General features: G+C 44.3%; 1 protein-coding gene across 1 annotated transcript; it reads left to right on the forward strand.

Annotated features, from left to right (window-relative positions):
- Positions 1–5752: 5752 nt before the first annotated feature.
- Positions 5753–232911, forward strand: BMAL2 (basic helix-loop-helix ARNT like 2). Its single transcript, XM_085652803.1, has 17 exons — positions 5753–5904; positions 91154–91277; positions 100595–100633; positions 103868–103909; positions 105526–105683; positions 111161–111240; positions 115175–115267; positions 124399–124516; positions 125867–126010; positions 140611–140851; positions 149496–149602; positions 160867–161017; positions 165491–165549; positions 190147–190255; positions 207876–207939; positions 209021–209129; positions 223492–232911. The coding sequence occupies exons 1-17, from the start codon at positions 5862–5864 to the stop codon at positions 223626–223628; spliced, it is 1818 nt and encodes a 605-aa protein (XP_085508929.1). The 5' UTR covers positions 5753–5861; the 3' UTR covers positions 223629–232911.
- Positions 232912–288358: the final 55447 nt, after the last annotated feature.

Here is a 288358-nt window from a genome sequence, read left to right on the forward strand (position 1 = left end):
GCATCGTAAACCTTTGTCTTCTTTGACCATGTCACAGTCTTTTGTTGTTGATGGTACAAAGTGTAATTACCATCTATCAATGAGTAACTGGAATTTTCAGATAATCTGTGTTGACTTGTCTGGCCAATGGTGACTGTGCAACGGTTGACTATTCCTACCTGTAGGTCAGCCAGAAACAGGTCCTTGAAGCCACTCAGTGGTGTCATCATTTCAGGAGTCATCACTACAACGCAGGAATGTTACAACATCATACACAGGAGTCATCTTGGGTTCTTGTTGGATAAGTCCTTGTTGCTTGCTGCATCCTGTCACTGCCATCATACATATGCTTTTTGCACTTATATATTTTTATCTAAGTGATCATATCCTGGTTTAGGGGGTCATTCCGAAGATGCCTTGCAAGACTTTTTTCACAAAATAAATGGTTTGTTCTTTGTTTTGTGAAAGACCTATTGTGAGGTACACATATAACTTGCTGAGGTAATTTAGTGCCATTGAGCTGGATTATATCCACATTCTAATGTGGGCACCCTTACTTAAAAAATGCATCAACCTGTTCTGGTAAAATTATGAAATATTGGTTGGTATCTGCTGTTTTGACTGGTCATTTCTACTGTGGCGAACACAGAAACGCCTCTTCCATTTTTACAGCCAGTTGCTGATCCACTAGTGGAATGTGGGTAATTGTTTTTAGGGCATACGTTAAGGTGCTTGAAAAGAATGACTGCACCCTACAAAGAAAACTTTTCATTATTGAACCATTTTTATTAAGTGTGGGCATAAAGAGTTACATATTTCAGTTGTAAAAAAAAAACCAGCAACATTAGTGTCTTTCATCAAACCACTGATCTAAGGAATGGGAAGAAGATACACACTGTCTTGTGGAGGTTTACAGAAAAAGAAACTATTGGGGAATACATACTGGAATCGGGGACTCTATCAGCTACTTGTGAGTTTGAAAGCATATGATCTGACCAACCACTTACAGAGCAGATACAGGCCCAAGCATGCTGGTCCCGAGCACTGGAAATTACCGGCTCAAATTAGGCGCTGGTTTGGAGACTCAAATGGTGACCTCCATGTTACACCCATGTAAAGTGTGCATCTTGGGATCCATGGAGTGGTCTGGTCTGCCCATGTCTGGAATGGAGAAGGGCTCCAAGCCTTCCCAAGAGTTCACCTGTTACTGGCCTAGAGTCCTCCTGTCCAATTCGTGAAGTCTTCATGTCCACCTTCCACACAAGGTCTGCAGCCCTAGGGGTGCAGATCACTCCCCTTGCTAGAGGTGTCTTTTCCCTCCTGCTTAGCCTTCCTTCCTCTCACTGCTCACCCAGGAAATACCACCCAGGCAGTGTTCAGAGCCACACATCAGTGTGCCTGGCCGTCCGTTCTCTCAGCCTGGGCACAGGTATTCCACCTCCATTAGGCCGTTGTTAAAGAAATTCTACGTGCACAGCAATTGAAATCTTAAAGGGGATATTAACAAAATTAAAATGAACAGTCTGTGAACCACAGATTCATTCACCCAGAGAATTTGCTCGCAATGTGTGTTGGAGCAAGCTCTGCAGCAGTTTAGAGAAAGGACACACAGGTCTGAAATAAAAGCATTAATGCAAAGGAGCATACACGTGTCTGAAGACTCAGATCATGAGAAAGGAAGAACATTATCTTTAGAATGATACGAGTATGTAAGCATTTCCGCTGAGCAAACTAATCATCACTTTTTCGTCTCAGGAGCCGAGATGTCATGATGAGGCTTGAAACACAAGATATGGGCATTTCCTTCAGACATGTTAGCTTGAGCTGAAAAATGGCTGAAAGGAGATACAGTTATGGTAATCAATGTCATAACCCGCCTCGCTCCTTTTTACCAGCCCAGCATCATCGTCTTTGCTGTAGCACATTCTGATGACCAAGTTATAGCTAGAGCTACACCACTATAGGGGCAGCAATTACATGTTATGGTACGTTATTTATGTTTATATAATGCATTCTATGGAAAATATGGCCCACGGCCCAAATGCCATGTCTGTACTTAGTTAGATGTAAGCAAAATGTTCTATTTAATGTGTTGTGTTTGAAGTTTGTGTGTGCTCCATGCTATTGAAAAGTGCTCTTCGGGGCCACATTGCAGCCAGCTGTATAGTATATCTGCGCTATGTGGGGTGTATGCAAGGTCTGTCCAGAGCGTTCTGTTCAATGCTTGTGTGTGTTTTAAACTACTTACAATGCTCTTGGGAGCTGTGTGCCATCCAGCTCTATTGTATTTCTGAACTATGTGCTATATAAGCTCTACCCAGTGAGCACTATTACATGTCTGTGTGTGAGGTGCACTATTGAAAAGTGTTGTTGGGTGCTACAGTGCACCACAACGGTCAGCTGTATGCTCTATCTGAGGTGCACAGTCAACATACCTTTGTTAACTGGTTACTGAGGCTTAGTTTTTTTCTGGTTCCAGTACCCCTTGGGCCCCCACTCTGCCTATTCCTTGCATTTGAAATTTACATTTACTACTGTAGTATGAGAATGCATTTCATGAAAAGGAATATAAAGTAGGGTTGCCAAAAGAAAAATGCCAGCTATGTGTTTAAAGGGCCTGGAAAGACCTTGTCTTGGCACTAAATAGGGTCATAAATAAAAAAGTATGTATTCATTTGTAATGTGACTTTTCTGTCTGTGTTCCCTTTAATTATCAGTCATGGATCTCATCATTCAGGCAGCCCTAGAACACAATTAAAGTGCATTCTATTTATATTTGCTGTTCGAAGTATGCACAGATAAGTGTTGAAAATACGGCTTTAGGTGACTGCTTATTTTTGTCGGTGGTTAGGTGGTGGGCCGGGCCGCGGGGGGGGGGGGGCCTCATTGTGCTTTGCAGGGGGGGCCACCTCAAGTTTCGTTACGCCACTGGCAAGAAGCCTCTGACCCTGGAAACTGAGATAACATTTCTCTTGACAAAGTCGGAAGTAAGTGTATTATTGCTGGGGGTGAAATATTTATTGGACAAGTGGTTTCTCCCTGAAAAAACATCTGTGTATGGGGGAGGGGGGAATCCTCCATCTTTGCATTATGGGACGACCGATAACTTGTGCAAGGGAGGAGGGAGTTACCCTTGTAAATTACATGATATTTTTGTATTATTTATTTGCTTTTGGCCTATAATATTTCAGACTGAGTGGCACTTAAGAAAATCCTCCTGCTTATTTACATCAGCAGCCACCCTGCAGCTAGTGAACTATAAACATTAAACTCCACATAAGAATAAACATAAAGCTGGTGGGTGCGCCTGATGTTCTCCGCCCCCTCTAGAGATCAGGGCGACCCCTCGTCCTAATCTCGCTGTCCTACATAATGCAGTCATTGACCATTTTAAGAAGGGCTCGCTTTCCTGTTAAGCAGCTCCGTTGTTCTGCTCTTGTATCTTATCACAGTCTCCTGGCAGCCTTGCAAGTGCCTGGAACACATGCATGCTCGTAATGTAATTCATTTGTGTTTCGCGCATTTCTCGTTTTAATGGCATGACTAATTGATTCCCCTTTTCATCAAACAGCAAAGAACTCAATTATGGCGGGAAGAGCTCCTTGGCTGCTTTTTCATTTCTTTTCTGTTCGTGGGAGGCTCATCTGGATTTTACTCGCACAACTTAAAAAAAGCATTGGCATAGCCAATAGGTCTCGCCTTTGGGACCTTATAAGTGTTTAGCCATGCAATAGTTGATGTTGTTGCACCCTGGATATTGTGCTGGATAACTAAACACTTATAAGGTCCCAAAGGCGAGACCTATTGGCTATGCCAATGCTTGTTATTTACTGTATCCACCACTGGTTGTGTGTTTTTTTGTGAATTGAATATAATGGTTCTGGCCCGTGCTACCTTAGGTATTGGTTAGCTCAGTTACCGCTGAGCAACCGGTGCAGAAGGTGCGCTGGTTGTGGGCTCCATATTCCCAGGGCACGAGTCAGGGGTACACGAGGGTGGATGGCGTTCACCCACTTTTTTTACAGGGTGGACGCTGTCCACCCTGACAAGAAGTTGGGCCCCACTGAAAAAGATGCTGAATTCGTCCCGGTGTAATTTCCAAACACTGGGACACTTTCACCAGCGCGTGGGGCTCTCCTATTTCTGACTCCTGCTGGCAGCAGTCAGGAGCCTCACACCTAGAAGCAAATGCAACAGTGGGGAAACAAAGGTTCACACCTTGTTAGCACTTCGCACGTACTTAAGAGAGGCAGCTTTTCACTTTGTTCAGGCTCTGTTTAGGAGATATGCATGCACTGTAAGAACGTCAGATGTGTTGATCTTTTCCAGTATTTGCACAAAATAAATAGCATTTATATACGTGCATACTACCCCTGAGGAGGCGTTGCAGTAATTTAAATATCACTATTTTTCCTTTAAAGCACTATGGGTAGAGGAAGTTTACTGTGACAAAAGGCAACATTGTTTTATGTGTAAATTACAAAAGTGTGAATCTTCTGCCTAAGCCAGGAGAGTTTACCTGTATACTCGAAATGTGCTCATGATAGACCTGCTAAACATATATGTGAGGGCTTAAGATCTGATATCACTTCTTGTGATACCACTTCCTGTGATGTCACGCGCTGTGAAGTCACACCCCGCGATGTCACGCGCCGTGATGCCACTTGCATACTGATTGATTAGGTTAGTCCCCCACTTCTTTTTTTAGGACTAGTGCCCTGCATATTCCTCCCTACTGGATTTGACAAATAAACGTTGTTATGGAATTTACTTGATTAATCCAAGGTTAATTAATCCGAAGTTAATGCAACACCTGTGTATGCCTTGTAATCAGTCTTCCTTGTGGAATGTAAATGTTGCTTTTGTGCTCTAACAATTCATATGATAAGTGCTTCCCAGCAGTTTCACATGGTGAAACTACAGCTGATGCCTAACTTCATAGCTGCCAAGGTTTCAGATTGCTATGTGTGACATTTACATAATTTCAGAGTAATTTTGAGTGACATTTCAGCGACTACGAGTGACACTTTCGCGCAGACAAAATCATCAATGAAGATGAGGGAATCATATAAATATCAGAAATTACACTAATTTGAACAACGAGAAATTCTAGGAAGATTTTAAAACATATCTGCAAAGCACCAGAAACTGAATGAACTTGGACTATCTGAAGTTGTCGCACACAAAAGAGCCACATGGATAGTAAGCAGCTCCATAATTCTCAAACCTACATACATCCGATAGCCGTACTTCTTAAACAATGTCAGTGTCTCGCAAAAATGTGTCAGTGTCTCACATAAATGTGTATTTTAGGGCAGTGGCGCATTTGCTTGCCAGGGAATGTAGTTCAAGCATGCGGGGGCAACAAAAGCTAGCGACAACCTTTCGTGTAAACAATAAGCAGCATGAGCACATCATTAGGAGCATTACTGTTGCCACAGAAACCATAATGGTACGTCACTCGTCCTCCTTGTGGCTTTGCATCCACAATAAAGAGGCAGAAAAATACAGAAAAGCCTTCTGGAATGAGGCCATGTTAGAGTCAGGCAGCCAAACAGCTACAGTTGGAAAGTGTATCTATAATTGAAACCAAAGCCTGGCTTAGGCATGGCCGTCATTGACGACAGAGCCCGCCTGCAACGGTGGTTCGCCAAGTCTTTTCTAGTCCCATTGATAAGTTGCTTTTTATTCAGCGTGTAGGGCGGGCGAGTGGCCGTGACGTAGCTGTGCTCCTCCTGTGGGTGGAGCCCTCTCCGCTGTGCTGTGGGCTGGGATGCCCTGGTGCTTCTTACAACCACCTGTGTACATTGAGGTGCCAGTGTAAACCCGCCTGCTGTGTGCGGCGGAGCCGCGCAGCAGGAGAACGCACACTGGCTTGGTCCATGTCGCTGTCCGGCACCGAAGCGGCGGGAGCCGAATCTGCAGGTAGGACTAACCCCCCACCACCCCGACCTGTGGCATGCAGAGGATCTGGGGACCAGGAAGGCAGTGGGTTGAGCAGAAGCATGAAGGGAATGCTGGGGGCCAGGAAAAGAGTGGGCGATGGGCACCCCTGCTAGCAGATGGTGGACGGGGCACCTGGTAGAGACATGAAGTATGTAGGGACACTTGCGATAGTGGGGACACGTGGTCCGCAGGGAATGAAGGACATCGAAAGTAGAGGTTGTTCACACATGAATTAAACAGTATGGGTTGCAGTGACAGAGCAAGGGGTGCTCAACAATGAAGAGAAACTAGGTGTTGGGTGGGCACGGGTATCTACTGTAGGCAGAAAGTTAAATATCTGAGGTTACGAGGGACATGGTGGGCATCTCTTTGGCACGTGTGAGGTGATGGCAGGCAGGAGATGAAAGGCTACAGTGACAGATGAAGCGTTGTGGGCACCATCGGATGAGGAGTAATTACATCGGACAATGGTGGGGGCACCTGGAGACCGCTGCGGATAGTGGGTACTAATAGATGATTTGTATTACTTATTTCACAGCAGCAGCATTTCAAACAGAAATGTTTTAATGGAATCTGTGACTCAGTGACGACACACAGATCGACAGCGAATGGAATGGTTACAGTAGTGGCAAGAACATCATTCGTTGTATCTATTTGTGTGATTGAGCCCGGCGATTACAATACATTAACACAATCTGTGTCATGGAATTAGTTAGGCGACCCTAAAGTTTTAACATTCACGTCTATGACAAGCCGAGGGATAAGACAACGTTGGTTGGACATCTTAGGGACATTAGGAACATAGCCTAAGGTTTTCCGCCTAAAGAAACGGGCATATGCACACCTGCGCAGGAATACTTTTGGCGAGTGGTAGGTACTTCCTTTTGGACTGATGCGGACTTTCCATCGGTAATCATGGGAGCAGCCAGAGCCAGCAGCGCGCAGGGGTTTGAGGCACAGCCCAGTTACCCTTGCACCTGCATGTGTGTGAATGGTGGTAGGTGGGACCCCACCCCTCCCCCAATCAGTGTACCTGGTGTCCCTTGCGCAATAAATGACTACCAAAGCTGTCACTAGGCAGAGAAGAGCTGACCGAATGAATCTTCCGCCCTTTTGGCTGGATCATGCAGGCATAGGGGCAAAAAGCGTCCTGCGCTCACCCGCGCATGTGAGTGCGTCGATAATTATTGACATTCAGGGTGGGTTCTTTTCTTCCACAGTGTGCATTGTGCCTGTGCGGGTTTGAGATGCTCTTACAGTTGTACGTCAAAGCGTAGGGTCCAAGAGCCCGTTCACACTGGAAACGTCGGGCCACGACCAGTGGCGTAACGACACTTGAAGGGGGGCCCTGCAAAGTACACGGAGCCCCCCCCCCCCCCTCACTCAGAAGCTTTCAGTCTAGGATACTGTGCTGAAGGGGGCCTCTGGAGCTCGCCCCCACTGCGCGGGCTGCAGGAGCCTTTCTTGTGTCACTGGCTGCACATGGTGCTCCCTGGGACCTATGAGGTCAGTCCGCTCCCCACCTGCCGTCTGAGAGCCCGGTTAATGAACGACATGACATTTATTCCAGGACTGCCTTGAAATCTTAATGCCCTGCGCCGGACGTGTTTTGACAAAAGTTGATCTTGCCACATGCCTCCTCCAGAGGAGAACGCCCAGAAGGAAGATCGCCGTGTCCTCACATTACCTCGCAATGTATCTGCCCATCTCCAGAGTTAAATTCATCACCTCCCAAATTGTGGCACCTCTGCACACCGCGGAGTCGGCGGCGTTTTCAAGCAGTAGCGCTAGCGAAAACATTACAATAAAGCACTGTTACTTCAAATGTTTTTATCAGGTAACCTGCTGCTTTTCCCACGCGTTTTGTGTGCATCACAGGCATAGTCCATTACATGGGGAGGAGGAGACGGGATAACACACACACACTTTTTTGCAAACCTCAGTGTAATGGAACATCTTTAATATGGACATAATATCCAATGAGCATGTGTTGGGTTCCAGTCCAGTTTCATTATCACACACTACTACAGACTCGAAGCTGAATTCTAAATTCTTCCAATCTTGTAAAGATAACCAAAGGCAGAAAATCAATGTCTAAGATCACACAGCTTACTCCCAATCGGAGACCAGGGTTAAAAACCATTCCCCCTGGTTCCACAGTTTCCAAAATGCCCAGTAGATCACTGATGTGGGCTAGTTTTGATAGCAAGATGCAAAGAGGGCGGTCCAGGGGGTATGACACTGTTAGAAGCCAAGCCCAGATTTTAATGCAGCGTTTATTATCAGCATATTTTGTTAAAAGTAGTAAAGGTGTGGTTAGGTGTCAAACAAATAAAAACTTTCTAGACCCTTCCCTCTATTCCTCCAGTTTCCTTTATCAATCCAAATAACAGACTACCAAGTCCACCACTCAAATTAAATTCATATTTCCCTATACTAATTCGCCACTAATACTGTTTTGGGTTTCAGAGTATTTTGCTACCTGCCAAAAGGCGCTAACACCTCTTCAGGAGTAGCAAGCACTATAAAATACAAACACATTCATCATCCTTTTCAATTAAAATAAAAGGCTAAAATGTCCACTGCTCAAATTAATTTCATATTTCACTATACTAATTCACCACTAATCCTTTATGGGTTCCGGAGTAGCTTGCTACTCGCTGAAAAAGCGATTCAACGCCTCATCAGGGGTAGAAAGCGCTATATAAATGCAATTACAATACAATTATTATAGCTTACCGGCATCTGTGTCATTGTGTGGTTGGAGGACTGAATAACAAATGCAATCCTCGTGTTTCTTCCAAGAATCCTACAAAAATGTTAACAGAAAGCGGTACATTTGGTCTTTCTTCTACCATCAAAGAGGAGCATGCCTGGCATGCTTCTGATTAAAAAATAATAATAATGTGTGTGTGTATATATGTATATATGTATATATATATATGATAAAGTACCTTGTGCTGTACATCACAAGGATATTGCAAGTCACCAAGGAGTTCCAAGACCATATAGATCGAGGCAGAGTGAGGATGAAGGCATAGTTCCTTTAGAAGGTCATGGAACTCTCAGGTACGTTGCAATATCTTTAGAATGTGCAGCAGAGGGAAGGTATTTTATTCCTTACAATACATAGTCACACCATCCTCTTCCTGCAAACCACTTAAATCCTTGGTGTCTTGCTCTTTCTTATGAAAGGTAGTATGGTTACAGACATGAAGAATAAAAGTGGACTCTAATGCGAAACTAAACATATAAAAAAGAAGTTAGTAATTTGTTGTAACATGGTATTAGAACCAGTTTAATGTGTCATATTGAAAAAAAAGTGCTGAGGCTCAGAATATATAGAAACAACTGATTCTGTTTTTCCTGTAATGATCTTTTGTGTGCAAATAACAAATATGTTGCCATAAATATTTCTGTACTGTTGGTTTTAGAAAGACAGGCAAGCAGAGTGGAAAGCCAGTTTTCTTTGCCTTGTTTAAACTGCAGCTGCAATTATGTTCCTTCACCCACCTTTCACCATTGCTGCTGGCAGCAGGCATTGTGATGTCAGGACTCAACTGTAATAACTTATTCCATTTGACCGGTGGTGCATTTTATTAAAACCGGGACTAGAGATGTCACAAGTTGCCTGTAAAAAAATTAATTGGAGACCATGTTTTATACAGGGATCGTAGGCACCCATGTATTGTAAAAACACTTTATTTTTAAGATAGCACTTCTGCACTCTATAATACTCAATTTAAATATAATCGCTTCATTGAGCAGTTAAAGAGGAGGTGGTCCTGCCAGAAATAGAACTCAGTTGTGATCTACAGACCCCTGGAGATTCCAGCAACATTCTTTAACTTATTGAGCCGTCTGAGTCTCGTTGACCTCTTCAGTTATGTTACCCGGCAAGTTAAAATTCTGGTCCATTTTCTCAAGTTCTGGTGTGATCAGTGGTGCCAATTCAAGAACACTGTAGAGAATATTAGACAGTTGGAAACAAGGAGGACTCGAGTCCTAGCCCCTTTTTTTTTTAGGTCTGTATGATACCACAGTTATTTGCTCGACCTATGGTCACTGCTTCTTTAGAATATGCATAGGATGTAGGGCTTGCCTCCAACACACTGAGCATCTTTCTCATCTCATGACATTGCGTGTGCCATTTCACATGTTATTGCATTGCAATAAAAAAGGGACTATTGTACATCATCAAAGTACACTCGGTCATCACACATTAAATTATTTCATTCATAGATACATTGCATACAAATAACTAGATTAAAAATATGTTTTAGCCAGGACCTCAAATACAAGCCAGCACTCTTGTCTCCACGGTGCTTGCGCTTAGGGGATTTAGGTTTCCGTGAACGAAGGAGGTTTTTGGTGAACTGCTTGATTAAAGGTTTCACTGGTGCAAAGGAGTCGCCTACTGTATGCAAAGCTTGTTTCCTCACATGACTCACGCGACTCTTGTGTCTTAGCATTGCAATAGCACTGAATGCCAGGCAGTCGGAGTGTAAAGTGGGTCACATACCTCACCTGTGATGCATGACCTGGTTTGACCTTAGCACCCGAGTGACACACTTTTCTACAAGATCGTCAACACTGCTAAATTTAGTTCCTGCAATAGTCCCGGTTGTTTTCAGCTGATCGTAATTTCACTGAGATGCTGGCGTCCTAAACATCGCTCGCGCCAGTATCCACGCTTGAGGACGCAGCGTTATTCGTCACCTCCTCAGCAGTCGTCATTCTCAGGGCTCTGCAATGTCTTTAAAACGGTGGAAATGGAATAAACCGACCTGACCTCTTTTGACTCGTTTCACAACTTTGTTAAAAGGTGTGACAAAGAAAAGGTTTTGTGTGAACTATTGAGGTCTGCAGGGAGACACTTTTAGAAGTGATTTAAACATGTCTTATTTTTACCTAATACCATGGACCATAAATGTAATTTTTATCTAATTCTGAGATTTCTGCCTGTGAATTAATTTCTTTAGAAGTTAGTTATCGAGAAATGGCGTGGGTGTATACTTCCCATAAAACTTTTAGAATATTATCCAAGTACTCAATAAGCACATAGAGGGATATTTTCCTTATAATAAAACATTGTTGCACCAGCCTCTTTTGCAATAGTATTTTGTCAGGACTTCGGTCGCATTCACTATTTCTAGAGAAAGGCCAGGTCTACGGGGCGGACATATATCTAGATAAATCTTTGTAACAAGTATTGCATGTTGCTCATGGAACCATAGGGAACCAATTCTGCTGCAGGATCACTGAGTGCAAGAACCTTCTGTGGGGGCTTTGATTCATGGAGATAGAGACATTGAGCAGTCAAGGCTTGCTCTTCTGTGTGTGGTGCCAGGCAGACATTCAGATACTAGCACCACTTGAATCACAGTGCCCACTAAACACGATTACCAGCCAGAGTCATAACTTAGTCTATTATCTTCATCCATGTTAACATGCTGAATAGATCAATAAAATGAACTACTCTAGTTCGGCACTAGGATACGATGAAGACATAGACTTCTCCATGTATGAAGGAATGCTGCTCACCTAGAACCGTCTCTGCAATGCATTGATTAGTTTGTGCAGTGAATTGATTAGTTTGTGCAATGCATTGATTAGTTTGTGCAATGCATTGATTAGTTTGTGCAATTCAGTCAGAGAGTTTTGCATTGATCTTCGTTATAGGCTTAAGAGCATCTGCAGGTTACTTTTGGCACTCATCTGCAGTCTGTGCCTCACATGGCAAAATCTTTCGGGTAAAAGCGCAGGGTTGGTGTCCCTCCATAGTCAAACGGCAGCACTGGTCTACTACAAACACAGCATATCATTACCAACAGCTTTTCATTCCCTTCCTAGGGGGTAGTGGAGCATGCCACATGGAAAGAAAGAGGTGTTAAAGTTACCCTTGCCGTAATAGTGGATTGCATGGAGGCTACTTGACCACTTTCCTCTTGTTCCTGGTGGGTAGGGCTTTATGGGATCCTCTCTCTCTCTCTCACTCTCTCACACTCTCTCACACTCTCTCACACTCACTCACTCACTCACTCACTCACTCACTCACTCACTCACTCACTCACTCACTCACTCACTCACTCACTCACTCTCTCTCTCTCTCTCTCTCTCTCTCACACTCTCTTGCTTTCTCTCACTCTGTCTCCCAGGGAGATGGTGAGAGGGCAGAAAGAGTTCCTTTATGCTATAATTACCTTGAATTCAGGCTGGAGAGCAGCAGCATGGCCCTGGCTACTCCTCGCTCATAAAATTGTCTTCAAAGTAACACTTGAAGAAGAGGAACCTGTAGTTCTTTAGTTAATTTAAAGTACATTATGAGCATACAAGGCAGTCCTTTACCCCTTCCTTTTCAGAGCACAGCACCAGTAAGCCTTTTTTGCTCAGTCCTTGAAGTCTGGTCCTGACGTTTCAGGAGCACAGAGAAACTTCATGCCCATAGTCTTCTTGGTTAAATCTTCTATTTGTTGGTCCATATAGCTTCTGCTTAATGTCAAAGCTTGTGTATGAATACCTGGGTCTCAGGGTTAGTTTATGTTAACAAACAGTGGCAGTCAGGGTCAACACAGCCAGTTATTCAAAACTGGTACAACCTTTGCATTTTGATGGAGATCAACCAGGTTCAAAAAGAGTTATGCATCTTAATAACCAACATCCCATCCCAGAAACAGCCCCTATTGTGGCCACAAATTACATCCGCATGACTCTGAACGGTGGATACACAGTGACCCTCATCCCTCTGGACCTCTCCGCAGCATTTGATACAGTCTCACACCCCATCCCCAGCATACACATCATTAAAATCCAAGGACACACACTCCAATGTATCTGCTCCTTTCTGACTGGAAGGACCCAGTTAGTCAGCCTGGCACGATACACCTTGGATGCCCGTGACCTCTTCTGTGGAGTTCCTCAAGGGTCCTACCTGAGCCGATCCTCCTCAATGCATACATAATCCTTCTAGCCATCATGATCTGCTTTCATGACATCAGTGTCCTTTTCTACGCTGATGACATCCTCACCGACAAGACTGGATCTAGTTCAATGGCTCCATGAATGAAATCACCCACTGGATGAAGACCAACTGTCTGAACGCAGACAAGACAAAATCATGATCTTTGGGAAGAGCACTTCACTGTGGGACTCCACCTGGTGGCCAACAGAGCTAGGACCGACATCACCCCCACCATTCATGCCAAGAACCTTGGGACCTTCATCGATAGCCAACTCAACATGACCACCCAAGTCAAGGCCGTCACCGCCTCTTGCTTCCATACTTTGAAGATGCTGAGGGAGATTTTCATATAGCTCCAATCAGCACACAGAAGACGTCATGCATGACCTTGTGACTAGCAAGCTAGACTACAGGAACAACCTCTATGCTGGGTCAACAAAAAACTCTCCAGAAGGTTACAGACCATTGAGAACTCTACGGGAAGGATCACTAACCTTTCCACTCTCATCACACCATACATGAAGAAGCTCCACGTACCCAAACAAGCACATTTCAAATTCCTTGCCCACACTTTCAAGGCACTACATAACACTGGCCCAGCATACCTGCATCTCCTTTTTCAAACCTTCCAGACACCTCCGCTCGTCCAAACTTCTACTTGCACACATCTCATGCATACGGAAAACCAGATCTGACTGCCAAGGATTCTCCTATATCACTCCTAAACAGTGGAGCAACCTGCCAAAACAGATAGGAACCCCCTCCTCACTTCTTGAATCCTGCAAAAAGGTCAAGACCTTGCTTTTTGAGTGGTCACACCAAACCCTAGGTTTTGTTAGACTCACACCTGCTCAGCACCCGGATACTCTCTTGGTGATAGTGTGCTCCACAAATCTGCATAACATTATGTTTATGTTTAGTATTTGTATAGCGCTTGAATGCCGAGACGTCTTGGCGCTGTGAGTGTGGTGACAGGGAGGCACGATATAGCACGGCCTATGTAGCTGCAAAAAGCTGGGTTTTCAAGCTCTTCCTAAAAAGCTGAAGGTTGGATTGAAGCCTCATAGGTAGAGGCAGCTTATTCCAAAGTTTGGCCGCACAGTGTGTTATTGCTTGGCCTCCCCAACTTTCTCATCTTATCTTTGTCACTTTGATAAGACTTTGAGTAGCCGATCTAAGGGTGCGTGACGGAACATATGGTACAAAAAGTTTTTGAAGATCATCAGTAGCACCTCCATAAATTGCCTTGTGCACAAGTGTTAGAGATTTAAACTTTATACGCTGTTTAATGGGCAGCCAGTGAAGGGATCTAATTCCAGCTGATGTTGGCTGTCCTCTATGTAAGCCCAATAAAAGTCTGGCTGCAGCATTTTGTAAAGACTGTAGTTTTTGCAGTTGAAATTTGTCAATTCCCAGAAACAGAGCATTGGAATAATCCAACTTTGAAAGGAAAAGAGCCACCATCACTGTTTTTTGTAGCTCCTGAGGTATAAAAGGAAAGTTCTTCCTCAAAATTTTTAAAAGAAACAAACATGAGGAAGTGAGGCTATTAACCTGTGCACCAAAATTTTGCTTATTATCGAAAATAATGCCCAGGTTTCTAACCTTCTCCACTGGGGATGGACATTCTCTGGCCTCAGTCGGCCACCACGCTCGGTTCCACAGGGGCAGAAATGGCCCAAACTCCATCATCTCTGTCTTGTCTGTATTTATTTTCAGATAGTTCCGACCCATCCAAGACATAATCTCTGTGAGACAGGAATGAAATCTAAGTGCTGTGGTCTCTGGCTGGTTGGTGATGGAGATGACAAGTTGAGTCATCGGCGTACGAGACCAGAGCAAAGCCATGTCTCCTAACGAGATTAGCCACAGGGGTGACATATAAATTAAACAGGGTTGGAGATAGGGCGGACCCCTGTGGAACTCCGCAGGGAAGGTGAAAACTGTCTGATTTCATGCCATCCCAAAACAGCCTCTGCTCCCTATTCTCCAAGAATAACATTACATAATGATGTTAATGACTTTGATTCTCTGGTGATGGCAAACTTCCATAACGTCACTAGGGAATGTGCATTTCTCTCAGTTCCAGCCAGTTGAGAAAAATTACAAGAAAGTCCAGCTCTCTTCTGCCAGAGCTGACCATGGGGGATGGGGATGGGCAGTTAGCAGATCTCTTTTGTTCAGGCACTAGTAGTGGCAATGCCCTAGGCCACAGTTTGTCAAGGTGTTGCTTTTCAGGCCATAGGTTGATCCGGTGAGATGAGTGCAAAGTGTCCCTCCCTTTTCCCTGACTATCTTATTGATGCAGATAGTCAGGAAGAAACCTGGCTACTCTAGACTGCCCAGGGAGGGGGTGAAAAGTTTGCTGCACTACTCGCCGATCGCAGGCTGACCTCACCATAGTGGTGTTATTTAGGGAGTTGATCATAATGACCCCTCTTTTGTTCAATCGAATGCTTCATTAATCCCGACCTAACACACAGCCACCTGGATACCGTGGCCTGTGCCGTGAGGGGTGAGATGATGCAGCAGTGCAAGAACATTCAGGGGAGGCATGAGAGGCAGCTTTCTCAGGGACTATACGATCTAACATTGCACACCAGCTTCTTGGGGGATACACATACTCTGGTATATCACAGCCTCTCTCAAACTACACAGTGAGGGAGCATGGGCTCTTGAATCTTAATCGATGTATATAATTGTAATACAAATCCGCCACTGTTTTTATGGACCCTTTGATAGTTCATGTGAAGAGGAACTCAGGAGCTAACAGTGAAATACATTTTCATAAACAGTGAAACCATTAGGCTTCACAGGCAACAACAGGGAGAATTAAAATAAGTTTAAAAAGGATGTAATAACAAAATATTGATTGACGCAATGACATTAACCCATTAAGAATTCTAATTCAAGCAATTACAAATTTAAAAGGTCCAAGAGTCCATATTTCAAAATAAGAAAAAATAGAACGTTAGCGAGAATCACATAAAGAATACAACATATCCCGAAAGTGTGTTCTATGAAGGAAATCCCTAATCTAATTTAGCTGATATGGTTCGAGGGAAAAGGGCATTTAGTTTAGGTAAACAAGGTAAGGTGCCAACTTCAGAAAACCAAATAAAGGTCTCTAGGTCTCTCAACGAGAGAATAAGAATACGTATGCAAAAAACCTTTTTGAACTCAAACTGTGGAAATCAGCAGAGGTGAGAAGGGTCTTCTCAGTTTGACGTCAGCAAGCATCTCTCCTAACTAGTCTCCAGAACACACATTATTAATATTATTAAGCAAAACCATTCATTTCAACATTTCAGCTTTTTTCCACTTTTAGACACCAATCAGCAGATATACTCCCCACTTTCTCATGTCCAAACAATGAACCATGCATGGCTATGTCCTTGAATTGTTGCAGCAGACACTGTCGGCTACAGTCGGCTCTTCCCACGAGTCATTCTCCCACACTAGCATTTTTTTCTTTAATGAGAACCTCTCTTGCCATCATCTAATACATAACAAATAACTATTTACTAACAAAAGGCATCCAGAAAAACACATCATCGGCAATGGAAAAAACAAAAATGTGCAAACCATACGAATATAATATAATAGCCGTTCATGTGTAAATCGACATTCAAAATGGCAAGAGAAAAAGTGGTTAATGTTAACTATTTAACATGACTAAATCACATCACTAAATACATAGGAAGACTAAATACAAATGATATGATTAATATGCATACATTAATCAGCAATGTAAATCACAATATACTTATGAATGCATTAATTATGTAAATGAAAAGTTTTCGCTCTCCTAACAGCATGCTTCATATACGCAAATGCCATCTGGCTCTTCCTCTTCTACATCATAACCTTTGATATTAGCCAGCTGTCACCAACCATTAAGTGTTTTACGATGAGGTCTTTAAGTGGTCTGGGTCTCACCGGTGCTGTGAGGCAGCCGTTTTCTAAAGGGTGCCTTGAAACGGGCCTCTATTGGGCTCTGTCTTGTGCCCTGGTACAGGCGGTCCGTTTTTTTCCAGACTGCATGTACAGCAGGCACATCGATGTGCGCGTGCTCACACTGCTCACTTCTCACTAGAGGAGAAGTTACGGCATGACGTCATGCCAGAGCGTTGTAGGGGAAAGGGAAATCATTTAAAGAGAGTCCTTTTCTCTCTGGATTTCCCTTCTCTTTTTGAAACTCAGGAGCAGCAACATCATTGTGGTGTCACCATGGCTTTAAGTGGAAGCTTTTTCAATATTATATACAAGCCATAGTTGATGCTTATTTATCTTATGCAACTAACAACTATTGACAAAAGCCAATAGTCCTGACTTGTTGTAGGTATGATGTTACTTGTTGTATCAGGATGTAATGATAGAAACCGCAAAATACGGGCGGCACACTATGCTAAGCACAGATTTTTAGCTTACGTGTTTTTAAGGCACACCCTTAATTACATTGGCCACGCCTCTTTGAGAGACCCCCCCAGTTTTTTCATCCCACTTAAAGATCTGGGTATGACCAAGACATGGGGATGATAGCTACCCTTGTTGCTAGGAGGCCCGCTTTATGTAAAACCCATTGTGTGCAGGCTCAGGTAATCTGCTGATGAGCAGAACATGCTCAAAAAAGTAGAGCCCCTGCTACAGGAGCTCAGACATAAGTCTCCTGTGCAGAGAAACACACAAGGCCCATCAGAAATGTTAAAATAAGGAGCAGACGACACAGGCTACTCTGCTGTGTACTTTTGACCCTACGCAAGGGTTTTCCTTGGTCCACAGAAGTTGCAGTCATGGAGTTTCCTACACAGATTGGTGAAGGCTGAGCTGTCTAGTGTCCATATGCCGGGATTGTGCTTCAACACAAAGATCCATCTGTTCCCACGAATCAGGTAAATGTGACTCTCTTAGACAGCCTTGAATAAGAGGCATAAGTCATGAAACACGAGTTGGCTGTACCTTTTTTGAAGAAATATATACAACGAATGACTATATTTACGTTGAAGAAATAGAATATGGATATTGAATTGAGATGATATTTTCTTCTCTGCAAATTCATCAATTAATTTTCTTATGGTTGTATTTACATTGAAGTTATATACAAGGAATGTATATAATAGCGTTAGAGGATTGTATCATGAGTATTATATTGTGATGACATTCTTTTGTTTTATAATCTCATCATTTTTCTGAGTAATTTATTGTATATAAGAGCTTATTTATCTGACATAAATACATTGTTGCAGTATGCATTTAAAAGCAATTGCATTCTGCATGTATTATAGTAGATGGTTTTGGGGTGCCCTCTACATTATAATTTTTAGTCTATGATAATTATTTGTTTAGAAATTGTCACGTGACTTTTCAAAAACTAAGAAACTCTTTGGTTTCAAAGACTTCTTTTCAAAAGTAAACTACTCTCTTTTACTCATAAAGCATATGGTCCAGACTACTGCCGGCGTGAATCCAAGACCACCATCTTTTATAATTAGGCCCAATTCGAGAAGTTTCAGCAGAGTACAATATTTTCTGAGATGAATTGTCACTTTTATTAAATTAACCCCAACTCACCTCAAGTGCAGAAAATTTAGCGCTGCATTATATGCCAAAAAGCTTCTATCGTTTGTTCCTCAAGCTCCAAATTAAACACATTCTTTCGAGATTTGAAAAAAATATTTGTAATATAGTTATCAGCAGTTTTTTTAAATGGTAGAAGCATACAGTTTTTCCTTTTTAGGTCGAGCCTGTAGCAGCGCGCATGCGCTGCTCGGCGAGACTTCATGTAGGGGCTTCTGAAAGCTGACCACACGCTTGTGCTTTTGATCTCGTCGGCTGCAATTGGCTTTTGCGTGCATCTTTTTAAAAAGACAGCACGCAATTGGTGAAAGGCGGGCGCATGTCCCAGCTTTCTTTAGAAATGTAACCGCCTATTGGTGTCTGTTACGCGCAGCTGCGGCATCTGGTTTTAATTATAAACATGTGTTTATAATTAGCGCGCGTTCACTTTGCTGCTGTGCTCCCTAGCCCCTCTGTGGTGCGCGCGCACCACTGGTTTCGATTCCGTGCTTGTTGTCAATAAGCTCTCGTTTTTTCAAAACCATGGCGATTTCCGGACGTCCAGGCTTCTCAAATGCATTTTGCTTTCGGCGTTTGCTGTTCATTTCTTTACTTAATCAGAAAATGAGCGTAGTTGTGTCTTGTGTGTGTTTTTGGGCTACCTGCAGTTTAAGCCTGTGGAGGGCTTTAAAGCGGACTGATTAATGCAGCATGCACGTAAACACAAAAGCGCTATATAGCCGACTCCTTAATATCGACAGTGGAGACTTTCAAATTATTTATTTTCCGAGAGCTGAGAATTCACCTGAGATGGCCACAAACTTTTGTCATCATGCTGCCGGTGTCAAATAGGTGAATGTGAAACTTCTACTGTCACAGCTAACGAACTATCAGCTGCATGGCCAGGCCAAGGGGGATGTGTGTGCGCATCTAAACTGGCAATAAAACTCGTTCTATCAGCGCCGGCCAAACTATATTGGTAAATAATCACTGAATTGCCGCATAATCTTATTTAGTTATTGGGGCCAGTGTTAATTTTCTCTAAGATTCATGTCTGTCTACACCATTCAGTTTTTGGTGGGTGTGTGAGACCATTTCAAGCATGCGCAGCGAGCAGCATGCATTTCAAACTCCTTGTGTTAATAGTGTATTGCCTTTTCTGACACAATGTATCCTGACTTGGTGCCTTGCTGTATCGGAGTAATGTGATTTCCCTCCCACCCTCCCCCCCCCCCCGGAAGGCTAGTTTACATTTATTGCTTCAAAACATCCCTTTCTATGGTGAGGTGCATCAGGCCCTGAGAAGAGTCTCTCTTCCTGGACTCTGCTGCTGTCTCTGAAGGGGCTTGTTGTGCCTGCGCCTCTACTGAGTGATGGCTCTTAGCGTCGGCTTGTTGACATTCAGGTTAACTATTGGCCTGCTTGGTTGGGGTAGCATTTTAGAGGCCCCCTCCCCCTCCACGGCAGCGCTTCCTCAGTGTAATTCCTGCAGGATTCACCTACACTAGCCAAGGGTGGGCTTAAGTTGCAGAGAATGTCGGCGATGCGTGATTACGTTTTTCTTTCTTTAAGTATTATTATGGGTTTTCACAGCGTGCACCAGGCCTCATGAGCATCATATCACTGTACATACATTTGCAGTTATATATTTCTTACAGAAACAGTACAGTAATCTATATATATCTAGACACAGTGTTTCTTTACAGTAAAACGCATATAGGTGTCTTCAGACCACTTAATTCCACTACACAAATACAATACACACAGCACAATTCCACCCCACTTAGTTCCACAACTACAAATTCCAACCCACGTAATTCCACTCCGCACCACATACATCCACTCCAATCCAAACCTAAGCACCACATACATCCACTCGAGTCCAAACCTTAACACATTGGTAAACGACATTGTCATTTACAGCGCCAATAGCTCTAACTCTCTTTCATTTATTCCATCCTGTTTTAATTTTTCTCTTTGTACGTTGTTCCCTTCCCCCACTAAGTCGCCACACCACTTCCCTTCTTTCCTACAACTATCTTGCTTATGATTTCACTCCCTTGATGCTTCCTGCTTACACATATGCTTCCATACTTTATAGCGTGCGCCTACTTTCTTTCCAAAAACATTACACTGTAAATACAACATAAATAAAAAATTGTCATTTATATCACCAATAGTTCTAACTTTACAAATGCGCGACCTATTGTATTGCAAATGCTTGTTTGATAATGCAGTTGGAATCTTTTCCTCGTCACACCAACTGAACACACCACAGGTTTAACAGTTTGCATTGACAACCGTTTTTAAATATATAGTGTTGTGAATGGATAGCTCAGATGTAAAGTTTCGTTAATCAAGGTTTAACGTCACAATAAAATAAGTATTGGCAAAGCAAGTATGTCTTGCCTGTGAGAACTATTGGTTTGACCAATGGTTTTTAGTGATGTGGTTTAGCATGGCTACAGAGGGGAAAAAAACACGGTGCTATGAAGCAGCTGCTGTGGCCATCTCATTTTTAAAGGTGAGTGCATGCATGCTTGCAAATTTATCCAGGCAACTTTTTTCCTCAATTTTTTGTTTACGAATTCACTTATGTTTTTTTCTCAAAGCCGGGTGGAGGACACAGCATGGCAGGTGTGGTTGAGTCAGCAACACTGAGTCATGGGAGGAAAACCAACAAAGAGGGCAGGGAGCAGAAGCAACACGAAGGATGGGGTACGCACTGAGGGTGGGAGAAAGAGAATATAGTAGAGAAAGCAATATGGGGGGGAGAAAGAAAGGTGATAGAAAGCAACCTCGGGGGAGAGAAGCTCCCGAGTGAGAGCAACGTGAGCGCGATGCCATGGAGATAAGCACACAAGGGAAACAGCTGGAAAACACATGCACTCTTGTGGAGTACTAAATCGAAATGAAAAGTTGTCTCCTAAAAGTGATCACTGGATGGACACAAGCGGCTCTGGGGAACAAACAGACACAATATGGACAAAGGAAGCCATTGAATAGGAAGTTAAAGTAAACAAGTCCCAATAATGCTAAAGGATGGTAAGTAATGGGCGGTTTAAAGCCCCCTGTAAGATCTGGTAAGCTGACAGTAAGTGTTTTGCACCCAGACAGCTATGCTTTTTGGTAGGCTCAAACTAAAAAAGCACTTTTAACTCCTAACATACTGGCAAATATATCTTTTTTAGAGAACTGAAGATTCATGGATGCCTGCACTTGGTCACCATAACCCTCTTTTAATAAAACAGTGTTGTTATATTTGAAGTATTGTGATTGTTTCTAAAACCAAGATGGATTTGAAGTGCAAGTCATTAATTATGTTACTCAATCAGATTTCTGCCCATCGAAGTGGAAATCGAAAGTGCTTATTCCTGCTGCTTTTACATTTTTTTGTACTTCAATGTATGGTTTACTTGAATACAAAAGCAAGGTTGAATCTGTAGTTATAGATCATCAATGAGTTACAGGCCGCAAATCATATTTAGGTCTCCTCTACAGACAGCGTTTAGCCTGCCCATTGCTTTCCATTGGTTAGCTGTTATGTCACTCTCATTTGCTTGCTCCTTATTCATTGGCTTTCCTTCTCTTGGTGTGTTTGACCATGGCTTGCATCCTTTCACTACTCACATTTGAAGAACTACTTTTTTGTTTTTCCTTAAGCACTCTTGAGAGTGTGCTTGTGTCCTGATGTCTCTCACGTGCTGCTTGTACTTCACCTGTTTCTCTGTTGATTCCCTGCTTTGTGCAGTCAAACTGAAATGTTCTTTCCTACATCCATTGCTCCCTTGCCGCTGCCCAATCACTGTTCCTTCTCTCCATCTGCTCCTCTGTTGCTCTACCACCCTGGCGGATCATTACATTTATTAATTTTTTGGAGGGCTCGGCAACTGCCATTGGTTGCAGGGCTGCTCCATATTCCAACAAGCATTGGCAAAGTTCGCACGATGGAGCAAGTGTCTGTTACATGAAGAGGGTTGTCCAGGTCAAAGATGTTACCTTCTAACTTAGTCTCTGAAACTAAAGTCAAAATCTTCCAAGGGGGCAAGGCTACAGACTGTAACTTGTAAAGTCCTCTTAAAGTCAGTTACCCATTGGACGCTGTCCTGCTGAAGCTGTTGGTTTTGGTGGGAAAAGCAAGTAAAAAAGCTTTCCAAGTCCCAGATTTTTAGGCTCACTGAAACTACTCCTCTTGGTCACTTCTAGGGCTCCCAGGACCTAAGGGACAGCACTTAGGGGCCAGGACTCACTCCTGTCGAGGCCACCAACAGAATCTAGTCCAGGTCCAGTTGCTACTGTTCACATGGACACTTCAGGAAATAAGCCTCTTGCAGCTTGTTGGGTCCCTGTAGTCACACAGGAGTTTAGACACAGGAGTTTAGACAACTGACCATTGGAGTCCCTTCAAGTCTCCACAAAAAATTCTAGTCTTCTGTTTATCCACAGGTCAAGAGAGTATTTTGATGAGCAATGGATGAGATGCCACCTTTGCTGGATTCACTAGCCATGTCTGGGTGACTGCTGGCTCCTCCGTAATCAATGAGAAAAAAGTTCCTAGTGTCAAGCCATTCCACTTTTGCAGCACGTCCTGTTTGCTTTACTGCAAACTATCCCAGAGAACACTTGTTTTAGGCCAATCCAAGATGGCAGAATCTTTCAGCCCTAGGAGGCTGCTGGTGTGCCAGGGGTGTGTTTAGGGAAATCATCAGTCCTCTCCTCTTCAACTACATCGAACTGGTTCTGGAACCAGCCCTCTTTTACACTGGGCAGGTGCCACGCTAGCTGCAGGTGACCCAGAGAGCAACAAGACATCTCCTTCTCAAAACTATAAATGGGCATGCCTCACCCCTGGTTCCCTTCAAGTTAATGATGTTCCTGAACGCTCCCCAACTGCTTTTGCTAAGCTGATAGGCATCAGATGCCTGACACCCTAGACTACCTGCCAAAAAACCTAAGCCACTGTTTCTGCCCTGGAAGCAGTTTCCACACCTCATTAAAGAGAAGCACTAACAGGGCCCTGCTTCCCAACAGCCAATGTTGCTTAACCTATTGGGGGATTGGGCAGACAAGGTCTAACTTTTTAAAAGTCACCTTTCCTGTATATTTTTAAACAATCCGACTTTACCACTGAATTGATTTTTGATATACCTTAAAAATAGGGATTGAATTATGCTTATAGCTTGTCCCAAACCAAAGATAACAGGGTTATGAGTTTATTCTAAACTATGTCAATTAGAGGTTAGACAACTTTATCATGCTTTTGGGTACAGAGCACATACACTGTGGATGAGACCACCGTGCCTCAGTTTGAAAAGTTCAAAACTAGCAAAATCCATCCGCAAAAAATGTTGTTGACCACGCTGGTAAAGTGGCCCTTCCTCCCAATCTATAACAGATGCTTCTTTGAGTCAAAGGAACAAACTGACTTTTCTAGCTGGTGCAGACCCTACTGACACTGATAGAGGGCAAGAGGGTAATGGCTAGAATGGAGCCATGAGAGAAAGCTTTCATGGCTCTATCACAGCAGAAATGAAAACAGCCAAGACGTGAAAGCAGCCAAGTAAAGATACTGAAGTCTGATCAGTTCCCTTAATGAAGTTAGGTCATTAGTATAAAACTAAATTGAGGGATAAATGCTGGAGTTCTAGCCTAGTCCAGCCCTTGTGGTGCAGATTGTCAATGAGTTGTGCATGGTTTACGAAAATAAGTCTTTGAATCTTTTGGCAGGATTCTACACATTTTAAATTAGGAAAACTATTGCCCTTAAAGAAAGACAAACTGAGTCACCTGAGTCTGCACAGCAAACATCCTTTTAGCCTGATGATGTACCACAATTGTGCATACTTATTGAATATCTGAAATAATTGGCTCCTGGGTTATATCATTGATGTTGATTGAAGAGAGCCTGTTAATAAGCAAAAGCAAAGTATTTTTGTTTCCCATACGATCATAGGTGAATATAGTCTAATCATTTCTTTCAGTCCATACACACTGTTAAAAAATAAGCAGTCTGTATCAGACGATGTATACATTATACCTTTGTTTTACAGTGTGAAAGTGGCAACTTTAGGTACTTCATATTGCTTTAAGGCACTGATATCAATGCAAGATATTAAAAACAACATTGCAGAATGTGGCATGCAAACAATGGAAGTTGGACAGACACACGTCGTGCGTTAGGGTGCCAGCACAGGCGTGGGCTGAGAGCGCGCATCACAAAGTTTATGAATATGTTCTCCTAATTTAGTGGCAGAAGAAGCCCAACAGGTTTAGCTCGTCTGTCTCTGTTTAGAGTGGATGTAGCTGTGATACACACTAGAGTGACTGAGGCTGTCACAAGACTCACCAGGCTGTTAAACACTGGGAGTTCTGATTCACAAATGTTCATGGAACTTAAGTTCATCATGGACAGATTATGCTTAATCCTTCTTGTAATTCACCCTCCTTTACTATTTCACATATGTTTCAGTAGCATCACTTTTTCACAAGCCTTAATCATATTTACTGCAATTATTCACCTCCATTCACTTCAGCGGAGCATAGTACAGCATGACACAAGAATGGTTCAACTCAGTTGACCCAAATGACCAATCTCCACTGACCTCAGTAGCATCACCTTGTCACTAATCTTACAACCATGGTTCACATCCACTGACTTCAGTACAGTATCCTCCCACAATGACTGACCCCCACTGACCTTCGCGCATTACATCCCAATGGGCCTGCGTTTCACACCCAGCAAAGAGTCCTCTTCAGGTCTTCAATGCGGTCACACCATTGCATCACACTTTCAGCAAGGGTTTAGCTTCCCTTTGACAGCGCCATTTATGGCAAAATATACATTTGCTCATATGACTTTGCAAGGCAAAGTGCTGATCTTGGCAGTTGCTAGGGAAAACAAAGTGCTGGTGTCATCTATAGGCAAAAGGAAATCGTTCCGCTTGTGTTCCATGTAAGATAAAAAGGAATCCCTCTGAGGAATTTGCAGTCCTTGCTAGTGCTGGCAGGAATCATTCCACCTGAGTTTGCGCTCACCAACCCGGGCCAGTTTCTTGTGTTAAACTGGGCTTGCTCATTAATGCTTCTTACGGTGTACGGCCATTTAATGCTCATTAATGTTTGGGGACCGTGAATACATGTTACTGTATTGGGCCATCAACTAGGTTCCTGTGTGGAGCCATTAATATTTGGTACTATGTGGAGCTTTTATTCATTGTTAATGTGTGGGGGCATTAATGCCTGTTACTGTACAGGGCCATTATGCAGGGCATTAATGCTTGTTACTAATGGGCCTGCTATTGCTTATTACAAGGTGGGACCATACATGCAAGTTACACTCTGCAGCAGTTAAAGCTTGTTAATGTATGGGGCCATCAAAATTGGCTGCAGCTTGGGGCCATTAATGCTGATCACTCAGTAGGGGTAGTAAAGTTTGTTACTGAGTGGGGCTAACAAAAATGCTTATTGCCTTGAGGAGTCATTATTGCCCATTTACTATCAATCCCGTTGGTGCATGCACAAGCTGGGGCCACTGAGACTTCTAAAACCCAGGGCAACTGATGCATGTACTGCCTATGACCGTGCCCTCCAACGAAGATCCTGGAGCCTTGGATCCATGCCAGATTTTCAGACTATTCACTTAATATGGATTTGCACACAGTGAAACCCAATGAGACTCATTTACCTAATTGGACGTTAGGTGAAAGTCTGGCGCCCTTCTGGACCTACATTGGACTACCTCTTCCCTTGCGCCACTGGTGCATGTTATTGTCTGGTTCTCTGATTCATGGGCACTGACCCATTACTTTCCGGGAAAATGGATGGTTTTTAACCGGCAGGGTGGTTATGGATGTAAATGTTGTATTCATCAGCCCCTCTCTCCTTCAAAACCGTCTTTGAAAAGTGGACATACGTCACGTGTTCCCCGGTGTACACGGTTGCCGTCCCTCCGTTCTGAGCCTAGAGTGGATGTTGTTGCCAGTGTCTAGGTTTTGGAGAGTTAGGCAAGGTCAACCCCATTGCATTTATAAATGCTTGTTACAGAACAATTTCAAGAATACCACGGGTAACGTGGGCAGTTTTTATTTTTTAATGTAATGAGTTGGATATTGCTTAGATGCTGTTACTTGTGTGGTTAAGAGATGTAGACTTTTCTCATTCAATGAAAAACATTGTAGTGAGGGCAGATTGTCCTTAATTCAAGCTCGTGATTAAACTGGGACGAACTTGCTGACACGGCTCTTGGCTTCTCGGTCATTTAAACAAGTTGGGGCGGCGGAGGAGCGGGTTTACAGCAGATTCACGGAATGCACGCGGATGAGCGACACAGCATTTATTTGTAATGAATTGCATCATTGGTTGAGACTGGAAGAAAGAGAGAGACATGAAGGGAGAAGACTGACTAGGCCAAAGTTTTTCACGGATCTCGAGTTATTAGCGTGGGTATTTTCCAACAAGTTATCAGAAGTAATCGGTATTAGTGAGTAGTCTAGAAAAGAAAATGTTGACAACGCCGCATTCGCTCTCCGCAGCCCTTCAGCAGGAGCTCCCGCCCCTGAATCCGGCACCGGAGGAGGCTGTGGGTAAGCACATGTCTAGGGAGGAATGTGTACCCCACAGTTGCCTTTCTTCCCAGCAAAAGCTCACTTTAATGTAAAGAATTGATGGCATCGCCATTTTAAATCTGAATCTGAGCCTGTGACGGTTTTCTTACTGTTTGTGGCTCATCAGTTTACCTTGTCTCATGGTCCTTGCGAGTGACGTCGCGTAGAGTGTGGCTGTAGCACCCAGAGCGTCTGGTAGTGGTGCTGTTGAAAACAGCCACGTTAATTTTCTAAGTAGAGTCATTGTTTTTAGGTATTGGTTTTGACAGCGCATCTGTCAAACAGACCTATTGTTAACAATATACTTAGAGCGGACTCCCGGTCTGTCTCTTTCAACCATTTGCTTCCTCAGCCCGCTTCTTTCAGCCATAGGCTGCAGACTTTGACAATCGCTTCCTAGCTCAGCCCAGCAGAGTATTCGTGCCTCACCTTATGCTACTGAGTGTTTAGGTGCAATTTTTCTCCTCCATTCCACTGTCGACAGCTATGGCCGTTGCGCCACATCCTCCTCCCTCTGCCAATGTTAACACATTAAACCCAGACCTAATGGCTTTGCCAGTTCTTGTTGCCCTTGAGGACACCATATTGGTGTTGCCCCCGACTCCTTGTCCAGGCCAGGGAGGGGGGCCCAGCCTGTGTTCGCATGTGTTGTTTGCTAGTGAGGGAATTCTGTCTCTCCTAAGTCCAGCGGTTCTTGCATGCTTTGCATTTCTTCCCAGACTGCTACCTGGAGCGCTTTAAGAAAACAGGCCGGTGGCCGGTCTCCTCCAGCAGTGGCTGGGGCATGTGAGAGTTTGCAGCCCTCTTCGGGCAGGCTATGGATGCGGGGGATGCTTAATACCTTCTCCTGCCAGAAGAGCAGCCGGACAGCTCCTTCAAAAAGTTAAAGAAAAGGCTCGCGCACAACTTGGTTATGTAAAAGGACTCTCACATAACTTCCTTCCTCCCCCGCCCCCCATTTTGGTCTCCCATGGCATTATAATCTGTATTCTTTTCGAGATGATGGACTGAAGAAACGGACGCAGTTCAACCTACGATGGAAAGAAAAGGAGAAAACGCCGGTTATATTGGAAGTGTCCTAAATTCACTGTTTCCGATAATAATTTCATTCTTTTGCACACACAGAGGCGACACTACCCTACACTGAAACGGAAAGGAACTCGAAAGTATGAATGGAAGTCCCTGGAGATGAGTCAGGGCGCACAATGGCCGAGGATTGCTGCGGGGCGCGCCTTTATCGACGCAGCGGGGGCGCATGAATGGGCCGCCATTTCTGACTGGAACTGCCATTTAATCCTGCTCTGGTTCTCGGAGGGGCTGCCATTCATAAAACCGGCGTCGTTTTGTGCTCAGAACAGTATTTAGGTTAGTGGGTCTGTCATTTCCTGCTGTTATTGCTGCATGAATGGATCTGCTGAGTCGGAAGAGTTTCACCTTCAGTGGAACGCGTGTGCGCCTTGTGCGCCTCCGAAGCGCTCCACTGTTCCTGCGCGCGCGAGGCACACTTCAGCATCCGCTGTGCACAAAAGAATACACAAGTGGAAATTGCGTGTCCCGGGGTTTTCTTTTTCATAATTGTGTTGGATTAATGTGATTAAGGTAGCAATCTGTGTTTGGGTTACTTTGATAACTAAGGTGAACGCATGGGTTCTCAATAGATTCTGCAAAGGGAGGGTAGGGGATATGAAGAAACAGCTGTATTTATTTAGGTGTGTTATAAAGAGACGACTGTCATCTAACATTTACCTCAGAGCAGTAGATTTGTTGTCTGGGAGGGCCGTAAAGAAGCTTGCGGGGCCCATGAAGATGAATGGGTACTAGCCAAATAACAACAAAGTATTCAATCGATCTGATATTTTAAGTATTGGCATCTGTCTGCTTTTGACATTTTTAACAGAATAATCAGCACCCAAAGTGCTACGTCCTTCGCTTTGTCTGGTGTGCTTGCGGCTGTGGGGAAGGGGAGGAACGCTGTTTGTCCGAACGCTGCTTGTCCGAACGCTGCTTGTCCGAACTTTAAGATGCAGAACTGTAAGACTGCAGCATGCTCCCAGTCAAGTGCAATAACATAAATGTTTCTGCTGACATACATGGCCACTTTGCAGCTTTTCACGTTTAAAAAAAAAAAAAAATCTTTAGCAGCTTTTTACTTTGCAAAGCATTGCGATTTAAAAGTAGGATGCAATATGCCGAGAATCATAATTCAGTTTTTCAGGATATCAGTACTGGTCATTTGTGCAACATACCAGCTACTAAACTCCGGTGACTTCGCACCTCTCCCTAGGCCTGAATGTACCCTATATCATTCGTGTTATTCATTAAAAACAACGATAAGGGAGAGTCCACAGGGCTGCAACCCCCTGCAAAGCCTTACGGTAGAAAACGCTTGCTTTTCAGTTCTGAATATCCTTCGGTGGGCCAGGGTATTTCGTGGGTGGGCCAGGGTATTCCGTGGGTGGGCCTGGCCCACCCTCTAGAACCGGGCCTGCTTCATAGTACTAGCATGTACTGTACAGGAGATGAAGAACAAAAGAATATGCGTGCGATAGCTTGGGCTTCAGTGTCCATTCGGGTAGATTGGTTCTCACTTTCCATATTGTTTAATTGCTACAAGTTTTAGACAAAGGCTTTCTTAAAAAGTTTGCACTGTGCTCCAGTTCAATGACTTTTAGTTGGTGCTCTATACTCCAGTGCTCCAAATGGAATATAGAAGTGCCAGGACTCCTTTTTAGGTCTCGGCTAGCTAAGGCTGCGCTTGCGCAGTCTCGCTTGCGAGATTTAATGACTTGGAGAAGAGGGGCTTGAACCCGCCCCTCTTCTCTCCTCTTCTCCATTGGCTGGCCTCTTAAAAGCTGGCCAGCCATTGGAGAAGAGGTTCGTCTCGCAAAACAGGCCCCGTCCTTTTCGGATTCGGGGGCGTGTTTTATTGCTACTTTTCGCTGGGCGTGTTTTTCTCTCCTCCAGCCAATGGCAAGAGGAGAGAAAAAGAAAAACACGCCCCCGAATCCGAAACCGCCGCTGCGTTTCTCCGAGGCATTTCTGCTTCACCTCGGAGAAAGGCGGCGGCGCTGGGACTGATTTCTTCAAACAGGCATCCCCTCTCCTCGCTGCTTCCGTCCCTGGCCGGTCTCTGCCTCCTGCCCGCCCTCTCCGCCTCGGAGCCCGTCAGCCCGCAGAGGAGCCTGGTGTGGGGACATCGTCATGCCCGTCAGGTACTTCTTCATCCAGGCCGTGAGCCCCGAGGGACGGAACCTACCGAGCTCGCCCTCAGGTACCGATGCACGCGCATGCCCCTTTGTGACGCTGCTTGTCTTATAGCGCTGGTGGGACGCTGCTTGTTTATCGGCATTACGGCTTTTTTCTTTTTGGTGGGGACACATTGACTTGTTTTTGCCTCACAGTTCATAAGGTGGGTTCGTCTACAGTACACCCTGGTCTTGGGGTGGGGGGGGGGGCGTGGGTGACTCCCCACGACCTCGAATGGGGAGGCCCCGCTGTGCTTGAAACCCCTTCCTTGGCAAGGAGCCTGGTGACGTTACGATTCATTGTTACTGCTGCCTTCCCATTGGCCTTCGAGCGAGGCTCCTCTGCAGACCAGTGCTCTTCGCGCACGTTAATTAATGCACATCTCAGCAGGGACAAGTCACCCCTCTGATTCCCTCACAAGGAGGTGTCAGGTTAATCTTTAGTACGTTGCTTATTTTTATTATATCAAGCCCCCAGTATGCACGATGCATGGCTCATCGGTGATGCATGTTTATACATCTTCAGACACTAACTTGATGGGTGAATTTTTGCAAACCGATGCTCCGTTTTAATGCATCCAATCACCAAGGCAGTTCAGTGCGCACTTTAAGTATACCCAATCCAAGGTGAATGCATCCGTGCGTTTTCTTAGGGTGCCACATTGCAGAACAATTTATCTTAATCCATCCTTATATGCGATTGATTCCCTTCGTACACCATCTTGTCAAGATGTAAAATCGCGCTGTTCTAAGGACATGACCAGGAGAAAGAGGAAGTTGACGCGGCTCTGGCTTACTTTATGAGCCTCACACCGACCGCGTTTTAATATAGCTCAGGAGGAGGAGGGTAAGTCACCGGCATGATACAGGTATGTTGCATGCTGCAGTTCTCGGGGTATCATACCAATAAGGTGGCATATGCTACTAATGCACTTGCGACAGTCTTGTTGTTATTCTCCAGTCGCAGGGGTTTGGGGGGGTGGAATTGCGCTTCATAGACAGATGTATATCTCGTAACTGTCGGGGTATGATATGGGTAATGTAGGTCAGATAGACGGTTCACTGGCTGCAAATATGTAATCTCTGGTCGCGGGCTAATAGATATTATCATAGCTTAGCTTAAAGATGTTATCTCCCTTCTCGAGCGTTCCATGAAATCTGCAGGTTCCAGGTATGGGACCTTGAAAGGTTACTCAATGAACTCGTGCACTGGTTTCCGAAATCCTTGTGTAACCTCCTGTTCCAAACATCTCCTCTAACGTGTAGTTGATATGTTTGATTCCCTGCCGGTTGCAACTGGATATTTCCTTCTTCATAGGCTGCTAAAGTGAGCTTCCTTGGGTTGGGTAGAAAGTAACACCTGTCGTTAAGGTCCATAAACAATTACATTTGCACGGGGTGCTCTCAAATGGTCACTGTACGTGTAATCATGGACCGATCTATAGGCAGAGTTTAAGAGATTGAAATTATTTAATTTTTCTGGCCAAATTGCCACATGACAAAGTTTTTTTGTTGTTTTATTTGATCTGAGAGACTTCTACTGGAAAACTGTAAGTAGGTTAATTTAGACGATCCAGATTATAATTTTTCAAGTACAGCCAAATTGTTTTTGTTAAAAAAAGCAAGTGAGAGAGGGCAAAATAAATCTGAGTCACATCTGTTATTTTGTGTAATATGGGCTAGGGCAAGAGTTTGCAAGTGCTTTAAAATAAATAAGAAAGATTTGCTGTTTCGTCGGTATGTGGCTCGGGGATAGGGAAAAGAGGCAGAATGTGAGGCGGTGTGATTTTTGCGGCCTCCAAGCACTTTGGGTTATCTGCAAATGTCGCGCATCTTTCAAAGGCGGGAAGCCCGCCACTCTTTAATTTGCAGCGCTAAAATATAGTGCTTTATTTGGGAGTGGTGGTGCATAAAGGAGCCCTCCACTGCTCTGAGCTTAAACCATTTTTTCATTCTTGTTGAAAATGTTTGAATGGAACCCACCCGTGAGCTAGATTGCATGAATGTGCTTGCTGCATTGTTTGAGACGCTGCAGCAAATGTGTGTGGGGGTGGTATTCTCACATCTCAACAACAACCGTGGAGCAGACTCCGTTGCATTTTGTGATCTATTATTTCTAAAGTGCGCGTGGAAGCCTGTTCGAATGTGTCTGACTTCGTTTTGAAAGAGGTGGCCTTGGGATTTTTACATTTTATAGCCTGATCATATAATATAACTCTTTGATTTAGGCTTCAGAGCCCGATCCCGAGAACATTACTGGCACTTTATCTTGTATCAGTAGAATCTATTGTGATGCTGTAGAAATATCCTTTGAAGTATGTGTATGCGTGAGTATGTGTGAGTATGTGTGTGTATGTGGCTCTGTGTATGTGTGTGTGTGGATCTGTGTGTGTGGGGGAGGCACTATGTGTGTATGTGTGTGCCTCTGTGTGGGTGGCTTTTTTTGTAGGTGGCTCTATGCGTGGGTGGCTCTGTCTGTGCGTGGGTAACTGTGTGTGTAGGAGGCTCTATTTGTGTGTGGGTTGCTCTATGTGAATAGCTCTGTGTAGGTGGCTATGTGTGGGTGGCTATATGTGTGTGGGTGGCTTTCTGTGTGTGGGTGCAAATGCAATAGGTCTCGCATTTGAGAGAGATTAAGCTATTGACATTGTAAATAACAATGTCGTTTCTTTAACCCCTTCCATGCGGGGCGGATTCCCCCGCTGTGCTGAGCGCTGCTTGCGCGGGCGTGGTCATGACGGAACGGTTCCGTCATGAGCACAGCTCAACCGACGCTCATGACGGAACCGTTCCGTCATGAGCGCCGAAGGGGTTAAATGTGTTAAAAACAAAAACATAAACAAAAATAATGTCATGAGCAATGCCAATAGCTCTAACTTTAACAATGCCGAGACCATTGCATTGTAAATGCTTGTTGTTCTATCCTGATGATCTGTTTCGGAGTCTTGCGAAGCCTTGTGCTGGGACTTCATTAGAGTGGCAGCAGGCTGTGCTTAGCCTCAATAAACCAGTTTAGTAATGTTAAAGATGTAGCCGGAAGAAATACAAATATTTTTATATTAAACATTAATGTAAATTATTTGTACATATTCATTTTAATGTAGAACAAAATATAAAAAAGCTACAGCACTATACAACATTTATTTAGACAATACCTAAAGTAAAATGTTTGAATTTAATTATTTAAAATATAGTAAAAAGTGCAAAAAGTTATGTATAGAATTCATTTCAATTTAATCTTGAAATAAAATAGTTACATTTACTTTCGAATTAAAAAGGTTGTTAAAATATTTCATAATATAGCTTTATATACGTATACTGTGGCAGTCCCCTCTGGGTAGTTATAATTAGGTCAGCGTCTGAAAAAAAAAAAATGCCAGGTCCAAAATTAAAAACATTTCAGAAAATTCTGCTGCAATCCTGTGCGAATCCTGCAGGATTGCAGCTAAAACAATAAAAAAAAGAATATCTTATCTATCTGTCTGTCTGTCTGTCTGATCTATCTATCCTTCCAATGTAAAGAAAGTCTGCACTGCATGGTTAATAGAGAGTCTAGGGGTGGTGGCATTGCGATGATTTTTAAATCATGTTACTCATGTCTTTTTATGAAAGAAGTAATTGAGGGCGGCGAGTGTGCTCGTTTTAGTATCACCGTTAGTACCCATCTGACCCTATCTGGCCTACTAGTTTATCGTCCACCAGGGTCTGCCTCTAAGTTCAAAGTCGCCCTTTTTGAGGCAGTCTGCACGCTTAATATGGGCATTGCCAACTTTAGTATTCTAGGTGATTTCAATCTGCACTTTGATTTATCGCATGATAATGAGATCTGTAGCTTGCTTGCAGACCTGGCTGCGTACCAACTTAACCAACTGGTCCCCGGCTCCACCCATTTGGCTGGCCATTTGTTGGACCCTATTTTCTCGAATATTCTGTCTGCAACTGTGGAGACTCCTAAACCCATGGGTTGGACTGACCATTCACTGGTAGTAATGTCTTTTCCGGCCTCAGAGCCCCACAACAAAGCTACCCAACTTCCTGTCTTCAAATGCCCTTGGCGTAAACTGAGGTTGGAAGATTTTCACGCACTTCTCGGCATGAATCCTCTGGGAACTCTTAACGCTGAGACAGGTTATAGTTTGTTCTGTGATTGGATCACCCAAGGGCTTGACTCTCTTATTCCGGCTAAGTGGTCTAGAGGCCGTACCTCTGACGCCAGTCCCTGGAATAATGACTCATTGTCCACCATAAGGAAGGCCTGTAAGAGATCAGAGCGTGAGTGGAGAAAGGACTACGACCCCAGGAAAAAAGTATGCTATTTGGCCCAGATTAAACACTATCACAGAACCATCTGCAATGTTCGAGCGGCTTACTATGCCAATGAAATCAAGCTTAGCCCTAACTCAGCCAAATGTATTTTCAAGATCGTTAAAGACCTAAGGGCTAGAAAAAATTTGGAATACGCTATTTCATCTGAACAGCAGTGTGAGGACCTGGCCACTTTCTTTGTTGAGAAAGTTCGTACCATCTATCGGTCTTTCCCTCAAGTGACCTCTCCTTCTCATACTGCTCTTCCTGGACCCTTGCCACGAACTTCTTTAATAGCTATCCCCAGTATCTCACAGGATGAGTTCATTCGGTTGAGCCGGAAAGTTAATTCTGGCTCTCCGGCTGACCCTTTAAAGCCAGTTCAGTTTAGGGAGTCACTCTCTCTTTTTCTGACCCCGCTATGCCAGATAGTCAATTCTTCCTTTTCCACAGCTAGTGTTCCGATGCCGTGGAAACAGGCGTGGGTATCTCCCATTCTCAAAAAACCATCACTTAACCCGGCTAAACTTGAAAACTTCCGGCCTCTATCTCTCCTCCCTTGGGTGGCTAAGATAGCAGAGGCGCATGTTAATAACACACTAACGAATTTCCTGAGTACTAATAACATCTTGGATCCATCTCAGAATGGCTTCCGCTCAGGCCACAGTACGGAGACTGCTCTTCTGGCCATGACTGAACACCTGCGGACCATTCTCGATTCCGGTCAGATGGCGGCACTGATCTTGCTTTAATCTTAGTGCCGCCTTTGATACGGTTTCGCATGGCATTCTGCTTCAGAGGCTGGAGGAGGCGGGTGTGGCTGGCCTGGCTCTGGAATGGGTTAGATCTTTTCTGACCGAAAGATCTTTCCGAGTGTCAGCCCCTCTGTTTCTTTCTCAGGCTCATTCCATCGACCAGGGGGTCCCCCAGGGCTTGGCGCTCAGTCCCTCACTGTTTAATCTGTATGTCCAGCTTCTCTTAGCGGTCGCCAGGCAGTGGGACCTCACCATGGTCTCCTATGCGGATGATACGCAGCTGGTGGTGGCCCTGGCTGAAGGTTCCACATTGAATGCCTTTAGGTTTAGAGGCGGCCTGGCTGCCGTTGCAGAATGGATGATCACTAACTGCTTACAGTTGAACGCTAGAAAAACTGAGGTTTTGTTAGTAGGGAAGAACTCGAGCTTGTGGCGTGAGCGATGGTGGCCGAGCGTCCTGGGTAGTACTCCTATTCCCAAGGCAGTGGTTAAGAACCTAGGGGTATGGATGGATTCCTTCCTCAGTTTTCAAGACCATACAAAAAAAGTTGCCGGCACATGCTTTGGACTTCTACGGGGTCTTAAGCCCCTTCGGAAGTTTTTCGATCCACCAACGCACCAGCTGATTGTCCAGTCAGCTATTCTATCTCGATTGGACTATGCCAGTTCTCTCTTATTAGGGGCCAATCAAGCTAAAATTACACGGATGCAGCGTGTTCAAATCGCCGCAGCCAGAGCCTTGTTGGGGCTCCCGCGGTCTAGCCCCTCTGCTGGCGCCATTCGGAGACTTCATTGACTTCCTATGGCGGAGCGCATTCAATTTAAGACGTTGTGTCTTTCTTTTAAGATTCTAAAGCTGGCTACGCCTAGCCTGCTTGGTAACTTGCTTACTCCATATGTTCCCCCGCGTCAGCTGCACTCCTTGGGGCAGCACCTGGTTACTGTTCCCCATGTGAAACGTCTTCGCGCAGGGGGGCTGGTCCTTTCGCTGCCTGGCAGCCAAGTTATGGAACTCCTTGCCTGTTCAGATCCGTAGGATGGAATGTTTGCTGGACTTCAGGAAAGCGATTAAAACTTTCCTTTTTCCCTCACCTTAGTCTTCTTGGTCACTCTTTCTATTCTTGATGTTCTATGTCTTAGTGTTTAGGTCCGCTCTCTGATGCTGGCAGCGTCGGGACACCCCTTTGCTGGGGCAGCTGTGCGCTATAGAAATCCAAATAACATAACATAACACTTGAGCTTTAGAGTGAATACATTAATTTGTAAGGCAGCTTACAACACGGGTTGTATTGGAAATTGGAGCTCCCAAAGGGGAAATATTTTAAAACGATGGGCAAGCTCATTTGAGCACATGTTGAATGATCGTCCGGGTCAGTAGGGGCCACATGCGATGCATTGACTTGCATTTAGGGACTGCACAACTCCTGAGGAATGCCGGTTTGACAATGTGTGTGATTATTTTGTGCACAATGAGCAAATATTTTGCCAGTTCCAGGATAATATATAAAGAATTGTAAGCAGCCACATGCAGAACATTCAAACAGTGTGAAAAGATTTATATGGATAAGTCCATCTAAATTAGTGTGGCGCAGCTGCAGGGATTACTGTGGTGAGAGGCTGTATACGGGAGCATGAAAGTATTTTCACTGTATTTGTCTTATTGAACTCCTGTTCAGACCATAAACATTATTTTAATCACAGCGCATTTTTAGTGTGACAAAGGATGACTTTCTCTACATTGGGAGGAACATCTGGTTAATCTAAAGGCGCTGGAGGTAATGCCTGTCTTTGCACCTCCAGCGTTTTGGTGCATTTTGGCGAACACTGGCAATGCTTTAAGTGGGCCGGGTCTCACCGGGTCTGAGCACCGGCAGTTTATTTAAGGGGGCCTAGAAACGGGTCTCTATCGGGCTCTGTTTTGTGCCCTGGCACAGGTGGTCCGTTTTTTTTTTCCGAACTGCAGTGACAGCAGGCACACCATGTGCGTGTGGTGAGCGTTGTAGAGGAAGGGAAATCCTTTAAAGAAAGTCATTTTCTCTCTGGATTTCCCTTCTCTTTTTGAAAGTCAGGAGCAACAACATTGTCCTGGTATCACCAGGGCTTTAAGTGGACGTTTTTTCAATATTATATACAAGCCATTGTTGCTGCTTATTTATCTTATGCAACTAGCAACCATTGACAAAGCCAATAGTCCTGACTTGTAGGTATGATGTGACTTGTTGTATCATATAGCTGGACGCAATGACAGGAACAGCAAAATACACGTCGGGCGGCACACTGTGCTAAACAGATTTTTAGCTTATGTGTTTTTAAGCCACGCCCTTAATTACATTGACTACGCCCCTTTGAGAGACCCCCCCCCCAGTTTTTTCATCCCACTTAAAGCCCTGCACACAGGCAACCGCAACTGATGCGGGAAAAAAAAACAGAACCCATATTGCTGCTGCCTGGAGGGAGCGTGCAAAAAGCAGCCACTCCCTCTGGCGAGAGCACTGCTGGCTCCTGCATCATGAGGGGAGCTGTCTGGGGCCATGGGGGGCCTGGGGCTCTCTTCCTGGTCCCAAACGTCCAATGTGTTGTTGTTTGTGGGTGCCCCAGATAGACTCCGGGGCTCCCACTAATTTTGCACAATGTCCCCGGATGATGGGGTCCCTAAGACCTATTAGGGCTCGGAAAGGGGGCTGCATGCCCGCTTCCCTTAGATTTGGCCCCTCCCCTTTTTTATTTGCTTTGGCCCTGGGTGGTGATCTCCATAGTTAGGGCTGAGATCTCTGCACAGAAAAGATAGGACAGGTAGAGGCTGAGACCTCTGCATGTAGGGTATTGAATAGCATATTGAGGTACATGAGTAATACTACTGTACGAAGAGAACTACAAAATGCTGGACCGACCAGTTCCACCTGAGGCTTTTACTTCCCGCTTGGAGCCCTCTGGATTGATAGTACTCCAACTTTAACCTGCACTTCATGAGCCCTGTTTAAATCCTTTCACGACGAACCTTTCCGTGATTTTTACGAAGATGTGTTTATATCATTATCCCTCCATGGCCCGTTAAAGCCCTGCTTCATTCAGAACTGGCAACCTAATTCTCTCGCATCCGGAATTCCTTTGATAAGAGATTTGTCTCTGATTCTAAGAGCGTCCTTTTTCGCTTCAGAACGTCAAGCAAACGCATCAAATGATTCTAACTTGAGCTATCCTGCTCATCCCTGTGTGCGATCTCACAGGTCCCAGTGGTGGGACGCTGCTTGTTGCTTCTGGTTGGCGCTACATCGCTGTGGGGCTGTTCACATCTACGCTGTGAGGGCTGTTCGCATCTACGACTTGCGGAACCCGCTTCGCGGGTCCCGCTGCGGATCCCCCTCACCTCCTCTTGCCGCTGCTGGTCTCCTGCCTGCCTGGCTGCTTCGTGTGGGGCTTGTGAGGCTACAGGGCTGCGAGCGTGAACCGGGACTCATTTTCCCAGGAGTCCCGGAGGCTGAGTCACCTGGCCCCGCTCTCCCTGAACGTCCCGCCCACACCTTGCTAAATTTAAACTGCACCTGGACCCTCTCTTCGTGGGACGCTGCTTGTTGCTTCTGGTTGGCGCTACATCGCTGTGGGGCTGTTCACATCTACGCTGTGAGGGCTGTTCGCATCTACGACTTGCAGAACCCGCTTCGCGGGTCCCGCTGCGGATCCCCCTCACCTCCTCTTGCCGCTGCTGGTCTCCTGCCTGCCTGGCTGCTTCGTGTGGGGCTTGTGAGGCTACAGGGCTGCGAGCGTGAACCGGGACTCATTTTCCCAGGAGTCCCGGAGGCTGAGTCACCTGGCCCCGCTCTCCCTGAACGCCCCGCCCACACCTTGCTAAATTTAAACTGCACCTGGACCCTCTCTTCGTGGGACGCTGCTTGTTGCTTCTGGTTGGCGCTACATCGCTGTGGGGCTGTTCACATCTACGCTGTGAGGGCTGTTCGCATCTACGACTTGCGGAACCCGCTTCGCGGGTCCCGCTGCGGATCCCCCTCACCTCCTCTTGCCGCTGCTGGTCTCCTGCCTGCCTGGCTGCTTCGTGTGGGGCTTGTGAGGCTACAGGGCTGCGAGCGTGAACCGGGACTCATTTTCCTAGGAGTCCCGGAGGCTGAGTCACCTGGCCCCGCTCTCCCTGAACGCCCCGCCCACACCTTGTCACAACACACCTCATTGGTCCTTGGGATATAAATACCGGAGATTGACGCTGCGCGGGAGCGCGCGGGAGCGACCGGGGCAAAGACCGGGCAAAGAGCGGGCCGTTTAAGACCGGGCAAAGAGCGGGCCGTTTGAGGCCGTTCGAGTACGTGAGAGTCCGGTCCGGGCCCCCCCTCTTCGCCTGGATCTAAAGGTATTTGAACTGTGAGTAAAATGTGCACACGGGAAACCAGGAGTAAAACTTCCTCGCAAACTACATCGGGGGCCGTTAAAGGACCTATTGACACTTACTTCGCCAAAGCTGGTTCCCTTTTGTTTGAGGAAATAGAGGTTCTCGAGCGCAGAATCTCACAAGAAATAGACTGGGTAAGAAGGTCCTCATTGGGCCCCATGGCCCACGTTAGAACCCCAGAAAATAGATCTGGTCTTCCAAATAACCAAAGTATAGACCCGGCAATATGTCCTATCCCAGCCATTAATTCCACCAATCCCGAGTCTACTACTGAGGCCCCGAGTTACCTCGACGACATGAGCCTTATGGTCCTACCCAACACGCAAAACCCCCAGCTTACACCCATAGAGAACACTGAGATAGCTAAAGTTGCAGGAACTAACCTAGACAACAACAGGGGTACTAGGGAAGGGGCTGTTCCAAAAAAGAAGCAGGGCCTCCAAAATAAAGTAGATCATAGGACTAAAACTTCGAAATCTAAGCAAGCTAGAGGCAAAAGGGAGATGGGTGCTTCCTCCGAGCACACTGGGAATACATTAGGACCGCCGTCTCCCCTTAGAACGAGTAAGTCAACTTCTTTACCACAACCTACTAGCAATGCTCCAGCAGATATTATTTCAGATGATATTACTCTAGAAGATATAGGCACCTTAGTTAGGTCTCTGTTGAGCCCTCTTGAGGCAAGACTGATTAAGATGGAAGCCAGACTAGTTAGTATTGAAAAGGCTACCGTGCAACTCGTAGACTCAAGGAAAACGGCCAACAGTGGGACCAAATTAGTTAGAGAGGGACCAGGTTCAAAACTTACCAAAGACAACTTCCCCCCCACACCAACTACTAATAAACCCCCGCAAATTAATCCCAAACCCCTACAACCTGTACCAATCAACGCTCCGGCACCATTGGTTGTAAATTTGGCTCCCACTCCCATCCAACAATCGGTTACCACTATCTCAAAATCAACCCTCCCACTGAAAGACAATAATAACCAGCCTCCGGCCAAAGCTAAGAGTGACCCTCCTATTACTGGAGAGAAACCTGATATTACTTCTAAATCCAAATTCATAAACCTCCCCCCAGAAGTAGCACCTTACACTCTGGTTCTGGTGGGGGTCCCTGAATTAAATTCTATTACATCTGAATCCACCATTTCACTAATAAATAAAGTAATTAATTGGCTCTCCGTAAATAGACCGCTACCGAGAGGTACAACTAGCGATATAACCATGGCTAGGAGGGCAGCGTGGGTGGGCTATACTAAGAAATCCATCGGTGGCGACTGCATTCTGGTCACCTTCAGAGATCCGAATGTAGCCGCATATATCTGCACCCGTGCTGCTGATGGGGACTTTGCAAGCACCATCCAACCATTGCCCCTCTCATTCTTTTACCCCTCAAATTTTTACAATCTGGAGGATCATAGGTGGAGGTATCACCAGGAGCAGTTGGAGGGTTGGGAAAATAGCCGGAGGAAGAACAACAATTATCCGCCATACAGGGAAAGACCAACAGAGCAGTTCCCTACTTACGGGAGTGAGGCCGGTTGGGAAACTGTTGCAAGAAGGAGGGGGGGAGGCGGTGGACAGAGGAGGGGAATTCCAGGGCCACATAGAATTCACTACCCCGCCCACCTATCTACCCACAACCGCTTTAGTAGCCTTGAGATGGTAGACTGACATGCGGTTGATGAGGGGAGCGCAATTCAAATATCTCACATAAATGGGCTTAAATTTGACCCGGTTGCTGATATTCATCCTTCAGCATCTGGTACAGTTGATCCTGTACATGGACCAAGTGTCGCGCCCTCCTCTCCCATCCATGATAATAACCCCACGGGCACGTCCCTCGTTCCCACAAACCTTCGCCGGCCCCACGAGTGCACCACCACTACTTTGGCTCATATGGGCACGGCCTCCACCCAACCACCAGAAATAATAGTGATTTCATGGAATGTGGCTGGCCTTGCTAGCAAGATAGATTGCACAGAATGGGGTACATATATCAGTTCGAAGGACATAATTTTATTACAAGAAACTTGGGCGCGTGATGAAATAGTATTTCCGGGTTTTGCCTCCTTCTTCAAAGCAGCTAAATGGGGGGGTAGGGGCAGGCCATCTGGGGGACTAACTACATGGGTAGCCACGGATTTGGGTTGCCAAGCTACTTATCTAGAGACCGCTTCTGATGATTTACTGGCTGTCTCACTCGAGTGGCCAGACTCATCGAAGTTGATAGTAATTAATATCTATTCAAGGCCGGTTCCAATGCATAAAGAATCTGGCACAGTGGATGAGCTAGCCAAGCTCCTAGAAGGTATCCCAAGCGAACTGGCTTGCCTGGTAGGAGGCGATTTTAATGCTCAATATGAACCACTGCCGGGGCTACGTGATGGTCCCTCTCTGGAAGAAGACTCATATTGGCTCATACCTGAGACGGTGGCACCTTCCCCACGGGCTTGGACTCCACTAGCCCTACAGATAACCGCCCTCACCCTCAACCTTGGTCTAAGGGCATGCAACGGTCGCACTAAATCAGACACGCCAAGTAATTATACATTTAATAAACCCGGCAGCGAATCCAGATTGGATTACATAATGGTTAAACTGTCCATGTGGTCAGCAATAGTGGACTTCAAAGTTACCCCAAGACTAGACAGTGACCACAACTCCCTGGAACTGACCTATTGTCTACCTGGGAGAGACCCAAGAATCAATGGGTCGGTTAAAGATAAAACGGGCCTCCTACTTGAAAATAATCGTAGGAAGGTCAAGTGGGAGAAATTGGCCAGCAACCCAGATCGAATATCCCACCTATATGCAAGGATAATCCCATTACTGGAGGATGCCTTCCAGCTAGGATCTAGGGTTTTAGACGACGTTATGCGAGGAGAGCTTGCACAAATACATGCAGGCATCCTCACTACCCTAGAGCAGGATCTATTTTCATCTTCAAGGCAAAGGAATGGCCTTAAACCAAAGACATCTTGGTACAATGCTGCTTGCAGGGAAGCCAAGGCCAACTTGCTACTTGCCATAAAGGAACATCACAACAAAGATGAAATTCGCGCCAGGAGAAGATCCTACAAAATCCTCCTGGAGAATGCAAAGGCAGAATGGGACCATGATTACTGGGAAAATCTCACTAATGCTTTAACAACCAGAGATTCCCGTAAATTTTGGCGTGTAGTGGCGAATGGCACGGAGGATTTATCTTCCGCAATAGAGCCCAATATAGCCCCCACGGTATGGCAGACCCATTTTGAAGCCCTGTACGCAGAGGGTGGGGGCGAACAGAACAGAGATGGTCCCACAATTTCATTCTGCCCGATTGGGGTTGCTTTCACTGAAAAAGAAGTGAGGGAAGCCATTAAAGGGTTAGCTGCTGGAAAAGCCCCTGGTCTCGATGGGGTGCCCGGTGACCTGTTTAAGCAGGAACCTGGAATATGGGCACCCTATCTTACACTAATATTTAATGCTATCGCCGAGGGACTGGAGGTGCCCGATACTTGGAGGGGAGCAGAGGTGGTCCCAATCTTCAAAAAGGGATCCCCCTTGCTCCCCTCCAACTATCGTCCTATCAGTTTAATCGATATATCCCAAAAATTGTTCGGTAGACTGATTCTGAATAGATTGCAGGCCTGGATCGAAGAAATGGAAATCTTGTCCCCTTACCAGGCAGGATTCAGGGAGGGCGTGTCAACCATAGACCAAATCTTCAGGTTAAATCTCCTCTACTGGAGAACAGCCATAATCGAGGGCGGCAGTCTATACACCATCTTTGTAGACTTACGCGCCGCCTTTGATTTGGTGCCCAGAGCGAGGCTATGGAGAGTTATGGAAGATTTGGATGTACCTACTGACATCCTGACAATCCTGATGAGACTGCACCACAATAACTACGCTCGCATAAGGTGTGGCAAAGGTGGCAAACTAACCGAAAGGTTCCCCGTTCGCAGAGGCGTGAGACAGGGTTGTGTGCTTGCACCGACTCTGTTCTGCATCTTTGTGAACGGGGTAGTTGCCCACCTAAACAGGATTCACAACTCGGATGCTCCAAAATTAACCGGCAGCAGGGTGCCTGCAATTATGTTTGCAGATGACACCCTGCTGCTGTCTAAATCCCCTATGGGGATCCAGCGCATCTTGGATGGCTTTCTTGATTTTTGTAACGACCGGGGACTGGAAATCAACCCTCTAAAAACTAAGTTCATGATTCTGAACCCCAAGCCCCAGAATCGTGCCCCGCCCAGGCTCGGCACAACACAATTGGAACGTGTGCACAATATTGAATATTTGGGGATCACGTTAAATGAACATCTATCGTGGACGTCTCATCAGGCCAAAGCGACCATCAAACTGGCACAGTTGGCGGGTGGCACTTTGCGCTTGGCGAACAAATCTTTCTACCGTCCACTGACCCCAATTATTCATATATACAAAACCCAAGCGAGGGCGGGTGTTACATACGGGGGTGAAATCTGGGGTCACATTCATGTCCCAAAGTTACAGTCCACCGAAAATAAATTCCTGAGACAGGTAACTGCCCTCCCTCAAAGCACTCCATTACTCCCTCTTAGATTAGACCTGAGAGTAAGACCAATATCAGAGGAGCTAGGTCTTAAACCCCTAACCTTTTGGAGGCGTTTGTGGTGTAGCTCTGATCTCTCAATTTATAGAGAGGAACTTCAGGAATTCTTACAGCTGCGGAACGCCTCGAGGATTCCGTGGCTGATCTATGTCAAGGGCAGGTTTGAGGATCTGGGCTATTCAGACCTATGGACCGATCCTTCCAAATCCTGTGTAAAGATTTCAAAGAAGGCACTCGCAAGAGCATACTACAATTTGATGCTCACAAGAGCCATCAACGAGAGCCGTGAAGGATCCTTGACCCACTTATTCCTGAAAGCAAAAGACGCCTACTGCCTTGAAAGTACTCTGGATGCGATCTCCCCCCTGCTAACGAGGAAATTATTCTTTCAATGGAGATATGGATGCCTTCCTCTAGCTTTTTTCACAGCGTCTTGGTCTCCATGCTCCACCACAGCAACCTGCCCTGTTTGTGCTCATCCGAAAGAAGACGAAGTTCACGCCGTTTTTTTCTGCAAGGGCTACAAGAGGAGCAGGAAACGCTGGTTAGTCCCGTTACTTAGGAACTTGGGCTTCAGATCCTTCCAACCAGCCTATAGGGTCTTAAAGTCAGACCTTTCTCCCATTGTCGTTTTCGCAGTTGCGAAATTCTTAACTTCCATGTGGTTTACCCGCAGCAGCGTCCTGAAAAGCCTTGTATAAATGGACTTATTGTCAGATTTTAGTACAGTACATCACATTTTCTTTTTTCTCTTAATGTATTTTAATGTCTTAATTCATTGGATCACATCATGTTTAATACTTTTTTAATTGTCCATATTTTATCATGTATCTTTTATGATCTGTGATCGAAATAAAGATTTCTGAAACGAAACGAAACGAAAATGCAGTCTATGAATAGGCCTCTCTGTTTTGAAGATTCCCACACATCAGGGGTATATGCCACAAGCATTCTTCTAGTAACAGAGGTTAACGAAGGGTTCGCAAAAGTTTAATTGATGTAATCCAATTTCCATTGTCCGAATTTTTAAGTTGGTATAATTTTATTTTGTTCATAAGGCCGACCTATCCTTGAGAGGCAGTGGCACTCTGTACATAGTAAAGACCATAGTAGATAGTAAAGAAGCAGATGGCTTCTAATAAGTGGCTCTGGCCCTACAAGGGACCTAGAAGTGATGACGCACTTTGTGAGGAAGTCACTGTCAATGAGATGAGGTTGGAAGTGATTTCAATATTGTGAGTGAGGTGACTGCTGTGCCTCATTGTGTGTCATTGCCTGGATACTCGGCTGACCTCAAGCAACAACTTCTAGGACTCATTATGGCAGGAGAGACTATATTTGGGATCTGCTGTGAACAGGCTCACTGCAGATATCATTTGCACCCTTTCACCCTTATTGTTGCTTGGCTGCTGCCCTCTCCAGATCGGGGTTAATTTTTAGAGCCACGAACAGCCTGGCTCTGTTTGGTAGGCAACTCTTTGAGGTTGTGGCAAGGGTCTGGAGATATATTGACTAGCAGTTACTGTAAAGAAGTGTTCCTCCAAGGCCCTTTGTGTATAGCTGCCTGCCTTTCCACAAGAAACACCCCTGGAATGAATGTTTTTTTTCTTTCTATTACATATCATTTTTAAATTGCTTTTTTAATAAGAAGTCTCAAACAAACCCTGTGCTTCATGACACAATTATATACATGGTGTTTACATTTCAAAATACAGTTTAAAAAAAATAGTACAAAGACATGTGTAGCATGCTTCTTATTTATCAGGGGACCGGACCATCCGGGGCCTTTGGGTGATGCTTTTGCACACTGCATTATTCTACCAATCCTGTCTTAAGACAATGGAAGAATGTAGGACATCTTATTTTATGTAGATCTGTAGAGTGCATTATCACCCAGGAGGGTATCCTGGTGCTGAATAAGTATTTTTCATGTCATTGGCTGATGCACTTGACTTTTAATTGTCAAGTGAACATCTTGAACAGATAGAGTGAGATGATATTTGAACAAAGGACTAACAAGAAACTCCACTTTTCCTCCCCTTTATGATGTGTAACACAGCTCTGGGGTGCTTCAAACAGAATTATCTCCCAAGTATTTTCCAATGATAAATGAAGACATGTATAGTGCAGTTATTGGGCTTTTAAGACGCAGTAAGCAAACTATCCGTGTTATTGCAGCCTACAATTAATTTAAGACTATTTGTTGACCCTCTTTACCTGAAGCAGTCACAGATCCAACATCAAACTACCCAAAAACCTACTTGTTACTTTTTTGCAGGGTTGTTTAATTACCCTTGTAGATTGATTATATCACACATTTGTCTGATGCCGTACTCCTCTACAGTACCTCTTACGGGTTTCAGTTTCCAGTGCACTCTTCCCAAAGCCCATATATCTTGCAGCAGAACCACTTATCAGCATTTGCCAATGATCTCCTGGAAGCACCTACCTCCATTAAAGCCATGATGGTCATGGGGACTAGACTGCACACCGGAATCTATATTCCGTTCATTAGATTAATGGGCTACTTTGGTTTTATGACTTTCAGAATATGGATTGTAGTGGCACCCCATACATCCTGATTGCTCCCAGGCAGATGTTCCAGATTGTCCTCCTAGGGACCTAGCTCTGGATACTTCAAAGCATTATTGGGCATTCAGCTGCGGTTTGGGGCAAAGAGTGTCCAAATCAAATATTGCCTGGTATGCAGGTGGTGTCTGTATTGCTGATGGTCGCGCACGTCTGTGATCTCAGCGTTGCACATGTGTTTCACAATAGCAGTAGGGTCTCAGTAAGATTGCGATGTGAATGCCTCGAGTGTTCATGGTGCTGTAGCTCAAACCACCTGCAATCCTTGTGTTCTGCACCACTGCTCACTCCTCTTCATCTTCAGATCCTACAATCAATGCTAAAGAAAAGCCTTTTGGTAGGAAATGAGGATCAACTAATGGTTTCTTGTTAATAGCAAAAATATATGGAACCAGAGCAGTTGAGGGACGGACTGGCTCCTCTTAATATAAAAGAAACTATCAAGTACAAAATGCTGTATTACTGCCTCAGAAATATGTAATATGTAACAGCGTGGTGGGATTAAGTTTACAACTTTTCTGATTCTGTACCAATATAATTCCAGCATTCCATGATATTCCAGCATGTGAACTAGGTGTAACATCTTGCTTTCTCCTCGCCCTATTGATAGTATTAACAGTTTTTTTTTTGCAGGATGTTACTACAGCGGTGAGTGTGGGATTGTCTTTCTGCCCAATGAGGTTATGCATATGAAACTAATATTTCAGCAGATGCATGCCACTCTGCAATATCTGTAGAAAGGAACCAGGGATCTTATAAATGAACTGTTTATATAATTGAGCAGGGAGTATTTTAGTAAACTAGATGGCTCTTGAAGTCGTTATGTTTGATGTTAAACTGAATACTGCGGGGAGGGATTTCATTTACAGTCGAAGAGGATGTGCCTGCAATAGGAGTACGTTCAGTTGGAGTAGACACGCATGCTGTGATGGAAGGCATGGCAGCTGCTGATCAAATAATAATCAAATATTGCAATTCAAAAATGAACATTAGTAACAAATTAACTTTCGATACAAAATCAATTTTGTAAGGTATAGCAAGGTTGGTTCGAAAAGGAGTGGAACAGAAACAAATCCTGTCAAATTCTTAGAGACCTGTCGGTAATAATGCGCTTTAGAAATCCCAATTAACATTAACATTCTAATTAATGTCTGTGTAAATACCACATGGGAGAGCAGGAACATTAACTGGTCTGAAGTAGATGGCAGTAATCTGTTTTGGTTATTTGGAGTATGATTGTAATTTCTTTTGTTGCGAGACGAAATTCAGGGCAACATTTTTTTGAACTGTAATGACTATTCATTACAGTTCAAAATTTAAGATCTGCCGGAAACCAGCGGGTTGCTGGATACCAGGTTGGTTTCCGGCAGATCTTAAATTATGCAGATATTAATAGTCTTTCTAATTTAACAATCTCCGATTTGGACTTTGCACCTAGAGATAGATCCTTGGCATATATTGTGCATAGCAGAAATGCATGTGCTACGTCGACCCCTGGCACATAGCCTCTGGTTTTCTTCAGATTTAACTGTGAGAATTCCATTGAACCTGGATAATATAAAGAAATAAACGTCCCTAAAATAATATGCCTGGTAACGTCTTTAAAAGATGTTTTTGGCTGACTGGCAACATCTTGGAGCAAAGTAGTATTCTGCTTAGAGTTGAGATGGTAATCAATCACATTAGAGCTGTGGTTTACCTCGTTCTTTTTTGCAGAGAATCAACTCACAGAAGAGTCACTTGTCATCTCTTTGTCAGATTTGAAAATATCCTTCAATTGTATTCGTAGAGGTGAACTCTGAAAGTCCTGTTCTCCATCTTTGAAGAATCTCATCCAAGTGACTCTCTGAATTAATTGACAAGTGAGTCATCCTGGAATGAGTGGCGGGACAACTGAAAGGTTCCTGTTTCTTCTTGGGTCAAATGGGGTTGTGTCCATGCTCCTGTTTGAACTGGGATTTTTAACTGCTAAAACAACTAAGAGACTGTGAGTCTGCAGTAATTTCCAGGGCTGAAACATGCGCCGTAGCTTTCAACGACTGTTTTTCACAGTTTTCCAAACCCAATATAGTGATGCAACTTCAATTTAAACAAATCAGCTAAAGTCGGGGGATTGTTTTGGGTAGAGTGGAAGAAGCAGATGTAAAGCGGAGCATGAAATCATGGGAAACTTCTTCCTTTGAATCTCTCTGTATCATGTTGTCATCAGGGGAGAGGGGTATGTAGTGGGGCACATCAAAATAAGGCAAGAAAGTGAGTTATTTTCAAAGTTCAGCTCCATTTAGTTTAAAGAAACACTTTACAATGTTTGTGTAAATTTGTAAATCTTAAATAGGTTTAACAAATAAAGGTGGCAGATACCATACTGTATAAAGAAGATAATTGCAACAGGCTCTGGAAGTAGACCACTATTTAAAAAAATGCTGAAACGTGTTTTCCAAAAGGCAACTTAATGTTAATGGAGGCGAGCACTTGGGTTTAGATCATTGAACAAGATACTTGAGGCGTTAGATCAAGTATTGTTTTAGAGATTCTATTCCATTCTCAGGGTTGATGTTAAGGAATTCATAGTATTTAGGTGAAGCATCAAAATGCCCATGGGTAGAATCAGTAAATGAGAGACTTTGATCATTGGGAATAGGGGTATTCTCAGAAGAAAATAGCTGCAGTTGGAATGCAGCACAAAATATAAGATTAAGGGGATATTGTTTCGAGCGATGTGAGTGAGTGTACGGTACAGCCATAAGAAAGAGGTTTTTTTAGTTGTGTCAACCTTTGGACTTTGAACTTGGCATACATACCTTTGATACTGGGTGAAGTCACCTTTGGAGAACCTTCTTATCTGGGAGCTCTCATCGGGGTATGACCAGTTTAGAAGGAGGGCAGTGGACAAGAACTTTAAGCTGCTCAGTTTGTCGCTCTGATGAGATGTTGAGGGTGGGGATGCTATTTTTAGTTTCCAGAGTTTCAATCTCTGAAGGGTTTGGTTCCTTTCTCTGTTGGACAAAGGTATGAGCTTGACCAAACATCTGAGTTTCCCTTTCTAATGGACAATGAAAGTTATGGCCAGGTCCACGAATTAGCAATCTTTCTTCTTGTCGTATCGAAATCCTGAATAATAAGTAACTTTTGGTAGCATCCTGTGATGCATATTCTTCATTCTGTAAAAGGATAATTCCAGAGTCCTGTAGTCTTGACATTCTCTGTATGTCAATTGAGACTTTAACTCTGAATCCGCTGCTGCTTCACTTCGAGATCCCAATAAAAGCATATTTCTGACTGTCTTTGTGATGTCACAACACATGTACACACAGCTGAGTTAATGTTTATTTTTTGCATGTTTTAAAGTAGGAGCCTGATTTTTTGTCTGAGGTTCTGAGTGTGATAGCTTTACCTACACATGGGAGGAAACATATGGGAACCATGGGCTAGCAAAGAGAGTGTAAACTCCTCCTTGTCCCCCATTCTGCCTCCCCCTGTGCCAGAAATATTTTTTGGTGCCTGATGGCCCAGCAGCCCTCAACATTTCTTTTCTCACTTTTTCCCCCTGATAGTCTGGTGGGCTTCCGGCCCTCCTATTTGGGCATAATTAGATGTTTACCCCTATCTGCCAGTACTAGAGAGAGTCAGAATGATCATGGGGAAAGAGTGAAGGGTAGAATTGAGTGCAGAGGTTTTCCATCTTGGTACATCAGAGAATCACTCACCCCCGTGCACAACACCGTCTTTCTGCCACAGGAGAGTCAGAGTGGGGGTTAACCTCCTCTTCTGTTCCACATGGCAGAGCAAAGCCCAAAATAATCCCAGTTTCCTCTCTCTTGCTATGTTGATGCTGTAGGCCCCACAGGGGCAGAAAGGCTATTAAGACTTGGGGGCAGGTGGGAGGGTGGATGTTGGAGTCGTCCGATACTAGGATGGATTGTCCCCCATCACATTGTTTTTTAAAATCTATCCCTGGTGTATAGTGGGGTTTCTGCCCTCCCCTGCCCTGGAGGGCAGATTTAGAGTAAATCCCATGATCTGCCACCCCGGGGGTCAGAGAGACTATTGGTACCTTTAGGGCTGGAGGTGCAGTCCAATGCCATGGGCCTCATATTTTTTTTAACATACATCCCTGGTTCCTGGTGTGCTTTCTGCCCATGGGCATTACAGATTAAGGCCAAAATTCTTAGTCTGCCCCGACCCCAGTAGTAGAAAATATTTGGGGCTTTTAGGGGAGGTATACGGCCAGATGCATGGCCGAGTCACACCACCACTCCATTCTTTTTCATAAACCTACAAATCTCTGGTGTCTAGTGAGATTCTGCCTCCCTCCTGAACCCAGAGCCTCAGTTTGCCAAGGAAGCTGTTCCTCAGAAGTCTGAGCTGAAGATCTGAAAGGTGAACCCCTCTGGTGCTAGCACCAGAAGTATTTACTCTATGCATTGGGAGAATCAGATGTTCACATCGACTGCGTTGCTTAGGTTGTACCAAGGAGGTTCACGTCTTGTCCTCTGCTCTTGAGTGGTTACATTGCAAGTAGGTTCATGATTACCTCCAACCTAGCTTTAATCTTATTACACCAACAGACCTGTTCTAGAAGGTGGACTTGAACAGCATGATAGAGATCCAATTCCCAGCAGAAATGGCGTCCTTGAATCCTTAGTTCACATGATTTATTTGTCATTGATTAGACTCTGATAAGGGGTTTTAAGAGTTACTGACAAATGGAAGTCTGGCTGACCTTTCTCTAATATGTAACTCTTATTTCCTGCTTGTCATTGCTCTTCTGTATGACCTGATCTTTTCTGTCATTTAACTCCTCTTTATTTAGAGTGAATGCATTGTTCAGGGACATGTCTTTGTATTGCTCTGAATCCTGAGTTGAATGTTATTGGATAGTTGAGTGAAGTCTTCAATTGCATGCCCCTGTAGTAGAACTAAGACTGTATTGATAAAGTAAGTAAAGTTATTCCCACCACTAAGATGATCGCTTTTTGTATTGATATTTAAAAGGATTGAAATTTACAATTCTTTCCAATCCACTAGAGCTAATCTAGTGTTAGCTCATTCGTGTCTCCGCCCATGGTTTGTACTTTTTCATGCATTTATGATTTTGTGGGAGCCACACTTGATCAGTCCTGTTGCATTGGTAGTTAGGCATGCTGTTTATATTTCCAGCCATCTTGGTGATTCCATTTCTTTGGTGATCTGCCCGTGCCAAGCTTTATAGTACAATTAAGGCTTCTTAGTACAGTTTAATATCTGGGTCTGCTAGCAGAGCCATGAACTTGGACCAGTATCATAGTTCAAAACCTGAATCTCATGAAGGCTGGCTTAGGAAAATATTGACGTACCCAAAGTACATGAAGGATATTAATAATATTATATAATATTGATAATTAATGTTGTCTGTGCACTGAAGATGTAATCATTTCGCTATGTTGGCCAATCCATATTTAAAAGATTGGGCAGTTTCCATCTCTATTGTGAATTAAGTAAGTAAAGTAAACCACTACAGGTTTACAGTGAAGTCCTACAGACTTAGGGTTGCCATCTGGCTGCTGGTTTTATACTGGCATAAACAGGTATTTTAATATCCCTGTTGGTACAAAAATTAGGAAAATTACTTAAAGCCAGTATTCTTATCCCTTATCAGGACATACTTTGAACAGTAAATGTAAGAAGAAAACACTTTAAACAGCTGCATTAATGACCCCTGACTGATAATTAAAGTAAACAGAAAGGCTATGTTAAAAATGAATACATACAATTTCAAATAAGGTTCTACTAGAGAATCATGCCCGGGCTTGACACTCTAGTCAAAAAAAGTGTGGGAAGAATTATTTTTGGATGTCCAATTAAATAGTAAGTAAAAGACACACAATTGATGGACGGAATGCAGAACAAATCAAAACATTCACCCCCAGTCAAGAGATCTGGGTTAAATCCATCATTCTTTTGCTCACCATGCCACCCCAGTTTAGACCTGGCCATATGCAAATCAGTCTTGACCCTGTGCCTCCTGGGAACAGTCCTGCCCGAACTGCCAAGCCAGGTCCTCCCTGGCCAGGAAACAAGCATCCTAGGACAGGTTTTGGGGTTTCACCCCTCCTCAGCCAGGATAGCTTGATTCCAGTGGCACAGTGAGCCCAGGACCCACGTCTGGGCCTGGCGCACTTAGGTCGAGAAAGCAAAAGACACACACTTGATGGACGGTATGCAAAACAAATCAAAACATTCACCCCCTGTCAAGAGATCTGGGTTAAATCCATCATTCTTTTGCTCACCATGCCACCCCAGTTAAGACCTGGCCATATGCAAGTCAGTCTTGGCCTGGCACCCTCTCTGGTGGCAACTGCTACATTAGCACATGTGCATGGCACCGTGATCTAGCCCTGTGCGAGGCGCAGGTGTGAAGTAAAACTGTTCGCCCCCATGTCTGAGGTCCAGAACAGCACCATTAACTTGTGACATTTTGTGCAAGCAGGATGCGTGTTGTCTTTTGTGCTAAATGGCAGTTGTGTACTTCACATGTGCTGCGTTACCGTTGAGCACAGGCTGTGTTTTACCATGCCATAAATATATCTGCGTATGCTGGTTGGTACTGTGCACGCACTATTAGTATCCACTTAACTCCACCTAAGCTTCCCTTGCCGTTTTCCCCATCCATCATGGCTGTGCACCTCGCGCTCAAAGCATACTCATCCAGGTGAACAGGGAGTTCCGTCATCTCTGCCTCCTGCCCTCCACGCACCCTGCGTGCCTCATCTTCGTCATATTCTGCATGACTCTGCGCTTCAGGTCATGTCGCCTCTTTTGCAGGTCATGTGACTGGCGCGGGCCACAGCATTCACCTCAGCTGAGGTCAGCTCGTACGTCAGCTCTGAAAGTATTGCTAGTCTAGAGGGCCAGGGCCTCAAATAACCCTGCCTCCGCCTCTATGACTACTTCACCCGTCGAGATATTCAACTCTGCACGGCAGAACTTTCTCTTTCCGCAGCCCAGGGCTATGATGACACCTTGTTGACCTTGTACTCCTTTCCTGCTCTTCTGTATACTCGCTTCCTGCTCTTCATTCTGTGTGGTGCACGTAGCGCCTGCCTGCGGTTGACTGTATTTATGCGCTATTTCATAAACGTCTGGATACATAAAAGAGTTTTTGGGTGATATTCTCGCCCATTATTACACTGTTTAATTCAGCTCAGTTTGCGACGCAGGAGTCCATAATCGTATGCTAGTGACTGCCAATAATGCCATTATTATGAACATGAAGTTCGTGCACGTCACGAATACACTTGTTAAGCTACACTTTGTGACTGTATCTTGTACTGTGAAGGCAAAGGGCTTGGTTTTAGAGAAGACTATCTGTAAAGATCAGGATTTTAGAAAATCTAACCAGATGTAAATTCTCATTTGGACCTTTGCTGTATTACCTGTGCTTGCTATAGGAATATTTATATATTAATTTTATATGCTAATATCCACTCATCAGACCCGAATAACCTAATTAGTGCTGGTGTTACGTGTTTTTTACACCGCTGCCGTGTAACTGTGCATCATTATTTACACTGTGACCCCTGCAAAAAGTGAAACAAAATACAAGTACAAGACCAAGGTTTTCAGTCGTGCAAAGAACTGCAAATAGAAGAGTCTGAAGGAAGGCATAATTTGTTAAGTGTTCTGGTAATTCTTCTACTTAAAAGAAGTCTCTTCTTTCTGATCTATTGGTAATAAAAATGGAATTGAGATAAATTCTCAATTGTATGTTTGCTATTTTTATTGCGGTGTTGTGGAGTCTAAGATCTGGCGTGGCCTTGTGACTTATGCCACACTGCCTCCATTGTATCCACTCTTTCTAACATGGTATCTTTCCTGCCCTGTGTCACAATAAGAGAAATAATGTACCTGGGCTGCTTAATTTCCTCCAACATTCCTCTGCTTTTCCCGGGATTCCACATAGGTGTTCTTGCGGGTGTCAATTACCAGTAAGTGGTTGTTAGGTCTCGCCTGGCTATCGCGTAAGCGATCGCTCAGCGAGACTTATGTAGGAGCTTCAGAAAATGCTCCCAAAGGCTTCCCAGGCGGATCGGGTGGCGGTTACGCGCACAACAACGCGCATTACATTTGCCACCAGCTACTTCCTGCACGTGCGCCGCCTCACGCATCAGAGAGATTTAGTAAGGGGCACAAGACCTTAGGAATGCGGTTTATGACCAGTGCATGTGAGGCATTCAAGTGCGAAGCTGGCATCTGGCATCGGACTTGAAAGCAGCAGACTGCTTTCGCCAGCGCGCGCTCGGCCTCACTTCCTGCATCCCCTCTTACAACAATTAACTTTCGTTATAACTCACACCCCATATGCTCGTTCCCTCCCACCCTTCCTTTGATGTCCGCTTTTCTTGTTTACAAACCACGCCACACACTGCTGCACGCCACACACTGCTGCACGCCGCACACTGATGCACGCCGCACACTACCGCACACTGCTGCATTACACACTGCTGCATTACACACTGCTGCACGCCGCACACTGCTGCACGCCTCACACTGCTACACGAAACACTGCTGCACGCCACACACTGCTGCATGCCTCACACTGCTGCACGCCTCACACTGCTGCACGCCACACACTGCTGCACGCCTCGCACTGCTGCACGCCTCGCACTGCTGCACGCCTCGCACTGCTGCACGCCTCGCACTGCTGCACGCCTCACACTGCTGCACGCTGCACACTGCTACACGCCACACACTGCTGCACGCCACACACTGCTGCACGCCACACACTGCTGCATGCCGCTGCACGTCACGCACTGCTGCACGCCACACATTGCTGCACGCAGCACACTGCTGCACGCCGCACACTGTTGCACGCAGCACACTGCTGCACGCAGCATACTGCTGCACGCCACACACTGCTGCACGCCACATACTGCTGCACGCCACACACTGCTGCATGCCGCACAATGCTACAAGAAACACTGCTGCACGCCACACACTGCTGCACGCCACACACTGCTGAACGCCACACACTGCTGCACGGCACACGCTGCTGCACGCTGCACACTGCTGCATGCCACACACAGCGGCACACTGCTGCATTACTCACTGCTGCATGCTGCACGACACTGCTGCACGCCGCACACTGCTTCATGCCGCTGCACGCCACACAGTGCTGCATGCCTCACACTGCTACACGAAACACTGCTGCACGCCACACACTGCTGCACGCCGCACACTGCTGCACGCGACACACTGCTGCACGCCACACACTGCTGCACACCGCACACTGCTGCACGCCTCACACTGCTGCACGCCTCACACTGCTGCATGCCTCACACTGCTGCATGCCTCACACTGCTGCACGCCGCACACTGCTGCACGCCGCACACTGCTGCACGCCGCACACTGCTGCACTCCACACACTGCTTTTATGCGAGTTTATGCTACTGACATTGTAAATGACAATGCCTTTTATTTGTTTTAAAACCAAAACATAAATAAAAGGCATTGTAATTTTACAATGTCAATAGCTCAAACTCTTATAAATGCGAGACCTATTGCATTGCAAATGCTTGTTTTTCATTGAGGTTTCTCCTCTACCAGAGGTGCTTCTAGAACTAATTCGGAATCTTTGGAAAAACTAGCATAGCTTCACCCATTCATTGTTAGAGAAGGTTCTCCCTCTGTCTGTTCACATCTCTTCTGAAGGGGACTTTTTTTTAACTAGCTATGGTGCACACATCAGCATTTCATAAATGTAGGAGAGAGTGCGTTTATCTCCTTCGTTCAAGTGCAGTTAGAGACCTGCTTGCAAATGGTATTATGGATTTGTGTGACCCAGCGCCAGATATGAAAATAACAGTTTCTGGTAGGCGGTGTCGCTTTTTGAGCTGGTCGAATGAATAATCTCCTCATTCAAATCTGGAAGAGATCTTACTGGATTGGTGAGTGAAACCAAGACATCATCGGAATACATGGCCAGTTTGTGGGAAACACACACCCCATTGGAACTCCCACGAAACCTCTCTGCTGTTAAGACAATCTAGAGGGCAAAAGACAGGAGGGGAAAGGGGACATCCCTGCAGTGTGCCTCTCCATTTAGAGACTGGTTCTGGACACACCCCATTAATCCTAACCCTTGCTCTCGGTCTGTTTTACTTTATGAAGACTCACTCACAGATTTTGGGGCCAAACGTCATAAGGGCAGGGCTTTAAATGGGGGGGGGGGGGACTGGGGGTGCTCTAAAAGTGGCAGGGCAAACCTCTTAAAGGGGTGTTGCCTATCCAAGTAGGGGCGTGGTCTAAATCAAGATAACTAGCATTGTGTGCTTAAGAAAATCCCCTCCAATTATCTTACCTTCGGAAAACACTCTCTTTAAAGGATTTCCCTTCCTCCTACAACGCGGCTCACCTAGCATGACGTCTCCACCTCTCAGTAGTGAGCAAAATGAGCATGCGCACATCGATGTTTATGCTCTCACTGCAGTCCAATAAAAAAAAAAAGAGAAAACGGACTACCTTTCCGTGGCTGAAAATAGAGCGCGATAGAGACCCGTTTCGAGCCCCCCTGAAAATAACTGCCGTTGTTCAGACCCGGCCCACTTAAAGCCCTGGATCCGTCCATCCTAAGCACTGCGCCATCCAACCATCTTTCAATACATCCTTACATTCCTACCTACATACATACATACATACAGCTGTCCCTGCACCTATCCTAAGCATCTATCAGCCCACCCGCCTATCCTAAGTACTGGTCCATTCATCCTTCCATCCATCCTTCCATCCATCCATCCATTCATCCACCCATCCATTCATCCAGCCAGCAATCCATTTATTCATCCATCCATCCAGCCATACATACATACTGTCAGGTCCCCACACCGCTTACCGTTAGTTGTGTGGGGTAATTCCGCAGGGATGACGTGAACAACCCCCTCCAGTACCCTTAGCCCCCCAGATAGGGTGAATACTACCTAGGACCACAAGGGAACCGGGGGAGGCAGCCAGAGGAGATGTGGACAGCTGGGGAAGATGCCTTGGATCCACTGGGGGTCTGATGGTGGGCGTAACCTAAAACAGGAAGCACATGGGTATCAGACACACCTCACACATAAACTGTCAAGACAGACGTGACTAACAAAAGAAAGGAGATGTGTATAATCACCTGGGGTGTAGTATTTTAGAAAGGTTTTGGCATGCAGACAACGAAAGTAATGTTCCAAACAGCACTGAAAGAAGGCACTCCTGTGCTGAGAGAACATGCCATCCAGGACTTACTGGGAATACCCAAAACCCCTTTTTGATGTGACCCAGAACGCTTCTCAGCAAGGTCCTTCTGGCGTACCTATAGGGGAAGAGACGCGCCTCTGGGAATACCCGCGGGGCGTGAGGTGCAAGGGGAACTGTTTGATAGTTCGTGGTGTTGTAGGTGCTAGGCGGCTTCGTGCCTTTGCACGGGCCGTCTTAGGTGACTGGACGTGCTCCCGCCCCGGAACGACAAATGTCCTGTCAGGTCCAAGGAGAGTGCGAGCGGTGCAAATAAAGGGCTGAGGAGGGTCCGGGCAAGGTACAGAACCCTAAAGGAACCGGGTTTGCGCTCCTGTGCCGAGGTACCAAGGAAAGTGCCCGCCTCGCGCTAAGGCACGAGCGGTGCAGTCAAGTTACAGCGACCCCGTGTTACTACACGGGTCGCGAGAATGTCTTAATGCACTCCTGCGCCAAGGGGGGAAAGCAACTGGAAATGCGCTCCTGCGCCGAGGGGAAAGTAAAGGTGGAACGACTTGCCTTAGCAGGACGCCGGTTCTCAAGTCCCGAAGTATCCAAGTTAGGTTGGCGCCCTTGCGCGGTCTGGACGAGGGTCCGGTTGCAGATCGAGCCACGCTCCTGCGTAGGCTCGGGACGACAATACGAAGCCCAGAGTTCTGTGGCTTCGCAGGTGAAATAGACCTGCTCCCGGAAGTGCTTGCTCATTGATTCGAGGCGGGTCACGTCTAACAACTAGACCGCTGACCCTCCTCGATAGTTCCCCGGGTGCTCAGGCGCGCGCATGGGCACTTCATTCAGCGTTCCAGCTACAGCAGAGGGGGAAGGACATGACAGTACCCACCCCTAAAATAGACCCACCCTCCTTGCTAGACTGGGGTCGCAGGACGCGGCTTCTGGGAATGCTGGAGGTGGAAGGCGCGGACTAAGCAGGGTGCGTGACGGACATGGGACAAGGGTTCCCAGGATCGCTCTTCGGGGCCATACCCTTTCCAATCTACTAGGTAGAACAGCCTACCTCTGGTTCTGCGGGAATCAAGAATAGCTTGGACCTCGTATTCCTCGTGATTGTCTCTGAGAACTGGGGGTGGTGGTGTAGTGATTGGGCAGTCGGGGTGAGCGGGTCGCAGGAGGGAAACATGAAAGACCGGATGGATTCTCATTTGGGTAGGTAATGTTAGTTTGATGGCCACTCGGTTGATCACCTGTGCTATGGGAAAGGGACCTACATAACGGGGTAACAGCTTTTTGGGTCCATGGGTGTTGAGGTTTTTAATGGATACCCATACCCTGTCTCCCACCTTGTAATCGGGTTCGATTTGCCGGTGTTTGTCTGTGTTGTGTTTGTAGGTCTCTTTTGTTTTGGCTAATTCAAAGCTGGCTTGTTGCCATTTAGAACGGAGCAAGGAATGGTACGCCTGTACAGTGGGTACATCGCTGGTGCGGTTGTCTTCCAATGGCGTCGTCCTAGGGTGGTGGCCTTGAAGACAAAAGAACGGTGAGAGCCCGGTTGCTGTATGTTTGTTGTTGTTATATGCATATTCCACCAACCACAGCACATCGGACCATTCCTTGTCAATAGTGAGCAGCAAGCAACGGAGGTACTGTTCCATGGATTGGTTGGTCCTCTCCGCCTGCCCGTCGGTTTGAGGATGGTAGGCGGAGGATAGGCGTACGTCCAGGTCCAGAAGGCCGCAGATCTCGTTCCAGAATCGGGATATGAATTGGGGCCCTCGGTCTGTGATCAAAACAGAAGGAATGCCGTGTAGCCTGATCACGTTGTGTACAAAAATCACCGCTAATTCAGCAGCAGTTGGGAGTTTCTTGAGGGGCACGAAGTGCGCTATTTTGGTGAGGTGATCCACAATGGTGAGGATGGTGGTATCACCTGTCTTGGTTTCAGGAAGTTCCACGATGAAATCCATCGACATAGTGTGCCACGGGTAGGGGGGAACCGGTATCGGCTGTAACAATCCCACTGTAGGTTGGGTGGAGGTTTTTCCTTGTGCGCACACGGTACAGCGGGCGATGTGTGCCTGTATGTCTGAGGCTAGAGTTGGCCACCAGAAATGTCTTTGTATCAGATCCTTGGTTTTCTGGCATCCGGGATGTCCAGACAAAGGATGATCGTGGCATAGGAACAACGCCTGTTGTTGGTGACTTAATAATGGAAGGTAGTAGTTTTTTCCTTTGTACAGAAATCCGTCATGTTCTGTGACCCCCTGGATGTTACGTGTCCAGTCCTCTGGTTTTTTCTGTTCCAGGTCTCCGCGTAGCTGTAATAGAAAGGAGGAGGTCATCATTGCTCCTTGGAAGCGATGTTCTGGAATGATGGGTACTGGTTCCAAAGGGAGTTGGTTGTTTTCAGTTTCTTCTAGCCTAGACAAGGCATCGGCCTTGGTGTTCTCCCTTCCTGGCCGGTAGGTAATCTTGAAGTCATATTCGTTAAAGAAGAGAGTCCACCGTAACTGTCTGGCTGTTAGAGCTCTTGCTGAACGGAGGAACTGTAGGTTTCTATGATCAGTGAAGATGGTCACAGAGTGTTTGGCGTCTTTTAGGTAATGGCGCCATTCACTGAAGGCTGCCTTGATGGCCAACAGCTCTTTGTTTGAGATCGTATAGTTGCATTCTGCTGGCTGTAGTTTTCTGGAATAGTAAGCGACCGGGTGGAGTAGGCCGGTTTCGGGGTTCCTTTGTGACAATACACCTCCTAATGCGTTTTGTGAGGCGTCGGCCTCCACTATGAAGGGCTGATTGGGATCCGGATGCCTTAGTACTGGTGCGGAGGTGAAGCATGATTTCAAGACTTGAAATGCGTTTTCGGCTTCTTGGCTCCAGCAAAACCGCGTGCCTTTTCGTAATAAGCTAGTGATGGGGCTCACTATTTTGGAGAAACCAGCGATATAGCGGCGATAGTAGTTTTCAAAACCCAGGAACCTCTGGACTTGTTTTACGGAGTCTGGGGACGGCCATTGCAATATAGTGTTCACCTTCCTGGAATCCATCTCGATGCCGGTGGGGGATAGGATGTGTCCTAAAAATTCTACTGTGGTGGCATGAAAAACACTTTTTTCCAGCTTGACGTACAGGCCGTGTCGTTGTAGCTGCTGGAGAACAGCTCGTACGTGCGGTACATGGGCTGACATGGTACCTGAGTAGATCAATATGTCGTCTATATAGACGATACAAAAGCGGTCGATGAACTCCTGTAACACCTCATCAATAAAAAACTGGAAAGCAGCAGGGGCATTGCAGAGTCCGAAGGGCATCACACGATATTCAAAGAGACCGTACCGCGTTCGGAAGGCGGTCTTCCACTCGTCCCCCTCTCGGACTCTGACTAGATGGTAAGCCCCGCGCAAATCCAATTTCGTGTAGACCGCTGCATCCTTCACTTGGTCCAACAAGTCTGGGATCAGAGGCAGCGGGTACCGATTTTTTTATCGTTATGGCGTTTATCGCCCTGAAGTCGATGCACGTGCGCAAATCCCCTTCTTTCTTTGCCACGAAGAAAAGAGGGGAAGATACGGGAGACCGCGAATGATGGATGAAGCTGTTCTGTAGATATTCGTTGAGGTAGTTGCGGAGGTGTTCGTTCTCTTTTTCTGTGAGGGAATAAACACGGCTGCAGGGAAGAGTAGATCCTGGAATGATGTCGATCCTACAGTCGAAGGCTCGATGTGGGGGTAACGTGTTTGCGCCTTTCTTGTCAAACACTTGGACCAGATCCAGATATTCTACGGGGATGCCCCCTGGTACTATGATTCCAATTTCGTGGAGTGGTAGTGTGCAGGCCTGCACAGTCCGGCGGATCTGGCGTTCCGTGGAGGGGTAACAGGACGACCTACAATGGGTTGATGTTAATGTGAGCTCCTTGGTCACCCAATTTATGTGAGGATTATGTTGTGTCAACCAGGGGATACCCGGAATTAATTTGAGCTGTGGGGCGTCAATCACGTCGAAGGCGATGTTCTCAGTATGTGTGTTATCCAGTTTCATTTCTAGGTCTTCGGTTTGATAGCGGATTAGCCCGGAGGTGAGGTCCGTGCCATCCACCGCCTTAACTGTTTCTGGTTTTTGCTTCTCTCTACGGGACATACCCAGGCCGGCCATGAACCGGGTATCAATAAAATTACCTGTTGCTCCTGAGTCGATTAGCGCCGTGACGTGCCAGGATAGCCCTGAGGGGGAACGGAGGAGCACGGGTATACCCAGGTGTCGTGGAACAGTGTGGGTGATGGGGGCCTGTTGTTTCTCAGCAGACAACCCCAGTAGATAGACCCTGTTCACTACTGGGTTGCCCCGTTTCCCATCCCTTCTCCTCGGGCTATTGGAAGAGCAAAAGGTGTCTTTTCTTTAGGTTTGCGTGGTTTCACCGAACAGTCCCTGACGAAATGACCGCTCTTGCCGCAATACAGGCATTGGTTTTGGGTTCTCCTTTTCTCTTTTTCTTCTCTAGATAAGGGGCCACGGATGCCGCCTATCTGCATGGGTTCTGGGGTGTCTTGGTTTTTTGTAGTTTCCTTATAGATGGGGAACCTGCTCTCCCCCCTCTTGGTCCTTTCAGTCCGACGTTCTTGGAGTCGGTAATTCTGTTTGACAACCATGTCGATGAAGGGGCCTATCTCCTCCGGTGGTTCGCTTATTTGTGAGATAAGGTCTTTCAGCTCATCACGCAAGCCCCGGTAAAACACCGACACTTGTTTCGTTTCGGGCCATCGGGCTTCTATCACTAAGCGATTGAATGTGGTTATGTAATGTAGCAGGTCAGCGTTACCCTGCTTCAAACTGAGTAACTCATTATCTGCCGCTTGAACAAACGTATGCCGAGCAAACATACGTCGCATGGTTTCCTTGAACACAGGGAAGTTGTAGAGCAGAGGTTCATCATTTTCAACTAAGGGTATGGACCATTGAGCGACATCGCCTCCCAGATAGGAAAGGACAAAGGCTACCTTGGAGGCATCGTCCGGGAAGGCAGATGCCCGGGCCATGAAGTGAAGGTGACATTGATTAAGGAAGATACTGTACTTTGAGCTGTCGCCATAAAAGCGTTCTGGTGTGGCTAATTGTGAGAGATGTGGAGCTATGACCTGTATGGGAGAAGCTGTCGCAGGGCAAGAAGGCCCGGGGCTCCCATGGTTGAATAAAGGGGGCCTCACTACCCCTTCTTGCCTGGCCGTCGGGGTTGTCCCCCAGGGCCCGGTGCCCACTTGTCCCTGTAGGGTCGTTATATCTTGTCTTAAGCTGCGATTTTCTGCTTGTATGGCAGTCAGCATGGAGGCTATGTCCTGTAACGTAACCGTAGGGTTGTCCATGTCGCCCAGGCGGAATGTGCAACGTGGGCTTCGTATTCTGTCAGGTCCCCACACCGCTTACCGTTAGTTGTGTGGGGTAATTCCGCAGGGATGACGTGAACAACCCCCTCCAGTACCCTTAGCCCCCCAGATAGGGTGAATACTACCTAGGACCACAAGGGAACCGGGGGAGGCAGCCAGAGGAGATGTGGACAGCTGGGAAAGATGCCTTGGATCCACTGGGGGTCTGATGGTGGGCGTAACCTAAAACAGGAAGCACATGGGTATCAGACACACCTCACACATAAACTGTCAAGACAGACGTGACTAACAAAAGGAGATGTGTATAATCACCTGGGGTGTAGTATTTTAGAAAGGTTTTGGCATGCAGACAACGGAAGTAATGTTCCAAACAGCACTGAAAGAAGGCACTCCTGTGCTGAGAGAACACGCCATCCAGGACTTACTGGGAATACCTCAAACCCCTTTTTGATGTGACCCAGAACGCTTCTCAGCAAGGTCCTTCTGGCGTATGTATAGGGGAAGAGACGCGCCTCCGGGAATACCCGCGGGGCGTGAGGTGCAAGGGGAACTGTTTGATAGTTCGTGGTGTTGTAGGTGCTAGGCGGCTTCGTGCCTTTGCACGGGCCGTCTTAGGTGACTGGACGTGCTCCCGCCCCGGAACGACAAATGCCCTGTCAGGTCCAAGGAGAGTGCAAGCGGTGCAAATAAAGGGCTGAGGAGGGTCCGGGCAAGGTACGGAACCCTAAAGGAACCGGGTTTGCGCTCCTGCGCTGAGGTACCAAGGAAAGTGCCCGCCTCGCGCTAAGGCACGAGCGGTGCAGTCAAGTTACAGCGACCCCGTGTTACGACATGGGTCGCAAGAATGTCTTCATGCGCTCCTGCGCCAAGGGGGGGAAGCAACTGGAAATGCGCTCCTGCGCCGAGGGGAAAGTAAAGGTGGAACGACTTGCCTTAGCAGGACGCCGGTTCTCAAGTCCCGAAGTATCCAGGTTAGGTTGGCGCCCTTGCGCGGTCCGGACGAGGGTCCGGTTGCAGATCGAGCCACGCTCCTGCGTAGGCTCGGGACGACAATATGAAGCCCGGAGTTCTGTGGCTTCGCAGGTGAAATAGACCTGCTCCCGGAAGTGCTTGCTCATTGGTTCGAGGCTGGTCACGTCTAACAACTAGACTGCTGACCCTCCTCTATAGTTCCCCAGGTGCTCAGGCGCGCGCATGGGCACTTCATTCAGCGCGCCAGCCACAGCAGAGGGGGAAGGACGTGACACATACATGTGTCCCTGGACCTGTCCTAAGCATCTATCAGCCCACCCGCCTATCCTAAGTACTGGTCCATGCATCCATTCATCCTTCCATCCATACATTCATCCATCCATCCATCTAGCTATCCATTCATCCATCTGGCCATCTATCCACTCGCCCTTTATTCACCTATCCCTCCTTCTTTCCGTGCACCCTCCGCCCCAGATCCAAAACACCCTGTATTATACTCATCCACCCAGCCTCTTAATGGGCCGAAAAGGCTAGTGATGACCATTGACAAGCAGATGTTTCTGATAAAGAACAAGAAAGCTTTCAGTTGCTCTTTGTGGACCATAGTTCACCACCCTTCTCTGGTGGTGTTTTAAACAAAGGTTGATCCAGCGAAAGAAATGTAAACCAGCTTTTCAGTGTAAGATGTTAATTCAAAAACATAACCTTTTGTCCATTTCTATATAGGAAAACTGCTTTAAATTGGCCGTGACCTGACAGATACTGAATACCTGTAGTTCTTACATTTGAGAGAGTATACCAAACAGCTAATTTGGGGTGGTGAGAACCTGCACTTCTATATTTCCATGGGAAGCACAGTATAGGAATATAAAGGTAATTCCAACGCTACTATCTTCATATTAAAGAGGGTGTGTGAGAACTAAGTGAGCCAGGCAAAGCGTGTGTTTTCGTAGCACTAAAAGAAGACACTGTGAAAAGTCAGAGCAGGGTCGTGCTGAAGTTGGCTCCCTGTGGTCGTCTCCAGAGGCCCAACTAGAGCCAAATTTGGGGGGAGGCTAATTCTTCCAGCAATAGGCAGAGTGGGGATGCAGGGGCTCTAAAAAGGGGTGAAAAACAGAGCTTCATTTACAAGCAAATGGTCTTTTAAAGACCTGTAAAGTACTCGGTGCGGCTGTGTGTGTGCCCTGGGAGCTGTCTCAGCCGGGACAATAGGCGTTGCGTGCTTGGTCGTCTCTCTCCTAATCATCCCACGATGATGTTGCTGCTCCTGCGCTGCAAAAAGAGAAGGGAAATCCTGAGAGAAAATCGCTCTCTTTAAAGGATTTCCCTTCCCCTACAACGCGGCTCACCTGGCATGACGTCTCCACTTCTCAGTAGTGAGTGATGTGCATGCTCTCACTGCAGTCCAATTAAAACAAAAGAAAACGGACTACCTTTGCGAGACCCGAAAATAGAGCCCGATAGAGACCCGTTTTGAGGCCCCCTGAAAATAACTGCTGGTGCTGAGACCCGGCCGACTTAAAGCCCTGCATAAGGACATAGTGAATTCCCTCAAATACAACTAGTGCACCTTGTCATATGATTTACCAGTGTCTGTTGCTAGTAGCAGGGCATTTTTCTCTGTCCTTTTAACACTATCTGTAATATCAAGGATCCGTTTGGTATTGTTACTACAACCCGAGCTAAATCGGTATTGACCATGGTCGGTCAAGCCAGGTATTAGAGGAGTCATCCTATGGACCAGATTGCCAGGAGAAAATTTTAAGGAGTGCTGTTGGACTGTAGGAGGTGCAGAGTGTGCGACAATTCCCTGGTTTAGGGATTACCGTGATTGAAGCCACTAGTATGGAATCCAGCATTGCACATGAGTCAGCAAAATAATTTTATAAGTAGGTCAATAGTGGGGTGACAGTATGGCAGAATGTATTCTACAATAATGAGTTGAAGCAGCTGGGGCTGGTAATTTATTAGTTTGTTGTCTAGCAATGCCTGAGATCACATATTTGAGTTGTATGGGTTATACTTCTGTTTGTGATCATGACCTTTAGAAAGATATTCTAAGATGTGGTTGGGGAATCTATTCGAGGTCTTGTACGGAATATTATAGAAGCTTCTGAACTCTTGTATTGTTCCGGAATTCTCCTTTGGAGACATTTTGCTGACCTCTCACTTCAGTTTTCCTCGTTAGCTACTTTGACTCTCAGTTTACATGCAAGCTATTTATCTATTGAATTCCTTTGTCAATAGTAGGTAATACTCCGCCTAATCCAAATCTAGTATTTTAACTTCTGAAGCCTGTAAGTTTGTTGCACGTTTAAAATTGTGCTTGTCCTTTTATGTAATGCTTCTAGATCCCTCAGTTTTGCTTCAAGTTCTTCGCTTTTTCTTTCTTCTCACCTTCTAATCCTTGCTGATGTACCTCTCAAAGTGTCTCTGGTGATAACTTCTATTGCCTACCAAAAGGTGTTGATACAAATTTTGCCCTTATTATTTTTACTCAGAATTATTTAATTCTTATTGTGCTCAATTTGGAGAGTGATATTTTTTAGTTTCCACTGATCTATTGTTCCTATACATATTGAATTGTTGTGCAACCTTGATCCAATCTTGAGCTTGATCCAAGTGCGCCATAAGCCCTATGTTAGAGCTGGTGACCTATATGGTGCGTGCCTAGAAAGTGACCCAGTCAGTTATCCAATCTTATGTATTTGGCGATGTGGTTCTGAGTAGTATGTGAAGTCTTGTACTACGAGCCTTTTAGATATCCTTCAAGTCAAGTTGGAAATGGGACTGATCTGCCCAGTTGTCTGATCTAATGTGTCAATGTTATTGTCCGTCACTAAACTGAGGACTGTTCCTGCCAGTATTGATATGTTTCGTGTTTGAAATATGTTACTAAAGTTACTAACTTTTCTTGACCCTCATTAAGAGCACAGATGGCGGCTAAGGTAGCTGTAGAAGAACCCAATGGGAGTTTCGGAGAAAAGTAATTGTCCGCTATCTCCCAGAACTTTCCCCTGTAGGCTGGAACCAGTCTTTTTCCACCAGATGTGTTTCTTGTATGAGGCAAGTAATGCTTCTAAAATAATTTAACATTGACATAACCAACAATTGTTTGGCAGGGGTATTTTTGACCCAGGCATTAAGCTAATGATTTTTGGTGTGAGCTGGTTTTATCCCTATTTTCCTTGTCTCAGACCGCCCCATTCCCTATGGATGTCTCAACTTATTTTATTTTTATCAGGGCGCAGGAGTACTATCTGACAGTCCTGGATTTTTTTTATCAGTTCTTTTGCTGTGTTATAATGTCCTTTTTCCCTTGTAACATAACACAGCTTTAAGGACCTCTGTCCCCTACTCCAGCAAGGACCAATCTTAACATCATATCCAACTGCAACACGCTGATGACCCTAATTTCTAACCATCACACGAGGTGCATACCTAGGCACCTTCCCCTTCATCCCACCTCCCCTTCATCCCACCCTCAAGACCTTACTTAATAGCCATTCTAACCCTTTCCTTCTCTCCCGCCTGTGAGTAAAGAAATATAATCCTTAGTTTTACAGTCTCAAGTGTGATGGCTTTTTGTCTGTTCTGTCTTCTGCTTTTATGCTTCTTGATGATCATCTATATTTCATGAGCTTCAGTGCTAGCTTCAAGTTTGGAGTCCTTCCTGATGAGAGGTATTCTTCTTCATCTACCACTCCTAATGTCTTCCGAATGCCACTTAGTAGGGGTTAGTGTTGGTAAGAAACGGCTAAGAGTTGTTTTGCCTCCGTTGGTGACCAGAGATGATGTAGTTGGCCTCTCACTGGAATATATGAGGGTGATCCAGTTTGTAGCTGACATTTTTACCTCTCCCAAAGTTCATTATTAAACCGAAGTCACAGCATTTTTGGAGCATGACTACTGACAAGTCCTGGAACAGCGACAGCTTGTTTCTCTAAAGCTGTATAGTTCTGTTCGCTTTGGCTGCCTCCAGTATTTCCTTCTTTAGTTTAAAATTAGAGACTCGGGTCAATATGTCAAGCGGGCCTTCCTCCTCTGATTGGAGGTATTATAACTCTTGGGTTCTGTCTGAGAGAATTATCTCTTCTTAGACCTGACAGCCATAGATGGTCTTACCCCAGCTTTTTGCCTCCCTCCCTCTATTTTTCTGTACTAGTTTTTGCTGGCTTTAGGACTCATTGGTTCACATTGAATTGTCTTATTTAATTTACTTGTAAGTCCTAGTAAAGTGCACTACATGTGCCCAGGGCCTGTAAATTAAGTGCTACTAGTGGACCTGCAGCACTACTTGTGCCACCCACCTAAGTAACCCCAACCATGTCTCAGGCCTGCGACTGCAGGGCCTGTGTGTGCACTTTGCTGCCACTTCGACTTAGAATTCAAAACTACTTGCCAAGCCTTAAACTGTCCTTTTATTAAACATAAGTCACCCCTAAGGTAGGCCGTAGGTAACCCATAGGGCAGGGTGCTGTGTAACTGAAAGGTATGACATGTACTTTTATGTTTTACATGTCCTGGTAGTGGCACACAGCAAAATTATTTTGTCACTGCTGTGAGACCTACTCCTCTCAGGCTAACATTGGGAATGCCTTAAAATAACTTTAAGCTGTAATTCCTGATCAGAACGATGTAGCTGCATCATGTTTCATATGCTTGGAATGGTAATGATAAATCCTCTCTACTGCTTAAGTCTGATTTAACATTACTATTTTAGAAATGCCACTTTTAGAAAGTGGACATTTCTCTGATGGTACTGCTCTGTGTGCCGTGCAACCTGTCTCCAATACACGTTTGGGCTAAGTGAGTGTTACACTTTGTGCATTCCCTCCACACAGCCACAAACACAGGAAGGCAAGGTATGGCTGATTACCCATCTACATACATCTGCATTCTGATGTCCCTTCCTGATTACCTCCCACAGATAGCCTGGCAGACAGGACTGGGTTGAAAGCAGTGGCGTAACGAAAGTTTAAGGGCCCCCCTGCAATGTACACAGAGGGGCCCTGCTCCGGATTTTATCCGGAGCACTCAGGCTAGTGTACTGTGTTGAGGGGGCCCCCTGCAGCTCGGCGGCCCCCCGCACTGCGGGCGATGCAGGGGCCTGTGTTACGCCCCTGGTTGAAAGGGATACTGGTGCAGTTCAAAGCCATTCTTTGAAGTCTCCCCCACTTCAAAGGCATATCAGACACTTCTGGACTATGCCTGAACCTCTGTCAGAAGAACTACTGTGCTGCTTAAAGGACTCAATTCACAAAAATATAGAAACAAGTATACATCAATTACAAATATTATGAAATATTTTATTCAATTCACAAAGTACAAAATGTTTTAAATTTTTATGTCAAGGTTAATGTTTTTCAAAATCTAGTTTTATTTCTCAAAGGCAAGGCAATATGCTAGTGTGTGGCATATCGCTTTGCCTTTTTTTGCTCCAATATATACTCTTTTTGTCAGGGCATAGCAGTGCTCCAATTGAGACTACCAATTATCCATACTATATTCTGTTTGCTGTACTGGTGCTGCTCCCACGAAATCAAGCTAATGAAATCAACTTAATTTTTAACCTCCTGTTTCAAATTCCTTCACATTTACAGAGTTTTCAAATTCAGCATTTTGCTTTTTTGTGTATGTATATATATATTCACTGAAAAAACCATAGGTTTCAGGCACGTTATAGTTAGGGATTAGCATTTAAAAAACCTTAGAAATTCACTGAAAAAAACATAGGTTTCAGGGGCGTTATAGTTAGCTGGACTTTTCACTCGTACAAAACCATTGAAATTCCCCCGTTATAGTTAGTTCAGCTAACTATAACTCGCGCACCCGCAATGCACTGCTGAGGACGTCACATATTACATCACTCTTGACATTTTCAAAACAATGGACATACCGATACCAGTTACAACAACCTATTCAGTATTTATAAGATCCACTCATTCACCAACAGTCCTAAACAGTCACTCATACATGTACTCACTCATCATATGTACTCATACACCTATACATCCTGTTACACAACACCACTCATCCATAGAGTTACTCACACACATAGTCACTTATGCTAATAAAGAATCAAACATCCATTTACTTGCAAATACAGTTATACACACACCACCACACTTACTTCTAAAGAAACTTACACACACTTAGTCTTTTAAACAATCACTTATAGAAACACATACTTATTCATACAGGAACTCTTCCAATCTCTCACTCTCACATATACTCACTTATATACACTAATAGACACATATACTAGTTTAAAACATATGTAGTTACTCATAAAGACACTATTGAGGCAGTCATTCACTCACTAACACACCCATACACACACTCATCCACACATACAGTCCTGCACACATGCTGTCTTCAACACATACAAACAGTGAGTCACTCATTCATGCATCCATGCACTACCTAATACCCCCACCGAACCGTACAGACACTCAGACACTCATACTGATACTCAAAAAAACAACTAATAACCTATAATGACACTCATGTAGCTACTCACCAACCCATGCAGCCACTCATACACAAAGTGAGAGACTGATACAGATATTTACATATTTAAACATTACTCACTAAGCCAAGTATTCACAAAGATACACTTAATCAGTCAGTTATAAAATCAATTTTTCAAAAAAGAATCATCCATTTAGACACATATACCCATTTATTCTTCCATCGACCTTGAGATATACAGATATAAAACATATTTAATTTTCAGAAAAACACACATTCACTGGATGATGTCATCAGTGATGTTATCAGTGATGTCATTGGAGATGTCATCAGTAATGTCATGAGTGATGTAATATGTGACGTCATCAGCAGTGCATTGCGGGCGCGCAAATTATAGTAAGCTGAACTAACTATAATGAGGGAATTTCAATGGTTTTGTACAAGTGAAAAGTCCAGCTAACTATAACGCCTCTGAAACCTATGGTTTTTTCACTGTATATATATATATATATATATATATATATATATATATATATATATATTCACAGAAAAAACCATAGGTTTCAGGCACGTTATAGTTAGGAATTAGCATTTAAAAAACCTCAGAAATTCACTGAAAAAACCATAGGTTTCAGGGGTGTTATAGTTAGCTGGACTTTTCACTTGTACAAAACCATTGAAATTCCCCCGTTATAGTTAGTTCAGCTAACTATAACTCGGGCGCCCGCAATGCACTGCTGATGACGTCACATATTACATCACTCATGACATGGTCAGTGACATCACTCATGACATCACTGATGACATCTCAAATGACATCACTGATGACATCACTGATGACATCATCCAGTGAATGTGTGTTTTTCTGAAAATTAAATATGTTTTATATATGTATATCTCAAGGTCGATGGAAGAATAAATGGGTATATAAGTGTCTAAATGGATGATTTGTTTTTGAAAAATTGATTGTGTAACTGACTGATTAAGTGTATCATAGTGAATACATGGCTTAGTGAGTAATGTTTAAATATGTAAATATCTGTATCAGTCTCTCACTTTGTGTATAAGTGGCTGCATGGGTTGGTGAGTAGCTACATGGGTGTCTATATAGGTTATTAGTTGGTTTTTTGAGTATCAGTCTGAGTGTCTGCATGGTTCGGTGGGGGTATTACGTAGTGCATAGGTGCATGAATGAGTGACTCACTGTTTGTATGTGTTGAACACAGCATGTGTGCAGGACTGTATGGGTGGATGAGTGTGTGTATGGGTGTGTTAGTGAGTGAATGACTGTCTCAATAGTGTCTTTATGAGTAACTACATATGTTTTAAACTAGTATATGTGACTATTGGTGTATATATGTGAGTATATGTGAGAGTGAGAGATTGAAAGAGTTCCTGTATGAATAAGTATGTGTTTCTATAAGTGATTGTTTAAAAGACTAAGTATGTGTAAGTTTCCGTAGAAGTAAGTATGCTGGTGTGTGTATAACTGTATATGCAAGTAAATGTATGTTTGATTCTTTATTAGCATGAGTGACTATGTGTGTGAGTAACTCTATGGATGAGTTGCATTGTGTAACAGGATGTATAGGTGTATGAGTACATATGATGAGTGAGTACATGTATGAGTGACTGTATAGGACTGTTGGTGAATGAGTGGATGTGTATGTGGATCTTAGAATTACTGAAGAGGTTGTTGTAACTGGTATTGGTATGTCCATTATTTTGAAAATTTTAGTCTCTATTTTTGAATGTGTGTATCAAAGGTTATATTAGGGTGAGAGGAGGTCTGCCACTCTATCACAAGGATGATGTCATCAGTGATGTCATCAGTGATGTCATTTGAGATGTCATCAGTGATGTCATGAGTGATGTCACTGACCATGTCATGAGTGATGTAATATGTGACGTCATCAGCAGTGCATTGCGGGCGCCCGAGTTATAGTTAGCTGAACTAACTATAACGGGGGAATTTCAATGGTTTTGTACAAGTGAAAAGTCCAGCTAACTATAACACCCCTGAAACCTATGGTTTTTTCAGTGAATTTCTGAGGTTTTTTAAATGCTAATTCCTAACTATAACGTGCCTGAAACCTATGGTTTTTTCTGTGAATTTCAAAGGGTTTTTAAATGCTAATTTCTAACTATGCCTACAGAGATAGGACATGTGAAGAAAGAAGAAAAAATGCACAGAAAGAAACAAAAGAAGTGCAGAAAGAAGCAACAGAAGTCCTCAAATACGAAGATAAGTGCAGGAAGAAGGATAACGTGCAGAAAGAACAAAAAGAAGAGCAGAAAGAAGCCTTGTTGCAAAATCATCCTGTACCCTCAACTTTTTCAGACGGATACTGGTGGTAACTGAGCCTGACTAACCAGTCCTAGAGCCAGTGCTATGTTAAAAGACACTTAGAATACAGTGAAAACACCTACATACACTAGGGAACATTATGCGTTGGGGTCCCCCTGTGATTAGCATGACCTCCTCTGTAAGCCCCTAGTATATAAGAGGGCATGGGGATTAAAACTACCTCTTAAAACAGGCCACAGGGCGTTTTTGCACACGTTAACTCAGGCCCCGTCCCCTCCCTTCACCACTGTGTAAACACGCCCTGTGTCCATTTTTAGTTGGGAGATTAAGTTCATTTGAATCCTGAGGGTCCCTGGGGTCCAACTAGCCCACTAGGTACCTCCAGTAAGTGCCACAGAGCTGCGTTGCAGAGAGGTGTAAAAAGTGGCACGGCCTGGACCACCTCTCTGCAATGCAGCTCAGTGGCGCTTACTGGAAGCACTTGGTGGGCTAGTTAGCCCCCAGGGGCCCTCAGTATTGAAGGGAAATTATATCCCCAATTTAAAACGTGCCATAGTGCGTGTTTGCACACGTCACCTCAGGCCCCGTCCCCTCCCTTCACCACTGTGTAAACGCGCCCTGTGGCTGTTCTAAGTTGAGAGATTAAGTCCCCTTGAATCCTAAGGGTCCCTAGGGTCAAACTAGACCACTAGGTACCTCCAGTAAGCGCCACAGAGCTGCGTTGCAGAGAGGTGTAAAAAGGGGCTTGGCCTCAGAACACCTGGCTGCAGCGCAACTCCCTGGCGCATACTGGAGATACCTGTTGGGGGCGCGTTTGCAGAGTGCTGCACGGAGGGGGCATGGCCTCCGGCACGATGCCAGTCTTTTATTTATTTTAGTTTTTTAAGAAGGGGGGCTGTTTGGTTCCCCTTCTTATTCTAATTTATTGGCCCTGATGACCCCATCCCCCAGGGCCAGTCTCCTAATTATATTTTTTTGACCCCAATCCCCAGGGCCGGCCACTGTTTTTTAATTTTTTAAAAAAAAATATATTTATAGACACACCTAGGACATGCTGGACAAACCGTACGTACCTATCACCATGACGATTTGCGTGATATTCATTAAAAGGCGACTATGAATGCAATGAATCCACGTGGAATGTATTTACACCACTAGTGAAGCTCTGACATGTCTGATGCCCTACCGTGCCTAATCCCGGTAGACACCCTTGTCGTTTATTTATACAAACTTGGGTAGCTATTGACGGGCACATTTAATACACATGCACACCAAGCCATTCAAAGGGGTTAATAAAACACACATCCACTGCCGGATGTGTAATACTTTTTATTTTACTCTCTGGAAAGGGGACGAACATCACTTGAGAGTCACAGCGCGCTCCTGACAGAGCCCAATGCTGTGTTACACCCACCATTGCCTGCCGTGTGCCACACACCTCTGTGTTGTATTCCACTAGCTAGTGCATATGCTATGACACTCTCTAGCCCATGTGCACTGTAACACCACCCCGTGAATATGTCATGCCACACTTGTCTTCGCACGGGTTATATTGCCCCATCTAACGTGCCTTTCTCGATGCCTATGTTATAACGCACAGTGCTATGCCATACATATTACAATCTGGGATCCATATCTTTGTCACAGTGCATATGCAACCTTACACTCCCCAGCACATATTTTATATTACAACTTTAGAGACTAGTTAGGTTACACAACACTGCCCTGTGCATATTACACTCCAAGGCGCATATTGCATAGCACGCGCTAGTGCCTGTGCTATCTCGCGCTCTCCAATGAATCTGTCATTGCTCACAATGTATTGCATATTATATTTCACGCCCGGTTCATCTTATATCACACTTTTTGGTGCATAGTTTATACCATACACTATATCTAGTTTTCATTTTCAATCGTGCTCTCAGGACTATGTTCTATATAACACTGTGTTCACCTACCCTTTTCACGGGCATTACATTTTGCGATAGGGGGTGGAGGGTCAGGGGGTGTTTCTGCCAAGTGAGCCCGGAGTCACAGTCACAAACGTCCTCTTCTTCCTGAATAAAAGTGAGATTATGCTGCATACTTGTTCATATTTTAAGTAGTTCGCACAGACACAATGTTTTAAAAACAATAAAGTTCCTAATACCCGCCTTCTCTGAACAGTTAGCTTGCTGCCCCATCCCCTTCCTCCCTATCCTCTGTTGTGTGAATCCATGGACTAGCCTCCTCCCTCCTGCCATGCATGGTCTGATGTGCTGCCACTGCCCTCAGTATGATGTACCAGTCCACTCCTCCTGCCCTCCATTGCCCAATTCTATGCCCCATCATTGACCTCCTGCTTAAACTCTGTGCTTAGCTTGCTGCCCCTATTCTCCTTCCCCCTGCCCTCCGATGTCTTTGTGCATGCCCCTGCTCCATCCTTTTTGCCCACCATGTCCCATGGACCTGCCACTCCTATCTACTCTGAGTGTTCTGTTGAGCTGCCACTCCCCTCCCACCTGCCTAGCATTGTCAGATGACTGTAACCTGTCCCTGCCACCTCCACCCTGCCTGTCCACATGCCATGCCCCTATCCTCTTCCTCCTGTCCTACATGGTCCATTGTACTGCCACACCCTTCTGCTCTCCCTGGTCTGTTGTGCTGCAGCTGCTCCTCCTGCCTGCCCCGTGTGGTCTGTTGTGAGGTCCCTTCCCCTGAACTTTCTTGTCTGTGCACAGGTCCTGACCCTCTCTTCTATCCTCCATCGTCCTTTGTGCATGCCCCTCCACCCTCCTTCTTGCCCATCATAGCCATTGTGCTGCCACTAACCCTCCCACTTGCCATGCATGGTCTTCTGTGCTGCCATGGCCCCTCCCACCTTCCCTGTGTGGTCAGTTAGCTGCCCCTGACCCCCTCCCACCTTCCCTCCATGGTCTGTGTGTATGCCATCACAGTCTCACTGTTGCTCTTCATGGTGTGTCTTGCTTCTAGTGCCCATCCTGCCTGACCTCCATGGCTATCTTGCTGCTCCTGCCCTGCCCCCCCTTGCCCCCAGCCCTACTCCCTCCCTCCTGGCTTGTCTGTTCCATTGTAATGCCCCTGATCCGTCCCTCCTGCCCTTTATGGTCTGTTATGCTGCAGCTTTCTCTCCTGTCTGTCCATTATGGTCAGCTAGCTACCATTGCCTCTTGCCCCTCTGTTCTCTGTTGTCCATGTGCATGGTCCTGTCCCCTCCCTCTTGCTTTCTATGGATTGTTGTGCTGCACTCCCGTCCTGCATGCCCTGTGTGGTGTATTGTGCTGCTGCAAACCCTGATGCCTGCCCTGCAGGGTCAGTTTGGTGCACCTCTCCATGTCCCTCCTGTCCTCTGTTATCCAAGTCCATGTCCCTATCCCATTTCCTTCCATGATCCAATGTACCATACTTGCGAACATTTTGAACTTGGTAAGAGGGAGATTTTGAAAAAAAACTGGGGTATTGATTTTCCCCTTTGAGTTACATTGAAAAAGAGGATATTGTAGACAGGAGACAGATCAAATAAAGCCCATTTGAGCTTAAAAACATTGGACGTTTCCTGGCTGAATCGGGTCTGTTGGCATGTATGGTTGTACTACCATTGCCTCTTCCTTCTGCCCACAATGTTCTATTACATTGCCACAGGCTTGAAGGAGGGTAGATTTTGTATCACAGGGGGCCCCTGGCCCGTTCTGTCCACACCTGAAGTATGAGACCCTTGTCCTTGCCCTGCCAGCTGCATTTGTAGGCCGTATTAAATTGACCAGCGGGTCCTGTGTTGCTATATAATTATCCTGAGACATCCTTACCACTCAGCCAGTATAAAACCCCTGTGTAGGCCCTTCTGTTCAATATGTAGGCCTCTTTGTTAAATTGACCATAGCTCTGCAATTTTAGTGTATAGCAGTCTGAAGGCAGGTCTGCGAGGCCTTCTGCTCCAAACCAGTAGCCCCCACCCTACCCGAGTGCTCCGTGCTCGGTATCAAAGTTCAACATCCCCCTGAAGCTGTCGACATACAGTAGGCTGCATCCTGGACTGGTACTTGCTTCCTGGGCAGGTTTCCCGCTTTTAAGGAAGTGGCAACCGCAGAGCGTCAAGTTAAGAGAACTGAGGAGATTTTATACATGAATATATTGAATTCCCGTACAATACCCATTATTTTCTGCTTGCTCTATGGAACTTACGATAAGCGATTGGCCTGAGAGACTGACCTTTTCACCCAGTCCATTGTCAGCATTAAGTGGGTAAATGACGAAATGTCTGGTAAAATCTGCAGACGAAGCTTTTGGGTAGCATACGTAGGTAGATGTAGCGTGCAAAGGAGCCCACAAAATGATATAAAAAGGGAGCACCCACAGATATCGACGGACTACCTCGCCGTCTGTATGTAGGTTAACAGGCAGTGCAGGTTTTCCCCAAGAGCTGGGAGCTCTTGTCTTCCTTTGCTTAAAATGTCTTGCTCTGCTTTGCTTGAAGTATCTTATTCTATTTTACCTATATGAAATGTCATGTTATGTTTAACCATTGTTCTCTTTACTTTTGCATTTAAAAGATTTTGTATTGTAATTGCAGGAATGCTTGCTCTAAGAGTAAACGTAATTGTTCCTAGGTAACATTTTCCTTGGTGTAACTTGTTTCTCATGATGCATTTATAGATGTGTTTTCTCTCTCTCTCTGTCAGTACATTAATTGAGATACAGAGAATATCATGACAGCTGTATGATTATCTGGAGTCTGTATTTTGTACTTTATGTCTCTATTCTGCGGTTTCTTTGAAGTTGCATCTTCTCATTAAACTGCCATTGTATTCTGCCTCCAATTCCATGTCTCATATGTCTGTTTTCTTCATTTTTGGAGCAAGCGTTCCTAGGCACCCCGGCTCAAATTAAGGTGCCCCTTTTGTCCCTGACTCACTCTCCTGCTCAGTTCTGTGGTGGCTCCCGGGGATCTGGGGACCGCCCCTAGCTTCCTTGACCCGTAATAGATCTTGCCTCCAACAGCCTCTCTTGCAAGTCCTGTATTGTTGGTTTGTTGCCCCTGCCCCCCTTTCCACTGCCCTCCATAGTCTGTTGTGCTTCCACGGCCCTTCCTGCCTGCTCAGTGTGGTTAAATTGTTGCCTTTGCACCCTCCTACCTGCCTTCAATTTTCAGAGTCCGTGCCCCTGGCCTCTGCCTCTCAACAGTATCCTAATGAACAACTAGATTGCTAACATTCTATATTTATTACAAAAGTGTGGAACGCCTGACATCATCTTGATGTAATCAAAACTGTAATACCTAGAGCATTTCCTTTAGAAATTACATATATGAGAGGGTCTTATTGGCATCAAAATTATGGTTAGTGCTCTAAAAGACTAAAATAAGGACATATTTTCTGAGTTTTCAAATAGCGACAAAGCACTTTTAAATTATTTGTTATCTTTATGTTTTTTTATCCAGTTGACCACTTGATTAAATGTTGCACTTAGGGGAGATGATGTGGTGTTACTTCCAGAACTGCAGACTTTGCAACTGGGGAACCAGGTTGAAGTTTCTGCTTCAGCTCGACATTCTGTGATTCTGGTCAAATCACTTAGTCTCCCCATGTCTACAACCAAAATGAATGTGTTCTTGTGTGATGTAACCAATGCTCATGTAAAGCACTCCAATACCTGACAAGTCTGCACTATATAACACTGCAAAAACACAAAATAATAAGTGTTTTGCACACTTCTGTCATTGGGCTATATTTGGGCTACATCTGGGTGATTTTGGGCTACATTTGGGCTCTTTTGTCTCCGGTGGCCATCTTGGGAGATTTATTTGTTATGAAGTTTCCTAATTTCCTCATGTACTGCAGTCTCCTCAGTAGGAAATGCTTTCAGTTTTTTACTTTGATTCCATCATGAAGGTATTCAGATATGTCACACATTTGCCATAAATTCTGAATGTTAGCACTCTAGTTGCTCATTAGATCACTGTAGTAAAACTACTGCACCATGGAAGTCTGCTCCTGGTATTAAAAGTGCATGTTTCAGTCTGCATGTCAGAATTTTTTAATGAAATAGAAGAGGATTTGAGAAGTCACTCAAAATGTGCCCTCATTTTCTTTCTTCAGCATTAATCATAATTTCTATGGCAAAATGAACCTCCTCATTGTGTTCCTTTTTAAATTAAATGTTTTAAGTGTTACCAGTTTATTCCAATCAAGATGGCTTCAGGTGTGCCATACTTTTGTCATAATGAAGACAGTAAGCGCTCTAGTTGTTTTTAAGAACATTCTGGGACATTCTGTCATTGGGCTATACTTGGGCTACATCTGGGTGATATTTGGGCTACATTTGGGCTCTTTTGTCTCTGGTGGCCATCTTGGGAGACTTATTTGTTATGAAGTTTCCTAATTTCCTCATTTACTGCAGTCTCCTCAGTAGGAAATACTTTCAGTTTTTTACTTTGATTCCATCAAGAAGGCATTCAGATGTGTCACACATTTGCCATAAATTCAGAATGTTAGCACTCTTTTTGCTCATTAGATCACTGTAGTAAAGCTACTGTTCACCAGGGAAAACTGCTGCTGGTATTGAAAGTGCATGTTTCAGTCTGCATGTCAGAATTTTTTAATGAAATAGAAGAGGATTTGAGAAGTCACTCAAAATGTGCCCTAATTTTTCTTTCTGCAGCACTAATCATACTTTTTATTGAAAAATGAACCCCCTCATTTTGTTCCTTTTTAAATTAAATGTTTTAAGAGTTACCACTTTAATCCAAGCAAGATGGCTTCAGGTGTGCCATACGTTTATCATAAGTAGGACTGTTAGCGCTCTAGTAGTTCTTTGGAACACTCTGGGAAGCTGCAGTAGAACACAAAGGAATCAACTGACAGTCTCTGCCCTTGTTGGATGTACATGTTTTACTGAGAATGTCAGACTTCATTCTCACATGACTGAGAAAGATAATGTGAATTTACAGAAAATAAGCTCTCAGTTTAGCCTATAGATCACCTTCCAAACCTCTGTGGTAAAAGCATGAGAAAATATTTTTCTCTCAATCATGATATCCCAGCAGAAGGCTTTTTCACATGGTGAAATCACCTTAGAACATACCACAATTCCTAAAATGAGTATGGTACCATCAACAAATGATTTATAATGTAACTAAAGTCTTAAAACCTTCTATTAACTGCAATGCTTTTTAATGAGGTGCTATCATGTATATTGGTCCCAAGATGGCTGCCAACACTTCTTGGATGAAGTGCTGACAGCCAATCAGATCTCAGGATGAGATGTGTGGTTAGGCTCCGCCCACATATATATATGCTTTTAAATGCTATTTTCTCAGGATCTACTGAACAGATTTACACCAAACCTACAAAAGGCACTTCCTTGACCTGAGGACTACCTCTCTGCCAAATTTCAAGTAATTCTGTTCAGCCGTTCGGGCTGTAGCTGTGTCTAAAGGTCCTATGGAAAAATGCATGGGAAAAACGCGTTTTGGGACCCCCCTTTTATCTCAGCCCCCGCTTGACGAATCCCCCCGAGACTTTCAGGATAGGAGCGGAGCGTAGCGCCCCACCTATTTTGAAAAATTCGCGAGGATTCGTCAACCGGTGCCAAAGTTATTCAAAATAGAATGTTGCGGATTTCCTATGGAAACGTGGTCCTAACTATAACTACCTACTGGCGACCGCCAGTAGGTAATATATATATATATATATATATATATATATATATATCTTTTATTATTCTGCTAATATTATTTAATTTTCTAAACACCTGCGGGCCTCCAGAAAGTAGCTGTAACACTACAGAGGTCCGCAGAACTTTTGCTCCAAATAGTTTTAAACACGAATATGGTAGCCTTGACCATTTCTAGCGACTCAAACCAACATTCACATCACTGATTGAGTATCCTCGCATGCTAAGTTTAATTACATTTGTGACTGTATTTCGGCTACAGACGAGTCATTAAAATGGCTATGTGCAGAGAAACTCAGAACCACCAAAGTTCAAATTTCATACTGATCTTAGAAGCAATCACAAAAATAACAACAACAATATAGCATCTTTAACAATTTCAGCAAATACCGCCCCCCCCTTCCCCATCAGCAGCGCAATACTCTGATTTGGAAAAGCTTAGCATTTAACAGACTGGCCTATTTAAACACTTTAGTAAAATATAAACATGAACATTACATAATAAATTCATATTCTCATAAGACTCGGAGATACCCATCTACCACTCTGGTCCCTGCCTGTAAAAATAAGTATTTAAAATTTTGACTTTTTTACGTTCCGATTGCACAATCTGAAGGGGCATGGAACATTAACTGCTTAACAAGAAAAGTTTGCAGACTTTTTGCATTCTAGGAGGAAGGCATCGACCCCATCATATGTATATGTCTTTCCCTTCTGGATCTGAGCAAAAAATATTTGAAGCTTTCATTTATTGCAGCAAATCGGAATACTATTAAGGAAACTGTAAGGTACAGCTTAACAACAAAAGACAGGCAATTTATTGGCAGATTCACTAAATTCTTAAATCCACTTTATCAGCATTTTTAAACAGGTAGTACAAGTGATAAGCATTGTGAACTGTGATTTGTTATTTTTTTTATTTTATAGTTATTGTACAAATATTATATTACTTCTTATACAATAAAATCCCCACTTTAATTTGAATGTCATAGTATTATCCTAGTATAGATTATTTTTTCTTGATTTCAGTTCTTTGCCTTTTTATTGATTGTCCACTGTGAGCTAAAAGTGTTAAAAGTAGATGCCTGTTTTAAGGGGTATGCTTTTTTTGTTTAAACATAGCAAGTGCCAGCTCTGATGAAATACTTAAAATATCTTCCCTCGTACTCTGATAGTGTTTCACAAGCTGAAAAATGACACACAATTTCCTTGGAGTTTTCCTGCAATTGATTCTCCCTATTACTCACTGTTGAAGAATCTGGTGCCCTAACACGGCTCTGTAATCGTCTTTTCTCCTGTCTGATTTCAGATTATTGTTCAAAGGAGTGGAACTCAGTAATGCCCCAGTAAGCTCTTGGATTAAAGAGGTTATGATTTCTGCCTGCCTCACTGGTGGCAATGTTCCGAGTGTAGGGGAGTTTAGCAGCAATGTTGGTCAAGAACAAAATATTGTCTGTGAAGATTTGTATTCACGTTTGGTTCAAGTTTAATTTTAAACAGAAAAGTTAAAGTACCTTAGCTTTCAGTCACCTAGACGCCTTAATGAAGTGTGTATCAAAGAGATTAAAGGACATGCTGCATAACAAAGAGTTCAAATAAGAACTGTATAGCAAGACAGTGCACCACAAAGTGATCCTTCTCATGACTAAGAAATACATTGCTCTGGCACAAGAGTTATTGTACAGCATTATAACCAGCGAATTAGTTATAATCACATGACCATGTTTACAAACCTATAGTCAAGAGGGGGACAAGAGAGCTAATTATTTTACGAGGTCCTGTTCTATTGCTCCCTGATAAGTACATAGACAACCAGAAAAGAACAGTTCAGCTCAGCGGTTGTCGAGTGAGGCTAACCCACGTATTTTGTTGTGGGACCGTTCAAAAGGTCCGGTCGCTACTCCTTCACCTATGAAGCCTCCTACCCCTCCACTTTGAGGCGGAGGCGATATGTAAAGACCCTGAATCAGGGACACTCTTCTAGTTGTGATAGATCATCTTACCCGGTTATCAGATCCGAGGTTTATTTACTTACAGTTCTATCCAAGGTCCTGAAGAAGTGTCGCTCGATTTAGAGCATAGTAGACACGAAACATGTTGACCTCTGTCAACTAAAGGCTACCCTGATACCTAGAATCTCTATAGTAGCCTCCCTGGTTTTATCTAGTCCCAGCCCCACATAAAACCAATTAAAATTATTCAGGGGCCAGGGCCTATTTTAGTCTTATTAGTCCCCACACTAATCAGTAATTACTGACTTCCATATTCCCACTCACATTCATCACAATACGGCGTTCTCAGATCAGAAGATCTCCGCCAAAGATGCCACCAGGCCCGTCGGACATTGCAGCGCCGGTCCGACGAGGAGCGCCCGATGATGAAGCATGACACCCTACCAGGTGTGTGAGGGCAACAAGATCTGAAATTTAGATTTCCCTCTCGTGACCAAATAACAGCAAGCCGGTAGCAACTTTAACTACCCTAGCCTTGAGGAGGAACTGTTCTTTTCTGGTTGTCCATGTTTACAAACCTTCCTTTACAATCGAACACGGTATACAGGAACAGCTGTTATTTAGCAGTACACTGTATCCAAATCTCAATAAGCAAATACATACAAAAAACGAGAATTAGTAAAGAAAAAGGGGAGGAGTAAATATAATAATATAGATAAAAGACTAGTGTAGAAGAGTCCATAAGATTCTTCAAAACAGCTTTATATATGATTATAATAAAAGAAAGTTAATCTTCGTTTTTCTAAGGTAGAACATCTTGCCACATCTTACAGACCGGCACCCACACTTGATTTAGCTTTCAACTTCCATAATTGGATTATGCATTTTTGGCCCTTATTTAAGTTCTGGTTAGAAAATATGGATAACCTGAACCTCTTATTCTATATTTGATATCATAATGAATAGCAAAGCAGCTGATTATTGAAGCTTGTCGCGAGTGACCATTATTCTCCTCACAAACATATCATTCCAAAATAAAAACACCTTGCTTGAGAAACGGCAACATGTGAATTAGAAATCTACTGTTACTGCCATATCACCAATATAAATTGGCATCCATGAATCCCCATTTCGCTACCAACAGTAGAGTACAATATTTTCTGAACATTTTGTTGTATTAACCATAGACCTAGATCTAGAATAGAAGCAATATTACTAATTAAAATACCTTCTCGATCTGGGAGCTTCAAGGTTAGCCTTATAAGCTAAGACCAGTCTCAGGTAGAAGAGTGATCTTACTCCTCATACACAGATTGACCTCACCCAATCTATCGATCTCCTCTTATATTTTACATAAGGCATCCTTGGCATTAATGAGAGCTCTTTGATTCAAGATCCCCCACAATTTTAATACAACACTATCTAACAGATTCTTTCAACCATTGCTCTATGTGACTTTTTCGGACATGATTGTGAGTTATGAAAAGCTTCAGCGTTTCTATTATTTAAATTGTAAATAGCAAGTTGGCTATATTTTGTATTTATCTGCAAAATATGCCCTTGAATCAACTAGATTTGACAATAAGTAGAGTGCATCATTTGCATGTGTTAAGGTTTTTCTTAAAAGAATACGCTCAAGTGACAGCATGCATAGCAGCGAGGATAGCATCTATAACCTAGGCTGCATTTGGTAACAAGGGGCCAACTGGGCATATTAGACTTAGGAAAGCCTTACAGTATGCTTTAGGAATTGAAGAAGGCTTTGAAAGGTGGTCCTTGCCCCATCAATTCATGAAATGAATGTTCATGTAGCAGCACAAAATGTAATTGTAGGCAAGTGCAGTGGTGCAAACGTGTTTGGGCTCATGGTGGCTGGTTCCTGGCCATAAATCTACCCAGGACCATTCACACTGTTTAACAGAACCTGATGCCCTGGCTGGCAATGTTCACCTATATAAGCCAAGGAGGAGTGACAGGGAAAGCTCCAGAGGATACAAGGAAGTCTTTTTATCTCCAGCTTGTAATATTGCCATGTGGCTGATTTCTAAAAGACCATTTGTAGTTGTCAAAAAAGGTGATTAGCATGGTTAAAATCTGCTTGGTGAGCATGAGACACATGTGAGGCTGTAATTACAAGCCATTTTTCACTCATTTCAGCGCACTGTAATTACAATATTTTTCACTTAAACTTTGAACAGTTGTTTTACTGTTTGAAAAATGATTGCCTCTTAATGTATCAACCAAATTTACCTTTGAATTTGTTTTGCAGTGGTGTCAATTTTAAGTGTTCGTTACACGTTATTTCGTGTGACAATATCTAGTGTATGTGCTGTTATTTCTTTAGCACTTGCATGATCATGGGACCTTTTCAAAACTTGGCATCTGGCCTTGATGGAGATGCTTGCATGAAGGGGCGGCTGGACAAGTAATAATTTGGTGAACCTGCCACTGATGGGCACAGTTGTGATTTCCCAGTGAATTTGATTCTGGCCACAGTGATAGACCCCACAATTATTGAACTAGTTTTTCAATTTCCTTTTGAAGCTGCCTGTAGAATTTAAGGCTTGACTTTTTCTTTTTTCTTTTTTCTTTTGTCTTTTGTGGGTGTTGTTTGCATGGCTGCATTGATTTTCCAGTCCAGCCTTAGTAAATGCTTATATTGTTACCAATTCACAACGGGTTGCTTTGCTTATCAGTACACTACATTTAATCAATTTTCAGGAGTCAACCGGGCTTTTTTAGAGGTGCGGGACTGACAACAGCAAAATGTCCTAGAACTGGCCCTTTCTAATGCAAATAGGAGGAAGAGAAATTAGTAGGTGCAATAAGGACACAGTTGTAGCTTCCACCTTATTGTGGCCCATTGGGTGTGGACTCCAGCAGTAATTCGTATTAGGGGTTTGTTAATCTTGGCTTGATCTGTTGAGGGAAAAGGTGGAAATGTCTTTCTGCATTACACCTTGAAGAGGAGTGGATGGCGACAGGAAGGGAAAGCTGACGAAGACACAACAGAAACCACTTGCATCTTCTAGTTCCATGCACTACTAGCAGTCACCGACTTCTTGCAAAAATAACATATAAAATGTTAAATTGATTGACCAGCACGGTTAATGGGTGTTGTGGACACAGTGCAGTTGCGTAGCTGTGCAGCTAGCCTTATGGCAGCCCGTTGCGGTCCATGCTTTTGCTGCCCCACGGCGGCCCCATTGAAGAGCGAGGGGGGGGGTTGCTGACGAGATTCGGTGGTGATTGCCGCCCCGTGATGGCTGATATGTAGAGGTGGGGGGAGTTTGCCGCCTGAGATGGCAGGTAGGAGCAGGATGAGGCTGCCGCCCCCAAAACACGTGCCGCCCGGGGCGGACTGCCCCCTCTTCCACTCCCCTTGCTACGCCACTGACACAGTGTGCCGGAAGTTGAAAACCTTCTCAGCTAGTTAACACCAAAACATTATCACTTTAAACAAACATCCTTAGAACATTTGATTTACTCATTGGTAATGGCAATTGTTGCATATTCCAATCAAGCTTACTTCCGCTTTGTTTTTTGTGTGCGATAATGGATTGATGAGTTTTTTTTTTATATATAATGAATATTATAAGAAGAGCGCACAGCTTCTTAAAGGAGGGTTTGTGTCACTTACATTTTATGTTATTGCACGGCATGCATGATTAAATGTTTATAAATGCATACATTATATTTTTTAATTCAGGTTCTTGTATCATCCCATTCACTTTTGCTTCTCAATAACAGACGACTAAGATAGATGCAAAAGTGTGGTCTTTTTTTTGTTGTTGTTTTTTTACATGAACACGTATACTGTATTCTATTTATTTAGTTATGTGCTTACATATGGTCTGTACATCCTCTTGCCCTGAAAAAGTGACCCATTCATATGAAATTGAAATGTGTGAGAGGTTTGTGACGTGTCTTACTTTGATGAAGTGACATCATTGTGTTTTGCCTATAGTAATCATTAATTTTGATGAACTTGTTCCATTCCTCCTGTATTCAAGGGAAGGCAGCGATTGTGTCCAGCACTGGTTGTTGGAGGGATAAAGCATTTAATAAATGAGTGAAAACATTAATAAATGAGTGGTTTAAGCATGGATCAATTTTGGTTCTTTCATCTGGAAATAATGCTTTTGGCTCTTGAGTCCAGGCATTCTTCAGGCTACACACAACTAGCCTCGGTGAAACTGCTTATATGGTCTTGGCCTCGCCAATGCTATGGTGATTCTTGATACCAGTAGGTATACTAGAGGCGGCTGTAATCTGACTGGATGATCAGTAATTGATCAGAACCTGAAGAGTCTATGTCTTTGCAGCATCATTGAGCCATAATAGATTAAGTAAGCACTAAAAGTGCTAATTTAATATGTGGTCTCTGCCACAGTTTTGGGCTGATTTGTGTATTAAATAGTTGAAGAGCTGGAGCAGTGCTATATTACCGTATTGGAAATTGGTCAATTATTGCTTTTTACCAAAAACTGTAAAGGCATGTGCAGCTTTCGACTGGAAATGTATTAACATTTGTTGTCATATGAAAGTAAATAATCTAACTCAACACTATAACATACAATCAGCAACATAAAATACAAATAAAACGTAACTGGGCACAACACTACAAAATAGTCAAAACTGAACTGGTTTTTAGAGTGTGCACCCTGTACAAGCAAAAACCACCATTATAGTCAGGGTAAGCTAGATACACATTAAAAGATACCCGTGCTCACCCTCTGGCAGCTTGGCACAGAGCAGTAAGGCTTATCTAAAGAGGCAATGTTTAAAGTATTTGTGCAACACACCCACAATAACAATGACAACACTACAAAAATACTCCACACAGAGTTAAAAATAAATGATAAATTTGAATGGTTTGAGTAAATCAAGACCAAAGCGACAAAAATCCAATAAGTAGAACCAGAGTTATGAATTTTTAAAGATTACATTAAATTATTAGTGCTTAGATTCATTACGTACCAACCAGGGACATGTGGTTGTGATAGACTGGGGTAAATCCCAAGTTCAGGCCGACCGTGAGGGAGGGCAGGCTGGCTACAGACTCATGGACGTCCTGCTGAAAAATAGCTTGGATGGAGGGAATTGTTGATGTCAAAGATTTGAGCAAGGAGCAGAGGAAGTACAGTGTTGTTGTCGATATCTTGAAGGCAGGTGAGGCATTGGTTCTGATCTGCGCAGTCGATGAAGGCTTTGTCGATTAACCCCATTACAATGCAGGTGATGCGTTGTCTTCAAACCGCGCAGTCCTTCAAAGCAATGTCGTCTAGCACAATCGAAGAACGATGCATCGGTGCCGATCGGTGCAAAGTCGGCGATGCTTCGGTTTTGATAGCTCAGCACAGCAGAAATCACCTTTCAAGGTCCCAGGACTGGATTAGCACTACTTAGCAGGGCAGGACTCACAGATGGCAGAGTCCAGGTGATGTTGCAGGTTTGAAAGAGGTATTTGATGGCCCTGAAACTTCAGAACAGGAGGCAAGCCAGCAAGCTCTTGGAGGCACTCTGAGTTCAAGTGAGATGGGTCCAGTCCTTTTCCTTAGCAGGGCAGAGAGCAGCAGGCAGCAGGGCAGCACAGCGCAGAAAAGCAGAAAAGCAGGTCTTTCATAGCAACAGTCAAGCAGAGTGACGATCCTTGTGGCACAGCAGTCTTTACTCCTGGCAGAGTTCTTCACAACTCCAGTAGTGTACTGTCCTGGTAGGGTCAGAGCCCTTTTACTTATACCCATTTGTACCGTTGAAGTGGGGGTGACTTAAAGTGTCTTTTAAGTGCACATTGGCCCTTTCTTCTGAACCATGGCTCCAGACTATCAGTAAGCAGTAATCAGCCCTTTATGTGGGAAGCAGCACACTGCCTAGTGAGGTATGTTAGCTCCTCCCTCTCTTACTGCCCAGGAAGAGGTATCAGAACGCAAATGAATGCAAATGTGTTCTCTGTCACATCTATCTTTCATGGGTTTGTGGCTGTCTAGAGGGAGTGCACAAAGTGTAGCTGTCACCCACCTCAGACGTGTATTGGAGACAGGCTGCAGGCACACGGAGCAGTAAGAGCAGAGAAACCCCACGTTCTAAATCCAACTTTACCATTTAAGAGGATCTATCATTACCATTTCAAAGATATACAACATTATGCTGCTACTCCTTTCTGAGCAGGAATTACAGCTTTAAAGTGTATTGAGGAATTCCCAATGCTAACATATGAGTAGGCCTCACAGTAGTGAAAAACGAATTTGGGTGTTTGTCACTACTAGGACATGCAAAATGTACCAATACATGTCCTACTTTTTACTTACAGAGCACCCTGCACCTATGGCATTCCTAGGGCCTACCGTAGGGGTGACGTAGGTCTAATAAAAGGGGAGTTTAAGGCATAGCAAGTAGTTTTAAATGGCAAGTCAAAGTGACAGTAAGCTGCACACACAGGCCCTGCAATGGCAGGCCTTAGACAGGTGTAAAAGGCTACTTGTGGGGGTGACACAATCAGTGCTGCAGGCCCACTAGTAGCATTTAGGTTACAAGCCATGGGTATATGGTATACCACTTTACAGAGAAGTTACAAATAAACTAAATATGCCAATTGTGTATACATCAATGTTACCAAGTTTAGGGGAGAAGCACATGCACTTTAGCGCTGGTCAGCAGTGGTAGAGAGCTCAGAGTCCTAAGGCTAACAAAAAGAATTGGCAAAAAGAGGAGGAGGAAGGCAAAATGTTTGGGGGAGAAGACCACCCTAAGGATGACAGGTCTAACAAGAGCACACCATAGCAACCACATTACAAGACAACATAACATTGCAGTATTGCAGCACAAACACACAGCGGCACAAAAACAATAAAGCACATCAACACAACAAAATGCCACACAGCGGATAGGGACAAACATACTTGCCACACATTACTACAGCCAAATTTTTGCTTTCATATTACAGTAATAAAAGTGTTTGCAACAAGCACTGCCTTTAATGTACTACCAAGGATATGAAATGACACCAGTCAAATGTTTTGTGATCGGGGTTTGGAGCAAAGTTTCATGCAACTTTTGCTTGCATGTAGTTAGTGGTCTGCAGAGGGAGGAGGAGCTGACTTTGTTTTGAATTCCTGAAGTGCTTGAGTGCAAACGCAAGACACGGTTGGGTATGCATTTTTTAAACACCCAATGGGTTCTCCACCTGTTTAAGTTCAGGAATAACAACACCAGACACCTTAAACTGCCCTTTAAACTGTGTTGGCCTTTGTCCTAGCTTGTTGCAGCCCGTTTTTGCTGCATATTCATTTGCGTTGTGCCAATAAACTGTGCTTGGTTCCACATTCATGTTAAATTCTGGGGAAAAACATTAAAATAGCAAGGTTGCTTTTATATTTCTTTTAAAGTGCAATGTACAGAGGACAAAATGCATGTAGTCCTAGATGATAAGAACCTTTACAGTGCACAGGACGCAAAAATGTGTATCATTTTACTTTCTGAGCATTGTGAAAGAGTGTTGATGTGTCTTAAGTGGATTCGAGGCCAGATGTACGAAGCACTGGTCGCAAAATACTGGTTGTAAACCCAAATAGCGATTCGGTAAAGTTACCTAATCGCAGGTTTCTTACATGCCAAAAAGTCTTTTTGCGGTCGCAAATGTCCTGATTCTGCAAATCAAACCTTTCGTAAACACAAAACAGCTTTATACAGCTGGTGTTTAAGCCTTATGTTGTTTTATAGATGCTTTTTCAATGTTTGTTTCTTTGAAAAGTGTTGTGTTTAAACAGCTTACCCAGCTTTGTTTATGCACATTAGTTTTTCTACATTTATACTCATTTGGGCACTTGCATATTTTTTAAGCTCATTTTCAACACTTATAGCAGACTTTAATGACAACTGGAAGGTCTAACTGCTACAGAAAGTGTGCACTTTTTCACAGGGAGTGACGTAAAAACGAACATGTAAAGGTAGCACCTTTTATACTTTAAACTGAGAGAAAAGTGCAGACATTTATAATCCTATTTGGAAACATATTTTACACTTAAATACAAAATACACAAACATGGATTAAAATAAGCAAAGAGTTGCAGGGGTCTTTGTTAGTGAATTCCAGGCACTAAGCACTGTTCCCAAGACAGTCATAAGTGAGGATGGTTTGACTGCCACTGCCCATGCACAAACTTTGCCACAGAGGGTCCGATTCCTAACGGTTCCTAGAGAGTTCATCTTGACAAGATCTTGGATTTGTTTTAACTTTGTTGTTTTGTTTTCGCTGCTCTTTTGCAGAAAACCTGTTGCTGGAAAACCTTCTGGGCTGTGCAACAAAGCCTCCTACCACCAGCTCTAGCACATTCAATTCTTACATGGTGGAGTTCTCAAGAAAAAGAAAAGCAAGCGATTCTGATAGCCAGTAAGTGGTGACTAATGTGGTTATATGTGTCTCAATGATGTCTAAGGGTCCGATCCTTAACAAGTTTTGCATTCATAAGTCAAACATAAGTGTGAAAATTGGTAAATGTGACAGTAAAATAAGACTCAAATCCACAGAATCCTGTTTGGTGGATTTTCCCAGGCACAGACAGCACTTAAGTTGGTGGAAAATCCGCCCGACCAATGTGTTTTGTAACAGTCCTATGTGTCAACAAGTGGCAGGGCTAGTTAGTGTGTATTCTCATAGGAAGGTAATGAGAACTGCCGATTGTGGTAAACATCTACAAAGGCTTAACTTTGCATCATAAACTTTCTTAACACCAGTTCCACATTCTTTGCATCTAAAAACATATGCTTATTTAAAGGAGGTGAATTTATTGCACTAGAGGGAAATGCTCGAAACATCACCATTGTTTCAAAGAATATTTTGGTAATTTGTGAACGTGAATAAAATGGTGGATAAAATAAATGTGCAATACATCTACTCTAACCTTTTATGTGGACGTGGTGCACTTTGAATAATCTGGAATGGCGGGGCTCGGGCTGGTAGGTATGCACTAGAGAAACTATTCAAGACATGGCTTACCATGTAACTCACCCGAGGGGCTTCTGGTGAGCATAAAATCCGAAATCTATGCCTCCGTGGACCTCCACTTTTGTTTTGTAAGTTGCCTCCCCAGCAGTGGTGTGTTCAACAAACCCAAATGAAATATTTATCTTCAAGAGTATTATTCTTTTTCATATAATTCCCTATAATTTGAGTGGTCTAAAAATAAAGTCTGCAACAAAGAAATTGTTTTGCAATTTTTGGGGCTCATTTACTTGTAACATCCTGCATGTTTTTAGTGGCAATACATTTTATTTAGCTTTCAGAGCAGCATAAGATATGACCATAGCTAATGTGCTTTAACCATTTGTGTACTAGATTGTATCTCTGTTCAAAACATATATTTTCTTTGGGGCAAATCCTTTTTGCTCTTTCTGCATATTTCTATGTTCTTGTGGTCTTCATTCAGAGATTTTAATTTACCAGCGCTACTGCTTAATTGTCTGCAGTCACTACTAGCAGTCGTAGGTTGGAAGCGGCTGATTCGCTGACCTCAACTAGTGTCAGATACGGTTGTCTTGGAGACCCACTGCACACACCACCAGTGGGAAACATGATGCTCTGCTGGTAAAAGTTAAACACTATCAAGAGCATGATTCAAAGTCAATACAATGTGTGTTCCAGTGGGGGATTGCACAGAGCACTGCTAGCTGGAAGAATAGACAGTTTGAGAGGCATGTATGTCCATGTCACTTCGCCTGCAGACAAAAGTACATTTCACTGAAGAGTTCTCGGGTCTTCTGCCATCTATCAGTTCACTGGCAGTTACGCTAACTATAGCAGCTGAAATTTAAGTATAACCATATGCGATAGAAAGCAGGAAGTGTGACAAAGTGCACTACCAGGAACAAATGAAAATGGCTGTTCTCCCTTACAATTATGGGAGCAAGCAGATATGAATGTCCTATGACTAAAAGGTTTTTCAGTGCTCTAAATGGGGCACACGTTCAAATAGGCCAACAAGATCGGAACATGTGATTTGTAACAACGTTCAATCAGAAACCCACCTAATATATAAAATTCGGAGCAAACACTGGCATCTGTTACGAATGGACATCAATATTTGAGCATGCATAGCGTGTAATCCGCAACTGACCAATAAGAAAAATAAAACTCGGAAGTAGATGTTGAACCGGAGTGCCAACATGAGTTATGGGGACATGACAGAGGGGAAGGAGTCGTGGCTACCACCGAATCACTTGGGTCCTTATCAATGCAGTAATGGGAGACAAGTCACTTTTTCGGACAGCATGAATAAGAAACAATTTTAAATGGTTAGCTGTATACATTGTAGAATAATGTTCTGTGTATACATAATCACACACATCTGTCAGAAGATGTATGCTGGGTCGAAAAAGAGAATGTTAAAGAACAGGTGGCAAAAACATCTTAGAGTTTTATGTATGGAGACACCAGGTGTCTGATCTCCGTACCTATTGATCAGATGCCCCAAATAAAATGCTACGATCAAATTTAATTCTGTGGGATTGCCCGCACACCTGCACACAAAGACAAGGCAATAGGAAATACTCTCTGAGGAGAACAGAATCTTTTTTTAATCAGTTGTAAAAATACTGTAGATAATGGACTAAATGTGGATTCTGAGATACAAATCTTTCTTTAGAATGTCTCACTGCTTTTTCATTGATTGCATAATTGGGGGCCAATGAGTATCTCTACCTCGGCTAATGTATCACACCATTCATAGAACCTATACATGGGGTATTTGTACAGAGATCAGAGACTGTGAAATATTCTGTGGAATGCTTTGCACTATAGGACTGGTATTCGTCAATTTCGATACACCATTCAGAGGCATTTTCACAAAACGTTAGTAAAAAATAGTTTACCATCTTAATATACAGATATCACACTTATTTTAGTTTGTTACACAACTCTGATATATGTAGGAAGAATGAAATAACTTATTATAACCCCGTGAAAGACACAAGGAGTATTGTATGTATTTGGTTAGGGCTCCAAGTAGCCATATTTTAATGGTGCATAACTGCGGCTTCTTTAAACTAAATAATAATGAAGCTAAATGCAACACTATGTATATGATCATGGAGCTTCAGTTTAACCTCTTTTGCATCATTAAATGAGCAATAGTTTGGAGGCTCACATTTTGGGGTGTAAAACTTACACCAACACATAAACACATTGCCTTTGAATGAGAGATAGGGGTACATTGAACACATGGTGCCCATATTTAAATTGCAAAACATAATCATTGTAATGCTAAAACATAATGTATGCGCTAATACTAGATCGCTATAGGTTTAAACACACTGTTTAACCCATGGAGCATTGCACCCAGGTCTTTTGTTCTGTTTATATGAAGGCCATACCATCAGCTCTACCGTGGAAGAGTACAGATTCACCTGAATATGAAGAGCTCACTAGATTAATTTAATAGGAATTTAGGGTGTTGACATGCTTGACAACCACGATAAAAATTTCAGTTTAACCCAATTTATTGCAAAAGAATGTGGTATGTATATCACCATAGAGCAGGTGAACTGGGGTGAATAAATTGATAGAACATATATCGTCCATCTTTAGGGTTGAAACAGACATCTTGCATGCCCCCTACCCAGTGAAGACAGTGTGTTTACATAGAGCTGTTTCATACGTGGGATAGAGAACACTGGAACCAACATGAAGAGGCATGGACAGTGGTCGTCTTGTATAGAATTAATTTAAAATGTAGCAAACAAACTCTCCCTGTATTCAGTACCCAGTGTGCGGCTACTGTGGAGGTCACTGTCCCCTCGTGTTGTGGGCCCATGGTGTGGTGGAATGATTGGACACAGACAGTTTACTGGTGTAGTTGCTGAGTGAACCACAAGTGTTTACTCCGCCTTTATTTGTACATTCGGGTTGCACCTGGCCCTCCGGTTGTATGTGTGCAACATTATATGGTAGAGTCTGGGTGGCACTCTACAACCCTCCACACTTTTACTAGCGTACAACATAAAATGTGAAGCGGGTACACATTAAATATCACGTACATAGTCTTTCAGTCTCTGGCTCGGTGCCGGGCTGGGTCGGAGTCCATACTTCAGGTTGTGTCCACTCTCTCCTGGGTTCTCAGTGGTCCAGCTGATCTGGTCTGTTTGGCCTGACGGTGGGCTTCTGCCCAGAGGTGTATCATCACCACTGACTGTTCCGTACTGGACCATGGTGTGTTTGGACAGGACTAGAGGCCTCCATATATGGCATGTTGTGCTCTTCCGCTTTGTGGGACTGGTTGCAGTGGTCATCTGGCTGGTGCATGACGCGTTTAAACCATGATATATTGTGTGACACTGGTCTGTCCCCACTGGGCAGTCACCATTGTCTCTGTTATGGCAGTGATTCCCACACTTCTTTTTTTAAGTGGGTCCGAAATTTCCATCGCGGATGATCTTTCAGGGCCACCTGATCACCGACCGTGAGGTCGGGGGCCATCTCTCTCCATTCTTTGCTGACCCTATTGTTGGTGGCCTGTCACTTTTCCTCAATTTCTATCTCTGCTGGGCTGCATTCTGGCCCAGTTGGGATGACATCTTGGGTGTTCTTTCTCTGTAGTAGGACGCTGGGAGAACACCCACTGGTGCTGTGAGGTGTCTGTCGATAGGCTGTCAAAAAACTGTCATCTTCACTCTGCTCCACCCCGATCCTGAGGGCTCTGTTCAGGTTGCGAATGAAATACTCAGCTTCTCCGTTTGCCTAGGGCCACTGTGGCATTATCTTTGTGTTGAATGTGTAGGCTTTGGAGGTAGGTCTGGAAGTCTTGTCCCTGAATGGGGGGTCCGTTGTCAGTTTTCACTTCATCGGGGAGGCTCAGCAGTGCAAATACTCTCTCGAGCATTGGCTTGACGTTCTCAAACGCAGTTGACCAGACGAGCTCCACCACAGGAAATTTCGAATGAGTGTCTATGATCACAGTGGTTAGTCTGCCATTGGGGAAGCTGCCAAAATCCATGCTGATCTGTGACCATGGTGTACTGCAGGCCTCCTCTGTGATTACAGGAGCATTTGGTGGTTCTCCGCTGATGATGGTGCAAGAATGGCAGCTGTGGACATGCTTTTCAACCTGCTTGTCCATCACTGGGTATCACTCTTTGTCTTCTTATGTGGGCTTTTGTTTTTGCAATCACTTGATGTCCCTGGTGCGAGATGTTGCACTACTTGGGCCCACAGCTGCTTTGGCATCACTATCTGGTACCCTCACAGCAAGAGACCAGTGCCGCTTGTACTGAGTTTGTCGCACACTCACCAGAGTTGATTCCTGGCTGCTTGCTCTTCAGTTGTGAGAGTCCTTGCGCCCTCTAGAAAGGTCTTCCACCTCCGGCTGTGGAGCGCTTACTTGACCCTGTCTCGGATCTCATCCAGGGAGAACGCTTTTGGAACACGGTTCGTGCATTACCATTTTTATGGATTCCTCGGCCCCTTCATCTGGTTCCGATGAGCTGTCACCATCTGGGGCTGCCACCGGATGGTGAGATAGTCCGTTGGCTTGTTTGTGCCTGGCTGGTATGTGATTTAGAAGGAGTAGGGCTGGATCAGCACGACCAATCATTCAATCCAAAGTGGCCAATTTCTGGCAGTACCGGTAAAGAGAGGGACTGTTGTGTGTTTCCTTTAGGGCCCACTTAGTTTGCTGGTATTATAGTTTGCACGTTTAGGCTGCTTTGCCTTGTACACATTACGCTTAGCACATTTATTTTTGTGCCACAACATTATTTTAGAAAAATTTGCACCTGTTTTTGTTATTGGTTCAGACTGTGTCTGAATATCTTGTACAAGGTCAAACAAATCTGTGCCCGGTCTTCCTGTGATCGGTTATCAAACATAGCTTGGCATTTAGACATAACATATATTCACATCTGCTGATTTCAAGAAGTCACCTAGTAACATATACACGGAGACGTGCCATTTTGAAGACAGAGAGAAGGCATTCTAGCAGAGCAAAGGTCCCAAGACGAGAGAGCTGTGCTAGCTGAGATGTAGAACAACTATTTATGCCTGACAGTTATGGGGTTTGCCACTAATTCCAAAGATCTATAATATAACACTGTGTTTCCAGAGTGCGGGTAGACTGGGGCAAATATATAATCCACCATGGTAGGGCTTCTTATTGTTTATAGTTTACTTTGAAAAGATTTGTCATATGAATGCTTTTTTTTCTTTTCTTTTCTCTTTTACTTTTTAGTTTTTACAGAATGTTATTATCCTTGAGCCAAATGTATATGTGTAAGAAAAGGTTTATTCAAATCTGTTCCAAAATTATTATTCAGACTTGCCCTTTTGAAGCTGAAGGCAAAACACTTGCTGGCAGGTTTTAAAGCATGATAACATGTATGTATTCTCTAATGAATGGAATCATTATGTACAATAAGAAATAACTGTTTGCTTCTATACTAAGTAAAAATGGCGCATCTACCTCATTTCCAAGTAATCCATGCACAGTCCTTGAGCATAGGAGTTATCAAATGGGTCGCACCGAAGGAGCGCGGATAATCGGCTACCATCTGCCCAAAAGACAAGTGCCACTCTCTAACCTGGATGCCTACTGGCATTCTCCAGGTTTGTAACTGAAAAGGATCAGCTAACAGTCTGGCAACCGACCGCCAGAAGGTCTTTTTAGGCCCCTGCCAGGCCATATTTGCTTGCTATCAAACAAATGCCTAAACAAGCAAAAGTCACTTCACCGTTCTGGGGACAGAGAAGACGACAACACTGGGAACAGAATGACACTGAGACAGATCCCAACAGCACAAAGACATGGTGAATTGTACACTAGGGGCATCATTAGGTCCGCCCGCCCGCCATCCCGACGTGAAGAGGGACCGCCCGCCATAAGGGCGGGGGTCCCGTGGAGGCAATTAGGATGCGCCCGCCACAGTGGCGGGCGCATCCCGCATATTTAACATTGCGGCGGGCGGTGCTGAAAGCACCGCCCGCCGCAATGCTAAAAATGCATGTTGCACATTCCAATGCACAACGAGACAGGCACCGCACGGTGCCTGCCACGTTGTCTATTGAAATGCAGGGGGGTACCATAGGTACCCCCCATGTGCATCCCCCAGAGTCCCTGGGGGCCCGCAACGGGCCCCCGCAAGCAATTCCCGTATGCCTTTCCGTGGCGGCAATGCCGCCACGGAAAGGCATGTTTCCGTGCCCATAGTAATATGGCTGGCGGTGTCTCAAAGACACCGCCACCATATTTAAGTCTTTTCCGCCCGGTCGACTTGTTGACCGGGCGGAAAAGCGGAGGACAGTCTTTCTGTCCGCCGCGATCTCGGGTGGATCTCGGGTGGATCTCGGGTGGATCGCCACCGCCATGCGGGCGGTGGCGATCCACCCGAGATCCTAATGCGCCTCTTAGTTAGGGAATACACCAACACTGAATATTGTACAGCCTGCCGACTCTTACGTCAGCATGTTCCACTTTGAACCCTGTAATATAACAGTCAAACTCGGGACCCCTTACTTAAAAATATTTTCCCTGGCTTCATAAACCTCTAGCATTTCCTCTGGCTCATCACTTAAACACTTTGAAGACATTCCGAGATAATTGTGTGATCCTTAATATTGTTATGATCTGTTCCCAATATTTACTCAAATACATAATTTTGCAGGTAGCAGTTATTCAATCTCTGAATACTTAACCGGTCATTAGGCAGCAACTGAAACCCAACTTGAACTGCTATATAGCTTGAAGTTGTCATCAATCCACATATATATCTGCCATTTTTGCCTATGAAGTCTCCAGGCGTCTGGATATAACCTAACCATCAAATGTAGGAACGGTGTGTGGGTGAAAAGTAGAATCTATTTTTTTTAATCATACCACATCAAGAATACTACATCACTGCCCTGTAACCGTACACTTCTGCTCCAAGAATCCAGCTTCCTCTCCCATCATTTTTTGACTTTAATTGTCTTTGACGTTATACCGGGCTCCACTACTTATTCGGCTAGGTTTGTGCTGTAGAAATGCCACATGAATATATACATGCATGCATACATACATACATACATGCTTGAGGTAACGCGAGGCTTAGACCGTATGAGAATGCATGGGTCAGCCCCTGCATTAATGTTAGTTTCATAATACATTGCTAGTCAGCACACGTAGCTATCCTTGTTGCTAAAATTAAAATCTCCAGCTCATCTACTGTAGGATCGCGTGAATATAGAACATTGATCTTACCTCCAATTGCACATATGCTCGCATCCAGCCCCGTCTTTGAAGTGAAGTTTCCCAGTCCACCCTATTATTTACCTGCAATAGGAGTCTGTCAAACCTCTGGAGCATTTTATTTATCAACGTTCTCCTTTGCACCACATACTAATGGTTCTCTTACCATAATTCCGTGGTGTCTCAGTGTACTATTGCATGAATGTCTGTAAGATCACAGCTTCAAATCCTGACGAGTCCACTCAGACTTCATTAATATTGACTTGTGTTACAACACAAATAGCTGTGCTTTAGTGAACAAGTGCTATAGTGAACTTCAAGCTTTGTCCAGTTAGAAGCCATACTCTCCCTTCTTCATGGATCGAGTCCTGCTCAGACTCGAACTAGCCCAAAGGAACCATTGTCTCTAATAGCGCTATTCCAAAATTCCAAAAGTAAGGCAAAACGAGCTGTACACACTTTGGATGCCAAAAGGACACTCTTGTATTACCTGGATGCAAGGTAGCCATTATATTTAGACAATTTAACAAAGGGCAGTCTGTCTCTAAAGAAGGCAGGGCAAGTTACATAACAACACGTGTCAAACTGTGTGTGTCGTTCTAGGCACAAAGAAGTGTCAGGGGTAGGGTAAGGGTGAATTCACATCAGGAGGGGCTGAGAGCCTGTGCAGAAGTCCCTCGATGCATGCACGTGCAGAGCAGCGACATAGAGAATGATGCACAGATTTCTCAAATACATTACGGCAAGTATGTACTCATGAAAGGACCTGAGGTGAAAGAACGGGATAAGCTGTGCTATGTCAGACATGCACTCCTACCCGAAGAAGCGTAAGCAACCATTTTGGTAATGTTTAACACACTTAAATGGGGAAACTGAAGATGGCCTCTGGCGGTGAAGCTTGAACCTAGCAACTTCATTGACTGGAAGCAGCTGAAGCACAATGAGGTGCATAGGTTATAGCCCTAAAAATCTATTCACACCACTATGTTCATGTATGTAGAGAGGGTTCACAGTCGTGCGTCTGTGACTATTTTAGAACAAAGCATGTGATTTAAGGACAGACAGTAACGATGGGGAATCTTATTTTCCAGCAAATACATGACTGACTTGTATCTGACATTGCTTCTTCTAATTGAGACAAATTGATGTCACCGCTTAAGGCTAGATTTCCTGATGTCTTTTGGTGATCCACGGAATGTTATGGCTACTCGGTTGTTTTATGACACATTGTATGATGGTGGCCAAGGTGATTGTATTTTGGTGGTACACTTTTAAAGGGTGTAGCTGTTTTATATGTATGAACCATCGGCTATTTTTGATCAATGTAGCTCACATTAGACACTAAAATAAATACTTTTCAAGAACATGTTTCACTGTTAGTTGATGTGTGGAGATCAGACTTTTTAAATAGTGCTTTCTTTTATGTAAACCAACCAAAACTCTTTTACTAATTTATTGTTGTGCCTAATTGTAATTTTGTGCTGTTTTCCTCCTGCAGGGACATCATTGAGATCGATGTGGATGACATTTTTAGCTGGTAAGTATTCTATTTATGAGGTCTGAGGGGTGTTTGTATTGGTTGGAAGTTCTCTTTGAGAGTGCCCCTTTCACATGAGAACTGTCTGCTTTTCGCGTTCTCTGCTGTGCTCTGAGGTTTAGTCTGCACATGAGGTACAAGGTCGATCAACAATGCCCCTTGTTATTCTGTTCTGGTCAGTCCCTCGCACCTAGACATAACATACTACCCACAGCTGCACTACTGTAAATCGCGTGCTTTAATATTGCAAGCTAAACATGTTTTGACACTTGGAGAGACACCTTTCCAGAGAGAAGAGCTGTGCTTGTCCTGAGATGTGAACATTTCATCTAGGCTTTGAGGTATGGGGTCTGCTGACAAAGCCCAGAGGTCTTCTTTTTTTATAATAAACTATCTCTTACAACGGGGAGGGTGGTTAGGTCTTTTTGTCTTTTTCCAAGGTCTTTATAAAATGATATCGCCGTTTGTATTCTATGGAATTGTGACAATGCTGACTATATTGTGTTTATGCAGTTTGCTGCTAGTAATGGCACGTGTACTGTACCATGGAGCGCGTTAGTTAAAATAAACATTTTAAACAATACAGCGTCTCTGATTACTCGCATTGTGGACAAGTATGAGTGAGTGAGATGAAAGAGTCGTCTGGCTCCCGCAATTCCCAAGAGAGAGTGACGTGTTCTGGGTTGTCTAATCATTTGTAGCTTCGTTGTAGTCTGAGAACGAATGAGAAACTATAGCTAGTCGGTTTGGGATTTTGGGTTCTAATGTGGTAGGATGGTACACCCCTATTCACTGAGGTCCTGTTTTCCTGTGCATAGTTATGTATACGTGAAGAATCCCTACAACAATGGGAAGGAGTTGGAAAGGTCAGTTAATGATGGCAGCGTCACCATTAAGCTGTACGTCTGTATTCTAACAGAGAAATGTGCTTTCCTAGATTTGATTTTGGGCTTTTCAAACCCATATAACTGTACTGATTCAAAGAATGTCTTTCAGTTATATAATTTTTTTTCTACAAGTCTCATATTCTATTGTGCTACATAATGCGTGTTTATGCACAATATATTTGATGTTTGTATTCATATTTTCTTGGTTTGTTGTGTTTAACCCATTAGTCTTTTTGTTGTCAATTACGAGATTTCTGAATACTCTGTCTGGCTGAAAATATTTTTCTATCAGCTCACAAGAATATGTTTCAAAGCCTTTTCTAAAACATGATTTAAAATAACATACTTTCGAAATAGTGCCATAACTTAGAACCCTCGCATTTGATTTTTAACTTTTTCTATTGGTCCTTGTTTCGCTTCCTCCCGATATCCCCAATAGCTTTCATTTCCTCTGTCTTCGTTGAGGGACCAGAAAGATCTGATTCTCGATCCGACTTTGAATTCTTTTGTCACTTGCTCAAAGTAGCGATTTGTTTCTGGACACATGAGTGCTCTTTTGCACCATGGTGATGTGGTACAAAGTGAATAATTGCCATTCAGATCATCTGGGGCAGTCACAAATGTGACTTATATTTCTCTGGTGTGTCAGTTGTTTAGTGGGAACCCAGGTCTGGCTACTAAATGCTTTCATATAAAACAAAGTAAGCTTTGTAAAAATATATTTTTCTTGTCATTTTCACAAAATGTTACACATAAGAGTGGCAAAGCGGTTGAAGATGAAGGACTGCATTGTTAACTTACATTGTATTATGTATGCTCCAGAGACACTGATTACCTTCTAATTCTTGTACCCAGAAATTTGTGTGGAGAGCCTGGGTTAGATATAACTAACACAATCAGATTGTAATACAACTAGAAGATTTGTTTTTAGAAACAAATGTGACTTTTTTTTAATGTAACTATGACCTGATTCTTTGTTTTGTAATGGACTCAGTATGTGTAGAGCACTTGGGTGTTCAAACTTATCTTTCATATTACTTTGAGTGTATGGAATTATCTGTTGTTTTATAATACTTGTAATATTTTTAGAGTACATTTTACATAGTCTATTTTGTGTGTTTTTACTTATATTATTCTTGAATATTATGCTGTGATAACACATTCCCTTTCCAAAAAAGAAGGAATTCAAGGATTAGGCCAGTAACTCTACTTAAGTCATTATGAGATTTAAATCCTACTCTACCATACACTGGAAATGGAGATTCTATTCCAGTGTAAATTATGCAATACAAGCATATTAAGCCAGTAAAAATTGCCAAACACTTATTGTATTTACAGTTCACTTTTTTTGGAATTGTGATCTCCTCTCATAAGGGTTTTTCTACAGAGCTTCGTGAATTTTATGGCAACATTTTAAGGCCAGTACCTACGGTCAGAATATTTTGTAGGATTTAAAGGATGCTGTCCAGGGTATCAACAAACAATTACAGCTTTGTTGATGCAGTTTGGAAAATATTCCCAGCTGCACATCTGAGAACCTAGATACAGCCAATCTTATTTGACATGCTGTCAGCAAATTGGCCTGAAAATGTCCTGATTCCATGCTAGTCAGAAGGTAGACTTCTCAAGACAGCTACACCACTGCAACAGGTATTGCAAAATGCATGTCTGCCTGCTTTCAGACTACAGCAGGAGATAGCGTATATCAGTATACACTGCAGAACATGCCTCATGCTCCAAACATCGGTTGTAGCAATGATAAATACTGTTCCAAATTCAATTGACTTATTTAGCAAATAATTTCATCCAGTACATCCCATCAATACAGTACGCTTTACAGTACTTCTGGTGCAAAACATTTAGCTAGAATTGGTCAGAAATCTATTAAGTAAGCATTGCATTACTTTGAGCGTTTCATACAATAACTTAATATTGAATCGGAGTGATATCATTCCAATTGTCTTACAACAGTTTCCTCACTCTTCTGTGTATGATACTTCTTTTTCTTCACACAACTCACAATGCTCCCTTAGTGACGCAGGATCGGACACTTTCCCACGACTCTGCATTTATTTATTATTCAGGCATGTTAGTTGGCATCTTTTATGAACTTTTGCAGTAAAGCTGTGCTACTCCTCCTCCTTTTGGCCCTCAGGGGCTCTGTGCCCCAGTAAGATACCAGCCTCCCATAGCTCTTGACTAATCCCTCCAATCCTCTCAGCTGCTACACCCTTGGCCTCTCTATGCTTTGTTCTTAAACTTCAATAGAGTGTGTCAGTACGTTCTTCGTAAAAAACCAATTTAATACTTTATGTAATTACTTCCATTTCCTTTTGTTTCCTTGTAGCAATGATGATGATGAGCGACATTTAAAATCTAGATTCTTCAGGTAATGTGATAGTTTTTAATATTTTTCTATACTTTGTTGATAAATCTTTGGGAAAGATTGTGTCACGATCACATGCATCTTCTTCCTAGCATAAACAGTTGACATTTATAGGGGATGGTGGGTAATATTAGATGGAACACAGAGACTCCTAACCTAAAGTATGTTTGTGCTCAACGCTTTCACTGTTCACCAGGAGCCAGTTTAACTCGGATTCCAGCAGACTCCCAGTCAGCGCTTAGTGATCCTCTCAGGCTCCTCCTCCTTCTCACCAGACAAGTGCCCTAAGCCTCTGTCCCAGGTGGTCAGATGTAGCAGTGCGCTCACCCTTTATGGGTATTTCAAAAGCAGGATTGATAAGTAGTAGTGTTGGTCTCAAAATGCAAATTCCCAATGATAGTGATTAAACCTTGCAGGCCTACTTACCAAATTGCACTGGTCAATGTCCGCACATTAAGACCTGATACATAACTTTCCTAGTTGGCTTTCAAGAGTATTGTTTTCCTGGTTTAGGAATCTCAAGGTGTGCAACTTTATGGAACAAATAAAGAAGCACAGGGCGCCATAGCCATGTGTACTACAAAGAATGATTGGAATTAAAGTTAATTAGGACAATAACCTTCCTCTTAAGTTTCACATCTCTCGACTTCACAAGAATATTAATTAAGTTATTGGGAAAGAATGTTCCAGTCTGCCTTCAATATGTGTATTAAACTATTTAAATCAAGAAGATCTACAAACTTCAGCTAAATGAATCCACAAGGTGAATTTGCAGAGCCCAGATATCTACCCTTGTTTACTGTAAACTAACAGTAAAGCATAAAATGCACTTTTGTATGCTAACAAATTCATTAACCTGACTACACTTATATATTTTTACCTACAAAATACATGCACATATAATGCAAATGTTTAGATTGTTGTACATCTCTGGAAAGCATCTTAAAAAATTGTCACTGGGCTGTAAGAAACATAGGTCATCGTGTTTGGCAAGTGCCCTCTATGGGGTTGTGTTGTTTTTTTTATAAAAAACTTGAAAATGTGTTAAACAATTTCTCAACCTTATCCCCTTTCTGAGCTTTTTTCCTTGTCTCTAATTGTGTTATTCTTTATGTGTAAATTTTTTTGGAAACTAGAGCTTGCTCATGAATCCATTTGTGTTGTTACATGTGAGATGTAGTGTTTTGTCATTTTCCAGTCACTATGAGTGGCATGTGTGATTGGGCAAAAGAATTAGTCTAGCAAGTATCAGTATTGGCAATTGTGTTGTTGTTTGAGTATGTAAACTTTGCCTAGCCTTACTGATTATGGGCCAGAACCCTCTATTGCTCTTACTAGTATTTTTAACGCATCACTGCCAATATTTGCGCAATTAATATTGCCTGTCAGTTATATAAGAAGAAAACCTCTGCGTGAGAAATAGGCACAGAAATTAATACATCATTTCAGTACATAGCAGAGGACAACTCTCTTACGCTCTTGTCTTGCATTTGCTCCATATTGGTGTTTTGTGACATGGTGGAAAACCTCAGGGATCGCAAGTGTGGTTATTTAATATTTACTGGCTGATATGTGAAGCTTTATGATAGTCTCAAAATAACAATGTTTTTCTTTTTTAGAGAGGCACACAGTCAGACTGAAAAAAGGAGAAGAGATAAAATGAACACCTTGATTGAAGAGTTGTCTACAATGATCCCTCAGTGCAGTTCTATGCCTCGTAAATTAGACAAACTTACAGTGTTGCGTATGGCTGTTCAGTACATGAAGTCCCTCAAAGGTAAGATTTAAAGTGTATTTTCTGATATTCAAGTTTTTTCTCTGGGTTGGATATTGTAGCCAGGACAGCAGCATAGGATGTGGGTCAGAGTTTCAGATTTATAATCACGTAGGCTCCTCCTGGTGGTATGCCAAGCGCTTCTCCACTTCTCTTCTACTTCACCTACATTGAACTAGGCATAGCGGAGTCTAGCATTACTCCTTTTGAAAGACAATGGAAGCACCTCAGTTAAATAGGGCTGAAGGCGGCCTTGCAAATAGAGGGTTAATAAATGTTTGACTGTCTGGTCAATCTTTATATGCTGCTCAAAAGAGCGGAGGCGCATTTGTTTCTTTGAGATTAATTTAAAATCCTACAGAGAAAATACTGATACCCGAGAATCATGCAGGCCCAGGAAATTCAGTAAACTGGTAAGAATGGAATAATGCTTTGGCTTACTTGTCAAACGTTTTACAGACTTTGACCATAAGAATGATTTTAAAGAACCCAACTTTACAATTTTACACCTATACCAGAAATTATCTCTATGCAATGCTTTTACTATTTACTGCTTTATTAAATTAAATTACAGTCTGGTCTGAGCCTGGTTTGTGGGGAGAGCAAACAGAGTCCTAGACAGATAGCATTGAAGTTTGCTCATCTACCATATCAGGGAAACTGGAAATAGTCCTATGCCATATGACTGTGATGGCATGTAATTAGCTTTGATGATGTTCTGGTCTCTAACAACTGGTAATGTTTATATATTTTTAAGCATGTGAATTAATATGAAAACAAGTGTATCTTCTTTTCTAGGATCTTTGCATGAATATTTTTAATTGATCAGAACTTCTGAAAATTTGAACTGTTTGTTCATTCGAATCTTCATTTTAATTTTTTGTAGTATTACATGAGTGCAAAAAGGTTTGGACTCATTTAATACTACAGAAAGAGAAATAAGTTAAGGTATTTGATGCTTTACTCCTGGTATTCTTTAGAAACCCATACATATTACAGAATCTCAAATTCCTTGCCTAAAACTGCAACATCATTTATTGAGCAGGCCCATTTGCGCACTGAGCCCTACACCATTGGCATGTGTTAATGGGTTAGGGCAGCCTCATAGTTCCAGCCTCCTTGGTGTACATTTCCTGTATGGTTATATTTTCAGCAAGAAGATAATGGCATCTGTGAGAGAGGATGAAGCTGTATTTGAAGGCAAGCTTCATGGGCAAATGAATGGCTCAAAAACAGGAAGGATAGATTTGAAGCCCAATTTAAAGTATCTATAACTAGCATGTGTTGGGAATTTTCCAAATTATTTGTAGTTGCCACACACAGTGCTTCAGTTCCCTCACAAATGACACAAAACACCAATAATCCCAGGGCATACGTTGGTTTCTTCTAAAATATGTGTTTTGTTCATATTCCATCAAGGTCAATATTTCCCATATATTTCTTAATTTCATTGTGGGGAATTTATTCACAAAAAGTGACTATGTTTCATAAAACTATCAGACCAAAGCTATAAAAAACTTTCACTTTACTCTTGTATTGACTCTTTTCTGCCCAGTTTCTTAAACATACGATTTTGAACAGCTAGCATGATTTCATTTGTGAGCATTGAGGACACTCACATTTAAAAAAAAAGTTTAATAAAATTGTTTTGAAGAATAAAAAAATTACAAATAGTAAGCCATGAACAAAACATATTGACCATAAGGTTAGTGAAAAGTGAGCAATAAAACAGAGTAGAGAGCTATTTACATTTGAACAAAATTAAAGGGAAAGGGAAGGAACAGGATATAAACCTGTGACTGAAGATCGAGTAACTTAGCATGTTAATCTAGGACCAAGGAACAATTAAGATATCTAAAAAACAATCCAATGGTGAAAAATAATGAAGAAGAGAAAACAAAAAGCAGAGAAAATTAACAATTTCCGGAAGTTTAAAATTTTCATAACATTTACGAGACAAAGGTATAGTTCCAATCTTATTTAAATATTTAGTTAATGGTGACCAATATAAATCTCTGTTAACAAACAGATTGTTATAGAAGAGGCAAATGCAATATCCAATCTGTGTTAATGACCAACATTATTCCACCAATTCTTAACTGACAGCTTAGATGAACATTTCCAATTAACTGTAATTTGTTGAAAAGCCAGAGCTAACTAAAGGTCAAATATACCCTTTTCATGTACAGTTAGCCCTAAAGAATCTGATAAACTTCCTATAAAAAGAATAACAGACAGAGGAAGGTGTAAATTAAAGATATGCGATATACGAGAAAAAATATTTCCATAAAAGTAAGCTACAACAGGGCAGATGAATAGAAGGTGCATCAAATCAGCCAAGGGAAAATCACATGACCAGTATGTCTTATTATTAGTATGTGAGAAATTAGGTGCGGATAAAGGAGTAAAATTCAATCTATAAAATAGAAAGAACATAGATTGAGTGGTAGAGGCAGACCTAGACATTTTTAAAGATCGAGCCCAGAGTTTGTTCCTGAAGTTGTGGCTCCAAACACAACCCAAATCTGCTTCCCAGGTAAGTTCTATTTTAGATTTAGAATGGTCAGGATCTGGGGCTGGAAGCTATTTATAAATCAGTGATGCTTTTGGAAGAGATGCAAGTATTGTGAGAAGAGAGTTTTCTGTGGAAACAGAGTAATCAGAAGGGAAGGCATTGAAAACCTCTAGAATGATTTTCATAAGAATGGAGAATTTGTGCCAAAACGAACGAGGGCACCTAAAAGTGGCTTGAAATTTGAGGAAAAGAACAAGGAGTCATACCATCAAACAAATCGTGTACCCAAACTATTCCCCTAAGTCGCCGAGTTTTCCAATAAAGGGGACAATGGTGATGAGACAGGTATACCAAAGTGAAGACTGTATGAAAGAATCTCTAGAGATGATCTTTGGTTGACAATGAGGCCTTAACAATAAAAATGTATGTTTAAACAATGGAAGAGAAGTTACATTAGTCTTTATGGAAAAAGTAAGAACTTTGTTTAAAGGAAAAGATGCCAGTAAGGAACGTTAAATGGTAACCCATAATGGAGTGAAGAGGGAGGGTACTGCAAGAAGCCATTTAGATGCTTACTTGAGACAAAGGCTTTATGGTAAAGGCGAAAATCAGGAAAGTTAACTTCTCCGGCAGTTTTTGGTTTTCTAAGATGTGCTAAAGATCTTCTGGATTTCTATTGTTCCATAGAAATTTGGAAAGAAGAGAATCAGTTTTTGTAAAGTAAATGGATGGAATGAGTTGTTAATATTGAAAAAATATACAACAAAATAGGAGTGATCATCATTTTAATAGAATCAAGACGTCCTCACCATGAAAGAAAAAAAGGGCTCCAGGAAGAGAGGAGTTTAGAAATGTGATCAAGCCCTGTCTTCATATTCAGTTTTACTAAATCTGATATGGAGCTAATAAACCAAATGCCAAAGTATTTCATTTTAGAACTATTTCAGAGGAATCCAGTCAAATCAAAAGTAGGCTTGAGGCAAAATTTGGTGATGATGAGAATTTCTGTCTCATCAGTATTGATTTTATATCCTGAAACAAGGGAACAATCTGAGATTTCTTGCAATAGGGAGAGAATAGAAGTCTCAGGGTTTCATGCAAAGAGCTAAATATTATCCACATGGGCGTACAGCTTCAAATTGTGTTCACCATAAAGAAAACCAGAGATAGTCATTCTGACGAATATGGGACAAAAAATGGTTCAAGAGCTAAAATGAATAAAAGAGGGGATGGGGACAACCTTGATGCACACCTTGTTGTAATGGGAATTATTGAGAGATAAGTCCATTAACTAATACAGAAGAACTTGACGCTGTATACAGCAAAGAGATAAGGCAAATATATTTAGGTCCAAGACAATGCCATTCATGAGCTTGAATTAAAAAAGACAAGTCCACTCTATCAAACGCCTCCTCTGTGTCAATACAAACTGCAGCAAAGGAATAAGAATGAGTGGAAGCCTTGTTTAACAACCTAAAAAATAACAGGGAATTATCTGAAGTTACCTGCTCTTAACAAAGCCACATTGCTCTTAACTGATTAAATCTGGCAATAAAGGCTCAAGTCACAAAGCAAGCACTTTAGTCCAAATTTTGTAATCTACATTACAAGAGATTAAGAGTGATAATTCTTACACTGCATAGGATTCTGACCCTCTTTATGGATTAGGCATATTGTGGCTTCTTGGAAAGTGCCACACGCTTTGCCAGTGGCATAGAAATATTGAAAAAGTTGTTAGAGTTTAGGAAGTAATACGTTTGAAAAATAAAATCCTACCGTAAACCCATCTGGCTCCGGTGGTTTACTTTTTTTAAGGAGAGTTAGAAATCTAGATAATTCCAGGAGTGATAAATCATATTCCAGAGATGTTAAAACATACTGTTGTAAACAAACACAGCCACTGAAATTCACAAGTTATAGTTATCTCAAGTAACTATAACTTGTGCTGTATAGTAACTATAACTTACGCCCCCGCCATGCAGCGTTTTCATCAATTATGTAATTCCTGATTTTGCAGTCCTGTTATCAATGATGTCATAGAACTTTGTCATGTTGTAATATGGGAGGTAATTAGCAGTGTATGGCAAGAGCGCCACATTTCTTTTCATGTTGTGGCCAGCCAATTCAAGTGTGAGCTTACAAAGAAGCCCTCAATCCTGTGGGAGCAAGGTGGCTGACGGGGAAAAAAGCCCCATCCGCTAATTGGATTGCTCAATGTTTTTTTTTTTTTGATTGCAGGACTCTCGCGAGAGTCCCTTGAACCCAACTGTCCAGATATACAAACTATTTGAACCTTAATTTCTTTAAAACAATTGAATGTATATACACCAAATCAGAAAAAGCACACTTTCTGGACTAAGACCTAGCTTGCTGCCAAATTTGGTGTAGTTATGTTCAGCCATGTTTGCTGTATTGCTATTCAATTTTCTTGTGGACTTTGCATTTTAACCCTCAACCCAAAACTTTGAAGGAAGAGCTGAGATTGATAAACTTCATTTTAGTACTGTTTCAGGAAAAAATTAGGCAAGACCTATATACCAATAGCTCTGGATAGGAGCATCCTTGAGAAGAGCAATAAACATGGGTTAAACTGTAAATTAAGATGCATACAAGGCATGGAAAATTAAATATCGGGTGTAGTGGAAAGGGGAGCCAGGTTAGGGTAATACAAGTAGGAGTAAGATTAGCAAAAAAAAGGACAAATGCAAAGAAGCAACATGTGAAGGGAAGTGGGTGCAGCACTGGAGAGAGAGAGGGGAAGACTGTTTAGGAGAGAAGAAGGGTGGACAAGATTAACATCATGCTAAATAAAGATTTAAAGTTTGTCCCAGGTGACCCCAATGTGTTATAAAATGGGCATGGGAATTTAAACTGGAAATTTGGTCATTTACATGATTTTTATCTCTCTTGCTTTAAAACCTTCAGAATAGGTTTGATCTAGTTCGTCTGTTTATTTCATTTACAGGTACCAGAAGGTATTATGCAGAAGACAGTTACAAACCTTCATTTTTACAGGACGATGAGCTGAGACAACTCATCCTCAGGGTTAGTAAAGAGAGACTGATAGTGTTTACATTATTGCATATTTTTTAATACCTCGGTGGTTGTGGGTCAGTCCTTGCTTAAATGCCTACTCACTAATGTTGTTTCGGTATTAATAGGTGTATGTAATACTTTGAATTTAAAGGCCTATTAAGATATTTATAATTCCAATGTCGTATTCTTGTCAATTCTATTCATAAGTGGAGTTTCTTAGGAAAATATAAGTGAAAATTTGGTATTTTCTGTATGAACAACCCAGCCTACTACTTTTTACACAGAATACATATTCTGTTTTAACATGCATGCTATTTAAAAACATTAGAAAAATGCAGGTAGTGTTTGATTAGCAGCATAAACATTATGTTAGTAAATATACAGGATGATATTTTGATACAGAATGCATGGGGCGGTCAGTACTTTTGAATGGAGAAATACCTTTAAAAAAGGCTTTACTCGTTATCACTTATTGTATTTTATCAGAATGATTTATTAAATAAACACAGGAAATGGTTACACTTCCACTAGTCAGATGTTTTTTAACTTATTATTTTAGACCAAACTCTTTGCAAATTGTTGTTTAATTATTACAGTACGGTAACCGTAGCGTCACTCTCACTCATCCGAATCACGTCCTGTACTTGTTTTAATTTGAGCTCGCTTTTCATTTGTGTTAGCTGTAACTTGCTTGGGAAAACGGTTAATAAGCATGATTTACCCTGGAGAAATCATCAACTGAATTACACCTTTGCCAATACTGCCATCTGATTGGACTTAGGTAGGACCAATCAGAAGAATAAGGACGGAGCTTGTTAGAGCTCGCAGCCCATAAAACTCAGACAAGGAAGCAGACGCGCAAGTAACAGTAGCGTCATGCTCACTCATCTGAATCGCATTCTGCACTTGTCTTAATTTGAGCTTGCTATTCATTTTGTTGGCAATCGCCGTAACTTGCTGAGGGAAAACTCTTTATAATGGAGATTCAACTCTGGGAATTTGTGAACTGCATTACAGCTTTTCCAATGCTGTCATCTGATTGGACTTAGGTGGAACCAATCAGGAGAATAGGCCCGGAGCCTGTTAGAGCTCATAGCCTATATAACGTGGGCAACTAAACAGAAGTGCAGCGTCGCTCCAAAGACGTGCCAAAGGCAAGCCTGTCTGTGCCTTTCTGCACCCGTTTGGGGCCAGGGGCCAGCCACTATGCCCAAACACTATATTACTCCTCAGAGGAACTCAGGCATCTTTAATCACCCAGCTATCAATTAGCTCCATTCACCATAGTTAAGTTACAAACTTGAACATCTTAAAAAGTTTTACCTCTGGCATTAAATTGTCTCAAACAACCATGCACCATGCCTTCGAAACACTTAAGAACTCTGGTACCCACAAAACAGACCAGATTTTGGTCGTTTATCTCAATACCAGATCTATGGTCAAGCACCAGACTGAAATCTTCCATCTACTCAACTTTGAATCTCCAGATCAATTATTTTTAAAAGAAACAAAACCTGGTTAACGCATAAATCCTTGCCAAATCTTGTTAATAGGTGATCTTAATTACTGGGCAAATGAGGAAGCTGGAGGGTGCTCCTCTGACTTGCTCAGCAATCTTAATCTTTCCAGAAACTGGTCCTGGGTGGACATCAATTCCTTCTGCGAATCCCTTTCGCCCACTTCACCCAAACCATACAATAGCATTAGTCACCACACAGAAGAATTTACTAACTGGCTAAATACTGCCAGCAATATCCACACCCCCCCTTCGGAAATTCAAACAGGTCAGATGCCATGAGACATCCAAATAGTTTTCTGATGACCTAAAAACAGCCAAATCTTCATTTCGTCGCTCAGAACGCTAATGGCGGACTAACCATTCATCCGATAATAAGGAAGCCTACATTCTCTGTCTCAAAGGATATAAAAGTTTAATCAAACAAGCTAAAGCTGTGTTCTTTTCCAATAGAATATTAAACTCAGTGAATAAGTAAAAAAAAATCTTTAACATAGTCTCTGAATTATCAAATCCCGACACACTGCCTATACCTTTTCTTCCTACGCAGAATTTATTTGACACTCTTAACTCTTTCTTCATTGCAAAGATTAAAACAATAGAGTACAGTACTTGTTAGCTTTCTCCTGAACCATGTACCCCCTGATATAAGGAACCAGCTTACTCTTTCTAATTTTCCTGCCTTCAGCAAGGATTGCCTCGTGGACTTGCTGTTAAAAGTCAAGTCGGGATCCCCAAATTTCGTCTGTCTACCAAAAATCCTGAAAACAGTCTTTTTACACTTTCCTGACGTAGCCATTCCTCTCCTCAGTCAGTCCCTAAATCAATCAATCAATCAATTAGACACTTTCAAGGAGGCGATTGTGGTCCCACTGTAAAAGAAATCCGGTGAAGAGCCACTTACCTTGAAAAATTATTGGCCAATCTCCTTGTGTTCATATTTAGCAAAGGTGCTCGAAGCACATGTTGCCAGACACCTCTGCTAGTTCTTAGAGGAATCTAAGTTGCTTGCATCCCATTAGTCAGATTTCCAGCCATTTTCTCTCATCTGAAGCTGCCATTCTCTCAGTTGTAGATTACCTGCAGGAGGAAGCCGACAGAGGCACCACCCAGGTGTTGGTCCATTTAGATCTTTCGCCGGCTATCTTGTGGAGTTCCTTAGGGGTCTTCCATGTCCCCTCACCTCTTCAACCTGTTGATTCATCCCCTAGTGCATTCTCTTGAGAAGATGAATGTCAGAATATATAACTATGCTGATGATATGAAGCTACTCTTCACTATTGATACGCCTTTGAAGCAAAGGAAATATTTGAAAACACTGTGTAGTTTATCAGAGACTGGATGAACAGTGACTAACTAAAACTAAATTCTAATAAAACAGAAATTGTCATAACTCAAATCAAAACAATGATGTGGAACCCTTCCTTCTGCCCCCGATGGGTGCCCCTCCCCAACCCAAGCACTCTGTTAAAAGACTAGGAGTCCTCATCGACAAAGATCTATTGATGAACCGCAATTAGGAGCAGTTACATCCTCCTGCTTTCTACAGCTGCGAAAAATCAGCAAATTGGCAAGTTCCTCACATTTAAAACCCTGGTACAAGTTATTCCTGCCTTGTTCATCTCACCAATTGACTATGCAAACTCTTTTTATCTTGACCATCCTGCAGACTCCAACTAGCACAAAACCAGGCACCCAGACTAACATTTCAACAGTTTCTGGTGAGGAAGATTCATTGGTTACCGGTTGAACAATGTACCATCTTTAAGACCGGCTGTATTAATTTCAAATCCATCTACGGTAGGCGCCCCACCTTCATGTCATCTAGAACTTAAAAAAATATATCCCCAGCCGCAACTTAAGGTCCACTCGGGAATCTCCTCTCTACTTCATCATTTAAAAAGAAGAGACTGGGAGGCTCCTGTTTTTCTGTCCTTGCCCCCAACATTTGGTACTCCTTTCCTCAGGAGATCAGATCCACCCCTTACTACCTGATATTCAGGCAACTCTTGAAGACTTGGCTACTTAAACAAGCCAATGACTAATTGTTTTGAGGAGGGTTCTGCTTTTACCTAGCACAAAGAAACCAACTGTTATGCTTGTGCCCCATAAAACCATGTAACATATCATAACAGCATAACATTATTAACAATTTGTTGATCCCTTTTGTGTGTACAGTTAGTACAGTCACAGAAGCAAACATCTGGGAGGGGTTGCTTGCTTTATACGTTTATAGTTATGGTTAATAATGATTTCTCTTTTATTGCAAGTGATCGACCATGCACCCACTTTGTTCACTACTTGTTCACTTCGATGCGGACTTCTTCATTAGCACCAAGTAGTTGACCTGCACAATTCTGTGTTGATTTGTTTGTTTTCATTTTCCAAAGTTATGTTAGTTCATTAAGTGTGCATTTTGTCTCCTAGGCTGCAGATGGGTTCCTCTTTGTCGTTGGATGTGATCGAGGGAAAATTCTCTTTGTCTCTGAATCAATCTCCAAAATTCTAAATTATAGTCAGGTAGGAGAACTTTACTTATTTTGTCTAAGTACAATGACTTAGGTAGAAAACTATTCACATACATTTGTTAAATTGCAAGGTCGACATACTACGGTTACTATTCCTAACTATCCCTTTGTTTGGCTACTTTATCAGTGTAATAAAGGCACCATGTACTATTTCTGTTTTAATTCTGTGTGTGGCGATCAATTCAGCAGTTTTGTTCTTATTTAAATGTAACACTGCCATGCAGAAAGGCTTGCCGGTTAATTGAAGCCCCATTGCTGAGTGATCCAGATCCGATCACTAGTAGTAAATAAAATGAAAATGTACACATTTATTAATTTATTAAGAAGAGTTGTGGTCAATCTGTAGGACATATATATGCTCCACTGTACTCACCAACAAATGAAAGACCACCAGGCCTCTTAAAATAAAAGGAGTATACTAGTCTAAGCCTCATTGTTCTATCACACAGATTTGATACTTAGGATCAATACATTCTGTTTGTTTGCCAATATGTTCTATTTTGAGTTATTGAATCTCTTTGCATCTTTCACATATCAACACTAAGAGGTTGGTTGTGATATCGGGGGACGCAGTCGGTCTGGAGCCGCCCGACCTTAGGTTGGCGGTTCCGACCGCAGGATTATGATGCAACCACCCATAGGGGGGTCGCAAACATGTATTTTACAATGGTAACTTGTGCGGCGGGCCGAAAAGGCCTGCAGCACAAGCTTTCATTGTAAAATGGAGGTTTTGAAACATCACTGCTATGTGTGGCAGGCACCCACGGTGCAGGGATGTTTGAAGGGGCACCATTGGTGCCCTGCTGGGGGCTCCCAAAGTCACTTTATGCCTGCCTTTTCATGGTGGGTGGACCAAAAATGAAAGGGTAGGTGGAAAGTATTATCATAATCCCGATGGCGGAGCCAAGCCTAGCTCTGCCGTCATTAGGAGATTATGGTGCCTTCCGACGTACCACCGGGCTCCTTGAGCCTGTCGGAAGCACCGCGGTCAGTCCCTCCACCCGATGCCTCAACCCGCCGCGTTGTAATGAGGTGGTGTAATGAAAGGTCTCAGATCTTCCCTGGACCAAGGTATGTACCGTCACTTTCCCAGGGAGAGAATATCAGTTCCAAACTTATGGAATATAACATATACACAGCACTTCCTAAGGTGGGCAAACTCTCAACACTCCCCCAAAGGCAAGGCAAGAAAACGATACCACATGAGTCTCCTCTAGACCAAGGTAACACACACACAACACTTCTCTAGAGCGAGATATACTTTGCACATCACTTGCCAGGAATAGAACAACTTCCTATAACACAATTACCTGCTAGAAGGGAATTCACCCATCCTTCTACAACAGAATACTTGGCCAAGAAGAGTCCACACCTCCTGCTACAAGGAAAAGACGAATTGGTATATCTGGGATATATTTATTAGTAAATAGCACCACAGGGTAAGCCAAATGTACCGATCATAGCAGACTCTAACATATCAATAGTATGATTGAAACCCAATCAAGGCAAACATATATGTAGAAATATATATATGTATGAATATAAGAAACTGAAAATAAGAAGGAAAGGAGAGAATCAGTAAAGAATCAAGAGACAGTTAGTAGCAGAGACACCTCACCTACTGCTTCATCATTTCACCCCACTTCGCTCAAGGGGAGTCCATTGCTTGAACCGGGTGAAAGCTCAGAGGTGACACCAGCCCCCACTCTTCTGTGACAACACGTCTGCTCAACGGCGTGAACTTCCACCAGGCCAGTGTAGGCTCCCCTTTTTAATACAAATTCAAACACAACGAAGCTTCTAGCAAGCCTTGCCCCCTCGTTCTCATGAGAGCCCGTACCAGCCTGCTCCAAGGCCACTGCATCGGTTGATCAGGCCTTTGCTATGGCTCCGAGACAGACCATGTACATTCCTCTGATAAGACCCAGTTCTCTCTAGTCAGTAAAGTGCGAAAAACAGGAGAAGAGCAATACGTGCCCTCCCCACCTCTGCAGCTTCGTGCAGGCACAGAAAATGGCTTCAGTCATGAAAATGGAGTTAGTTAAACCATGCACACAGAAAGGCCCAAAGCAAGATGCAATTGAAAATCAAGATGACATGAGAACATGTCAAAGGCAAAAGTCAGCACTGCCATAAAGCAAGGTAAAGTCAGAAAACAGAATGACATTAGACCACGTCAGAGCCAATAGGTCAAAGTCCTAATTCACCTAACCCAAATAACATTATACACTTAATCCCTCAGTATCCAACATTGAGCACATGTGTGCACCATCACCCACATCACTGCACCTCGACATCCCACACCTTCTATTCTTGGCAAGACTATTCTACTAAAATACAGCAAGATTACAGGACAAAAGAGAGGCAGGCATATGCAAAACCATCCTACATTAAGGCTAGGCTAACATAACACACTAAAATCAGTTAACATGGTGGTGGTTGAGGGTCATCATAGAATGTCAGACCACAAAAGTGGCTCATTCACTACATTGCACCCCATGACCCTCGATCATCACCATTCACATATGTGAAAAACAAAATCTCTTAACTAAAGGCACAACTATGAATGAAGCACTGCATCTCTTAACTGCAAAATCGAATTATTGCAAAGCAAACAGAGACTGCACATCATAACTGAAAAACATAGCAAAAGATATGATAATCACTATAGAGCAAGCAAAGACTGCATTACCTAAATACATGTAAAAGCAATAACTCAGGTGCATCTAGAAATAGCACACCGATATCTGGATATATGTTGAATGGATACACAAAATAAATGAATCAAGCTTTTGAATGCTCCTAATGCCTCTAATGGTTAAACTGAAAACTCTACTGCCAAACTCATATATTGTACAACAGGTGTTTCTCTTCAGTCTTTAACTCAGAAAATATCTACTCTAATTGCAGCAAAGCGTCTTTATTGGTCTCCATCCCTAAAAACACACAGCCTTCTCCCATCACATCTGAACTTCACGTTGATAAAACAGTTCACAGTTCTGGCAAAGCACATCCTGTAGTTCCCTCTTCTTCACTTCTACACAAGCAGTTCCCCTGTGTGAAAGACACACAGCCTTCATGCATGTAAAGTCGGCCTCAAGTGAAGGAATCAGTTCCAATCGCAGATCCCTCTTCGCTTGGAAAGAAGCAGTCCATCTGTGTAGGACACAGCTCTCCGGCATCTATCTTCATCTGTATCTCCTTGACAAAGGAGGACCCCATCCAGTCCGGTCAGCCACAGGAGGACCCCATCCGGTCCGGTCAGCCACAGAACATCAGCCTCCATCAGCCACATGACATCAGCCGCCATCGTCTGGTCTGGCGATCAATCCAGGCTTGGGGGGGAGGGGGAGGGAGGGCCCCACTCACACGGGGGAAGGGAGTCCCACTCACACGGGGGAAGGGAGTCTCACTCACACGGGGGGACTGGGCAAATCTGAAAAAGAAACAAGCATCACTCTTCTTGCAAAAATCATTTTTCAAAAGCACACTTTTTCCGTCTTGCATTTCTGAAAGTACAATATTTTCATTTCTGTCTACATAGCTCTCCTCTAGCTCTGGGGAATTATCTAAGAATTCTACCAACGCTTTAGCCTCTGAATTCTTGGTAAATTCTCTCTTTTTTTTACACAGCAAGAAGGGCTGGGGCAGTCTCCTTCACTCACTGCACCCCTCACAGGTGCTGCCCCCTTCACAAAATCTCTGCGGACACTAACTGACCCCTTGCCAAAAATAACAAGCAGAGCCTTCTCCCTCTGCTGCCTCTAGCTCCCACCTTATCTCCTCCAAGGCCGAATGCCATGCACTCCTGCCAACTTTCGTCTGCTCCCATCTGCTCTGCGACTCTCCTCATGCTGGGGAAGGAAACCTGCGCCTTTGCATGCCTCCCAAACATCTATCTCCAAGAAGCTGTCTCTGTCTACTGGGGCGAGGAGCTGGGATGACCCCTCCCGTAGGAATTCCTCCTCAGACTTCGCAGAAAGCCTGAACTCTTCTCAGCGTTGCTGGATGATCTCACTGCAAGCCTCCCAAACATCTATCTGAAAGACGCAAGCACTTCACCATCACTAAAATACAGATTGTATATTTCATTTCTCCTCCTGCACCAGATTTTTACGTGCCACCCACTCTCTAAACAACTCTTTACATGGCTGAGAGGAAAAACAGCTTTAACCTCTCCTTACCTCCAGCAAGACTTCACATTGTTTAATCTGAAAATGCTCCACCATTCTGTCTAACTAATTCAAGAAAATTCTTAACTGTCATTAGTCTACCACCTCATGAAAAAAAACCCTAAACTAAACTGCTCTTGACATTCAGGGGCTATTGGTATCAAAAAGAAAAAAGCATTGGCAATATCAAAAGTCACATACCTAGTCCCATGCTACTTCTGTAACAAAATATGGGACAGCATCAGTCAAAGAAGGTATATGTTTGTCCAATTCGCAATAATCAACTGTTATGCGCCAAGAATTATCACATTTGCGCACCAGCTACAGAAAATCATTTTAAGCATTAGTGATTGGGGTCACCAAACCTACCTCTATCAAGTCCTGCGCAAACTGCTTTTCTGTCTATATAGGCCATTTAATAACCATTGCAATCTCCCATAGGCAAATCACATTTTCTCTAACTCTGTTCTGTTCAGTATCTTTTGGTGCGCAAAAGCACAGAATCATCTACATTTGTCCAGCATCTGAATTTAAAAGTGACCTCTTCTTTCCCTGCACTCCCCTGTAACTAAAAAGGGCACATTGCTCTTGAATTAACTCACAAAATACATTTTCATATTTCTGAATTAAACACATATCAGAATTATTGTACACAATCTGCTGTTGTTCACATTCAAAATCATATTGTTGCATTTCTCTTTTGAAGCAAAATGTATCATTCTTTGTCATGTCTAATTTATGTCCGCAACTGGTGATGGTTAAGTCTAAAACACTGGTCTGTTTATCTCCCTGTACATTTCTTTCTGGCTGCTCAAAAGAATTAATTAGGACCGCCTGTGTAGCTTGTAGCCTGACTGGGTTCTCTGTCACAGTTTTCACATTTGAATCATCCTGGTTATCAGACACGTTTAATTCTGTCTTCAAAGATATATTTTCAAACTGGGCATCAACTAGCTCTGTTTTCAACTCACTACGTTCTTTTTGCAAATGCTCACATTTTTGATGCATATTAACCAACACATTTAAAATAACACCGCTTTCTCTGTCTAAAATGTCATTAATCTCCTGCTGATTAACACCCTTCATCGCAACTCCGGAGTCTGTAACCTCGGAGGAGTGCCACGTTTCAGGGTTATGCTCTGATATTTTACATTTACTTTGCAACTGAAATTTTTTTATATGCATTCGTAAACAAACACTTGAAAGGGATCCAGCCCTTTCTGCCTAACATAGCAAGCTATTTATAAGCACTTTTTACAAAACACACTTAAACACACAAACACCAATTCTCACTCAACCCAGCACAATTAGCTCACTTCACGAGCCAGCACATCATATGGGCTACCCCCTTTCAAATAAATCATTTGATATCTAAGAGTTTGCTTTTAATTTCTAGAAAACATATTTCTTCCCCTTTTAAATCAATGTTCACATCCTGCAACCGACTACGCCAAAATGTAATGAAAGGTTTCAGATCTTCCCTGGACCAAGGTATGTACCGTCACTTTCCCAGGGAGAGAATATCCAAATTTATGGAATATAACATATACACAGCACTTCCTAAGGTGGGCAAACTCTCAACGCTCCCCCAATGGCAAGGCAAGAAAACGATACCATATGAGTCTCCTCTAGACCAAGGTAACACACACAACACTTCTCTAGAGCGAGATATACTTTGCACATCACTTGCCAGGAGTAGAACAACTTCCTATAACACAATTACCTGCTAGAAGGGAATTCACCCATCCTTCTACAACAGAATACTTGGCCAAGAAGAGTCCACACCTCCTGCTACAAGGAAAAGACGAATTGGTATATCTGGAATATATTTATTAGTAAATAGCACCACAGGGTAAGCCAAATGTACCTATCATAGCAGACTCTAACATATCAATAGTATGATTGAAACCCAATCAAGGCAAACATATATGTAGAAATATATATATGTATGGATATAAGAATCAGAAAATAAGAAGGAAAGGAGAGAATCAGTAAAGAAGCAAGAGACAGTTAGTGGCAGAGACACCTCGCCTACTGCGTCCTCATTTCACCCCATTTCGCTCAAGGGAAGTCCATTGCTTGAACCGGGTCAAAGCTCAGAGGTGACACAAGCCCCCACTCTTCCGTGACAACACGTCTGCTCCACGGCGTGAACTTCCACCAGGCCAGTGTAGGCTCCCCTTTTTAATACAAATTCAAACACAACGAAGCGTCTAGCAAGCCTCGCCCCCTCGTTCTCATGAGAGCCCGTACCAGCCTGCTCCAAGGCCACTGCATCGGTTGATCAGGCCTTTGCTATGGCTCCGAGACAGACCATGTACATTCCTCAGATAAGAACCAGTTCTCTCTAGTCAGTAAAGTGCGAAAAACAGGAGAAGAGCAAAACATGCCCTCCCCACCTCTGCAGCTTCGTGCAGGCACAGAAAATGGCTTCAGTCATGAAAATGGAGTTAGTTAAGCCATGCACACAGAAAGGCCCAAAGCAAGATGCAATTGAAAAGCAAGATGACATGAGAACATGTCAAAGGCAAAAGTCAGCACTGCCATAAAGCAAGGTAAAGTCAGAAAACAGAATGACTTTAGACCACGTCAAAGCCAATAGGTCAAAGTCATAATTCATCTAACCCAAATAACATTATACACTTAATCCCTCAGTATCCAACATTGAGCACATGTGTGCACCATCACCCACAACACTGCACCTCGACATCCCACACCTTATATTCTTGGCAAGACTATTCTACTAAAAGACAGCAAGATTACAGGACAAAAGAGAGGCAGGCATATGCAAAACCATCCTACATTAAGGCTAGGCTAACATAACACACTAAAATCAGTTAACATGGTGGTGGTTGAGGGTCATCATAGAATGTCAGACCACAAAAGTGGCTCATTCGCTACAGGTGGGTGGACCGCAGAGACTGATGTCGGTGGGACCGAGACCGTTGTGCCATCGGTTTCGGTCCTACCGACATCATAATCAACGCATATGGGTTTTTCCCAAACACTGCATAGGATATAATATAATTCTAACATAGGTGGGTATATGAGTACATTTCCAAAGATCAGCATTTCAGCATTTTTTAAAACAATATAAGATCCATATTTTTCTCAGTATATATGATTGTTTTGTAGAACAATTCAGTAGTCATGAAGCATTTTGTGGTTTTAAATCCATCATACATTCTCCATAATTCCGAAACCAGTGCAGACATGATTGATTCTTAGCAGGGCTGGACTAGGAACTTGCAACAGTACTGGCAAAAATGATAAATTCCGGCCCTGTGTGCAGATGTGCTAATTAATGCCTAGAAACAGGGCAACTCTTTCAAGTTGCAGTTGGAATCGCGTCACGTGCACCAACTCTCCTGGGGGCTGAAACCGGCCTCCAAGTGTCAAAGATGGCCTCCTGGGGCTCCAGCCTCCCAAGGATTTACCCGCTTCCACGGCTGGCCAATCCGGCCATGATTGTTATGATAATAATACATGGGCTCCTTTAGATTTTTTTTTTTATGTCTTGGAGGTTTACTATGGCCCTTTCTGTCTGTTTGCAAAAAGTTTTTTCTTTTTTTTACGGTGTTTTATATAGCACAAACTTGACCTGAAGGTATCGGGTACCAGAGCGCTTTACATGAGCACTGGTTGCGTTACATGAGGACAAATTCATTTTTGTTAGGTACGGGGAGATTAAGTTATTTGCCCAGAATCACAGGATGTTGCGCGTCCTTGCTGAGACTCGAACCCAGTTCCCCAGATTTGAGGTCGACCACCCTAGCTGTTAGGCCCCCCATGTTTTCTCTCCTTTTGTTTTGCTCATGAAGAGTTTATTTGCCTTGCTAAGGAAAATCTTATAGAATTATCATACATCATTAGAATCCTGAGCTCTGGTCAGTTACAGTTGATTAAATGCCTGTAAAAGAAGATTCCTTGGGCTGCGTCATTGAAACGTGGTCTTTCAGAGGGTGTTGGAGCAGGACACTTTCAGAGATCCTAAAAACATCCAGCTACAAATAGTTGTTGCAGTCCATGTGAGTGCCGGCCTCTAGCACCCATACTTTAGGAGGGCCTCTGGTCAGAGGCTTTAGCGCATGGTCTCAGTCCATCGGAAGAGAAGTAGGTCCCTGAATGAGTAACGGCTGGGAGAAAGCCAAGAAGGGCCAGCACTGATGATCAGATATCATAGAGATTTAGGCTACTGACTGATAGCTTGGTAACCTCATGTACAATTCTAATTAGACATGGCTATGCTAGTCTGCATCTGTTTGTGCTGAGGACTGAATATTTTTTGCCAGATTTCACCAAAGTAACTTTAATATGTTATTGGCGGGGAGAATTAAGTTCTGAATAAATGTCACTAAATTTAATTCGATTGGGGTTGATGTTTCTGGACGGTCCTTGCTTCGTACTTTATTTTTGTGGGCTTTTTGACTTTATTCCCTTATGCTGAGGCGCCTGTCTGCCTTGATTACAGCCTATCTGTCCAGCAGTGTCTTTCTCTCTGTTTCGTGTGTTTCCCTCTCATTTGTCTCTCTTCTACCTGTGAGTGTGTAACTAACAGTCTGCACCGAATGCAGTCTCTCTGGCGCTCACTATGCCTACCTCCTGACCCCACTCCACCCCACTTTATATTGCGCACTGCAGCACTTTCTCTGCGTCTCCTACGCCTGCTGGCTGCTGTCTTTTCTGATCCCTCACAGTGTCATCTTACCCAGTTCAAAGATTGTATCAGTTTAACAGATAAAGAAATATCAAATGCAGGCAGTTATGTTTGATTACAAAAAAAAACATCTTAGGCGCACTCCTAGTTCAGTATTGCTCTATTTCCCTCTGTTTCCTAAGTCACCTTTTCCATGATTACTTTTGCATAAGAGCATGTTTGGCTACAGAATGTACAATGGGCTTATGAGAGGAAGCGCACACTGGCATCTCACTCTGAACGACTATCTTTCAGGCGGAGCTGATGGGGCAGAGTCTGTTTGATTTCCTGCATCCCAAGGATGTGGCCAAGATGAAGGAGCAGCTCTCGTTGTCCGACGTTTCACCAAGAGAGAAGCTTATCGACGCGAAAAGTAAGCACGCAAACACTTTTTATTGTCAAGATGATGGTGCTTTGTGAATTGAAACGTCTCATTTAAAAAAAAAATGTATTGTTTTCACAAGTACGTGATGACTATGAATGCGTAAGACAAGCTCTCCCAAAACAGTACTAGCCGCAGGCCATCAATTTAATCCCTTAGTCATTTCCATGCAGTCTCCCCTTAGTGCCAGTAAATAAGGGCTAGAGTCAAGGACCAGTTATTCGCAGTTGTGGAAGTGGTCTCTAGAGAATTGCAAAGGGGGTGGGAAATATGGGAAGGCAGACTTAGTAATAATGCAAGGAGACAAATGCTTCTTCCAGATTGTATTAAGGTCTCAGTTTTTGAGGGCCGTCCGCTTGCCAAATCTAGAGTGACTTGGTGCAGCCACAAGTAAACCCAGTTTGGCAGTGGTGAGGATAGTGTTTGTGGCTGAGCCTTTGGTGACTCCGCTGTCAGAAACAGAACACCCCCCGCCTCTCAAGGAGCCGGAGGAACTAAAGGTTGGACGAAGCATCGGTCAATTTCTGACGCTTGACCCCTTACCGGCCAACTCTAAATAAGCCCCTAAGGCTTCCTTGGTTTTGCTGTCATCTGTCCCAGGAATTGCGGGCTCACAAACTTCTGGCTGACTGTCTTAATAGACATAAGTTACTATATTCTGTAATGGGCTGCACAAAGTGAGTTATTGAAGTCCTCCTGAATTCACATTGTGGTGAATCTTAGATCACAGTGCAAAACTTCTGATCCCTAAGAAGACTTGGTGTCTCCGGCATAGGAAGCAAACGCTGCATTTTCCTACCGGCTAGCATACTGGAGACACTTACATGCAATGGGATCTTTTCATGTCCTCTTTCCCTCCATCGCTTTTCAAGGCAGCGCAACCAATGGATACTTCCCTCTCCTTCTAAAACATTAATACACTGAGGAAGACTTAACCACTAATTTGGACTCCTACTTTATACGGGAAGTTTCTTTACCCAGAATTACTGGGCCATGTGAACCAGGATATGTAGCAACAAAAGCATTTGTCTTGGTGGACCACCCGCCGCTCCCTTCTCTGAAGTCCACTGGAGCTGCTCAGCCACAAATGATCACTCGTGCCTTTGGTAGCTATCCACAAGATGGTAACCACGATTGTATTGTCACAAGCACCCTGTCTGCTCCAGCTCCACTGTGCTTTGAAAAGACGCCAGTCAAAGGCGCTGAAAAGATGGAGAGGATCAGAAAACTCAGCCATGGGCCGGAGGGACCACCAATATTAAGTTGTGCTGAAATGCAAATGTTCTTATGAGCTGTGGGTAATGTATTCTGAAATGACTTGATGTTATGTTATTTTCAAAGCGGGTATGCAAGTGCATACGGACTGCCAGGCGGGCACATCTCGACTTCACTGTGGTGCCAGGCGAGCCTTCTTCTGCCGTATGAAACGCAGAAGAGTGACAGTAAAGGAAGAGTATGAATATATATCCAGCTCCAAGATGAAAGGTATCCTTTACAATTAAAGCACTTTGGTCATTTCTCAACATTCATTTTGGTGATGCTGCAAAATATGTAAAATGTATTAAGAGGACGCGACTTCCCTTCCCGACAAAAACCTCCACCGATATTGTAAATTTGAATGTTATGATGAGCTCTTATTATTGTGATCTGTCTGTGTTTCTTCATCACAGGCTTTTGCAATGTCCTATTCCATTTCTAGATTTAATCACAGAGCCAACTGTAATGTAATCTAGAAACACACAAGGGAGAGATATTGATGAAATGTACCACAATATGGCACTTTATAGACCATAATAAAATGTTTATACATTGATTTTTCCTAAATTGTTAAACATCATTTGGCCTTATAATTCTAAAGCTGTAGCAGTCCTTTTCAGCAGTTCAGGCCATAACGATTTACTCATTCCAGTGTTGATTTAATTTTGTGATTTCATAATGATGATATGTGATGCTGGCTTGCTAGCAGATCTGTACAATGTTACCCACGTCTCCTTATTTAGTGCCTCGATGGCCACCGAGGCCTGGTCGACACTACAGAACTATCCTTTGTCCCTTTATATTGAGACTTGGTATCAGCTCTGTTGCTGTATACTGCCCTTCTGCTTTTTCAATCAAAGCTTGTTATTTGATGCTGTGGGTCTGGTTCATGTCCCAATCCATTCTTTATTATACAATAAATTAATAGGTGCATTATGATATCCCTTATGAAGATAAAGCATTAGCCTATTTATGCGGTGAATTCTGACCAACCGACTATAATAGAATGCGTAAAATATAACGTATATAAGAACATTGTTTACAATGTTTAAAAAAAAGAACATTTCTATAAATAATGCATTTATGATATTTACTTTTTTTTTTAAATAATCTTTATTCATTTTAATTTACATTCGTATCTGACACCCCCCGCCTCCCCCGCCCTCAGACAGGTAAAACATCAAAACATGATTAATCAGGTGCAATCCGTAACATCATTTGATCCTTAAAATACATATAGGCTCACAAAGAGAATCTATCAACCAAGTACAGACCTATTGGATCTCCGTTCAAGTAGCGTCCATGAAAGTGCATGAAAGTTCCAAAAGTGACGTGCGTATTCTCTTTTATTCTAAAAAGATCTACACAAAAGATAATAAAACATACATAAACTTTAGCAAGTCCCGCTATGCTCTTGCATCCATATAATCGGGGGATCCAAAATTTTCCTACCTTTTTTACGTAAATGGCGCCCTTTCCGTTTTATAAATGGCTATCTCCAGGCTACAAGTTGCAAACAATCTAGCAAGCCATTGTTGGAAAGCCAGTGGCCCAGGGTCCAACCATCCAGAGGCAATGCATATCTTTAGGACTGCCATAGATATAAAAATCAATCCATGTCCCTTCCCCAGTCGGTTTACTTCTGAGGTACCAAACACTATTACATCTTCTGACAATACTATTTCGGCTTTCAACACTTCTGATAGAAAATCCAATATATGCTTAATTGGCTTTTGCAATACGTTACAGGATGCGAACATGTGGATGCTGTCAGCCTTATGAAGTACACAGCGTGGACATACTGTTCCTTTTTCCAGCTCCCCATTTGGCTATCTTATCAGGCGTATAATACAACGAAAAACAGGTCTTATAAAATTGTGCTTGTAACCTAGTGGACATTAAAAAAGATTGTGACATTTCATACACATACCAAAAGGTTTCGGCTGAGAGCCCCAATTTAGCCTGCCATTTTTTAGCCCATTTGTCCAGATCATCGGGCATAGGAGCATTTATAAATCCATAGATTTCCCCAATAGAGCCTGCTTTTTTTATAACTAAGCTTTCAATGATTTTCTCTCTCTGAAACTTGTCCCGTCCCCCTCCCTTTCGCAAGAAAAAATCCCTAACCTGGAGGAATTTTAAAAAATCCCTTCGATCGAGAGTATATTCCTTTTTCATTTCGTCAAAAGACCGGAGCCCTGAGGGGGAGAAAAAGCAGCCAATCTGATCTATCCCAGCCCTAACCCATTTATCCATGTATAGATCTCCAAAAATCTCGGGAAGATTATAATTATTGGATATAGGTGTATAAAAAGATATTCTGCCAATTCCCAAGATTTTACGTATTGGTACTCCATACTTTGTAAAGAGTTTTAAAACAAACCTTTTTGTAATAACTGTTGTGTAATTGATGCCACAAACATCCTTCCGTCTCTCCCCCCAACATAAGTTTGAATGGTGAGGGAAGCTTAGTAGTTAGTCCATTATCCACATTTGTCCTAAGCAGCTCACGACTATAGATCAGTATGGCGGCCCAGTAATATAAATTTCAGATTTGGAAGGGCCAAGCCCCCCCATCCCTCGGTATAGTAAAAAACCTAAGTGCTCGGCGAGGTCGCGCATATGCCCATATAAACATGGAGAACATATTCTCTATTGCTTTAAACCATTGAGGAGTAAATTCCAAACATATGGCCCTAACAAAATATAAAATTTTTGGGAGAAACAGCATTTTTATTACGTTACACCTACCCCCTATGGATAAATATAAGTGGTTTAGCCTTGCAAGATCTTTTTTAGTATGCTTCATTAAAGGTTCTATATTGTTCTTGATCAAATTATCCAGCTTGGAGGTTATACTAACTAATATACTAAGATAAGTGGCTCTTTCGACTACCCGGTTATCTGCCATCATGATTTTATCATTGAGAACAATCTGTGTCTTATCCTGATTCAGAGCGTAACCGGAGATATGCCCGAAACGCTCAGCCTAGTCTTTGATTACCTTTATGGCAGCATTTGGATCAGATGTAACCAGAGCGATATCATCTGCATAGGCCACGGTCTTGGTTGCCCAGTCCTGTGACCAGAATGCCTATATTAACACATTATTCTCTACCCTATGGATGAAGGGGTCAAAAAACACAGCAAATAAAAGAGGGGAGCAAGGGCAGCCTTGCCTGGTCCCCCGGGAGAGTGTACCGTTCACCCTAACTGCCGCCGATGGTTCGGCGTATAATGTTTAGGCTGCCTTGATAAAACGATCCCTCATGCCAATTCTAGACATGGCCATCCATAGATATTGCCAGAAGACCCTATCAAAAGCTTTCTCTGCGTCCAACAGGATGAGAGCCATAAGGTCTCTTGCAACATTGGTGATATCGAATAATGTAATTACTCTCTGGATATGGTCAATTGTAGATCTACCGGGAACAAACCCATGTTGGCGCTCCAAGATAACTTAGTGAATTATTGGCGTGAGTTTGCTGGCCAATATCTTTGAATAGATTTTGGAGTCGTCATTTATCAGAGTAATAGAGAGGTAAGACCCCAATTGTAGGGGCGATTTGTTCTTTTTTAAGAAGACCATGATCTTCGCCAGAGACCATGATCCCGGAGGCCGCTAACCATTAAAAATGTGGATGCATAGGTCATGGATAATTCCTTTTAGCTGCTGGGAAAATGTGGTGTAAACTTCGGTCGGGATACCATCCTTACCGGCCGCTTTCCCTTTAGCTAAACAGTTCATTGAAAGTAGGATCTCATCCCAATGTGGCGGACTATCTAGGCTATCCTGGTCTTCTTCCTCAAATCTTGAGAGTGGGTTTAAGTCTAGATATTCCTTGATCTTACTCTGATCCTCCCCAATATTAGCCATATATAGTGTTTGATAGTACCTCTGAAATCCGCCCTAATTGCATCTGGATCGGTAGTCCGGCCAAGTTCAGGGTAATTAATTTCTCAAATTGTTTTAGATGTGATTAGTTGCCTAGTACGAACTGCCAAATGGTGACCAATCTGTTCGCTTAATTGGTACACTGCTTCCTTTTGGGTTGTTGCCTTACTCATTGCTTTAGCTATCAAAATATCCGTAATGGCGACTTAAGCAATTGCCACACTTCGTTGTTCCTCCTCCACCTCCCGTCGCTCGTGTACAGCCCTTACCAACCCCTCCTCAGCTACCCCCAGATTATCCTGCAAAACCTTCATTATTTGTTTGGCATCTTTGTTGAGATTTAAGGAATACCGCAGTTCCCCCCCCTCCCCCTCCCCAATCCCTGCTTTCAAAGCATCCCATACCACCTGAATTGATGTACTCCCCATATCATCCTCCACGAACATTGGGATCCATTGTCTCATATGCCCGCAGTATCCCTAGTTTGACAACATTGATCTCTCAAAAATCCAAGTTCTCAGATTTGGACTGGATAATTCCACTTCTGTATTATGAACGGGTTATGATCTGATAATACCTGCGGCAGCTTTTCTATACTACATTTCGAACTCAAGAGTGTTGGAGACAAACATATAGTCCAGTCTGGCATGAGTAATATGTGGGTTAGAATAAAAAGTATACCCTGGATCGCTTGGTTTCATCATGTGCCAACAGTCAATCAAACCATGGGTCTGACATAGATTTCTTAAAGCCTGAAACACTTTCGATTTCTTCCCCGTATATCTGTATCCAGCCTCCAAAGACCAGTCACTGGGTAAATTAATATTATAATCCCCACATAGAATCAGTGGAAGAGGCCAGTGAGCGAGTTCATTAGAGATGGTATTGAATACGCCAGGGTCGTCGTCACAGGTGCATCCATATAGTGTGCATAGTATGAGATTCTGACCCATGCTGCATTGGCATTCAGTAATTGCCCATCGGCCAAATTTATCAGAGCATGACCGTGTAAATTGCATCCCGCCGCTTTTAGCCAATATAGCAACACCCCGAACCCTGGCCCCCTGTGTAGTTGCACTAATTACCCTGCACCATAATGTTTTAAGCACATGCAGTTGTGATACTTCGATGTGAGTCTCTTGGAGGCAGATGATATTTGCCCCAAATGATTGTAATCTGACAGCTACCCTCTGCCTTTTCTTAATGTCATTAAGGCCACATATATTGATAGTTAAAATTCTAAGCCTGCCCATGTCACTTTATATCATTACCCTGACTCTGACACCACATCCCTATACAACAAACCCACCATGCCAATCCCTCCCTCTTTTCATGTACTACGACTAAAGCAGTGCCTATAACAAAAAACACTATTGCACCAACTTATTTTATCACCTGTGTGAGGATACCACACCCCACCCACCACCACAACTTAGGCAACCAGGCATTTATGATATTTACTGTTGTTTTACACCTTTGTGATGGTAGTACGCTAAAAGGTACACATTTGCAGCATTAAATACAAAAATAAAAAACCTTTCAGCATTCGACCCAATTTCACATTTTAAAATCTTTTTACTTTTGGGAAATCTAGTATTATTGTGGCTTGGTGCAGGAAATGTAGGCTTTAGAAAAGGGACCAGGAAAGGCTTGCGTTATCCTTATTTAGGTGCCTACATGCATTTATGGCTCACAAAGTACAAGCTACTCCTATTCTAAGGTTTACCAGCTCATTCCAAGTCCTGCCTCTAGACCCTTGCTGTTATCCCCCCTTTTTCGGTATACAATGGACCAGTACCTTGAGGAGCTAGCGTGTTTAATTGCAGCTGACCCCTGATGTAAACATCCTGATAATCTTATCCTACAAGAGAATTGTTTTCAGCATTAGATAGTATGTAATAGTCAATCAAAGGCATAATCATCTGCTGGTAATCTGACGACAACAGCATAATAGAATGCCCCCATAACTGTTCCAAGCTTTGACCTCATTATTCAGTAACAAGATTACTCATGGTAAAGTGCAGCTAAAGGCAAGTCACTGGTACATAAACGGAGGTGCCCTACCCTACTCTTAAAGATTCAAAAGCCATATCCATATTGCACAAAGAAACACTGTCCACCTATAATTAAGTAGTTAGTTATTCTCTGTTTATCATCCATAAAAGCGCACTAAGCAAGTCCTACCAAATAGTTTCAATAACAAATTAATCTGTTGTTATTTTGTATTCCTCATGGCGGTCCCTGCGTTTGCCGCCTGTGGCGGCAGAATGTAAGAGCTGGGGGTGGGGGTGTGGAGGGGGTTTGGGTGCTGGCGATTCTTGCCTTTGCTGCCTCGTGACAGCCGCAGGTAAGAGGCAGGGCTTGTCGCCCCCCAAAACTCGTGCCGCCCAAAGCGGACCGCCCCACCTTGCTACTCCACTGTCTCAGCCACCAAACACTATGTAGTATCCTCAGGTCATGTTATTATAATCCCTTCATTCTGTACCTAGCTGCTCAGCCAGTGTCAGTGTTCCGCGTAGAATGTTAGTGTGGGTGGAATGCTTGGATACTGTGTGGGACTGAGACAGTTGGGAAGATGGGCTGAGCAGCTAGGAGGCTGCTCCTGGTGGGGCTAATGCTGGGGCCTATGTTGGGGCCTATTGTGGAGCCTGATCTGGGGCCTGTTCTGGGTTTACTACTTCTACACCTAAGATCTCAATAAACTTCATCTACTCCTACCTGGCCACGTCTACAGCGTCTACTTGTTCATGCTGCACACGTGGGGCCAGCCCACTACATTTATGGCGTCGATCTGGAGCAAATCTCACGCAAAAGGTAGCCTGATGACAACTAAGAAGGAGGAGTGGAGCAAGATTACGTGGAGAAAAGAACCTATGTCAAGTAAAATGAAAAAAAAAAGAAACAAGCATCAAGAAATTTAAAGAAAAGAAAAGAAACCTGTTTAGCGACGCGTTTAAAGGCAAAGAAGCTGTCAAGCACGCATGTCTGCCCCACCAGTGTCCATCACACCGGACAGCCCAGCCCAGGCATGCTGTGTTGTCATCTCAACACCTGGAAACTAGTCATCAAAGCTGAATCTCAGCACAAGGAAATTAAGTCATCAAAGCTGCTTATGTCTTTACCTCTACAAAGGTCTACTAGCCACAATAATAGTCTACGCAGCAACAAGAATTTACAGTCTCTCATGAACAAGGTAACCTATTACTGTCTATGTTGCTGTTTCTAGTGCGAGGAAGTTCTTATGTTGTGAAAGACATGGCATTTAAAGAAGACAATATTTTATTAAAAGTGGGAGCTGAAGTGTGCTTCCTACTCAGTGTGCCTCACTGTCAGGCATTGTCTGCCACTCTCTACAGCTACGCATCACAAGGAAAATGTTTATGGATTTTTAATATGCCGTACACAAAGATGTTTTCAAAGACATTGGAAAAGAAGCCTTCAACTTCATTCTGCCAGTTTATTGTCGCAACCAACAGTGCCTCAAGAAGCGAGTAATTTGTGACTTTAAAAAAAAAAAACATCAGTCTGCTATTTTTGACTTAAAATTGTCTGGAGATTCTGCCTGCCACTTGGGAGCCGACTGGGTGAGAAATTCAGTTTCAATTTAATTCCATACAATGTGGTCTCTCGTGAAACTGAAACGCTGTTGTTTGAAATTTCAAATATGGCTTGCGCATTTTACCTGTTCCAAGTTGTCGCGCGGAGCAGAGGGAGAGCCTATTCATGACGTCTTCGTTCCCTGCTGATCAGAGCCCTTCGTGATATCCGACTTGAAAGCTGAATTTGGACGTTTTGAAGCAGGAGCGCGCCGTGAGCCTCTCGGCATGCGTCTCCTGTGCGTCCCGCCGTCTTGCTGCCAAGATGTATACAACGAAGCTACGTGAGCCATCCAGCACTAGCGTGACTCTACGTGTAATCATCGTGGGACTGTCATGTTAGTTCATTGCCAACCACGTTGTATGCAAGCAGTATATTTTTACAATGACAGTGCCAGCGTAGGGAATTTGAGGAGTATTGCCAACCACGTTTTGTGCGCAAAAATAAAGGTATTTGAAAAAAAAGTCGGTGATGATTGGGCACAGGTGCTGCACTATCTGTGCAGTGAGAGCCTGAGGGGAATTTGCGCATCGGCGTAACTAACAGCAAACGGAGAAAAAAAAGTAAAAGAACAACTAAATAAGAAGAAGCAGACAAGTGGTATTTTCGTATTTAAAGGTACTGTGTTTTGATGGTAGCAGCGATCAAAGGGTCACCAGTAAGCACTCACCGTTAATTCATGAAGCGACGAAGCGGTGTATTGAAATTTCAAAACTGCGTGTGCGACTACATGAATTTGAAGTGCTCAAATTGTTTTTGTTGGAACGCCTGTCGCGGTGACAGGCACACCATTGACTTTTGAATTATGGTTATTTCTTTCTACAATGTCTTATGATTTGCTGTATGCCAACGTCGTTTTATCGCTATGTACAAGTTATTGTTTGTTGGCATGGGAATGGGTACTAGTCCCATGTCTCTTATTTACGTATCCCTGTTTAAGGGATAGGGGTGGGTTTTTAGTCCCATGACCCTTATATAAAATGTTTTATCCCTGCTTAGGGATGGGAGTGGGTTTTTAGTCCCATCACCCCACGTTCACAGTAATTTATATAGGAATGGGGTTTATCCCCATTTTTAAAAGGGGGTTTTAGTCCCACCTTTGTTATTTTGAGTTTGGGTGTCAGTCCCATTTACTCCGTTATAGGGGGTTAGAGTCCTACCTATTTATAGGGGGTTAGAGTCCCACCTATGTCATTAGTAATGGGTACCAGTCCTATTTACTAAGTTTAAAGGGGGTTTTAGTCCCACCTTTACGTGTATGTTGGGTATCAGTCCTTTCATTTACGTTTTCGCTGTCTTCTGTGTGTGTAGCCATCTTTTGATGCCACACTGTGCTGCGTGTCGGTTTTACATGCTTCACGTGTCAGTGGGTTTCAGTCCCATGTGACGTATTATTTACATTTGGGTGTTAGTCCCAAACACGTGGGTTTTAGTCCCATAGTGTCCCTTACATGAGAGGTGGCGTTTTGAGTTGTCGTCACAGTTTTCTCACGTGAGAAGTACTTCCTTGGGTATTGTTCTACCCATAGACATTTATACCCGTAGGATTCTACTCTGGGTATCATATTCATTTGTCGTATGTGAGCTCTTATTTCACTTCTAAAAAATTTCTTTGTTCAGTATTAAGGGAAGGGGATGGTGTTAGTGTGTTGATCTATGCTTGCATCTTTCCTTTTCTTTAGTGTGTCTGTTTTCCCTCTCGTGATGTATTTCTACATGCATTCATGGGTTTATGGACTATTCATATCTTGTGTACATTTCTGTATTTATTTGTTTGCTTATTAGTAGTTTGGGTTTATTTTAGGTTTTATTAATTTTCAGTGTAAAGGAAGAGGATGTGTAGTATCCTCAGGTCATGTTATTATGTTCCCTTCATTCTGTACCTAGCTGCTCAGCCAGTGTCAGTGTTCCGCGTAGAATGTTAGTGTGGGTGTAATGCTTGGATACTGTGTGGGACTGAGACAGTTGGGAAGATGGGCTGAGCAGCTAGGAGGCTGCTCCTGGTGGGGCTAATGCTGGGGCCTATGTTGGGGCCTATTGTGGAGCCTGATCTGGGGCCTGTTCTGGGTTTACTACTTCTACACCTAAGATCTCAATAAACTTCATCTACTCCTACCTGGCCACGTCTACAGCGTCTACTTGTTCATCCTGCACATGTGGGGCCAGCCCACTACACACTAGAAACCCCTATTAAGGCCCTTTTCCATTTCAGCCCTGAAGACTGGGCATTCTATATGGAAACCATCATCGTTCTCTCTCTCTCTTTTCTTTTACTCTACAACATTGTTCATGAAACCATGGAGCCCCAGGTCTATCCTTACCCATTCTGCCAGAAGCCGCTTGCAAAGTTGCATTAGAACTTTTCTCAAAGAGCAACTAGTTCATCTTTAACATTTGCATACCCATTCTATGAAGAAATGTTTTTATAGTAATATGGTACCTGACCCAGAGCCCCTTATTTCTTCTCATCCTTATTGTAATATTCTTTGTCCTCCACAGTGTTTAGCTTCAATATAGAGACCCAGGAAAGTGGAAAGCGTAGCGGGAGCTGATAACTTCCACTACTTCAGTTACTATAAAATGAGTAACTATGTTTGTAATAAGGTTTCTCTTTGCTAACAAAAGCACTTATTATGGGTGTAACGGTCACTCATATCTCAAAATCCATGTTTGTTGGACATTCTCTATTAAGGTGACCCAGAACTCATCTCAATTGTAGTACTTCCATAAGAGCTTACATTATGTTCTGCTAAGAACAACAAGTCCGGGGTGTCCCACAGCGCATTCTGCTACATACTTGAGTTGTCTACTCAAAACATCTTCATGGTATTAAAATTGCCTTTAACAGTCCTGGGGAACGATGATATTTTCCCTAATCCCACTTTAATACTTTCCTATATTGCTCCAGCCTGTGCCCTCCTGCCTCCCTCTACCGGTTTCATATAAAAGTTGACACAGATCTTTCATTTGTATGTCATCTTGATTAAATAAAAACTGCTGACCCTTATTAGAAATAGAAACAGCCAAAGTACAACACTCATTAGGATTGCTATTAGTGGTACAAATCCCACCTTTTGACACTGTGTTTGTCTGTTGAACTTCTTGCTTCACAACTCTGAAAACTGGGAATCCCTGGGCTGGTTGCAAGCCGTGTCTCAAAGGCATAGCATCATAGTTGTTAATATACTTCAGGAATGAATAGATTGAAAGTGCTTCTAGATCATTGTGGGACTTTGGATTATTGATTTGGGAGGAGGGATCCCACTAGTTTAATAATACAATATATTACTAGGTCAAAACAGAGTTGACTGAAAAAACCTATACTTAACTCATGGTAGATATGCAAAAAGCAGAAGGTTTTTCTTGAAGTGTATATTAGATATTTAAGCAGCACTGAAAAAGTATTAAAATAAAGAAACTGCACAATAAATTAAAAAGGAGTAAGATTTAATAAGCAGGCATTAAAGCTAAATGGAACCCGAGATGTGACCTTTTAAATTATAGAGCAAAAAGCATCAACACAAGTCATGGGTTGCGGTTGACCAGATCTATTCATGATTTCAGGCCGGTAGCAGTGGAGCTAGGGGCAGGTAAGTCTAGTGAGTCACAGTGGTCAAAAATGTATCTTGCGCCTTTTTTTCTGAAAGCAAAACGTCTCTAGCAGGGCCACACAGGATGTTGTATCTGGTGAGTCAGGTATGTCAAACCTGGTTTCCTGCCAGAGTCTTCAGTTTTGACACCAGAAGTGCTGAGGAGGCCAAAGCTGAGTTCTGTAGCCACTCAGGTTTTTATCCCACTGGAGTAACTTTCCACCTTGCCCTGGTTCCAAGTTATGTGTTTAGTCATTTCTTTGGAGCTCAAAATCTTCCAGCATGGCAGAGCAGAACGCTGTAGCTGAGCAGGTCTGCACAAAGCTGGATACCTTCACCTCAGTATCTCCCTGAAACCTATTTCTTCACAACAAAATATCAAAGTTGACAAAATCTGGAAATCTGGCCTGCCAAGCTTTCACTCTTCTGGGTGCCTTGGCGCCTTGTACCAGACCTCCGGAGATCCAAAAGTGTCCCGCCATCCTGCATGTGCTAGAAAATTCCCACCTGGTCACATCTACAGCTTCCAGGCTTTCTTTAGAAGCTCCTAGGGACCATTTCTCACCTCGTCAATGGTCTCAGAAGAGTCCGTTGCCGCACACTCCCATCTGTTCAGCTGGAAATTTCACACATGGGAATCACCAATTCTCCTGTTTCTGTCCTCGAGGCTAACAGGCAGCCAACGAACTGAAGCTGCGAGAGCACCAAACACAAGTAGAGAGCAGGTCCCCCTTCGGCCTCTGTTCAGAGACATAAATTCCTTCTTGTTTCTTCACTAGGCTCTGTTATGTTCTGAGAGACTGGTGGTAGGAAGCCAGTTTAGTAATGTAAACTATCCAGTGATTGGTAATAATCTGTAACCTCCCAAAATAATCCCCTTGCTTTGCGGGGCTGGATGGGGGGCCAGCCTACATACCTTTTGAGCATTTCCTGTTTGCTTTCGTACAGACTATCTAGCAGCATCCTCCTGTGGGGTTTTTCAGAACGGCAGACCCCTGTCCTATGTAGAGCTCCTAAACTCCACCCGCGGGATTCAACCCTACCAAAACTCCCCTGATTGGTACTAGAAATAGGTCCTCTCCCAACTGGGAGCAAACACAGGATGCCTGGCAGAGTATGTAAATCAAATGTCTTCCCCACACTAGGCCCTGTGCAGTATGAGTTTTGAATATGGCTTGGCCTCTTCTGGTCTTTTGTGATCATATCTGTGTTCCTGATCACTCCTCTCTCCCACGTTTCATGATAAGTGGCCAATGATCACTCTTCCAGTCTACCTGCCTGCAGCGCTAGCTCTATAGTCTCTAGAAAGAAAGGTGTTACCCACCTCAGCACCCATCACTGACTTAATTATAAAAAGTATAATTTTAATGATCTTTTACATACATACATACATACATACATATCTTAATATTTAATATATTCCACTTGTTTGCAATAAGCACCCAGCCTTGTGGGCTATGAAGCACACTTGGGGATAACTAGCTAATATTTAAAGCAAGTTTTTGTACATGTTTATTTTGCCGTGTGCTGCTTCAGTATTTAATTTTGCAGACTTTCAGACTACAGAGGTAGGCCTGGCCCTAATTCCAACCTTTTAGAGTCGCACATTTGTGTGGTGTAAATGCACTGAGCGACCCACATGTGCCATTTAATCTTTATGCTACTGGTGCATTTCCTGCACTAAAATCACTGTTGGCTTACCTAAAAGTTGAATAAGCCATTTAGGGTTAGCCGCCATGTATTAAAGTCGGAGCGCATGCACTAGAAGGCTTGCAGTCCCCCCAGTCAAAATGGTAGGAAATACAGCCTGCAAACTGAGAAACATCCCGGGATACCATGTAAAAAGGTGATTTTCTTCAATCATCACTCATGCATATTAGTCGAGTTCTTAAATTTTTGTAATGTATCAATCATTCATCTTCTATAAAGATGTTTCCTACAGGAATAGGACCTTTAATTCTGAAAGACTGCCCATTCTTTCCACTGGCAAATGTTACGTTCATCGGTCCACTTTTTTTTGAAAACATATGAACTGGGCTAGTAAATTTGTTTTAGCTTAATCACAAATGGTGATACTTTTGAAACATTGACGAACTGATCGAAACTCTCAACCAATTCACTGTGGGTTGCGCCCTCATCAACAATCCCATTTACACAATTAGACGGAACTACATCCTGGACAATGCGCTGACAGTTCTTGTTCAGCCAAATGACACCTCCTACCAACGGTCCTACCAACAACTGGCTTAAGAGAGCATGTTGTACTTCCTGCTGCTTTGCCATTTACACAGGGGTGTCAAAAATCCTATATAAGAACAGAATGTTCTCTCCAATACAAAAAGGTTAATTCAAGCTTAAGAGTTCTTCTCCCCTCTGGATCTTCATATGTCTCCCAAGAGTGTTAGTGTTACCTGAGTAGGTCGGGGAAAAACATCTGTTGCTATGCAACATTCTTCATTGATTTAGGTTCAATCTTTACCATGAGTAGAAAGGTTTGTATTTGTTTACAAATGCCATTCTGAGGTGAATCACCCATTAGCATTGTCGGTAGATCCTTTTAATAAGTTGAAATCTCATTCAAGTATCTCATTCACTTTTCTTTATTCTCGGCATGCTAATTACTGCAGTTGGTTACTGTAACTTTTTTCTTAAAGAAGGGAATCACTTGAACTATTAGAGGAACTCCAGTTCCCATCCACATTGCATATTTCCTGTCTGATTTACAGGTGCAGAACTTTTTCTGGTCTGGTGCTTTGCCCTTACTGGCTTAAATCGTATTGGGTCTGTCTCTTATATTTGTAGTCAGTGATAATATATTATCTCAGGACCATCTATGGCATAAATAATGTTCCTTTTTTAATAAAAATATTTTGTGTCTCTTTCTGTATCATGTCTGCTGCATTTCAATTTGAATGATACCCGCTCAATTCTGTCTTTATAACAGCAATCTCTGTGCCCATTTCGTAGGGATTATGGGCCAAGTTCTACACCACCCTCTTCTTTTAATTTGTCATTTTATCTTCTGGGAATGTGACCTCAACATCTTGATAGGTTAGTCTAGTTGAAATTTTTGAGAGCTTTATAAATTGATACCAAGAGTTCAGATTTCATATTGTGTCCATAAGGGCTCATAATTAACAGGCTTAATTCACAGAATAGCCACGCCCTTTGGTCACTTCGGAATTATTCCATGTTAACTCCTTGAACTGAATTCTATTTGATGGTCATCAAACATTGGAGTTGAAGTTTATTTGATTGTAAAGCACCTAAACAGACATCTCGCTAAGATGGGTCACCACAGAGCTCTGTGTGATTAGATTATTGTAAATGGGATTTAACCATGAGAAGTATCAAACATTTTTCATTCAGTAGTGGTCAGTTATTAACACACCAATTGTGATGCCATGGCTCTAGATTGTATGTGAAATGTCCCATTATTTATATAGTGATAAGTAATGTGTGGGTTAGTCTGTGTCAATTCTACCAGGTTTTCTATAAGAGAACTAAGCCCAGAGAGGACATGAGCTCCCGGCACTACTCTCTTTGTCCAAGTCGGAAGTCATATTAGACATAGTATTCTTGGCTCCATGGATACTCTTTAACCTCTAGACCCTTTCTTCTTCATAGCTTATAATTTATATTGGTCCCTGCATGCTGCTGTTATGTGACCTGTATCAGAGAGTGAATACAATGGAATAAAAATATTAGTTCACATCTTAACAATGTACTGCTTTTTATTTTACTAGATCACAAAAGGTTTTGTACTATCCATTGCACTGGCTACATGCGGAGCTGGCCTCATAGCGTGGTGGGAATGGACCAAGAAAGGGATGCTGAAAAGGAAAGCCATAACTTTGACTGTCTCGTTGCTATTGGTAGACTACATCCATATATCTCGCCCCAAAACAGCAGCGAGATTACTGTGAAACCCACTGAGTTTGTTACTCGCTATACCATGGATGGAAAATTTGTCTACGTGGATCAGCGGTAAGCCAGGTTCTAAAGTCTATTCTAAAGGGTGACACAGACAGATGGCTCTGTTTTATCATTCGTCTGCAGTGTGTCACAATGACCATGCATAGGTACATGCTAATTCATATGGTGATACGTAGGGGCGTCCTTTGCTATGCTCAATAAAAGAACACTTTACCAGAATTAATTAATGATTGAATGACTGAATGAGGGAATCCCTGATTAATGAGAGTGTCATTGGTAAGACCTGCTGACTTAATTGTTTGGATGTGCTTCTAGTTTGATGAAGCAGTGACAGGATGCTTTGTAATTGTGAAAAGACTCATTTTTATCATACCTCGCATTACACCTTGAAAGTCTTTTTACAACTGTATATAGATTAATTTAAATGCAATATAGTACCACACCCCTGATTGAATAACAGAAATTATCAAGTAATTCAACTCTTGTTCACATTTGCAGGCTTACAGTAGACAAAAAGACAGAACCTGAGTGCATAGGGAAATCAACTATGATGCAATCTTACTGATATATGATAGTGAAAGCGCCTATCGGTGATCAATAACTTATTCTGTAGCACACTTAAAAATCTCTTAAAATGAAATTAAAACTCTGGTTGGAGTGCATTGTCCATAAGACCAGGCCAAGCTGAATCCACAAATTTGAACTTGTGATTCTTTTGCTTAAGGCTATATCTTAATGAATCTTGGTGACAAGTTGAAGGAATTGTACATATTAATAATTTAGAGAAATCAAGTTAACTGTCATAAAATTGAGCATAAAGTAATCCTTATGAAATGGTTGGGGCATATCAATAAAGGCAAAATCTAATGCTATTGGCGTAAGCTACAGCATCTCAAGAAGAATAAAATCAGGGGTACACATTCAAAATCGAATAGTACAGTATCAAAGGTTAAACACTTTAGAAAAATGTAAGAAGACGCCTGATTTCACAATGATTTTTAGAACTGAAATCTGTCCCCAAAGCCACCGCTCTGGTACAAGAACAATAGTGCATGAAGTACCAACAGTAGTGTGGAAGAAGGTATGGGAAGGCATGCCATGACCGCACCCTATCCAAAATCAGATCAATGAGTGATTATATTTGGAAACATTTTTCAGGACTAACCCATTCTGTACAGCAAGTACTAGACCTGTTAAAACTGAGAAGTGGTGGTTTTGTTCTAAAATTCATGTTAGCTATAGGGAACATCCTAGGAACCAGCAAGACCTCTGTCCCCCGTGTCCTCGGGCAAGCTAAGGCTGCACTGAAAAACATGCCAAACATCCTCTTACACTTTCCCTCTATGAACAGATCTAATCTACATGTTTCATTAAGGATTGTGCATAAACCTTGAACTTACAAACAGCGTTTTGCCTTTTGACTATACATACAACGTTGTGAAGATTTCCAAAAGAAGAATGTTACATTATGGTATGTGAATTTGAGGAGCGCAGCTAATCACCCCAGAGGGTATCCAGACGCTGAGTATAGCAGGTCTGTGGGGAGAAGAGGAGCTCATGCCTCTTTCGTCTGGAAGAGCCATGTCTTGAGGTTCCTACGGAAGTCCATGAGGGAGGAGGAGGCTCTGAGGTGTTTCAGGAGGTCTTTCTAGTTCTTGGCTGTGAGGTATGAGAAGGGGCGTCCTCCGCTTCTGGTCTTCTTGATGCGAGGGATGTGTGCTCTTGCCTAGGGCACAAATTTAAGGTGTCTGGTGGTTTGGTAGAACTTGAGGCTGTGGTTGAAGTAAGCTGGACCTGTGTTGTGGAGAACTTTGTAGACGTTGGCGAGTAGCTTGAACTTACATCTTTCCTGGACTGGAAGCCAGTGGAAATTGTTTAGGTGTGGAGAGATGTGGGACATTCAAGCAGTGGTGTTCTGGGCGTTTTGGAGTCGGTGCAGGACATGGGCTGAGATTCCGATGTAGAGTGTGTTTCCGTAATCATGTCTACTTGTTTTAAGAGCCTGGGTGACCGTTTGCCTGGTGTTCAGTTGGATCCACTTGAAAATCTTGTGTAGCATTTGCAGCTTGAGGAAGTGTGATGAGACGATGTTGAGTGACTGCTCATGGAGAGGTTGGTGTCCAAGATGATCTCGACATTCTTGGCTTGCTTTGCGGGGGTTGATGGGGGAGCCAGGTTTGGAGGCCACCAAGAGGCTTCCCAGAGGGAGTGGTTCTTGACAAAGATTAGGACTTCGGTTTTGCCTGTATTGAGCTGGAGGCAGTTGTTTTTCATCCAAGCAGTGACGTTGCTGATGCAGTTGGCGAAGTTTGCTTTCACGGTGCTGGTGGAGTTGGTAAGGGAGAGGATGAGCTGTATGTCATCGGCATAGTATACTATGTTGATGCCCCGGGCTCTAACAAAATCCACGAGGGGCGTCATGTAGCAGTTGAAAAGTATTTGGCTGTGTGATGATCCTTTAAGAAAGCCACAGATATGTTTCTTGAGTTCTGAGGTGTAGCGGGGGTGGGGGGGACTATAGCTCATTGAGTTCTGTCCATGGGGATGAAGTATATCCACTTGACGGCCGGTCCTCAGATACCCAAGTGCTGTAGCTTTCTAATGAGTAACTTGTGGGAGACCGTATTGAAAGCTGCGAAGAGGTCACGGTTCGAGGATGTTTCTGATGTCATCGGTGACCGCATTGAGGGCTGTCTCTGTGCTGTGGTTGGTGTGAAAGCCTGATTGAGAGCTGTCTAGGAGTTGATGAGTTCTAGGTGGTCTGTGAGTTGGGTATTGATGGCTTTCTCAATGACTTTAGCTGGAAAATGCATGAGCGAGATGGGTCTGTATCTGCTGAGGATGTTAGTGGTGGGAGTGGTTATGTAGATGTTGATGATAGCGGGAAGATGATGGTTCCTTCAAGATTGTATCTGAAATGGGGGAATGGGTAAGAGGGGGCTCCTGAGTGGATTGTATTCATCAGGGTGGTGGTTTCTTTATTCAAGAGGGGCTTCCAGTTGCTTAACTGTTGTTTTGACAATAAAGGAGGTGTCTGGCTGGTTTGGGGATTTTGTATCGATATGCTGTGGATTGAATGTATTGTAGATCATCGCAATCTTCTGTTTGAAGCACAGTTTGAGAGGTTGTTGCTGAGTGCTTGGGATGGGGGGATGATGATGATGATGATGTTGGCAGCTGCGGGATTGTAGAACTCCATGACAATGGTAAAGATTTGTTTGTGGTTGTTGGAGCTGCCTTCGAGTCTGAGAGTTAGTGCCTTTTTCTTTGCATCTCGTAGTTGGTGGTAGAGGTTGAGGGCGGCTTGGTATGTGGATCTTGCGGTGGTGTTTTTGTCGACTCTTAATTTATTTTAGTGGCGCTTTGGTTTCCCCGACGTCATTTGTGAACTAGCTGGGCCGTTCGTTATTTTTTTATAGGTCTTGTTTTTAGTGGGAGCGGTGCGGTTGGCGCAGTCGACGAGCCATTTATTGAAGAGCTTGGTGTTGACAGAGAGGTTCCCGGTGTGGTTGGGTATACGTTTCTGTAGGGTCTTAATCCAGTGGTGATCTGATATTTTGCCCTAGTGTCTTGATGGGACTCTGGGTTTTTCTTGTGGGGTGGTTTGGTGGACGGGTATCTTGAAATATATGATGTAGTGGTTGGACCATGTGAGCAGGGTTGTGTGGGTGATGGTATCCTGTTGAAGGAGAAACTTAGGATGAGGGTGTGGCCTGCTGTGTGGGTTGGTGCTTAGACGAGCTGGGTGAGTCTGAGGTTGCTAAGGCTGTGGAGGACGGCTCTGGAGTGAGAGTCTGTGGTGTCTTCCAGGTGCAGATTGAGGTCCCTGAAGATGATAAAGTTGGTTGATCTGATGGAGAGGTGAGCAGTGAAGTCTGAGATATAATTGCAGAATTCCACTCAGGGGCCCAGGGTATGGTAGGCGAGGGTTTCCCTAAGAGTGGCGTTGTAGTCAGTTTATATTTTGAAGTGAAGGTGAACCATTAGGTTGGTGTCCGAGTCCATGGAGGTGGTGCAGTCAATCTTGTTTTTGTAGATGATGGCGAATCCTCTACCTGTTTGGTAAGTTTGGTCCTTGTGTATGATTTTGTAGGCTGACTTGATAGCTGCCGCGATGTCTGGGTTGGAAGCTGGGTTGAGCCATGTTTTGGTCAGGAAGAGAAGGTTGGGTGTGTTACTGTTGAGGAGGTCCCAGATTTCGATGTAGTGTTTCCTGAGGGATTGGACGTTGAGGAGCATGGCAGACAATTGGTGCAGGGTGGTGATGGCGTGCGTCGGTTGTTTGGAGGCGGTGGTGTCGGCATTTTAAGTGTCACAGGTAAAATTGCAAAGGGTGCAGGAGAAAGATCCTACTGTGGTGCTGCTGGATGAGCTTCAGCAGGGTGTTTGCCGGTGTGTTTTTGAGGTCTCAGAAGATGACGGAAGAGTAGTGGCAGTGTTAGTTGGCTCCGATGGTAGCTGTGGTGTTACGTTGGATAATCGTGGGGCCAGGCTTTCTGGCGCTGAGTGCGGTTCAGATGTGGACGAGTGAAGACTGGTTTGCCTTTGGCGCGCCAGCGCCGCTGTCGTGCAGAGGCCTGAATTAAGTTGGTCCTGGGGTGGGCAGGGCTTCTGTTGGTGTGAGGAGCGGTGAAAAACCTATGCTGGAAAACCCAGTAGCGGCCGTGTCACTTGGTCAAAAGGCCACAACTGGATCAGCCTGGAGCAAGCAGGAAACGCATGCCACTGGCAAGTGCCAAGCTAGGTCCCCAGGTGCGAACTGATGTGATCGTTCTGCGGCCTGCATTAAGTAGGTCCTGGGTTTGGAGCGGCTTCTGTTGGAGGGAAGAATGGTGAGCAGAAAAACCCCAGCAGCGGTGGTGCCACTTTGTCAAATGGCAGCAACTCTATCAGGCTAGAACAATTTGGAACTGGAGGCCACTGACAAGTGACACGCTAGGCGAAAATATGTCAAATAACTACAAGAGCCAAACAACATTGCAATTCATGACTTTTCAGAAGAAGTATTATCCCCTCCACAATACAATGCTTAAAAACTGCCTCAATACCATAGAGCCTTAGATGGCAACAGTTTGCTTGAATCCCACCAAAAACAGAGTACATTCTTCTCAAAGGAGGTACACTGAATCCTTAGATCACTGGATTGGAGAACTGGCCCAGTGACATCCAACTCAATTGATTCTTGTCCACCTTTGCGACCAGGGCCAAATCGACCTTGGCCCACCCTCATGGGTGACCCCCAACTCCTCAAGCTTCGTTAGGAATCTGAGGTCCACCTTTCACGCAGATGTGTCCTTCATCCTGCAAATTAACAGTGTGACCAGGAACATGCTATAGACTTTAGGTGCTCCTGAAGGAATTTCTTGCAACAGATGGCACCACATTTTGCCCTTTTCCTTATAGTGACACTGCATTTCATTTCTACTGCAATGGTGTGTATATGGTTATCTCATGAAAACCATGTGCAACGGTACAAAGAGCACAACACTTTGCTGTCCTTTTCTTGCTCAACGTAATAGAGCACATCACTCCCTACACTGATGTAATTCGGCTGCCTTTAGGTCCAGCAGAGAAATGAATTCAAAACTCTTAATCTTGTTTAGAATGCCCTACCTAGCAACATTCCAGGGTGCCCATCCACAACGCTGCTCACACATCACCTGATCTGATGCCTAAGGTTGGTCTCTAAAAAAACACCTTTTACCATTGACATTAGAGGTTTGGGGGAAATGCACTTCTGTTTTTTTAATATCAATTTTTTTAATTGATTTTTCCGATATCAAACCTGTTACCAACACAGTATATAACAGGTAGTGAAATAGATGCCAGTCGCACTTTGTAGGTCAAACGTAGAATGGGTTATCAGCAAAGAAAAATATAAGTTCCCCTTCTCTCTACACCTCACCTTAGCAGGGTCAATGCTCACTCCCCATGCGCCTATAATCATTTCAAAATGCAATCCACTTGGCATATTCACGCTGATATAGAGGGAAACATCATTTCAGAAGTAAATCCTAATTTTATCATTTCTGTAATCATGTTATCTCAGCTGAAGAAAGTCTTCGAAATTCAGGACTTTAAACTGAGAAGGTAATGCCTTTCGTGGCTGTCCCTCCGCCAGATAGTTCAGTAGGGGAACCCAATAAGTAGCCTGGCCAATGGCTAAGGCCTTGTTACTAGTTGGTCCATGGTGCCACTTGTTAGTCTCTCTATCGCCACAATACTCCAGAGGCGAGAATGCTACTGGGTAAGATCTGCAGCTTAATTGCTTTTCCACACAGCAGCTACAGTGACCCTTGCTGTGGCTAGGGAGCTCCATATTAAGAATTCATCATGTTTGGTTTAGTATTGCAGAAGTACATAGTAAAACATCTCAAGTAGTTGGTAACCAAGCATTTTATGGATTTTCGCAGACACCTACCTCCAAAATCACAGTATCTTAGGACAGGTCCACCAAATATGTAGTAAATCACCTCTTGCTCCACATTCTCTCCAGCAGAGTGGAGCTGGAAACAGTGGTTAGTATTTATGTAGTTTCATAGGGTGCATATGCCAGTCATAGAGAAGCTAGTAGTGGCCCTCCTTGCCTAGAACATTATGGGAATATGTGCTCAGATCCCTCCATGTGTGTCCATAGTTGCTTAGTATGTGTGTGTCTAGTAAGAGTATACCCCCTCTAGTCTCATGTGTGTGCTTAATGAACTGATCAATCGAGGTTAATGTCCCGTGTAGCAGCCTATCTTATAGTAGGATGTGGAACCCAATGTCGTAGCTGGGAATATCCCAGTCTTTCTGTCTCATTGAGATGCAATTATTGGTTGCAGTCAGTAAACAACTTAATGACATCATAATTATACATAGCGGATCATAAGACAATCACCTTGTTGCCATGCATCAAATAGCAATGGAGTGAGGGCAGGCGTGAATTCTGGGTTGATGAAGACTGTGTCAGCAGGGTTTTTGTCGTGGTGCTGAGACAGAGATTGGGTGACCTGGCTGGGCTTCCAAATCAAATCCCACAGGTACGAGCCAGCAACAGCCCTGTCCATATGGACCGACGCCTTTTCTGATTCTTTTGCTCTCTAGTATGTCAGCACCCATAGTTGGGATGCTATGTAATATGTGTGCATTGTCACTACTCCTCTCTGCTTAGGTCTACATAAGGTGGCATATGCCATTTGCGGTTTCTCCCCCTGCCCTTAAAACGTATTTTGAAAAGACGCTCTTCAGGGTATGGAAGGAGATGGGTAAAATTATAAGTATAACAGTCTTGGCATTCTGTTCATTTTGAGGGTGTTAATATGGCTTATCTAGGACACGGGAGGGTATCCCATTTCCTTATATTATCTTTGATCTCGGACATTAGGGGTACAAAATTTATCTTATATAAATCTGAAAGGGATGAGGATATTTTAACCCCCAAATAGGTCATTCAGGCTAACGTCAATCTAAATGATGAGCTTTCCTGGAGGAGAATAACCTCCTCAAGAGAGAGTTAAATTCAGTATTTCAGATTTGTCTGTGGTAACTTTAAATCCTGGTAGAATCGTTCTAGGTGGAGTTGGGGCTTTGGGAGTGTTGTTCCAGGGTTAGTCAAGGTTAATATGACGTCGAGCAATTTAATCCTGATCATCAATCAATATATTGAACATCTGACCGAAGAATCAAGGAGCCCTCGTGAATACTGCAGGTTCAGCATAGAAAGGCCTTCCGCTTCAGTCATTGACAAGCTATCACCTAAATTCCTTCCTGCAGCTGACCAGCCTTCCGTGGTCCAGCCATAAATAATATCCAACAGTAAACTTCTTGCCTCCTCCTCACAGAGTCTTTATTGGACTAGAACTGTATATTTTAGACCAGTGGTCTCCCAACTTTTCTGTAAGACAAGCTACTTAAGTTCAGTGAAATCATCAGAGCTACTAATGTTAGTGTTGTGATAGTAATAGATAATATTACGTTAGTAGCCAACATATGGAAGATTACCAGCAGTGATCACCTCAGTGCATCAGGCAGGGTTGTCAGCAGTAACGTAATAAGGCTTTGTTAATGTAGAATGAATGTGTGCGAGTAATGCATAACAACAATATCTGCAATGCCCCTGGCACCAATGTAGTATTATTAGTAACAAGTCTCCTCAAGTCTTCACAATATATCACTCAAATGTCAACTTTAAATACATTTCGGAAATTGAAAAAAAAAATTTCAAAGCATTAGTCTGAGTTCTAAAATGCATTTTTGTCCTGAATACACACTTTTCAGTTTTGTTATATGTGTATTAATTCACCAAGCAAAACCTTTTCATTTAATAGACTTGGCTGCACATAGGAGATCTACTTAGAGGAAGCAGCAGTGTTACCAGTAGCTCACGAGCTACTCGTTGGAGAAGCATGTTTTAGACAAATTCAAACTAAGAATAAACTCAAGGCTCCTGGGTCTGGGCATAAATTTACGTGAATTTCCGTCTACCTTTTCATTAGACACAATCCATACGCTAGAAGCCTTCATTATTTTGGCAAACGCACACCAAACAAAGCTTCCCATTACTCAAGCTTCAGACTAGGATGTGGTTCTTGCTGCTCTGGAGACCTGCATGCATTGGCTCTGCTTGTTTTTTGTACATTAAGTAACTGAAGCCTGATTTTCAGTGTGAATAATTAATTACTCCACTGACATACAATATTCTTCTTTTAATCAGGGCAACAGCTATTTTGGGGTATCTGCCTCAGGAACTTTTAGGGACGTCTTGCTATGAGTACTTCCACCAGGATGACCTCAGCCATCTAACCGAGCAGCACAAAGCTGGTAAGGATTACCATTTTACTTTAGTAATTATGTGTCTTGCACTTTATTGCTTATTTCAGATGACATCTCTGCCAAGACAGGACAGTGAGGGCACTTTGTAGAATTTAATAGCAGAAATGTTCACTTTACCAGTGCAGAATGCTGCACTGGTAGCTGCTCATGATATTATTTTTTAGTAAAGAGGAATGAATGAAATTAATATGTACAGGGTGTAGACTTGTAGCTAGAAATAAGGTTCAGTCTTGTCTTCACAAAATCACGGGAACATTTACCAAGCTTGGAGAAGTTTACCTTGAGTTAATTTGTATTTATTAATTTTATAGTTTTAAAGAGTACCCACTGGTCACTTGACAGCCGCTACAAAGCACTAAGTATGGCAAATGTAAGTGCTCATGCAGCGGAAGTGGGCAGATACCCTACTTTTCTCTTAAACTCTTTAGCGGAAGCAGCAATAACATTGTCTTTTGTTAGGTTGACTCTGGACTGGGCATGCGCGCTCGCTTGCAAAATGTATTGTTTACAATAAAGGACTTGGAGCCCACCCATTGCTTACAATTCATTGGCTCTATTGTCACTCTTCTTTGCTGCCTCCTAATTGGCCAGCGAATGCTAAGCGTCACTTTCTTTCCTTTCTGTGGAGCATGGACCAAGTACAACTTCCTCTAACTTGATTAGTGCCAGTCAACTGCTCATGCTGTGATGAGGTACTATTTCTTCTTCCACCCTCCTGCTCCCCCTTGTGAATGGTACTTCTTTCAACTCCCACCTACCCCTTCGCCTGGTTCTCTCTCCCTCCTCCTCCGCACCTCCCTTGCTTTGCTTTCCCCATTTCCCCCCTCTCTTGCAGTCCATTATTGCTGCTCCCTCCCCTGTACCTCCCTTGTTTAGCTTTTCCCTTCCTGCTGTCTATTGTTGCTGTTCCCTCCCTCCTCACCCACAAATTCCATGTGTGGCTTGCCCCTCCTTGCCCTTTTTTTATAACATATTGTATAGCAGCGCGGTCTGCTGTGCAACTTGGCCTAAAAAATAGTGCTATGATGCGATCAACGCTGGACATGTCATAGCGCTTTTTTTCTTGACTTTGAGCAATTTAATCTGCCTAAAAACATTGACAAAGTCAATATATCTTCCATAGGTGAAACCTATTGGCTTTGCCAATGCTTGTTCCTTGAGTTCTGGCCACTCCCTGGTTTCTGTGGTGTATGTCTAGCTGGAAAGATCTGAATGAAAATGGGTGTTTCTTAGCTTCTTCTGATGGCCAGGAGGACAGTATAGGGTTGGGTTTAAATTTCTAGTGAAGCTTGGGGTCTAGGGAGGAGAAAGGTTTCTGTACCTTGATGTATGTTTCCTGTGCTTTTTATATTTGCGGTTGATGTGAAAGATTGTTAAGAGTGTAATCGGGTCCTTATCACAGCTGGAATAACTTATTTGGTCCAGATTAGTACTAATGAATTAATTCCATGTCTGCTGTTGTGGGAAAGCTAATTCTGGTGCAATCTGTGTCAATTTGAGAGTGCGTCTAGCTAAAATATGTCAGTTTTATATGCTAGATGTTCGAGTCTAGGGCAACCAATTTATGTATTTACATGTGAAATTTATAGTGTGTTTTGTGTAATTTTTGGGCACAAGGCAAGGAATAAAATAGTTTCTAAACAGAGACAAGATAAGATCTCCATCTTAGCTTGTCTCTGTTTAGAAATTGTTGTCTGTACAGGTTGGGTGGAAATCTCTAGCTGACGTTCTATTGGTGTGGCCCCAGGAGTCTTAGGTGGGCCCATTGAACTGTGAATCATTGAATTGTGTCCCCCAAAGCAAGTCTGAATAGTTTTCGGGTGTTTTTGAAACAGGTGTGATTTGGGTCAGATGTCAAGGAGGACATTCCACAGTCTTGGTTCTTGTAATCCTAGGGATCTACATTCATATTTTATTCACTTTGAAGGGTGCTGTTCAATCAAGTCACTTGTCAATCTAGCAAATTATTTGTCAGGTTTGTGTTCACTGGGAACGTTATAAAATCTCATAAAAGCTCCAGCCAGGTTTTCATATGATTTTGTGATTGCAACAACTTCCCTCTGAATAGAGCCTAGTCATTAATGTGAAATAGTTATTGGGCAGAAAGTTTATTTTGTCATCCACCTTGGATTTAATTGGAGGTAACAGTGCTATGAAATAATCCCTCTGTATTACTCTTTATTAAACGAAATACAGCAATTAAAAATTATTCTTGGAAATATTGGATGTCAAAAGGCAATATATTTAAAAAAAAAAAAAAGGAATTGATGTACTGCCTATGAAAAAATGATAGCCTGGAAATGTAGATTCAGAAAGGGGATGGAGCACACTGCTTCATAGCTTCATATCACAGCACAGTTCACCCCTTAGCATTATGGTAAATGCAGTACAATGTTTGTGTTTACTTGAATTTTAGCTGTAGTTTTTCACCAGAGTTGTTGTAGATAGACACGTGTTTCTGGAATTTATCCTTTATCAGTAGAGATCAGAAAAACAGATTACATCAGGGGATACTGAGAATGCTGCCACAGCCCTCTTAGGTCTCAGTGCCTCTAACTGGCGCATGCACAGGTCAGGTCAGCTCGCTAGCTCAAGGGAGCCTTTCTAAACAAACATTGTACTGCGTTTACCGTAATGCTAAGGGGCGAACTGTGCTGTTATGTGAGGCAATGTGCTCCCATCCCCCTTCAGGAAAGGTAGAGTCCTTTCATTTACATTGCTGTTATTTCACCCGATTTGACTACCAAACTTCCATATTACATGTTTTTTCATTTCAAAAGAATTTTATTATTTTAAAAGCGCAAATATGACACATAAGATATAAACCAAAGTGATACAATTGATATCAGACAATAAGATAATAAATACATTAATATAAAATTAATTGGTAGGAGAGCAATTCATTGTCATTCATTAATCTGCAGACATCAGATAAATAAATAGTTAAGAAGGGAAGACCCAAAATGATGTCTGGCAAAGATATATATCAAAAGTATCACCTACAGATGGCAAATTAGGGAGAAGAGAAAAGAGAAGAAAGGAAGAAAGAAAAGACGGAAAGAATAGGAAAGAGAAGAGGAAAGAAAAGGAGAGACAGAAAGAAGGAAAGGAAGAAGAGAGGATTTCCAGAGGAATCACCCAACACACAAGGCAACACTAACCAGACAAATCAAAGGGATATTGATCCACCACCCCTTCAGAGGCCAACTTCATGTATGAATCTAAGGCTTCCCATACACCAGAGGAAATAGAAGGAGAAAGATGAGCATGATCCACTGACGTATGAGCACTTCGTAGAAAGGAAACCCAGGCCCACCAAGTATGGTAAGAGACAGACGAAAAGGATTTCCACTCCATGAGAATTATCTTGACTGCAATAGTTAACAAGAGGTCCAGCAACTGGAGCTCCATGGGATCTAAAGGCGGAGGGACTGGGGCCGCCAACGGACCTAAGAGAATTAATGGAAGAGACAGTTGGAATTTGATGTTAAAGATGAGCATAAGATGTTTGTGAACTAAATCCCAAAAGGGTTGGAGAAGGGAACAATCAAGGAACATATGTTGAAAATCGCCTGGTAGAAGCCCACAACTCCAGCATAAATTGTCATCTTTGAGATTAAGTGAATACAGACGACTGGGAGTCCAATGAAGAAGATTAATAGAGAAATACTTAGACTGCGTTAGAGAAGGGGCAATTTTGTTACGAAGAGAAAATTTACCAATATCTTGCCAGGTATCAGAAGAGATATGGGCAGTAACAGTATGATCAAAATGATGTAACCATTTTTGCTGTGTGACAGTATGGGAAGGGAGTGTAGAGGACGATAAAAATTTATAAATCCGTGACGCAACATGACCAGTCCTGATCCAAAGCTGAAAGAGCGTAATCAGCGGGGAAGAAGGATGAAGGTGTACTTTAGCAAGTGCAACCTTAATCTTAAGAAAAGTATAAAAATCTAAATTAGATAAAGAAAAATGTTGAGCAAGGGATGAGAAAGGGGAAGGATCATTGTTGGAATCATAGAGATGTTTAACAAGTGAGACACCTTTCCCAGCCCAGTAAGACATCAACTCAGGGTCAATATTAATTTTGATTTTAGAATTGCGCCAAATAGACGACCATCTAGTTTTATGTATTGGAACTGCTACCCTCTTATCAACCTTACGAACCGCAGCAATAGTGTCTAAAATAATAGAGCGAGAGAATGGAATAGAAAGGGTGTTTGTGGTCAAAAAAGATGCAGTCGGAAGAGGGGAGGCCAGTTCCTGTTCTATTGTCAACCAAGCTGGAGCATGAATAGATGGGGAAGAAAACCAAAGGGCACCCTGGGACGCCAGAAAAGCAGTTTGATATTTCCCCCAATCAGGAAAATTACAGCCCCCCATATCATAAGATTTCCGTAAAAATTTATAAGCAATCCTAGCCCTTCTATCATTCCATAAAAATTTAGAAGTGAGCAGATCAAGTTCATGGAAGAAGGAATCAGAAAGCCTTACTGGAAGCATAGAGGAAACAAAATTAATAATAGGAGTGATCATCATTTTTAGAGTCTGCATACGGCCCCACCAAGAAATATGCTTCGGAGACCAATTGTCTAAAAGACGTCTCACCTTAAGAATAGTTTGGGATTCATTATAAGAAGCCGTAGCATATAGGGTAGAACAAAAATAGATACCCAGATACTTTAAGTGTTGGGATTGCCATTTAAAGCCCGCCGAGCCCATATGAGAGGAAAAGCAGTAAGCATTTAAAGGAAACATCTCTGTCTTATCTTTGTTCAGAGTGTATCCTGAAACTTTTGAAAAAAGAGCAATCGTGTCCGAAATAGCAGGGATGGCCAGAACAATATCATCAGAAAAAATGAGAACATCATCTGCATATGCCGCAGTTTTTATCTGATGAGACCCAAAAGAGAACCCTTTAATATCTGGATGCGAGTCAATCATTCTGAGGAGATGATCAATGGACAACAAAAATAGGAGAGGGGACAAAGGACAACCTTGTCTAGTGCCCTGACACAGGTTAAAAAAGGAAGACGTAGCACCGTTCACCCGTATATTAGCTCTAGGTCGGGAGTAAAGAGACATAACCATACGAATAAAGGAATCACCAAGATTATGTGCACATAGAACCGCTCCTAGAAAAGGCCAAGAGACCTTATCAAAGGCCTTTTCAGCATCAAGGGCCAAGGCTGCCGCCGGAAGATTAGATCGTTTAGCGGCGCCAAGAATATGACAAAAAGTACGTATATTATCCCGTGCAAGACGTCCCTTTACGAAACCTGTTTGGGAGGGATGAACCAAGTGAGGAATAAAGGACTCTAATCGTTTAGCTAAAATTTTAGCAAAGATCTTGGCTTCCATGTTAAGGAGGGATATGGGACGAAAATTTTTGGGATCTGCGTGATCCTTCCCTTCTTTGGGGATAACTACAATAGTAGCATCCGCCGCAGAACCAGACACAGAGCCATCCTTAATAAACGCATCAAAAACGGCTTGGAGTTTCGGGACAATCACGGGAATAAAGGTTTTATAAAACGCAATAGGATATCCATCAGGACCAGGAGCTTTACCAGACCGAGTAGCTTTAATCGCGGAAATGATTTCATCAGCAGTAATCGGGCAATTTAATGATTGATTATCTTCCTCCGAAACAACTTTCAAAGGAACCGACTTCAAGAACTCCTGACATTGTTCAAAAGAAGCTTGAGCCGACGGGGTATATAAATTGTTATAAAAATCGCGGAACACCTCAAGGATTTCTGTAGTTTGAAATTTTTTCCTACCAAGCTGGTCAGTAATAGAAGGAATTTGGAAAGTGTTACAAGAAGATTCCTGGAACTTTAAAGTGGCAGCAAGAATCTTGCCCGCACGATTTTTTAACAGCAGTCTCTTAGATTTCTGAGCCTGCAGGCCAATATGAGCTCTCTTAGTGACTATAGTATTGTATGAATATTTTAGATTTTTAATAGATTGGAGGCAGGACTTGTTCTGAGAGTGGCGGAAAAGGGATTCCTGACGTTTGATCTCATCTGCTAAGTCCGTGAGTTCCTTTTTAATGGCTGCGTTTCTCTTTGACATACATTTAATGACCTGACCACGAAAAGTACATTTAAAAGAGTCCCAGAGAACAACAGGGGAGCTGACTGACCCAACATTCTCAATAAAAAAAGTCTCAATGTCATTGGAAAACTCTCGCACCAAGGACTCATCATGTAAAATTTCTGTGTTGAGTCTCCACGAGCGAGCTCGTGCCCTAGGGACAAAGGAGGTAAGAGTGAATGTGACTGCGGCGTGGTCAGAAACTAAAATAGGGTGAATAAGCGGAGAAGAAGAAAATTGAACCAGAGAAGAATGAACCAAAAGATAGTCAATGCGTGAAAAGGACGAATGAGGGGAAGAAAAAAAGGAAAAGTCACTACCAGTGGGATTATGAAGACGCCATACATCCTGAAGATGGGTAAGAGAGCACATATTAATCATTTGTTTGTGTGCTTTAGGGGGACGAAAGTTAAAGGCAGAATTCCTATCCAAGATAGGATCCATTGGCAAGTTAAAGTCACCACCTACAATAAGATTACCAGAGTGAGGAGTATCCTCGAGCTTTTTGGTAATCGCATTCCAAAAGGTCGGGTCATCCTTATTGGGGGCATAAATATTCATGACAAATAAGTCAGCATTACCATCGGACAACTTAGATAGTAACCAACGCCCCTCCGTATCCTGATCAGAGGAAACGATAGATAAGCCAGAGTGTCTAGAAACTAAGGTAATTACTCCATTCCTTTTACCACAAGCATCTGAACAAGCAACATCAAAGACCCACTCCTTCTTCAGAAACAACGCCTCCTTGGCAGAGAGCTTTGTCTCCTGAAAAAGGACGAGATCCGAAGAAAGAGATTTACAGTAATCCAAAATCTTTGACCTTTTGACTGGATGATTTAACCCCTTAACATTAAGGGAAAGTATATTTAGTCCAGACATAGAACCATTATCAGGAAAAAAAGATATTCCATATGTGGCAAATGAAGCGCAACAACCAGGAGGGCTAACCAGCAGACATCAACAGCCAGCACAACACAGGGTGAGACCAAAGAGGAAATCCGAAGAGAAGAAAGGAAAGAAGAGGAAAAAGAAAGCAAGAGAGTACAGAGAAAGAGAGCGAGAAGAGCCAATCCGGCAGGTCTGAAAAAGACCAAATTCATACAAGGGGGGACATGGAAGAAAGAGAGAGGGACCAACAGGAGAAATAACAACAACAGCATAAAAAGCCCCAGAGCAGTGCATAACCGGTTATACATTTAAAAGGAGAGCACTATCTAAAAGCTAAGAACCGGAGATAATTATCACATATTAGAAGACAAAGCGAAATGAGAAACTGTAAAGGCAACACATTCGACCAAATTAATGTATATATAACAACTAAAATAAATCATAGAGAACGGTAGGAGCAGAAAAGAGAGAAAAAGAAAGCACGATCAGGCATTAAGAGCTGGTGGAAAGAGAACTAAGAGAGAACAATAATATTAGGTAGAACCAGACCAAAGCGGACTCCAACAAAAGAAAAAGGACCATAATGAAGAGAAAAGAAGAAATACACTCTAAAGCATACTGTATGATATAATATGGGAAAAATACGTGAAATATAATAAAAAACGGTAAATAGCATCTTATCAATATAGCAATCAGTGAATCCCTCTGGCAATTAAATAAGAGGCATAATACTATATATAAATATGTAAAGTCTATATACAAACTCATAGATGACTTGGCATGAATAAATAAGGCCATATACACGCAAACTGGTAGAATAAAAATGCTTGGCTAAGTAAGTAAACATGTAGATAAGAGAGGCATAAATCTATCAAGAACAAAGCATCTCTAAAACAAACTAACCTACTCGAAAAAAACAGTTAATGACACATTGTAAACAAATCACGCAATGAGAAAGTCAATAAAGGAGGTATCTATATGAAACAATATGGGAAAAATAAGTGAAACATAATACAAAACGGTAGGTAACATCTTATCATATAACAGTCAGAGAAACCCTTATGGCAGCTAGATAAGAGACCTAATACTATATATAAATATGTAAAATCTATATACAAACTTAAAGATAACTGGCCATGAATAAATAAAGCCATATACACACAACTGGCAAGATAAATATGCATGCCTAAGAAAATGAACATGTAGGTAAGAGGGGCATATGACTGCCAAGTACAAAGCATCTATAAAAAACTAACCTACTCGAAAGAAAAACAAATAGTAACACAATGTAAACAAATCACTCAATGAAAAAAACAATAAAGTAGGTATAACTAGCAACTATATGAACGACCTATATTGACTCTAAGTATAGCCATAAATAAACACTTAATAAACATATATGAATAAAACACCTGGACAAACCAAGCAACAACACGATGAGAAAGCAAAGGAACAAGCAATGACCTACTCCATAAAGTACGAAATAACAAAAAACAAACATGAAGCAAAAGGAACGACCACAACAAAATACGATAAACAAAATTTCACCACAAAAATCGACGCACATACCGAAGACACACCCCTGGAAGGAAAAGGACCGTGACCTAATACGTCGAAGGACAAGCTGGGGAGGCAATGAATAACAGGACGCTACGCGGACAAAAGTGAAGTCACGCCAACAAGAGAAGTTACCACAAAAAATTGAAAAGTTTATACACTAAAACTAACAACACTAAAGACCAAAACGCCATAACGATACTAAGGGAGCACCAAGAGACGACAAAAATACGTCAAGACCAATGGACATAAAGACCACTTCGCAGATCTAAAAGCAGCTAGACCTAATAGATCTGGCAGAGACTAAAGACAATGCATTATGTATAACCGCCTCAGGTGCCAGAAGAACCAGGAGCATGTGAAGCCCCCGTTTGAAGATCCATCTGTAGCTCCATTTGATTATCCAGAAACGAGGCCAAATCCGCAGGTTCGTCAAAAATTCTGACACGACCCTTGAAAGTAATGCGGAATTTTGAGGGACCAGCAAAGGAGAAGGGGATATTCATTTCAGACAAACGCTTCCGGAGATTAAGAAAGCCTTTCCTCCTCATCACCGTGTCTCTGGCAAAGTCTTGAGAAATTGAAATACGATGGCCATTCCAAGAGACAGCTCTAACCTTCCGCATATGCGCCAAAATCTGCTCTGTATGTTGGTGACGCAGCGGCTTAAAGATTATCGCTCTTGGTTGCGTAGCAGACTTGGGGCGAAAGGAGGGAACACGGTGTGCCCGTTCCAGTTCAAACTCTTTGTGGAAAGAAATTTGTAGTGTTGACGGAATCCATTGATAAAGAAACTCAATCATGGAAGATGCATCTTTCTCAACATCTTCAGGAAGACCAAAAATACGCAGATTGGATCTACGATTACGATCCTCTTGTTCAGTGAGGTCTTTCCTCAATGCTGCCAGAGAACGTTCTATCTGCGTGAGAGATCTAGAGTGCTTTTGCATGGTATCCTCTGCGCCACTAATCCGTGCTTCTGTACCTGAGACACGAAGGGAAAGGGCCTTGAAATCATTCCTGATGGCTAACACCTCCACTTGCAGTAAATCTGTATTAGTCTTAGTAGACTGCGCAATCTCATAAACCTCATTAAGGCGCGTCAGAATGGACTCAAGAGTCGAATTAGTGTCTTTAGGAGCAGACTCAGGTGATGGGGATACCTGTTTGGACCTCTTAAGAGATGTTTTTGATTCCTTAACGTCTTTGACATTCGGTGAGGGGGCCATATTTTCAGCCATAGGGCAGACCACCTCAGCAGAAACAAGATACACCTCCTCAGATAGAGTGAGAACAAGGAATGCCAGGGGTTGTAAAACCCTCAATGTGTGAGAGGAAAAATGAGCAGGAAGGAATCATGCACTTGCATCAGAAAGAGCCGGGCAGAAAATATCCCAGACGATCCCAGTCAGAAAAAACACCTCACGAAAAGAAGCATGTGCTACAGGCGCCAGTAGTCAAGCACCGACTACGAAAACCACCAGGATCAAGCCAAGAACAAAAAAGCCTCACATAAGGAAGTGGCAGTGCGTTTGACGACGAGAAAAAAAACCAGAAACCTCAAAAAGTTCACACAGTGGGTCTCTCAGCAATAGGCGATAGAAAAAAAAGAACAAAATAAGCTCAAGAAAAGTGAAAAAACGTCACCAGCTCCTGAATGCCACCATTCCTGACAGGATAGACCAGTAGCGTCGTCTTGTAGAAGCAAGAGAAAATCTCCCTCACAGAAGAAACAAAATGGCGGCCGCTCGTGAAAGCCTGAAGCGTCACTTAAAAATGCCGATAAATGAACTCTGGCCGCTCTTCACCACCAGAGACCTCCCTCGTAGCGTGCACGGCAGTTTCCCATGAAAGATAACATCTTCTGCGCAGAGCGGGGCAATATTGAGCGTCAGCAATGCCTCCGTCGGCCCTCTCTCTTTACGGAGCTCAAGCGCGATCCGCCATCTCGCAGCGGCGCGCAAGCCACGCCCCCCCTTCCATATTACATGTTGACTTATCAGTATTCCGAGGGGCTGGAGTTGCCGCTTGATGCTTTGAGGAGTGAGCATAAAAACAGGTCTACACTGAACGCTTGTTGGGAAAGGAAACTATTAAGGCCTTTCTGGAATTTCCTGAACTTTGTTTCCAGGGCGAAGGACGACGACTTTTTAAACAGCGAAGTCTTGTGAATGCAGGCATGTCCCTATTAATTGCATCTTACGAAGACGAGTAAAATCTGGCTTAAGGCAGGCTACGGGTGACTTGTGGATGCCCAGTGGGAGATTTATAGAGTGATCATCTGACCAATTGCTCCCAATTGTGGTAGCCATTTTGGAACTTTAAGGAAATGATACATAATGCACAGCAGCATTTCAAGATGGCTATCCGCGGATTTTTTTTTGGATTTTTTTATTAATGATTTTGCTATTGTTAGCGTACACCCACTATGCTTAGGCGTTTTATTTTTTTCAGTTTTTATTCTAATAATTTACGTGCACATGCCTGCTGAATTTCTGTTAAATGTTTTATTATTGATGGATGAGTGGATGAATGCAAGAGTGAGTCGGTGAACGGATGAATGGATTCAAGGATTTGTGACAAAGTGCGTGTATGAAGAGTTCAGTGCCTAACCCAACCAGTGACTGAAAAGCATGACATTACCAATGCTTTTTTCAGATATGTGCTGAGCGGTATTAACATGGTTCCTCTTCTTTATTTAGTGCTGCAGAGTAAGGAGAAAATTCTGACGGATAACTACAAATTTAGAACGAAAATTGGATCGTTCATCACTCTGAAAAGTCAATGGTTTAGTTTTATAAATCCATGGACTAAAGAGCTGGAGTACATTGTGTCAATTAACACATTAGTTTCGTAAGTTTTCTTCCATTTTCTTTTGAACTGTGTTCCCCAAATTAAGCCCTACAGTTATTTATCATTAGTTATTAAGCATGGCTAAGACCATATCGGTTAAATATTAAATTGGCCACTTTGAGGCCCTTTTAGGTCTGAATATATGTGATTATCTGCACTGGGGAAGGTCTAAAACATAAACTACATGTTTAGGTTTATGGGAAAAGGTGTACACATAATGTACGGTTGTTTTGATTCCGTATTTTGCCCTTTCACGAGTGTGTGTCTTGAAGACAGGCTGTTTCTTATGATTCAACATGTATGATTCTGTACTAGGCAGAACCATTGTTACAAACGCATGGAAACTTCAGCCTGTCTACGAGCTTATTAAAGGGCCTCAGTTAGAAGAGGGTGGTTACCAGCTAAAAAGGACTTTCTCCCAGTCTGCAACGAGATTGGTGAAATCTGATGAACCTAATGGCAATACCTCCATTGGCCATGAGGTCAAGCATGCGTCAGTGTTGATCTGCTCAATTTAGGCCACTTTTTTTTGGCTTTATCATAGAAATTCCATCTAGCATTGCATGGCGTTCTTTTTCGAGATGGACTTCCATGTGTTCCTGATGTGTCCTTAAATACCATCCAACATGTCAGTGACACATGAAGGGACGATGCTGCCTGGGCATTGCATGGCGTTCTTTTTCGAGATGGACTTCCATGTGTTCCTGATGTGTCTTTAAATACCATCCAACATGTCAGTGACACATGAAGGGACGATGCTGCCTGGGCATGGTGGCAATGGCTGGTCCAGCCGTGGTGGACAAACACCTGCAGATGATTTTGCTTCTTAAATATAGCAGACCTAACTCTGCTGATGATTGGTGTGTCTGACACCAAATCCTTAACTAAGACCCCGCATGTTCCTGAAGCATATACATATACATTAGGACATTGTAGGTAGTTGAAGGATGCTGTTTCTCACAAAGCAAACCTACAATACCAATGACCCGCCGGGGAGATGCCGGGGCCGACATGAATGATTCTGGCTCTTATCTCCCCATGTGATAATGAGGATTACAAGTTAAAGTCTCCGGAAAGGGGTGCGACCTGCATTATATCCTTTTGACCAGGCTTTTCCTGATTCTGGGGTCTTTAGTACATATAGTCACTATCTCCTGTTGGCTGGTGGTAAATCCTGGAGGGGTGGTTGGGGGATTACTAGTCATTCCTTTGAATGAATGAAAGGGCGTAGGTGCTGGAGTTTTCATTCATCCTTCCCTTTGCACCTTTTATAAAACTATAAACGCCTTCCAGCCCAGCGATGATCTACTTGCAGGGTTCGCCTGTTGGCCTTCAAGGTTGGCCACCGGCTAAGCATATACATTGGGTAGTGGTTCGGATTTGTCACAGAGGTCATCTCCATACATTTTTATCTATGATACCAGTATCTGCTTGTGACAAAATGCTCTGTCCTTTCTAACTTGATGTACATAACTGGCAATATGTTGGAATTTGTCTGCAATCGAATAACCAGCAGTTCTAATAAAGGTTTCTGTGTCCATGCTGCTTAGCACTGAAATATTGGAGGAGCAGTGTTAAAAAAAAGTGCACTAGTGCCCTCAACAGTTAGGGTACAAAAACGATTACCTCTAAAGCACTGTGGCATTTACTGCCGCAATGTGAAGAGGCTAAACATCCTATAGCACAGGCTACTAGAAATGCACAAATTAGATCCCGTTGGCATCTTTATAGGCATGCAGATGGGGCTCGTGCCCCAACTCTGTTGTCCTGTGCCCACCTTCTACATCGGACTTTGTATGTATGTATGTATATAGCTATATCTTAAGTTAGGTTAATGTAATGCTTTATTTAGCTGTTGAAATAAGATAAAACAAACGTTTAAAAACGAAAAAAGCAATTGAAAGTCACCAGTTTGAGTCAGCTGTGCTAACTATAACTTGTGCCCCTGCCAGGCACTGCTGAACTGGTGTAGTTTGCACAGTACTTCAGCACACCGTGGGGTTGAAGTTGGTGTGATGGCTCCCACAAGAGTAATTCTGTACCTCACAGATGGGCTGCGTTGGGTCCCACAGGAGAGCAGCAGTACCCAGGGCTTGCTAAAAATAGTTAAAATAATTGTTGGCTCCTGGGGCAGTCCTTCTGGGTCTCCTCTGCCCACACAAGTGCCCGGGGTCAGGGTGTCTGTTACCTGCCCCCTTATGTGTTTTTACTCACTTCAGAACATGGAGATCGAGTCCCAGAGTCTTGTAATGGCAGCCTCTGCAAAACGTTTCTTTAAGTTGCTGCCAGCCAGCCAGATTGTTCAGTCGCGTGGGACATGTACCGAATCCACATTATCAAAATAGATAATGGGAGAGAAAGGTCCCTGGGCCGATCAGAGGGAACTATTGTTTTAACTTTGGGCACTGTTGGACTGCCGCGGGACCAGCTGCCCAGAGAGTCCTTACTATTTTTAACCCCTTCAAGACCACCCAAAGTATGTCTTTAAATGCACATTTCTTTAAGCGACTGAATGGATTTACATCAAAAAACGTAAAGCACACTTTGAGTACATTTCTAACTTTCTGCCAAATTTGGTGTAGTTCTGTTCGTCCATTTTTTTCTGTATCATAGAGCAATGTTTCTTATGGGAAGTCACATAGAAAATCAATGTTTTGGGACCTCCCTTTTTCTTGGCCCCTGCTTAATGAATCATCCCGAAACTTTCCAGGAAGGAACTAAGGTGGAGGAATTTTATTTATTTATTTAAACACTCTTACTATGGAAACTCTGACCTAACTACAACTACACTATTCATATATATATCCTTTGTAGATTAACCCACAAGTGTTGTCTATGTTCCTATGTGTACCTCTTTAATATTCACTTCTTGGAACTATTCTCGTTTTAATGTAGACACTCTGCAAAAATATCTTTACGTTACAAAGTTTCTAACACTGTGTAGACATAGAAATGTAGTGTGTTTTTTCACTCATGGTTTTTTTTGTTTAAAGTCGCAGCAGCATTTTATCCTGCACTTGGTTGTTTCCTTAAGAGGACCATTGGGTGAATGTCGGCACAAGTCTCAAAATCCCAGTAGATGACATCACACAATGCCACTTGGTGATATTTAGTGATGCATGATACGATAAAAAGGACAGTTATTTTTCTGTACACAGGATAGCCTCTTTAAGGTCATATCCGACCATGTGTGACAACTTCCTGTTGTAGCATAGAAAGGAGCAGCACATGGGCCTAGTGGTAGCAAGTTAAACTGTCCCCATCCCCCCTTATTGGTAGTAATCTTTAGCTGTAGTTGTAGTGCAAAGGACCCCTCACGATGCCACTGCAACTTCTGCACTATTGATAGCGACCCCCTTCTTGCCGTCTGTGTTTTTAGGTCGAGCATTCAAGACATCTTTATATACTTTAGTATATACTTATATATTAGTATATACTTATATGTGTATGTACTTTGTGGGCTCTGGAGCCCTAGAACTTGTCTGCTTCCTCTTAGCGATTTTTTTTTCTTCAGTTCAACTGCCTCTATTTAACTGTCTTAATAGAAAAGGACCACTAGAGGTCAGTAAAATACAAGAATTGCTTTCTGCTGAGGGACTTTCTTTTTTTGTCTTTTTCTGGCAACTGCCTCTATTTAACTTTCTTGATATAAAACGACCAGCAGAGGTCAGTAAAATACCAGAATCACTTAAGCATTCTCTAGATTCCAGTCCATAGAAATTGTCTTCTACGAGCACCCGTAGACAATAATATTTTTTTCAAATCTTGTATTTTCAGTGATATGACCACAGAAGGCCCTTTTTTTTATTATCAATAACAGACAATATTTCTCTCCATGTGTTCCTTTACCTGCCATGTCACACAGTTTGGTGCTTACTTTCCCTCCATGTTAAAGAACAATAGATGTTTCAGCACCCAGGCATATGTTCTGCATAGCTAAATACATATAAGGTCCCTAAAGCGAGACCGATTGAATGGAAAATGCTTGTTTAAAGAGTCAGTAACACATGTTAATGCCTTTAACTGGTGCTTCTAAATGCTTACTTAGTTAATGTACATGAGTTTAGAAGACCTGAAATCCAAGCACACCGGCTGACGTACAAACCGAATGGTCTTTTCTGTATTCTGAAACAAACTTTTAGCTCTCACTGTGATTCATACACTAGTTTCATGTTTGAAAGATTGTCACTAGAACCAGCCTTAGTAGCTAGGTGACAGAAGAGGGGCTCTCTGACAGAGTGCGCATACACAGAAGAATGATAGGCAGGGCACATTAGCACAACATTTTCACTTTTCAGCCCAAAGTGTGCACGTCTAAAATCCCAATGAATGATGCACTTGGGTTACAATGAACACTGAGGAAGACCACAAGTGAGGACAGCAGCAGAGTCAAAGCAGGGCAGCTGGTTTTCTTGATAATATTAAACTGTTAGTGAATGACTCTCTATTTAATACATTATTTCTTCCTTTCAGGGGACATATTGTTCCAGGCGATGATGTATCACTTCACGGTGGTTCCCAGTCATCTGAAGGTAAAAACATTTTTTTTTTATTGCTTATTTTCAGGTCTGCCATACACTTGGCTTTAGTTGTTTTGAAGCCTCATTGAATTAAAAGTAATCCATGTGTCAGAAAATATTAACAATAACCGGAGGCACTTTCGGTTAGCCTCCTTCAGACCATCGGTCTGTTGAGGTGTCATTGTGATGTTGTATTAGCCTATAGGGCAGCATGCATGGAGTGGGCATTGGCTCAGCCGACTTTATCAATTGACTTTGTTGCCAGAGTCGTAGGGTGGTCAGACGTCCTGGATTTGCCCGGAGAGTCCAGGTTTTTCACCGATTCTCCAGGGATCTTGACACTTTTTCCTGCGACAAAGATATGTCCCAGTTTTGGTGAGAGGGTCGGATAAGCTTGCACATTTATACCAGTCTGGTGCAGTCTCACGTTTCCTCCGACACTCTCTTCACACCAGGGACAGAGGTTGAGTTGTTTAAAGAGTTGCCTTCTGTGATGCCTCGCCTCACTCATGCAGCACAGCAGGATTTAATGAGGGGTGAACGGCGTCCTATCACCTAAGACTGGGATCACGCGCAGCCTAGCCTGCACTTGCGTCACATCACACATTTTGAATGCGGCCAGTCCGATTTCTGTGTCTATAGGGGGCCCTGGTTTTTCATTCGGAATATCTGGTCACCCTTGAGAGTCGGTCACATTTTGGACCGCCGTTCACGACGTTCATTGGGTGTTGGCTGTTGTAGGCGTTGTGGTTGCTTGTATCTTGGTGACTGACCAGTAAAGGAGTAAGCTTGCAGGTGATGAACTGATGTTGGAAGGAGACTGCTGCAAGTTGAAGGGGGAGTTTCTGTGAGTGGGAGCATAAGCACTCGACCACTGTTAGCTGTGTGTTGTTTAAAATAGAGCTCGGGTGCGTGCGAGCCACAGCGCACAGTGCAGCCCATTCTCTTAAACTAGGCAAGGTCTGAGCAGCAGAAGCACAGGGAGATTTAAGCTTTTGGGCACACAGCAGAGTCGCTTTAATAGCCACTATCTTTGCACCAGAGCTGCCAACCGTGGAAAACTTTCCACAGTGCGATAGTTCAGCTGAATCACAGGAGTGGGCCTAGAGGCACGCGGGGCTGTGTTATGAGAGTTAAAACGCAAAACATGACATGCTTATTAAGAGAATTACCAGGTAGTTTATTATCTGCTGCTTTAAATAATAACATTATTGTAAACATTTAAGTACTTTATATACATTAGAAGCTTTGCAGTGTTACTTTGCTAGCCAATACTGGTGGTCGTCGGGTTTTAGGCTGGGCAGCGGCTAGAGCTAATAACTCTTTCCTCAGAGACAGCGGTTTATGTAAAGCGCGCTGCATAAGGGCACTCTTCCCTTCTTCTAAGAAAGTCCACCCTGCCTCCTAAGGGAAAAAGGCCCATATTCTGATTCTGTTTGAAGTCTGGCCCCATTATCCCTTGGTAATAAGAAACCGACATAACTGAGGTGAATTAAACCCCTCAGACCCTCGGGTCCTGGTGCCACTTCACCTGCTGCACTAGTGATAGTGACGCTCCTGTACTGATCTCAGGGAATAACCTTTCCAAATGTGTTCCTGATGTTGGCACACAATGCACAAAGCCGTTACAGAGATTTGGGGCCAGATGTACATAGTTTTTTGAGGTCATTGCCCGATTTGCAGATGCGGGCTGTTTACGACGCAAACATGTTTTTTTGAATGTACAAAACTCTATTTTGCAATTCGGTAACCAATTACAAACTCAAAAAATGGGTTAATGATTTAGTATTAGGAAGGGACGTGTTAATGGCATCTCTTCCTCGTAGCGACTCGCAGTGGTATGTGTGAATGTTTTGTGACCGAAAAGCAGTCGCAAACCATTCGCATTTTACCGCCTACTTCAAGTAGGTGGTAACCCATTCACAAGCAGTCCCCAAGGGACCCCTTCCCCTTTATGAATGTATGAAAAACATTTTTTCAGAGCAGGCAGTCGTCTCAAGGACCACTGCCTACTCTTAAATATGAAAAGAAAACTTTTAATTTTCCTTTTTGAAACGCATCCTGTTTTCCTTAGTACATTGCTGTTTGTAATTACCTAATAGCAAATTGCAAAAATTTGCTATTAGGTAATTGCAAGCAAAAAGGTCTATTCTCCTTTTCAGCAGCTGTCAAATGAGGGCCTCTAACTTTTACACCCCACATGTTCACTCTGTGATCGTGGGCAAATGTTTTATTTATTGGGGCCCGCCGTCATTTTCTGAAATTGGAAGCGCTTATATAACGACTACATAAATTAACTGCTTAAAAACTATTAATAGAATTGCCTTCACAGGGCACAGTGGGGTTGAACTTAACATATGCATGTTATCGCTGCAAATGAGATGTAAATTTGGGATATTGTCCTACTGGTGTTTTGTTTTAGTTCAATGGTAGGACACGTCCTTCCTCGATGAAAACTGAAATGACCCCCTGTAGACTCTTTGATGGTTATGGTTGGGTGGGGGCAGGGGTTGGACTATGGCTGACTATCCTGTAGCAGATTTTAACAGATGTTGTTTCCCCTTCGGCTCTCCTAGAGATCAACCTTAGTTCTAACACCATGACGCTTTTCCAAAGTCATTCTTGGCACTGTAACAAGCTTATAAACACAGTCGATGTGGGAAATACAAAGTTTTGTGAACAAAAAGAGTGATTGAAATTAAGGTGCATTTACAAGGAAGCGTGGGGGTTAGCTGTAAGAATGCATTGGGTATGAAGAGAGCGCTACACTTGGTTGTAGAGGTAAGAAAAGAGGATTGAAGGAACAACACTGTGGCATGGAGCCAAACCGGGGCACTTAGAAGAGGCTGAGTACAAAGGAATGAGCCTGGGAGCACAGAGGAAAGAGGAGTATGGGAAACACAGCAGAGATTAGGAACACAGATGGAAGCATGGCATATGGAAATGACCCTAGGGCCGTAGAAAAGGTGTGTAGACTGAAGCCACAGAAGCGAGGCTGTGAACCGAGAGAAATCATGGTAACTTCTATACTCCAGTGCAGGTTTGCTTATTTATAAACCGAGTCCTCACCATTACATTTGACGTTCCAGTAGTATCATACTTAATTGCTTCTGAAATCATTACTTACTATGTCCGTGTTTTACCTGAGGGCTGCAGTGCCGCTGCAGCGCACATCGCGCTGCTTGCTTCTTCTGTAAAAACTCTGATTAGCTGCGTGCGAGCGTGCGGGACGGCACGCTAATCTATTTGTCTGACTCGGTACACGTGACGATTCAACGCAGCCGGGGAGTGGGTTATAATCTATTTCCAAGCACTTACCACTGGCGTAACGAAAGCTGGGGGGGGCCCCCTGCAAGGTACACGGAGGGGCACGCATTCTGGATTTAATCTGGGCGGAGTGGGCCCCCTGCAGCTCGGGGCCCACCCGCACTACGGGGGAAGCGGGGGGCCTGTGTTGTGTCCTCCGGCTCCCGCAGTCACGATGCGGGAAAGCGACTGCCGGGGAGTCGCGACTAGCGGCCTTGGGGTGGACCCAATAAAGACCCCGGAGACTAGTTACGGTGTTGTCAGGTCCGCCGTCGTAGCTCTAGTGGCGTACGTATGTGCGCGACCACCTTTTATTAATTATAACCACGTGACTTGACGCGTACGCGCTAGGCGTATCGCGTCACAGTCACGACATTACATTCCTCCCCATCAACATGAAGAAATAAACTAAACAAAAATTGCAGCGTTCATCACGTCAGGCTCTCCGCCCAGCGTTCACCATTCGCAGAAAAGATGCCACATCTTTAACAAACATAAAATAGAACATTCTTACGTGAGGTAGTCCTTTAAACGACAGGAGGGCTCAGGATTGTTCCTCAGGCTGTACTGGGACATACCCCGGCGTTGTGAGTCTCCGCTATCTTCACTTTGCACCTCAACAGGAGTCGAACTCTCTTGAGACGGTAGCCCTGGACTCATCGCTGTACTGGGTGACGCTCTCCGCGGGGATGACCAGGGAGTCTCAGGTTCTCTCGGGTCTTCCATAACTGGTTCCATCTCTTCGCTACCAGTTCTAACGTCTTCCACCCGCCTTGTGTTGAAAGTGTATTTCCCCTGGTTGGGGAGCATTTCGGCCTGCTGTGGGTAGTACTTCCTAAAATGCGACACGTTTTGGGTTATTCTCTCTCTCCCGCGAGTGGCAGTGACGCAGGTTCCCCTGACGGACACCACTGTCCAAGGTTTTTTTTCAAAATTCAGGCGAAACTTGCTTCCCTGAACCCGGTTTTTGAGCAGTACAACATCCCCTCGGTGGACGTTTGGCACAGCGGCCCTCCGGCGGAGACTAACATGAGCATGTGTTTTCCTGCGCCAGGCATCAATGATGCTGTCCTCGGGCGTTTCCGGTTGCCACTCAGGGTGATGAGGGATGGTGTCAGTGACTATTCGTCCCATGAGCCACACCAGTGGTCGTGTGGGGTGTCTGGCGATAACTCCGGAGAAATGTGAATATAGCCAACTCTAAGGATTGAGACTTGTCATGTGCAATGCGTATTACTTTGTTAAGTGTCCGCATAAATCTTTCAGCTTCTCCATTCGCCTGCGGCCAGCGAGGGGTGATCCGGCGATGATGGATACCTAGCGCTTGCATGTATGAGGCGAATTCTTGACTTTGGAAAGGGGATCCATTGTCAGTTCTTATTTCTTGCATTAGTCCATGGGCAGCCATGATCTTCTCAAGCTTGGGTATGACTTCAGTGGCGCTGAGTGCTGACAGTATTTCCACTTCGGGATATTTAGAGTGGTCATCGATAGCTACCAAGGTATGGCGCCCATCTGGAAGACTGCCGAAGTCTATGCTCACTCGGGACCAAGGGACTCTCGGCTGAGGTTCTACGATGACAGGGGCAGGTCGGGGCACCTCACCAGTGACCTGGCACGCTGGACAAGCCCGGACTGTGGCCTCTACAAGGTCGTCCATTAGGGGGAACCAGACTTTGGTGCGAAGCCGCAACTTCGTTTTGACCATGCCCTGGTGTCCTACATGGGCATGGTCTACAACCCTCTGGGTTAAAGATGTAGGGATTACGAACCTATGCCCTCTTAACAGGCACCCAGTATCATCCTCGGTGAGTTCATCCCGGACATGGTGCAAACTGTCCATTATTCTTTGTGCCGTGGCTGTCAAACTCGTCCACTCCTCCTTAGCTCTGTGCCAGCCGTTGTTCCGGATGGCTCCCTTGGCGCGCTGCAGACAGTCATCTTGGTCCGTGGCCTCCCGTAGGCTTATCATGGAGATGGGTATCGGGCATGATCGAGCGGTGACACACCTGACGTATTCTTCAGTGTCAGCTGCATCCTCCATTTCCTGGGCCGTGGCTCTCCGAGGATGGCGGGACAGGTAGTCGGCCGGGTTTTTGGACCCTGGTTGATACTCTACTTTACAGATATAGTTCTGAAGTTGGAGCATCCACTTCTCAATCCGTGGCGGCGGCTTGGTCGATGTTCCTGAAAAGAGTGCCACCAGCGGTTTGTGATCTGTTGCGAATACGAACGGTTTTCCATACAAGTACAAGTGGAAGTGGTGGCACCCCCAGTGGATAGCGATAGCTTCCTTTTCTATTTGTGAATATCTCTGTTCCGTGGCGGTAAGGGATCTGCTGGCGAAGGCCAGGGGGGCCCACTCTTCTTGAGGGTTCCTTCTTTGTAGGAGGACAGCTCCTAGTCCGACCGGGCCAGCATCCACGGCGACTAGTGTCAATTTCGCGGGGTCAAAGAACGCCAGGGTGGTGGCTTCGGAGAGCGCCTCCTTGATTCTCTCAAAGGCCAGGGCTTGTTCACAGCCTCACTTCCAGGTGGTGGATTCTTTGGTCAGTTCCCTCAGCGGTGACGTCAGTTTAGCTAGGTCTTGGATGAATCTCCCGCAGTAGTTGGCCATCCCAAGGAAGCTGCGGACTTCCGTGACGTTGGTGGAAGCGGCAGCTTCTTTAATGTCCCGAACTTTCTCAGGGTCCGGGTTAACCCCTTCCGTAGAGAAGGTGTAGCCAAAGAATTGCAGCTTTCGGCATAGGAACTCGCATTTCTCCCGGTGAAGGGTGAGGCCTGCATCCCGCACCCGGCATAGCACTTGGAGAAGTCGCTCATTGTGCTCTTGGATGGTTTTCGCGTGTATCATTATGTCATCGCTGACATTGATAACCCCCGGGATTCCTGCGATTAACTCCTGTATTACATTTTGGAATACCTCTGCGGCACTGGATACTCCAAAGCTTAACCTGGTGTACCTCCGGAGTCCCACATGTGTGGAGAATGTGGTGTTGCGGGAGGCTTCGTCCAGCACGAGTTGATGATATCCGGATCTCAGGTCCAGTTTTGAAAACCAACAGGCTCCTGCCATTTCTCCGATGAGATCATCTATTGTGGGGGTGATGTGGCGTTCCCGCTTGATCGCGACGTAAGGAAGTCTCATGTCGACGCAGATTCTCACCGCGCCCGGCTGTTTAGGTTTCCGGGCGACGACGATGGGGGACACCCATGGTGTGGGACCAGACACTTTTTCGATTATGCCTGCTGCCTCTAGCTTCTTGAGCTCCTCCTCCACCAGTGGCCTCAGGTGGAACGCTATTCGCCGACGTCGTAAGGCGACGGGCTGGACCGTTGGGTCAATGTGGAGGTGAATCTCTTTTCCTCGGAACTTCCTGATCCCCTGGAAGACTTCCTCGAACTCTGCCAGGATGTGTTGCAGGGACTCCTGGTGCACGCCAAAGGCAAAAGTTACGACTCCTAGGTCCTCGGCCGCTCGGCACCCTAGCAGCATCCCTTGGCCGTCCTCCGTGACGTAGACGTTGGTGGTGACCGACTGCGTGCCGTGGGAGTTTACTGTCCGGAACCGTCTGCGTATTTTCAAAGGAGCTTCCTGGCCATACGCAAACACCGTTATCGTTGAGGGGTGTAGTGCTGGCTTCGGGTTCATGGTGCTGTGTAGGGCTGCGGCCATGATGTTAGTGGTGGCGCCGGTGTCCACGACTGCGGTGACTTCCTGAGACGCTACTCGGATACTGCATTGTGGTAGGCGTCTTGCCTTGCGAGTGGTGGTGCCAATCATGTGGATCTTGTGCACCACTCTCTCTTCCTCCTCATCATCATCCATGTCACTGGGTGCTGGGTCTTCCTCCTTGAGAGTGTTCGCCACTTGTCGGGGCTTGCGGTACTTTTTTGACCGGCATACTTTTTCGAAGTGGTTGAGCCTCCAGCATCCCGAGCACCTTTTACCTTTCGCGGGACATTCTGCTGCTGCGTGCGGCGACCCTCCGCAGTACCCGCACGACTTAGGCTGTCCTTGGGAGGGCGTGCCCGTTCCTTTCTTGCCCCACCGCTGAGCGGGTCTGGTCGACACCGCGTTCACTGGTTCAGTTTTCACCGGCACTTGAAGGGCGGCTTCCATGTGCGCCGCCCGCGCTTTCGACAGCTCTTTGGTCCGACCCATGGTCAGGATTTCCGCCAACAGTTTCCCCGACTCTTCTAGTATGCGCTCTCGCAGCTTGGCCGATGCACAGCCCTGGATGATCTGCCCCCTGATTTCTTCTGTCTCATCTCGGAAGCCACACGTGGCTGCAAGGTTTTTCAGGCGGGCGTGGTACGTATCTAGCGATTCTTCCGGAAGCTGGCGCGCTTGTCGGAGGATGAACATCTCATAGTCTTGGTTGGCCATAGGTTCGAAGTGTTCATTGAGGGCGGCTATCAGTGTCAGGTGTGTTCTGGGAGTGGCCTCCGCTAGCGTTTTGACAATGTTGTGGATGTCTTTTCCACCCAGGTGTATAATCATTGCCCTTTTCTGGTCCCTATGGACCTTGGTGGCCTCGAAGCATATGCGCAACCGATCTTCCCAGTCCTTCCATTTGGCCGCAATTGAAGAAGAGGGTGATCCCTCTACAATGAAGGGTTCTATTGGTGGTATCGTGGCCATTATTTATGTTCAGCGCTGTGCGTGGTCCTCTCAGACCTCTGCGTTTATGTAGGCTGCCTGACTTGCTTCCCGGTCTCGTGGGCCTTCCTTTTCCTGGGGCACTCCCTGCTCCCAGCGTCCCGATGCACTACGGTATGCAGGAGTTGCAGGGGCGTGTGGACGGTCCCTCCCCTTCTCCTTATGTGCGTGTGCTTGGGGTGCTCCTCCTTGCGCTTGGCCTGCCCCTGACTTCTAAAGCCTCCCTCCTGTGTAAAATTAAGGATTACCGGGCCTCTGCACTGGGTGGTGGGCTGCGTCCCTCAGTCTGTCCAGCAAGTATAGCAACCAGTACTCACAGGGCCTTCCAGGAACAGCTTTCCTTCAACAGCCTGAGCAGCAGTCACTCGCGGGGCACAGCGCATTGTTGGCGCGTCAAGCTGGCACTCTCCTAGGCCTCACCCACGTGGCTGGCCGGCCGACGCCTCACGCGCCTCGTGCGCGACGTTCAGCAGCGCTGCAACAGGGACGTGTGACAGCACCTCACGCCAGGCGCCCCACGATGTGCGCAACGAACAGCGCTCCGCGCGCTGGGAAACAAACGCCGCGAGCCAGGAGAAACGCTCGCGGCCGCCACACCAGCGCACCTGATCACTTCGGCGAGGGCACACCCACCCTCGTTGCCAGTTTATGTTGTGTCCTCCGGCTCCCGCAGTCACGATGCGGGAAAGCGACCGCCGGGGAGTCGCGACTAGCGGCCTAGGGGTGGACCCAATAAAGACCCCGGAGACTAGTTACGGTGTTGTCAGGTCCGCCGTCGTAGCCCTAGTGGCGTACGTACATGCGCGACCACCTTTTATTAATTATAACCACGTGACTTGACGCGTACGCGCTAGGCGTATCGCGTCACAGTCACGACATTACAGGCCTGTGTTACGCTCTTGGCACTTACACTGTCATAGGCAGCGCTATTTGATTGATGGTCCTTACGCTGAAGCAGGACCCGGTTAGTTTCTGCTGCAACGTGCCTTATTATAAGGCCGGCGACAGGCGCCGAATGAGAAGTTATTTACGCACTGGACCAAAATAATTACCCAGCACAGTCAGTGGCCGCCAGTGGTGCTTTTTCCTCGTACAAATGAGAAAAATGTCGTCTTTTTGTGTGGGAAATTGCCCAGTCTGGCTACACTAAATCCAGGCATGGATTTACCGTGTGATATCAGCTCTTCACCGGGAGACCGTGTGAAGTGAGCCGATATTGTGTGAGACGAGGTGCCACGGTGTGAGTTGGCAGGTATGCTCCAGTTTCATCAAGCCTTGTGCTTACCGCTGCCTGCCTGACCATGGCCAGCAACGCTGGAGATGCCAGCCAGTCAGGCACCTGACTTCTCATTTTCTGGATGCTTCGTGGCCTTCTGCTTTTCGTTTCAGGCCTGTTGTTGCTTGAAATGGAACTACCAGGACCTTATAAGGCCTCCTTCTAAGCCCATGATGCTACAGTTATCATTAACAAATATTGAATGTGCGCTGTAGGTCTGACATGGACGTAAAAGAATGACTTTGCAGTCTTCCTCCTATGTCCGTGTTATTAAACGCATGTCAAGGTGGCAGGATTGACGTTGGAAGACCACAAATCTGTGCGCTAATGCAAAGAAATTGTGGACTAATAGCTGTCCTCGGAGCGTGGTTGTCCTAAGAAACACAATGTTCAGCAGCAAATAGGGACTATATTGAATGAAGTATGTTTAGCTAACCTACAGGCTGCCTTCTAGTCTGTCTACCTTTATACCATTTGTGGTCACCTAGTTTTTTACTCAACCTCTCGACTTCCAATCGTAAAGAAGATCCTAGAGGTGTTTTCAGAGCACTACAGCCTGTCTTAAATTCTTCCCTTAATCGTTCTGTGCTCTGAACTGTCGTTATTTGCTTGCACATAGTAAACAAATGGACTCCCGCTATCTAAGTAGTCATTGTGTGTAAATGGGCCTTCCACTCACTTGGCTGAGCGGCAGGAGCAGTATTCTGCCATGGAACACCGCTCTTGTGTTGCCCTCTTGTGACAGATCGGGAGAATGCATTTGTGGGAAGCAACTTGCTAACAACTGAAGAGAAATCAGACTCCATCGGCATAGCGCACCACTGAAGAAAAATTCTGTATGCCGAAAATCTGCATTTCTCCGTGATACTTGGCGAATCCACCAGCCCTGGCCTGGACCCAACAAAATAAATACTGGCGGGTCACCCAGTAAACACCTTTTGTGCATTTGAAGCTTCTTCAACTTCTGTCTCATTTAAAACAAATCTGTAAGCCACCATTGTCACAAATGTCTCCTTTTTTTTGTTATAAACTCCGGATAAATAAAAACAAGGACTCTACCTTATTTTACCACGTGATCTTGTGCAGGTGCTTATAAGCTGGCCCCAGTGCATTTCAGAACGAAATGTACCTTCTTCAGGGGCCTAATGTTACACACATAATGAATATCTACATCTTCCAAATTCAGAGTTAATTGCGTTTTGTCGCCTCTATACCGAATATTTTCTTGCGTTTCAGATTTTTGTACATTTTCGTGAGCTCACAGTTTTTCATCTAGAATTTGTAGATATGGATTTTTATTCTATGGTTAACGTTAGGCCACTGAGGAAAGGACTATCCATCCTGAAATGCACTGGGCCAGAACTATTACCACCTGCAAATACGTATGTGGGAAATTATGTAAGAATCATTGTTTCTAATGAGCATTACATTAAATATATAATAAAAAGTAAACTTTTTGGACAGTGGTGGCAAAAGATTTGTTGTTTACCCGACAGAAGTTGAATCCGCTGTAAAGGCACAGAAGCCGTGCACTGGGGGGTCACTCTGGCATTTATATAGTACATCCACCGTACATTATAGCGGTATTGCAAGTCACCGAGGAGTTCAATGTCCATATAGAGCAGTGAGGCAGAGGCCCAAGTTCCTTTATAAGGTCACGAAGCTCCGAGGTGACTTGCAATATCTTTATAATGTAGGACAGAGGGCATTCCTCATAATGCATGGTCATACCATCCCCCTTACACACAGTCCCTTTAAATCGTTTGTGCCTTGGTTTTTTCATGTTCATTGTAGCTCTGAATAATACAAGCAGAATCTTTACTGTGAAACTGAAACACACTAAAAACGCAGGCCGTCTTTTCTTCAAAAACATATTCGAATACATTTTAATGTAAGTAAGGTTTAAAAAAATGCTGTGGTCAAGAATGTGTATAAATATGCTTGAATTCTGTCTTTTCTGTAATGGCCTATAACATGTAAAAAACTAACATGTTGCCATACATATCCCCTTTGTGCTGATCGCTGTTCCTTTTTAGAAAAAACCTATCCGAAGGACAAGCTAGTTTTTCTTGTTTAAACTGCAGCTGTAATTATGCCTGTGACCTGGCTTTTACATTGGCTGCTGAGTCTGGCAGCAGACATTATGACAGCAGAACTCAACGGTAATAACTTATTACAGTTGAGTAGCTGCATTACTTATTTGTTACAGCTGACTAGGGTGTCAGAACTGACTCTAATACGGAAATAAGTCACAGACATTTAGTCTGGGATGGCAGGTTTCTATGTATGATAAGCCGCTTGCATACCTCAAACTGCTGCTATGTTAAATGGGTGGACTTCCTAAAGCAAATGGGTATTGCCTTCATTTGTGTTGATTACTTGTAAAGTGGAAGCAATCTTTAGAGATAGCTACCGGTGCCCTAGATGGTCGCTTTAGGGAGCTGTGATCGTCAACATTGATAGTCCCTTTCCAGACATTGCCTGGGGATTCATTCCTGCTATGACTGACACCGTCTCTGGACACACAAGCCCATCTGCCCTTTAATGTTTGTATAGGATCAAAGTTAACCAAAGAATTATACAGCACACAGCTTTATCATTTCTGCTTGTCCTAACCTGGTGTGGTTGGCAGTGCTATATATTGACTTGGGGTACATTTAGGATTTTGTTTCAGAGTACACTGATACTCTGGTAGCAAGTTGTGAGATATACCCGCTTTGTGTGCTACACAGCAAGCTTGCATTATTGACCGTTAAATGGACCCAGCAGGGAGTGATCCCTTCTGAGGTCCGGGTGCTGGTGCCACCCTCAGACCTGCAGTTGTGGCAGTGACAGTGCATGCTGTGTGCTTTTACTCTGCTCTTGTTATGGGCTGTCAGGTTGGTGTTGTAGTGTGGTAAATATTTCGTTACCGGTACTATTTTTTATGCGGTAAAGTCTATTAGGAATAACTCAGTAAATATAAGAGGCAGAATCCGTGGTATTAGAGGTTTTAAAAGGCTTTATTCCTATACAAAGGAATACAATTCGAATTGTAGGCATTCTATTCCATCACCACGAAAGTTCAGGAAGGAAGGGCATATATTATTGACAGATAGGCAGTTTTATAGAAAATACATTACAGTGAAACAGATGCAAGAGGCGTAACAGCTGAAAATACAGATAAACTGTGCATACGTAGCTAATAGAGGCGTATACATGGGCGTAATTTAATAAACGTCATCATACATGATGTCACAAGTGGGTGGATCCATAAGAGAATCCTGCAATGTCAGCAGAAATATTTGGCAGAGATGCGCGCGCAGCCGCATGACGTGTGATTGACGTGCAACTAGAGGGTGAAGGGGACTTGACATTTAGCTCTACATGTGGAGACAGAAGTCTGGGGTTATGTCAACCTAATCCCAAATCATATCTAATATCCTATGTTTAGAGAACTGTGTTATCCAAAAAGAGAGGTCTCTTAGGATGGAATCTATTCTATACTGACTATACTGACTGTTAGTGCGTGTACAAGCGTCTAAGTGTCTACACTAGATGCGAGGGGGTAGGAATATTCCATGGTAACAGGGCTATGAATTACTTGCATGAGGACAGCGAGGCCTGGCCCTTTGCACGGTAGCTGGAGGAATGTTTACCTAAACTGCTAGACAGGAATGCATCGGATGAGGAGCGGAGGAGATAATCTTGAAGGTGAAATACAGTTTTTGGCAGGCGACGGGCTGGATCAGGCACCGTTAGCCGCGCAGGGAGTAGGACAAAGTTCATGGATACAGATGCAGGCTCAGACTGGAGCTTTCAGAGGCAGAAGGCAGAAGGCAGGAAAAGGCTTGATGACAGATTTCGGGCCTACTCGCCTGAATCTGTAAAATGTGGAAAGTGAACCACATAAAGTCGGTGGCCTTTCATACTTAGGAAAGGAATATCTGACCCATTCATGGCGGATCTGAAAGAGGACATGTTGACGGTGGACGCACATATATTTGCGTCTTCAAAGCTGGAGCAGGAGGGAACATACATGTACTTATAGCATGCACATGGAGCCGTTGGGGTCTATGATAGGGGACATAACTGATCACAAAATTCATATTTCCTCATTCCCTCCTTGTCCCCTACGGACCCTCAGGAGATATCGATCTTCATCAATCCATCGATCTGTTCATATAACATCATTTGTTCTTCTTTCTTCTTCCGGGATCTTGAACGAAAACTTGGATGTGGGATACACGAGGTGGCACACAGACCACAAATCGCTGGCCCACATTGTAGACATAAGCAGCAACTGAATAGTATGAGAAAGCCAATACCTAGGAAGGATAGGATTCTCCATCCCCAGGCTGACAACACGCCCCAGAACCAACCGGACCAAGTCCAGGTGCCTGGACTCTGGTGTATCTGGCTTACAATCTTATGAAGGCGGGTTATGGCTTTATATACTGACGGCGAATTTTCTGGTATGAAAATGCAGCAACTTGATCCGATGACTCTACAAGCTCCGCCCCTATCGGCCAGGATGACGTCAAGGACAAGACGATTTTGAAGCACAACAATCCGCATAGCAGACTGCTCTTCTGTTAAATTGCCTAAGGCGGAAATAGTTTCGTTCACTACTGCTTCAAGGGTTCTGGTTAATCTACGTATTAGCTTACTATTAGTGACTGTACCTATATAGGGAAAGAAACCTTTATTGAAATCTGTGTATTTTTCCCATGCTGTTTCAGTGTAATCGACAATTGGGAGATCTCTCTGCTGTCTATTGTGTACTAAATGAGTATTTCTATGATAATCAGGAGGGGCTAGGAAAACAGGTGGTAGAAGGAATGCTATGTAACAGGTACCATCCCAATCCAAAGGTAGACGTATATATGCGGTCTGGCCACATATAAAGTAGGAATGGCGAGAAGCTCTAAATGTAGACTTGCCTTGATCACTGAATTTTATTACAGTGGTGCATTTACTATGGCCCATGTGTATGGAACCATTCTTTCTTACACATAATTCCCCTTTTACTGGGAATACTGACATGGCGGGCAAGATTGGTGTAGCTTCAGATTCAACGTTCAGGATCATGAGGTTAAGTGTAAAATTACCTAATCCATATACTTCATTTTCTAGATCAGTTCCTGTTCTTTTGGGAAGTCCCTCCTTGTTAGGGTAGCAGACTTTAAGCAAAACTAAGTTCAGGTTTCCCCATACCCAGTTGTCTTGATAAACTGCGGAATTCGAATCTAGGGAATTAATCAAACTAAACCATGCTCCACAGGAGCCATTGTGTGTGAACGGATAGGGAAAGAGGGGCAAAACTCCCTTATAGTTCTGATAGGGAGGGAGTCGGCCACATATCCAACAATTTGTGGCATTGCTGGTTTGATGGGAATGATGTAGCATACTAATGAATGTGTTGTTGCGCAGTGCAAATCTATAGGACAACTCATGCGGAGGTAATTCGCTAAAAGAATGTTCTGCAGTTACATTGTAAGCACGTTTAAGAATAGGGTAATACATGTGCAATAGGATGCTGACAATGATGATCAGAAGACTTAGAAAAAACAAAATTAATAATGTTACTGTGCAGTGACTACGAAATGATTTACAATACGCATGCTTCTTGAGCTGCATTTGATGATTTCTTTCTCTATTCCGGTCTAGAGGATACATGTCAGAGACAAATTCAACCGATTCACCTTGGAGAGGACTTAAACAATCAAATTGTCTGACTTACTAGACCTCAATTTTAGTTTGTAAAGTTCTGGTTTTGTTAATTCAGCCAAGGGGAGCTTTGAGTCTGTCTGTGAGGGAATACAGGGTTGAATATTCACACTGGATGGTAGTCCATAAAATTTCTTGATATGACTCGAGTGCAACCACCCTTTCCGTCCCTCGATCTTCACGGCTGTCCTTGTAGTGAGTAGAACTAACTTCGGTGACTTCCACCTAGGATCCAGTTGGGTCTTCCTGTCAAAATTCCTGACCAAAACCAGGTCCCCAGGAACCACGTCATGGGGCTTCACTTCAGTATTGTCGGGAAAAGCTGCGGATACCTGTGAACGACAAGATCGTAGTGCAGACATCAAGGAAGCCAGGTAATCTGTCAGCATATTACAGTCAACATCAGTGATTTTGCGAGGTATAGGCGTCCCCCACATATTTGGTGGTCTACCGAAGATCACCTCGTACGGGGATAGCCCTGTTCGAGAATGTGCTACCATTCTCATGTAAAAGAGCGCAACTGGTAAGGCTACTATCCAATCGACTCCTTTTTCTCTACATTTTTTGGACAATCTAATTTTCAGAGTTTGATTATGACGTTCCACGAGACCTGCCGCCTCGGGATGTCGGACACAGTGGAATTTCCATTGGTAGCCTAATAAAAGGGAAACGTGTTTCATTAGTTCGGATGAGAACGGCTGGCCATTATCTGAGTAGACAACACGTGGTAAACCGTACCGTGGGAAGAATTCTCGAACTAACTGTTTGGCAGTAGTCGGGGCAGTGTAATCTGAAACCGGATATGCTTCTGTCCAACGGGACAGAGCACAGACAACTACGAGAACATATTTGAATCCTCGACATCGTTCCATCTGGATATAATCCATCTGGAGGACTTCAAAAGCATGATCGGGAGTTTGAAATCCACCCTGCTCTACGGGGATGCTTTTACCTGGATTAAACTGACAACATATCATACAGGTACGAACTTTTTGTTTAGCTGCGGCTCGCAAGTGTTTGTTGAACCAAATGTGTTGAATGCTGTCTAGCACAGCTTTTTCTCCTAGGTGCGCTGGACTATGTATTGTGTTAATGATGACTTGGACCATTGAGTCGGGAAGAAACCATATAGATTTTTCCTTCGTCATCCATCCTTGATCCGTTTGGATCCCTCCTAATTCAGTCCATTTCTTTATTTCTTCTGGTGTAGCATGTGTCTGTATGTCAATTACATCAAGGGCGGGATCCTTAACTGTCATGCAATGTGTTGGTGTCAGGACTATTGTCTTTGTCATGTCAGTTGTGTGAGTCTGATTCTGAGCAGTCTGTTTAGCTGTTCTGTCAGCTAGGTCATTACCCTGAGAAATAATATCGGTAACTTTTGTGTGGGCTTTGCATTTCATAATCGATATTGCAGTAGGTAGATGAATCGCGTCTAATAGGGTTTGAATGAGGGGTCCGTGTTGGATGTGGGCACCGTGAGAAGTTAAATAACCTCTCTCTCGCCACAGTACGCCGAAGTCATGGACGACTCCGAATGCATAACGTGAATCTGTGTATATGTTGACTTTTTTATTTGTGGCTTGAATACAGGCTTGTGTCAGAGCGGTGAGCTCTGCTGCTTGAGCTGACAAAGTGTTAATACAATTTGTTTCAATGACTTCAGTGTCTGTTGTGACTGCGTAAGCGGCCACTAACTCTCCTGTACTTGTTCTCATACATGACCCATCTACATATAATGTCAAGTCTGGATCTGACAAAGGGATATCTGTCAAGTCTTGTCTGGGTTTCGTCGTGATAGTAATGACTTCGACACAATCATGTGCCAATGGATCTGTTCCGCCTACTGGTAACAGTGTGGCAGGATTTAACGTATTACAACGTCTGATTTCTATATGTGGCTGAAACAATGTTAATTCGTAACCGGTGAGTCTCGCTATAGTCAAGTGTTGTGTTTGTGTGCGGTTCAAAAGAACCTCTACTGCGTGTGGTACTTGTACTGTCAATTGGTGTCCTAACACTATGGCATCGCTTTGTCTGATTGCTAAAGCTGTTGCTGCCACTGATTTCAGGCACGCTGGAAGAGCCTGAGCTACTGGATCTAATGTACTAGAGAAATAAGCACATGGTTTGTGTGATCCTGCTTGTTCCTGAGTGAGTACTGACAAGGCAGTACCTTCGCGTTCTGTAACAAAGAGTGTAAACTGTTTACTGTAGCATGGTGTTGCTAGGACAGGTGCTTGGCATAAAGCTTTCTTTAAGCTTTCAAAGGCATGTGTATGTTCTTGAGTCCAAGGGAGGACAGTCGATGTGGCTGCCTCCTGTGTTGTCAACTGGATGAGTGGTTTTGCTAGAAATGCATATTGAGGGATCCACTGCCTACAGTATGAAGTGAGGCCTATAAAAGCCCGCACCTCCTTTTGTGTCTTGGGTGGTGGCATGTTAGCAATTAACTGGATGCGGTCGGGTGTAAGCTGCCTTCCCTCCTTGGACAGCGAGTGCCCAAGGTAAACAACTCGCTGGACACAGAATTGCAGCTTAGAAGGGGACACCTTGTGCCCCTTGTCAGCCAAAAATTTTAAAACCATCAATGACGCTTTTTCACATTCAGGTTCGCTTCGGGCGGTGATCAGCAGATCATCGACATATTGAAGCAAGGCAGTGTTAACTGGCATGTGGATACTGTCAAGTTCTCGTTTCAGTGCTTGGCTATAGATGCTGGGGCTCTCTGTAAATCCTTGAGGTGCGCGTGTGAATTTAAAACTTCGTCCATTTAAACTAAAACCGAACAGATATTGACTTTCCGGATCGATTGGGACACTAAAGAAAGCATTCTTGAGATCAATTACAGTGAAGAACGTTGCTTCTGAGTCAATAGCTGTGAGTAATGAAGAGATATCTGGAACCACAGGGTATTGTGGTACAATACATTTATTTAATTCGCGCAGATCAATAACTAATCGATATACTGGTGGTGCTTTTGGATCCGTTCTTTTAAGAATCGGAATTATCGGGGAATTACATACATTGGAGTCTGTTTCGACAACCACTCCTTGTGCAATGAGCTCGTCAATGATTTGCAGTAAAGCCACTACAGCATCTGGTGGTAACTTGTATTGTCGCATTCGTGGTAGTACTATTCCTGTTTTCAGTGTGACTCGATATGGTGTAATGTTCATGCAACCAACATCAGTGGGGCCTTGTGCCCATAAATGTGTAGGTAAATTCTGCAGTCGGTGATCCATGTCTCTGGATACGTAGTGACCTTTAAAGTCACGTAAAAATAGTCGTACTCCTTCCGGAGAACAACATATTATGGCTCCTAGAGCTTTCAATGTTTTTATACCTAACAAGTTTTCTGGACATGATTTAGTAAGCAATAAATCTGTAGTACGTGTCAATGGACCGACTGTAAGTGGAAGAGGTTGTGTTACGTCATTTATTATAGGTTTTCCTGAGAATCCAAGGGAAATATTTTGTGAGCCTGAGAGGGGTGCCCCTGGAACTTCACTGCGTCTTATAGTTGTTCTGCTTGCCCCTGTATCAAGTAAAAACTTTCTGTCTTCCCCTAATAGTTCACTATGTACATAAGGTCCCTCTTGGTCTACAGGAACCTCAATAAGGGGTAAGCCAACTTCCCTCTCTAGGCTATCTCATGAGTATCGCTGATAATCGGGATAATCTGTTTGTGCATACTGATACATTTGTTGTGTCGTTGCTTGTGTTGCAGCAATAGGCTGCGCTTGTGGTGGTGCTACGATCTGTTGTGGAGCTGCCTGTTGCGGAGCTAATTGTTGCGGAGCTAACCTAGGTTGTGCATGCTGAGGGATTTGTTGTTGATTCTGATCCTGTCTAGGTGGACGTGGTCTTTCATGGGTTCTACCTGTGGCAATATTATGTTTCAGGACTGGACAATCGTGTATATAATGACCTTGTTGTTTACAATAGTTGCATGTCCCTTTCGCAGGACCTGCGGAATCACCCTTTTGATGACCATCGGCTGGAACTGACTGTGCAACAAGCATTTTCATTTTAGTATCTTTCATACGTCTTTGTTCATGTTCTTGTTCTTCTCTAATTCTATTGTGGTGATATTGTAACATCTGTAACATCTGTGATGGGGTATTACCTTGCCAGGTACTTTCGAATTTCAATACTCTATTCTTGACTTGTAGCAGAGAATTTTCAACTAATTTTGTCACAAACAGATGTGGATATGACTATGTGGATATGACTCACTACTGGCTTTTATGCCACTATTTATACTAAAACATTTTTCAAATCGGGAATAGAAATCACTAGTGTCTTCATCTGGCTTTTGTTTACAGGCTGAGATTGCACCCCAGTCTTCCTTTTTCGTAGTTAATAAACGTGGCAGTACCTGTATTAGTAATCCTGCTAGTGCTGTAGTCTTTTCCCCAAGCCCTGCTCCTGCAGCTCGGGCCTTTTCTTCGTTTTCTAATGCTGTCCAATCTATCTTTTGGTCTCCCACCTCCCATTCCTTTTCTTTGAGTTTCTCATAAACACCGGCGGGTAATAGGACTTTTAATATTTTCATAATGTCGGGGTAGGTATACTCTCCCATGAGTAACATGTCTTTTATCTCACGGTGGAAACCTGCTGGGTCCTTGTCATGGCTGGGTACTACTTTCTTCATTTCTAATAATTCCAGTTTAGTTATAGGCGTGTACACAAATACGCGTGTAAAATTATCGCCGGCACCTCTGATTGGGTGCACTTCGCGTAACGGGTTCTGTCTATCTATGTGATACATTTTTCTTCCCATAATGGGAACTGGAACGTGTTCTGGGCATACGAAATTTAAATATTGGTTTCGGGATTCTAGAATTTCCTTAATCAAATCAGTACCTGACCCTCTCCATATATTCGTGAGTAGTTCTGTCAATATGTCAGGTAAGGGTCCTGGATCGGAGTGTTGGCTTTTATATAATATAAGGAGGTGTTGAATCATGTATATACTAGCTAAACGCTGTTCATATGGGTCAAGATTCAGAAACGTGTGTGCAAGTACATCATCATTGTATTCGCTGGGACTGTCAGCCCATTGTACTGCTGACCTGGCTAATTCTTGTTCGTCCATGGAATCGAGCATGTGGTACCCCCTTCGATCTCGGAGTAATTTATCAGCGGCTTGGAATAGGTGTTCAGGGGATTTTGTATTTAACATAGGGTTTGGAAAATGTCTATTATATTCTGGACGTATCGGACGTATTGGGTCATTAAAACCTCTGGTATTATTATGGGATCTTCCTCTACCTACATAAGCTATCGTTTCTAATTGCTCTGATTCTTGCTCCTCCTCCTCTTCTGACTCTACTCTGTCTGTTTCTCGTCTCTCTTTATGTATTCGTTCTACATCCTTGCGGATCTTTCGACACATGGCGATTATACACGCCTGTCTATCATGTTTCTCTTCTGATATATTCTGACCCCATTTGGCAAGTCTTTGCATGGTATCGTGATCTGCCCCAGGTCTGTCTTGATTCCTAATTACACAATTTATGAAAAAACGTAGTAGTTGTCTTTGGACATCCACTTTCTGGTATTCCATAGCTTCGTTAATACTTTCTGGACCTTGCCCTGTTTGGACAAAGCGATATATTTCGTCTAGGTGTTCACCCATTCCTGGTATTGTCATTAAATATAATGTAGCTCGTCTTATACGTAGTGATGATATGAGCAATTTATCCTGTCTACCTGGTACTGGGTCGTATCTACAATCCACAAGCTGTTCTTTAAACATGTCGGATGTTGCTAGTTGGGGTGTACGTTGGAGTGCTAAATCTCTAAGGGTCTGTTTATTTCGCGGCGGTGTGGCAAACATGTCTGTCGTACCTCCTGTAGCACCTTCTGAGGTGCTAGGCACGAAAGGATTCGTTGGGCGTAGGATAGAGATTGTAGATGCGGGAAAAACTGTAGAAACCGACGGACCTGTGGGAACTTGTGTAGGAGTTTGTAGTTGCGGGGATACAGACGAATGCTCTTGGTGTTGAACACCATCGGCAAGCGGTGTGGGTGGTATGACATTAGCATACTCGGGAGCTGCGTCATCTAAATAGGAGGAAAGGAAAACGTCCTTTGCTGTTTTGGGATGTGTTTTTATCGGGAGCAATGGAGGAGTTAAGTTTTTTGGTATTTCCGGGGTAGCCTTAGGTAACCCTTCGGCCAGAAGTGGATACATACCATTCATAAGAGCGTTTCTTTGTCTATCTACTTGTTCTGATTTTACTCGGGTACCTTCCTCAAGTAATAGATTTTCTCGGGTTTTATTTGAATTCTCTCTACCTTTCTCTTCCTGTCTGAGTGCTTTTTCTGTACGTCTATATGATTCTTTACGCCATAATTCAATGGCATCTTTCTGTGACTGTCTGGCTTTCTTTTTCCATAATTCTTCTTCTACTCTCATGATGCAATCTGCATCCCAGGTCCCCGCTGCGGGCCATCTCTGACTCTCTGGTAATTCTTTGGTGTAGTCCACCCATAAATCAAGAAATAATACGGCATCTAGGCCATGCTTATGATACATAAAGTACCCTGGAGTGTCCCTAGGTGGGATGGGAACAGCTTCTTCGAGTACACCTTTTCTAGTTTTGATCTGTCTTAGTTTCGAAAAGAGCGGCATTTTTAGACCTTATTACTAGAACACACTTTATACAAGAAAACACAATAATGAACAGTCATTCACACCACAATATATAGAACGTATTTAAAACATTTAACACTTAATAGTTTTACGAACAATGATAATTAATAGAAAACTAGTTACTGACATTATACTGACACTAGATAATACTTATTTATACTTATTGATATGCAAAACATACTATATATACTGCTAAACAGTACAGATACACTGCTAAAACAGTGCAGACCGGATTTGTGTACCCAAACCCGTCTTGACCGGCACAGACTATGTGCACGTTAAATGCCTCCCCGGTAATGGTACTCACCGGGTAGCTCGGAACGGAAGGCCTCGGAACGGAACTGAAACTGGACCGGACTGGACTCGACTCGACTGGACTCGGAACTTCGGAACCTGGCGGGTCTCTGTATACCTCGGATCTTGCTCTCTCAGCTAGGCTCTGGTCGGGATACTTCGCACTTCTCACCGCCTCGTCTGGGTGTTGATCGCAGCCTCAGTCGTCCCCGCTTGGCCGGAGGGAGATACAGGAAATCCTGCAGGTACGCGTTTTTGTCCGTTCAGCTGTGGCAGGAGACCGGGCCTGCAACGCACCGCCGGCGCGTGAGATGAGAAAGTGTCCCTGTTCGGGCGCCAATTTATGTGGTAAATATTTCGTTACCGGTACTATTTTTTATGCGGTAAAGTCTATTAAGAATAACTCAGTAAATATAAGAGGCAGAATCCGTGGTATTAGAGGTTTTAAAAGGCTTTATTCCTATACAAAGGAATACAATTCGAATTGTAGGCATTCTATTCCATCACCACGAAAGTTCAGGAAGGAAGGGCATATATTATTGACAGATAGGCAGTTTTATAGAAAATACATTACAGTGAAACAGATGTAAGAGGCGTAACAGCTGATAATACAGATAAACTGTGCATACGTAGCTAATAGAGGCGTATACATGGGCGTAATTTAATAAACGTCATCATACATGATGTCACAAGTGGGTGGATCCATAAGAGAATCCTGCAATGTCAGCAGAAATATTTGGCAGAGATGCGCGCGCAGCCGCATGACGTGTGATTGACGTGCAACTAGAGGGTGAAGGGGACTTGACATTTAGCTCTACATGTGGAGACAGAAGTCTGGGGTTATGTCAACCTAATCCCAAATCATATCTAATATCCTATGTTTAGAGAACTGTGTTATCCAAAAAGAGAGGTCTCTTAGGATGGAATCTATTCTATACTGACTATACTGACTGTTAGTGCGTGTACAAGCGTCTAAGTGTCTACACTAGATGCGAGGGGGTAGGAATATTCCATGGTAACAGGGCTATGAATTACTTGCATGAGGACAGCGAGGCCTGGCCCTTTGCACGGTAGCTGGAGGAATGTTTACCTAAGCTGCTAGACAGGAATGCATCGGATGAGGAGCGGAGGAGATAATCTTGAAGGTGAAATACAGTTTTTGGCAGGCGACGGGCTGGATCAGGCACCGTTAGCCGCGCAGGGAGTAGGACAAAGTTCATGGATACAGATGCAGGCTCAGACTGGAGCTTGCAGAGGCAGAAGGCAGAAGGCAGGAAAAGGCTTGATGACAGATTTCGGGCCTACTCGCCTGAATCTGTAAAATGTGGAAAGTGAACCACATAAAGTCGGTGGCCTTTCATACTTAGGAAAGGAATATCTGACCCATTCATGGCGGATCTGAAAGAGGACATGTTGACGGTGGACGCACATATATTTGCGTCTTCAAAGCTGGAGCAGGAGGGAACATACATGTACTTATAGCATGCACATGGAGCCGTTGGGGTCTACGATAGGGGACATAACTGATCACAAAATTCATATTTCCTCAGTAGAAGGCAAATTTTGAGAGAGCTGTAAGCATGAGTTCATACTTGCTGGGCACCTCTTCATTTTTTGTCTTAATTTATGTCCTCAACATAGATCAGTGGATAATGGACATAATAAATGTGGCTGTATTTTAAAAACTGATGTTATGTTTTGGCGTTAATTTTACACTTTCATTATCATGAAACCCTCTTAGTCTTTGCGAATGGAGAGGATTTTAAGGTGTGTTTTTTGTGAAAGTGAATTGTTCATAACTTCTTGTGTCTTTCCCAAGGTGTTGACAACTTCTTTTCATGGCCTTGTAAATAAAGCCCATTTCACTGAACACTTTGAGTGAAAGGGGTGTTCCATCGGTGTTGCAGTGGGTGTTCCCACGCAACACCCATGAATTCTGCCGCATTCCCAGATTTACAACATTTCGTAAATGTGGGAATGCGTCCGAATCCTACGCTACCCAGGGAAGGTGTAAGGAGGCGCATGGAGGAGATATACTTTTATTTCTTTTAGTTTTTCCCTCTTTCCATGCATTTGCATTCTGCAGCACACATCGAAAGAGGAAAACACCTCTCGTGTTTTTGTGCAGGAAGTTGTCCCTCTTGCACAAAAACAATCATCCCCATCCCGCAACGCAGGAACCCTTGCACCATGGTGCAAGGGTCCCTGTGTTCGCGCATGGCAGCCAAATCTGTGCCAACGCGGGGGAGAGCTCAGGGATACGTCCTATTGTTGTAAATATGACGCATCAGTTTGTTTTGAAAGTAATGCAGCGTGGCGCAGCCAAATGGCTTGAGGCATCGCGCTGCGTTACTTTCTCGTAAATAAGGCCCCTAGTGTCTAATTAACAGAGCAGTGCATTCCTTTCCCTCTTGGATAAATGGTTCTTGTGTGTGCAGATCTGGTGTTCTGTAACCTGGACACTCGGGCATTGGGGCATTAAGCACTGAGGCCGGGTGACATGCAGAACTCAAGCCTTCCTACCCTAACCTTGAAACTGATGGCTAGCATGTTCGATTGGTACTTGTGTGAAAGGGTCACTGGATGAAACCATGATTGTAAGGGGGGAGTGCGAAGCCACACCATAGTGCCACAAAATCATCTCATATTGCCCACCACAAAGCTGCATAACTTAATATTTACTTGTCTTTGTTTCAGGTACTTCCAAACAATCCTTTCTTAATGTACCAGGAATGTTGAGCGGAACAATACTCGGCGCTGGAAGTATAGGAACAGACATCGCAAATGCAATCCTAGACTTAGAAAGGTAATTTCACTCCAAATGTTGAAATACTTGACTCTGGTCTTCCTTTATTTGTTTTAATGTATATTTACTTTCTGCAGTTAGATACATTACGTTTTTTGTTTTTTACAGAAACTATATTCTTTGTTGCCATCATGCATTATTTTAATTCTATTTTCATGGCATCACTTGTCCTTTCTCTGCGTTTTGATTTGCCATTCCTATAGAGATGGTCTTGAGCTTGTTCATCGTGGCCCAGAGTTCTTCCCAATAAGAAGCAACCCCCCCCCCCATCCATCACCCGGGAAGAAGGAGATCTGTTCACAGCATCACAGCATGGCGTCACGATGGGCTCCTCCCCCTTGGATAGCGCCAGTCTCATGGTAGTGGGTGGGGAAGAGCAGGATCCTCTTAGGCGCTCACACAGTGGACTTGGTTTATTATTAAACCTCTAGCTTCCATGTACCAGATTTTTGTTAGCAATTGGGTATCGAAATAAAGTTCACGAGCGTAAAGCATGAATACGGTGGACACATTTTCTTGAAGCGAGGTGCCCATTTCCAGTCAGCACAGAGTATGCCTGGGCATGATAGTAATGTGTGAGAAGCATATACCCCAAGGCTTTATCAGTAGGGTCAAGTGGCAAGTGTAGATCAGTCAAATTTAAAGGGCAGGTTAAGTTACTGATTAGTTTTAATTCTCTTTGTTTTTTGTTTTAACACAACTTTGAATGTGAAAGTGTATTTCACGCATTGTAAATTTCTCCGGTAACGTTTGACTACTGAGCCTTTTTTTTTTTTAAACATATTTTTATTGATTTGTCCCAATAACACAATCATCTTATTCTTCCATTGTTATCTTAATCATTTTCGTCATATACGGACAAGACAATCCAATTACCCCACCCACCCTTCCACCTCCCCATTCCTGGCTCAAATTAACATTTGTATGCATGATAAAAATGTATCATCCGTGCAAATTCAGTGTTAAGTATTATATAAATCCAGTACATAGCATTAGCATCATATATACAATTTTCAGCATTGCATCTCGTATAGTGGATACCCCAACTGACATTATTTACAATCCCGATCTGTACCTTCTCTTCATTCCTGTAGGTCTTTGGCTACAAATTCCTCCAGTATTGCATTCCAGTCAAGCGATATTGGTACCCTTCTCATCCCCTTCTGTTCCTCTCTATGTAGCTCCACTCTTTCTGCCCTCCCCCACCTCACAACTTCATTATACCAGTCTAACAATATGGGTGGTCTGTTTGCTTTCCACCTCATGGTTATATTTCCTTTGGCCAATATCATCGCAAGGTTCACAAACCTGCGCGCAGGGGTTCCCTTCTTCCCTTTTGGGCCGAGACCTAATATGCAACGGTCCAGTGATTTGATGTTCCCTGTCGGTGCCACACTATTAATCAGTTCCTGCACCTTCAACCAGTAGTTCAGTAGTCTAGGGCAGTCCCACAGCATGTGTAATAATCCCGCATTTGGAAAACAGCAGCGGGGACAATCACCTGATGACCCTGGGAACATTTTGCTTAGTTTGTGTGGGGTTAAATACGCTTGGTGCACTATCATGAGCTGAATAAATGTAAACTTCCGGTTTCTAGATATCTTACATGGGTGTTCTAATATTAACCCCCATTCTTGGTCCGTGAGTGTGCGGCCAATCTCCATGTCCCATCTATTTCGAGTCAGTTGTAGTGACATAGACGTGTGTGTGCGGATACAACCATTTAATCAAGTGACCCCCATTACCCATCAGGTATTGCATATGTGTCAGTGCATGTGTCTGTGGCTCACCCCCCTCAGGGGCACACATTGTTTTGATATAGCAGGAAATGTGTGCATGCAGCAGGAACAATCTATCTGTCACATCCTTCTCCCTCACAAAAGTATCATGGCTCACTAGCGTGCCGTCAGTAAAGAGGTCGCCTACCGTGGAAACTCCAGACTCTGACCATATCCCTACATGTCTGAGTGTCACCCGTCCCGATGGAAGCGGAAGGCCTAACAAGGGTATGTTCGGGGCGTACGGCGCAGAGATTTTGGTATAGCGCGTAGCCCTTTTCCAATAATTTATGGCGATGCGTAGTAGTGGGGACGCTGTGGACGAAATTTTACTGCCTGGCAACAGTAATACACGCAATTCCCCTTGTTCCCATGCTTGTGTGGTCATGGATATTTCTCTCAGGTTACGGCCTTTTATCCAATAAGCTAACCACTGCAACTGGCCTGCATAGCAATAAGCTCTCATTTCAGGGACTCCCATTCCCATTTGCTTTGTGGCTATTTGGAGTTTAGCAAGCCCTATACGCCTACGTCCCGACCCCCATATTAATTCAACTAGTAGGGTGTCCAACAATTTAAATGTATGCAGTGGTATCAGAATGGGCAGATTAACAAAATAATATAACAGTCTTGGTAGCATTACCATTTTAGCTATGGCTAGTCTCCCAGCCGCCGATAGCGGTAAGGAAGTCCAGAACTTTATCTGTTTCCGGAGTGATGTAATAGTGCAAGCTAAATTACCATCTAATATATCCTCCACCTCTCTATATATTTGGATGCCTAATATATAAAGGTAACTGGTGCAGTCTGGAACTGCCAATGACCAAATTGAATTGGTTCTGTCCTGGTTACATCATCAAAAAAGAAGGCGTACGATTTGGTCTCATTTTTTGTAAGTCCGGAAATGAAATTTTGAAAAAAGCTCTGGCAGAGGATGACATATTTTGTCTAGATTATTCAGAAATAAAATAATATCATCTGCGTACGCTGAAAGCAGATGCACCTCCCCAATTATTACCTATCTCTCTATGTCCAGCCGTTGTACGTAATTTTTGCAGTAGAGGTTCCTCTCTCTACCACATATTGACTTGAAATGTGGGGTCCCGTGCGGGCCCTTTCCGTTGGATTTGTGTATAACAATCTCACCCATTTTATGTATTCTGTCGGAATCCCAAATTGAGGTAACACATTCAGCATATATTCCCAGTGCAGTGAATCAAACACTTGCCGCAAGTCCAATGAAATGCAGCCTCGCGGATCAGCATCCGTAGGCACCTGTGACATCACCATGTGAAGTCTCCGGATGTTGAGCGCCGTATTCCTGTGTGGTACAAATCCACACTGATCAGTGTATATCAAACTGGGAGAATATTGCAGTAATCTATTTGCTAATATCTTACTTAAAATCTTGTAATTCGTATTAAGGAGCGATAGGTGCCTATAACTTGCTATGTCTCTGCTGTCTCTACGCGGTTTCAACAAGGAGATCACCGTCGCTTGCACCGTGGTGTGGTGGAGGGAGCCATCCTCTAGTGCTACCCGATAAAGCTCTAGCAAGCGGGGAATCAACAACTCTGAGTACATTGCATAAAGTTCAATAGGTAATCCGTCATTGCCTGGCGACTTATTACGGGGGAGGGCATTTATCGCTGTTTTAATCTCCATATGTGTGATTGGCCCCTTAAAGTCTGCCGCCTGGTCATCACTTAGCGTGGGGACCTGCAATCCCTCAAAAAACTCCTTATACTCCCTATCTGCTATCCTGTCTGGGGACGCATACAATTGCTCATAGTATTGTCGAAAAGCGGCGTTAATTTCCATTTGAGTGCTCTTCACCACACCGCCCGGGGTATCTATTTCAAGAATTGGTGACATCTTTGGTGTATCTTTAATACTCCTAGCAAGTAGGGGGCCTGCCCTATCCACATTCACATGTTGTTTCTGTGTATATAGTCTATAGTCCAGGACTCTAAGGTCTTCTAGTAGTTCTGCATGGGTTATATATAGTTCCTGCAATTCTGACTTGCTCGTGTTATTTGTAACCGCGTCCTGTTCCAGCCTTCCCAACCTCTTCTCAACTTCCGTGAGTTTGTCAATAAGTGTCGCCTGTACCCCCACTTTTGTACTGATCGCCAACCCCTGAATTACCGTTTTAAATGCGTCCCATTTAATCTGATGAGTGCTTGCTGTGTTCACGTTCTCAGTAAAATAGTGAGTTATGGCCGTAGAAAGGGCATCACGGAACACGGAGTCCTCCAGTAGTGCTGGATTTAGTCTCTATGACGGGATTGGCGTCTGGATCTTTCCCCAGTGTAGTGTGGCCTCTACCAGGTATTGGTCTGAATATGTTTTGGCCAGGTGTGTAGTTTCCATAACAGCACCCAATAGTCGTCGTGAGCAGAATATCCTGTCTATACGAGTATGTAAGCTATGTGGTGCTGAGAAGAAGGAGAATTCTCTTTCTGTGGGATGTTTTTCCCTCCATATATCTCCCATTCCCCCTCCCTTCGCCCATGCCCGAAGTGCATCTGTTTGTTTTCTACATCCGCCCCTTGCAATGGAGGGTGCGATCTGTCCAGCACTAAATCCAGAACTGCTTTAAAGTCACCTCCCAGTATCCATGGGTACCCCTCCCATACCACCAGTGCCGTACTGAGGATTGCTAAAAATTTATCTTGGTCCGTGTTCGGAGCATATATACTTCCTATTACTATTTGCTCTCCATCCAACCAGCCATGTAATAGCACATAACGTCCGTTCACATCTATCCGTTGTTCTAACATCTTAAAGGGAGTGCCATTCCTGAGCCATACTGCCGCCCCCCTGGCAAATGCAGAATAAGAAGTAGTAAACAACTGTCCCCTCCATTTCTTAATGAGCTTAGTGACTTCCGCCGGTATGAGATGTGTTTCCTGTAAAAAGACAATCTGTGCCTTCCTACGATTTAATTGAGCCAGAATTCTATGTCGCTTATGTATGGACCCCATACCTCGTACATTCCAGGATGTAAACCTATATCTATTAGGTTGCGCCATCAGGTTTCCAGACATGTAAACTGAACATCACACAGTTCCCCATACATTGTGTATTCCTTGCATTCCACGTAGCCGAGCCAGTAGACCCTATTAAACTCCTCAATAATAGGTTCCTCCAAAACAACAAGAGAGAACCAAACCAACAGAACAAACTCAATAAAAGCGACATAGTTTCCATAACTTAGTGCAGTTGCCCTAGGGGGGGCAACCACTACCTGAAGCATAGCACCTTTTACGTGGCACATAAGATCAGGGACCTCAAAGCCCCTGTTAACACCCTATTTCGCAATTGTTAAGCAGTATGACAGACATTGTAAACTAACCAGCACCGTCCCATTACATACACAATCCCACAGTTAGCATATATAATATATTTCGTATACAAGTCTATATACTCATCTGACATTGCACTTCAACAGCAGGAGGTAATCATGTTTATCATCCCAAATAGTCATTAGCAGTCTGCGGTGTGACCAGGGGGAACAGTGCCATGCTAGACACAGAGTCAGAGTGGGCATCCACATCTTCCGAAGAGTTCACAGTTTCCGCCACTGATCGTGCATCATGTGCCGCCAGTGCTGCCGCAGTCAGGATCGCATCGGATTGGCTGTCCAATCTTGCGATGGTTGTCCTCCTTTAACAGTGTCCCTCTGTCTTCCTTTGTCGTGCCTTTCTCTTCTCATCCGCTGTGATTTCGGTTGCTGTCAGTGGTGAGACTGTGTGGAATGCTGGGAACCCGGCGGTGACAGAGTAATTTCCAGTCAGTCTGCAGCTTCTTCCGGGCTATCGAAGAACAGGCCTTTTGATCATAGAGAACCTTAAGGCGAGCTGGGAACAGCAGGGCATACTTTCATTGGTGCATTCGAAGTCTTTTCTTGACGTCTTGGAAAGTAGCCCTCGCTCTTTGTACTGCCAAGGTAAAATTCGGATAAAGAGAAATTGTCTTGTTCTCAAACTTAATGGGAGCCTTCTCCCTCGCTAGACGCAAAATCGTGTCTCTGTCTTTGTAATCCAGAATCCGCACTATTATCGCTAGGAGGCGCTCCCGGGAGGGGAGGCCTGGGTGGAACTCTGTGAGCGCGTTCAAGACTGAAATGGTGTGCGAGTCCCATCGTAGCCACCTGCTCCGGAAGCCACTGTTCGATAAATTGGGTTGGGTGGGCCCCCTCGCTTTTCTCTGGCATTCCCAAAATATGCACATTGTTGCATCTAGAGCGTCCTTCTGCATCGTCCACTCTTTCCTGCAGTCCTTTCAGTTGGCGCTGTAGTTGTTCTATTTGGGATGAGTGTGTTGTTTGTTGAGGTATGATGTCGTCCAGTGCCAGCCTGTTGTTTCTCACTTTATCTGCTAATTTTGTGTGGTCGGCTTTCAGCAGAGTAAAGCTGGTTGTCAGCGTGTTTATTTGCGTTTCCATAACTGCCCTGGAGTCACATATTTCACGCAATATTAAATCAAGCTTGCCTTCAGTGCTAGTGGGCACTGTGGGTGGAACTACATCCGTGTCCGGGCCACCCGTTTGTTTGTCCGGTACTGTTCCCGAAGGGCCGTCTTGGGGCTGGGGTTCCGACTGTTTAGTCCTCGGGCGTCCCATATCCTCCAAGGAGTTAGGAGCAGTGTACGGCTGTTCCATTATCTTCCAGCACCACCTGTAATATAGTGGCGTCAGACCCACAGCAATGATACCGGGTAATATCGTGTATTAATCGGCGTTACTATACTAGGCCTACCGCACTGTAGTCACTGCAATGCGGCCCACTATCGCTGGCAACCGGCCACTTCTCCCATAGATATAGTCCTCTTTCACCCCCTACAAGAACTGGTCCAGGTGCACCACTCGTAGTCAGGGCCCTAATCACAGCATCTCCCAGATCGTCTCTATACTGCACCACTGTCCCTCAAACAGAAGCGGGCGAATAGCTTTGGACTACAATACCCCGGCAGTCACTGATGCGTTCCCGAGGGTGCAAACCCCAGCAGTCCGCCCTCGTGGTCTTCCAACCACCTCTGTAAGTCTTCTATACGCCGGTTAATTCAGAACAGGATACACTGCCCTTTATTGCAGACACTCCCAATATGTCTCCAGCCTCCTCTATCTGTTGGTGACCCGGATTCAACCTACTCCGCAAATCTCTCGAGTGTCCCACCCTCAGCAGGCACGGTGGCTTCTGCACAGCGATGCACCTTTCTGGGTATACCCTGTGCTTACAACATATCACGCTCCCTGGGCAGACCACCCTTTGGTATCCATGAGACCAGTCTATCACGATGGTATCCTGGCTGCCCACACTTCGAGCAATCACTCAATCAAGGCAGGGGACCACCAGATCTCATGTATGTCCCTACCCCTTCCACCGACCGCAGCTAGAGGGAACTGGATCCTCTCACATCGCTGCCATTTTGGGGTCCCGTACCGGTCTGGCGCATATCCGCTATTACCCTCCACATCAATCACTGCTTCTCTTCCTCCATGGCAACTGTCCCATTAAAACGGGGGGGGGGGTACGATTACAGTCGCGCACTCCGTATTTCCCAGTGTCTGCCTCTCCGTAGTCCACCAGGCCTCACCTCCTTAGCCGTAGCACGTCATGGTTATCACATCGGCGTCGGCCCGGTCACAGACGCCGCCTCCACTACAAATGCTGAGGCTGTCTCCGATCCGCCAGAAAATGGGCCACAATGGTCACCAGGTCCTCCGGTTTCCGAAGCGCTGCTCGTGAAGTGCTGGGTAGCTTATGTCGTCCAGATAAATGCCGCGGTGTCAGGGTGCACTGCGGAGCTCCTTCAAGTCGCGACTGCCATGTCCCCTCGACTACTGAGACTTATCTGTCAAATATTTTGGGATGGCTGCTGCTCTCCTTCAAAACCAGCACTGTTCATGCAGCGCTTTATTTATAAAATTAGTTGATTTGTGGGAGAGGAGCCTGAAAGATGCTGTAATCCCTTCCATTGGGAGAAATAATCACATGGCATTTAACTACTAAAAAGCAACATTAAAAGCACTTTTATAAATTAGCTGTGTCTAGATATCATTTAAACATCAAATCTACGCGGAAGCGCTTTATCACTAACCAATTTGAAAAGGCAGGCCATTCACCTAAAGTGCTTTTCAAAATCATTTGTGATTTTACCAGCCCTGAGGCGTGTTCTCAGTTCAATTTAGTGTCGCAGAAACTGTGAGATTTTCTCCTGAAAAAAAGTGGCTAGAGAGTCACTCTGATCTGCTTAAACTTCAACACTCCAACCATTACAGACACTTTCGACATCAGCAGTGCTGCTGATATGGGAGTAGAAGGGACACCTACACTAAACTTATTCAAACCCTTCTCTCTGGAGGAGGTCCAGAGATTTTTTTAAATTTTTATTTGAGTTTTGTATAGCGCTGGATCTCTGGACTTGACGAAATCATGCACCCCCATAGATATTTGTCCTCCCAGAGCCATGGCTTCACTCTCTAGACATCTTGCTCCGGCTATTCAATTATGTTTAATCTAACGGTCGAAAGGGGTCCCTCTGAATGGAAAGCCGCGCAAGTCCTACCTATCCTAAAAAAAGGTAATTTGGACCCAAACACCTTATCTAATTACCACCCCATATCCTTGTTTCCCCTTTTGGGAAAATTGTTAGAAGCCTTAATCAACAAACAATTGACAGCCTCTCTTGAAAAGAATCAAATTCTGGATCCTCCGCAGTCCGTATTTAGACCTGGCCATAGCACAGAAACGGCCCTTCTGGCTGTCACTGACCCTTTGAGACTCTCACTGGAAGCAGGAACTCCTTCTATGCTTGTGATGTTGGATCTTTCCGCAGCCTTTGATATGGTCTCTCACTCGAGGCTGTTGAAGAGGCTGCTCGAGATAGGCATTCATGGGATAGCTCTCAAATGGTTACATAATTGTTTGGAAGACCGATTCCAAATGACCACTCTTGACCCCCTATACCTCTCGCAAGATGCGGTTGGACAAGGGTGTTCCACAGGGTTCATGTTTGAGCCTTACCCTAGTCAACATTTATATGGCACCCCTTGCTAAGATTATTGAGCCTCTGGGCTTTGGAATAATGTCTTATGCTGACAATACTCAGCTGACCTTTGTTTTGATAATGATCTGGCCATAACCAAAGATTGCTTTGCTAAGGGAATGTTAGGCATCTCTATTTGGATGACTGACAACTATCTACAACTAAACACAGACATCACCGAGATTATGCTGTTTGGCAAAGCGACCACTTTGTGGTCAGATGAGTGGTGGCCCCCTCTATTGGGCTTAGTCCGTCTCCCAGACAGTCTGTGAAGAACCTTGGCATAAAAATTGACCAAGCCCTCTCCATGAAAGATTATATTTTGGTTACCACTGGATCATTCTATCATAATATGTGTCTACTACGCCGAATATTTCCCTACCTTCCGATTTCCACCAGAAGGACGTTAGTTCAAGCCCTGGTAGTGAGCGGACGAGACTACGGGCACGCTCTACTGGCTGCAGTAAATGGGAAGCCAAAGGCCAAACTACAAGCATTTCAAAACACCGCAGCCATTCTAGTGAGTAGAGAGATTCCGGCTGAGACTTTACTGCCGTAATGTTGGCTGTAATCTGACACATATTTTTTCCTGTTTTTACAGACCGATCCTTTGATGGTTCTTTAAAAGCAAGGGTGGGTTACCTTTCCCCTCACTCACGAGAGATGTTTTGCTAAGCACAGATACCCTATTAGCCTTGCAGAGACCGGAGTGTTTTTCTGAAGGGGCGCTTGAACTCTAATTAAGGTGGAAGCTTTGGATGTTGTTTTTTTACACTCACCAGTATATGTTTAAGTACGGAGCATTTGGTATCCACATTGGGTCATGCCTGCACTGTGTCAGGTTCCCTCTCGGACAAACTGCGAAAAATAGTTTCTTTCACTTACCTTGCTCGAGCATTTCATCCACTGTACGTAGGTTTAAATAATTGTAGTGTTTTCAGTCGACACCCCATGAGTTGCCTTTCCCCTCATTTATTAGGTTCTCAGATGCTTTAGTGTGAGATGCCATTTATTTTCTGGCAATTAAGATAACGACCCACGTATCAATATATACTGTTGCAAATATTAAAGGCATAGAAGGTCCTATTACCTTCCAATTACTTGCTTCTGTGCAATTTCTACTTCAGAGAAAATCCTTGTAAATAAACTGTGATATAAATGTGTTGGACTGTATGGTTTTTCAAATTGTTTGTTGCAAATTAAACAGGATTTCATAACCTAAATCAACCAAGCTTTAGTCTAATTATATTGTAGAGTCCAGTACTAACGCAATGTTTATTTACATATATATTACCCCACAAATTAGTTGAATTAATGGGTCAAAACATGGTGAGGTTACCACGATACACAATGGATTTGACAGTTTTAAAGCAGAAGGTGGACGATAAAACATCCATGAATGTCGAGGGGGCCGAGGAATCGAGGGTTGCAGGTTACATGCTCTAATCCCACAAGCACCAAGATCTTTCAGTTGGTTCAATGTGTAAGTTGGCGCAGGCAACTTAACAGATTGCATTTCAGTCCACACGAGACACAGCAGGCACATGCAGCCCCATTCATTCACCTCCCGGCTGTATGTAGAGCAGTTTGGGGAGGAGCACCACACTGCTTCTCACCAAAGGCTTCACCAGATCCATCACTGAGCAACGTAGAGCTGTGAGGGCACCCAACTGATAACCTCATCGGATCCAAAACACAACGATGCAGAGGCCCGCAGAGTCAGATCACACTATCCTTGAATCAAATTCAGAAGTTAAAACTTCCAGTGGGATGAACCTGGACCTGTGTCTGACCAATGCTCCGCCACGGTCTACCTGAATTTGTGACTTTGTGGCATTCTGGTGTGACCAGTTACCCACAGTTGGCACTATCATTAACCTTTAAATGTAAAAAATCATAACTCTAGTTCTACTGATTGGATTTTTGTCATTTTTATGTCATTTAAAAAAAATAAAATGTACTCTATTTTTCTAAATGGTTTTGGGATTTTTCTTGTGTTGTATTTTCACTATATTATTGAGTGCTGTGTAAATACTTTACACATTGTCTCCAAGTTAAGCCTGTGACATCCTAGCTATGATGCTTCCAGTGTCATGGTAACTGGAAGCATACTACATAGGGGGATTCTAGAATAGTAGTGGTAGACCAGTTGGAGTGGAGCTGCTGTTGCAGTGACATGTACCTGCTTGCTCCTGAATAAAGATATTACTGCTCAACTTCCTGGCCTTATATCATCTTTACAAATTGGCGACGATTGATGATGAGAACACGGAGCAAGCAGAGGAAAGCACTCATCGAACCCATGGAGTTTTACTGATTTTCATTGATTTAAAGGAAACGGTTTCTATTAAAGGATGTAACTAAATACTTTACTGCCTTCTACAAGCATTGAACTTTGCACCAGTTACCCTAGCTACAAAATTACTTCCTTATTCTTCAAGCTTCAAGATTGATACTTCTAATGCTGGACTGATGTAACTGATTCTTACACATCCTGGGCACTTATCATCTTTGAGATGAACCTGGTACGTTTACAGCTATCCTGACTGAACTTTGTTGTTTGAGCACTTTTCTGGGGTCTTTAACTTAAAAATTGTGACTCGTACCTTGTTCGTACCGTTGATGGAATCCTCTCTTGGCCGCATTATTCGAGTGGCAGTGGGATTCCATCATTCGCGAGCCGCTTAAAGCTTCTGCTGCTTCTTTCGAGTCGTCCAAGGATTCCTATGACGTCTACTTCCACCGAACGTCTCCCGCTTAGTGACGTTTATCGGAAAAGCTGTCCAGAATGTGCAGGGATGGAGAGACCACATCATCACGTAAGGTCACGCAGCTTGACCTTGTGTAGCAGCCATCTTTGTTTTTTTTTCTTTATTTGCTTTCTAATAACCAGCCGTCGGACCTTCACCGGGAACTTTCAGAAGCTCGTGTTTTCTTCAAACAAGACTATTACACTATGAAACTTCACCGGTAACCTAGAGAAAGCTTCTGCTTCCTTCAGACAACACAGTATTTATTTTTACAGATTTCTTCGGTGATATGCACACCGCATATCTTAATTACTACTCACAACTTCAAATGTAAACTGTTGTTGCACACGGTGATGTGCACACCTATTAACTTCAAGCTGTATTTAGTATTTAGGTATACATTTACTGCTCACATTTTACTTGCTGGTCACATCATATTATACTGTAGATTTTTATATTTACCTTGTACAGCATGGCATCACAAGGTTGTGGGTTAGTTCCACTTGTACCATTTTTACCTCGTCCAGTGGAACCGTTAATAAAATGGTCAGCCTGGAAAGATTATTTTTTAAATTATATATCTGCACTAGAAGAGGAGAACGATGAGGAATTTACACCATCAAGAAAGAAAAAGATGCTATTACATAGTTTAGGACCAGAGGGTAATAGAGTATTTAATCAGATGGAGAAAAAAGCAAGATCTTCTGAAAATTCCAACGTTTTTCGAAAAGCCCTTGAAGATTTAGATTCTCACTATCACCCTACTATGTGTGTTGGTATCAATGGGTATGAATTCTTTCAAAGGAAACAAAGCAAATCTGAGTCTGTTGAAGACTATGTTTCCGCCTTAAAAAAATGAGTTATAAACTGTGAATTTGGCACTTTACATGATAGCTTTGTTAGAGATCAACTTGTCATGCATTCAAAAAACTCCTCTATCCAGGAAAAGTTATGGGTATGCGGTGATGCACCTTTAAATGAAATCATTGCCATAGTAAAAAAGGCAGAAATGTTCAAAAGGTGTGCCAAAGTAGCATTGAAAATCAATGAAGAAGGACTGGTTGTCAGTAAAGTTTCTCACAGCAAAAATGATGCAAAAAGAAATAAAAATCGTCCTCTTACAGACATGAGTACAACAATATAGATCATATAACAAAAGTGAGGTAGAGTACAAAAGTTCTGTTTGTTATAGATGTGGATATAATGGCCAAATAGCAAATGATAAAAAGTCTCCTTCTTCAAAATCAAGACGCACATATTGTGGCAAAGTAGGCCATTTTACCAAGGTTTGCAGAAGAAGGTTAAGTAGAAACAATAAAAAAGTTGTTGGATGCATTCAGGATAAAAGCACAGAATGTGGAAATAACACTGATTCATCCAGTGATGATGAAATATTGTGCATGGAAGATGCGTATGACTCAGAAAATGTTGTTTTAAACATGAGTCTTAAGTCAAAAGAAAAACCTGTGTGTGACATAAATAGGTGGTATACAACTACAGATTGTACCCGATTCGGGCTCTCCCTATACTATTATTCAACATAATGTATGGGAAGACTTATTTGCAAAAACATTAAATAAGAAATTACAACCCCCTGACATACAGCCTGTGACCTTTACAGCAGAAAGAAATCCCATGGTAGGATTCATTGAAGAAACCTTCCAATTCAAGGACAGAAGCTCAATTGGTAAGCTATATGTAGCTGAAAAAGGACCTTCAGTCTTGGGTTGGGTAGACCAGGGAGCACTGGGTATCATTCTCAATCCTAAAACTGAAAATCAGGTAATGCTCTTAGAGGATGGTGACTCACATTTTGTTGACAAGCAATTCCCTACAATATTCTCTGGAGAAGTTGGAAAATTACTTGGTTTCACACATAAAATAGTGTTAAAAGACTATGCAATTCCTGTATGTTTCAAGCCCAGGAACATCCCCATTAGCGCGAGGGAAGGAGTCATGTCAGATCTAGATGCACTAGAGAAGAAGGGCATAATTGAACCCGTAGAGTGTGCGGAATGGTTGGCCCCATTGGTCGTAGCACGCAAACCGGATGGTCGTTTGCATCTATGTATTGATTTAAGAGACCTAAATAAGAATATTTTAATTGACAAATTTCCCTTACCAAGAATAGACAAACTATTGGCCAAATCAAAAGGTATCAAATGGTCTCAACCATAGATCTAACTTCTGCATACCACCAGATCCAACTACATGATAGCAGCAAAAACCTGAAAGCATTCATAACACCTTTTTGATGCTACCGCTTTGTGAGAATGCCGTTTGGCCTAGCTTCGGCAGCAGCGGTTTTCCAAAGGTTAATGCATAAGCTGTTTAAGAATCAAAAGGGGGTGATTTATTTCCAAGACGATATTTTGATCATGGGACATGACAAAAAAGAACATGACAAACGTCTCACTGTGGTATTAAGCACACTAACAAAAAGAGGACTTACTGCAGAGTTGAAAAATGTAAATTTGGAATGAAATCAGTGACCTACCTAGGGCATGAGGTAGGTGGCGATGGTATTTCACCCAAAAAGAAATTAATCACAGCAATCAGCAATGCCCCTGTGCCAAAATCAAAGGATGATGTAAGATCCTTCCTTGGCCTAGCCGAGTTTTATTCCAAGAATGTACAGAATTTTGCCACTAAAACATATAACCTTAGACAACTTCTCAAAATAAGACAAGAATGTTACTGGGACACAGAACTTCAGAAAGATTTTGATAAAATAAGACACAATTTAGTCTCTGCTTTTCCATTAAAAGCGTTCGACAGCCTTGCCCACAGCATCATCACTACTGATGCTAGTGACAAGGGACTCGGCGCAGTTCTGTCTCAGGTCATTGAGTAAGGCGTAGAAGTAACGATTGCTTTTGCATCTCGTGCTCTATCTCCTGCTGAGGAGAAATTCTCTGTAATAGAGAAAGAGATGTTGGCCACTGTTTGGGCCATGGAGAAATTCAGGCAGTTTGTTTGGGGCACAAGATTTACACTGCGCACCGATCACAAACCCTTACTCAAAATATTGACATCTGAAGTCATACTTAAAGCTACACCCAGACTGGTTAGGATGAGTTTAAAGCTGTTAGAGTTCACTTACGATGTTGAATATTTACCTGGAAAAAGGAACCGAGTAACTGATTATCTTAGCAGATCCCCATTACCGCTACAAGATAATGTATGTGCTGACTTGGATGATTTTAATGTAGCTATTGTTCATGATTCTGTTAAAGATTTTGCAAATGCTGTTTCAAAAAAGGAATGGGACACTGAATATGAGCATTATAAAACCTTGAGTGATGCTGCTAAATATATTGTTAAAGGCTGGCCCAACAAAATTGATTTACAGGGTGACCTAAGAGCTATGTGGGAAATCAAAGACGAATTATCCATTGACAATAGTAACTACTTATGCAGGGGTGAAAGAGTTGTTGCGCCTTCGAAATGACACTCCAAAATCTTAGAAATCAACCATGAAGGCCATCTAGGCATTGTAAAACTTAAAAAACAAAATAAAGATATCGTACTGGTGGCCTGGGATTGATAAAGGCACTGAAAATATTGTGAAGCAGTGTTCTTTTTGCAAAAACTCTGACAGAGTCCAATGAGTATTTAAACCTTCCCTTGGCACCAGACATATTCCGAATCATCCCTGGGAGGACCTAAGTATTGATTGGCTGGGTCCTATCGAGGACGATAAAGGTAATATGAAGCATATCCTTGTCGTCATTGACAACTACTCAAAGTGGCCTGAAATTGAGATTACTGAGAAATATGATGCCAGTCATAAAATTTTGGGGGAAACTATTCATAAGGGAAGGCATACCTAAAAGTATCCTTAGTGATAATGGTCCACAGTTTATTTTTTTACAGTTTCTAAAAAGAAATGATATTAGTGAAAAAATACCTCCTGTTTACCACCCAGCTGGGAACGGTATAGTTGAGCGCTTCAACAGAGTGGTTATGGGTAGCATACAAGCCTCTCTTAGTGCTGTAAAAAAAGTGGGAGAAAGAATTGTTTATTACAATATGGGCATATAAAATCACTCCCACTTGTACCAGCTACAGCCCTTTTAGGATTTTAAGAGGTAGAGAGCCGTTCACGAAGGACAATGTGGCATGGAACTGTAAGAAGGTGTGTGGGAAATGGTCACCTGCTGTTGTCCGCTCTAATTTACGTAAAATACATGAATCCTATATAGACAACTTTGACAGGAAACATTGCATTAAGGAAGCTTACCTACAAGTTGGAGATCGGGTCAAAATAAAACTTGGTACAAAGATAAGAAAAGGGGAGAGCAAATTCTCCGCACCTTTGCACGTTTTAGACACTTACTCAAAATCTGCAAAGTTAAGTGGCAAGATTTGGGACCACAGCCGGATGGCTAAATGTAGGGAAGATTGTATAGACACAGATTGTAACATAAAGAAGAAATCTTCACCCATGAGTTGGATGTGGGATGATGTTACTGAGATAGGGAAGGATCATTCTCTTTTTCAATATTCTAATACCTGCAGTGGAAGTACTATTGTAAGTACAGCCCAATCTGTTGAACAACCTTCTTGCAGTGGCATTAGAGTGACGCGCACTGGGAGATCAGTGAACTTACCAGTAAAATACAGAAGTTACGTCATGTGATATAAATAATGTACAAAAGGGAGTAATGGTGACATTGGTATCTTATGTGTGCATTCCGCAATCATGTAATTATACAATATGTTACTATTTCTTTGTGTTTAACCTTGCATCTTTTTCTCCTTGTTACCACAATGTAGTTAATTAATAATACTGTCTTGTATTCTTTTGGTTCAATGTAAAGGGAGAAGATATGACATCCTAGCTATGATGCTTTCAGTGTCATGGTAACTGGAGGCATACTACATTGCGGGAGTCTAGAATAGTGGTGGTAGACAAAGCCTGACTACTTTTGTGCCAAGCTACAAGAGGGTTATGCATTGTGTTGCACGTTTTGATTGTGTTTTCTTGTAGCTAGATTAATCATCCATGGGCAACAAGCCTCACCCTGTTGTTTAGGTCTTCCTCTTTAATGAGTTAGGATTTCTATGAACATGTAATGTATCTTAAGTTATTTGTGTACTTAAGGAGTTTTGTATGGCGCTAGGTAAAAGCAGTGATTTTTAGACAGTCAAACAGTGAGTGTAAAAGTTTAAAGAACATTGGTTATCAAAATGTGGTATAGTTGGCTCTTGGAAGGGAGAAAATATAGTCTTCCCCAGGCCATACAAAATATATTATATCTTGAAAAGGATTTACTAGTGATTGGGACAGTGGGCTTGTTTAGGCACTGACATTACTACAATCTCTTTTTACTCCAGTAGTAATTGTTCCAAGTATTAGAACAATGATTTGTTAAAAAATATCTATTTCTGACATAAAAAAACAAAAGGTGGCAATAGTATGTAATCGTTGGAAATAAAGCCTCTTTAAAAATACAGGAATTCAGTTCCAGTTCTACAGATAAAGAAGAACACATATACCAACATACATGCACTATTTTCTCTATGGTAGTTGTTGTAATGTCCCTACTTTTAATAAATAAACATAACATTTATCCAGTGTGTAATTGGAAACTCTATTACCAGCTATTGTCAAGGTAATGTCACGTTCAAAAGGGAACTCAAAATCTTTTTTGAGAGACACTTTGGTTAGGGTGGAGATCGTTGCTCGCATCGTCTATGTTGACTTGACCTGTCTTTTCTGCTACTAAATGTTTGTTCTCTCTGCTCTTGGTTACTTGCTGCTGAATTACTATGATGGCTAGCTAGCTACTTCTTATCCTGAGTGTCCCTGCCAGTATGAACTGTTTGTGCATAGTTTCCTGATATTAATAGGTTGTTTTATGATGTTTGTTAACAAGAACTTACTTCCTGTTCTTTTGTAAAGCACTCTAATGCCTTTGGGCCAACTCCGCAATATATAAAAATCGCAAAAATAACCTAAATATATTAATTTATGCCAGTTGTGCCTGCACATATTCTGAGTATCTCACAATTACCTTTTTTGTTCTTTTTCAGGTTACAGTCTCCAAGCAAGAATGAGTTAAATTCGAGTGATTTGCTGAAGAACGCCCCCACAGTTGTAAGTGTAAGCCAACTTGATGTGCATTTCACTCCAGTCTTTCACAATCATTTATTGTTCAATGTCTCCCTATTATGTCTTAAGTGGAAGTGTGTAAATATAGGCTCAATTCTTAAGATCTAACACAGATTTCCTGGTTTACCTAGTTTTACAAATGAAAATATATTTATATCTATAATACTTACAGGCATACAAAACAGACTTCAGTAGGAAGAGAAGGTATCTTCAAAAGGTGTGTTCACCTGCTCTGCAGCATGGCGAAAGATGAATAAAATAAGACTATGACGTGGCCGCCTATGTCATTTTGGAACCGTGCACGCCATGCATGCGCATGTATACCAAATGACACAGGCACTTTTTTGCGTTTTGATACCGATCTGAGTTGAATCTGTAAATAAAAAATGTGCAGAAGCATTATTTCTTTATAACATTTGGTGGGAGGAACCAAATTTGGGGGTGAAAGCAACAGAGTGCTGGTGGTGGGAAGCAGTTTCGGTAGGCTGGGACCAGAGAAGCGCCATGGATGGTGTGGGTGGGGGTTGGAGAAAAGCAAGTGGGCGAGAGATAGAGGTTGCAACATAGAGCGTGATGAAGACAAAAGCAAACCGGCAAGAGAGACCAACACGGAGTGGAAGGGCGAAGAGAAGCACAGGAGGGAGACAGCTAGAAAGCACATGCACTCTTGTGGAGTGCTGAAGACAAAAGAAAAAACGTAGTTCGCTAAAATTGGGCATTGGAAGAACCCACGTAAATTGTCAATGCCCCAGAGGAGGAGGTACAGACATAAGATGGACAAGGCAAGCAATTGAATACGTAGCAGGCAAAGGAAAGTGACAGTAAAGCCAACCAATGATAGGCAATGGGCAGGCTGAAAGCCCCCTAATATTATCTATTTTGCAACCAGACAGCTGTGCAGTCTTAAGACCTAAAAAGAATCTTAGTTTTACTATTTTCTTTTTTGTTTCATTGCATGTTTACAACAAAAATAACTTGGTTAGTACTACTGCTTTGAGTCAGGGCTCCATTTTGGAGGCAAACAGCGAATTAACAGATCATTTTATTTTTTTTAAAATTCTTATAGGTACCGAAGAAGGAGATGATTGAATTGTACCCATCCGAAATTGAAGAGTTTGAGTCCTCGAGCCAAGGACAGTGCTCATCTTCATTCACAAATCATCAAAACCTCCTCAGTAAGATGCCTTTAAATTGTGCATTAGTAAAAATGTTGCTTCTCATGATGGCAGTCTTATAAAACTCCTACAAAATAAAGGCTACAAGAGGTGAACATAGTGCAGAATCTAAACCTAATGAATGCAGGAACATCTTTCTGCAGATGTTTTTCTTTCTTAAAAGGCGCATAATCAAACCTGATTTGAGAGACAGCCTCCAATTGTATTGGCTAAATGAAATGGTTTGCCTTTGCCCATGCACAGCAAATGCCAGAGTAGCAAAATCACTTTCATTAAACCAAGAAGCCATTTTCCTTCTGTACACTTTCCACTTACTTAAATAGAGACATGTCTTAGAGCCTGGATTTACTAAACGGTTGTGAAAGTGCAACCATGTGTTGAAAATCGGATTTTCCTGATGAGGGTCACCCAGGAAGTTGACTACACACTTCTAAATGGGCCTACAAAGACACAGGCAAGCAAAGGAAGTTTGTGTATTTGCACAGAAATGGGATGGGAAGGGTCAGCCTAAATGATGCTTCTTATGACCGACATTTCCTGCATATGCAGGCAAAACTCTTTGTGAATGAAAAAACAGAGAAAGGACTACACTTTATCATTCACAAAGAGTTTTGAGACAACTGTGCACAACAAATGTGCACCGTTATATCTTATATTTGTTTGCATACAAAGGGCGATGGGAGGAATGCTTGCATCAGGCTCAACCACTAGCAATCCCCCAGCCCATTGTTCTTTTGCCCACCATACCACCTCAGATTACACCCAGTCATATGGAAATCAGTCTTGGTCCTGCTCCAATAGGAACAGTCCAGCCCCGAAATCTAGTTTTGAAAAAACCTCTGAGACGGAGAGCACCATGTGTAGCTTCATTTGTTCCCTGAAGAGCATCCCTCTGCAAGTACTCGGACTTCCCCAGTCTCAATTCTCTCTAATACATTGGAAGGAATACATGACAAAATTAAGAGCATATATCTGACAAATGTAATTGAATGTAGTAAAAACAGTGTTTATGAATTGGCCTCACCTGCAAAAAAAAGAACTCGAGAAAGAGCATGCCTACTAATTTTCTTGAGTTTTCCTCACTTGAGTGATTACTTTTGAATTTAAGGGACCTGGAGCAGTAGAAATGCCTTTTTCAACTGAGTCACCCAACAAAATAGACCAAAAGCCCTATCATAACTCCATAATCAAGCTATGTTCTGCATTTGCTCCTGTAGAACAGAATACTTTTCCACGGCATAACTTCTTAATTTTTTATGTCGAGCCTAGTGCAGTGCGAATGCGCTGCTCTATGGGAGGCTTCTTGTGAGCACTCCAAACTTCTCCGTGTGGGTCTGACTCCACATTGGATTGGTCTTTGTGTGTGTCTTTCAATAATGAAAGCACGCAAATGGCCAAACGAGGGTGCATGTCCCACCTCCTTTCCAATGTGTCACTCCAACGTCGTTTTGCTCTTGGGATCGAGCAGTGGCGCGCAGGGCGGCAGCTGCATTCCTGTGCCTGCCCCCACCACTTCTCTTGAGCTGCTGTTTTTAATTAGCAGCCTGTGCTCCATGTTTGCACCCCCTCCCACTCTTCTTTGTTCTTTCTAGCGTGGTCTGGTTTCACTTTAGGGCCCGTGCGCAGGGTGGCAGCTGCATTCCTCCCACAGCGCTCCCGCCCCCAATCTCTGAATGTGCTCCTTCACAGAATCCTCCATGCCTGCCTTCTCCTTGTTGTTTGCATGCTCTACAGAGCTGCGTGGGGAGGCAGCTGCATTCCATCCAAAGCGCCCCCGCCCCCAATCTCTGACTGTGCTCCCTCTCAAAATCCGCCATGCCTGCCCATCTCCACGGCCAGACCCAGGACCCCAGCACGACCAGCCCTCAGACAGCGAGCAGAGGGCCCACAGACATCTCCTCGGCCCGACCTGGGGTACCAGTACCAATGAGCCCTACCTAACCTCAGCCGGCCCTCCTCGGAACGAGGCACGCCCCGGTCCTTTAACAGCATGGGCCCTGGAGGGCCCCAGGTGCAGCTCTGAGGACCACATCCGAGAAGGAGGTGAGTGCCGGGGTGAGTACCACCACCAGGTGCTCTGAGTCTAGAGTACGCACTGGCCCCTCTCTCATCTCCCTCAGGGTCAAACCCACCTTCATCCTCTGTATGTTGGTCGAAAGAGCCCTTCCCCCTCCCTCTCTCACACCCCAGTTTAGAGGCCCCACTTGAATCCCCACATTCAAAGGTGCTCTTCACGGGCCTACCTATTTTCTCTTTATGGTGGCCCCACCTGCATCACCTCAGTGTGAGGAGTCCTTTGACTGCCTCCCTCCCTCTCTTATCTCAGTGGGTGGGGGCATCACCAGGCTTCCTTTCCCTATTAGATTCAGGGAACCCTCCTATAAAGTCACCAGACCACTTCATGTCATATGGGCCATCATATTCTTGGCCAACCTTTCAACATGGTTGTGAGCTAGAGTCACATTACAGTTGGTTCAATTGAGATGAACAAGGACTACAACTCCCAAAATGCACTTTGTTCCAAATAAAAGCCCATGTCCCTAGTGGCATGACATCATTTGGTAACATTACCCCCCCGCACATAAATGAGTCTGGTTTTGTCACCTTAACGTGAGATGATGAGCAACAGCTGCCTAAAACTCAATGCCGAGAAGACAGAAGTCCTCATCCTCTATACCACCCCTTCAGCATGGGTCAGCACTTGGTGGCTCACTACGCTCGGAAACACCCTCAGCCCCTCAGACCACACGAAAAACCTCGGCATCGTACTAGAGTCATCACTCACCATGAACCGACAGGTCAACGCAGTCACCTCCAGCTGCTTCAACACCTGCCGCATCCTGCGCAAGATTTTCAAATGGATCCCCACCGAGTCAAGGAAGACAGTCACCCACGCACTCATCACCAGCAGACTGGACTATAGTAACACACTCTACGCCGGCATTAACATGACCCTACTCCGCAAACTCCAGACCATACAGAACACCGCTGCCAGACTCGTCCCTGGCATCCCCCGACACAAACACATCAGCCGACACCTGTGGAGACTCCACTGGTTCCCCGTGGAGAAGTGCTTCACCTTCAAAATCCTCACTAACGCCTACAAATGCCTACACAACAACGGACCCAAGTACCTCAACGACAGAATAAATATCCACACACCCAAAAGAAACCTATGATCGTCCAACCTCGCTCTGGCCGAAACCCCGCGGATCCACAGAGCCAGAGAAGGCGGGAGATCGTTCTCCCACATTGCAGCCAAGACCTGGAAGGAGCTACTGGTAGACATCAGACTCACCCCCTTCTTGAACGCCTTCAAGACCTGGCTCTTCGGCTGAACGTAGCTGCGTACCCCCCGCCATTCCTCCAGCGCCTTGAGACCCTCACAGGTGAGTAACGCGCTTAGAATTCCCTGATTGATTGCTTGATTGATTGAAGATATACTCACGCACCCCCCCTTCTCTGTGCCTCACAATGACGGGCGCCTCACCTGCCACCCTCGATAACCTCAATGAGCGGAGCACCTCCATTCGTTCTTTCTCTCTCTGTACAGCAGTCCCTCATGCACCTTCCCATACCTTAGTGCGAGTGATCCTTCACTGCAGTTATTAAAGCTGCCACGTCATGTGTGACACCTGCTTGCAGCCATGGGGCCACACATGGCAGCTCTGCTTCACATGTCCCCTACTCTGTAATTTAGTGTTAGGGTAACCTGACCTGCTTCACTTCTTCTGTTCTCTTTTTACCGTGTGTCCCCCCTCACCCGCCTGTTTCTTTGACATGATCGCCTACCTTCCCCATGTACATGGCATCAGGAATTATGCGGAAGTGAGGGGGCAAATAATTCAGCACTATTGAATAAAGTATGCGGCAAGGAAAGGAAAATATTTAGCAATGCATTATTCCATTTAAATCAGCTAGCAGAACAAAGATTACAGTATGTTTCTTATTTAGCATGTAAGTGTCTCGCTAGGAGGCACTTTAGGATTCCAGACATGTGATCTAAAAAGAGACCTTGTATTTGTTAGCCTTCCGTTAAAATATCTGAAATTCTGAGAAAGGTGTCTTTGATTTGAACATGAATATGCGTTAATGCTGAAATAAATATTCATTTCCCGCTCTGGTCCATCGACTGGGGTGTTTACATTAGCTGTGCAACTTGTCACCTTTTTTAAATTTTTAAATCTTAATAAATCTGTTGCCGAAGGCGACTGGTTAGTTTCCATGAAGTGCTCAGCGCACGGCATTTTTAGCTTGACACATTTTTTCTTTTAAAATGTGCACTATATTCGGTAAATGAAGGATTATGTGGCAAGTGCAGCAAATTCATATTCATGTGGAAAATGCAGCAGACGCACAATTGTATTTCCCTTGTGGGCCTTATCATGTTGCCGACCTTCCCTACGGTTTTCATATTCTCTTGTGTAAAGTGAGTGTGAGTAACATTTCCGGTGTCTGTTGCCTCTTTAAATCCTGGTACTTGTGGTCAGCAATAAATATCTAGGAAGAATAAAACATACGATCCTGAATGCAATGATAAAAACACACATGCAATCAGGGACAATGTGTCAACTATGTACTAAACTTCTGTCTTACTGCTCCAAACAACCCTACATCTGCACTGATATCTGCCCCACTTCCTGTCCCTTATCTCTTTCATTCTCGTCTTGTCCACCAGTAACACCTCCTGCTGTCTCTCACCCTCATAGTTTAGTCATTTCCTGTCTCTACCCAACTTCCTTGCCCCTCCCAACTTTCCCTCTCCCATGCAGGTTGTAACTGCATGTGGCGTTGTGCCAGTGTGACACCTCCAGCCTGCCTCGGCTTTATTTGCAATACAACTTTCCATGCTGGAATTGTCTGAGCCCACCCAAGATAATGTGCTGCATGATTAACCACTTATAAGGTCCCAAAGGCGAGAACTATTGGCTATGCCAATGCTTGTTTTTATTGTTGTTTGTTTTTTCAAATGCACGTACAGTTTATTCCTCCAACTGCGTCCCTCTTGTTTTGATGTAATGACAACAAACCCAGCATTTAGTTAATTTTGTGTAATTTGGTAAAATAGCTTAGTGAAGTAACCCATCTATTGCAGAGATCTGTGTGTAACCTGATGTTCAGAGGTTTGGATCCAGCTTGTGCCACTCAGCCTCTCATCCATTCCAGATTGATTAAATGATTAGTTAATAATAGCACCCTTTATGGAAGTCTGGAAACCTTTATATTTGTCAAGTGTACTACATAAAGTGTAGCAATTATCATTATTACCCAAATTAAAGCTAATGAGCACACATCCAATACCAGTTTATTGTTAGAAAGAAAGCCCTGGTGTAAATGATGATCTCCTTACCAGTTCAGACCAAATAATATACCATCAATGTGGAATGTTAGCTGATTGCTGTTTCCTTGTAACGTGTTTATTCCCTTTGCAAGAAAACATCTCCATTGTACCACTGTAGATATGTCCTTGTTAAGAGCATTGCATTAACAGAGACAAATGTAAGATTGTCTTACATGTTTGTAAGAGTTTGATGAAAGTCTTAGCTCAAGCATCAATGTGATATTGTGAGGATTTAGACCTTTGGTAAACTTTGAGATTCTCAAGCATCTCAGTTGAAGAATTGTGCACACAGCAATAGGTTTCTACACAGGAAATTTGTTGTGAATATGTTTTCGTTCTTAGTTTTTGATCCGTGAGGAAGAGGAAAAATACCTCCGGAAAATTTAGATTTACTTCTAAGGATATCTGTTGGCTCAGAATATTTCAGTGGTGTATTATTGCTCGCTTTTATGAGGAGTGTTCCAAATTGTGTCTCTTGCTAATCCTGCGATGGTCTCACACACGGGGAAATTTCCTGGCGAGATTTGACCTCTTTCAGAATTACTAATGTCTCTCCGTAAGTTTCATCAATGGCTTATTCAACAGACAGTTTAGTTCCTTTTTATGAATAGCGATACCACTGTTTTTTTTTTTTTTTTGAAACCTTTATTACAGAATTCAAAAGATATACAAAGATGGGCCTACAACCTTCGGGCCGGCTGCTAGCAAACAGTATGAGCATAGAATACAGTCAGTAAACAGTCGCTGCAGCGTGAGAGAGGTCACAGGAGTTGAAAGAAGCGTTGGCGGCCACACCGTCCGGACCCTCCACATGGCGGTTCCATTTTTATATAAGAAACGACAAACAAATCCACAAGGCAGCCAAAAGTCAAAGCAACAGTATGAGCTCCCCTGGGGAGGACCCTACCGATCCACAGGAATAGCGGGGGGGGATAGGAGACAAAGTGGACTCAAAGCCCAGAACCAAGGCGACAAGCAGACTAAGGAGACGGGGCCAGTGCCAGATCAGGCGTCAGCGGCGGGGTACAAATTCCGCCACGGTAGGTGTTCCAGGGGCCCCACACTTTCACCCATTTCCCAGGCTTACCTCTCGCAACATACACTACCTTTTCCCGAAACATACACCAATCCATGTTGTCCTTCCACGCCGAGACCGTTGGCAACCTCTGGGAACCCCACAATTGCGCAATGTCACGCTTGGCCACCATATATCCCAGAGTCACCCACCACGTCTGTGGCACTGAGTAGTCAGTCGGCTCCCACACATTTAGCAGACATCTCCTCGCCTCGGGAAGCAGCGTCACATGCGTGACCGCCTGCAACACCGCGTGCACATCACGCCAGAATCGCGCCACCTCCGGGCATTCCCACAAAATATGGAGGAAGGTCCCTAAAGAACCACACCCACGCTTACACAACCCATCCACGGCATATCCCATACGCATCAGACCCGGCCCCGTAACATAGACCCTATGGAGTATCTTGAGCTGGACGAAGCGAAGGCGAGCCGGTATGGCCACCTCTTTCGGGGAGGCCACCGCAGACACCCAATCCTCGTCATCCAGCTCCAATCCATCGGCCACCCACACCTCACGAAGGCTAGTCAGCAGTCCCGAGCGATCGTTGATGAGCTTTTTGTAAATCAATGAAATCGTGCCGTCCGGTACATGCCCATCTAGCACTCTATCTTCCAGAGGGGAATACTCCGGGATGGAGGCAACATCCGGGAATACGGAGCACAGCGCGTGACGGACCTGAATATATCGAAAGTACTCCCAGTCCTGCAACTGGAATTCAGTCTGCAGCACATCGAACGTTTTGAATCCCCCCCTCGTCCAGAGATCGCCCACCTTGCTGATGCCTATCATGTCCCACTTCTCAAAGCCCTTCGAGGTCCACAGAGAGCCCAGCCGCTCAGATGCATACAGCGGCGTCGCCCGGGTCAACCGATCCTTCCACCCCATCGCCGAGTTTGCCGCGTGCCATACCCGTACCGCGACCCGCGTAGGGCCCGTCAGACGTGCGTCGAGCGATCTAGAATAAAGCGCCCGATTATAGTCGCCACCCGGCAGTAATAGTTTATCCATTTCAAAGGCCGGGTTAAGAGCGGGCCCATAAAGGCCGTGGTTTATAGGAGCCAGCTGGGAGGCCCAGTAATATCGTTTGATGTCTGGGAGGGCGACCCCCCCCGTCGTACCACGGGAGCGTCAGCGGCCTACCCTCCCAGAACAAGCGTCGCTGCAGACTCTCCACCTCGCGAAAGTAGCGCGCCGGGACAACGTCCATCGTGTTCTGTAAAGCGTATAGGAAACGTGGCAGCGACATCATCTTAAACAATGCCGCACGGCCGAGCGGTGAGAGCGGCAAGCGCCTCCAACGCGCCACGTCCTCCTTTAGGCGCTGGAGGGGGGGGAGCAAGTTCCGTTTATATCGGGCCTCAGCGTCCAGGGTAATGAAGATACCCAGGTACTTAAATCCCTGCGGAGCGATCTGGATAGGACAACCCCGCGGAAGGATAGGAGCCTCCCCGGAAAGGACATACACACAGGATTTAGCCCAGTTGATGACTAAGCCGGAGTTGCGGCCAAATGAATGCAAAACATCCACAAGTACAATCAGCGATTTACGAGGGGAAGCAAGGTATAAGAGAATATCATCAGCGTAAAGGGATACGCGATCCTCATACTCGGGGGTCCATCGGAGACCACGGATAGAAGGGTGCCACCGCAGCCACTCCGCCAGGGGCTCCAAGGCAAGCGCGAAGAGGAGCGGCGATAGCGGGCAGCCCTACCGCGTGCCCCTGCCCAGCTCAAACGGAGCCGACACTCTACCGTTTACCGCCACCTGCGCCAGCGGTCCGGAGTATAACAGCTTCACCCAACCAATAAATCCCGGGCCAAAACCAAACTTAGCCAGCGTCGCCCAAATATATGGCCACTCAAGCGTGTCGAACGCCATAGTGGCGTCCAGGGACGCCAAAATGGCCGGCTCTCGTATGAACGGGACCCGCGCGAGCACCCCATGCAAACGCCGCAGGTTGAGCGTGGTGTTGCGATGAGGGATAAAGCCGGACTGGTCCTGGTGAATCAGATCGCACACCACGCCAACCAGCCGATTAGCCAGCACCTTGGCAAGAATTTTAGGTTCCGCATTCAACAGCGAAATGGGCCTGTAAGACGTGACCCGATCCCGCGGCCTCCCCTCCTTATGAATAACCACGATAGTGGCCAGACGCTGGTCCAGCGGGAGGGAACCCGCCGAGCGGGCCGCAAGGAACATAGCACGGAGATGCGGCGCCAGCGTATCCGGTCGTAGTTTGTACAATTCGATGGGAAGGCCGTTGGGACCCATGGCCCTGCCGGAGGCGACCGAGCGTATGGCGAGGGCAATCTCCTCAGATGTTGGGGTCGCGTCCAACAACACTTTATCCTCCTCCGAAAGGGAAGGCAGCGCAATGTCTTTAAGCAGGGCATGGGAGTCCTCTTCCGAGCGGGAAGATACCGGGGAATACACCCCACGGAAATATTCTGCAAAGCAATCAACAATTTCTCCTGGTTCAGTGACACACACACCATCCAATTTCTCAATCGACGGGACAACTCGACTCGCTCTCTCCTTTTTATCCAGCCACGCAATCAATTTACCAGCCTTATCACCCACATCATACAGTCTCCCCTGTTGCTCTCTACTGAGGCCCCTGGCTGCCTCCGTGACGAGGGCCTTGTAGTCCGCCTGCTTGAGTCGGAGAGCATGCAATTTGTCGTCCGTCACCCCACACTCCAAATCACCCTCCAACTCGGTTATCTCAGTTTCAATACGGGTCACCTCCTCCCGCTCGCGCCTCCGTAAATGGGAAATAAGGGACAGGGCCTCCCCCCGGAGTACCGTCTTAAACGCCTCCCACAGAGAAACCGCCGACGACACAGACCCCACATTGTCTTCAAAATATCGCTTAAGAGATTTAACCAAATCTGCGCGAATTGTGGGGTCACGCAGGTACCAGGGATTAATCGGGGCCACCCTCCCCTCCCCCCTCGGGACAATGTCGAAGTGCAACAGGAGCGGGGAGTGGTCTGAAATACCCCGCGCCAAATGTCGTACCTCCCCAACCCGCCCCGCCTGTACCGCTGGCATCAGGACATAATCAAGTCTCGAAAGACTGCCATGAGCCCCGGAATGAAAGGTGTACTGTATCTGCGTAGGATGTTTCAACCGCCAACAATCCACCAGCCCCAAGGTATCCAAGAGGCCGGACAACCACGCTTGGGCACGGGGGAGATCCCTAGGAGGGTGACGATCCTCAGTCCCGGAAACCACAGCGTTAAAATCCCCCCCAACCACTAGAATCCCCTCCGGAAGGCCAAGGAGGAGGCGCCCCAGATCCGCAAAAGTAGTCGTTTGCAACCCTGGCGGGACATAAACAGAAACGAAAACAATCACTCTACCCTCCTATCTACCCACCAGAACCGTGTATCGTCCCCTGTCATCATGGAGCACCTCATCAACTTCCAACGGGAGCGAGGTCTTAGCCATAATGCCCACACCCCTCGAACCAGACGTGAAGCCCGAGTGGGCCATAAGGCGATAGCCCCGTCTGTTCATGGCACGAAAGGAGTTTCCAATGAGGTGTGTTTCCTGCAGAAAGACTATATCTGGTGAAATTCGTTTTAGGAACTGCAGGACCACCCCCCGTTTTATCCTGTCCCCCAGTCCATTAACATTCCAGGACAAAAGACTCAGTCCCCTACCCCCCATCATAACCGAAGTCGATCAGTCGCCCCCCAGAGAGCACGTTAGAAATAGCACAACAATACTTCTGCCTTGTGGTACAAATAAACAATACCCAACCCAACAGCCCCAACAAAACTCCCCCCTCCCTGCACCCCTGCATGAGCCCAAACAGCCCCCCCAACTTGCAGTGTGCCTGTCGCCCCTATGTGATTTAAACTACTAAGACCCCCTAGAGGAGGAAGGAGAACCCCCTCGAGACCCAGCACCTCCTCCAATGGAGGGGAGACAAGACACAACAGACAAAAGACCCTAAGCTTGGCCGAAAGTGGCATCATCCGGAGTGAGCCCCCGTGTCAGTACCTCAGACCCGGTCCGGTGGGCACTCTCCTCCCGTCCCCCCCCCCCATCCCGACCATGACCCCCAGACAAAGTGTTCAGCCAGTCCCCGGCCGTTTCAGGACGATCAAAAAAGTGAGTGCGACCATCCGCCTCCACCCGCAGCCTGGCCGGGAAGAGCATGGCGTATTTTAAGTTCATGCCTCGAAGCCGCCGCTTGACGCCCAGGAAACTCAGTCTCTGCTTCTGGACCGCCTGCGTGAAATCAGGATAAAAGTTCACTTCCATGTTCTCCAGCTTAATCGGCCCTTGCAGTCTGGAAGCTTGCAAAATCGCATCCCTGTCCCGAAAGTTGAAAATACGGGCAATAAGAGGCCGCGGAGGGGCTCCGACCTTCGGTCTGCCTCCGGGAACTCTATGGGCCCTCTCCACAGCAAAGAATTTACTCAGTCCTCGAGGCTGGAGATGGGTAGAGATCAGGTCCACCACAAAGAGATCCGCCGCCGACTCCTCCCGTCCCTCGGGTACTCCGATGATACGGATATTATTCCTCCGGGCCCGGCTCTCGGAGTCCTCCAGGCGCCGATCCATGAGCGCACTTGCCTGACGGAGCCGGTGCACCTCCGTTTGAAGGGCCGCTACCCCAATCGTGAGGCCCGACGCGGTGTGGGCCAAGGAGTCGACCCGGTCATTCGTCTTGGAGAGATCAGCTCTCACAAGGTTGACATCAATGAGGACCGCGTCGAGTTTGTGCGCCAAAGTGTCGAATTGCTGGCCCACCGAGGTCTTCATCTCAGCAATGGCGCCCATGACGTCTTGCAAAGTCAGATCAGTAGGCAAATCCGGGGCATCCGGGGGGCACTCGGAGGACTTGTGCGATCCGCCGGGAGACCCCTTCGGGAGGGTGTAGCGGTCCATGACGTTGGCCTGATGTGCGGTGCCACGCCGGGTCGACATGGCCTTCAACCGATCCCCATCCTGCTTCGTGGCCATCGTCGTGTATCTCGCACCCGCACCAGCCACGCAGTGGAGAGCAGGCAATCAAGGCCGAGAGCCTCGGGGGCCACCCCAGGACGGCAGAGCGGGCCACCGCAGGCAGGCAGGCAGGGTCTCCCAGCGAGGCCACCCCAACACAAAAAAGCGCTGTGAACCCACCCGCGATAATGGCAAGGGGACTCAAAAGCGAAAGTGAAAGCGTGGGGTACGCGACTCGCCTGGCCCAGCCCGCCGTTGTTGTTCACTTCGCCACAGGGTCGCCCCCAAACTCGGGGTCAGGAGAGAAGTAGGCCGCAAACTTCAGTCGGTGCTCACTCCGGCACCCGGGGTCCAATTCGAAAACGGAAAACGGGTACCACCTCGGCTCAGGCTCACCGACACAGTCCCCTCAACCAATTCAGGATGAAGACAGGATAAACGTAGGAGGTTGCGGAGGTCCTCGGGAGCCTCGCACCTACGCGGCCATCTTGGTTGCGCGCTAGGCTCCTCCACCAGCGATACCACTGTTAAGGGTAGCATTCTCCTTTTTAGGTCTGGCGTTAGCCGAGACCTTTTGATTTTAAAACACATATATGTACAATATAGTTGTTTAAATGGGCTTTCAGCTAGATGTCTTAATTTTACCATTTTGTGGTGTGTTATCATTTTGTTTCCACCCACTATAACATACAACATGGGACATGGTTACAGCTTCATCCACTGGATAACTTCACTTTGAGTTGAAGCATTTTGCTCTTTCACCAGGAGCACATCCACACACAAGCTAGTGCCCCTCTGTGCAAAGGATTTTTAAAATGTATTACATTGATGTTGCCTTGTTGTTTAGAGTCTCGTGTGACAGTAGGACCAGATGTGAGCACAGGCCACAAGTTCCTGTCTCCTGACAGTGATTCCTTTTGGAGTGTCCTTTATTTACTGTTTGACTGCTGGTATTTCACAGCATCACAGATTGTCCCCATTTGAAACTGGTTTGTATTATGTTATTGAAAGTTTCAATATTTTACAAGCGAACAATTCTTAATAACACGGTTATTCATTTTTTTTGTATAGTATTTTATTGAGTTTATCTTAACATCATGCTTTAACTGGCAACCCATTACTACAGTTCTCGCTTATCCCCGTCCCTTCCTTCCCCCTCCCTCTAGGGCCACCTCTTTCCTTAGTGATGTTTCTTATGGTGGTGGTAGCTACTTCACAGGTAAGCCTGAGAAAAGCACTACGCTACGCTCATGTAGTTTGCGAAGTTTGCGCTACTTCGCACTATGCGAATTGCACGTAGCACAGTGCAAACACGCGTAGCGTAGCATTGCATAGTGCAGCGGTCATTTTTTGCTTGCTCGCGGTCCTCAACGTCAAGTTGGCGACCGCGAGCAAGCAAAATGACATCCCGGCGAGACTTTTTCCCCGTTCGCGATCAGCAACATCAAGTTGGCGATCGCGAGCGTGGAAAATAAACCTCCCGGCGAGATTCTCAACGCGGGGAGGTCAGGTTTCTCATTGCGAGTGGTCGTGTATGCTCGCGACCGCTCGCGATGAGAAACTACCAGTCCGCGTTGAGAAAGCTGCAGCTCGAATAAAAATCTACTCGAGCGGCAGAAAACTACAGCTCGCACTGGTCAAGATGCCGTTTTCAATGATTGCACAGTGCCGGATGCTTGTCCGCACTGTGCAATCATTGAAAACGGCATCTTGCACAGTGCGAACAGGGTACTACACAGTTCCGGAAGTGCTACGCGTAGCTCGCGTAGTGCGAAGTGCACTTTGCGTAGCTACACGTAGTCCTACTTCGCGAACTACGCCCAGGGTTATTCACAGGTCTAATTTCAAACGCCACTTGTCCTTATTCTCATTTTGGTTGTCTGTGTGTAGCCAGGGCCATTCACATGCACCCTCTATGGTTCCCCTGCGACCTTCAGTCTTTAGTTAGTTCTCTCCCGCCCAACTGCTCCATATTTTATCGACTTTTTTGAGCCAAGCTCTACCTTTGTATATCATCTTTTCTAATTCGTAGCAAATGTTAATTCCCGTTTAGCCAGGCAAAAGCCCAAATTAATGAGGAGTTTCTAGAAGACAATTTCACCAATAGTTCTTTAATGAACTTTGCCCAAGAAGAAAACCAGTCTTATTGTATTTAATTTGCAGCATGTGCAACACTTGTTTTTGTTTCCCTGTGTCTTTTTTCTTTCTTACCTTCTTTCTTTGTTTCTCTTTCCTTCTTTCTTTCTTTCTTTTATTCTTTCATTCCGCTTTCCTTCTCTCTCCTCTCCTCTTTTCTTCCTTCCATTCTTTCATTGATTCCTTCTTTCTTTCTTTTTTCCTTTCATTCATTCTTTTTTACATCCTTCTTTCTTTGATTCCTTCTTTCCTGCTTTTCTATTTCTTTAATTCCTTCTTTTCTTCGGGAGCGGCTCTCTAGGTCCAGTGCCTCAATATGATGCTTTATGTCTATTAGGGAAATCTATGCAGTACGCTGGCTCACAGAAAAACTGAGGATTTGAGGAAGCTCACAAAAGTAAAGTTGGGCCTAGAATAGGGGTTTTGAAAGCGTTGCATTTTTAGGCATTAAAGCTAGTAAAGGAGAGATGCAAAACGTATTCAGCCAATTCACTGGTTTGCTAGTTTCATGAACAATTCATTCAGCAGGCATCAAGTGGCGACTTGTGGTCTAGATAGTTCAACATGACCGAGGCAAAAGATACAGGAGTGGATTCAGGAGTGTGATGCTTTCTGTGGGCAGCATTCTCCTTCAGTAACATGTAAATTGGACTGCTGCCACCCATCCAGACTTACCAGTGTATGGAATCCAATCTTTCTAAGTATGTTAGGTTGAAGGTGTGCAAGCAAGCTGGCATGGCCTCCAGAAAACTCGAAGAGGGAAAATTTAAAAAAATCTAAAAACATTGTTTTTTGTGAACCTTTGGTGAGGTCCAATTTGTGACTTCGGTTTGTCTTTTTTAGGTGATACTTCGCAGCTAGACCTTGACACAATGTGTGAAAATGATGAGACTGCAATGGCTGCCATCATGAACTACTTAGAAGCCGAAGGTGGCCTAGGGGATCCGGTGGACCTCAGTGATATGCAGTGGACCTTCTAACTCATTTTTACTTTTTTAATTAATTTATATTCGAGATCATGATGAATGTGAAAGCCTTTAGTGCACAATATTCTCACGTACTGTATTTATTTTAAGGATTGTTTTTCATTTACAACCATGTCTACAGAATTGTATCCTTCTGAAGTTTTAAAATGTGTTCACAAATGCGTCTTTTAGGACTTTATTTTGAGAAACAAATTCTGGCCTGATTGCCTAAATTGCCCAGGCTATGTTAATTTGCCACAAGGATATATATATAAATGTGTATGTGTGTGTATGTATATATATATATATATATATATATATACATATATCTCACCATCTTACATATTTGTACACTGTGGCCTATTTTGCTCCATTTATTGTTGTGGACGTCATTGTTGTTTTCAACATCAAAAATAAATGTGTGTATTTTTTATTGTAGAACTAGCACCACCCTGGAAGTTTATGCAATCCAGCCAGTGATCTTGTTTGTTCATAATGAAGAAGGCAATACTTGACTACTGCTCTTGGGCAATGCCTGAATGTTTGCAAACTAAATTTCTTGGTATTATTTAGAATTATTGTCAATATTATATGAGGTAGCTGACACGCCAACCACACCTGATGATCAAGACAATCATGATTTTGCTCAATGGACCAATTCACAAACACATTAGTGCATGTTGGTGACTTTAGGTGCAAAATGCCTCAAGTATGACCTAAGATTCATATCAGTGATTCACACTACATAAATTTGTACCCATGAATCAATGTATTTGCATTTCAACTCCCTCCCCCCCGCCCATTATGACATAATGTTAGTTTGGAGTATATCTTCTCACAGATTTATTCAAAGGAGGGGACACAGGCTAAAGGTTGTAAAAGTCTACACACTTGCAAGTTTATGGGTATGCGCGAACCTTTTGCAATTAGTTTTTCCTCCATGAAAACAGGGAAGTAACAGCACAAAAATTGTGAGGTTCGTGGGAAGTGGTTTCTCCCCTGAAAAAATATTTTTCCAGAGAAAGAAAAAAGATCAGTGCCTGTCCACGGGTGCATTACATTTACGTATGTGGAAATGTACACTGATGAATGTTTATGCATCCAGTTGCTTACGGAAAGATGCAGTAGTCACAGATTCCCAGGTGTAATAGTTTGCGAATTCCAAGTCAGCAACCTCTGTTAAACCAAAATACCCACACAATGAATTAGGTGTGATACTTAACGTGATGTAAGCCTATTCAGAGCTCTTTAGTGCTAATAGCATTACTGCCCACTTAGAGAGAGCCTTCTCCAAAATATGATAACTAAGGAAGAGATGCAGCCAGGAAAAGTATGGTGTTTTGTCGAAAGTTTGGGGGAGCTTCTGTGCCTATTGTTATTCAGTGATGAAAGTAGCAATCTTTCTGCAATATTGTTCTAATCGTAATTTGCACAAGCATTTCTTCTCTCACTATATTGTATTTCTTGTGCATTTTAATGTAATTCACCAAATAACTTGCACAGTGAAAGATAATTGAATACAAACAAAGCATGCCCACAACTGTGATTTCAATACCTTGTTTCTATTTACAGTTGTTATAATACCCACACAAAATTGTGCCAATTAGTTTTAAAAACATATTTGTATATACTCAAGCTATCTTAGTGTAGCTATTATTTCTAAACGCAACCATGCCACTGTGAATAGGGTAGACCCAGTTACATGATTGTGCCTCAGTAGAGAGTAAACTTAGCCCCAGTTATTTCTATTTTTAGACCAACATTTTACACCCTATTTAATGGATAATCTGGCTAACTATAGCCTATGCTCTGAACCTTTACCTCTTGTTTATGTATTTTCTTTTATCTTTTAATCTGGGCAATACCAGAAATGTCAAAGCTAAGCAGCTCATAATTGACTAAGTGTCCAAAGCATGTAGTCGCTCCTCTGAACAAACCATGAAGTCCTAGTGTTGACCATGTGCTGGACAGGACACTAATTCTACAGAAAGTCACTATTGACAAGAAATTACGTTAAGGTCATAGTTGTTGAAATTTCAGATAAATGTGGTTTTACAAAATTGTGGTTCTGCTGAGTTTGTTAAAACAGAGGGATGCTGTTGTCCGCAATGTAAGAATTCAACAGATAGTATGTGGAAACAAGAACCTTTGATAGTAGGGTTTTATCATAGTACACTTTAAGTCAGGTTAAATAACGTGGAACTCGTGATCAGATAATTGTGACAGTGATATGAATGTAACAAACATGATTTTGTTCAGAAGTGCTTGTTATCCAACAACAATGCAAACTTTTGACAAATAGTAGTTCATGGTTTGACCTCATAGTTAAATATAAGGACATTTGGTATCAGAGTAACTCTCATTTTCCTGTCCAACCACCTTATCAATGCCATAATTGCATACTCCTGCAAATACTTTTTAGTAGTGACTTCTGTATCAAACAATTTGTTGGGGTTTTGTTATTGAAACACATATTAAAGAGAAAAGAAACATATACGCTATAATGCTACCTGTGGTTTTAACATGAGACATTTTCGTAATTAGAAAATGGCATTGAAATCTAACATTGTTTCAAAGCCACTCCTTTTCTATAATCAAGATACACTTTTGCTAAAAAAAAAATATCTCACCTCATGCCAATGTACCTGTATTCAAAATGGGATTGTTATAACTCAGGACCTGGGCAACCTATGTGTACTATAAGTCTTCAGGAGTAATTGCCTGAATTTCACTGTAAAAATCCTGTTTAAGGATTGAAGGGTCTTGCTTCTCAGTGGCATAAAATATTAATCCGCTCGGACTCTGCATAGGCTTTCCAAAACATTACCTGGCAAGGTTATTGCACGTGATTTAAAAAGAATATATCCAGATTTGGAGCTGTATCTCAGCTTGGACACATTTGTGAGGATTCGAAAGGAAAGTTGTAGTGAATATTAAGTCAAACATTCTACTCCCGTTGCACTGAATCCTGAGGCTTAAATAAAAGCTTGAGTTTTACAAGATACTTTTTTAGGAACTTTACAAAAGGAAGAAATAATATATCGATCCGTCTACGTTGAGTACAGGTTTCTCTTATTATTTAAAAAGAAATCCATATACAAACTAAAAGCAATTGTTTAAACTTAAACTTTGAGTCAATCCGTTATGCACATGCACTTGAGCAACTGTTATTATATTGTGCTGATGCTCTTCATCTCTGTGACACTCCGACGAAGGTAAACCATAAACAAGAGATTAAAAACACTTATTATGAAACTGTACTATTTTTAAAAAAACAGCAAAGGATATCGAGTGTTAGCAGTATTTTTCCTATACAGTATTGTAGAACATTTGATTATTGCTACAATTGAATATGTATGTCCCCAATCAGAACTTTAGTCCTTAATAAGCTTTCTTTTCAAATAAGAGAATTGTTTTTTTATGACCATCAAAACCTAGTACTTAACACCTTGTTGTAAGTGGCTCCCCTTTTCCTACTAAATTCTGGTATATATCTTTGTTGCTTTTTGTGTTCTTCGTTTGATGCTCTGTTCAAACTTTCAAACACAATCTGAACAATACCCCATGCTTTATACCTTATTTAATGAATCTGTTTTGTCAATGTGTGCCTGTCATATAATGTACTAGCATTTTCATATAGGAACTGTCATTTCATGAGTTAGGTGAGACATTTTGCAGATGGGTGATGGTACGTTTCTAAACATCTTTTTTCCCATTTATATATTGTCTTGGATTCTCTTCTGATGCCTTTATGCAGTCTATCAGCTGTGTGCTCTGTTCATAATGGAGTAGAATGCTGAGATGCTGCAATAAAGCATCTGAACAGTATTGAAGAAGAAATCTGAAAAAAAGAGAAGCTTCAAAACTGAGTGTGAATGTTGTTGGAAAGAATGTAGAGGGCAAGATCCATGAACAAGCATCTTCAGAGATGTGAAACCCCTATGAAAGGACCTGTCAGGTATGGATGTGTGACAAATGTAATGATGGACCTAAACTGATAACATTGATTTATTAACTTTTCAAGTGTAAGACCTACGTGGTACATGTTTGAAAAGTTCCCTTTGCTTCAAAGGGAAAGATGACCATAACGCTTACAAATATAAGATCTATAAATACCAGAATTTAGTAAAAAGGGAGCCATTTGTGATCAAATGATACACACAACCACATTGAAACAATTATTAAAACAACAAATTGATCTTAACAAAACATGACCTTTCCCAGAGAAAAGACCCACAACACCAGCTTGGAACTTCCATCACTCGAGGGCATACCTATGAGGTTTTATTAATAATTATTATAAAAATTATACTTCTAAATGCGGACAACAACATATGACAACATTTTATTTTGTGATGATACAATGCGGAATGAAATAACTTAATAACTTAATAACAAAATAGTAATATTAAGCTGTCATTCATGTTTAAGCTACATACCCTATTTGATTTCTATGTGAATGTTGTGAAAAGGGTTTGTTTCCTCTTAGGAAGTATAGTCCTACTTTGGAAGATTTTTCTGTAGCTTTAACACATTATCTTCAAATGAGATGGAACTAAAGCCATTGGGGCCGTATTAGCTTAATCTAAACTTGGTAAACAAAAATCAATCTACAATGTGAGATCCAGATCCTACAATTACCTAAATCCATTTACCACTGCTAAAATGCAATATTTTTCATTGACATGATAGTAATTTATATAAACATGAGAAGTTTTCTTCAAAATGAATGGTAAAATAGTTTAATAAGATGTACTAGGTCCCATAGACCAGATTTATTAGGAATTGTGTATTGCTGATTCAAAAACTGCAGAGCTCCACAAACAGTAAAACAAATGACACTGCACCATATTCATATTGTACACTTACACTGTAATGCTTTGTGTAGTGCCGTTTTGCAGAGTGGAAACATCAATGTTCTGCGTGATTTTGGTACTTGAGGTACACTCTTTAGTACAAATTTTAATGTGATAACCTAACCGTAAGCCATGTAAAATGTGCAATTTCTTAGAAATTACATATTAAGATAGCTGTCAAAAGCCTGCTGGAATTCATTATTGCCCTTGTTTGTTTTTCATTAAGAGCACCAGCTATTGAGAAGGGTTCTTTAAAGTGAACACGAATTTAGGCCGTATAGGTGACCAGGCGAGTGAATGAGCAGAGTGCCTGCCCATTGAAGTGTGAGACATTACAGGCAAATCACCAAATACCCAGTTGCTCTGTATAAAGAAAAGGTGCCCTTATGATCTCCTTGGTTTACTTTTGTTACTCTTATTAGGAACATTTGCTCTGTATAAAGTAAGAGCGCCCTTATGATCTCCTTGGTTTACTTTTGTTACTCTTATTAAGAAGAAACAGGTGACCCAAAAGTTTATTTTTTATTGAATTGAGAGTTCTTTATCTTGAAATTACCTCCCAGCCACTCTTCACACATGAATCCTATGATTTTAAGGGGCAAATATATTTCCTGAAGTAGAAGCTATCTTTCTTTCCGCGAGTCCAGCTGCATATGGAGTTACATTTTGGTGGATATGCCCTGTGTATTCATTTTGCATTTAGAAAGCTTGTGGAAATTATGCAGTATGGTTTTTTTTAACCAATATTTTTTATTGTTTTTTTGTCAGAAGACAAACAAAACATGCAGACCTCTGCATATACAGTCAAGTAACAAAGTAACACATTGTATTCGTATATCACATTTTCCATCTTGGTACTAGTGACCCATCCTTTTCAGGTAGCTGCTTATCCCTTAAAATATTCCTTCCGAGACCCCCAGATATGTTTGTGCATATGCTTCTGCCACAGAAGCATACACAACCTCCTTGCCTATACCACTTCCTCAGCCTGGGAACCGATATCCATTCCTCTCATCCATTCTGCCATGGGTGCAAGACCTTCAATGACGGGCAATATCTCATTTTGCAACCAGTATCCCATGCTCACCATTGTCATAATGGCTTGGGGATCTCCTCCCTTGTTGGTGAGGGAAGAAGAGAGGGAATGTCGAAGCCATGCAACCTGTCAAGTATCTCTGGCCCATTCAGCAAGTTGAGTTTAAGCCTGCAATCTGGGTCATGCCTATCATTGAACAACCAATCATTTGTTGACAGCGTCTGAGATGCGAGCTAATATAAATAAATATCTGCAATCCCCAATCCTCTGTCAAAAGTCGACTGGACTAATTTGTTGAGTGACACCCTCTGACTCTTCCCTGACCATAGAAAGGCTAGAATTTTTGCTCTCAGTTTCCTGAAAAGATCCTGTGGGAGTTGGCATGGGTAGTTTTGAAAAGTATATACTAATTTGGGGAGGAGGATCATCTACAAACCCCTCCACCGGCTGTCGTAAGAGGGTAAATGCCAATTACTTGCATATCTGCTTACACCAGATCAAGCAGTGGTGTTAAATTAAGATTTCAACACCTATGTAATTCATTTGAAATAAATATGCTCAGGTACTTAAAACCATCTACTGCTCAGCAGGAGGCTCCCATCCATCCCATAATCCCCACATCTTCAGTCCGAGGGGCTTTGAGGGATTTATACGAATTCCCCAGGAGACCAGAGATGTCTTGAGTATATGGCTTTAAGAGGAGCTTGTAAACCTCTAGTTTCTTTAAAAATGGAAGCAAATCTTTCACATAATGGGGCAGTCTGTCCTATATTGTTCCACTAGAAATCCCATACCTGGGTCTCTTACCTTATCTATTCCACTAATGGTTCGTTGATCTGAGTAAATAGGGTGGACAAAGAACAGCCTTGTCGTGCACCGCTTGCCATGGGAATAACAGAGGTGAAAGGGCTATTTATTCAAATCTGGGACATTTGAGCTGCATAGAGCACCTCCACATACCTGCAGAAGTAGGGAATTAAGTTAATAATTTTCAGTACTTCGTGGAAGAAAGGGCAGCTAACTGAGTCGAAGGCCTACTCAAAATCAACCATTATGAGCCTGTGTGCTGTGGCCATGACGTAGTGTAGGCATTACAAGCAGTGGCATGTGCTACGTCCTGGTATGAATCACTTTTTGTCTTTATGTACCAATGTGTACACTACTCAGCTCAACCTAGTATCGCAAGACTTTGAATAATAGCTTTATTTAAATATTTATTAAAAATATCTGGTAGTAAATGAAGAATCTTCTAGCAATCATCCCATCCCATAAAGGGGGCGGATAAATTAAAAAACTATAATAAAAGCTTACCTCACCGGGTTCCGCGCCGCCTCCGCTGCTGGCCGGGTCCCACGTTTTCCTGCTGCTTCAGGAGAGCAGGAAGCAGGCATCCTTCCCTCGCCAATCACGACGCTGCAATGACAGCATTGTGATTGGTGCGGACGGCGCCCAGGCGGGCGCCATTATGGAGACCATTTTCTCTATGTAGGCTGCATGCAGCCTACACAGCGAAAATGTAGAGTGCGTATGACTGGTTTTATCAGCAGTCAGGGCCCACAACAGTGGGAAAGCCACTCCTCCCCAACCCGCCCATCCGCAACCAGGCATACCCTCCCGCCCCCAACCCGGCATACCATTCTGCTTTCTCGCAGCGTAAGTAGCAGAAATATAAAATGGTATTTAAAATGCCCATTTTATGTCTCTGCTTCTCACACTGCGAGAAAGCAGTCGGGCGACGATCCTCCGCCCTAATGGTGGAGCCGCCCCTGCTTCTTGCAGGTCGAGCTGAAAGGAACTCTGGGAGGCAGTTTCGTCGACGTTAGCCAGCATTGGAGGTTCTAACAAAGAAGCAAATTTCTTATAAAATTGAGCTGAGAGTCCATTCGGTCCTTCCCCATTGACAGACTGGATTGTTTCTTCCTCAGTAAGGGAAAGGTCTAGTGCCTCGCTGTCTGAAGTGACCAATGAGATAACACATATGTCACAGTTATAGGGGTTTGTAGCTCCCCATTTGGAGCCTCACTCACTATTTACAGTACCTTGGAGTAACAAGCAAATGTTCCTGCTATTGTGGAGAAGCTCACTACACTAACCTGTAGGATTACTAATGACGGAGATTATACTGAGCACCAAATCTTTTGTTTCCAATCAACATTCCAATTTATCGCCTTATCTCCCATCTCATAGATCCTGTGCTGAGATGTCACCAGGTCCGCTCTTGTGGCACCAGCTGACACCTACTGAAACTTGAGGTTTATGGACTTCAAGCACCCCAGTATCACTCGTAGCAAGATATTGCTTCTCTAGGCTAGTTATCTCACCTTCCAACTGCATCAAACCTGAGTTGTGCTCTTTCTTCCTGCCTTGACTAAAAGGCCTCAGCTACCAAAGGTCCTTTCCAATGTAACTGTTCATTTGTATATATGTACTTTTTGTTTTTGGTACTGCACGATATTTACAAGCTACCTTTACACAAGCATACCTCACTGTGTCTCCAAACTAATGGATGGACTAGCAGATACTACTTTCTTCTGTAGAGCAGTCTTGTGAAACATGGAGAAGCTATTCAGACTTGAACCACGTTTGACTCTGTCTTTTCTAATGGTCCTAGCAGATACGTATGATGTAGTTATACACATTTCTCCGGAAACCAAAGTATGTTCAGCGAGGGCCCCTGTTAGGTCATGTATTACACAGCTCTGCTCTTTTTTTTGTAAATGACTTTCGAGAAGAAAATGCTATCCACTGGACACTTTACCAGTTCAATGGTGGACTGCCTCCCTGATACTATAGTAGCATCATTCAGTTTACAGATGTGAGTGACCAGGTGTTGACAAAGACCGTCCTTTGCCATGATATTTTGCATACCATTGAAAAAAGACTAATCCTGTTGGATTTGATATGGAAATGTGTTTTAGGAATGGTTCAGCAGTCGGTTTCTACACATGTAACTTTGCATTTTTCCATGGTAAAATATTTAAAACAACAGTATTGCAAAAGTATTTAAATTCAACATTAATTTAAGAACTTCAATAATAAAATGAAGAACAGTGTTACAACTATATGTGCAGGTGTGGTCATGAAAGTTTTAAATGATTAATGTTAGATTATGTATAATTTCAAATTCAACACTCTTATTGCTTGTAATGCCTTAATATTTTTATTTGAAATAAATACATGCCATTTTGGGGCACTTCAAATTGCCCACAAACTGTTTATAGGAGGCAGTAATTCATTTTCAGCAAAAGGTTTGCCTAACAACACTTGGCAATGTACCTCAAGTATTTCCTAAAATAAAGAATTCCGGCCCTTCTATTTCTAGTTTTGATATTCGGCCACATTGTCTACTGCTGTTGATTTGATCTTGTATGTGATATATTGTACCATTTAACCTATGTTTCTGTTGAGCACATATTTCAGACTTTTGTTTGTATTGTAAATATTTGTGAATAAGAAAATAGAGTACTAAATAAATATATTTTTACACACCTTGTTTACTTCATTCATCCAAAGAAGGCATTTCCTTTCAAAAGAGTGATGGAAAGATCTACATACTGCATGCATGGCTGTGATGAACTAGCAGCGTAGAAACGTATGCTGTTATTGTATATATACTTGGAGAACAAAAACTAGTATGTTGATCCATCTACTGCTCAATTGCGTACGAGCCGATATAATCATGTTTAGAGGAAAGAGCACATGCAATTTAGCACTGGTTAGCAGTGGTAAAGGGCTCGTCGGAGTCCTAATGCCAGCAAAACTAGGAAAAGTGGAGAAGGAAGGCAAATTGTTGGGGTGAAGATCACCCTAAGGCTGACAGGGCTAAGAGATGTGAATCCATAATTTAAAATATCACCCTGATAACAAAGGACATAGCGCACCCTATCTACTACATGCTGAATGAGTCACTGAAAAGTAGTGGATGCAAACCCAAATGGCATTCGTATATACTGGAATGCCCCAGGGAAGGTATAATAGATGTAGAGGAGATGCAGATCAGGATGTAGTTCTTTCTGATGATATGCTGAAGATAAAGCAATACCACTAAAGCGATAAAACATCCTTGATTAGGCTCAGCATATCATTTATCCTCGGCAGAGGACACCTGTTCCCCCCCCCCCAATATTGCTGTTAAGGTTCAGTAACTAAATGCATAATCTTATATGTTTGTTTCCAGGTTCAGGGATTATAACAACTGGGGCCAAACTCCTCAAACTGCTGACAGGTTCTATAATGCTGTGACTCAACAACTTGTCTAGGTCATCTCAAAAAGGAGCAATCACAAAATGTGGAATGGATCGAACTTGAGTACTGTAGGAGTGGTGCTAGACTTTAATTTAATGCAATGTTGATAGTTGGCTTATAACCCCAATTCATCTGAAAAGTCATGAGAGAATTCTATAAACACTTTGGGCCAGATTTATTAATAGTTCACGTAATGCAGTAAGACAACTTGCTGTATGAAAGGGGGAGGGCCCTGTATATATATATAGGGCTCATTCCTGCTCTCTGCCTGCACTGGCACACAATCTGCTCCCTAGTGCCAATGCAGGCATCCTTGCGTCATGGTGCAAGGGTGTTTGCTTTGCAGGCAGAATTGTATTTGTGCAGGAAGGGACACCTTCATGCACAAAAACAATCCTCTGAGGTTTTTTTCTCTTTCTAAGTGTGCTGCAAAATACAGCACACTTAGAGGAAACAGCAATGACAAATGAAGATCTTTCTCCCCGTTGCACCTCCCCTGAGAAGGCGTAGCATTTTGATGCATTCGCAAGTTCACCAATGTTGGTAAATTTGGGAATGCGGCACAATCCATGGGTGGATGTGTGGGAACACCTCTGCTCCACCTGTGATCTGTGACGAGCATCCAAGAATCCTGGCCATGAACCTGAAATCCCAGACACTACATACATTCCATTGTGTCAGGAAAGGTATGGAAACTAATGTTTATATGCAGGAAAGAAATACCTGGCTTTCATTGTGAAATAACCACACCCACACTCAAACTTGAAGCCTAAAAGGCCGCTTTTATAGGACAGATTTGAATCAAATTACATTGAACAGAACATTGAACATATTACCAAACTTCATCAATGCATCAACTCATTACCAAACCCCTTCCACCATACGCCTTCTCAAGATATACCAAGCATTCCAAACCTAAGTCCCCATACACTGACCATATTCTTTAACTTTCATTCACTGTCTCGCTCGCATCCCCAAGTCTCTCTCTCTCACTCTCTAGTCATCACCCCTCCAGTGAAGACTTATTGTCCTGCTTCAAAGCCCCAAGCGTTGTCTCCATTCCCCCATGATCCTCCACTCCCCTGCCGGTTACACCTGCATCTGACTCACAATCCCCCCAACTATTTCCTTATCCTTTTCTGAACATCTCTGTCCTAATGTGGCATAGCTCGGACCCCGCACTTCGACCCCTGATACAGCAGTGTTGGAGGGTGACTCACTTTTCCTCTCACCATCAGCCTGGGTGTAGGAGTCAGCAAAGAGGTTGAACTTCCGTCATCCAGTTCCCTGAATACCTTTCTCTACACTCTCCCCTTTCTATTCCCCTGGCCCTTTCCCAATCGTTTTCCCCCTGGTCTGCTCCATCTCACGAAGATTCCTTCGCTTACCCCGGGTCCCTTCATTGTAGGATCGGCAAGGGTAAACAAGTGAACTTTGAATTCCGCGACTTGGTCAAAAACAGGATATCTTGTGACAAGAAAATTATGTGAACAATCTTGATCTGTGAAGTCAAACTGAATATAAATTGGAACAGTCTCCTGTAAAGACAGTAGGAATAGATTTTGAATAAGCTGTAAGAAGAAACAGGTAACAAGAGACTCTGAGGAAACTGTTTAACTAGTACTGTTTGAAAATCTTGAGAATTGTGGTAATGGTCACATGCCTACAGTGGCGACTAGCATGTACCAAGGGGGGTGTGACAAGGGGCACAAAATGAATAAATAAATAAAATAGACTTACCTTCCTGGCTTGCAGTGTGACGTCCTCCTCCCTTGGGTGTCTTCTTGAAACTCGGGACCCAGGAAACTACAATACCTAATCCTGGCACTGCTCCAGAGCAGTGCCAGGATTGGAGAGAGCTGCCTCACTCAGCTCTCTCAAGAGTACTGGAGGCCCTCGCTTTCTCTAACCCAGCTGTCCAAGACAGCTAGGTTAGAGAAGTTTACAATGAGCATGTCTGGCCGTCGCATGATGGCCGGCCAAAGAGACATGCACATTTTAAACTTTAGCGCACAGCTCCCTACCTAAGTGTACCTAACATGTATGTGGGTGTAAAGCCAAGAATCTCCTAGGAAAGAACCAACCCCATTACCTGATGGGAGAGAACTAAGGACCCCGTCTTGGTCTCGAGTTGGACACCCCGCAAGGCATGTCAGACCGCTGCATGTTGGACCTTCTGCAAGCCGGGACCTCAGTGTCTTGTTTCAGCGTGGAAGCTTCTCCTCTATCTATGGAAGGTATGGTTCTTTTATACCATAAAGATAGCCTCAGGGTTCCTAACACAATCGATATGTTGTCAGTACGATTATGTAAATAAGCCTAAATCAGTACCTGCAGTTATGCAAAGTAGTTATTTCGTCCTAGAATAAAGATGACCATGACTTTTATACAGAGTATGCTAATCCTGTTATGCATGTGATGTGCAGGAGACTTTTCAATGAATCCTCATGCATAATAAATAAAGCTAGTTTCAAGGAAACCGAATGACATTTATTCAGCACATAATTGGGTAAAAGGTCAGTGCTAGATTGTTATGCAGAGCCAGGTAGGACGTACGTAGTTGAAAGGTCGTTTACTACTTAGCCCTAGTTTGGAGAACATAACACATTATTATCATTTTATTTTTCCTTTTTCCACTGCTCTCTGTGCTCCTCCGCATCAGCGGAGGAACTGCCGCTGGTGCGTGAGTGACAACAAAACTGGAGGAGTCTAAATCCTCTGTGCAGCAGTAGTCCAGGAACCCAGGTTAGTGAACTTTGGTCAAGACATTGTTCCTGCACTTTAAATTGTCATCTCTGTCTAGCTTGTTTACAAAGAACAGACGTCTTTCAGGTTTTTGCTGGGAAAAGCATGGGTTGACCATGCGGAAAGGAAAATATCAAATTAGAAGAAAGGAAGTGACATACCTGTGACACGTTGTCAGTAGTGAAGGGATTAAACCAAAGAAGAGAATAATAACAGCTATTGAAAAAGCACCAAGACCAGCTGGGAAAGATGTACTGAAATCATTTCTTGGGCTAGCGGAATATTGTTCGAAGTTTGTGGAGAAATTTGCAGATATGGTAGAGCCCCTGAGGAGATTGATGAAAAAGGGGTCAGTATTTTAGTGTGATGATGAGTGTGAGAATGCATTTCAGGCAGTGAAGCAAGGCATTACATGAGCCCCCACATTAGGACACTTAGATGTTGCAACAAGGACGTATGCAACCACGGATGCAAGCAATGTGGGTATTGGTGCAATATTATCACAGCGTAAGGACGGGGGTGAGTATCTAGTTGGTTTTGCATCTAGGGGGTTGCAAGTAGCAGAAACCAAATATTCTGTGGTTGAGAGAGAGGCTTTGGCTTGTTGGGGGATTAATAATTTTAAGTTTTATGTATGGGGTTTGCCTTTTAGAATAAGGATGGATCACAAACCGTTTACATATATTTTCAAAGAAAGTTAAGGTTTGGAAGGGGAATGAATTTTTATTTTGAAGTGGAGTTTGTGAAAGCCAGCAAGAATGTAGTGGCAGGTTATTTGTGAAGAATGCCAGTGAATGAGGAAGACAGTATTGAGGAAGTACTTGGTGGGGATGAGTGTGGAAAAGTAGGACAGAGGGCAATAAGTGGAAGAATGGAACATTGTCAGGGAGAGTGATTTGGTGAGGAAGGAAGTGGAACTCAGAGTAGTACAAGGTTGGGACAGAAAGGAATTGACTAGAGTGATAAATGAGTACTTTAAGGTTAAAGAGGAATTGATTATAGTGAATGGAAAGTTAATGAGGGAGCTCGTGCACATATTGTCAACACTGCACAAGGGGCATTTAGGACGAGGAATGATGAAAAGGAGAGTGAGAGTGTTGTTCTGGTGGGTGGGAATGGACGGTGAGGTGGAGAATAAAGTAAAGGATTGTGTATCTTGTGCAAATAGTGACAAAACTAAGGGAACAAGACAACCTCCATCAGAAAACATGTTTTTTTCCTAAAAAACCTTGGGAAAAATTAGCCATTGATGTTCTAGGACCAGTAGCGAAGCTGGGTTTCAAAAATAGATATATTTTAGGGTTAGTCAGTGGCGGCCGACACGTTAAAATACTGGGGAGGAGGGCAGGTGGAGGGGGCATGGGAGGGGGAGAGGGGGCCAGTGGGAAGCAAGGGGGCGAGAGGGCCAGCGCAAAGCATGCAGGGGGTGCGCGCAGCAGAAGGAAACGGGGTTAATGAGAAAAAAAATTACTTTTACCTGGTGCTACCATCCGCCTCGTGCTCCTCTGCTGCAGAAGCATCAGGCTGCCATCCAATCCCTACACTGCTCTCATGTGAGAGCAGTGCAGGGATTGGCCTGTGCGGGCTGAGAAGACTCTCTGCTCAGGTCAGGCAGTCTGTGGGGTTTCTCCAGTCCAGATGTTCAATGCAGCTGGGCTGGAGAAACCTAAGTGGGCATGTGTGTTTGGCTGGCCTAAGACAGCCGGCCAAGCATACATGCGCACTTAAAAGTTCATGTATGCATTTCCCCTCCCCCCTCCCATGCCCCGGCCCCGCCCCTCCATGCACAAGCAGGCTCAGAGCCGGCAAATGAAAAATAATACTAAGATATTGTTTTATTTCTCGCTTGCTGGCTCTCAGCCTGTGGGATGACACTCCTCTGCCATTGTGGAGGAGCCGCCCCTTGTGTTAGTGGATTATCATACTAAGTGGTTTGTAGGGAAAGCTATGGAACAGGTGAATATGGCGGAAGTGCTTGAATTTATGGAGGAGACGCTCATGGAGGAAGGAATACCGAAAAACGGAGTGCAATTCGTCTCGAGGAAAATGACTAGTTATTTAATTAGAATGGGAAGTGTCCTTTAAAGGGTAGCTCTTTTCTGGCCACAGGCTAATGGATTGGTAGAAAGAGTGAATAGGTTGGTAATGTTGAATATTTAATTGTCCATGGCTAGCTGTCTTCCATGGAGAAGAGAGTTGAGAAGGATGATTTGGGCACATAGGACTTCTCCTAATGCTGTCACAGGACTGTCACCTTTTGTATCTCTGAAAGGAAGGCAACAGGAAAGAAAGGAATGTCCCATTTAAATGAGGGTAAGGAGGCATGTGAGCATTGATCCTGAGGAGGTAAGAAAGAGAGTTGAGGAATCACATGGAAGAATATACAGCATTACAACAGGAGGAAGTGTGTGAAGGAATGTCATGTTGAGAAGGGAGATTAGGTTGCAGTGGGTAAAGAAAGTTTTGTATGCAAAGGAGAAAGTAAACATTCGGATCCATGCAAGGTGAAAGAAATTAGAAGGAGTGTGGTGATTTTGGAAGATGGAGCGATGTGGAGCATGAGAGATGTATATGCGGTTCAAAGACATAGGCAATAGTCTTGTGGACATGGAGGGAAATATAATTTATCTGGAGTGTATTTGTTCATTGTGCTATTTATGGGTGCTTAGTATTTATTTTGATTCTACAGTGAGATATGTTGATGTCTGTTAGCGTGTTATATGACTATAATTCAAATATTATAAGGAAGGAGATGTGTGCAGGGCCGGACTGGGACCCAAAACCGGCCCTAGCAAACTGCTTGGCCACCCCTCCCAGAGTATGGAGTGGGGGGGGGGTGCGGCCGAGCTGCTTGCAATGGCCGGTTGTGGAATATTTTGTTGCAAGGGGCTGATGTTGAAGCTATGCTGCAAAACCAGCCCCCTAGGGGCCCAAAACCTGCCCCCACCCTGGCAACCCACCGGGAAAACGCCCGGTGCCCGCTACGGCCAGTCTGGCCTTGGATGTGTAGTGATCTGGAGGGTGGAATTCCTGGATGGGTAGAATGTGATGATGTGGAGGGAGGGATAATTTTGTGGCAACCCTGGACCTCACAGGCGTATGGCGGCGTGCCCAACCTTCCGAATACAAATATTAATACTTCTCAGGATCACAAGAAGCATTTTCTTGAATAGATTACATTTTTGCTCCAGCAGGAGAAGTGGACTGATTACCTAGCTAGGGGCCTGTCGGATCACTCCTCTCTGCTGGTGAAGTTAGGCCGTAACCCTAAGGGATGGGGGTATGGGCTGGAAACTGAGCACATGGGATTTGAGGGATCAGGAGGTAACAGCCAGTTCCTGGGTGGACTCTGAATTATATTTCCAAGAAAACGAGCACTCAGTCACTTCCATGGGAGGCATATAAAACGGTCTTTCATGACAGCGCCCAAAACCTCATAGCGCGTAAGAGAAAAAAAAACAAGTGGGAGCCTTGGAAGAGGTGGAATGTAGCTTGTTGGATGTTGAGAATAATCTTGGCCTGGACCCTGACCACTCCACCCTTAGGCAGTTAACCCTTCTACGGGAGTGGTGCAAAACTTTAGCGCAAGGGGGAACAAAGACACAGATGTTGGCCTCCCTGCACCGCCTCTATGACATTGGAGACAAAGCTGGTAAACTTCTTGCCTGGTTGGGCAGACCGGAAGTGGAAGCCAAATGGGTATACCAAATTAGACTCCCATGGGTGCTTATATGAAAACAGAGGAAACAATTGCAGAAGTCTTTGCGCAATATTATGAGGATTTTTATGAGTCTCAGCTGCTCCAGTTTCAGCACTTCATAGACCAATACCTGAAGTCGATAATCATGCCAATTCTGGAGGCCAATGCGAGAGAGGCACTTGACGCAGAGATCACCCTGACAGATGTACAATCCGCTATTACAAACCTCAAAGCTAATAAGACCCCAGAACCTAACGGGATTCCTGCTGAATTCTATAAACGGTTTTCTGGCCTATTGGGGCCCCATCTCTTAAACATGTTTCTTGAAGAAGTTAATCGTTGCACTCTCCCTCCAGATCTATGGCGGGCGATCCTAGCCCCTCACCTCTCTGGCTTGCAGGTTGACATGGAGGGTGCTGGGTGGCCAGTAGGACATTGTGGGCTGTTGTTCTGCAAGAAACTGGCACACAGCAGGCACTCCGGCACCACCGGCCGGTGGCCGATTGCCCACTTTGCCAATGCATCCCTGGAGAAAGGCCTGCCTGGTACGCCTTTAAAACCCCAAATGAAATGCTAGGTGTGGCTCACGTAGTGTTGCATGAGCCATGTTTGTTAGGCTTACCCTGCAGTTTTCTTTGCCAGGACCGGGCAGAAGAAGGCCAGGGCATTGAAACATAGCCCGATAGGGACCCAGTTCGATGTCCTGCTCAGAACCAGCAGAACCCAGCCCACTCAAAGCCCTGATGACAGGACTATTGGAGCTACTGTCCCACAGTGTATACTGCGGAAAGAGGTGGGCCATCAATGCTTTACCAAAGTTTAGATGAGTACTTTGGGCCTTATTTATAAAGTCCTGCACCACATTTACACCGCTGTTACGCCATTTCTTCGGACACTGCGGCAGCATAAATAATGCTCCACGTTGCTCCATATTTACGAAGTGACGCATCTAGGCAGATGCTCACTTCGTAAACCCCTGCGCTACTTTATACCTGCATCAAGTATGATGTATGCAGGGTGGGCGTTCCCCCTGCATCAAAGTCTCGTAGAAGTGGTGCATTGAAATCTGTAAGATTTCAGTGTGCCACTTCCAGGACGCTATTGCGTCAAAACCTTATGCCTGCCTCATGGCAGGCGTAAGGGTGATGCAGGCCCTTTTGCATGGGGCTTGCTCCATGGGAACGGACACATTCCTGGAGTTGCGTCTGTTTTCAGACACACCCCAGCAATGCAATACTTTTGCGCCTACAGATACGTCAGTAATAGTGACATATGTGTAACTCCTTGCAACATGATGCACCGTACTGTAAATATGGCACATCCATGGTGTGGCAAGGAGGGCGCACTGAGAAGTGTCGCATTGCAGCGATGCGACACCTCATAAATAAGGCCCTTCATTTCCTGGTGGTGCCTGGGGGCGGCAGTATTCTAAAGTTCTGCAAGCTGGGCCTGTAAAGACCCCCTTTCAACTCTGGCAAGTGGATGGGAGAGTAGTGTAGTTTGGTAACACGTGCATTCAGAAGTCTGAAAGGATGGCCAATTCATTAGAATGGTGGGTTGTCGATAGAAAGGGTCTTTAAAGGATTTCTTTCATAGAAAGACAGTCCGTGAAAATATTTAATGGCTGGTGACCACCTACCAAATGGTGGTGGTAAGTCTTGCCAGCAGAACGGCAGGCCAGACTAGATACTGCTGCGTCAGTCCGCTTTACTTGCATTAAAGATGCTAACAGTGGTGGTCCTAGAGGGAGGAAGGGGGTGGTCGGCCTAAGTGATAAAGCAGAAATCTCAAATGTTTTACTGTGTAAAAAAAAAATGTGGGCACTGGATTTAGAAGTGGAAGGGCAGGAGGTACCGATTTATCGAGGGCATCAGCTTCTGATGACTGGGGCTGAATTAGTGCAAGAGCCCATGTCGATTTACCAGTTTCAATAGGGTTGTAAAAAAACACAACTGCTACTTAAACAGCAAACATCCCAAAGGGGCCAAACACCTTCAGCAGTGTGGGAGTGTGGCGGAGGGAGTGGGGACAAATGGTGCATTTTGGAAAATATTTCCACAGATAAATATCTAAACATGGGGTGATGTGGTAATGAGTCTACTACATAGCACATGCTCAGAAAATTAACTTAGGGGAATATTTACAATGAAGTGACGGAGTGCGGCTTTAGCCTTCCTGGCTTAAGGCTGCACTCCGCTACTTCAGAAACATAGGGCTGCACAATATTTACAACAGTATGGTGCAGCCCTGCATTTCCCCCTGTGCTGGCGCTAAACTTAGCAGCCTAGCGCCAAAGCAGGCCCCCTTGCACCATAGTGCAAGGGTGTCTGCATTGAGGGGAAGTTTGTTTATGTGCAGGAAGGTCTCCCTTCCTTCACATAAACAATCTTTCAATTATGTTTTGTAACTTTTATGTGTGCTGCTTAATGCAGCACACATAGAACTTGCAAAATACTATTTCTATTTTTTTGATTGTTTATGTTTAGGAAGGGACACTTTCTTGCAGTCAATTATAATTTGCTGTTCCTATGTGTGTTGCACAAGGCAGCACACATGGAAACAGCAAAAACGAGGAGGAATGAATCATTTCTCCTTGTTTCGCCTGTTTAAGACCAGGTTTTCCCTGGTCTTAATTTTGGCGCTGCCTCCTATGTACCTGCCCTTGTAAATAGGAGTCATGGTCAAAATCAATGGGTGCTGTGGTGGAACGCCCACCGCAACACTCATTGCCCTCCCCTTTCACTCTAAGTGGCTTAACACCGCCTTGTAAATAAGGTAAAGCCCCTATCACTAAAAGCGACATTGTGATGGCAATTCTGGGCTTGTACATATGCCCCTAAGTATCCCTTGGAGGAGGCTCAGGTGCCCCAATCAATCAATCAGATATTTGTAAAGCACAGGCTACTCATCTGAAACGGGTCTCAAGGCGCTGAGGGAGAGGCGGGGTACGGGGTGGTTCCTCCAGGCCGGTAGGTTCACTGCATACCATCAAAGAGCCAGGTCTTGAGGTCTTTTAGGAACTTGGGGAGCAGTGTGGTCTGTCAGAGGTGGAGCGGGAGGGAGTTCCATGTCTTGGCCGCGAGGAGGGAGAAGGCACGCCCCCCTGTTCTGTTTTTCTTCTTCCAAGGTATTGTAGCGTGGGAGAGTTTGGCCGAGCGGAGGGAGCGCTGGGGTGCGTGGAACACAAGGCCATTTTTCAGGTTGGCGGTTCCGGTGTTGTGTAAGGCCTTGTGTGCGTGGGTGTGGAGTTTGAAGCAGGTGATTCTCTTCTCTACGGGGAGCCTGTGCAGGGTTCGCAGGTGTTGGCTGATGTGGCAGTGGCGTGGTTGGTTGAGGACTAGTCTGGCGGCGGCGTTCTGGAGTTTACGGGTGAGGTTCTTGTTGATCCCGGCGTAGAGTGCGTTGCCGTAGTCCAATCTACTGCTGATGAGGGTGTGCATGACCATTTTCTTGTGTTCCAGGGGGATCCACTTGTAGGTCTTGCGGAGTAGGCGGAGGGTGTGGTAGCAGGAGGAGGTGATGGCGTTTACCTGGCGGTCCATTTTGAGTTCGGAGTCCAGGATCATCCTGAGGTTGTGTGCATGGTCAATGGGGGCGGGAGGGTCTCCGAGAAGGGGGGGGGGGCACCAGCTGTAGCTCCAGGCGTTGGGGTGTGGGCCCATGATGAGTATCTCTGTTTTGGTCGTGTTGAGTTGCAGCCAGCTGCCGTTCATTCATCCGGCGATGGCTGCCATTCCGTCTTGAGAGTTGAGTTTGGTGGTGTTTAGCTCGTTGGACAGGGAGAGGATGAGTTAGGTGTTGTCTGCGTATGATGTGATTTGAGATCCCAGGACTGGCAAAGGAGGTTTGTATTTTTTATTCTCTCTCGCTCTCTGAAACAGTTTGAGGCAAGGAAGCCAGGGAGGACAGTGAGGGAAGCGTGGTTTGCTATTGCCACAGGGACTGTGGGAAAATGAATTACACGATTGTGTTGGTGAAGGTCTAATAGTTCAGTCCTCACTGTCCGCCTGAATGCACTTCTCTGTAGTTTCAAACACGTTTATTTTTCCATTAGAAACTTTTTTGCCAAGATTCATGTCATTTCAGAAGTTGTCTAATTTGGAAATCCTGTGCCAGGGTCGAAATACTGCGCCAGAAATAGTAGCAGCCCTAAACATTGTGCTGTTAATGTTAAAAAACCTTAATGTGGCAGCTAAATACAGTCATCAGAAGCACTTCACACTCAGTAAAAACAATGCCCCTGGTGCAGCCCTGCAATAAGACAATGACCCCGAGCGCTGGGTGATGGGTGTGGCATTCTCGGAATCTGGGCCCAAGGCTACGCATACAAAGTATTGCGTCAGGAGCACAGCGCGTTCATCGCAGCCATTTCATGTCCCTTGTCTAGGGTTGCAAAATTACAATACGTGAGCGGCACCGTGTCCTGCTGTTCCGGTGCCCTTTCCTTTTGCGCATCATTTGCTGGCGGTTTAATGCATCTGTACCTTGTTACTGTGAATGCATTTTGAATCTAACAGTAAAGCGGGAAGATATAGCGCTTCTGCACACATTGAGTGGTGCGCTACATAAGGATCGGTGTATGCTGAAAGGCAAACAGCATTGTATCCCAATAACGCATTGCACTTGTCTAGTAGCATAAACAGTTCGTAGGGGCATATTATCAAGCCAGGCGATACAATTATCGCCGCTTTAGCGGTAGAAAACGGCGATAATGGGCTTGATAATATGCTCTATGGAATTCCAATTGAAGCCCATGTTAGATGTGAAGGACGCCTAACATGGGCTTCAATGGGAATTCCATAGAGCATATTATCAAGCCCTTCCGTTTTAGCGGCAGTTTTCTGCCGCTAAAGCGGCGATAATTGTATCGCCTGGCTTGATAATATGCCCCCAAGTTTAGTATTTGCTTAAGTGTTAATTGTAAATGAAAAAAGGCCTAATTAAGAAAAATCAGGGTGATTTTCACGTTTGTGCGTCACATAAATTAAAAGTAATGTGTCTTGGCCATGCTTAAGGATCAGGAGCCAATACTGAGCACATTGCGGGCACAGTTGAAAATCTCTGTAACGTTAGGTTTGTAAAGTAAACGTTTTATTTATTTATCTTTTGTAGAAATTCCTTATCGTGATGTAGTCGCCCTCTCTTTATTTTTTACACGCTTTAATACCCCAGTGACAGTGTCTATAAATCAGTTACAAAATGCTCTCACTTAGCAGTGAAAGAAAAGAAACTAAAACAGAGATCTCCTTGTTAAAATAATGTCTGCAGTTTGTAAGAATATACTAAGATATTTGATTGTTTTTGTAAAACATACCAAATGCTGCCGGGAGAAGCACTTCGGTGTCCTCTTTATCTGCTAAAACTCCAAGGGTATCTGGGGTCCCTGCAGCACCAATAGGACCCCTTGGGGCAGGTCGTATAGTCAGGGTCTAGAACCCAAAGCACAGACACTGAGAATTGGTGGCAGAATCATTGTTCTTGAAGGCGTGGGCAATTGCCCAGGGCCCCCATCTTCCAAGGGGCCCCCTGAGAAAGTGAAATGTCTTTATATTTGACTTTTGTCTCTCTACCTGGTGTCATCTAAGGATTTTTGGGGTCCTGGGCAAGAATTATATGATGTTTTTAATGATCCTTTGAAAATATAATATATAATTTAGTATTGTTTGGCATCATGCAGTTTTATATTAGCAGGAAATTGATAATAAAATTCAAATTTGTTCTCTACAGGGCCCCCCAAAAAAAGTCTGGCCCAGGGCCCCCAAAATTCTTAAGATGACCCTGCCTGCAGGGTTTATGGTTTGAAATTTGCCTTAAATTGATCAAAGAACGTGAGTCTTGATCCTACGGGCGCCAGCAATGTGTTACTAATCTTATTTAAGCTGAGGCGCTTTATGTTTGTCGTCAGAGAACATAAAAAAATGACATCAATGGAGGGATACAACCAGAGGATGAAGATGGTGATTAAAAAGCAGTGCAGAGAGAGGAAAGTGTTCAATAGATGAAACAGGAGGTAAGATGACCACTCAGAGATCGGACAAGAAAGGGTCTGTCAATGTGAGAGCAAGGGTCATAGATTTACTATGGGCTTGCATTTTCATTTTGTAATGCAAGTCGTCGCAAAGCAACGCGATTCCATACTTGGGATTTACTAAGCCACGCAAAACCACCTTGCTTAGCTCTGAGTGGTTTAGTAAATCTAAAGTAACGCATGGCAGTGCATTTTGCTGCCTTGCATTACCTTGCAGCAGAGAGGTTTTCCATGGGTGGAGTGTGGGCACTCCCACGCATTTACCCACGGTTTTCTGACACTATACCAGATTTATTCGGGTATGTAAACCTGGGATTGCACCAAAATGGTATACCTCCCCTACCTCAGTGTTACAAGGAGAAACCTCTTTGTTATTTCCTCTTTGCATGGCTGCTGCATTCATCAGCACCCACAAAAAAGGGGAAAAGAAATGGCTTTCAGGATTGTTTTTGTGCAGAAAGGTATTCCTACCTGCACAAAAACAATCCTGCTCGTAAGGCAGGCACCTTTGCACTACGGTGCATCCTGCGGCACACATACAAAGAGGGCTCGTAAGGCAGGCACCTTTGCACCACGGTGCATCCTGCGGCACACATACAAAGAGGGCTCGTAAGGCAGGCACCTTTGCACCACGGTGCATCCTGCGGCACACATGCAAAGAGGGCTCGTAAGGCAGGCACCTTTGCACCACGGTGCATCCTGCGGCACACATGCAAAGAGGGCTCGTAAGGCAGGCACCTTTGCACCACGGTGCATCCTGCGGCACACATGCAAAGAGGGCTCGTAAGCAGGCACATTTGCACCACGGTGCATCCTGTGGCACACATGCAAAGAGGGCTCGTAAGGCAGGCACCTTTGCACCACGGTGCATCCTGCGGCACACATACAAAGAGGGCTTGTAAGGCAGGCACCTTTGCACCACGGTGCATCCTGCGGCACACATACAAAGAGGGCTCGTAAGGCAGGCACCTTTGCACCACGGTGCATCCTGCGGCACACATACAAAGAGGGCTCGTAAGGCAGGCACCTTTGCACCACGGTGCATCCTGCGGCACACATGCAAAGAGGGCTCGTAAGCAGGCACCTTTGCACCACGGTGCATCCTGCGGCACACATACAAAGAGGGCTCGTAAGGCAGGCACCTTTGCACCACGGTGCATCCTGCGGCACACATGCAAAGAGGAAGTAGCCTCAAAGGACAGTTTTTGTACAGGAAGGTACGTACCCCTTCATGTACAAAAACTTCCTTACCACAACACATGCAATCTAGCACTATGGCACCAGGGTGCCTGTTTTGGTGCTAGCCAGCTCTAGGCACACCAGCACAATGAGAGAGCAGAGATGTGCAGAGATGTGCTATTTTTTCGATGATTTGATGCATGTCTGCTCTCGTCAGGTGAACACAACACGGCACAGACACTCTGCTTGCTGCGCTGTGGTGCACCACCAGGCCCTTTGGTTGTGTAAGAGACAGACAAGCTGAGCCATCGTCTCAGAACTAGATGTCTGGCACCAGAACTAGACTTTTATTGGCATTTGTAGAGAATCTCGGTCAATAAATGGAGCCAGATGACGATGATTGCGTTTCCCTGTCTGTGGAATCCGCATGGCCAGACGTATGGCCGGCAGGGAGGCGAATAGTGCAAAGCCATACCCGAAACTCGATGGGGAAGACAAAAACTAAATGTTGCATGTGAAAATGCAGACTGTTTAAAAGTGGGTGGCAGCAAAGTTTATGTTGAACGCAATGAGCAATAATTTACATTAAAATCTTATGTTGTTTGTAATAACAGTGCTATACAGAAATTAACACAGGTATATGCCTAGAGCTGTAGAGCAATATACTTCCACGCATCCAAGTTAAAAAACAAAAACACTGAAGAATGTTCAGGTGTCTGTTTTGCATGCCTGTATTACCAGCAGCAGACACTTGGTGGCAACACAGTGCCATGCCTGTTAAGTTATTTAGCTGAAAAATATTGAGCCTTATCACTGCCGACATAATGGCAAGTGAATGGCATGTGCCTTTGTTCCATGTACCCGACCATGTACTGTACGGAACTCATTATCCCATGGAACAGACATGTCTGTTGCCAGATGCCTGAAAAAGATAAACACGAAGGCAGCGTTTAGCCTCTGAATGGAGGAACACATTTCATGTGCTCACCGCCGTCGAAGAGTAAAAGCATTCAGCTAGATGCAGACAGCACATCCGCGCACCTCTCCAACACTCTGTAAACTATGACAACAGATTGACAACGATGAGAGAACAGGAGCCATTTGAAACTGGAGACTAGAATCAAGAGGTTGGTGAGGGCGCCTGGTGTGCTCTAATATTCCACTGCCGGTGAATGCCAATGCACAAAAGTCTACCCCTCCTGGATCTGAAAGAGCATTGCTGAAACTGCACGATATATTTTAAAACAAGCATTTGCAATGCCAAAAGGTCTTGCTGTAAAAGAATGTTGTATGGCAATGTGAAGCATTGCAAGTAAATAACACGAGTGAAGATGTATTTGTGTGGAAGCAAAGAACTGAAGATTAATCTTGGTGTGGGTTAAAAAGTGTAAACAGTTGCACTGTCAAGCCAGACCTAAACATCCATGTAAGTCAATGACTGCCCTCCTCCCATCTGGACTGCTGCCAGAGGGGAAACAATGTCTCCAGTTATCTAAGACACTATAATAGCATTGCAGTGTCATGTGTGTGCCCTGGGAAGCTGAATAAATAAACCAAATGATCGCAGTGGTGTGGAGGGCGAGCACTTTGTTTGTGGAAGCGCACAGCTTCTGCCCAATCAACACGTATTTGAGCTCTGCTGTCAGCCAGACCATAACTAGTACACATGGCGTGCAAATAAACCATGGCAGGGTCATCGTGACCAAAAGATACAAGGGGCACTTGTGGATTGGGGTGAAAGTGAAAGAAGGGCCTGTTTGGCCAATACTCGAGAAGCCCTACTCTGGACATGCTTGGGGAAAGAGAATGAAGAAGCAGATAGCGGGTGCCCAGCAGTCACAGATACATGTTGGATGCACGCTGGGAGCTAGGGAAGCCAGGTTCAGAAGACTCCTAAACGAGGAGCAAATCTACACAGAATGAATGTAATGCAGTGCAGCGCGGCTGCTGCAAAGGTTTGATGAATGTGGTCAGAGATTTGAAACCTATCTGCTTTACTAAGAGAACCAAAATAGGTTGACATTGTACAAGTCATTCAAATTCTGGAAGGGCATTCATAAAATCAATTTCATACAGACACATGAAATGGAAATGCTGGAGGGCAGTGAGGATGTGGAATATAGTATGGGAATGGCACACACAGCTCTGCTATTTACTTCTGAGAACTCTATTACAAATTTCGAGGGATTACCAATTTGGGTGGAAATGGGATTTTCTAGCTTAATCGATACTATGTGAAATGCAGGTGTGCCGTGCCACTGAGGATTTTCTTTGACATATTTCAGCCGAATGTGTGCATGGAAAAATGACCAGAAGGTTACAATTCCAAGTGAAAAATGAAGGAGAAACTCTGATTTTTGCTGTATTTCCAGATACCTTGGGGGAAAATGTGTTATTGTATATATGAAAGGTGCAGTTGTGAACTATGAAACACCTCGCATCGATAATTCTGACTGCAGAAATATAGCTGTGGCGTCCTGCAACACTAGAAACGAAAACAGCGGGATTACTGAGATCATTGTTGTGAAGCTCTCCTTGTGGATAGAAGTGTGCACTGTTTTTTTCTGCTCCTCATGCGTAGGTTCTGCAAAAGATGCTGTGCTACCTGAACGGGAAAAGCATGATGACATTGTTTTTCTCTCTCCCTGCACTGATTCACTTTAGGCTGCCTCGCGCCAATGTGCACTCCACTGCAGAGTACATCAAACAGGCACAGTTAGAAAAGAAAAGAACATTTTGTGCCTAAGGGGGACCCTGAGGTACAGGGCCACCTTGCACCGCGTGGGCTGCGGGGCCTATTGTTACACCACTGTTCCCGCCCCTGCCCACAACACAGCAACACATACCATGGTGTTACCCAAAATGATGGTGACCCCATGCAGAATGTGATGAGGGGCTCCTGAGTCTCCCATATCTCACATATATTCATCGACTTTGGCTTAAATGGAACCCCATGAAGGTTTGGGGGCGCCGGAAGTGTTGGGCCCATCCCCGTACCGCTAGGGCTGCAGAGGCCTCTGTTATGCCCTTGTCTTAGATGAGCAGTTCTCTGCAAATGAAGCTGTTAACTGTCTCTGAATGGGCCCCCACCCACTCTCCAAAGTGGCACTGCAGGCTCTGCTTGAGAAACTAAAAAGTAATTTGGTTTCTCTTCAGGACTGTACCAGCACAGATGGTCTTGCAGATGATGGGACCCAACCAATCAGGAAGAATCTCATGCCCCCCTCCCACTAGAGGGTGGCACATTAGGAGGTGTACCCACCCCAAGGAAGGAACACATTGGTCCCGACCTGCACACCCCTTTTAACACCCCTAAAGCTAGTATTTAGGGTTCACCCTGAACCTTGCCTCCTCAGATTCAAGGAGGAACGAAGGACAGAAGAGCCGTGCTGACCCAGGAAGAAGAGGACAACTACTGCTTTGGCCCCAGCCCCACCAGCCTGTCTGCTTCTGACCTGCCTACAGCGAAGAACCCGGCATGTCCAGCAGTCCACCAGAGCCCGAAGGACCTGCCCTGCACTCGCATTACAGACTCGGTCTTCTGTGAGCACCTGATTTGCTCACCAAAGACTCCAAGACCAGAATCCAGATTCCAGCAACTCCGTGAGTCTACACTACTCTGCACCCAAGGCCCACGGCCTGAGTTTGAGTGGCCCAACACACTTGAGGAGGTCTCCCCAGTGATCTGGTGATCCCTGACCTCCCTCAAGCCTCAAGCCGACACCTGCAGCCGACACCTGAAGGGTCCCTATTACAGCGACCAAAGCTGGTAAGAAAACCCGATGCCAGAAGACACCCCTGCACCAGATGCCCCACTGCCTTGGGTGTCCCAACCGATGGTGTCCAGGCATCCCTCAAGAATCCAACTCACCTCTCCTTCCGGTGGTCGCCTTCAGGAAGCCTCCCTGCCCGAGCATGCAGCATCTCTGCCGAACCGAAGGTCTCCAATGAAAAGCACAGGACCCCCAACGTCTCCTTGTCACCCTGCACTCAGCCGCCCCAGTGCCGCTGGTGGTGCAACTTCTGTACTGAGTGTTGGCCCCTGCTGTGCTGACCTTATCCCCAGAAGCTTGGCTCCCACATCTGAGTGGCTTGCTTGTAAGCAGTCCCGAACCGAAGGCCCCATTGGCTCACATTGGGACTCTGCACCCGGCAGCCCCAGTGCCGCTGGTAGTTCAACTCGTGTGCCAACCCCCAAAGCACCCACTCATAAGACACTTACTTACCTGTGAAACCGATAACCATTTTTCTCCGATAGGAACCCATGTTATAAGATTTGGGGCCTAAAATGTTCTAAGTGTTGAACTGTTGTTTTGTATGAGAAAAAATAGTAACTCTAACTCAAACCATGAAAATTCTTACTTACCTTGTATTGTGAGATCCTTATGTGTGGTATCTAGGCATACCAGCCGCAGTACTCAAAGTAATCTAACAGTAATTATTGTGTAATGTAAACTGCTTTTTGAATCAATACCAACCTGTAACTATTGCAAATTCAACCACAACTGCATTTCCTTGTGAAGTCCTGTATTTGAGAATATATTTTACTTACCTGTGCCAAGTCCTGCTTGGTTCGAAAAATAAAACATAAGTATATATTTGTTATACTTACCCAATTGGTCTGGAATCTGTCTCTGAGTGTATGCCATCAGTCTTGATTGAGTGGATACAATAAATGCTTAACACACCCTCTGTATAAGCCACACTACCACACTGTTAGTACTTACCTAATGTAGCCTCTGCTATACCTCTGGGGACTCCCTGGACTCTATGCACACTATATTGTACTTTGGTATGGTATATACAGTCTAATAATTTGGGAACGTGTTTTCGCTCCCATGCCGGAAGCACTGCTGTTGCATTGCAAAGATTATGCCACAATTAATTCCATTAAATCAAGCCTTTTCGCTAAAGCAGGACATATACAGTTGATAGGCGTTTTTTTGGAAAAGGAGTAATGAGATCAAGAATGGACATGTATCATAGGTACGGGAGTGCTTCCACGAGGTTTGGTTTAATGAGTAGGGGTTAATTTGAACATTGAGGCAGAGGGGTGACATTCCTATATGGTGTATAAACATGGGACTGATAATGACGGGTTGATATTGCATCTTGGTCTGATGTTGGTTGTTATGAGAGGGAGAACGCCCTTCGAGGCATTTAAAATGCATATACAATGTGCATTCACTAGTTTAAAATGCATTATGTTTTTAAACTCTAAATATACTGTCTAAATTCGCTGTTTATATTTGTAGTGAACCCCTGACGAAGGGCGATGAAGCAGTCCGAAATGCATTGGGAAAGATACACTACTGAGAATGAAATATGTATATGTCCTGCTTTAGCGAAAAGGCCTGGATGGGCATACCTACTGCATCAGATTTTTATACATAAAATGGATGACATTTGACAAAACAAACTGAAAAGGCAAATGAAAAGTTTAGAACACCTTGGATAAAACGATTTAATGGAATTAATTGTGGCATAATCTTTTGCAATGCAACAGCAGTGCTTCCGGCATGGGAGCTGTTGGACCCGGCCTCGTAGAATGGCCCTCCGTGCCCCCGCACCACCGAAACCTGGTGCCTGCAGCCCAAGCACGCGGCCCAGCCGACCTTTCCCACCAGGACACCTGCACCAACCCCGGACATCCCCGTCCATGGCCTCTCTCCTTTCGGCCACCCCGGGCCCGCGTGCCCCCTCCCTGCAACAAGATGGCCGCCCGGCTCCAGCGCGACCCGGGCCTCAAGGCGCCACTCCGGCTGGAGGACATCACGCTTCCAGGGGATGAGAGAGGGAGGAGCAGTTTGTATCGCACCTCTGAACTCCCCTGGGACGATGGGTTTCGATCGGCCCTCCGGCCTCCCTGCGGGCTGGCTCCGTGCCTGCTGGGTGTCTGGGACTCCTCCCGACCCGGCCCTGAAAGGATCAAAAGACAATAGCAGGAAACCCCGACAAGCGGCCCCCAGGTGACAAGACCCCTGCCTGCGCAGACTCCGGACATCAAAGCGGGGTCGACCTATAACAAGGGGTGCTCTGAGACTGTCCGGCAGATTCGACGCTGGAACAACGAGAGCCTGCTGACGTGGTCGCGGCTCCTGGAACTAGACCCCACCTGAGCCCTGCTGAGTGACTCGCGGCTCCCTGAAGATCGTAAGACCTCTGAACTTGTACCTGAGCCCTGCTGAGTGACTCGCGGCTCCCTGAAGATCGTAAGACCTCCGAACTTGTACCTGAGCCCTGCTGAGTGACTCGCGGCTCCCTGAAGATCGTAAGACCTCCGAACTTGGACCTGAGCCCTGCTGAGTGACTCGCGGCTCCCTGAAGATCGTAAGACCTCCGAACCTGTACCTGAGCCCGCTGAGTGACTCGCGGCTCCCCCAGACTCTCACGGTCCCGCCGGACCCCGACTCCGACCACGTATCCCCCAGCTCGAGGATTGTGAGCTGTGCGCCGGATACGTCCCTGCTTGGAACCGTTACCAGAGACAGTCCCGCTACCCCCTACCTTTCCGAGACTCTTGAGCCCGTGCTCATCTTGTACATATTTGCAGTGATACCTATTTGATAAAGCTTGTTTCTGAGAATACCCAGTGTGGTCTCTCTGTGTTGTGTGGTGCCAGAAGTACGATCCTAGTTGCGAGATTCCTCCCCCTGGGGAATCTCTCGCCAGTGCCCGGCTACAATACAACACGGGTGGGACTCAGGGAAGTCAGGACCCCTTTCCGGGCTCCTCTGAGATCGCCGTCTAACATTGGTGGCAAGCGACGGGATTCGGGCCCATCACCTAGAGATCGTACAGTGAACAACGGATGCACGACCGACAAAGATGGCAGAAGGAAGCGCCATGAGCTCCGCAGAAACCAACGCCAACAGAGTGTTCCAGGTGGAGCATCTGGAAGAATACACACACAAAGAGCTAAAACAATTTTGCAAAGAACTTAAAATAGCTACCACTGGCCTCAACACTAAGGAAGACTTGCAGAAAGCACTGAAAACTTGGGTGGAGACCGGGGCATCCCGCCCGGAAGGCACGGGGGAGCGCCCCGACGAAGCTAGCGGTAGAGCAAATGCGCGTACAAGGCGAACTGGAAGAAAAGAAGCTCCAACGGGAGCACGAAGGAAGAAAGCTCCAACTAGAGCACGAACGCAGCTTAAAAGAACTCGAGCTCAAGGCCCGAAATGAGGACGGGAGGCCCTCGGGGAACCGAGAGACGGCCCCCCCAGCGGAACAGAAGGTCCACATCCCCAAGGATGTGGTCAAAGAATATTATAAAAACGATGACATTCAGCAATGGTTTCGGGCCTACGAGGTCGCCATGACCTCCCATCGGATTCCACAGAAGGACTGGGGGGCGGGGTTGTGGGGGCGGTTTCTGAGCGAAGGAAGGGACACCCTGCTCGACCTACCCCTCTCCCTGCGGACCTCCTACAGCCACATGAAAGAGGCTCTCCTCACAAGATACGGCCTCACCCCAGAAATGTACCGCCAACGGTTCCGGGACTGCAGGAAGATCCCGGGCACCACCTGGGTGGAGTATGTAAACTTTTTTAGTCGGGCCTTCGATGGATGGGTCAAGGGCAGCAAGGTCACCACCCTTGCCGAACTCACTGACCTCATGTTATGGGAACATCTGGCTGCGAACTGCTTCGTAGAGCTACGTCAACATCTGCTGGATAGCAAGCTCACAGATCCCCGGAAGCTGGCTGTGGAGGCCGACCGCTGGACCAACACCCGGGTCTCCCGGGGCATGGTAGGAGAGTACCCCCGAACCAGTCAGGGACCACCCCGCCAGAGAGGGGGAGGGAACCAGGGAGGGCCGAGAGAGTCCCAGCCTAGCCCCCCGAAGACACCACCTCCGCCTTTCCCGGCGCCCCCCCGCCAGTAACAGGGCCCCCTGGGAGACGAGGACACCGGGTGACCGTCACATGTTTTCGTTGCCAGAAACCCGGGCACTACGCCAATGACCCAGAGTGCCCCATGGCCACCCAAGTCACCCCTGCGAGACAGATAGCCAACGTAGCCCTGGGGGAGGAGGTTGAGGAAGCCGAGGAGTGGGAACCCGCCGCTATGGCCCTAGTATCCCTGGGAGATAGGGAAATGATCCCTGGTAGCCTCCTACCGTCTAACACACAGAAATATGGGCAGCTCGTCAAGATCAATGGCCACCAGGTAGAGGCCCTGCGGGACACCGGGGCCAGTATCACCGGTGTCCTCAGGCACCTAGTTCCCGAGGAGCAGATCCTCCCCAATGTCTTTTGCCCCGTAATCTCTGCAGACAATAGGGAAAGTATGTGTCAGGTAGCCCTGGTGCCATTTGAGTGGGGAGGGGTGATAGGTAAACTCAAGGTGGCCGTAAGAACCTCCCAGCCGGTCGACTGCCTCTTAGGGAACGACCTGGAGAGTTCTCCCTCGAAGCACGTAGAGCGCAAGGCCCACCTAGGAATGATGGGACTCCCCGAGTGGGTGTGTGCCACCACCCGATCTATGACAGCCCGACTCACTCCCCGGATAGAAGTCGAGAGCATCCCGGTCAAAGAAGCCCGTACCGTCCCCGCCGAGGGTCCTCCCGTTCCCCCATCGGAAGGGTCCGTCGCCAGCGACGAACCCGCACCATCCGACCCCGCCCCGGTCCCCGAGTTGGGGGATCTACCCGAGTTGGCCCATTGGCGCCACGAGGGCGGGCCCACCCGGGAAGAATTTTGCCGGGAGCAAGCCACCTGTCCTTCCCTGGTCGGGCTGCGGCGCCAGGCCGAGGGCCAAGCCGCAGGTGACCAGACCGGAACGCACCGAATCTATTGGGAAAATAACATCCTGTATAGTGAGCAGAAATCAGTGGAGCTGGGATCCGGACGGGTACTGGTGGTACCCCTCCGCTTCCGGGATTTCCTCCTGGGCTTAGCCCACGATGTCCCCCTCGCCGGTCACCTGGGTCAGGACAAGACCTACAGCCGTCTCGTGACCCATTTTTATTGGCCTAAGATGAAAGCAGCGGTAGAGGCACGCTGCAAGTCCTGCCCCACATGCCAAGCCAGTGGGAAGAGTGGGGGGAAGCGCAAGGCTCCCCTCCAACCCTTCCCGGTCGTCAATACCCCCTTCGAACGAGTCGGAATCGACATCGTGGGGCCACTGGACCCCCCCACCTCCCAAGGTCACCGTTTCATCTTGGTCCTAGTAGACCACGCCACCCGCTATCCAGAGGCTATTCCCCTGCGCACCATTACGGCCCCCGTGGTGGGCCGGGCCCTGATGGGGATCTTTTCCAGGGTGGGTTTCCCCCGCGAGGTCGTGAGCGATCGCGGCACTAATTTTATATCAAGGTATATGACGTCCCTGTGGCAACAATGTGGGGTGTCCTATAAGTTCACCACCCCGTACCATCCCTAAGGGAACGGCCTAGTAGAGAGGTTTAATAGGACTTTGAAAGGGATGATCGCTGGCCTAGAAGAGCCCCTCCGGCGTAAGTGGGACGTCCTGCTCCCCTGCCTCTTGTTCGCTTACCGGGAGGTCCCCCAGAAGTCCTTAGGGTTCAGCCCGTTTGAATTACTCTATGGACACCCCGTCCGAGGTCCCCTCAGTTTGGTTAAGGAAGGGTGGGAGGCAGCACCCCAGACCACCCCCCGAGATGTGTTCCAATATGTCCTGGCCCTCCGGAACCAGACCAGGAGGTTCCGAGAACTGGCCGAAGCCAACCTGGAGGCAAGTCAAGAAGAAATGAAGCGCTGGTACGACCAGAATGCTACTCTGGTCGAGTTCCAGCCGGGCCAGCAGGTGTGGGTCATGGCCCCCGTGAAGCCTGGCGCTCTCCAGGACCGATGGACTGGGCCCTACAAAGTGGTTGAGAGGAAGAGCCAAGTCACCTACTTGGTGGACGTCCAGTCGCCTCGGGATCCCCTCCGGGTCCTGCACGTGAACCGCCTCAAGCCTCACTTCGTGCGGACAGAACTGAGCCTCCTGCTGGCCACCGATGACGGGGCCGAAGATGAGTCGGATCCCCTCCCGGACCTCCTGTGCGTCAAGGAGCAGGATGGCTCCGTGGAGGGAGTGAACCTCTCCCCAGCCCTCACTGCCCAGCATCAAGCGGACTGCCGCCAGCTCCTCAGACAATTTTCTGACCTCTTCTCCCTGACTCCCCGGGTCACCAACTGGTGTGTTCACGATGTGGACACCGGGGACAGCCCGCCGGTGAGACACCGAGCCTACCGGGTTCCTGACCGGGTCCGGTCCTGTATTCAAGCCGAAGTCTCGAAGATGTTGACCCTGGGGGTGATCGAGCCCTCTGACAGTCCCTGGGCCAGCCCCGTGGTCCTGGTTCCGAAGGCAGCAGCCCCCGGTGTCGCCCCCGAGCTCCGGTTCTGCGTGGATTACCGGGGGCTCAATGACGTTACCCGAGCCGATGCCCACCCCATTCCACGAGCCGACGAGCTCATTGACCGACTAGGGGCCGCCCGGTTCCTCAGCACTTTCGACCTCACCTGCGGCTACTGGCAGATTGCGCTCACCGAAGGGGCCAAGGAGAGGTCTGCTTTCTCCACCCCCGATGGGCACTACCGCTTCCGCGTGATGCCCTTCGGGATGAAAAATGCCCCGGCCACTTTCCAGAGACTGGTAAATAGGGTCCTGGCCGGGCTAGAACAGTTCAGCGCGGCCTATCTGGACGACATCGCTGTCTTCAGTTCAGAGTGGAGTGAGCACCTCCAGCACCTCCGGAGAGTGCTAACCGCCCTGCGCCAGGCAGGCCTCACCATAAAAGCCAGCAAGTGCCAGATCGGGCAAGGATCCGTAGTCTACCTGGGGCACCAAGTCGGGAGTGGCCAGGTCGCTCCTCTACAGCCAAAGATCGACGCCATCCTGGCCTGGGACCCACCCATCACCCAAACGGAAGTCCGAGCCTTTCTGGGACTCACGGGCTACTACCGCCGATTCATTCAGGGGTATGGCAGCCTGGTCGGCCCTCTCACGGAACTCACGTCTAAAAAACAGCCAAAGAAGGTGCAATGGACGGCTGCCTGCCAGGAAGCTTTCGATGCTCTAAAAAAGGCCATGTGCACGGCCCCCGTCCTCCAGGCTCCCGACTACACCAAGGAGTTCATAGTCCAGACCGATGCCTCCGAGCATGGCATTGGGGCCGTCCTGTCCCATGTGAATGATCAAGGCCTAGACCAGCCCGTCGCCTTCCTCAGTCGGCGGCTGCTACCCCGAGAACAGAAGTGGAGCACCATAGAGCGCGAAGCCTTTGCCGTGGTCTGGGCACTCAAGAAACTACGACCCTATCTGTTCGGCACTCATTTCAGGGTCCAAACTGACCATCGGCCCTTGCGATGGCTCATGCAGATGCGAGGAGAAAACCCCAAGCTACTGCGGTGGTCAATCTCCCTCCAAGGAATGGACTTCACCGTAGAACACCACCCTGGTACGGACCACGCCAACGCTGACGGCCTCTCCCGGTTCTTCCGCCTCAGCGACGAGAACCCCCCAAGGTGATGGGCGGTTCTCTCCGGCTTTCAGCTGGGGGGGACGCGTGTTGGACCCGGCCTCGTAGAATGGCCCTCCGTGCCCCCGCACCACCGAAACCTGGTTCCTGCAGCCCAAGCACGCGGCCCAGCCGACCTTTCCCACCAGGACACCTGCACCAACCCCGGACATCCCCGTCCATGGCCTCTCTCCTTTCGGCCACCCCGGGCCCGCGTGCCCCCTCCCTGCAACAAGATGGCCGCCCGGCTCCAGCGCGACCCGTGCCTCAAGGCGCCACTCCGGCTGGAGGACATCACGCTTCCAGGGGATGAGAGAGGGAGGAGCAGTTTCTATCGCACCTCTGAACTCCCCTGGGACGATGGGTTTCGATCGGCCCTCCGGCCTCCCTGCGGGCTGGCTCCGTGCCTGCTGGGTGTCTGGGACTCCTCCCGACCCGGCCCTGAAAGGATCAAAAGACAATAGCAGGAAACCCCGACAAGCGGCCCCCAGGTGACAAGACCCCTGCCTGCGCAGACTCCGGACATCAAAGCGGGGTCGACCTATAACAAGGGGTGCTCTGAGACTGTCCGGCAGATTCGACGCTGGAACAACGAGAGCCTGCTGACGTGGTCGCGGCTCCTGGAACTGGACCCCACCTGAGCCCTGCTGAGTGACTCGTGGCTCCCTGAAGATCGTAAGACCTCTGAACTTGTACCTGAGCCCTGCTGAGTGACTCGCGGCTCCCTGAAGATCGTAAGACCTCCGAACTTGTACCTGAGCCCTGCTGAGTGACTCGCGGCTCCCTGAAGATCGTAAGACCTCCGAACTTGGACCTGAGCCCTGCTGAGTGACTCGCGGCTCCCTGAAGATCGTAAGACCTCCGAACCTGTACCTGAGCCCGCTGAGTGACTCGCGGCTCCCCCAGACTCTCACGGTCCCGCCGGACCCCGACTCCGACCACGTATCCCCCAGCTCGAGGATTGTGAGCTGTGCGCCGGATACGTCCCTGCTTGGAACCGTTACCAGAGACAGTCCCGCTACCCCCTACCTTTCCGAGACTCTTGAGCCCGTGCTCATCTTGTACATATTTGCAGTGATACCTATTTGATAAAGCTTGTTTCTGAGAATACCCAGTGTGGTCTCTCTGTGTCGTGTGGTGCCAGAAGTACGATCCTAGTTGCGAGATTCCTCCCCCTGGGGAATCTCTCGCCAGTGCCCGGCTCCAATACAACACGGGTGGGACTCAGGGAAGTCAGGCCCCCTTTCCGGGCTCCTCTGAGGTCGCCGTCTAACAGGAGCAAAAACACGTTCCCAAATTATTAGATGCTATTTTTACCCACGTGGCCGTAGGGCGGACCGCGTTACCGGGATGCACGCACTAAATGATTATACAGATGAAACATTGACGAACAGGAGTGCACTTCAACTCTCTACTTTTGCAATGGTATATACAGTGCCAGCTTCCTACACCAGAAAACTAATATACCCCCCCAGGCTCTGCTTGAGAAACTAAAAAGTAATTTGGTTTCTCTTCAGGACTGTACCAGCACAGATGGTCTTGCAGATGATGGGACCCAACCAATCAGGAAGAATCTCATGCCCCCCTCCCACTAGAGGGTGGCACATTAGGAGGTGGACCCACCCCAAGGAAGGAACACATTGGTCCCGACCTGCACACCCCTTTTAACACCCCTAAAGCTAGTATTTAGGGTTCACCCTGAACCTTGCCTCCTCAGATTCAAGGAAGAACGAAGGACAGAAGAGCCGTGCTGACCCAGGAAGAAGAGGACAACTACTGCTTTGGCCCCAGCCCCACCAGCCTGTCTGCTTCTGACCTGCCTACAGCGAAGAACCCGGCATGTCCAGCAGTCCACCAGAGCCCGAAGGACCTGCCCTGCACTCGCATTACAGACTCGGTCTTCTGTGAGCACCTGATTTGCTCACCAAAGACTCCAAGACCAGAATCCAGATTCCAGCAACTCCGTGAGTCTACACTACTCTGCACCCAAGGCCCACGGCCTGAGTTTGAGTGGCCCAACACACTTGAGGAGGTCTCCCCAGTGATCTGGTGATCCCTGACCTCCCTCAAGCCTCAAGCCGACACCTGCAGCCGACACCTGAAGGGTCCCTATTACAGCGACCAAAGCTGGTAAGAAAACCCGATGCCAGAAGACACCCCTGCACCAGATGCCCCACTGCCTTGGGTGTCCCAACCGATGGTGTCCAGGCATCCCTCAAGAATCCAACTCACCTCTCCTTCCGGTGGTCGCCTTCAGGAAGCCTCCCTGCCCGAGCATGCAGCATCTCTGCCGAACCGAAGGTCTCCAATGAAAAGCACAGGACCCCCAACGTCTCCTTGTCACCCTGCACTCAGCCGCCCCAGTGCCGCTGGTGGTGCAACTTCTGTACTGAGTGTTGGCCCCTGCTGTGCTGACCTTATCCCCAGAAGCTTGGCTCCCACATCTGAGTGGCTTGCTTGTAAGCAGTCCCGAACCGAAGGCCCCATTGGCTCACATTGGGACTCTGCACCCGGCAGCCCCAGTGCCGCTGGTAGTTCAACTCGTGTGCCAACCCCCAAAGCACCCACTCATAAGACACTTACTTACCTGTGAAACCGATAACCATTTTTCTCCGATAGGAACCCATGTTATAAGATTTGGGGCCTAAAATGTTCTAAGTGTTGAACTGTTGTTTTGTATGAGAAAAAATAGTAACTCTAACTCAAACCAAGAAAATTCTTACTTACCTTGTATTGTGAGATCCTTATGTGTGGTATCTAGGCATACCAGCCGCAGTACTCAAAGTAATCTAACAGTAATTATTGTGTAATGTAAACTGCTTTTTGAATCAATACCAACCTGTAACTATTGCAAATTCAACCACAACTGCATTTCCTTGTGAAGTCCTGTATTTGAGAATATATTTTACTTACCTGTGCCAAGTCCTGCTTGGTTCGAAAAATAAAACATAAGTATATATTTGTTATACTTACCCAATTGGTCTGGAATCTGTCTCTGAGTGTATGCCATCAGTCTTGATTGAGTGGATACAATAAATGCTTAACACACCCTCTGTATAAGCCACACTACCACACTGTTAGTACTTACCTAATGTAGCCTCTACTATACCTCTGGGGACTCCCTGGACTCTATGCACACTATATTGTACTTTGGTATGGTATATACAGTCTAATAATTTGGGAACGTGTTTTCGCTCCCATGCCGGAAGCACTGCTGTTGCATTGCAAAGATTATGCCACAATTAATTCCATTAAATCAAGCCTTTTCGCTAAAGCAGGACATATACAGTTGATAGGCGTTTTTTTGGAAAAGGAGTAATGAGATCAGGAATGGACATGTATCATAGGTACGGGAGTGCTTCCACGAGGTTTGGTTTAATGAGTAGGGGTTAATTTGAACATTGAGGCAGAGGGGTGACATTCCTATATGGTGTATAAACATGGGACTGAGAATGACGGGTTGATATTGCATCTTGGTCTGATGTTGGTTGTTATGAGAGGGAGAACGCCCTTCGAGGCATTTAAAATGCATATACAATGAGCATTCACTAGTTTAAAATGCATTATGTTTTTAAACTCTAAATATACTGTCTAAATTCGCTGTTTATATTTGTAGTGAACCCCTGACGAAGGGCGATGAAGCAGCCCGAAATGCATTGGGAAAGATACACTACTGAGGATGAAATATGTATATGTCCTGCTTTAGCGAAAAGGCCTGGATGGGCATACCTACTGCATCAGATTTTTATACATAAAATGGATGACATGTGACAAAACAAACTGAAAAGGCAAATGAAAAGTTTGGAACACCTTGGATAAAACGATTTAATGGAATTAATTGTGGCATAATCTTTGCAATGCAACAGCAGTGCTTCCGGCATGGGAGCAAAAACACGTTCCCAAATTATTAGATGCTATTTTTACCCACGTGGCCGTAGGGCGGACCGCGTTACCGGGATGCACGCAGTAAATGATTATACAGATGAAACATTGACGAACAGGAGTGCACTTCAACTCTCTACTTTTGCAATGGTATATACAGTGCCAGCTTCCTACACCAGAAAACGAATATACCCCCCCACTTTGTACAAAAAATGTGATGTATCAAGTAAGCAAAGCAAGTGAACCCAACCCTCCCTAAAAGAGTTCCTTTGTCTCTTCCATACAAGTATCTATCCATTCATTCTTTCACCCTTCTATCCACCCACTGATATCCACTATTTCACCTTTTCATTCTGTCATCCATTAATTCTTTCAACCATCATTCAGTCTTTCCCTATTCCATCCATCCCTCAAATCTATCATCTATCCACCCACTCTGCCATCAATTGATCATGTCCATCCATCCTTCCATTCTGCTATCCATCCAAGCACTCTGCCATCCATTCACTCTGCGATCCATTTATTTGTCTACTCATCCATCCACTCTCCAATCTATCCATCCATCCATCCCCTCCGCTATCCATCTATCCACTTTGCCATCCATCCATCTACTTTGCCATTCATCCATCCATCCACTCTGCCATCCATCCATTCATTCACTTTGCCATCCATCCACCCATAATCCATCCATTCATCCATCCATCCACTCAGTCATTCCTCCATTCAGTCATTCAACCATCCATTCGTCATATATTCATCCACTGTGCCATCTACCCATCTTTTAAACCATCCATTAGTCCATCCACACTGCCATCCATTTGCTCGTCTTGTTATCCACTCACCCACCCCTTTACTCTGCCTATCGTTTAACAGTCCATCTACCTATCCATTCACTCATCCATCTACCCACTCATTCATCCGCCCACTCGTTCACCCACTCATCCATACATCATTTCACCCTTCCTTCTTCCATTTAATATTCCCTCCATCTTTCCATCTCCTATTTACCCATCGATCGTTCTTCCTTGCCCCTGCTTACTCTGCTATGGTCGCTGTATTCCTTCATAGCAGTATAGTATTTATCAGTTTTAGTCTGCCGAGCTGCAGACACAAAAGATTCACAAGGAGCCCCACCGCCGCTGAAGTTGCTAAAGGGGGGCGGGAGGGTTCATGACGCCGCACTCACAAACATAGTACTGGCAAGCTGAGTAGGGTCCCTTTCTGCCACTAGTATGGGCCATAGTGAAGCCCAGTGCACACTGAAAGTGACAGAGACCCAGTCCTTCCTTCATGTCGGTGACACTATCACTCGCTTTGACACCACCTCAATAAGTGATAATAATAACTCACTTCAGTGTCTCTCTCGTCTTATCGACGCAAGAACGAAAACTATTTCCCTCGCTGTCAGGGCTTTTTGTGGTGAAAGGGAAACGTCTTCAAAGACAACTCTTGAACATCACTCAGATACGTGACTTAAGGTGCGAAAAAAAGCGAAAGCTGGATTTGTGAATTATCAACAGCTTTCCAAAAAGAAACTCGTAAAGTTTCTAAAAAATATAGAGGTAGCAACCATCGTTGTTGTAGCCCAGCTGGAATTGTAACGTATGGCTCAGATAGCGATCTCAGCGGTAGGGCTATTAACCACGTGAGCTATCTCACCTTTTTCCTGTTGCTTATCTAATAACTAATTTAATGCACGGATTTTAAAACAGGCTACTTACTGGGACCTTCCAGGATGGGACAGTCTGCAGGATGCTAACACCCAGAGGAAATTTACAGCTTTATTCACAAACCTTGTGAAATATTTTTCGCACTCACTTTAAAACTGTTGCACCCACTGTGCAAGTCCCCGTCGGTCCCTCACAGCTGCCTCCTCACCTCACGCGCACTTTCAATTGCGCAAAGTGGGTGAAGATCGTGCATTTATGATGAGGCTGCGCGTGCAACTACGTCGAGCTTTAGGTAAGTTAGGTAACAAACTCCCATCCTAGAAGGATGTGTGTAGTTCGAGGTGGTTGCTGGCTGCACGGCCGCAGAGGGGGCCCCTGGAGCGCTGGGGCCCCCCGTGCTGCGGGGGCCTGTGTTACGCCCCTGGATAGAAGCAGAATGCTGAACGATGCAGTGTTGTGCAGTGTCCACATGGTGAGTGTGTGCGCTGGCAGTGTGTGTTTGCAAATAGCACACCCTGGTACAATAGAGAAAAGCGAAAGAGGAAGAACCCCAACATAAAACTTCAAAGACTCAGACCCTAATTCATATTTGGTGTTTGTAAATGAACTATAAGAAAGAAATGTACAGACCCCAACCTGTATCATCTGCCAAGCAGCCAGAGAGGTGGTGTGAGAAGGAGAGGCTATGCAGGACTCCTGCCGGTGACGAGGACTGGTGGCAAAGGCCTGCTGGTCTCCCTGCTGGGTGTGGGGACATCACTCACCTGCCTTGGGTGCTGGAGCACCAGCACCTGCCTGCTTGTCAAGACAAGTACGCCTTGTGTGGAAAAGAAGAGCGTTGGAGGGAGCGAGGTCCAGTAGGGAGCCCTACCAAGAGGACTCCGTGAGCAAGTGGGTGGGAACTGCCGCATGCACCACAAGCAGCCTGACTTTGCCGAATGGGGTCAGGACTTGTGAGAGCCCGCAGAGAGGGCACTTGCTGCAACGTGGAACGCTTCCATACCGTCAGAGAGGGTGCGAATAAAACTGGGCCTGTGGGGCACCGGGGAACTCGCTGCATATGGTGCTGCGGCTCCATAGACACTTTTGAGTAATTCTTACATAGCCAAAGGGGAACTCTAAAGTGCAGCCTACTAGTGAGCCTTCCCTGGATGCAGCCACCAGTGAATGGTGAAAAACCCCAACCACGTTATAAGTAACAGGGTTGGACAGGGATTTGCATGACAGCTACTAGAGCCCCGACTTTCAGGGGATGTGTTATTGCTCATGACTGTTGTTATTCCTTTGAATGTGTAGCGGTAGAAATAAAATACTTATTTTTCTTTTTAAATTAAGTATTTAACTAGACCTTGATTTATTTTGGTACTATGTGCACTTTGGGTAATAGGTTGTGTTCACTCACTTGTATCTACACTCCGCCCTACCCCCACTGGGCGTCAAGTGCAGACGGGGTACATCGCCGAGTTGCTCAGGGTCCATAGTAGGTCGGGCCCTGGGACATCAGGAGTAAAAGTCCCCAGTAGCCTCTGTGTGCCCCGCAGCCCTCTGAAAGGGGTTCTGACACCATATTTAAACTATTTCAGTCCACAGTATAACATTACAAAACATAGAATAGCATGATAAAGTGCAGGATTTCACAAACCCTCATGTTGGTATTGAGTCCTCCATCAGTTCATTGCTTGAAAGTGGAAAACCTACTGGGCCAAACCCACATTCGACCTAGTCTTGCACTCGTAGCGCTATCGCTGAAAAGACAGTAGGATGTCCTTGTCTCCATCAGGACCAACCTTGCCCTCCTTCAGTTTAGGAAACAGTTGAAGGCACACCTCTTTAAAAAAACACTGGATCGTGATGCATTAAATAGTCCCCCAGGGCCAGAAGAACCCAGTACCTTCGCCTAGTATGGCTCCTACCATGTAAAGCGCTCTGCTCCCTTGTGGCTAGGATTGTGCGCCTGTCGTGATTGTATCTAGAAGGACTCAGAGCTGGACGCAGAGTGGCCTGCAACGAGGGAAGAGAAAATGAAGCAGCAAAGAAGTGAAGGAGGGAGCTAAGAGAGGGGGGTTGGAGTAGGGGCAGCCTAAGCAAATATTCACTTAAGATGACAGGGGAACACAAAGTGAACAGAAAAAAAAGAGAGAGTGTGGTTTACTTCCATACGTGCAACATCAAATACATATGCCCATTCTTTTTTTCTTTTGCACATTTAGAGTATAATTCACAAAGGATTGTTTGTAGAATGCACGTGTAAAAAAAATGATCTGTGGGTTTGAATTCTAATTCTGGGTCACATCAAACAAACATGGCACATTCATGCTTACAGGTCGGTCTATGAGTGCGAGCAAACGGAACTACGTGGAAATTAGGGTGACCACCAGTCCGTAAATTTCACGGACCGTCCGTGATTTGGATCTCATGTCCATTGTCCATGATGATTCCTTTTACGGATGCCTATTGTCCGTAATTTTGGGCATAGCAGGGAGAAGCGGTGTTCCCCTACGAGAAGCCTCAGGTCCTCGATGGGGACACCTCGCACTCTTCCTCTGAGCACAAGAGCAGCCCCACCCCGGCCATTGTCATTCTGTATGAGGCTGATGATTGTCACATACAGAATGACAACGGACCAGTCTGGGCTCTTAAAGCACGCGGTGGCCTCCTCCTGCCTCTGTCTTGGGCAGGGCATCCTGTTTTAATCATACATAAAGAAAAATGTTGCATCTCACCAGATGGAAGGAATGTACAGAATCCAGTTTATGAAAAGAAGCCAGCAAAAGAAGTTAAAAAGAAGGGGTTATAATTCTTTCACAGTCTCATCATTTTAGAACTGAAGCAGTTTCAATATTATGTACAAGGAAGCCATAGTTACTGCTTTTTTATTTTATGCAACTAACAACCATCGACAAATACACTAGTCCTGGCTTGTTGTAGGTGTAATGTATTATATATCTGGATGCAATAACAGAAGTAGCAGAATACCAGTCGAGTAGCACACTATGGTAAGTAAAGATTTGTAGCTACTGTGTTTTAAGCCACACCCTTAATTACATCGGACATGCCCTTTGGAGAGACTCCCAATATTTTTCAACCCACTTAAAACAACACCATGTCACAGTCACCTCACATCGTGCAACTGTGCATCATGCAAGACTCATAACTTCAAAGTAGTCAGATTGTCTATGTGCAGGGGCATAGTGAACCCTCCCCCACCCCACCCCTTGCATTAGAAACTACAGTGGAAGGTGGGGGTGAGGAGTTCTTGATGGGCCTTTTCTGTCTGCAGCTCTGCAGACAGAGGCTCCGCTCATAATTAATGTGAAAAGGTGGGTGAGTAAGTAAGTGAAGCAATGGGTGAATGGCTGGATGGATTAGTGAAAGGATGAATGGATGAGTGAAAGGGTGAATAGATGGATAGTGAGAAAAAGAATGGATGGATGAGTGAGTGTAAGGATGGATGAGAGAAGGGTAACTAAATAGATGTATGGGTGGAATGGTGGATGCATGGGTGGAATGGTGAATGTATGGGTAACAAGGTGGATGGATTAGTAAAAGGGTGGATGGAAGAGTGAAAGGATGGATGAATGAGTGAAAGGATGGATGGATGAGTGAAATGATGGATAGATTGATGAATTGATAAGTGAAAGGGTGAATGAATGGACAAATGAGTGAAATAGTGCATGTAAGGATGGATGAGTGAGTGAAAGGGAAAGGAAAGGTATATGGGCAAAAGGATGGATAGATGGATGAGTGAAAGGGTGGATGGATGACAGAGAAAGGATGGATGAGTGAAAGGATGGATGAGTGATAGGGTCAATGGATGGATTCATGAGTGGAAGAGCGGATGGATGGGTGGGTGGATGGATGGGTGAAGGGATAGCTAAGTGAAAGGGGAATGGAGAGAGAAAGGGAGGATGGTTGGATGAGTGAAAGTATTGACGGATGAGTGACAGGATGGATGGGCGAATGGGTGTATGGATGAGTGAAAAGAAGGATGTAAGGATGGATGAGTGAAGGAATGCATAGATGAGTGAAAGGGAGGGTAAAGACCTGCAAGAAAGGATGGATGAGCGAAATGGTGAACAGATGGACAAATGGACGGATGAGTGACTGAGTGGATGGATGGATGAGTAAGTGAAAGGATTGCTGGATGGGTAAAAGGGTAAATGGTTGAATGGGTGGAAGTGTGAGTGGATGAGGGAAAGGATAGAAGGGTGAAAGGATGGATGATGGATGCATGAGTGAAAGAGTGTAAGGAGGGAGGGATGAGTGAAATGATGGATGGAAGAATAGATGATGGATAGGTTTGGAAATGGTTGGATAGGTTTGGATATGGATGAGCACACATGGAAGGACAGAATGAATGGCGAAAGACTGAATGATGGATGAAAGAATTAATGAATGCCACACCCCCAGGTGTCTCAACCCGCCATCTCAAACCAACATATAATGTCCGGCAGCAAGCTCGGAACACAGGCTTGAAATTCTCCTTCTGCCTGCCAAATAAGCAGAAACAAAATCCTTGTACCGTGGTACCACAAAAGATGTTCTGCTGCTGTGCCACTGGGCGGCACTGCTCCCATGCCACCAGGAAGCAGCACGAGCAGCCCTCCACCTGCCCAGAGGCCATGAGAGATGAGTGATGGCACTGCTCTGGGCAGCCATTCTGCGGGCATAGGCGGGAAAGACAACATAACCTGCACTTGCAGACAACAGCACCGATGTGACTCGAGTCCCTTCCACCACAATTATTTTTTCTTTTAAAATGCTGCACCCTTAAGAATATTGCACCCAGGGCAACTTCCCCTGTGACCCCAGTCACGCTATGCCACTGCCTACCAATATGGATGACATCTGACTCTTACACCTTGTAGCCCTCATTGTCTTAAGCAACATTTCCTATAAACTGCCTTTCACATTTATGAGTCGAATATGACATGTTACAACGTGTACTAATCCCACGTGCGTCTTCACAACGCGGGTATTATTACGCTTAGTCATTCACCACGACCTACCATTACAATGCATACTTTTATCACGAATATGCCTTTACCATGCATTGCATTACAATGCAACGGCATGCGTGGTAAAGGTATACTCTTGGTAAAAGTATTTAAGGTAAGTTACACTATCCTGCCCTACCCTAAACCCTAATTTAGCACCACTGCACGACCCCCGAACCTCCAATCCCTACCCTAAAACACCACCCCTGCACGACCCTCCCCCAACCCCCATTCCTCTCCCTACCCTAAAACACTTCCCTGCACGACCCTCCCCCGACCCCCAGTCCACTTCTTACACTAAAACACTACTCTGCACGACCCCACAACCCTACCCTAAACCCTAAAACACTAGCCTGCATGACCCTCCCCCCAACCCCCAGTCCTCTCCCTACCCTAAAACACTACTCTGCACGACACCCGACCCTACCCTAAACCCTACAACACTATCCTTGCACGACCCTCCCCCAACCCCCAGTCTACTCCTTACACTGAAACACTATCCTGCACCACCCCGACCCTACCCTAAACCCTAAAACACTTCCCTCTGCATGACCCTCCTCCGACCCCAGTACTCTCCCTACCCTAAAACAGTACCCTGCACGACCCGCCGACCCTACCATAAACCCTAAAACACTACCAAGCACGACACCCCCAGACCCCAAGTCCTCTCCTTACTCTAAAATACTACCCTACATGACCCTCCTCCCCGACCCCCAGTCCTCTCCCTACCCTAAAACACTACCCTGCACGACCCCCCGACCCTACCCTAAACTCTAAAACAGTACCCTGCATGACACACACCCCCAACCGACCACCTTTTACCCTAAAAAAGTAACCTCCATGCCAATCCCAATTCCCCTTACCTCTCTCTCCTTGTAGTTCCTATCTCTCCTCGTGGTTCCTGGTTACCTTTGGTCGTCTGAGGGGCGGTGCACGGTGTTGTGAGGAAACGGAAGAGCCTCTGTTTTCTCACAACGACGTGGATACTATATTTTTTTACAAGTTATGTGCTTTTACCACTCATACCTTTACAATAAAATTTGTTGTAAAGGCATGTATTGTAAAAGCACATGCGTTGTAAAAAAATGCGTAGTAATGACTACATGTTGTTACAACGCATGCGTGGTAATGCTTGCACTGTAATGGTATGTGGGGAAACAGCGGCGTTGTAAAGGCTGCTTCCCTTATGAGTCATTGTCCCTATAAAATTTGCGTGTGATGTAACGCACTCTGACACCATGCCATACATACTTCGGATGAGTAGCACTATTAAAAAAAAAATACACATGAGAGAGGGTCTATGTGAAGATGAGGGGCACCATTGGAGGGTGGCAGCATGGCTGGACTGGCTGGACATGGCTTCTGGTGTTTTCCTGGGAGGCTGGAAAGGTGAGGGGGTTGTTACTGGTGGCTGGCACTGCAAAGTTCCTTGTATATCCAGCCGTTTTCAGGCAACAATAAAAGTGTCATGATAACTCTGGTGACTAATGTACCTGCTGGAGAGAGATGGGAGTTTTGTTTAGTGGCAGTTTTGAATCATCTAAAGTAGCACAGAGGATTAATATGCCTGCTGCAAAAAATGTGTACCATGCATATCAAAGAACAGTATTTTATGTGCAGAGCTCAGTGGATTACTGCTTTTGTCACTGAGATTCTTTGGTTATTGTGCAGTTCATAAGTTACAATTGTAATCTAGCCATCTAGCCAAACACTCTTACAAAATGCCTACCAGTATAGGTGACATGCATCCTACACCTTGTAGTGCCCATTGTCTTATGTAACATTTTCTATAGACTGATTTACACACGTATGATTCATTGTCTCTGTATGTGTGTGGATTGTAAAGTGCTCTGGCACCCTACACTGGTATCAGAGGCACTATAAAACAAATAAAATACATGTGCGAGAGTGGCTATGGAGAGATGAGAGGCACTGTTGGAGGTTGATAGTGAGGGAATAATTGTATCCTGGTGCACAGTAAAGTCATAATTTACTTAGCTTTAGAAGCTAACACAATTAATATATAATGACAAATGTGTTGTAGAATGCACCATGTTTTCCTAAAATATCTTGGGGGTGCAAAAACAAGGATGTAAGCTGTCAGTTTGTTTGTAACACACATCGTTTAAATATCTGCAAATGAACTGTGCAAATGTTTCCAAACATATCAGCAGTTAGAAAACCACACATGGACCACTTGTTTGTAATTCAGAAGTGTGTGGGAATCAGTTTTAATAAGATCAAAACAATCAAGACACTTTACTTGGTGATGTTCAAATGATACATATTTGCTGAAACCACATTTCCATACATTAGTATTTGTGTGCTATATAGTCTTATCAGTAAAACAGCATGTTGGTATTTTGCTTCCATTCAAGAGAAAATGTTCTGTATGTAAAAGACAGTGTCTCCTACAGCCCTTCAATTATGCCTTAACAGTGTATACAGTTTCTAGTTCGTAGCACACCTCTGTGCATCAGTGAGAATCTGCACTATACAGCTCACAGAAATGAAACAGCACAAGCAGTATACTATTACAGGTTAAAAAAGGATGGCTGATACATGGCTAGACACTAGCCAGGTCATTATATATTAATGTCACCTTCTATCTAACCACTCTGACCCACAATACCATAACGCTCAGCAGTCTGCAGCCAATTATAGCTCCTGCAGGCTGGTTAATAACTCCTGTTTCCTGCTTAATGCTCCTACCCTCACACAAGACCTGTCTGCTATGGGTCATATCCATCACTCAGTAATGTACTTGCCCCTAAAGCAGTCCTCACCAGCGGAACCGACATGGGATACGTGAAGGGATCTGACACATAAAGCTGGCCACTCAGAGGACTGCATTCTAGTCCAGCACTGCAGGTCCCAATTAGCTACATTCTATGAGTGTTGCTTTACATCTCACAATGGCTTTGATGAGTCTGTAAAACATACCTTTTGTTCTGAAGTTTTCTCCTGAATTTTGACCGTCTGTCCTGAAATTTTGTCCTGAATTTTGACCCTTTGTCATGAATTCTTGTCCTGAATTTTGACTCTTTGTCCTGAATTTTTACACTCACTGTCCTGAATTTGCACCCATGCCAGTTGGTCACCCTAGTGGAAATGTGAGCGCTCCGGGGGGGCACTCACATTTTCTCATATATAAGGTAGGAAAGGGTACAAAGGAAGGGTCTTCTCCGTAGGGTAAAACGTTTTCCTGGTGATAAGACGTGACTTAAAATGTTCCAGTACATATATATTCCTTTTAATTTTCTTTCGTATAAAGTCCCACTAGGGTACCCGTGGAGGATTCAGAAGGTGCCTGGAAGCATGCATACTCTTTACGGGTTCGGAGTTTCACAAACGATTTATAAATCCGCAGACATTGCAGGCGTTAGCTCGTCATACACATGTACACATTCCTTAGGGATACAACAGTAGTAGTTACTTGCTGGGGGTTCAATAGCTGATAAGAATCGAGCCGCCTTTTTGGGTGCTGCTGACCAAGGAGCAGTCTGTCGTGCCCTGTCTGATGAGTCAGAAGGACGTCGTTTTTAGGTCTCGCCTGGCGTAGGCTGCGCAGACATGCACAGTCTCGCTGGCGAGATTTAATGAGTTAGGGTAGGTTTCACTAGTGGGGTTTAAGCCCCACCCCTCTTTTCCATTGGCTGGCATCACCGTTTATGCTAAACGGTGGCCAGCCATTGGAAAAGAGCTTCCAGTGACGTACACTTTTCTCTTTTCGAGCCGTCCCAGTTGGACTGACTGCCCCGACTCACTGCTGGCGTAAAAGGTTTCTTATCTTCATGGGGCCAAACACATGGCCCCATAAAGATAAGAAACCTTTTAGCAGGCGAGGCCTGGGACGGCAGGAAAAGGGAAAAAAAAATGTAATGCCGAGCGCTTGTTCAGTTGTACTGCTTTCATTACGCTCTGGCAGTAACAGATAATTATTTTAAATATCACCTGGGAGACATATGATTTGTTGAAATATGGCGAGCCCGTTGCATTTTCTACAATTTTCTATTTCGATTATAGTGACCACATACCATTAAGATTGGAATGTGGGTTCAACCACGGCATTATGAAAATCTAAGAGTCGTGCTGCAAGTAGATATTGAAATCTAAACTCAAAGGTTTGGGAGTATTGATGGTTTCTTTGTTTTTCGCCCTTTAAAAATCCTGGGGCAAATACACTGCAGAATGGCCGCCAGTTACACTAACACGAAGTCGTTGTGCAGCAGAGTACATGGAGCTGTGGGCGCTGCTGCTGTTATGCGGGTTGTGGACTTTGAGGGTACGTGGGGATGGCATAGCAGTAGACTTCCGGAAAGCCGGGGGCCGGCGGCCCCACAACCACAGCAGCCGCAAGTCGTCGTGTCCCCCGTGAGGCGTGGGCCCAGCGGATGGAAGCTGTCTGATGAAGAGGCCTGCCGGCAAGACGTGAGCCGTGTCTGCCCAAGGAAGACGTGGAACAACAACCTTGCCGTGCTCGAGTGCCTACAAGACGTGCGAGAGGTGAGAGTGCGTGCATTAATGGAGATCTGAATATCCCAGATTTGCGTCTGTCTCAGTAAAACACAGGACAGTTGTAGTTGAAAGATGTATTCCTCGTAAATCTGGGGACCACACAGCAGCAGCGGGCTGCAGGGTTGTCACGATGCCCCACTATAATCCCAGCTGTAGGTGACTCATCCCCCCCCTTACCCCCCCTTTACCCTTGTTACTGCTTGCCAAGTTGTAACTGGGGTCAGTCCGACTGGGTGTTGTCCAGTAGTCTAAGTTGACAAAGGGGCATGGTGGCATTGTCAGATGGCAAGTCGTAGGTAGTAGACAAATGCTTGGAGAAGTAAAGGAAGGTCTCTTTTCGCGCTAATGTTCTGGGAGTCGAGCTAACATTTTAAGCGTCGGAACGGTTGTGACCATGAAATGAAATTGAACAGAAGGTGAATGGTCTCTTTATCCTCTGTGTCCTCGTTACGCTTCCCTAGTGTGAATCTGAGCTTGAGGGTGCGAGTGTTGTGCTCATTGATTGAAAAGTGGGGTTGGCAGTGCCTTCAGAGGGCTGGGGTGCGTGGAACCTCCTGTCTTAGGGATTATGTCATGGCACGAGTCGGGGGTACACGGCGTCCACCCTCTATTTTCACAGGGTGTGCGCCGTCCACTCTTCTAAGAAGTTGGGCCCCACAGAAATATGTTGAACTTGTCCCAGAGTAATTTTCAAATACCGGGACACGTTTAGCAGTATCTGCACCTTGTCTGCTTTCCATTCCCAGCAGCAACGTTGAGGCTGGAGGGAGAGGGTTCAACACCAGCTGGGCACAGATAAAGACAGAAGTAAAGGGCCATCAGGCCTCCTTTTGATTGAGTATAGGACTGGAGGCATCCTGGAACCTCACAAATGCACTGGCAAGGAAACAAAAGCACATGGATTATCTTTTTACAGGTACTTAAAAGATGCATGCTTTTTACTTTGTTGTATATGCATGCACTGTAAGAATGTTACATGGGTTGGTCTATCCCAGTATTTAGACAAATAATATAAATAGCACAATTTTATTTCTTTTATAGCGCTACTTATCAAAATGCAGTGTGTTCAAGCACTTTACATAACACACACATTATCCATTCCAATCAAATCATGTAAGTGTGTAAATCAATGAACAAGGTGCATTACATGAGTCAGGGTTACAAGGTGTAGGAGTCAAATACCCTTTATAGCTCATTGTGGTCCACTAGATAGAAGGATTACAATTTAACTTCAAATAACAAAAGCATCTGTGTGTTAAAAGCAGTAACCCACTTACCTATCTACATTTAAAAAATCTGTTATCTGCATGTTACATGATATGCTTTGCAGGAGACAACTTTAACAAAAAAAACATATTGTAGAGCATTTTCCATTTGCACATGTTAACATACACATATCAGAGCAATATTGTGTAATTAAGTGGTAGATTAATGCCCATAACATTGTATAAAATGCACACCATGTGTGTTGCGATATCATAAATAACAAACCTGAAGAAGGTAGCAACTAAATAGAGATGTAAAAATCTCGAACAGTGGGTGATTGTTTTGCAAGAGACTACTTAATCTTCTATGCTTTTTTTGATTCAAATTTGAGACTACACAAAACGCAGAACTCTCCAACAAATGTGTTAGGATCCAAAGTTATCTCATCATTATTATTATTCCCAGAGATTTACTGGGCACCTCTGCAGCAGATGCCTTAACCCCATAAAATATTTTAAAACGCAGACTTTGCAACCAGTTAGGCAGAACTTCTACTACCATGCTTTTCCTTGTTGCCAATTTCTTTGACAGGCTTAAAACAAATGTATTCGTTGAGGCCCAGATTTTGCATCAGGATTGTGCCATGTTTTTGGCACAACCTCGACTCCAAATCTCATTTGTTAAAACTTAAATGTACTCATTTGTTAAAACTTAAATGTACTCATGATGTACCTAATAAACATATGTGTGAGATCTTAGTATCTGATGTCACTTTTGTGATATCATTTTCAGTGAGGTCACTTCCTGTGATGCCACCTGGAATGTCATGCGTCATGTCATGTGCTCTGATGGCACGCACTTTGAGTGGCAGAAGAGGCTTGGTTCTACTACTCATTCTCTACTACTCTCTACTCACCTCTACCACTCTCTACTCTCTCTCTACTAATCACTTTCTACTACTCTCTACTACTCTATCCTACTCACTACTACTCACTCTCTATTACTCTACTCACTCTCTACTACTCACTCTCTACTACTCTCTACTACTCACTCTCTACTACTCACTCTCTACCACTCACTCTCTACTACCTACTCTCTACTACTCACTCTCTACTACCTACTCTCCACTACTCACTCTCTGCTACTCACTCTCTATTACTCTAGACTACTCACTCTCTACTACTCACTCTACTACTCAGTCTCTACTACTCATTCTCTACTACTCTCTACTACTCTACATGCACTCTCTACTACTCTCTACTCTTTACTACTCTCTACTACTCACTCTCTACTACTCACTCTACTACTCACTCTCTTCTGCTCACTATATACTACTCACTCTCTACTCTCTACCTCTCTCTCCATCTCTCTCTACTACTCTCTACCTCTCTTAAATACAAATGTATGCATGCATACATATACATATATGCATACATATGCATGTTATGTACAGGAAAGTTTGAAAAACACTAATAAAAGCGAAGCTAAAACGCCGCCTAATTACAAACAGAATTGCTTAAACTTAAACGAGGGCGAGACCGATGGCATTTTCAATGCTTGTGTTTGTATCTTGTTGATAAGGCGCTGGGTGCCGCCGAGGACCCTCCCACTAGACCGGGGGAGCGCTCAGCCCGGACTCAAAGCTGCTCCGCTCCAGTAAGACCCTTGCTGATAACCTTGCGAGGGCGCATTCCTCGCGGCGGCGCTCCTCGCCTTTCCTGACGGGATACAGTCTGCCTGCATCCCTCTTTTCAGCACCCACAGGGCCTTAGCGTTTTGTCGGATCAGTTATTATTGCGAAGCTTGGAATGTAGGAAGAATTTCATGAAGTTTAACAGGTTTCCCAAATGACGTAATATCCCACAAACCTCCAAGTAGTGTATTGCACAAACCTGATACGGGGTCTAAAGCGGCGTTCACAGGGGTCATTCCGGCGTTACTGGGAAGAACACCCATTTTCGTCCGGTGGTTGAATTCCTTCAGTGCCGGGGGTGTCCTATAAAGGGAGCTAGTCCCTGTTGTTTAATCTTTCAGTGGAAGGAATGGAGGAAGCCAGGGAGACCATCGGCCTGCCTGCGGACCCCATTGCATACGGTCTGGCAGGGAGGCTAGATGGCTCATAGCGGGTGGCTTTGCACTCTCATGGCAGAGGCAACACTGCATCTGGCAGTGTGATACTGTGATGGGTGATGCTAGCCGGAGCCAATGCATTCAACCTCACAGGCTGTAACGAGGCGGAGGGGCGGGAGAGCACCAAGCGGAATGGGCAGTGTCCCTATCCTCCTGCAGGGGTCACTAGGGAGAAGACCAGTCCCACCATTGGGGAGGAGCCCACATCATTTGAAGCCGGAGGAGGCTTTCTCGGGATCTCAGGCTGTCAGTGGGGAGTGAACCGGAGCTGAATGAGGCCCAGCTGGCCAAGGTTTGGGTTGCTGGAAGGTCCCAGCAGCTGCAGCTGTCCACTTCGCCTGCAGGGCAGCATCAGGGGAGACAGGTTCTTTGTGTTGCACCCCTGCTAGAATCGGATGGGCAGTGTATCCCAGTCGGCCTACCACGAGTAGAGAGGGTCCCTCCCTCTGTTTATTGTCGCGCAGCATCAGGATTAGATGGGGTGAAGGCCACGGGGTATTATAAGGGGTCAGCAATTAGGGCAGAGCCTCTTTTGTGGTCTGCGCCTAGCTGTGGTCAATGTTTGGGCAGTGGTCAGTGTGGTCGGATTAGAAGTGCAAAAACAACAGATTAGAAGTGGCATCGGTATTGAGCAAAAGGTGAGACTTTGTGGAGATGTCAGCCAGGGTCATACAAACTCAGGACCAGCTCCTCCATTAGGGCAGAGGTCACTCGCTCCACTGCTTTCTCACAATGCGAGAAGCAGAAACATAAAATGGTAAAACTACAATTTTATGTTTCTGCTTCTCGCACTGCGAGAAAGCAGAAGTGCCTGTTTGGGGGCAGGCGGGTGATCTGGTCTGCTGGAAAGCAGGGGAGGAGTGGCTACCCCAATGCTGTGGGCCCTGACTGTTTGGTCGGCCCACTGTGAGTCATTATTTTAAACTTGCATTACGCACAGTAGAAGATAGACTGTTCCAAATTTGCAAAAACGTTTAAGGAAAAATAGTGCTTCCAAAATGTAGATTTTAGTGATGCCCAGACTGCACATATTGCAATTTTGTTTTATATAAATGTACCTTAAAAGCAAGCACTACACAGCTCAGTTGGGAACTCCCTTGCCCTACCACTCAAAAAGAAGAAATCTTTGTCATCACAAAGCTTCAAGTGATTGCATAAATTAAAGCCAGTTCCTGTCCCAAGCATCAATTAAAGCCAGTACCTCTCCCAAGCACCCTTTACATTTGCAGATTCACCAGTTGTGCACATTTGCATTTCTTTTAGGCAAGCAGGCGCCTTAGGAAGAAAGCTGCTTCTTGATTAGCTGTCTGTCCGCCTTCGGCTTTACAGCACAGGAGACTCCCTGAATGACACTTCGGATGAAGTATTTTTAACTATCTGAATGTATCGGAAGTAACCATCCTGGGATGGTTCTCTTTTCACAAAAAGTAGGGGAACTGAGTTTAATAAACTAAAAAAGAATGGGCACGTCCTGCCCCCCCATCCCACTCACACTGACCTCTGGCACCAACAATCAAAGACTATTCTTTTCTTTGCTGCGTTCTCTCTCCGGTTATCTTGGAGCAGCAGCGATACATGCCCCATCTTAACACATCACACCTACACTCGATAGAGAGGTTTGCAGTGTGTGGAGTGGACATTTCAAATTGCATTGCACATGGTGGTGGCCATCCCCGATAATAGCAGACTTGGTACTTCGCCAGTTTGAAAATGGTTTACCCTCTCATATGTCCTCCTCGTCCCAGTCCTTACATAAGTGAGGCAATCCCGCCTTCCGACAGGCCAAATAAAACGCTACTATTTTTTTCATTTCTACAATATAATTGATATGCCTGTTTTTTTCCCTGTCTGACGAGCATGCTGTTGGAACGCTAGGTTTGTTTCTTCGTGATACAGTAAATGTTTTTAAATTCAATTTCACTGGGTGTTTGTGTACTTTTAATTTTGTGTTTCCTCGTGTGCTGACTTTACTGGTATATCAGTAGGTCGCGCCTGCTCAGCTCCCGACGCACTCCCCGCGCATTTGCTTGGCTCGGGTGGTTCCAGCAGCACCTCGCTCCAGCGGCCCTTCATTTGTGTATGTGGCTGTGGGGGAGGAGGCAGGGCTGCCTTTTAGCATTCCATGTCTTGTGGGTTTTGAGTTTTGGTTGCTAAGAGATGGTATATATAGGAAGTGATCCCTGGGCACTTCCTCAATGGCTTTCTGCTCCTGTTATGCTACCATGTGGGATGAGGAGTCAGTCCTAATGCCCGCTAATTCTGTTTCCAAGAGGAAACGTGCAGTAACTGAAGGAAGATGGCCTATTACAGATCTCTAGGTCAGATCTGCAGGATTTAATTAATTCTGCAGTTCAGGCTGCATTAAATGAGCCTTCTGCGAAGAGGTTGAAGGATGATGAGGATGAGGATTTGGACAGTTTCCCAAAGGGGAAATATATCGTGGGTAAAGTCTTTTTGGACATGTTGGCCCATATTCGTGAGGTCCTGGGATTTGATCCTAAGTCTTTGGTGCATGATGGCTTTTATTCCCAGTATAGTACCTCAGTGGTGGATGACTTACCATAGCATGACGTCATCAAGGAGATTCTGGCTAAAGAATGACTTGAGGTCGACAAGCAGATGATTACTTGCTTTCTGGGATAAGAGGTATCACGTGGCGCAGTTTGATGACCAGTTTCCTCTGATAATAGCAGACATGGTACTGCGGCTTAGTTGGGACAGGATTCGTCTGTTAGGTAATAATATGTTGCACAACATACCGTCTTACATTTCTTTTGAGCTATAGCAAAGCGTGCCTACAGCCCTGTTCGTCCTAAAGTTTAGGAGGCAGGCAATTAAGTCAGGGAAGCTCTACGAAGTTGGGAGCCACCATATAACATCCCCGGGAGCCGTTCATACAAGTGAAATATCGTGGATACTATATTTTTTTACAAGTTATGTGCTTTTACCACTCATACCTTTACAATAAAATTTGTTGTAAAGGCATGTATTGTAAAAACACATGCGTTGTAAAAAAATGCGTAGTAATGACTACATGTTGTTACAACGCATGCGTGGTAATGCTTGCACTGTAATGGTATGTGGGGAAACAGCGGCGTTGTAAAGGCTGCTTCCCTTATGAGTCATTGTCCCTATAAAATTTGCGTGTGATGTAACGCACTCTGACACCATGCCATACATACTTCGGATGAGTAGCACTATTAAAAAAAAAATACACATGAGAGAGGGTCTATGTGAAGATGAGGGGCACCATTGGAGGGTGGCAGCATGGCTGGACTGGCTGGACATGGCTTCTGGTGTTTCCCTGGGAGGCTGGAAAGGTGAGGGGGTTGTTACTGGTGGCTGGCACTGCAAAGTTCCTTGTATATCCAGCCGTTTTCAGGCAACAATAAAAGTGTCATGATAACTCTGGTGACTAATGTACCTGCTGGAGAGAGATGGGAGTTTTGTTTAGTGGCAGTTTTGAATCATCTAAAGTAGCACAGAGGATTAATATGCCTGCTGCAAAAAATGTGTACCATGCATATCAAAGAACAGTATTTTATGTGCAGAGCTCAGTGGATTACTGCTTTTGTCACTGAGATTCTTTGGTTATTGTGCAGTTCATAAGTTACAATTGTAATCTAGCCATCTAGCCAAACACTCTTACAAAATGCCTACCAGTATAGGTGACATGCATCCTACACCTTGTAGTGCCCATTGTCTTATGTAACACTTTCTATAGACTGATTTACACACGTATGATTCATTGTCTCTGTATGTGTGTGGATTGTAAAGTGCTCTGGCACCCTACACTGGTATCAGAGGCACTATAAAACAAATAAAATACATGTGCGAGAGTGGCTATGGAGAGATGAGAGGCACTGTTGGAGGTTGATAGTGAGGGAATAATTGTATCCTGGTGCACAGTAAAGTCATCATTTACTTAGCTTTAGAAGCTAACACAATTAATATATAATGACAAATGTGTTGTAGAATGCACCATGTTTTCCTAAAATATCTTGGGGGTGCAAAAACAAGGATGTAAGCTGTCAGTTTGTTTGTAACACACATCGTTTAAATATCTGCAAATGAACTGTGCAAATGTTTCCAAACATATCAGCAGTTAGAAAACCACACATGGACCACTTGTTTGTAATTCAGAAGTGTGTGGGAATCAGTTTTAATAAGATCAAAACAATCAAGACACTTTACTTGGTGATGTTCAAATGATACATATTTGCTGAAACCACATTTCCATACATTAGTATTTGTGTGCTATATAGTCTTATCAGTAAAACAGCATGTTGGTATTTTGCTTCCATTCAAGAGAAAATGTTCTGTATGTAAAAGACAGTGTCTCCTACAGCCCTTCAATTATGCCTTAACAGTGTATACAGTTTCTAGTTCGTAGCACACCTCTGTGCATCAGTGAGAATCTGCACTATACAGCTCACAGAAATGAAACAGCACAAGCAGTATACTATTACAGGTTAAAAAAGGATGGCTGATACATGGCTAGACACTAGCCAGGTCATTATATATTAATGTCACCTTCTATCTAACCACTCTGACCCACAATACCATAACGCTCAGCAATCTGCAGCCAATTATAGCTCAGGCAGGCTGGTTAATAACTCCTGTTTCCTGCTTAATGCTCCTACCCTCACACAAGACCTGTCTGCTATGGGTCATATCCATCACTCAGTAATGTACTTGCCCCTAAAGCAGTCCTCACCAGCGGAACCGACATGGGATACGTGAAGGGATCTGACACATAAAGCTGGCCACTCAGAGGACTGCATTCTAGTCCAGCACTGCAGGTCCCAATTAGCTACATTCTATGAGTGTTGCTTTACATCTCACAATGGCTTTGATGAGTCTGTAAAACATACCTTTTGTTCTGAAGTTTTCTCCTGAATTTTGACCGTCTGTCCTGAAATTTTGTCCTGAATTTTGACCCTTTGTCATGAATTCTTGTCCTGAATTTTGACTCTTTGTCCTGAATTTTTACACTCACTGTCCTGAATTTGCACCCATGCCAGTTGGTCACCCTAGTGGAAATGTGAGCGCTCCGGGGGGGCACTCACATTTTCTCATATATAAGGTAGGAAAGGGTACAAAGGAAGGGTCTTCTCCGTAGGGTAAAACGTTTTCCTGGTGATAAGACGTGACTTAAAATGTTCCAGTACATATATATTCCTTTTAATTTTCTTTCGTATAAAGTCCCACTAGGGTACCCGTGGAGGATTCAGAAGGTGCCTGGAAGCATGCATACTCTTTACGGGTTCGGAGTTTCACAAACGATTTATAAATCCGCAGACATTGCAGGCGTTAGCTCGTCATACACATGTACACATTCCTTAGGGAAACAACAGTAGTAGTTACTTGCTGGGTAGTTCAATAGCTGATAAGAATCGAGCCGCCTTTTTGGGTGCTGCTGACCAAGGAGCAGTCTGTCGTGCCCTGTCTGATGAGTCAGAAGGACGTCGTTTTTAGGTCTCGCCTGGCGTAGGCTGCGCAGACATGCACAGTCTCGCTGGCGAGATTTAATGAGTTAGGGTAGGTTTCACTAGTGGGGTTTAAGCCCCACCCCTCTTTTCCATTGGCTGGCATCACCGTTTATGCTAAACGGTGGCCAGCCATTGGAAAAGAGCTTCCAGTGACGTACACTTTTCTCTTTTCGAGCCTTCCCAGTTGGACTGACTGCCCCGACTCACTGCTGGCGTAAAAGGTTTCTTATCTTCATGGGGCCAAACACATGGCCCCATAAAGATAAGAAACCTTTTAGCAGGCGAGGCCTGGGACGGCAGAAAAAGGGAAAAAAAAATGTAATGCCGAGCGCTTGTTCAGTTGTACTGCTTTCATTACGCTCTGGCAGTAACAGATAATTATTTTAAATATCACCTGGGAGACATATGATTTGTTCAAATATGGCGAGCCCGTTGCATTTTCTACAATTTTCTATTTCGATTATAGTGACCACATACCATTAAGATTGGAATGTGGGTTCAACCACGGCATTATGAAAATCTAAGAGTCGTGCTGCAAGTAGATATTGAAATCTAAACTCAAAGGTTTGGGAGTATTGATGGTTTCTTTGTTTTTCGCCCTTTAAAAATCCTGGGGCAAATACACTGCAGAATGGCCGCCAGTTACACTAACACGAAGTCGTTGTGCAGCAGAGTACATGGAGCTGTGGGCGCTGCTGCTGTTATGCGGGTTGTGGACTTTGAGGGTACGTGGGGATGGCATAGCAGTAGACTTCCGGAAAGCCGGGGGCCGGCGGCCCCACAACCACAGCAGCCGCAAGTCGTCGTGTCCCCCGTGAGGCGTGGGCCCAGCGGATGGAAGCTGTCTGATGAAGAGGCCTGCCGGCAAGACGTGAGCCGTGTCTGCCCAAGGAAGACGTGGAACAACAACCTTGCCGTGCTCGAGTGCCTACAAGACGTGCGAGAGGTGAGAGTGCGTGCATTAATGGAGATCTGAATATCCCAGGTTTGCGTCTGTCTCAGTAAAACACAGGACAGTTGTAGTTGAAAGATGTATTCCTCGTAAATCTGGGGACCACACAGCAGCAGCGGGCTGCAGGGTTGTCACGATGCCCCACTATAATCCCAGCTGTAGGTGACTCATCCCCCCCCCTTACCCCCCCTTTACCCTTGTTACTGCTTGCCAAGTTGTAACTGGGGTCAGTCCGACTGGGTGTTGTCCAGTAGTCTAAGTTGACAAAGGGGCATGGTGGCATTGTCAGATGGCAAGTCGTAGGTAGTAGACAAATGCTTGGAGAAGTAAAGGAAGGTCTCTTTTCGCGCTAATGTTCTGGGAGTCGAGCTAACATTTTAAGCGTCGGAACGGTTGTGACCATGAAATGAAATTGAACAGAAGGTGAATGGTCTCTTTATCCTCTGTGTCCTCGTGACGCTTCCCTAGTGTGAATCTGAGCTTGAGGGTGCGAGTGTTGTGCTCATTGATTGAAAAGTGGGGTTGGCAGTGCCTTCAGAGGGCTGGGGTGCGTGGAACCTCCTGTCTTAGGGATTATGTCATGGCACGAGTCGGGGGTACACGGCGTCCACCCACTATTTTCACAGGGTGTGCGCCGTCCACTCTTCTAAGAAGTTGGGCCCCACAGAAATATGTTGAACTTGTCCCAGAGTAATTTTCAAATACCGGGACATGTTTAGCAGTATCTGCACCTTGTCTGCTTTCCATTCCCAGCAGCAACGTTGAGGCTGGAGGGAGAGGGTTCAACACCAGCTGGGCACAGATAAAGACAGAAGTAAAGGGCCATCAGGCCTCCTTTTGATTGAGTATAGGACTGGAGGCATCCTGGAACCTCACAAATGCACTGGCAAGGAAACAAAAGCACATGGATTATCTTTTTACAGGTACTTAAGAGATGCATGCTTTTTACTTTGTTGTGTATGCATGCACTGTAAGAATGTTAGATGGGTTGGTCTATCCCAGTATTTAGACAAATAATATAAATAGCACAATTTTATTTCTTTTATAGCGCTACTTATCAAAATGCAGTGTGTTCGAGCACTTTACATAACACACACATTATCCATTCCAATCAAATCATGTAAGTGTGTAAATCAATGAACAAGGTGCATTACATGAGTCAGGGTTACAAGGTGTAGGAGTCAAATACCCTTTATAGCTCATTGTGGTCCACTAGATAGAAGGATTACAATTTAACTTCAAATAACAAAAGCATCTGTGTGTTAAAAGCAGTAACCCACTTACCTATCTACATTTAAAAAATCTGTTATCTGCATGTTACATGATATGCTTTGCAGGAGACAACTTTAAAAAAAAAACATATTGTAGAGCGTTTTCCATTTGCACCTGTTAACATACACATATCAGAGCAATATTGTGTAATTAAGTGGTAGATTAATGCCCATAACATTGTATAAAATGCACACCATGTGTGTTGCGATATCATAAATAACAAACCTGAAGAAGGTAGCAACTAAATAGAGATGCAAAAATCTCGAACAGTGGGTGATTGTTTTGCAAGAGACTACATAATCTTCTATGCTTTTTTGATTCAAATTTGAGACTACACAAAACGCAGAACTCTCCAACAAATGTGTTAGGATCCAAAGTTATCTCATCATTATTATTATTCCCAGAGATTTACTGGGCACCTCTGCAGCAGATGCCTTAACCCCATAAAATATTTTAAAACGCAGACTTTGCAACCAGTTAGGCAGAACTTCTACTACCATGCTTTTCCTTGTTGCCAATTTCTTTGACAGGCTTAAAACAAATGTATTCGTTGAGGCCCAGATTTTGCATCAGGATTGTGCCATTTTTTTGGCACAACCTCGACTCCAAATCTCATTTGTTAAAACTTAAATGTACTCATGATGTACCTAATAAACATATGTGTGAGATCTGAGTATCTGATGTCACTTTTGTGATATCATTTTCAGTGAGGTCACTTCCTGTGATGCCACATGGAATGTCATGCGTCATGTCATGTGCTCTGATGGCACGCACTTTGAGTGGCAGAAGAAGCTTGGTTCTACTACTCATTCTCTACTACTCTCTACTCACCTCTACCACTCTCTAATCTCTCTCTACTACTCTCTACTAATCACTTTCTACTACTCTCTACTACTCTATCCTACTCACTACTACTCTCTACTACTCACTCTCTATTACTCTACTCACTCTCTACTACTCACTCTCTACTACTCTCTACTACTCACTCTCTACTACTCACTCTCTACCACTCACTCTCTACTACCTACTCTCTACTACTCACTCTCTACTACCTACTCTCCACTACTCACTCCCTGCTACTCACTCTCTATTACTCTAGACTACTCACTCTCTACTACTCACTCTACTATGCTCTACTACTCACTCTCTACTACTCATTCTCTACTACTCTACACGCACTCTCTACTACTCTCTACTCTTTACTACTCTCTACTACTCACTCTCTACTACTCACTCTACTACTCACTCTCTTCTGCTCACTATATACTACTCACTCTCAACTCTCTACCTCTCTCTCCATCTCTCTCTACTACTCTCTACCTCTCTTAAATACAAATGTATGCATGCATACATATACATATATGCATACATATGCATGTTATGTACAGGAAAGTTTGAAAAACACTAATAAAAGCGAAGCTAATGCTGGAGCAGAGTTTTCTTTTAGAAAATTCTGGGGCTTTTGAAGCTCTGGCATGTCTATGCGTTTTATTAATTTATTAATAATTAACAATTAATTATTTGTCTTGTGCAAGTATGTTTTACTAATCAACTCGTTTGTCCTAACATAAGAGAAAGTTACATGGGGTTAGCTTATTTGTGCTGTTCTTGTATTTACAATAACGTGCAAGTTTTCATGTTTAAACGTTGCTGTGTGCTATTTATTTTGAGCACAAAACGCTGTCTGAATTAATGCTTTTTATGTCGCAAAGCTGGATAAATGCATACACATAAGGGTATTAGTGGGGTTAACACTGTTTAATCATTATGTTGTAGTAACGTTGTTTTTATTTCTTTTAAATTGAGATGGTCTATTGTGGCCTATGGAGGCCTAATCCATGATGGCTGATTTTGAGAGCCTGGCCTCGAGTGAATATTTCTGTGATGTGGCAAGAGAGACCCCTGCTGGAAAAAGGTCGAAGACAACTGACCATGGTCCTTCTATGAAATTTTCCATGAGGACGGCAGCAGCTTTGGGTGTACTCCAAGAAAAGTGAAAGTGTCCTTGGCTTTCTCAAAGGACAAAGGAGCCTTAGAGGGAAACTCTGAACTGTGGCTCGATGGCCGAGGAGAAATCGGATTAAAAGTGTTACATGTTTTATTTCCTTGGTTCCTGTTCCGTAGTTTACGTCTTGTGACTTTTCCTGAGCGGAGATTTCCAGATGTAGCAAAGTTACATTTCTTCCTTCTCGTTCTGCTCAGTGATACAGTTTATTCAGCCAACTTTATGTGTGTTTCTATTGTATTTTTCACTATAAAAACTGTTAGTTTAGGGAGGGCTCTCCCCACTCTTTTGGCCACCTTCATGCGTTGCTGAGGTTCGATGCTGAGGACTCTGTCCCGAGAGACTGTACCGAGAGACTGGTCCTGACCCGTTCTGACACTTAGTTAGAATAGGTAACTATGAGAAATGATTTATTCTGATTGATTTTACATTGACTAATTTTAGATAAAACAATATAACTTTTAAACATGGTGTTGAATATTCTTTCTTGTCAATTATTGAGTACATTTTGATTATTGTTGTATAGATTGTATAGAGTATGATTAAGGATAACCACTATAATTAGGTCCTATCGTCCTAGATATAGATGCAGGGTTTTCTTCCCACAGGTCTTATGCTGGTAGAGTATTTGAGCGTATGTTAGTGAAATGGGCCCTAGCGTATGATGAATGTATGTGCGTGTAACTGTGAAATTACTCTATCCGTGGTAGTGGGTTTATTTTAGGTACCCTGATCTCTATCAATTTCTCTGGTAGCAGAGGATGGTTATAGATGGTTGTCTTGATCTGATAAGATAAGATTGCTTGTATATTGGCTTATTGATTATTGACTTATTTTGATGTTGTTGGTATATGTACTAATATTAAATGTTGGAGTCGTAATGTTGAGTTATATGTAGTGCTTCTGGAATTTGGAAGCTGGAAGCAGTTCCGTAGTAGGGCAGAGGAAGGTGTATATGCTGCTCTCGGGAAAGACGGGATTGTAAGGAATTGCGTGTGACAATTGAAGTTGCGCGTTCACATTGTCTGGGTTCGGAATCAGTGACATCGTCGTATGTTACTATTAGATATTTCTGGTATATAAGGAGTGTGTATGATAGTGAAGGTTATCTATGAAACTCTGGTCTTAAGTCCCAGGGATCCGTAAGGATTGCCGTTAAAGCTTATCGCGGGAGGAGTAATAGGTATTCTCTGAGCTTGTTTGAGGAACTGGGCAGAGGTAAGCTGCTTAGTTGTTGAGTTATAATTCTGTACAGAGACAGGTTGTGCTGTTCTCGAGAAGCAGGATTCTGTGTGCATGTACTATATTTTTCTCGTGTGAATGTGCGTGAATGCATATGCATATACATTTATTGACTGT

The sequence above is a fragment of the Triturus cristatus genome, chromosome 4_1 (genome assembly GCF_964204655.1).
Source record: "Triturus cristatus chromosome 4_1, aTriCri1.1, whole genome shotgun sequence".
NCBI classification, from domain to species: domain Eukaryota; kingdom Metazoa; phylum Chordata; class Amphibia; order Caudata; family Salamandridae; genus Triturus; species Triturus cristatus.

Coding starts and splice junctions, on each gene's coding strand:
- BMAL2 (XM_085652803.1), top strand. CDS start 5,862: ATGTCGCTGTCCGGCACCGAAGCGGCGGGAGCCGAATCTGCAG. Junction 165,550..190,146: donor TGGTTCCCAGTCATCTGAAG/GTAAAAACATTT, acceptor TCTTTGTTTCAG/GTACTTCCAAACAATCCTTT. Junction 209,130..223,491: donor AAATCATCAAAACCTCCTCA/GTAAGATGCCTT, acceptor TGTCTTTTTTAG/GTGATACTTCGCAGCTAGAC.